At 41.0% G+C, this 288,358-nt stretch overlaps 2 protein-coding genes across 3 annotated transcripts; both read left to right on the top strand.

The window, feature by feature from the left end:
• Positions 1-51,466: 51,466 nt before the first annotated feature.
• Positions 51,467-216,790, top strand: PTPRR (protein tyrosine phosphatase receptor type R; the record flags this gene model as incomplete). The annotated part of the gene is given in 15 exon segments (XM_081998868.1): positions 51,467-51,504; positions 51,506-51,621; positions 65,320-65,624; positions 138,183-138,296; positions 141,668-141,823; positions 150,483-150,593; positions 158,204-158,460; positions 181,289-181,475; positions 188,763-188,847; positions 195,661-195,740; positions 197,891-198,028; positions 204,771-204,881; positions 206,026-206,183; positions 210,098-210,211; positions 216,697-216,790. Coding segments are annotated over 15 exon segments (2,064 nt in total).
• Positions 216,791-218,428: 1,638 nt separating this feature from the next.
• On the top strand, positions 218,429-280,392 carry PTPRB (protein tyrosine phosphatase receptor type B; the record flags this gene model as incomplete). Of its 2 annotated transcripts, XM_081997257.1 has the most annotated exons (34): positions 218,429-218,721; positions 220,002-220,394; positions 229,023-229,261; positions 234,571-234,847; positions 241,967-242,245; positions 242,601-242,858; positions 244,407-244,670; positions 245,494-245,763; positions 248,691-248,951; positions 251,106-251,372; positions 252,664-252,927; positions 253,906-254,169; positions 255,090-255,353; positions 256,095-256,358; positions 257,230-257,499; positions 258,128-258,391; positions 259,198-259,461; positions 259,862-260,143; positions 261,335-261,613; positions 263,536-263,689; positions 264,883-265,122; positions 267,281-267,387; positions 267,909-268,008; positions 269,706-269,789; positions 269,902-269,919; positions 270,025-270,106; positions 270,568-270,658; positions 271,870-271,946; positions 272,763-272,897; positions 274,207-274,329; positions 274,539-274,702; positions 275,934-276,069; positions 279,217-279,337; positions 280,370-280,392. In XM_081997257.1, exons 1-34 carry the CDS (start codon positions 218,667-218,669, stop codon positions 280,390-280,392), a joined length of 6,633 nt encoding a protein of 2,210 aa, XP_081853383.1. In that variant the 5' UTR covers positions 218,429-218,666. The 2 variants fall into 2 exon arrangements, with proteins under 2 accessions (XP_081853383.1, XP_081853382.1); XM_081997256.1 differs by lacking the exon at positions 280,370-280,392 and having other exon boundaries at positions 279,217-279,363.
• Positions 280,393-288,358: the final 7,966 nt, after the last annotated feature.

Below are 288,358 nucleotides of genomic sequence, written 5' to 3'. Positions count from 1 at the left end.
GAAGTCAACAGCAATCAGAAGAGGTACAGGACAAGCTGGGAAAAGCAACAGTAATTATGCAACAAATTAAAGAATATATTAAAGTGAATGGAATTCTTTTCTATTGCAGAAAAAGTAGACATAAGTAAGAGTAGGGATCAATTAGTGTTCTTCTGTGTGACGAGGAGAAATGTTAAGGTAAAGGGCAGATGGAACATTTAAATTACGCAGGCAAATCAATCTGGGAGGTAGCAAAAGCAAATGATTAGCTGAAAGCCCTGATCTAACCCACCAGATGACTACAGTACGAGAATTAAACAGCAGCATGTGCACAGTTACCAGCAAAAATATCTGGTGTTACTTCAATTTCACAACAAAGTGACATTTTACACTCATATAGATTTACAGAGAGAGAGATATATATACATATTACACCTTCTGTTGTGCAAAGAATCTTGCAGACTTGGCCTTATTTCAAAGAACAGTGGCTTTGGGCCATACCAGCATGTTATTAACAAGTATTCTGTCAGTTCACTCATGAAGGTTTCCCCAGTCAGGATCTTCCATGGGCATCTGCACTTCAGATCTCGGTGACACTTTCCAAGCCGCTCAGGTGGATTCAGCCTGGACACAGTAATTTGTATGACATGCGTCCCATGGCACCCACAGTACTCTGAAATGGTCTTTTTAGTACTTTCCTCACCTATTTGAAATGTGTTGCTTATACTGTGTGCTGGCATTGCCCAGGAGCCAGACATTTATTGTGAGCAGTCTTCCTCACGTATCTCCATGGTCTACCTGGACCCGGACTTATCAGCCCATGTATCCCTACAGGTAGCTCTCTACTCTTCATTGCACGTAGTTTTTCCTCAATGGGGTCCTGGTATGAGACCCTCCTGTGAGGCAGGTGCTCCTGATAGCAGTGCTTTTGGCTTCGTAAACAAGGTGGTTACATACTTCACAAGAATTATTAAGTCCTTAAAAAAAAAAATGTTACCAAATGTCTTGGGCTCTGGGGTGAACATAGTCATATTCAAGTCATCTTTGTGGAGAGCTGCTAATAGTGAGGTCACCTGGACAGTGTGAGGGAGCACACCAAAGGGTGAGGTATTGAGTATCTGAACCAGAGGTTTTCCCTCCCAGTAATCCCATTTTGTTATGAATTTCCCGGGGTATTTCCAAGAGCTGCCTTGGAGTTGCAGGAGCGTGTGGACACTACCAATGGCTTTAGAGCAGCATGGCTTCTTTTTATATTGGTTTTCTTCTCATTTTTTCTCTGAAAGATGCACTGGGAGAGAATATACAACACTCCCCCAAATCTGCATCTGCTTTGCTGGACACCTTGCCTTCTGCAATTCTGAGCAGTTACACCAGGACCAGATGTTCAGCAAATTCACTGGAGCCTGAATTAGCACTTAAAACCTTTTTTTTTTCTATAGTGCGAATGCCTTTTGGCAAAACTAAAGGCAACCAACTCATATGGCATAGGCTATCAAAGTATAGTAAGAAGGCAAATTTTTAACCGGTGACCAGTAGGTGTATTCTCTATTTTCTGTTGATGGTGACTGGAGATCTCCAGTGTCCCAGGATAGATTATACTGAGGTATAGAAAGAGGAGAGAGTGACAAAGATGGAAGTTTTAGTTATACAAAATGCATTGGTACAGTTTGCATTTCCTTTTTTCTTTCTTTCAGTCTTACCATGATTTTTACCCAATTTTCACCACTTCTGTCAAAAGTTGTTCACTTTTTGTTTGCTTAGAGCTGACAAGCGGTTAGTTTTACTATGAGCAGTCAACAGCTTTTACTGGAGAAAGTGAACATTTTGAAATTAGCTTTCTTTGATAAGAATATAACTGTTACAGTCAGATGGGGTCACCAAATTGTCCTCAGACTAAGTGCTGATGAGGTTATTGCTACTGCTCCAAACCTCATACTGATTCTTCCTTTATTGCAAGGGCTAGATTGCACAGTGCTTCCACTGCAATGAGAAGGTACTTAGATGGCTCATGCACATCCATCTTCTCTAACTTTCAGGAAACATAATCAAGTCTGAGACTCCAAATCTGGGTTTAAATTGCATTATAATACTGTTTTCAAAGACAGGTACACTTTTATGTGTCCTGGAAAACAGTCAGACACATGCTTTGATGTCTTCTTTCTGATAAAAAACGACTGCAGCCCAGACATTATTTTGGAACAACTGTAACAAAAAAGGGAAAGTATGTGGAAGAAAAGGAAAGTCTACACAAAAGAAAACCCTTTGCGGAGAAATGGTAGATTTTGTGTGATATTATTCCAGTTTTTCTTAACAACGAGAATACACTGAGGTTAAGAATTACATTTTATAGGAAGATAGTATGGGTAGGTAGTATCGGTAAGTAGACTACTCTTTCCAAGCTGAACTCGGATGGTAAACTGGACGATTGCACTTGGTTATCTGCATGCCTGTAATTATTCTAACTCTCCACTGGATGTCAATACTGCTTAATATAAATGTTGGCTCCAGATTCACTGCTTAGAGCAGAGCAAGCCTTGCTTTTAGAGGTGATTACTGTATAAGAACGTAATTAGGTAATAATGTAATTACAGCAGGTGAACCTCACCCATTTGGAGGTAGGCAGAGGATAGCCTATAATACCAAAGACACTTCTCCCTTCCTTCCCTGAAAAGTTATGTTTACAATTCCATTTCCGTTACATTGCTACGATGTTGTGCATCTCGCTGCAAAAATTTCTGCCCTGTTTGTCAGAATTGGGAACCTGGTGTCTAAAATTTCTACTAAAGATAGGTAAGGTATTCTAGGAAAAAAACATCCTAAATCCATTAGGATTTAAAACCAGCAAGTCTAACCCACTTTTTACACAGATGGGAAGCTTACAGAATTCAGGCACTTGAAATCTGGTGCACAAAAGAAAGACACATGGAGTAAGTTTTCATTAAAACTTTTTCATTAAAAGTTGTTACAACCACAAGGCTGGTACTAAAACCAAAATTACTGATTGGCTTGAGCAAGCCTTAGTTAAGCTCTGAACATCCAGGAGCTTCCATCCCTTTTGCTCCTACCTAAATCTGCTCTCCTGGTGCAGAGCTTTCCTCTGCAGCGCAGGGGCATGGTGGAGATGCTGAAGGCAGAGCCAACAGCAGCAGGACCATAGAAGCAGAAGAGGTGATGGCATGAAGGTAAGGAGAGAGAAGGAATAAAAATCTGCTGTCCTGAAGATATAGGGATTCGGAGGATTTTCTGTATTTCCTCTGAAATATCAGTGAAATCTCCCTGGTAAAAATTCCATTAAATGAGTAATTCTGTGGTGCAAGTGCGGTAGAGTTTAGGGATCTCTCTTACTTTGCTGATGCTGTCAGCAAAGGTGAGAACATGATGCCCCTTGAAGAGGAGAAGGACACTATGCTGATCACAAAATCTGAGTTAGAAGAGCATCATTTTTAAATGAACATTTTAAAAAAGCTTTTTTTTTTGGCACGTGACTCTGAAAGGCAACCAGTTTAACATGGCACTTCTGGCAAAGTAGCGGGGTTTGAGTGGTTTTTTTCACTACAATATGTAACAAATCAGCTCAAACAAAATGTAGAAAACAAAATGAACAAAAATTATGTTTCAATGATTGCACTCCCAAAGCTGAGCTGATGCCAGTGGCACCCCATGCTTCTGTGATTGTGCCTAACAATGCTTGTGGTATTTTACTTTCATAAGGATTTAATATTTGACACTGTGACAAGATTTTTTCCAAGCATGCATGGAGTGTTTTTTATACTCTTTTTTGGCATATTTATTCAAAATGTACTATATTTAAGATTGCTGTAATCACATACATACATTGGCTACTGGCCACAATGTTTGAGCTATTAATCATACCCTGGAATCCATGGCAGATGTAAAAATTAAGTTTTATTTATCAAACGTACTCATTGGAAATGGCAGCCCAAGAAATTTACTTCTTAGGATTTTGACTTTTCTTACATACTTCTGGCAATGGGTTCAAGGTTTTAGAAAGGTGTAAATCATATTTTTGCTCAGTCCAGAGAGTGTTGGCACAAAACTAAAATTATTTTTCCAGAAATGCAAACCCTTTTGTTTCGATGGCCTTTCTTTTTCTGCCAAATTATACCACCAGTGTTATTTCTTTAGCCTAACACTATTTTCCGTTATAATCCCGTCTTTCAAGAAACAAACCAAAGCCTTCTACCATTGCAGATATTTCAGACCCACAGATATGACTACCTTTCAAGTGAGTTGGGAAAGTGGTCTCCAGTGAGAGTCTTGGAGGATTCTGGTTATTTTTTCCATAAATAGCTAGGTGAAAAGCCAATAACCTACTAGGGAAAAGCAGGTTCAAGAGGAAGATTATTTTTTGGTATGACCCACAAAAGCTCCGGCTCTGAAAACCTTAGTAGTATGTGGGTTTATTTACAACAGACAGTGTCTTTGAAAATAATTAGCATGAATACTGTTTAAGGTGAAGGGACCCCAAATGATTGTGATGCTGTTTCTGTTGTTTGCTAGCACAGGAAAAGCTCCTACAACCCAAACTTTCTCAAATTTTCTATTAAAAAGAACAAATTAAGTGCAATAATACAAAAAAGAAGAAACCCAGCTAACAAGGTTAGCATTATGGGACGAAAATACACCCACCATATGAGTGTACAGAGTGCCACAGATTTGTTCCTGGGGTCTTTTTGCTTGCAAACCAGTTTTGTTTTACAAGCATTCCTTTTATATACATATATGATATATTAAACTGTAAAAACTAAATCAATTCCAATTGTCTTCTGCTTGGACTAAATATATGTTAATGTCTGGGCTCTATTTTATTTGCCTTCATGCTCCGAACGTTGTCATAGTACATTTTTTTGTATTTGTACCACAGATCTATACAGCACGTTATCATTCAAAAATCAGTTGCTTTCTCGAGCAGCTTATAAACTAGCCCAAATGAAGAAGGTACCTGAATGACAGCATGTAGGAGAGCCTATGGACACCAGCGGAGGGCAGGTCAAAGGGACTCCTCTGCTAAGGTGCAGCAAAGGAAGTGTTTGGGCTTTGTTCCCCCAGCCCTACCTGCTGCTTAGCTGGTGCTTCCATCTTAGAGGAGTGCTCATGATGGTCCTCCCTTATAAACGTTGGAGAGAAGGCGGTTCAGACATTAGCTGAGCTAACTCATTAGGTGTCAAATGCTAAAAGGGGCGAACACTTTGTGTCCCGGGAACAGAAGACTGTCCCAGGTATAGCACATGGAAAAGGAAGTTGTCCAGTTTGCAGGAAAAGCTGCTTAAAAAAAATATGGGTTGTTTAATCCAGACTGTTCTGGCTGGTGACCCCAGTGGTCCCAGCTGGGCAGATATCCCCATCACCAAAACCGGTGTTTTCGCCTCCCAGTGAAGGCATTGCTGCCAGCCAGCACAGCCCTCGCCCCGGGGCTGGCCGAGCTGTTCCGGCACGGCACCGGTTTACAGGGGAGAGGTGGGACAAGGAGGGGAGAAGTCAAGCAGAAGGACTAAAGCTCTGCAGTTTGCGCTGTATATCCTGCGGGAGGGTGGATGTTCTCCCCCTGCCCCTCCTCAAAAAGCCGCGGTCAGTTGGGGGATGCTGGCCACCTGCGTCGCCCACCTGCAGCGAGGGACAGGCTGGCTCCAGGCTGAAAAGATGGAAGTTCCTCCAGCAGCATCAAGGGTCCTGCCCTTCATTGTATTTACTTGTTTTATTTTCTGTAAAGCAGAGCTTTTCTGGTTTCTCACTTTGGTGAGGAAAGTAAACACAAAGAAAGCCCAAACTCAGTGCAGTCTGAACGGAATCGGTGTATAACTTGGCCTCCAAACTGAAATATCGACTATCTGCAAAGCCCTAAAGGAAACCGGCATGCTGATTTGAGGTAGACCGGTATAAATCCAACAGTTTCAATAGGCTACTTCAGGCATTAGTGTTAATACCTGTGCAGCTGTTATGAGGGGAAAGATAAGCAGTATCTACCGGGTTCTGTCTGTGACTTGAAATGTGGTGATTCAAATTCATTAGCCATGGCGCTGCTCAACACACTCATTATTTATTTGTTCCTAAATAGTCGTCTCAGGTTTTGTTTTGTAAGTTTTCCTACATTCCTCCTGCTTCAATGTCACATTGTTTGCCAGCATCCTACTTGTACTCAAAATGGGTAAGATTTGTTTTCCGAAATGTCAGCATTTCCAGGTGTCAATTTTCTTCCCTTCTCAGGCGCAGAAGTGCCAGCGGAAGGTTGGCTCTCTTTTTCTGGCTCCGTTGTGAATTAAGTTCAACCTTTCCTTAAAAAGGTTTGTGTTTCAGAACAGCTCATTTAAAAAAAACAAACCCAAACTTGACCCAAGCCCCCAAACAGGACAGTTAATGGAAGAAAAAGCTCTCAGCTTTGATTTGAAAGGTCTTCGGGAGGAGGAATGCAAAAGGACTAAGCAACACAAAAAGTTCTCATCCATGCCCATTCTCCATGCCAACACATTTCTTCCTTCCAACTTCTGATCACAAATTAGTAGTTTAGTAACTGACCCTGTAGTGTTTTGGACTATTATTCTATTTGGGTCTGCTTTCACCTAAATAACAACCATCTGGTGGTGTCTCAAATCAGATTCGTGTGATGGACTGTATATAATAACCAGTTCAAGGATTGTCAGGGGAAGGGTTAACATTCTTGCCCCAAGCAGAAGGACCGCAGCTGCGTGCCGTAAACTTCGCACAAAGATTGTCAGGGTAGAAGGGCTGGGTCAGCTGTAAAGAATTAAGTAAATCCCCTACTACAAGAAGAGGGAAGAAGAAGAGTGGAATTAAGAAGTTCTTTTCTGTTCTTGTGTTTGGTTCATAGCAAAATAGATAACAGAGAACATTTGAGGCATACCTTGACCCTTACCCTCTACACAATTTTTCCTCATGGAGGGTCTTGCTCCTTGATCTCACAGAACCTGAGTAATTCATCTTCTATTCTGGTAACATTCAAGGTTTGCAGAAGGTGTGTGGAAAAGAGACCACAGGAACCTGCCAACTCATTTGCTATTTGTCTGGAAATCTGTATCCCTGCTGTCAATCTAACTTTATGTTCCTAAAGAAAAGGTGGAGGTTCTACTCTACACTGAAATTTTGCCTGCACAAATCCTTCTTCAAGGGCAAAACTGAATTAAAGTAGCATAAAGGGGTCTTGTTTTCCCCAAAATTTTAAAATCCTGCTTCAGTACAGAACGTCCAAAATGCAGAGTTCCCTGAAAGTTTTGTCAAAGGGATATGGGGCAATGGCAGATCTTCCTGCTACAATAAGTCATGGGGCTGCTGGAAACAGAAGTATGTGTCACAGGATGTTAGAGATGGAAAAAAAAAATGTTAAGGGTTGGTTGCTTTTGCATATCCAAAGGCTCTTTTGTGGAGAGGAGGAATGTGAAATGCTGCAGTATGTTGCAGAAAGGAAGGCTTCAGAAAAACACGTGGCTGAGGATGATATTACAGCCTGGGAGGTTGTACAGGGTATATGGTAAGTGTATAGTCCAGACTTCTCATGGTAGGTGGGGAAGGCCACATTCTGGTCTCTTGTTTCTTTCTGCTTTTTTGGGTTCTTTGACTTTGTCGGAGTGCCAAGGGCTAACAGGCTTTGGGCTTTTTCTTTGCTCCTTTTTAGCTGTAGGTTGGAAAATAAATTTTCTTTATGTATATATGAGAATGTAAATTATGTATATATACACAGAAAATAACGGTGTCGATCTAAATATATGTATGTGTATATATATGAAAACTTCTTTAAGAATATAACTTTTTACATATTGAGTTGTTGAAAAACACAGCCACATGCTTATCTTTGTAACCATAACGAATCCTACTGAAATCAATACAATTTCTTCCAGCAATAGCGGATGCGTGGGGTAGCTTTTGACAGTTCCGGTTGGCTTTTTTTGTTCTGAGCCCAAATCCGGGTACTTGCTGTTCATGAAAAAGCTGCTGCATCTCTGGTGTCTTTGGAGGAACTGCCTAAGAGAGCAGCAACCTACCTGAACCTTCAACTCCTCCTTTTCCTGACTTGTGTGAACTGATGCTTTTTGAGCGTACTTGTTTTCTCCGTAACCGTTGCTGCGCAACATGTCGCTGAAGCTGTTGTCCATCTGCAAAATTTAAAGCAAGACTTGACTGTAGCTGTTATTGACAATGGAAAAAGCAGATTTGTTCTGGCTTTCTATTTTTTTGGGGGGGGGGGTAAGACTATATGTGATATATGAAAACATTTTTCAAAATGATTAGATCAATCCCTCTGTAATTTGATTTGTTGGGTGGGAGGAGGGGGAGGAAGGAACGCTATTGTAGAATGTTTTTCAATAAAACTACAACAACTAAGACTCCAGACCAACAAACACTTACACATGTGCTTAGCTTTAAATCTGAGTTAGACCCACGGGGACTATATTTGTATTTGATTAATGACAATTATTTGAAGAAAGATGGACTGGGTGGAATCAACTGGAAAAAATATGTAGCTATAAAAATGTATGCTTACTGTAACCTATTTTTATACTGTTTCAGTTCTGTTATATTCTTTTATCTTGAATATTTGGCGCACAGCTGTAGGTTTCTAGCATAAGGAATAGGTTGCACTGACAAATTCTGTTTAGTTTTAATCAGAAGTGTGTTAACTATGTCCCCATTTGCCAACATGAGCCCAAGCAGAAACCCTACTAACACTAGGGAACCTGGCTGGAGAACTGGGACCTTAACTTGAATGAGCTCCAGGGGTTGATGTCCCTTTTTTCCTTCCTCTGGTGAGCTCAGTAGCCCTGCTTGTGCGGTTACAAGATCGAGCTTACAGTACGGTAGCAGGATCGCTTTGTTAACAATCCCCTTAATCCTCGTATGTGTTTCATCTTGTCTGCACACAAACTTGGCTGTTTGCAACCAGGAATTTGAGAGCAAGGTTAGGCAGAGCCAGCATCTTTCAGATAAGAGCTTGTCACGGGACCCCCGTAATATTGCAAGAAGTATTTTCAATAACATGAGAAGTGGTAGAGTGCTGGTACGGGTCCTACTATGATAGCGTTATCAGATCCCCGCCAGGCGCCAAGGCTCTGCGTGCACAGACTCTGCTTACGTGGGTGACTGTCAGGTTTGCCAAGTTTGCTGCCTGCATGGGTCGCTGCCTTGGTCCGCAGAGCAGCTCTGGGAGAACCTGCAGCCCCGGTGCTCCTACCCCACTCCAGTGCTCCTACCCCAGCCTGGGTGCTCCTGCCCCAGCATCAGTGCTTCTGCCTCAGCCTGGACACCTCCCTTAGACCAGACCTTTGGGAAAGAGGAGCTGTCAGTACTGCAGGAACGGCCACTCAGCTGCCTAACTACTCTTTTTGTACTGGAGAGAGGTACTTGTTCCTGCCGCCCAACACATTCTTTCCACTGTGGCAGACAGAAGGAGGAGGAATAGAGCACATGGATTTGGCATGAGATCTGCTCAGCCTCAGCTCAGATTAGCAGTTTAGAAAAGACACCACTTTGAGAGCACAGCTCGTATGAGGAGACCATGAGCATGTCCACCCCTGAGCTATTCACATTCCCTTTGTAGAGAGTGGTGAGAAACAGCCCATGATTCATCTCAGCCTTTGAGGAGGCGTAGGCTTTATCTCCAGGCTGATGGTTGATTCTGGGGTCTACATGTAGGTGTCCAAGTGTGAGCCAGGTTTTCAAGTGTCTGGTGTGGTCAGTGGACATATAGTCTATATAGCGAAGCAAAACCAGAGGGCAGTTCATCCCACTAAAGGTAACTGAATTGTAGGGTGAACTGAGTTGCTCTCTGGTCTTCACTGAAAGTTCAACGCTTAGACATATTGCTTCCGCTTAGGTACCTACTTCTGATATGTTTTTCCTAAGGTGTGTTGTACCCCAAGTGTCTGTGCTTGGTCAGGAGAATCAAGTCCCGTAAGTGCCCGTTTCCCTCCGCTGTCTTCAAAGGTAGGCAGCAGATAGCTGCCAGGTGGCACAGACTGTAGGGCACCTTCCCTGCTTTGGAAGGAGAAAAAGAGCAGTGACAACTACTGGGAAAGGTCCTGCTGGGGCTGAGGGTGCCAGATGAGTTTGGGTGAGGGGAGTATCAGTCTTCTCTAGACTATTTCTGGCTCAGGCTTCTAGTTCCTAGCAAATGGCTTCCAGCTCCTGGAAGTACTCATTTTCTAAGTACATGGGTTTTCCTTATGCAAACTGGAGAGCCAGATTGGTTTAGTTCATTATAAAGTCTCTTCTAGAGTTAGATCCCTAACTCAAGAGTTCAAAGAGAAATGTAGACAGACTTGAGATGTCTAAATCAAATAGCAGTTCTGCACATGTTAAGCAGTGCCTAAGTTCTTGAGAAGGCCAGACCAGACCCCAAGATAATTCCTAACCCGTTTGCATTATAAATAGTTGAGTGATTAAAACCATTTTGGTATCTTAGCTGCAGGAGCCAGGTTAAGACCATGAATAGTGAGTGAATGTAGGCATTGACCTCAGCATAGGCATGCTTGCCCTCTAACTTTCAGTGTGGTGAGCTTCTGTGTAGAAAACACAGATTAGCAGGACTGAAGGTGGCCCTCTCTGTATTTCCTAGATTAAACACTCTGAGTAGAAAGCCATTTTACCATGTGAAATCTGCCCTGAGGAACCTAACTCTCCCAAGTCATCTGTAAGGACTACCTTACTGCATTTCAGACCCCAGACACAGAAAGGTCAAGTGAGATAATAAGGGTGCCATCACCCAAGTTCCTTTGTGAAGTTGGCACTTGGCTATACCTCTGCAGCCAAACACTCGTGAGGTTTAATACATCTTGAGTCGAAACTGCTGCTCCAACCTCAGCCTGAAAATATCTTCCTCTCTGAAGTGCTGGGTACTGCTGTGCACTGTTTAAACGGCTGCGGAGCTCCACTCCTGAGGAACGTGCAGGCTTGCACTGGATGAAGTCTTGTATATACACAGTTTTGTGTGCTTCTTTGGAATCTGCCTGGGTAAAAGGTGGTATATAAACAGAAGACCATCACTGCTGTACAGTGAGGATTGTATGTCTAAGACCCATAACTTCATGTCTGAGATAGGTTTTACCTTTTTTTGTAATACTGCCTAAATGGAAACCACCAAGACTGAGACAAAACATCTACACAATGGCCATTTAGACTGCCCCGAACTGACTAAGAGAGATGGTCTAACCTATATCAGGTTGGGTAAGGCCCACTGGCAAACACAAGTTAACAGAAATGATGTTGCATCTATCTCTAATGCACGAGGTTGTTAGACACATAAGAAAAATTATCCACAACTCAATACTGTGGATTCAGTGGGTATAACAATAGATGCAATAAAACCCATCCTTGCAGTAAAAAGCCTTTGCAGGCTGCCCTTTGGGACTTTGGGTCAAGAGTTCTCAGTCTCTCTTCCTTCTGGTCCCACTGCAGTACAATTCCTATCGCAGGAGTACGGGGCTGTATCTGAGGCTACTGCCTCAGTGATGCACCCAGAGAGAGTTTTGCCTTCCCAGAGCCTGAGACTCTGGGCTATAATCACACACAAATGTCCTCTAGAGACTATTTGACAAACTGTTAGGAAGGAGCAGGAGTGAAGGAGTAATTTAGCAGAAATTGCTATGTTTGACATGTCAGGGGGATTACTGAAGTACAGTAGAGGTTTCGGATTTTATCTTCTGTCAAAGTGTGTTTTGCACCTCTTTAAAGACTCCAAGGTAAATAAACTGAACAGTGCTTGAGCAGCCTAATGTAGTTGTTATTATGCTGGTTATTTAGAAATATTCTTGTATTTAACAATACATTCCAGATCCAAACAGGGAAACCTGTTCTAGCACTGTGACATGGATTTATAATTTTAATCTATAAACTATTAATGTAACAGTACCAAGTGTGTGTGTAGTAATGTTAAACTACATTCCACATATGCATTATCAAGTGAAAATAATTACTGGGCCCTATCGAGTGCAAATTTCTGCAGTTGCCTATGATGACAAACTATACAAAATGAAAGGTTTGGCTTCCAGATGCTGTATCATCATTTTCCAGCTATTGGACCTGCAAATTTCTGTGCTTGGTGAGCAGGATCTGGGCTGGAGCAGGGGTCTGAGCCCCAGACCTCCCTCATCTTAGGAGACTACTCCAAGAGCTAGGTTTTTGGCTGTTCAGCAGTGGTCCTCTGTCTGTAGTTCTGAGCAGAAATTCCATCCTCAAGCAGAGAATGCTTTCCCAATCACTGTTTCATTGAAGCTGGCACACACTGTTAAAAGCTTTATTTTCATTGAGTCAGCACTTTCTGAGTAAAATTCATGTTGTCAGAAAATTGCCTACTAGCTTTCATGCTGTGCTAGCTGCACACATCCTCTGTAAGGAAAAAAACCCAGATGACAAGGATGTTCCAGCTGAGGTAGGTGAAGTCTGGCAGATGATATACCTGGTCTTTGCATTCACTCCCTTGGATGCGTCCAGCCAAGTACTCTGGCTTTCCTCTGCTTTCCCAGCCAGCAGCTGGATTCCTGCTTCACATGGGTGCGACTGAGAAAAGAAGCCTCCAACAGCACCAACGCTTGGTCAAAGGCACAACATGTGAGGGTGCGCTGAGAGGGGTGGAACAGGGAATAATCCTGCACAACAAATGATGCATAAACTTAATATGAGATGTATGCTGTTGCTAAAGCAATAATTTGTATACAGTAATGAATGTCACAGGTGAGACCAGGGTTTTATCAATCTTTAGCACATAGCCTCTGTTGTTCTCCAGTATAGGCATTCATTTTTTAAGTTTGGGTTTTTAATAAAATAAAATAAAATAAAATAAAATAAAATAAAATAAAATAAACATATACATGTATATATGTGTACCTCAATACAAAGGGAAACAAAAGTGAGCACAAAAAATCATTAAAAGGACTATTGCATATGACCAACTGAGACAGGTTAATAGATTTTAATATATACAGCTTAGGAAAGGCATTTATGGAAGGGAGGAAAATTATTTAAGCATGTGAATAGTGAAGTAATGCTATCAGAGAGGAGTAACTACTTCAGCAGGTTGTGAGTGGGAATAATAAGGTGAAAGAGCTGCAAATTAGAGAAGACAAAATTCACACCTCAGAAACATGACAGAACTGAACAGCTTGCCTCATACATGTGAAAATCAGACAAAATGAGACAAAATTCTCAGTAGTTTCAGTAGGAGCTGGTTTGTGTTGTCCCAAAGGCTGAACCAGAGTTCAGCTCTTGGGGGTGGAAAGTGCCTCCCAGCAGTGGGGCTGAACAGGTCAGGGGAAAGGCCTGAGTGGCAGAAAAGTGGTGCTGTATCTTCTTCCCTCTTCCTCCTCACCCCTCCCTCCAAAAGGAGGATTTAACACCAAAAACCTGCTGCAACCTTAACAATCTTTTTCTTAATTCAAAGGATGTTCATACACAACCTTGGGTTGAATTAGGCTACAGTCCACAAATCTGCCTTATTCTGAGTGGTATGAAACACAAGGAGCAGGAGTTGATATTTATAAACTTATACTAAATTTTTCTGATCAAGAACAGCCTGAAAGCAATGCATGTATATTCATTTCTTATGAATGTCTTGAAGGCCATTTACATAATCAGTTAACTGAGAAATGCAGTGTGGTTACATTACCCTACTGCCTTCATTCATAAGTATCTTGCCTTAATCAGGGTGGAAAGTTCAACTGACACCACATTTCCAACACTAATCACACCTCCTCATCTCACAAGGCCCCTTTACTTTGACCGGAGAAGGGCACTGAATACATTGGCATTCTTTGTGCGTGGCACTGGTTTCCCTAGTTTCTGATATATAATCATCAAGTTCTCAAATCATGAATGTTTTGTAGTTTTACTTAAATGTGTTTCCTAAGGTCAGTTTGGGAAAGAAAATTACTAAGCAAAAAAAAAAAAAAAAAAAGCTGATTGATAAACTGAGTTTTGAACTGGAAGAGAGAAATATTTATATTGTAGATAAATGTGAGTTTTCATGGAAACTCATGGCGGGGATATTTCAGCAGAATGCCCCCGCTCTGCACATTCAGGGAACATGTAATGGGATACCACATCAATGAGTGGAAAAAAGTCATCACAACACTTTGAGAGGGAAATAACTGCATTTTATTACCATTTGGGCAGCATGAAGCAACACTACTTCTAGTTTGACCCTTTAGTGTTGCTAACAAGTGTCATTTAGTTTAATAAAAATATCATTATCTTTTACTTAAACTACAACTCTAAGTCATTATTAGAACTGGGCAGAAGAAGGAAATTCCATTTCATGTGAAATTGCCATTCCAAATTAGACTTTACTCTGATTTGGCAATGAAAATAAAATAAATGTGAACCTTCTCCAAGAGGAGGAATTGAGGCTCGTCCAGAAGGTCTTGGAGCTATTGTTGGACACACCTGGTTTGAGGCTGAGGAGCCAAAGCAGAAGGCAGTAGGAACCATACAGTTCTTCTGTAACCGTGTTTGTTTTGCAAACCCATGATTAGCTTTCTATATGTGTTTAAGTATCACTGACTTTACTGGGATTAAGCTCACGTTTAAGTTTGTATGGGGCTGAATCCAAGAGAGTTCATAAATCCTCTCCTGTGAACTAGGAGGTTGATGGCTGGAAGCCAGCACAGCTGTACTGGTGGTGCTCCCCAAGTACGCATAAGGACGTGCTAGGCTTGCCAACTGAGAAAAACAGGTTCCTTCTGCTTGAAAAGGTTCAACTGGAGTTTGGAAACTCCACCTCGCCATTGTACACTCCTACAAAACAGAACTGTTGCAGTGATACCATGTGCTAGGCAAGGGAGCTACTTCTAAACGTCGAACAAGTTTACATAAAACCCGATTTTTGTTAATGAAGTTTGTTTAGGAGGGAGCTAAGAGTCTGTGGTGTACTGTCTCTCTATTTCTCTGTATTTTAAGACCTATGGATTGTACATATGGTGCTAACATTAAAAAGGGGAAAAAGAAAGAGATAGTATCTTAGGATGACCTTTCTCCATCTTTCATCAACACTGAGCAAGTTACCTCTTTAATCTGCTTAGTCTGTGTTGGCTGGAGGCCTGAGAACCAAAGGCTTCACTGGCAGCCCAACAGCCACTACTTCACTACCATCTTGGCTGAGTCAAAGTCATTTTTATGAGCAACTAATTTATTGCATAACATAGGCAGCAGGAGGATATTTCAAAAACAACAGAAGTTTTCAAAGATTTATGATCTACTAACGACAGCAAAATATGCTTTATACACAAACTATGAATACAAAGAAATTTGAATTGTCTTGAGGTTGAAGCATAATACACTTGGTCCTGCATAGCAGCTGCTTCTTTATCTGAGATTACTAAGGTGACCAAGAAACAACTGAGGTTTTCTTTACATATTAACATCAGAATTGCAATATGCATCAGGTCATGAAAATTCTGTGATAATAGTGCTTACAACTATAATGGTCAGGGATTACCTGTGATTTAATGTTAGCTTCTGATATGCTTTAAAACCTGTTACAAGAATGTTATTACATTATAGGATGGAAAAGTAAAGGCTGAATATTAAATAAAACCTAAATGTGAAGAAATTCTTGTCAGTCTTTGTGAATACACAACGTATAAAACCTTATGAACCTGTAAGAAGAGAAGGAAAAATATTTCCTGCCCTTACTTCCTTACTTATAAAAGCAGAAGTTATTCAGCAGACCAATTAAAAATAGAGTTTGGATTAATTAAATCCATTCGCAGACTTCTGCTGACAAATACTATTGTGCAAAAGTATAGATAAACAAAAAAGAGTTTTTAAAAGATGATATACTGCATTTTCTAAATCTACTACCTCCTAAATTTCTGTAGTAGTATTATTATTGCTATCTGCAGTTCAAAAATTGTTCCTCAAAATCCTGAAACATAATTATTTTCTTCGAGTGAGCAAACTAAGGAGCTTAATTTACATGACTGCTTTTAGGTTTGCTGCTGGAATTGCTTTAGATTAAAAGCTGGGCTTTGTGTTGAATTCTATTCTTCATGTACAATTCAAGGGTAAAATGTGAACTTTTCCTTGATAAAACATGTCCACATTGAATGGTTTGGGGAGCGTTGATCAAAACCAGAACGCTTCACTTCAAATAAGCTAAGACAGTTCATTAGGAGAGAAGTAGAGTGAATACCTCCTACTTCTCCTCCCTGTGGCTGGCTTCCCCTGCTAAGCTATGTTCCTGCCTTGCACTGCAGCCAGGAGGACTTGTAAGATACAGCCCAGCTGGACAATAGTGGGACCATCCTGCGTCCTGGGAGATGTAGTCTCATAGAGGAGGTGAAATCACACAGATTTTGGAATATGCGGGGCGGGGATGGGGATGACCGCAAGAAGTGGGGTATCGTAGCTTCTGTCATGGTTTAGCCTCAGTTGGCAACTAAGCACCGTGCAGCCGCTCTCTTGCCCCCCCCAGGGTGGGATGGGGGAGAGAATAAAAACCAAAACCCTCATGGGTTGATATAAAAACAATTTAATAGGACAGCAAAGAAAGAGGAGATAATAGCATTACTGAGAAAGGAATACACAAAACCAAGTGATGCACAATGCAACAATTGCTCACCAGTGATCGATAGCCTGACCCTGAGCAGTGATTCCTGCCCCTCAGCCAACTATAGTATATAGTACTGTACTATATACTACTCTACATACTGAGCATGACGTGATATGGTATGGGATATCCCTGTGGCCAGCCTGGGTCAGCTGTCCCGGCTGTGCCCGCTCCCAGATTCTTGTGCACCTCCCCGCCGGCACAGCGTGGGAAGCCGAGAACTCCTTGGCTGAGTATAAGCACTGCAGCTACTTAGGAACAGCTAAAAACATCAGTGTGTTATCAACATGATTCTCACACTAAATGCAAAACACAGCACTAAACCAGCTATTAAGAAGAAAATTAACTCTATCCCAGCTGAAACCAGGACAGCTTCCCATCAGCTAAAAAGAACGAACAACCTGGCATAAATATCTGCACTTCAGCCAAATAATGTTCAGGGTATGTGCAAGAACCCCTGTTGTTTCTTGCCCCTCTATCAGTAAAATGTTGCAACTCATAGCTTTTATTTTTTTTAGAAATGTCATCTTGTAAATTGGGTGGTTAGATCAAATACAAACCTCTTAGCAGTTCAGTGCTGTCACTGCTTTCTGGGGCATATCCCTCATGCAAACTTTGATAGTAGCACGTATTATTGCTAGATAATACATACTTAACTAAAGATATCCGTGCAGACAGTCTATAAACTTGCAGTATGGCAGAACCTTACATGTATAGATTCTTTATCTATCTAACCTGTTTCTCAAAAAAATCTATACAGTTCTCTAGTAGCCAGAGCTATGAAAGCCCAGATTCCAACCATTTTATTCTTACAGTTAACTAAATTTTTCAATGAGTTATATGAGGCGCAAGCTTATACTCTATTATAAAAGTGGGGAATCCACACTGACTATCAGCAGTCACAAGGGTCTTTTTTCTTATATCTGACAGCATATTCTCATCTCTTTTGAAACCTTTAGCTTAATAACAAATTAAGCTAAAGCTGGTCTGAACATTATAGGAAAGAAAACGAAGAGGACTGACTGAGCACATGAACCTTACCTCCTTCAGAAATCAGTTAAAATGGGTCCACGCCCTTATCAAAGGGATAGGTAAGTTTGACATTTCAATTAGCATGATTGATAGACCTTTTCTGGTGGAGTAATTTAACTCTCATAGCCTCATAATTCTTTTCACCTTGCAAAATATTCAGTGGGCATCCCATTTTACTGGAACATATTGAAAGGCAAAAAAGGAGATACACAATATTAAAATACCATGTCTGCCTTTATCAAAAGTGCCAGTGATTTGTAGTGCTGGGAAGTCCTGTGCGGCTGAGGTCTAGAGTGAATTAAACCCTGGAAGTATGGCTGTGTTTTAGTGCTGAGCCATCAGGTGTGAATATTTGCCTGGCTGAAAGAGCCCTCATTTGTTACTACTGGCTAGACGTGCTGACCATAAATCTGAAGTATGGAAAGGCACTGGGCTGAATTGGCATCCCAAAATACACAGGCTTGTAAAACCCCTAAGTATTCTGTTATGTATGCCCTGAAATGTTGACGCCTGTCTGACTGGAACCAATAACCTTGTGTAACTGCTTTTTGACACGGGCAACTGCGTGCAGAATAGGAGGCCAAACATCTGAGGGGAAGTTTATTCTGCTCTCTGCAGCTATAGGTGCTTCAAAGCTTGAATTAGCGCCTGTCTTCCATGACAGCTATTTTTTTTTAGAACCAAAACATTTTGTAAAACATACCAGTATTCTCTGAAAATGTGATTATTGAGGTTCTCAGGTTCAGGAGTGTGTCAGGGAGAGAAAAGCCTAGAAGGAAGGAAGCTCAAAGTCAGCTTCTTCACTGCCTGGTTCCTTGTGGGGAGTTCTTTTTTTGTCCAAGGTGAATAACTAATCTCTAGACTATAAACAATATTCCAGTTTGTCTCCTGGAATAGGTTTCTTTTCTTCATCCTGATTTAAAAGGAGGTATTGGTTTTGTTCATGTTAGAACTGGCTTTGAAACCTCAGTAGGTTTCATGAGCTGGAATTACTGCTTTTCAGCCAGCCCTAATGAGACCTTTGGTTTTTACTATGCCCAAGGGTAGTTATTGTGATACTGTTTGACAGGTTTCTGGTAAATCCCCAGGCAGGTCTAACAGGGAGGAGATAAAAGTAGCTGCAGACATAGTAATGCTCTCCTTATTCTAATATCTTGTTCAGAGCTAGAAGATTGATCTTGCAGTTATTATGCTTATTCTGACCATAGGAAATAGAGGAAAATATATACTTAACCAGTCCAGGAAAACAGACCATAACTACTTATCCAATAATGAAAATAAAGAGATATAATAATATAATATTTTGAGGTTTTTCTATGTCAACAGGTGGTCAGCAGATCTGGCTGATAAATCTTAGTATTACTGAACAGGCCAAATAAATTGAAGAGACCTAAAACAAAGGTGAAGAGTTCGCTGAAGACCTGACTGAACTAAGAGCTCAACATCAACCTGCCAAACCCTACTAACTTGTATACTACCCCTTGGATACTACTCAGATGCCCAAGGAGAGGCTTAAGGCAGGTGACATCTGTCTACAAAGTAGTTTTGCATCTACGACAGATCTTTCTGCATCCTGTGGTCAGTGACTGAGCTTGTCACACAATATATAGGAAACTACTTACCACAAATAAACATCCAAAACTCTATATCCATTTAACATGACTGCATGGAATAATGTTTTACTCTGTTGCTTATTCTACTATCAGAGTTTTATGTTTTGTGATAGGAATGCTTCTCCATGTCCTGTTTCCATCAACAGTCATTAATACATCCTTTAGGACATCCAGGATACAAACTGCAGCCAAACCTGGGTCACAGGCAGTCTATTCATCTATATTAGCTGGAAAAAAGTAGTATTCTATCAGCAGAGGAGTTATTCTTCAAAGCTTTTAATGATGCTTGACCTAGTCATCTTCATTTTATGTGAACATTAGACATAAAGGGAAAGGAATAGTAAGCATGACTGCAGTCATAAAAGATATGATTTTGGGAGCCTCTTTCTTGAAAGAAAATTACCAGTTAGACACTGTACAGTGTTTCTAGTCTACAACAGAGGTGTCACAGCCATGTTGTTGTTGCTTGTTTTACCAGTATCAGTTCTGAAGCTACTGTGAGTTGCTCTCTCTCTCCCTTCCCTCTCTTAAGTCATTTAAACTAAATGAAAATATTTTGCATTATCTGTACTAAATGAGACAGAGGTTGCAAATAGCAGTAGTAGCATTCAGTCACAGGGCAGTTTAGGTGAATAGGAGGATAACTTTTTCATACAAAAAAAGTAATAGATTGCCTTTTTGCTTAGTGACCCTTTTTAAAAATCTACACTAGCTGTATTAAGTATACTTTCTTTAACTAGATTATTCCCAGTTTAGTGGCAAAAGCTGCTAGAAAAGCATTGACTTTGTCTTATTGGATTGTTAAATGCTAAAAAGCTAAATCGTATTTTATTATAGACAAAACTATAGATCTCAGCATGCATTGCTTATGTTTCATTGCATGCTGGATTCTTTTTGCTACACAATCTATGTGCACACTGAAATTTAATTCCTTAAGAAATTTGTGTAACTCCCTAAATAGTTACAGAGAAATGCTGGTTATGCCTTTGGTATTCTTCCTGCAAATGGAAAAAGTAGAAAATATAAATTAAACCTTGAGGCATTTCATTTCTATTATCAAGTCTCCTGTGATCTCTTTAGAGAGATTTTTTGGAAAATTAAGGTCTGAGCAGTATTTTAGCACAAGGTTTCTTTCTGCAGATGCAAAACATTGTTAAAATGCTATAATTTTAAATGATATATCATATCATATCATATCATATCGGGGAAGATCATGGAGCGGTTCATCTTGAGAGTGCTCACAGGACATCTGCAGGACAACCAAGGGATCAGGCCCAGCCAGCATGGGTTCATGAAAGGCAGGTCCTGCTTGACCAACCTGATCTCCTTCTATGACCAGGTGACTCGCGTACTGGATGAGGGAAAGACTGTGGACGTTGTCTACCTGGACTTTAGTAAAGCCTTTGACAGCGTCTCCCACAGCATTCTCCTGGAGAAACTGGCGGCTCATGGCTTAGACAGGTTTACTCTTCGCTGGGTGAGGAACTGGCTGGATGGCCGAGCCCAGAGAGTTGTGGTGAATGGCGTTAAATCCGGCTGGCGGCCGGTCACAAGCGGTGTTCCCCAGGGCTTGGTTCTGGGGCTGGTCTTGTTCAATATCTTTATTGATGACCTGGATGAGGGGATCGAGTGCTCCCTCAGTAAGTTTGCAGATGACACCAAGTTGGGTGGGAGTGTTGATCTGCTGGAGGGTAGGAGGGCTCTGCAGAGGGATCTGGACAGGCTGGATCGATGGGCAGAGGTCAACTGCATGAGGTTTAATAAGGCCAAGTGCCGGGTCCTGCACTTTGGCCACAACAATCCCATGCAATGCTACAGGCTTGGGGAGGAGTGGCTGGAGAGCTGCCCTACAGAAAAGGGTCTGGGGGTGCTGGTTGACAGCCGGCTGAACATGAGCCAGCAGTGTGTCCAGGTGGCCGAGAAAGCCAACAGTGTCCTGGCCTGTATCAGAAATCGTGTGGCCAGCAGGAGTATGGAAGGGATTGTGCCCCTGTACTCAGCACTGGTGAGGCCGCACCTTGAATCCTGTGTTCAGTTTTGGGCCCCTCACTACAAGAAGGACATTGAGGTGCTGGAGCGTGTCCAGAGAAGGGCAACGAAGATGGTGAGGGGTCTGGAGCACAAGTCTTATGAGGAGCGGCTGAGGGAACTGGGGCTGTTTAGTCTGAAGAAGAGGAGGCTGAGGGGAGACCTTATCGCTCTCTACAACTCCCTGAAAGGGGGTTGTGGCGACGAGGGTGTTGGCCTCTTCTCCCAAGTAACCAGTGATAGGACGAGAGGAAATGGCCTCAAGTTGCGCCAGGGGAGGTTTAGATGGGATATTAGGAAAAATGTCTTCACCGAGAGAGTGGTCAGGCATTGGAACAGGCTGCCCAGGGAGGTAGTGGAGTCTCCATCTCTGGAAGTGTTCAAAAAACGTGTGGATGTGGCGCTTCAGGACATGGTTTAGGGAACATGGTGGCGCTGGATTAATGGTTGGACCTGATGATCTTGAAGATCCTTTCCAACCTTAGTGATTCTGTGATTCTGTGATACGATACGATATGATACGATACAATACGATAACCAGGTTTTGTAAGGTTTATTTGAGATAGATACAGATAGATATAGATATAGGTATAGATATAGATAGATATAGATGCTCGGAATAGAAGTTATTATTCCTAACTTTCTGACATATCTGATTTGAAAATACTTAAATATCTGCAACCTGGAATGTAGAAAATAAATTTTGTAAACGGACAAAATCTCTGGAGGCTGTCCAGGCTGAGGCTCAGTTCCTTCATTCTACAGTGGCCACATAAAACAGATTGGAGTTGTCTAATTCCACACTTCCACACAGGTGACTTTTACTGGAAATCACTGCACAAGCTTCCCAGAAAGGCCATGAAATCACCATCCTTGGGAAGTTTTCAAGACAAAGCCAGCGCTGACCTCATCTAAGTGCTGCTGGTAGTCCTGAACTAGAAGACTCCCTGTAGATCACTTCCAGCCTACATTTCTGTGGTTTTTTTCCCCTGCTGGTGACAAAAGGAGTCCAGATAACAAGCTTTGACAGAGGCATTGATGAATGGGTGAGATGAATGCAATCTCTGTTCTTAGGCTGCTTCTGTACACAGTTTGCTCTATTTTGATTACAGAGAGGTATTCCTGGTGGTATATGTGAACCAGAAAAACAGTCTTCAGTAGCAATAAATATTAATTCATGGTTAAGTGTGTTAATACCTAAACATAGGAATGTTAAGGGGTAGCTCTTGTTGGAATAATTTAGGGCAATCTGAGAAAGACATTTAAGTTGGATAGTATGAATTCTTCAAAGTGAATAACCACGTGTTTTGATTACTATGATGGACGTTCAAATAGCTTAAACTAGACATCTAACATGTAAATAGCTAAATATGAGTGATGGATGGAATATAGCTCAGAAGTCATTTTATTTTCTGCCTCCTTTTCTTGCCTTGTTTAGTTAAAGGAGAAGCAGGAACTGTATTGTAGATACAGCTGCTTGAAAGAAAAAAGATTCTTCTTAAAAAGAACAGTTTTATCTGCTCTTTTTACTAAAAAAAAAGTGGGTTTAGAATTTCCATTTTTACTTTTTTTTTCATTATAATTTAATCCTTTCACCACATACTGGTTTCTTTAATTAAATTAAAGCATTTTAATTTATCATTGGAAACAGGAACTTTTCAGACAATCTAAATCTTTCTTTCCCTCCAACACTTTTCATATTAAGTAAAACACTGTATGTGATCTTACTGAATAGGAATAAGGGTTTGGGATGTGTTCTTGGATAGTGAAAGTGTCTGGGAGAGGAGATGAAGAGCAAGAAATGTTTAAGCAATAGGATGGCAGTAGAACCTTAAGCTACAGGAGAGGAGAGCATCAATGACAGTGAAGAGACTGCTGTGGATCACTGCAGTAATGTTACTATTTTTGGAGCATTACATATTAGCTATCTAACAGAGATATCAGCATCTGTTCTTCGAAGATTTGATCAATTCAACAGTTCAAGTACATATAATTATTCATAGAAGAGGGTTGTTGTGGTGTTGGTTTTTTAATTTGTGGGATTAGCACTTCTGTTATCTCTCACTCCTTCTAATTCCTTTCCTGCACTGAGGTATAGCATAAAGCTTATTTTAGGGATGTGTGCTGTCAGCCACCATATTATCTGAACCCTTTCCATGTAACTTAGAGGGCAGCAGTGAACTCCCTTGATAGACCTTATGGAGGTTCTGGTTCTTCTTTTTCTGTTCTAGAAAACTATTTGCCATGGGGTGTTCTTTGGCGAAAGAATGAGAGATGTTCTGGTTATGATAGAATGTACTCTATCAAATAAATGGGGCTGGCAAAATTTCTGAAGTGTGGTTAGACTCTAGATTAATTTAATCCCCTCTGAAACTTCATTCCATATTTTCTTTCTGCAATCACACATGAAGGACTAGATCCTCAGCTGTTTTAAGTCAATACAGCATCACTGACATCAGCTGTCTGTTACCCAGGATAATCTGGGTGTTACAAGACTCTGGCACACAGAAACCTAGGCAGTGCAATAGTTTCCAGCCCTGAACTGGCTCACACAGCACCAGCTCAAATGTCCCTGCACTGGACTCACCTGTGTATCTGATACTAGTTCAGGTGCTGAGCCATGTGAAGAAGTGAGACTTGTGAGAGTTGAAGCAGTCTGGTCATCGCTGTGCCCAAGTTACCAAAGCTTTCCAGACATGGATGTGCTAAAGACAGTGGAGCCATTGGGGGAGCCAACCCAGTGGAGTCCAGCAAGGCCAATACTGGACATAAATTGGAGGTGTCAGCTTGCTTTCCAGAAGTGGGGAGTCTCTTTGAGGGTCAGATACCTGTGTTCCTTGGCTGCCAAAACCCTTTCAGGCACTAGATTGCTTCTGTGGAACAAGTTCAAAAGTGTCTTTCCATAAGGACACAGCATATCCCAAAGTCTATCTACCTGTCCAGACTATCTATATACTCTATTAGAATGCAGATTCATCTGTTGGTTTGTAAGAGCAAGAAATCCAGTCCAAAGGCTTTGGTTAAAGTTATGTTCACCCTCTCCTTTGATATTTGAGTTAATGTCATCTTTCCTTTCATAAGTAGGAGCTAGGTATTTAACACCCTTGAGAAAATACTTCTCAAATTTCTCATTGGAAGTTTTGCAGAATAGGAGAGAACAGACATTTAAAGAATCAGTTGCCTAAATATAGGTGTCTCTTGCCTGTTTAGATCCCTGAGGACATCCTGTTTAGCCTACAGGTGAGTACAGATCTTCCACAGGTACTGACAGCACCAGGTGATCGTGCTACAGCAACTCCAATGGCACTATGCCTTTTTTGAACCCATCAGAGAGTCCAGTGACTCCTGCATAGGGCTGGGAGCCACATCATGTTAGCTATGCTGAGAGCTAAACACCTGGAGAGGCGCAAGTGTTTAGGAAGAAGTTGGTCTGTCAGACCATGAGTAGTGAACAACATGGACAAACTGGAGAATGTGATCAAGCTGATGCTGTCTTTTAAACTGAGTGTAGGGAAGAAACATATTGTTTGTGAAAATAACAGGTAATGTCAAAACAAAAGGTCTCTGACCTTTTTTCTCCCTTTTTCTTGTTGACTTCTTCTGGAAAACATGTTAATCAATCCTACTGTGCAGTCCTTCAACTTCCTGGAGACCTTTCTCTGATACTGCTTCATAAACATAACCACTGTTTATCAAAACCCTGTGGCTCACTGTTTCTGAGGTGGGACAGAGAGTCTCTGAAAAAGCAGTAATAAGAGGCTAAAAGGGATCATGTGGATCCAAAAGGTGCTATAACTAACACTCAGCAAACGCAAAAATTGATTGTCTTTCATTTGAGAGAAATTCGTATCTGTTTCCAAGTTTATACTACTTTTGACATGCTAGCAAGTACTTGAATAAATGTAGCACTTTACATATAAAAATTGCAACCGAAAGGGAGGCAGCAATAATTTAGCTCAGAAGAACCATAGAGCTCTCTATTTCTCTTTGAATTGGCAGAGAAGCCTCCCATATCCTCAGAAGAAACAAAACCAGATGAAGTCCTGCGTAGTCCATTCCCTAGTAGGAAGCAGATCATATTTCTCACATCTGTTACCAACATGGCTGATCTGCTCTGTTCCCGTCAGAGGGATAGTCAGGATATCAATGATCTGTGGTTTTGCCTTTTTAGGAGATATATTTCTCGTCTTGTTATGTCTTTTGTTAATTTTACAGCAGTTTGATGTTACTGAAGGAGCTCCTCCTTTTCTGTCAATAGTACAAGGTCACCCTATCAGAGTAACATAATACATCATTAGCTTGCACACTTCAGGCATTTGAATAGATTAATTTTGTTCTGGTAAAATTTAGCAATGAATCTTTACTTCCTGGTTTTCTGTGGACAGTCAGTTCAATGTTAATATCAAAAGTAACCGCATGTTATGGTGATATATTAGGTTTTAAAAAAAATCAGATATTGTAAAGATCTGAAAGTATAATGTCATAATGCTTTAGTTCTGGGAAAGTTTTTTTAATTTTATGAGCTATAAATAAGTTGAGTGATGGAAACCACATAAACTTTTTATCCATTTGCCAACTTGCCAATACGCAGCAAGGAGAGAGACAAACAGGTTGACAAGCCTCCATGTCCGAATGCCATACAGAAAGAAATTCAGGGATGAAACCGAAGAAACACAGCACACCTGTAGCTTCCACAAATGATTTTAAACTGTAGAAACTGCAGCGTGAAACACTTCTGAAATGCAAGTCTTTGTCAAATCCAAAGAGCTATCCCTTTGTAGTAAAAGCTTTGGAAGCATTAAGTATATTGAGTTTCCCAAATTTTAGAGGTGGAAATTGCCAGAATAAGTCCATCTGACTTATGTTCTTGTGAATCTTATATTCTAATAAAATCTCATTATTTGCTCCTACTTCAATCAAAGGTTTAGAGCACAGGATAATGTTTAATCATAGTAAGGTAGTAATTAGAAAAGACCTTGACAAGCTTGTACAGTAAAGTAACCAATAGTGAAATCTAATCACTTCTAGAAATGACCTCAGAAAAGAAAGACATTGCATAAAATAGACGCATGAAAACTGGGAGATCACTAAAAAGTAGCTACAACCATAATTTTTGGTTTTTGTATGTTACATGGGTAAAGACTGAGGGAATACCAGTGGAGTATCACAGAGAAGTAATGCAAAAGCTCAGAATGCTGAACATCAGCCATCAGTTAAAGAAATACTGACATATTTGTAATACACATCTAAACAGAAGAATATGCAGTGGTGAAAAGTCAGGGATACACTTGATGATTTTACATTCACCTGAGAAACTGCAAACAATAAGATGGATCAAACACGCAAGAGTTTAAGGGGTAAAATCTGCCATTTTCTGCTCTATAGAAAAACTTGCTAAATATTTCAGGATGAATTGTCAGTTAAAAGCTAAGTTTGCCATAGCATATCTTGGGGACCAAAGATTGGAAAGCATGGTTCTGGTGGATCACTTGAAGAAATCAGTCTCTTAGAACAGCAGAGGAGCCTATTTCTGCTCAAGTAAGTGTCACAGAAATACTTGCCATTAAATAATATACCTAGAAGCAGCAATTTGGACAGTTGGTAAGAAAATTACACCTTGTCTGTGAAAGCTACACAGACAAAAAAAGAAAGTGGGAGCAGCTGCCACTGCACAATGATTTTCCTGAAAATTATTAGGTTAATACACAGGGCTTGTTTCTGTTTTTATTGGGACAAAAACCATGGGTGTCCATTTCAAGGTAAGGAATCACTGGGGCTTTTGGTTCTGAACCAGGACATCATGTAAGGGGTAAAATCTTTATTCTTCCAAGTGATTCAAAAAAAGCTGAGGTCCTTACTTTGTGTCTTAACTTTTGGTTGTCAAATGCATTTTTAATTATGATGTTCTTTCTACTATGAATAGCATTGTTAGCAGATGTTTTTGCTCAAGAATCAAGACTATTGGAAACCAATATGTTTCCTAAACTAGCTATGTTTTCCCTCAAAGAGAATTCTGTTCTAATTGGCATGTGTATTAAAGGGATTTCCTGTTCTAAATATACTGATTTCCTCAACTGTTGTGTAACATATGTCTCCAAAAGTAGAGTATCCTCAATTACCAGTGTTCCAGAGTTTATGCTGTGAAAGCTCAAAGATCTCATACAATTTTAAAACTTCATTCTTAACTTCTGAGTTCAGTGGTATTTAAGGGCATTTATGACCTTTCATGACATGCTCAGCATGTTGCAGGATCAGGCCCTTAAGTGTTGCCACAAGAAAGTATTCAGAATATGACTTTCTGGATTTTGTCATTCAGAATGTCATAGAATTGGCTCAACAATTGCAAGAAATTCCAAAACATCTGGAAAGCATCACATTTCATACTGATGGTACCTACCAGATTTAGGTAGAAGAGAGACAGTGTGTATATATATATATTTTTTTTTTTTTTTTACTGCTAGCTCTGTAGGAAAGAAGTTGATACACACATAGCTAAGTTCTTAAAAATGTAGACAATTTCACCAGATCTGAGTAAGGGTTTAACAGAAGGATTTAGAAGAGACTATTATGACAGCCTTGGGCATGTTATAAGTCGGTCAGATTGGATACAGCAGAACAGATAGAAGGTGAAAGAACCAAGATTTGCAGGAGAACTGGGGTTTTAACAAGAAGTATTAAGTGGAATATGAAATATTACATCCATATGCTAGAGAAACCACATGTCAAACAGAAGGAATGGTAGACTATCAAAGCAGCGACTTAAAATTTGTTGGGTTTGGCAAAGCAAGTCATAATCAGTACAATAAACAGAACACTCGAATACTTAAATAACCTTGAAGAAATGTTGTAACTGCAAACAATATTTTCCTCTTGATTAAAAAAAAAAAAAAGTGGCACTAATTCTGTTAGGCAGTACTATGTTTTAAGTTTTTTAAAATTTGATGGTACCCAGCATTACTACATTTTGCTTTTATAGAAAATACTATTCTCTTGTGAAAACACCACCAATTGTCAAATACTGCATGAAAAATATCTACACTTTGTGGGCAGTAAGTAAAAAAAAGTACAGCATATGTAGCAGCAGACTGCCAATGAATGGAAGTGCTGTGTGTATTAGCTTGCAGTATTATTTCATTAAAAATATCACGCATTATTTACATAATTACCTCACTGTGCAGTGCTGGAAGCTTTCTCCATTCTTTTAAAACTTCTGAGGACACCATATCATCTTCAAAACTCTGTTTTCTTTCAGCTATTACAGGATGAGAACACACTAACCAAGATTCTACCTGGAGTCAGATGTTTAAATTGCTTCTCTTGTTTTAGAATATATACACACACTGTGAGTGATTTGATTTGGAATTGTCAGAATACGTGGACTCCCTTACTCACTTGGAAGGGGTATGTCCCTCAAGGAAAGGGCATGTGATCTCTGCTGTAAGATCCTCCCAAGAAGCTTAATTCACCTCTGAACATTAAGGTTCATAACAGACTGAAGATGAAGTACCTGAAATGCATTTGATGTGATGTATAAGAAACTTGGACATTAAAAAATATTGTTTCTCTTTGTCAGACACTGTTTCAAGGCATTTTATTATGAAGTCGTCCCACCACGCAGAGCAACGTTCTGCAGCGTGGGAGAAAACCTGTGTGTTCATGCACTTGCTCGTGGGTTATCAGTGATGCAGCGGAGAGTTATCCATGCGGTTATACACGGAAGGAGAGGGGCAGATACAGGGTCGATTCTCAAGGCAGGATTTCACTGTGAGAACAGGGCTCTGTGCCAGTGTGAGCCACTCAGCTGTGATCTGCAGGACTAGCTGGACTTACAGGGAGGGTGGGTACGTAGGAGCAACAGTGTGGTAGGATGCTTGCACCTTCTCCTGCTTTAACCGAACAGTGACCATCAGTAACTCCAACGCCTTTTGTGACAGTTGCCCCTGTCTCCTACACCATGGAATTAAAGAATGACGTTTTTGAGCAGTTTTCTACTGGAGTAGATATGCAGTCCTTCCAACAAACTTGGAGGTTTTTCTGTGCTCTTTTCCTCATCGACTTCCAGGCAGAAACCACGGTGGCATCCTCTGCTAGGGCTTCATCTGTACTTCCAGCCCACACAGCTGCATCAGCAAATGGTCAGTGGGGAAGAGCTCTGCTCTGCCCCATTCCTCCCGTCAGGGGAGCAGGGCATCCCTCATCCCTCCCAGGAAAAGGCACAGAAAGAGGGAGAGGGCTCCATTTAGATGTAGGGAAGTGGGAAGGAAGTCAAGAGGCAGAAGAGTTTAATCTCTCATCCTAAAGCATTTCAAATGAGATTAAGGTTTCAGTTCAATAACTGGAGCACAGCTTTTTCTTCCCAAATTAAAATTGGCAAGTGTGTATTGAAGACTAATTGCATATTTTGCATATTAAAAATATTTATTTTTACTTACACCCTAGAATCAAGACTTTTTTTTGTTACTGATATGGGGATGTTTAAGAGTGATTCCTATTTAAAAGGAGTGATTTTTAATGAATGCAAAGTGCCGATCAGTGGCTGCAAGGAAATTCCCTCAGCCTCTTTGGTTCGTTTTCTTCTTTGTAACAGCATAATAGCCTTGGCTTCCTTCAGCTATCACTAATTGTAGTACCATTGCTAGAAGAGGATGATTAAGAACTCCTTAAAAGAAATAAAAATCCTGCAGTCCCATTGCTTATTCTAATTTACATTACCAGACAGTTTAAGCCTGTAAAACTACTTTAAAGTATAAGAAGTCAGTTTGGGAGGTTGCACACCTCAAAAGTTAGATCCTTTCTTAGCCAGGCTGCCCTGGAAACCTCTTCTGTTTCTTGATCCCTAGACCAAAGGCCAAATGACAGCGTAACTTGTAGCAGGTTGTGAAGGCACAAGTTCATTCCTGTCTCCTGCGTCATTGTGGAATGGCCTATTTCTGGGACCCAAAGGTACAGATGGTATAGATATAAACAAATGACTTTTATGGTATCCAGTATCATGCCCACTCATATGCTAGGAAATTCCCAGCTCTCCATCACCTTATCACTTTTTATCGGTGCAAGGAAGACTGAACCCAAAGCCAAAATCAAGCTTGAAATGTCTGGTTAATGTTTACTGGGCTGTAAAGGCCCACGAAAGTCATCTGGAAATTCATCTGAAAGTTTGAACCAGACAATGAAGCCAAAGACTAAAGGAACGTTCAGCACGATGAATTGGTAAGGGTGTTCAAAGGGAAGCTGTTCCTCACTTTATCCATTCTGGGGTCACTTATATTTTCTGTAGGGTTTTAAATATTAGCCTATTGCTGGCTTTTAGCCAGGCCCATTGCTGGCGCCAGAGAGACTCATCACTTTTTCAGGCTTGCCTCTGTTACACGAACATTCAATTGTTTGTGGGATATTCTTAGAACACAGAAATGGTAGATGTTTCTGGCATTCAAATGAATTCATTCATTCATTTGATTTATTTGTTTTCCCTAATAGCACAAGAGGTTTCGGATGAATATTTATTTGAAAGGGCTTGGTATATAGAGAAATGTGAAGAAAAACAAATGTTTTTGTTCCATTTGGATTAGCTGGCTGTAGTGCACATGGAGAGTACACACCCCTTGTAGATGCAGAAGAAAAGCCAGTATAAATGTTTGCTTTACAGTATTCAATAAGAACTGCTAGAGGCATAACTTGTTTCTGGGGAAAACTGCTTGAGCTCTGCCTTCGGTGTTAGCCACATAGCCTTCTGTTTTTCAGACTGGGTGTCTTCCTCTGACATTAGTATCTAGAGGCTCTCACGTAAGAGTGGGGTACCGCTCCAATACATGCAGAGTGCAGGCAGAATAAGTGTACCGGTGCATGTTCACTCTTATAGAAAGGACAGGAGTATAATTTCCATTTTTTTGAGAGAACGGAGGCTCAGCACACTGTATGGAGATGGCCCATATGCCTGACTTAGGGACTACAGTACCATGGTGTTTACATTAGAGCAATGACTAACTCAAAATTTCTACTCTCCAGGGCATCACATTTGGATCCCTGTGCAGGTGAGGAGAGAGAGGTGAGAGAGGAGTAACACAGCAAGGCAAAATAATCTAGGCCCCTATAATTCCTGTAACTCAGTCCATCCAAATGTGATGTTAGGATTTCTCTCCATTGACTACATAGACAGCAGTGACTGACAGCCTTCATGAGAATAGTTTCATATAGTTGCTGCTGTCCTGAAGGAAGGTTTCAGCTGGGATAGAGTTAATTTTCTTCACAGAGTTAATTTTCTTCACAGAAGTATTTTCATCCCAAATACAAAACATGAGACTATGTTTTGTATTTGGGATGAAAAAATGTTGATAACGTGCTGCTGTTTTCAGCTGAAATGGCAGTGGTTACAACTGAAGGATGACCTGTCATCATTAGGTGGCTGACTTGTAGAGGCAGTGCAGCGAATTGCCCAATATCACGCAGTCAAGCCAGTGACCTGGTAGAAAATTGTCCTGTGATGTCCTAAACCTGGCTGCGTAATTGTCACAACAAACCCAGCACAGATCTACATGACAGGTGCTGCACAGCCTGCGGACGCGTCCCGTGACTGTGGGAGACTGTGCCACATCGCTGGTGTAAATGATGGAGACGGGAAAGGAGGGCGCATGATGTACCTCTCTTCTCCGTTGTACATCCGCACCTGACCCTACGGTGATATTTATCTCAGCATAACCTTGAAGTGTAGTAATGGAGCATATGAAGGCCCAAAGATACTACAGAGTTCCTCAATGTATAAAGTTCTTCTGCTTTAGTTCTTGTTTCATTTTTAAAGAGCTTAGACACAGATTTCTGTCATGAAAGTAAAAATGCCCGTTTTACTTTTAAAAATCGCTTCTAAATCTTACACATGTAGATATGAAAATATTTACCAGTATGGTTTGCAACTGAAAAAAACAGCATCATCAAGGTTTAATGATTTTTCATCAGAGAAAATAATTTCAATCTTCTCATATTAATAAAGCTGAAAAAGTTCATCAGGACTTCAAATTAATGGTATTTCACCAATACCAGAATTAAATCTCCCTATGTTTTCATAGCTTTTTTTTTTTTTTTTTAGAAACTATGTTCCACAACTTTTTTAACAATTTACGGGTTTTGTCTGTTGAGGACAGAAATTCCATTTATGACTAGCTCTAGTTGTTGAGGAAAGCTGGAAAAAATGATCATGGCAGGCTCAAAAACCAGAAGACCAATAAAAAAGAAACAAAAATGTAGTATTTCTTAATATTTGGATTTTATACCAATGCCATGAATGTTGGTGGCCTGACACTGTGGTTTGGCAGTCCTGCATTCATTCAAATCCTAAATATTTTTCAGCTCAGCTGTGCTCTCAGACATTTGTGCAGATGAAAAATTTACATATGAACAAGGCATCTGTGCAGAGATGAGCCCGTTTGTTCCTAGCCATAGTTATTTGTTATTGATTATTTATTACTCAGTCACACATTGTGGAAATTGTATTGTTTCAGAAAAGCTATATAAACAGAACTCAACCAGTCCCCAGACCAAATCTCAAATACTTGTTGTGATAAAAGCTAAAACTTTTCCATGGTTTTTTAACCACAGATCTTGAAGAGCTTCACAGCGTAAGGGCATGATGGTTACAGAAATGGGGAACTGAGGCACAAAGCAGTGAAGTGACTCTTCTGAGGTCCGTGACAGACTCCTGTACCCCTTCAGTTAGACACCTTGGCCTCTCTTGGCTTCTAAGGATGCTCTGTTCTTGTGGTAGTGTTGAAGCACTCAAATGCTTTCATGGCCATTATTTTGGACAAATTGTTCTGTGTGCTTGTCCAAAATGGGTAACTATTAACTTACACGGCTAGACTCATATGGGACAGATTAATTTCTAAGCTGCGATTTTTCACAACCAAAACGTTCTTTGAGTAGTAGAGTAGTAGAAATAGCTGTTAATGCAGTGCATATGCTAAGGGGAAAATTTTAATTTACCTAAGACTTTCTTATAATATATACAGAACTCTTCTTATTCTGCCCTATATACTGAAATTTATTATTGTTTCCCTATTTTGACTCCTGTATTTTCTGACTCCTGTTTCTCCTGTACTGTCCTGGTTGACACCAGAAGATTTGAGTTATATCAAATTTTTATTTAATCTATAATTTGAGATTATCTCCCTATAGACAAATCACAATTAGAATTATTACTATTTATACCCTACAATTATATACGTGTGATCAGGCTAAAAAAGGTATGTCCCATCTGTGACTTTTAACATTTTCTCCATATATACTGTTAACTTCTAAGACATCCCAGTCAAGGCATGTCTTACTGAATAATGTGGAAAGAACTATTATTATAATAGGTTTTCATAAATACTTGTTTTAGAAGTTCTTATATAAATTTCCAGGCAAGTGTTGGAATAAAGCAACTTAAAATTAAGGCTAAATTTTGCTGACCTTAGGCTGAACAAGAACCGAAATTACCCGTTCACATCAGACCTACTACATCAATGCACTTTGGATGAAATGACAGCTGAAAGAGATTTGAGCAGGGTTCTGCATGCTGTCACTTAGACATTAGGTCTAATCTTTTCAGACTATTGGTAAAATGAATTGGCCGCAATCAGGTTGAGGTTTAAAATTTACATAATTCATTATACAGTTGTCTTACAGTTTGGATTTGGTTGAGAAGAGCAAGTAGGCACCATTGAAAAAAACAAATATCTTTCATTTCAGTCTGCCAGAAGATCCTTAAGATCAAAATCTGGCTTTTCAAGTGATAGAATTCATATGGAATCTGGTGAGGGTTTACAATTTTCACATCAGCAATAGTCAGTTTGTTTCCATCAGAGAGGTTAGAAGCTGTCATTTTAATTTTTTTCTGCCTGCTTGTATGTTACAGCATTCACACCTGCCAGAAAATGTCAGAATGTTTATTCCAAGAATAAAAATGTGGGCACATGTCCGCGTCCCAGAATAAATAGTACAGCAGATATATTCCGTAGTGCCTCCAATCTCACAGGTTGGAGTTAGTCATTCTTCCTGTAAGAGGGTGGCCATCAATCACTGTCAAAGGGAGCCTTGAGTTCAGAGTCAAGAACAGGGGTATTTGGATCAATGGAGAAGGAGCACAAGGAGCCTGTAGGGAGGGGATATGCCTTTTCATATGTGTTAAGCAGCAGCATTTTGAAGTCCCAAAAGCATCTGGCCTTCAGGAAAAAAAAATTGCAGTATGGAGAGTTTGCTGGTTTGCCAAGCAAATCATCTTTCAGTCACAACCTTTTCCTCCCACAAGACTGAAGGGTGAATATTTTCATAATAAAAAGAAATCATTACATTTTAGTCCCTGCCAATGGAACATATTCAGCAATCATCTGCATTGATTTACTGGAAAAAAGGGAATGTTTGTTCTGTTGTGAAGTGGTACCACAATTTTAAGATGGCAAATGCATAAGAAACACCAAAAGTGATATTCAGAGACTAATTTAGTCTGTCAAACTTACTCTTTTCAAATAAGTTCTAATAAACCAGTCTTTCAAAATCTTCTATTCAGGTGATCTGAAACTAAAACAGAACAAGTCATGAAAGCTTTACAGGGAATTATATTATTGCCTTGTATTTAAAGTGCTGGAATAGGAATTGGCTAAATTTCTGTCTCAGTCACAGACTCCTTGGGTGACCCTGGATGAGCTATTTAACCCCTCTTTGCCTCAATACTTATAAAGAAGAAAATACTCCCTTTGAACTTGTTGCTTTACAAGGCAAGCATTGAGGGGCAGGTAATGTGGTGTATATTGTCATCTGACGTAGAGAATCCAACAGAGCTTCATTAGTGAGGAACATGCCAGTTTCAAGTTCCCTCTATAGTCAGAACAGGGGGATAAAGAAGCTCCTTTGACCATTAATGTAGCCCAGATATGGTCAGAAGGGCCCTTGACGGTATCTCTTTTCATGCATTCAGAGCAGAGGAAATTTAGGGCAACCAGCCTCCTCATTTGGCATTTGCCTTAGCTGGTTGGCCAAAAAATGATATTTTTTTTTTCCCTTATGCTGATATGACCTCCTCCAGAAAAGCAGGTAACTCTTCTTTGTGTTTCAGGGGTCAAACTCCATAGCTAGATTGTTTCCCAAGAACCACTGCTGGAAAAATCACCTCTTATGCATGACATCATTGTCTAAATACAAGAAGACAATGAGGCCTTAATGGCCCTGCATCTGCAGTTCTCACAAATTCAGTGTTTTCAGATTTTTTTCTGAAATTTATTTTACAACATGTTTGAAGCAATGTTTTGGTAAAAGTTCTGCCAGTAACAACCTCTTGACCTGCTGAGCCTCACCTTAGATGACAAGTTGAAAATAGGCAGGGACCCTTTAGTTGCCAAACAGCTACTTATTTACACAGCAGGTAAGTCCTCAGCTTTTCTACAAAAAAAAAAAAAAAAAGTTTTGGAACAACAAGGCTTATGAGGGGCTGAAATATAATTACCAAAGCATAATGGCAATCTAAGAAGAGATGGTAAGCCGTGGGACAGAATATGGTTGCAATACTCAAACTACTTATGTATTTTATTATGTTGGACTAAAGAGAATGGACAAAACCCCATGAAGTACTCCATTTGCAAATGACATGGGGAGCTGCACCTATGAAATGTGTAGTGTTTTTACAAAGAGAACCTATTTCAGCAAAAGAGACAGAAGACATCTAGTACACCTGGTCAGGGCACTGTGGAGAAGTAAGAGAATTTAGATCAAATCTGTGATGGGGCTGCACACCAGAGTGGTTTGGAACCATGATCCTCACATCCCGGCTGATGTTCCAAGATGGTCCTATTTTCTGTCTTGCTGTCCTTGTTTTCTGTTTTTCTGCTCTAGTTCCATGAACCCTGGTGAATCTTCACCCAAATTCGTATCTCCATCAATTTCCTGTACCCTCCACATGCCTGGAAGCCTCCTGAATATGAGAAATCATCAAGCTCTCTAAGAACAAACAAAAGTAGGATAACAAAGTAGAATTATCCTTTTCCTTGTAATGTGAAACACTGTCATAAAATGTATTGTCTCCCACTCCTCCTTTTGCTTATTTATTGAGTGACTTCCATTTTATTAGATATAGATTTTATGTAAATATAGTGATGGGAATATATATAGCATCTATATATATGGGAATATAAATATAGCAGGGAAACAAAGCAACATTTATTTGATTTTTACCCTTAAATGCAGATGAGGATAAATACCTGCATTACAAACCACAGACTTTTGTAAGTCTCTGGGAAATGCTTGCGGGCCTTCAAAATCTCTGAATTTAACATTTATTTCTCAGCAATGTAGTGTAACCAAGGAGACACACATTCCCCAACAGAATGTCTTAAAGTAGCATAGGCTACAGACATGAATAAGAAGAGTAGAGAATTGCTTGCTTGTAACCTATGAATTAATGTTACTGTGAATATGTGTTAAGCATCCTGCAGACAAAACCTAGAGGTGATTGGCAAAGGCACACATCGGTCCAAATCTGACAACTATCTGGTCTTATATCTAAAGACACTCTTATTAGCTTCATCTTAAGAAAGTTCAATGAAATCTTTGAATTTCTTTGAGAAACTCCATGTGACAGAAATTTCAGTTCACATAAGACTTTTGATGTTACAGGCTAGTTGAAAGGCTTTGATTTTTGTCTTTCTCCTAGTTGCTCCTAGCAAAATAAAGAATCAGTCTCCCATAGTTCTTGGCACTTTGTAGTGCAAAAGACCATCCATGAAATGTTCTGTTACGGTGTCAAGAATGATGTGAAGTTTCTGGACAAAAGGAGAGCAGATGACAAGCTGAGGTAAGTAGTAATGACTACTGAGTTTAGCTGATATCTATGCTTGGCAGTCACATATGGATTTGAGACTTTTGTGCTTTTTTTATTTTTTATTTCAATCATCTAACAGGGAAACAGCTTGATGTTTTGAAATTAAATTAGACAAGCTGCTAATGAAGACTAATTGCTTTGCATAATTAAAAAAATGTAGAGAGAGCTTCCTTCATCTGTGCAAGCTTTACTTGGGTTAGCACTGGGGCTGAAGACAAAAGATATCTCCAAGCCATTTGTCATCCTCCTAATTCTGTAACCAGACTGAGAGCCAAGATGCCCCTGAGAAAGTTATAGCAACCCAGAAATATGCACCACTGCTCTTTTATCCTGCCCTGTCATATAGCTTAGCTGTGCTTTCATGTTTTACTCAAGTGGGCATGTGACTGTCCTCTCCACCCAGTGCAAGGTTCTCACTTCGTTGACAGAGACTCTTTCCATGCTGTGCTGGAGAAAATCTTGTTACCTCATGTGAGCCAGGAGCCAGAATCTGCCCTGGAAGTTTTACAATTCAGGAGGTGAGTTTGGGGGTTGGGGGCAGAGACTGCAGGAGAGGAGTGAGGCTGGAGCTCGCGTTGCCCAGCGCAGGGTCCCTGGCAGCATGAGCAAACCTAAATCAGGGTGCCTGGGGTCTTGCCTTCTATCATCTTGGTGGCACATTCCCATGTTCCTGCCCTGCACTAACCCTGTGGCCAAACATCAAGTCTCTTTGGGGACCTTATCCAAAACAGAAAACTAATCTGATTTTTTTCCTCTGGATTAATTTTTGGCTGAACCAGTTTACCACCTACCAGCCATGAGGGAGAAAGAACAGGAATGTACAGCTGGAGGTGGAGGGGGGACTTGCCACACCACTGACTTAGATCAGCTTAAAATGTGCTTAAACTGCACTCTTGAGGGCGATTCACAGCCTAGTTTCTCTATATAAAAGTGGAGGAGTCACTAGAGAGCAGTAGACTCTGCATAAGGCGAGTCAGAGCACCTCAGCTAACTGCCTCCAGTCAGCAGTGTGACCCCCCATGTCGAAACATGCTGCTATGCACTAATGATTCTCTGGACACACTTGGGTGACTGGTGGGTTGGATGTTTTTCCCCAATGTTTATTGATTTAGCAAACGTGAAGAAAGGAGTGCCAAATCTGGCAGTTATTAATGACTCCATGCTGTAGCCTGCTTGTGAACATTTAATGTTCTGAAATATTCTCTAAAGACCCTTGTTCAACACAGCCTGATTTAACTCCGTTGTCCTCTTCACAGATGATTACCTCACTAGCAATTCCTCTGCCTCTTCTTCTAGTCTGTTTTCTTACTAGTAGCATCATTCCCGAGTTAAAATACATGGATACAACCTGAGTCCAGTATGTCTGGGAGTGCTCACACTGCCAGATTTTAATGATGTAATTTTATGTGCTCAGGTAAGGAAAGTCATCGCTCCCTGAGCTGCGGATGTACTCACTGGAAAAAGAGAAGCTCTTCCAGAAGCACGTGAATTGCGCTTCCTTTCTGAATCACCTGGGGGAAACCCAGTTGCTCTCTAGTGATCATATAGGGAGCCTAAGAAAATTGATTTCTAATTTAGATATATGAAGTTAGGTGCCCAAAATTAAGCACTTGGACAAAACTGCCATCAAAATATTTTAAATTTTCTTTATCTACAGAACGAAAAATATTAAGTACACATGCAGCTAGGCAATATAAACTGCTGCATTGTTCATTATGAAACCACTCCATCTCTGAAGCATAAAGTATAGATAAGTAAAAGATTGAATAATGGTAGGATTCCTCTGTGGCCATGATCCAGGACCACTATTCAATTTTGAGTGAAGTTATTCTTAGTTTACCTTGAGGTGAGAGGAAAAATCAGTGCAAGTAGAGTAAGGCATTTGGAGAAAAGTTTTGCTGAACTAGGGCAGTTTTGTAGATGAGCTCAGTTTCTGAAAATACAAGTTGCTTCACTACTTTGTTAAAGACCCACTATATTTACAGCCAGAAAAAAGTGCTCGCACATTTAATTCTGGAGAACAGTGACATCTAGTGAGCGTCCTGACCGATACTGAGCGTTCCCTGGGGTCTTTAAGACTGAGCCTGCTACTTGGGCTTTGTTTTTCTGCTGTTTGAACTTTACAGCTCCTTGAATCTCAACTGCGTGTGCTGCTCATCTCTGACAGGGCCTAATACATATAAATGGCACAGTAGCTGTAAGACAGAATGGTGAGGGAGTGGGATGACTTCAAAGAGGGGACTTAAGCACAATAAATAAAATCTAGGTATGTGCCCTGAGACAGATTTGCTCCAGAGCTTGCGCAAAGAGCAGCAGAGGAATTATGGTGGTAGCAGAGTTGCCTGGGAGACAAGCATCGGGCTGTCAAATGGTCAGGAGCTGCATCAGCCAGGAAACCACAAAGTCTGAGAGGTTCATTAGTTCAGCACTTTTCTGGTAGATTTTCTTCTTCTGGGCTCCTGGGAAGCTCCTGGTAGAATTCACAACTGCCTTCTCCTGCCGGAGATCCCAGGGCATGTAGCCGTACTCACTTCCACTTGCAGCCAGGAGGACTTCCCCAGGTACTAGTCCGAATTCATCCATCAGGTAAAGTCTGTGCTTTCCTTCTCTACTGGGGTCCAGCCCAGTACTGTGAGACCGTGTGGACACGTTTGTATAAGACTAAATATGTTAGAGCTTTAAAATAAAATGCTTTGCAACTAAAAATACTATTCATTTTACACTGCAGCTCTGTAAGTGACAACTGGGATGATCCTCCAAGGACCCCTGTGTGGGGGAAGGGGTGTCAAAAAGAACTGAAATTGTTGCTGTGAAGGAACAATTCTCAAAGATCGCAGTGAATCACACAATGAACTTGGGAATTACAAATGGTTTTGAGGTACACGCACACCAAACTGGAAGTCTTCAGCACTCCATCAGCATCCACAGCTGGACACTTCATTAGCACTTGATCTTTAAAAAACTGGAGAGGTGATCTTTCAGCTGTGTCATAAATGACCGTTATATACAATCCCACCTGTCTGGTCTGTAATTATGTATTTTATTATATAAATTACATATGTTTTATTAGTATTCTGAGAGATACTGGGCCAGATTCAGCAGTATCTTTTAAGGCAATTTAAGTCTAAGGAAAGAGTTTTTCTACACCTATAGCATTTTAAAAAGGCAGAATCCTTTTACACATAGATTACGACATGATACCACTTTCATCTGCCAGCATTTGAAGAAACTCAGTAACAATGATGAGAAGGCTTGGACTGATGGAAAACTAAAGGCAATTAAATCTTTACACTATGCTCTATGTAGTACCTAAAACTGGAGGATGAGAAGATTATTTTACATAAATGTCTTATTATAAGCTACTTGAATGGATGAAATCCCCACTGTAATGTGAGTTTTTTATCGTTTCCTGTGCCACAGCATTTACACTGCTGGGTTTTTTTTTTTTTTTCTTTTCTTTCTTTCTCCCTTTCCTCACTGCAAATGCTGGAAGTGTGCACACATTTGAGGAAAACTTGTGCAAATATCTCAAATGTCAGGAATAGAATCTGAAAACTATCTCATTGTATTACGCCTCTTCTTGTTTTATCTTAAGGAAAAGTGCAGTATGTGGCCATCTCATGGAAGGTGCATTTTAATGGGTAGGCACAACAGAACCAGAGCAATGTTTTCTGGGCAAACTTAACCAACTTAACCCTGATGTTTTCCAGCTTCTGTGCATTTGGCTTTGCTACCATAACACTTCTCTAACACTGTAACAGAGTGAAGCATGCCTCTAGAACCTTTTCTAGTCTTTACAAGGCAGATGATACATTTAATTTTGTGGAAGATAGTTGTTGCTTCCAGAAAAGGAGCTTGAATTCTTCTTAGAAGAGTGCTGGCCAACTGTCATAACCATGCTGCCACCAACACAGACACCGTCTCTCAAGTCTTCTCTGTTCCCTCTTGGAACAAGGATTATTCTGCAGCGATCTACTGAAGAGTTTGCTGTAATGAGGGAAAGAGCTGCAACATATCAGTGGAAACATGACACGGGAGCCAGACTGTGTGGCAGCCAGGTTATGGAGGTCAGCCATAGCCATGTGATAGAAAGTGTTTATAGGACAGAGGGAGCAAAATCGATTTTCCCCTTTATACCACCAACAACCTCACAAAAGCATGGCAGAAGGACTGAGATCAGGTGTGGAGAAGATTTATCACCTATGGTGACGTATTTGAAAACCTTAGTGCTTTAACAATAAATCTTCAGCAGTTAAGAAATTTTGTCAATAGGCATTTGCTATTGACAAAGTGCTTTGCTATTTCCTTCCTTGATCCTAGGCCATCTAATTTATGGTCTCCTCAGAGGCCATATTTTAGATGAAGCAATGGATGGAAATTGTTTAATGTTAATGCTAGATGTCCAAGAGAGGGCACTTTGACATCCAGTGCAGCATCCTGTCAGATCAAAAAGTCAGATGAGAGGTCTGACCTAGGATTGTATCCAAAAAAGACAGAGCTAGAAAGATAGACTGTATTTAGCCATTCTCAGCTGGTTTAAAACTATGCAAGATTTAGCAATAGAGTTTAAACAATGAGGTATTTGGCTTGGCTGTGTAAGTGTAAATGTAATGTTTCAATTAAAACCTTCCATATGGGATGATTTTTCCCTTCAATTTGCATTTTATAAATAACTTGGAATTGTACAGATTCCCAAGAGTCAACAAGTTGAAATCATTACATGGACAATGTCCTCTGTGACCTGAGCCACTTTGAGCATTATAGGCTATTTTCCCTCTCAGGATACCAGCTGCTGGTTGATGAGTGATACTTTTTGCCCGTGGTTTAGTAGCTATTTTCTGGTAGCAAAGTGTAGGGAAAAACAACAATATTGATTCAAAGATAGTAATTAGTAAAATTGTAATGTAAAATCATGCCAATTTTTTAAGAGTCTTTTTCTCAATTTGAAAAGGTATCTGTTATTATTTTTATACCAGTGATGACCGAAGAACATAAAAATATGAATTTATGGGTTTGAGGGAACTTGTTTCCACTAGGATATGCTCTGGATAAAGAAAGGAATTCCTCATCCTTTGTTAGTTACAGATCAGTTTCAACTGTTAAAAGATAAAATACATTATCAGCAAACTACTAAACATATTTTTTAGAGGCTCAAGACAAAAATTTACAGTTCTTCAATTTTTAACACTCTTTCCTTTTATGCTGCAAGTTGCAAAGTGTATAAAAAGCTTTGTGCTTTGTAGGAATCTTTAATTATATTTTAGGAGTGATTTACATACTAATAAACTGTAAAAGCAGCTGTAAGTGAAAAAGCAACTAAGGCAGAGTTAGACCACCATCACGTGTCACTGGGAAAGAGCAAGGCATGGCTCAGAAGGATGAAAGAATTTTATTTTCAAGAAAAAAAGCCTTATGAAAGAGTCGAGTATCAGAAAGATTCTATCCTTTAGAAGAACAAAGATTATTCTCTTCAGAAACAGAAGAAAAAGTAGTGACATATGAGTTACAAAAATGGACATGGATTTGGTTTCATGCCACACAATGGAAACAGGTCAAGAGAGAGGTGGATGAAGATAATAAGTCTGTAGACAGTAAGAAGGCCACACTTCTGACCTGGTAAACGTATGGGCTCCTTCTTTTCTCAAGTTATAAAAAATAAGATTATAAAACAAGTAGCCAAAGAAAGTATTTTTTCCTATTCTCAAGTTTACCGCAATTTTCATAGTGTGTCCATTGGCTTATACAAATGAAGAAATAGCCAGACAAGTGAAAAAGAATGGTGAAGAAAAAACACTGCAATACACCACTTGGGAATAGTGATTTTCTTTTCATGAATGTTTCTGTAATATGATGACAAGACTGCATTGTCCTGTGAAAGACAAAGTGATAAAACATTGCCAAGAAGTTAGATTGATATATCTATTTTGAAGTTCCTGCCAGGATATTGATTTACTATTTAAATTAAAATATTAAGGAGAACAGAGAACACTAGAAAGAATTATTTTTTTCTATAAGTCTATTGAGATATAGTTATATGATTATTAATTTTGACAACTCCCCAAATTACTTATTTTTATAAAACCAGTTTTCAGATTTTGTAAGACTTAAAATTTCTATCTATTGATCATCTATAACCCTACAGGTTAGATTATCTGTGATACATTACACAGGTCTGATCAATCTTCTGCTGGAATTGCTGATCCACTTACAGACTACATTTGTTACTTATGTTACGTTAAGATATGACATGCTGCTACTTGGAAGAAGCAGATATTCTGGACTCCATATAGTTAGACCACACTCAGCGATGTAGTCTTTGTTAAGGCCTTGCCACAAAATGGGTAAATAAAAAGAATTAAAATGAAATATCCATTCCTTTGGCTTGTGCTCGGTTTTTAATTTTTTTTTTCTTTTTCTATCAACTAAAAAGGCATGGTTAATAAGCACAATTATTTTCCTTGTCTTTAACCATTTTGTCCCACAGGTGTTAGTGAGGGAAACCACGTGACTAGGAAAGCAGGACTGGAGTCCCTAAACTGACATTAAGAGAAACAGTTACTAAATGTTGGCCTCTCATTTTTTATTTCTCCAGATTATAAATTGCAGAGGGGAGCTTTGTTTATTGCTTTATTTGGATAAAATTACTTGCTGGTCAGCAAATTGCAACAGGTTTTTTTCAACCCACAAAGAATCTGGTATTCTTTTCCAAACTATAGTGTTTACTTTACTGTCCACAGACCCTCATCCTTCTATTGCCATCACCTCCTATTTCCCTGACCACTTTTTGTCTCTTTTCGTATGTTTTCCCCCATCTACTACTGTATTTCAGTTTTTCCTTTTGCAGACTGCATCAGAGTATTAACACCTGTACTGTCTCATGTTGCTAATATTTTCCTTTCCATTCATACCTGTTTTGATATTCCCCTTTGAGCTTCTCCTTTACACCTTGAGGAGCAAGCAGAGAAGTAAGTTCCCTGTATCCCATTCTGCCACCTTGTGACTCCCTGCTGCTAAGAATAGAATCATAGAATCATTTAGGTTGGAAAAGACCTTTAAGATCATCAAGTCCAACTGCAAACCGAACATTGCCAAGTCCACCACTAAACCGTGTCCCTAAGCACCGCGTCTACATGCCTTTTAAATACCTCCAGGGTGGTGACTCAACCACTTCCCTGGGCAGAACAGTAGTTACAAGGAATTCCTCCTACTTTGCAATGAAGCATGCACTTCTGCTCTGATGGAATGGCCCACAAACATTCCAGCCAGCAACTAGAACTGGAGTATATTCAGGGCAAGTGAAAGTTTGAGAGAATGTGCTTCCAGTTGAAAACAAACAGCAATCACCACCTTCAGAAACTCTCAAGTACACACACTGAAAAAGTTAGTTCTTATAACTTTGACAAATTGGGACAACATTTTACGATAACAACAATAGATACATCCTGACATCACAATGGCTCTTAGCTTCGATCAAAAGCTTGCCTATACTAGACATAATACATTTTTAATGGGTACTTCTTGGCGTTAACAGGTAGAGTCAAATTTGTTGTAATAAAATTAAGCAAACTCTCCAAAAGAGACATGGAAAAATTAAAATAAAATCTTTAAAAAATAATAGGCTTTAGAAGCAACCAAAAATGAAAAGCAACTTCTGGTAGAGGATGACAGCAAACCTTAATTAGAGACTTAAAAACTGCTGAATTTGGAAATTTTTATTTAGGTGTTCTCTGACTCTTCCTTAAAGAATAAATTGTGTTTTATTTGTGAATCACAATAACACTTTCAACTCTCAAAACTAGGTATACTTGGGTGACTGGGCTTGCTATGAAATTATCATACACTCCTCATAATTTATAACAATACTTCCGAGCCTGTAGACTAGAACTTGGATAATGTTTTGCTGTAAAGAATTTATTTTTATAATGTGCACACTAGACTATTTATCTTTTTGATTATTCCCTTATTACCTTCTCTAAAAGTACATTTAACTTTAAACATTATTTAAATATTATATTATATATTCTATATATTTTATATATATATTACTTAAGTGGGATATGAATTTGTTATAGGCTCTTGCTTTCTAGTTTATATTTAGAAAACAAGCAAGCAAACAAAACACCCAAGAAGTAATATTTCTAATAATAAAATGTGTGAATTCTTTAAAGATTTAAGAGTGTGCTGCAAGCTCCTCAAACTTACAGTGTGTATATCCATAACGTCCAACTTACACTAGTTTGTTGCTGAGATTGGTCTTCCTTCCAGAAAACATCTGCTGCTGTTGTTTATTCTTCTCCCCATCTTCTGTCCCAGCAGACAATTGTTTGAAAGAGTTTTTAGAACACATATTATGTGCATTATGCTGTGGGCTTATGCTGGATAAGGGAAGGTTGAAGAAATAGCCCTTAGACTTGGAATGAAAGCAAATGAGTTTTTGCCATGGCTCTCAATACCTATGGAATTTCATTCCATTGTCTTGACTTGTCACTGAAAAAGACTTGTTTAGGACACCCATGAACTTCTGTAGGACTGTCTATGTGTGTAACTAGCAGTGTTAGTAGAAAGGTGAAGATCTGATACTTTAAGACAGCCACCAAAGTTTAAAAAAATACCGAGAGGTAGATAGGCATAGAGTTTATCCAGAGATTTTTTCAGGCCCAACTTGAGATGGCTTAGGGTGATCAGGTACCTTCTCCCTTAGCAAACACATGTATAACTTCATCCTGACATGAAGAGGTAACACAGTCCTACCAATTACCTAAACTTTTTGGCTAAGACAATTACATTAAGATCTTTACATTTATAGTATGTCATGTATCTAATAAAAAATTAATCGAACCATATCCTAAAGCAAGAAAATTAATGAAAAAATTATTCTGCCCACTGAATATCTGAACAGTGTCAGGATGAATATTAATTATACAAGATGTTTACTTGTTATTTGCTGAGGACAACGGCCATGAATCCCATCCCCTAATACTCCATGAATATCATTTTGATATTGACGGGTGACAGTTTCCTGTCCATGTTCTTGTCATCCAGCCTAAGCTGATGCAGGTTTTGATGCACTGAAACCTCAATTCCTAGTCGCAAATATATTTTACAAACATTGTTTGAAAAGCCAATAGGCAGACAAACTGGGCAAATTCTTGTTAAAATCAAGCTCTGTGCTCATACAAGGAAATAGTGAATCTCAAACCAATCTGAGAGAGATGACTGGTAGTTTGTTCTTGTTTACTTGGGCTAAGAGAAGAAACTCAACTTTGCACAAAAATGTATATTCAATTAATAAGATTTTGACTGATTTCTCCTTTATTTCTTTTTTCAAGGAATGGTACACTTCTTGCAACGTAACATCAAAGCAAACTGTCTGAGGCTAATAATGTAAATAGACAAATGCCCAAATTCCCTCATCATACCTGAACCTGAACTTACGGTAACACTGGCATCTATGGATTAGATCAAAGTTGTCTGAAGTTTAATTCACTTGAGGCAGAAGCTCATTATTATTATATCTTTACACAAATTCAGTTACTTCTGTGTTGAGAGGTTTGAATCTAGCGCAAAAATTGTACTGTGCAACTTTAAATCTCAAGCATAGTTTCATCATTTAGAGATATGCTGTGTAGTTACTAGTAACCATGGGTAACTCGCATTCCATATTTAAATGCATATTAGTATACACACACATATATGTGGTTTTTCACCAGTATTTTATAACAAAGGCATACCATTAAATTACTTTGACATAAAATTATGACTATATGACTATACAAATAAGTATAGTTCAAGAGGTATGTTCCTAGCGTTGACTAAAGGTCTTTTAAGGATAATTTGAAACTTCTTTTTACATCTTTTTCTGTCTGTGCTGTAATTTAAAGTACCTGACATTATGAATCTTGGTGCCCCTGGTAGAATATTGGAGCATCGTATCTTTACTGCCCTCTGGTATGAACAGCATAAAAGAACTTGAAATCAGAGAAAATGGTGACATGGTATCTGGGCTGTATGAAATCAGAGCTGCAACATGCTGTTGGAGATATTTGCTATGAATGGATCTGGACAGAGAACCAAAAATGTCTGCTAACATAGAATTGTTGATTATGTCCTTGTAGAGTGTTGTTTATCACCAATTAAAAAATACAGGTATCTCCAATTAGAAATCTGGAAAAATCCCAGGTGAACAACTTTGTAAGAAAGTGTAATAGTCATCTGAACAAATATTCATACCTATATGTGAGCTATTTATCTTAAATTCCCATTACTGACAGTGGAGAAAAATTGGCATTTTGGGGCACGGTTCATCCCAAATTTGATATCTAAAACAGGTCAGATGAAATGTGCTCTAGGACTTCCTATTTCGCTCTCTTGATGACAAAGGGAGCTCAGCATGACTAGTTCAGAGGAAGATTATCTACCTTGCAGATGTCTCAGGTTAGGTGAAGTGAATCCTACACCTCTATTTGGAATATTTTGACCTGTGTCTTCATGTCCCACTTTCAGGCAAAATAAGGGAACAGCTAATGCAGCACAGAGGAAAGCAAAGCTGACATTTCTGGCACATTTGCACAATTAGGCTTCAGATGGAAACAGTGTTAAAAGACCTTGCCACAGGCAAGAAGACAAATAGCCATCCTTATTATTTCAAATCTGTTTATAAGTATTTTACCACTAAATGCAAAATGCTGACACAAGCTATCACCAACCTGGTAGGAAGAAGCAGCTCCACATCACATTCGTTCCTCTCCTTCACATGGAAAATGCAGAGAAAGCCATAACCAGCCTCTGAATTGCCACCTTCATTTCCCTTTCCTATCTGCAGCATTGTAAACTCATGAAGATACTGCAGAATGCCATAGCTTTTGGGCACTGCATTGGAAAGCAGGTGACCTGGAGCTATATATCTTCACATGAAAAGAAAATAATGTAACTTTGCTGGCAAGCCAAATGCATGAATAATACTGGCTGCCAGAAGGGAAGTAATCAGCATGGCTAAATGCATTGCAAGTACTCTTGTTTTGCCTTCAGTACCGGTTAAGGCTACCCCACCCCTTTACAGGTCTCCGTCAATACTTCAGCTGCTCACACTGGGGATTAACAGTGGTTTGTCCTGTGGCTTTAACAGGCAGCTTTTGGTCAGGTATCCCTTAATCCATTTGATTCTTTCCAAACAACCTTATGAAACAGGAAATTGAACATGAAATGCTTCTACTTAAGCTATAGCTAACTTTGTTAGAAAAAAAAAATTTCTATGAAAATTATAACATGGTCTTGCCAAAATCTGGATAATGGTCTTGAAGGTTCAGATCTATATACATAGCCACAAATAGCCTTGCATCCTCTCTCTCTTTTATGCTGTCAGAGTTTTTGTTCTCTCTCAGATGAGTCAGTGTCAGTTTTTCTTGTCTATATTAGAGATTTTGCCAAAATAGGCTATAATCCTATAATGACAATACTCATTAAGGAATACGATGCATTTGCATTGGTACAATAATGATTTTGCCCACAAGCAATCTCTCAGGACACAAGCTACTCCCTGATGCTTTTCCTGTAGCAGTTACCTTTCTCACTGTATTAAAAGAATCCCTCTTCCCATCCTAGCAATATCGTTTAGCATGAGACCTAATTATACATGTCATGAGCTTTCCACTGCTGAGATCGCTGTATGCACCACATGCACATACCAAAGAGTAGTTATTTTTCTGATTTGCATTCATTCCTCCAAAGAATCTTTTCATCTATGTACATAACCTCCTCTTCACCCCTGCTCCTCCTCTAACCTGCTTTCGTTGATTACTACACAGTGCTTTGGTTCCCTGCTGAAGCTTGTCAAGGGACAACAGATATGAGCATCCATGTTATTCACAAAAATGTGATTCTCCAGATATATTCTCTGCTTACTAATCTATGTATCACTGCCCTCTTAAACTGGAGATTGGTTTTGAATTTGGCTGCCATTGTTTTAGCTTCCTCTTAAAGCAATTTGTCAATGGAAGTCTAGTGCAAAATGATTCCCAGACAAGGAAGATGGTCTACTCAGCGTGACAGGGGAGGAAAACAGCAAGAACTCTAACACTTGGACCAGTCTCTCTTAATTGTAACCAATATTGAGTGTGACTTTTCAGCAGCATACTCAGCCTGTCATATCAGAAAAGAAGAAGATACTGCAGAAAAAAACATTGAAAAGAATTAGCAATATCCCATACCATTTACCTCACATAAATATTGGTAACAATCAGCCTTCAGCTGAATACTTAATTCAGCTCTAGACTTAACACACTCTCTTAGAGTAAGCCACACACTGGTGATCTCCACTCTGTTAATATGTTCTATATTTGGAAATCAAAAAAAAAAAAAAATCAGGGAAGCCAGAGAATTCAAGCTGATGCAACATGTGTTAGCTCGCTTTCTGTGTAACAGCTTCCCACTCCACAGTAATGCTTCCATTTTGCATTGATGAGACTGCCTTTTAAAAATGATGCATTGATATGAAACTCAGCGAATTATTTAGTTTTAGCTTCCCATTGAATTCAGCTTAAGTATGAGCTGGAAGCCTAAATGTTTTCTTGGAGGTGGGCTCAAAACCATACCTCAAGACATTCCCACAGTGGAAAACAATTTTCTTAACAGAGTAGTAGTGAGTCATATGGTCTTTGTGGCTTAAGGCTTTGCAAGTGAAGTGAGGAGATACTGCTACAGCGCTCAATCATATGAAACCACAGCTGCCTCATCTGTAACCACATGGGAACAAATCAATACCATTAGCTTCAGTGGAGTTATCCTGTTGACATATTTGACCCTAAATCCTTACCTAGAACACACAAGGGTGATGACTTGCGGATAATAACAAAACATCAGAGGACTGTAAGTAAATTTTTCTTTTGCCTTTCCCTAGGAGTTGGCTAAATTGTAATTTGCACTGTACAACTCACCGAGGGAAGAAAGTATAGTCCCCTACTTGTTTTTCCTATATGTATACCTCTAAGGCTTGGGCACATAGGAACTGCAGCTGTGGGGGCACAAGTGGGGTGCACTGCATGGATAGACTTCTTTCTTTCACTTTTAGCTTTCATTTCTACTAGTCAGAACTAATAGGATTAAACTGGAACAGGATGTGCTGCAATTTGTATATACCCAGAGCAAATTACCGTCTCAGTAGAGGAAGAAGCAGAAATCTCACAACTTAGCAAGACATCTGAGGCACAATACCTACAAAAGATATTACTGAGATGACAGGGCTCAAATACCATTTCTTGTTCAAAAATCCCCTTGGTGATTTTAATTCCCCATTTCAGGCAGAGCTCAAGACCGAGCGCTGTCTGCTGACCCAAGCCTTTTTTCATTTATGTCGCTGTCAAGCAAACGACCTGTCTATACATATGTGAACAGCCGTGTGGGGGCTGGCAAAGAAAGCTCATTTGCATAGGTACAGTCACACGTGCAATCGCACCTAGATATTGGGCCCTTCCCGTTTTTATATAATGAAAATTTCTGCATAAGGGTTCATTTACAGCCAGTTAGAAGCAAGCAAGCTCTGTTAATCTCCTTTGTTGTTTTCTACTTAGGATGCACCATTCCAGCCGCAGACCTGACCGTGCGCGTACACTGCTGGCCACATCCAGCGGTAGGCTGTGGATGGATCACTCGCCGGGTGACACATCTGCCGCTTCTGCTCAAGGTGAGCCACCAGTGACTCTTTTGATCAATTAAACTCAACTTCAGAAAGCGATCTTGTTAGAGGGCTGTTTCATGTTCGGCCTCTTCATGTGGGTCTCTGATACCCTTGTGATCAGATTTCCTAAGTGTCTCCGGAGCAGGTGGTGCATCAATCCGGTCTGAAACCCCTGCCTGGAGTCCAGCAGATCCCAAGCAAATGTCGCCTTATTTCTGTATCAGCCGCAATTTTCATCACGCAGTTTTTGCTAACTGCTTATTTTACAACCCAACGCGTTTCACAACATACTGAAGGGGAGGACTGCCTCCGCTGCGAGCACGAACCACACATCGTCCAAGTCCTCCCAGACATGCCAACTCTTCTGAGGCGAGCCTCACCAGCGCTGCAATATTGGGGAGGTGCAAAACCCAGCGCCTCGCTGCAGCAGCGAGCTCCGGCTGCTGCTCCGGCGGGGACTGAGGGAGGAACCGCACCCCTCGCTGCCGCCTCCTGCCCGTACATGCGGCTGGGGCTGGAGACCGCTCCCTTCGCCTCTCATCCCCGGGCGCTTCGGCTCCCTCCCACAACCCCATCTCCCGCTGTTTGGGAGGCAGGGGGGCCGATCTCAGCCCGTCCGCCGCCGCTGCCCGCCGCCCGGGCTGGCCCCTCGCCTCACCCCGCGCCGAGGAGGCAGGTGAGGGCAACCGCCCGCCCGCGCGGCGCTGCGCATGCGCAGCCCGCTCCCAGGCATGCTCACTGACGGGGGCGGGGGGAGAGCGGGACGCGGTGGCGCGGCGCTGCCCGGCTCGGCTCGCCTCGGCTCGCCTCAGCGCGGCTCGCACCATGCGGCGGGCGGCCGCCTGCCTCCGGGCGCTGTGCCTCCTGCTCCACCTCCGCGCCGCAGGTGAGCGCCGGCGGCCGCGGCCGGACGGTGGGGCGGGGGAGGGCGAAGGGCACCCCGCGCGCGCCCCGGCGGCGCACCTGTTGTGGTGGCGGGGAGGGGGGCGGCCGGGCTCCGCGCGCGGTAACGGCGGCCGGCGGCCCCGGGCGGGCAGCGGCGGGCAGCGCGGGCGCCTTTCAGCACCGCGGACAGCGGGCGGCCCCGGGCGGCCGCGGCCAGGGCGGCGGGCGAGCCCCGCGCTCCGCGCCCGGCGCCCCGCGGAGCGGCCGCCCCCCGGCCCCGCGTCCGTGGTCCCGGCCGGGCGCTGGGGCAGCGAAGGAAAATCCGCGTCCCTTCTTCTTCCTCTTCTTCCTCTTCTTCTTCTTTTGTAATTTATGGAGGCGGGAGGCGTTGCTACTTGTATCTGCCCGTGGCAGCAGGGTTTTTCGAACGGGAAATTTCAGCTGCGACAGCAGGCGTTCCGGCTGTAGCGGTGGTAATAAATCCTCTCCCTGCTTTGCTAGCAAAACGTGTGCCTCATTCAGAAATGTGGTGAGCGATGAGCGCCCTAGTACGTACATGAAGTTCCGCCGCCAGTTTCGTTCTGGTAGTCCCAGCTTATATTTCTGGCGTAAAGCTCAGGCGTCTTTTAAGTCGTGAAAAGCTGCTTGTTTTTCAGAGTCTCCTCTGTGCAGACTTAAGCATATATACTCTTAGGAAGGAAATAAAATCTGGCGTAACTGTATAATTGAATTAAGTTCTCAATTAGTAAAGTTGAAGAGTTTCTTTGTTTTATCGTTTACGGCAAGCACAGCTACTTCTGAAGTAGTAAATGTCTGTTGCACCCTGCTTTTAAATTCACTGAAGTTTAATGAAGAACAGCAATTAAGTGCACAGGTACTGATTCTTTTGCTTCCAGGAATGTTGGTTTTAGGAGAGATTTTTAAGATGCAACTCATTTGCATTGTCTTACTGCAGAATCATTAAAAGTAATAATTGAACTTTTGTGTCTCTTTTAACGTGGAAGCAGTGCATGAACATGTATGCCCCCCCCTACGCCATATTAAGGAAATATTTGTTTATATGGATATATCAGGAAGCAGGCACTGCATTCTTTTGTCTGCTGTTGTCAGGAGAAGTGATTTGCCTCAGTTATTGGTATTTTATTGCCCTGCAATATTAGGCTACACTCCATAAAATCTCAGGAGCCTCTTTCCTGTATATCTACAGTTAGGAAGCTCATGCTGTTATGCCTTAGATTCATATGTGCAAGAGATTATTCACTGAAAGATAGTGAGCATTTCGTGATCCATTTTAAAAAAAGCCTTAAGCTGCTTTTAGGTTGTTCTTTTACAACATGTATTAAAATGATCATCTGTACAAAATTAGTCTACAGCCTCTATTTGACACAACATGCCGTCTAATCTCAGTGTATCCTCTGTTAATAGTGGACTTTGCATTAGTTTTGATATGCTTCATTTTTCTATCCTACTAATGGAAACTGGGTTTATATCCTGCCAGTAAGCCATTTACTGTCCTTACCAAGTTTTACTTGTTTCATTAAGTTACTGGGAATGCTCGCAAACAAAGCTTGGCCTTTATGATGAAAATGTCTCTAATCATGAGAAAAAGAGAGGAAAATAGATGTTTACATGGTGTTACTTTGTTCCCTGGGCAATCTTGGAAAAGAATTGTTTCAGAGGAGGCAAGAGGGAAGATCGACAGGAGCTGAATACAACCTTTGCATATTGGGCATGGCTCCCACTGAGCGCAAGAGCTGTGCTTCCTCTAAGGCAGGGCTGCACACAACTTGCTTTTGTTGGAAGTCACTGAAAATGTCACAACAATGAAATAACATGGCAAGCTTAAACTGCTAAGATTTCTCTGTTTCATCCAATGCAAGTAGAAAATTTGGTCTTATTCAGGCTACCACTGTGGACATCTTTTATGTATAGCCTAAACTTATGAATTATTGATGGTGATTTTGCAGCTTTGGATCATGTGGAATCACAAAATGCATCCCACTTGCCACCAGTGCTACGTCACAATTTATATCCTGAATGTCAATTTTTTTGTAACATGATGGAAACTGCTTGGATTTTTTGTTCTGAAGCTGATATACATGAGACCTGTTTCTAGGGAATGCTAAAGAAACTGTCATCAGGTATTTAAAAAAATCTCCCTTCATATCAGTTGGTGATAATAGAGTTTAGAGAAAACATAAGTCTACATTTACTTGAGCTAACGCTACAGCAAAAAAAATTCATCCTGTAATATTTTTAAATAATACTTTGTAGTGGAAAGGTAATGCATGTCGTATTGCAAATCTGGTTTGCTACGGAAAGACAATTCTACTATGGTTGTGTTAACAGTAGCCACATATGTATTCACACCAGAAATGGAAAATATTCTTGTCAAAAATGTGATCGGGAATTTTCATGTGCTTAAAAAGATACCGTTTTACTATGTTGATTTAGATACTGATTCCAATAAAGCATGACAGCTGTGTAAACAGAAAATTAAATCTGATTGTGCTGGTGGTATACCCATATATTGCTTGCTGGAATCAAAGACACTTTTGTGTGCAGCTCTGAAAAAAGAATTAGGCCCTTCTGCTGAGTGCAGCAGGTGAAGCAATCAACCTATATAGAGCTTGCTGTTGGATGAAGACCTAAATCTGTAGTGACTGATTACAGGTCAGCATGAACCTTCAACTTATATTATGCATTGCATGAGAGACTGCAAGGCAGCGCAGGTTATACTCTTTCTTAGTGGGTATGATCTAATACATCTTCTTGCAATAAAAAAATAGTGTCTCCCAAGATGACTGGGAAGCATTGTTTCCTTGTAAAAGAATGGCAGGTGGTAGCAAAAGCACAAAGTGATGCATTAGACTAACTTGTAATTAGAGCCCTTTGTGTCATCCAGATTACTCAACTAATTAACTATTTCACCTCATTTTCTTTTTCAACAAATTTCCTGAACAGAATTAAAATATATGAAGAATTAAATACCAGTTACAGGAAATAGGAAAATCAACAAGAAAAACACCTTACTCATTTAACAACCACCGTATCAACCCACGCCTTACGTTAAAAATCTCTCTTTAAGAGAGCATTTTTGCAGAATTTGCTTTTTAAATGAACAAACCCTGGTCCTGGAAAAGCAAAGAGTTAACAACTGAAGATTTGGTCAGGTCATCTAAGTCATGGTTTCTTGAGCAAAGGCCTTACACTCACTAAGGGCTTCTATTACCTGATTTTATTTTCCTTTTCATCAGTGAAAAGATACATTGACAAGCTTAAGTCAGCATGGACCAATACTTCCCTACTAGCCTTTTCAGGAAGGAGGAAGCATGTAGATACTTGTCTCAACCTCCTGATGGATCCATTCCCCAAGTCCATCTGCTGGGGTTAATCAGGTAATCAGGTAAAATTCAAAGTAGGAAATAGTGGCATTTTATCTTCTTGGGGCGATGCTGTAATAACATGAGGATTGCTTATACCAAACCGGAATTTCTTTGACCACTAACTAACACTCCACTGGGTGGAATTCACTAGGTGTAGATATACATGTTATAAATATGCTAGACTGGTTCTCAGTTAATTGTTACCAAAGTCCCCAGGGTGATTTTACTAAATTCTGCTGAGAAGAAACCAGTACTTCAGCTTTCCTAGTCAAACATGCACTGTGTGGTATTCTCATGGTTGGAAATTACTTGGATGGACTGTAGTTTCTACTTAAGTGTTAGGGGGCCTATTTTCTAAAAAAATGCACAAGCTCTGTCACAAAAATAAGAAAATCTGGGAACTGTACTTCTAGGGTTGAGGTGAGATCTGCACAAAATGCATACGCAATCAGATCTATTTCAGTAACCTCGTACCAATGAGTGAATAATGCTAGCTTCTAAATACATTTAGGGTGAATGTGAAGGAGCTATTGATTTAAAAAATGTATTGGAATTCTGCTTCATTACAGTAACATAATCTAAATGAATCTGGTACTTATAATTGCCTTCTTTAGAAAACACATTGCTGGCCATGAGTGGGTGTTTTTACTAGAATAGACATTTGTGTCTTTTATTAGTAGACTCATGTATAATCAGAGGGTAGTCATGTGTCTCTTTAAAGGTTCTGTTGGGGACAGATAGTTTTATAATTCAGTATCTGACTCATATTCTTGAGGAATTTTGTTTAGTTGGAAAAGAGACATTTGTCATGTTTTACATGTAGAAATTCTTGCTATTTAAAATTTTGAAAGACATCATCTTCTACCAGAAGTTTATGTTCAGTACATCCATTAGGAAATTATTGAGGTTTGTGATCTTGGAATCCCTGCCTAATTTCAATTGTTGTATTACAAGAAGTCTGAAATATCTTAGACAGCAAAGGCTGGTTCCAGCTTCTCTGGAGAACAAAGCAGGAAACTTACTGAAAAAACATGAATTGGGCTCTTGGGGGAGCCTGTCTCTCTAGGAGGAGGCTAATAAGGTAACAGTGGGTGGCCGTGTTGATGGTGGTTCCCCTCCACAGGGATGTTATGAAGCTTGATGTGGGGGACTAGAAGGAGTGGTAGGACTCTTAGTCCATAAAGCACAGTCATTTTTCTGTAGAATTTTCAGCATGGCTTCCAAATAAGTACTTGGAGAAGCTTAGTAAGAACTACTCAGAAATCCTCAGTGTGATTTCCTAGAGCAATATTATTGCAAAAAAACCCAGCCAAACTTTAAGACTGAACTTGACTTCCATTCATACCAGATTTCTGTGGAGATATTATATATTTTGTGAAGATACTATAAATTTACATTCACGTTATGCAGAGAAGAATTTAGCCACAACATTCATTTGGAAAATGACAGTAATCACAAAATTAGCAAATTGATGCAGCACTTTCTCACACCTTCTGGAAGAAAAGTCTGATGTGAGACTATACAGCACATTAGTGCCAGGGCATAAGTATGGCAAAATACTTAAGTGCCTTTGGGACCAATGGCTCATCTCTTAATTCACATGAGTAGACCTAGTGAAATCAATGGTCTCTGGTATCCAGTTTCATTATTGACATATCAGGCAACAGGCCCATAAAACGAAATGCAAAGTGTCTTTTTGAAAAAGATACCACTCATGCTTAATTCAAATTCACTGTAGCTGTGGATATTTTTGGCCAGAGCATTTTTTTTTTCCCAACCGAAAAGGATGAATTCAGCAAAAATGAACTTGCAGTCAATTCTATTTTCAGCAGATTGCTTATTAGAAAAGGAATAAAATTCCTTGCGACATGTCTCTCCCCCCCTCCTCTTGTGTGTACTGTCTCCCTCTCAGTGGGTGCTCTCATACTCTCACATGTGTGTGTGTGCGCTCGCTCGCTCTCACACACACAAACACACACAGAAAAATGAATTGTATATACACCTGCACACACACCTACACACATTTCATATGAACTGATTTTGTCTGAACTTTTTGTTTTGGTCAAAGTTCTGAACATTCTATTTAAGGGCAAATTAAAATATTTTTCCAAATTTTTTACTGTTATCTTGTTCTGTGCTTGCTTAGTTCTGGTGTAGGTTACTGGCTCTCGATTTTGACATGTCATGGGTACTGTTCCTCTGCTGCAAAAGGCCTGACCTTTTGATTACTGGACCTAGCTAGGAAAGCACAGAACCTTCCTATGAAGGACTGTGACCTTGTAGGCCTGTAATACGGCTTTGCCTTTGCTAATAACAAAGCCATAAGATTTGTACTGAGTTTGCAAGGCCTGCTCTGTCGGAACTTTCCTTGGCCCACCTGTTTTACTTCTGACAGCAGTTTCTCTAATTGACCAATATCTGTTTTACTCTTTATCTTTGTGTGGTGCAACTCTAGTTTTATACAGATAGCGGTAACCCAGGCCTGGTGGAACAGCAGAGGCACTGAGAGTGCAGGCACGGGATGTGGTGTAGAGGAGTGCAGGTGTGGGATGATAAGAGTTGGGGTACAGGCTTGGCATTGAAGATCCCATGCTATAAACATCTCAGTAATAGGTAAAAATGCAGACCTGGAGCTTGAGAAAACTGGCTTTAGGGGTTAACAGAGAGAATAAAGAAATAGTATCTAACATAGGTACATGGCACCATTTATAGTAAATTCAGATGTAACCTGGAGCTGCAGACCAAATGAAGAAAGAGAAAGGTGTAAATGTATGTTAGCAAACAAATATATATATATGTCTCTAAGAGGAGGAAGAAGAATCCATCAGCATGAACATTATATTCCTCCTGGTGAAGGACTCCAGATGCTGACAACTCCTCATAACGTCCCCCCATTGCCAACACCAGTGTGAAACCACCCGCCTTAGGATCCAGAGAAGCAGTGGAGGGGTGAGCATAACACCAGGGAAAGGGATAGATGATTTTAATTGTATTATTGTTATTATTGTGACTCTTTCTGTATTATTATTCTTTGTTTTTCTATAAAAATTAGGTCTAGACTAATGATGCTTCTTGAATTAGATTGTTAAGATTTTCATTATGCTAACAATAAACTCTTGGCTTTACTTACGTACAAGTATGTAAGTACTTACTCTCAGCTTTCTTTATGTAAAAGGTGTGCTTCCTCTTTACTCATGAACAAGACTTTGAATGTAACAGGGCTAAGAAACTCCTAGCTGAAGTAGGCCGTAAGAAGCTATGCAGGAGCACGCCCAGCGAAAGATCATTAGGTCGAGCAGCCTACTTTGGGTAGGGAGTAGTTTCATTTGTATTGCTCTATCAGGTTTTGTCTTAAGAGGAAGCTGTGGTGTGAAGGAAGGATCCGATCAGGCTTCGTGTTTTGGCATTATTCTCTGAATGATGGAAACAGTCACAGCCTGCAAGTTCCTCTGCTACAAGGACTGTTACATGTGGGAAATTATTTTCCCAGGTGAACTCTTTTGTCAGTTCCAAAACTTCCAATGTGTTTCTTCATGCATCTGCTACCAAACCAGCAAGTGGATTCATATTTTTTCCTTTTCAGGTTTGGCCGGTTTGCCTCACCTTTTAAAAGTATGTTCTGTTGTCCAGCTGACAGTGAAGTCATATTTTTGCCACTGTTTAACTGCATCTTATTGCTAATAATTCTTCATCCACCTTGCTAAAGTTGAACAGTAATTTGTGTTTGGCTAAAATTCCATAACCTATCCTAATGAGATTTAGATTTGATTGATCTAGTACTTTGCTGACAGTAAGACATACTGTTAACTAGACAGTACAGATGCAAGGCATATTGCCTCCAGACATTTTCATTTGTGCTTTCAGCATCATTTAAAACATTTTTATTTCCCACCAGATATGTTGACTCTTCTTGATACGTTTTGTTTTGTTTTGTTTTTTTTGGGGTAAGATAGATGAAACAGGGAAAAAGCAGTAGACTTTTGTATCTTTTAAAGTCAAAGCAAAAGGATGGTCCCATTGCCTGCACCAGGAGGGACAGCTCAGCAAAGACACAAGACTTTTAAACCTATAGTAGTGTTTACCCTATGTCTAGAAATAACCAGTAGTTAGCATTTCCCTTAGTATCTTTCTCATCAGGACTCCTGACAGCTAGAGCCATGATCATAAATGGCTAGCATGATATTAAACATTTTAGCACAGACGCTAAGAGAGATTTTTTCCCCTTCCTCTTGGCCATTATCTACTTGGCCCTTACACAGACCAAAGAGAACTGCAAACTGCTCTGCAGGGTGTGAGACCATATCTGTCTCAATGGACTAAAAAGAGGCAGGCAATGAATCTCCTAGCTGTAGGAACACCAGCATTATCGGAGAGGATTGATCAATGTAAGTACATTGATCAATGTGTAAGTACATTGATCTGCCTCTCACAGTGACTCTGGGTGGCTGTTCAAGAAGAGATGAACCATTGTGCAAGAGGTTGTAAAGACCAAGCCTGTGCAAAGTTTAAGGCTGGTTTATAGGGTATGAAGAAAAGTTGTATGGGACAAAGAGCATCTTTCAGAATGGTGAGCTAAACAGAAAGAAAAAAAGCACGTGGAGCTCAGGGTGCAAAATTTAATTACCGAAGTTTAGTAAGTTTTTTTTACTGAAAATGAGAAATTATTTAGCAACAGCATTAACTACTGTAACTCAAATTGCATTTGAGTTAAATTTATCTTTGAAACCAATCAGTCAAGTTTCAGCATGTTTTTCCTTTATGAAATGACTCTACATTTTCTGCCTTTTTTCTTCCAATTTCCAGCTTGTTAGCATGAAAATCTCAGGCTGTGTGATATACCAAGCTATCTGTAACTATAAAGAGACTTCAGGGTTAGTAACTATAAAGAGACTTCACTATTACAGTGCTAGTTATAGTATTAAGTGTGAGTTTTAAAACATATGCAATATGTGTCTATATTCACTGGTGCATTTTACTTACCAATCAGGTATAGTACAGCAGTTCTGTTGATGGATTTGGAGTGACTGTACTACTTACAAGTAGCAAATATACAGCATACAGAAAATGGGAATGTTTGGGAAAATACCTTACTATGAATCTAATCTGTTCAGATGAAAAAAGATTTAAAAAATAATAAAACTTGAGACAATGACCTCAAATTGTTTTTCCAGACATACATCAAGACTTTAGACACCATTATCTTGGCCTTATCAGGTTTACATTTAAAGAATGTTATGTCCCACTGGGACTCTCATTTTCCAGTTGAGTAAGGTTCTGGTTTCTGGCTCTAGAGGACGTGAGATAAAAAAATCTGTAAAGCTGTGATATTTTTATGTTTTAAAAAGAGAAAGCCATGCTACTGTGTTATGGGTTTACTAAGGGATCTTGACTATCGTGAAGGTTTTTATCTGTCTATTTTAGAGAAAGTGAAGGTATTTGGGAATTGTGAGTCTAACAATTTTCTGGCAGGTTGCTTTAAAATAAAATGTCAACTGTCTGAGACTACTCAGGGAGTCAAGACAGTCTACAGAAATCTTGGGATTTCTCTGTTAAGCTGAGGCGAACCGTGACAGTCAAAAGTGGCAGCAACATCTTTCACATCAGATTTATTATTTATTATATGCTTTCATTTCTGCATACGTAATACATATTTGTAGTGCAAGACAGGCTCAGCAACATGTGCTATCTAACATTCTTGTGATTTACCCATCTATTATCATAAGAAATTTTTGTGCTTCCCATATACCAGGACCATATGGGTATTTCGCATGGACTTGCACTGACCCATTATCCATCAATTTTCTGTAGATTGGATGTTTTTTTTTCTTTTTAATTCACGACAGAATCTTCTATGTTTCTGCAGACAATTAAGAAAATGAAGTGAACACATAGTTGCAACCAGCAAGCAGAACATCTGTAACCAGCAGAACAGAGACTTTTGTAGGGATTTTTCCAATTTTCCTTTCCAGGAAAGATGATGAAGACAAAGATGGCAACTGGTGCCAATGGTGGACATACTGAAATTAGCACAAGCAGTGAAGATGTTCAAGATGTAGCAAGTGTGCATTCCACATCACTCTGGACCTTCTTGTTGCACTTTATTAATAGATGAAGTGTTTCATTTGGTAGAGGCTCTAGAAGCAAAGCTTCAGGAGTTGGAAATGCAACTAAAGATAATCTGAGATTTTGAGGAAGGAGAATACTGTTGTATGGGAGAAGCTAAATTAAAGAGGGGGGTTACAGTGGAGGAACATGGAAGCAAGATCAAGAAAGACTTTCTTGTTAAAAAAAACATCTAAGGAAAAGCAGCAGCAGCATGTGAGGAACTGCAAGGAAGAACGGAAAGTCCATCAGTAGGAAAGGACAGAGGAAGAAGTAGCAGTATTCATCAGGAGCCAAGAAAAAGAGTGGTGATGAATCATGACATTGTGCAGATAGAAGAACTGGAAGAAAGAATCAACAAATCATACCAGTGTCAATTCATGGTGCAGCTTATGTTACTAAAGGGAATAGGAATGGTTACTACATGAGCTGTTCTGGATGAAGGAAGGGTAGGTTGTCTTCCAGGAGCAAAGGTAGATACAAACCTGCTGCTGGCAAGTTCTGATGTGAGTTTTAAAGTAGCCACTGATTATTTTTTATTTTGGAACAAACAATGAACTAAAATTTTCCATTGACATAAAAATAGCTATACTTAGCTGAGAAATAGGTGAAGATTCAGCACCTTTTTGACTGGAAGAAATAGCATGGAAACACATTCTGAACAACTAGTCTGTTCTCCTCAGTGCCAAGGCAGAATAAACTATAATTCTTTGTAAATACACTTGAGGGGAGGGGAAGGAATAAATTTATTTTAGTTAAATCAGTTCAGTTTATCGGCCCTCGGTGAATATTACAAGTCAGTTATGAATAACTCTATATTCTGAAGTAGAGTTCAAACAGGGTAGTGTGAGCAGAATATAAAAATTCACTTCAGCATCAAGTTTGCTAAACTTATGGAAGAGATACCTCTAGGAATTCTTTAAGCCTTGTCCTAAGCCCCATTTTCTGCATTTCTGTGTGTATGTTGGGACATCTGAAGCTTAAAAGACACCAAAATCACTTTTTGCTTACACACTTCAGTTCTTTATAGCTTCCGATGATTTCTCTGGGGTCCACAAAGGAGTATTTGCTTTTTCTGTGTAGGTACAGAACTTGATACGGGAATCCCAGCCTTCTCTCTCCTAAAGATTGGAGACCAGTAATATTTGAAGGTGATGTGTAGCAGAAGTACTGGTGTTTCTAATGACTGACTTCTTTGAGTGTCTCATTGGTGCCTGCTGATTGTGTTCAGAGATGAAGCTTGAGGGGTGAAGAAGGAATGTTTTCCCCCTTCATCAGATTAAGAGGAAGCTTTAGGTTCCCTTGTAGTATCAAGGGTGCCCCATTTGTTGGGGTTACCCGAGGCATCCATAGCAGTCTGGGAGCCAAAGTCTGATCTTGGTTAGGGCCTTATCCACAGTCTACTAAGATCAGTGAAGTTTTTCACATGGCGTACTGTAAATACATGTAACCTACTTAAGTTGCTGAGGCTATGTGGAATTCTCGGAAAACCAAGTTCAGCCTAGTAATTTTCGTGGAATATATTTGAACTTCTGTGCTGTCAGCTGTTAGAAATAGATTTGCGTGAGTGCAAAGAGTACATTGTGTAATTAGAGTTGTTAATTTCTCATTTCTACAGCATGGGCCATTTTCAAAGTATATTTTGTCATCCGTCTTGAAAACCTGCTGTGATAGATCATGTATTGAATCTGCTGTGGGGACCTGTGTTACTGACGTGATTTTTAGCATTCTAATGGAAGTGAGCTGCTGGGGTTTAGTGGGAAATAGTGATACTACTGTTAAAAAGTACTGAGATTCATGAGCAGGTGAATTTTTCAGGGAATTCCTTTAACTATTGTTTTATCAAAAATAAGACAACTGTACAAGTTTTTCTGTGTTACTCTGGATTCAGCTGGGATTAACTCTGAAGTCATACTTGGGATTTACCTTAATATTATTCAGTGAGGAATTTGGGATAGTACTTAATTATATTATTTTTTTCTGCTTCTTTCAGTAGAAATAAATGAAATAAAAGGGGAATCTGGAATATTAAAGTGGGTAGAAAATGCAATATAAAGAATTCCAGGAGAAGCACATTGGTTTTGATTCCCTCAGAAACAAAGGAGTAAGAATGAGGGAAGCAAAGAGGAACCAGACACCAAACGTGTCTGTAGTTACATTCCTGTATACTTCCTATGGTCAGTTTTGTAATACTGGTTGTCTGTGAGGGAGAGATGAATATAGATTCAACAAAGGGGTAACTGTGAGAAGTAGGTGACTATGAGAAGTGCTGGTGTCTCCTTGTTTTTATTTTGCCATTCACACAACTCTCTCTATTGCTAGGTAGGACCAGCCCTCAGGATTTTATCAATGGAGCCAACCCCCACAAAGCTTAATGAGATCCCAACAGGCTTAACAAGCTTTGAAATTCAGCTGTCTTTAAGACTATAGTCTGCAGTTTCTTTTTTTTTTTTCTCCTGCTCTCTGTCATCTTCCCATTCAAAACCTGACAACAGCTGTACACATGTGGCCTCAGTGGTGATCCAGGAAATTGTCAGCATTTGTTTTTAGCATTTAAAAGAGTAACCTTAGGTTCAGCATTGTACTTTATACTAGGAGGATGTCTAAGTGTACAGCAAAATGCAGGATTCTATGTTCTGTCTTCTTCCTATTGATTTTCTGCTCATGTATGTTATGAATTGCTTCACCACCCACTGACATGGACCTGCTTTTAGCAGAGAATGCATTTCTCAATGATGCGTAGCAATATAATAGCACAGATAAGGTATTGTCCTTGATTTTCCTGACCAAAATTTCATGAGGAAATTAGGTCAACAGAATGTAATTAACTACACTGAAATCTCCTAAGGGCACTAGGTAGAGCTGTGCAAATGACTGATTATTTTGATTTGCTTACAGAAGGAAAAAAATCAGAGGCAAAAATCAGTCTGAATAGAACAAAATCATTTCTTGCTGAAACTGAATTGAAACATGTTGTTGGTTCTGAGCTGTTCCTCACAGCTCATTATGAGAATCAAAATAACATGGATTTTTTTTTTTTAAACTAAAATCAGTGCACAAATGCAACATTGCCATTAACTCAAACAGCTGCTGAAGAGGAAATTCCAGGCTGATCAGAGCGAGGTCTCCGGGTTCACTTCTCTTAGAACACAAAGTCCCTTTTGTATCACAGTGGGTTTCTTAGACCGCTCTTCCAGGGGGTGACTAATGCAGCATCAATTACTTTTTATCTATAAAGTTGCTGATCCTTGCCTATTTTTCCACTCAGAGAGACAGACTGACTTCCAGACCGGGAGCTGAACCGGACTGTTGTAGTTGTTCTGTTCTTCACAAAGGAACTGAAGATTCACTAGGTTTCATCCATTAAAAAAAATCAAATAAATCTTTAGTTTTGGTTCCTTTTATAAAGGCATCATTATGGAGTCTTTTGACTATCAAAAGAAAACTTATTTTTTACTAATACACAGTTTATTAAAAGCATGTAATCTAAAAGAGTTTTTGTGCCCAACACCAAGGTATGAAAAGTAGGGCTAAATCCACGTATCTATATCTCCTCTACAGAGAGCCACGTGCTCCGTTGGCTGGCCAGGCAGTAGGCTGGGTCATAACAGGAATTGGCACAAAAGACTGTAAGGCCTCCTGATCAGTTAATGGCAGCTGAACAGGGAATGCAGAATTATTATTATGGACTCAGGCATCCGAGCTTTACCATTCTTCTCTTTCTTACATGTTTAAGTCTGATGTTTTGATCTGGTCCTTGGCCTTTTCTCCTCAAGTCCCCATATATAAAAGATAATCACAGAAATTCTCATCCTTGGTATTACTAGTTGATTAAATAAATCAGAAAGTGGACTGCATGTGTTTTCCTATTGGAGTTGATACTGATACAAAAGTTGCACTTGGCTCAGCATGTGCTCTGCTCTTGCACGTAATTTTTGAAATGTAAGCCTGGATGGAAGTATAAAAAAGATTTTAAAAAGCACTGTAAAAATGAGTTTAAGAATGTGATGCACTTCACCTACTTAGTAGACTCTCTCTAGTGTTGTTAATCTATTGCTATAGAAATTGCATTGTGGGATTCTAAGGGAATTCCATTATTCCACAAATATCCTTTCTAAATCTTGCAGGACTGAAAGATCTCATCAGATTTCCAGCGTCATCTACAATATATCTAAGAGAGACATTCTAAACTTATTCTTCTCTTTCTGCAGGCTGCTTTTCTGGAGACAATGACCACTTTTTGGCAATTCACCAACGAAAGAGTGGGAAACCTGTATTTATTTATCACCATGTGCAGAGTGTGGAGAAAAGTCTGGATACAGACAGTTATAAAAATTCAAAACAAAATTTCCATTCTTCTTCCCACACCAAAATAAGCAAGCTGCACCCTGCAATAATTGTTAAATCAACCTTCCCCAGGCCTGCCTACGACCCATCCCTCAATCTGTTAGCTATGACTGGTCAAGACTTGGAAGTGGAAAATCTTCCTATTCCTGCAACGAATGTGATTGTTGTGGTAAGTGCCTTTTTTTTTCTGAGTTCTGGAGTTGTTTTGTGATTAAATATGCCTGTAGCGAAATATAGATGTAGTTTGTAATGTGGAGTATCCAAAGTTCATATTCCACTGCCTTGCTGATCATCTAAATCTAAATAATGACCACACACCTTGCAGGTCTTCACTTTAGTAGAACTTGCATTCATATAGCCTCACCATGACCAACAAGCAATTTGATGAACCAGTACAGAATATAGCCTCTCTTTAGGTAAAGAACCTACCTTTACCTCAAATGCCTTTAATCCTCTTGTCTTGATTGGTATTTGCAGTGTTTTTGCTAGAAGGATTTTAAACTTGTTCTGTATAGGGCACAAGAAAATGTACTTTAGGGAACAATTCAACAGAGGCAAGGAGATTTTAAAAGGCTGACGCAAACGATTCATTTATCTCCAGTGATTCCACCATTATGCTTATGTAGCTGTTTGAAAATAAGCCTGTTTCTTGCAAAGAATAAGAACTATGTTTCTCTTGGCGTAAGCCATATGTGCTCCTTCTGGGACATATGGTCTGGGACCTTCCTCTTCCAGTTAACTCTGTGTGTGATCTATCCCACTTTCAGCACAGTGATGGCAGTGCTCCCTCCTGCAGTGGAGGGCACGTCGGTGGAATCGTATACTGATGCCACCATGCTGCATCCGCTCCCTTCATGCCAGTGGAGCAGCATACTATCAGTAGAGCTGTCGCCTGCGGAGCGCACGGCACGGTCTGTACATGCTCCGCACAGACACTGCTCACCCTGGTGCCTAGGTAGCCCTGCTTTATTATGGAGAAGAGCATTGGGCTCATCCTTTTCCTTCCTGGAGGGAAGAACAACAATGGATCACGCACTCATTAGAGTGAACTAATAAAGATTAAACTGAAACAATGTGACTAATTAAAATCAGCAGCTATTTGCCTAATTTTGTAAATTACTCTGTACAGAAGATGCTAGATTAAAAGAGAATGGCCTGTACAAACAAGGAAAGAAGATAGAGCATACAACACTAGGGCATGTTAGCACACAAAGTGTTTCAGAATCATGTATGAGTCCCTCATACTGTTGGTACCTCTAGAAATCTGCCCTCATGAATGCACCAAATGCAATAAAGGTTAATGACACAGAAAAGAATAATCAGAAATAAAAGGGTAGTAATCTTATTAATCTAGCATTAAAGTTTTAACAGTTAAATAATACTATCAGAGAACTAGGCTCAAAAAGCTGTGCTCTGGACTTGTTGCATCCCATGTGAACAATACCTCCTAATTTGAGATTAGACGGCTAGCATCGTCAGTGGACTAGATTCAGTTGTATGTAAGTGTCCATGTCACAGCAAAGTAAGGTACTGCCTTGCTTCACTGGGGACGTGCCAACTGTACACATAGTCCCGATACTGAATGGTACTGATCAGGAGGAGGAGATGTCAAGCAAGCTGGGTACGTCTATGACCCAAACTAGCCTAAGGCAGCCCTAAGGCAGCAGGGCCAACTCCACAGTAAAGGTACCTGCTCTCTTTTTTCCAATAACAAGCATTATTTCACCTCCTGCGAAGGTGAAACCTTTCTGCTAGTACAAGGGACTCAGAATATGCATGACCCCTCATTGTTTCATTAAATGACACTGTTACCTATGGCCTGTTAATTTAGTAGAGCTTTCCACACTTTTGGAGACCCTCAGTCCTCAACTTGCGATGGAAGAATCCTGCAAAATATTTTGGGGCTACCTTGACTTTAGCTGACTGGCTCTGTGCCTGCATCAAAAGCTAAATGAGGCAGATTTTCAATTGGCAGTCACATTAAAAAAGATCTATTAAATCTACATTAAGTTCTTATTACCTCAGTCTGGAGCTTTGCTACTACATTTCTAGGATGGAGCTGCTGCTCTGAAGCCTTCTGTTCTGGCTGAGAACCATATGTGCTTTAAGGGGGGGGCATAACAGCATGAGCTAATCATGACATGAAAGCTGTTTGTTGCTTGGGATCTTCAGCTATCTCTGGATGTGTTGAAGGACAGTGTTTTTGGTTTGTTTTTAATGTCATCCTTTCAGAAAAAGCCTTTGGGGAAACATATGCTTTAAACCCCAAGTGCTGGGAGTCAGACATCTCACTGGACTAATCGCATAATATGAAATTTTGAAGGTGTCTTCTTCCAAAGGGCAGCTGTACAACAGCAGGGTGGTTGCCATAATCCAAGCACAGCCCTGCTCCTTCTAGGTCTCCGCACTTCAGTGTTTTACTTCTCCCTTTTGAATTTCACCTTAAGTAGATTGTAATATTAATGTCATTGCCGAGGGAGTCTGTTTTGTTTTGAGTGCACGTATAACGCTCCCTCTTTGTTTCAAACTAGCACTTACTGCTTGTTGCTGCTTTTCAGTTTTTATCATATAGGGCAAGCGGCAACATTTGCTGTTTTGCCCTGGCTGGCCCTTTTTGTTCAGCCTTTAGCAATGTTGTTGGTTGCTCAACTTGAAAGGGCAATTGCTAGTGTTAATGCTTCCTGTAATCCAGTTACATGACTAGTGCACATTGTGATTTAGTATGAAAGCCAGCAACGGGGGTTATTTTTTAAAATAAATCAACGCTGTTGTGGCTCTGCAGAGAGGAGGAAACTGAATTCAATCTAATTTCAGTGATTTGAAGTCCATTTTCTTCAGGATCGAGGTGGAAAGGTAGGGTGAATGGATGCCTAATGTAGAACTATTACAAGGTTACATTTTGTGCTAAGGACTAGACCATCTGACAAGCAAAATGTTGCCAATGCACAGCAGAATGCTATGGAGCCAAGAATTCTGCAGGTATTGTGTCAAAAGGTGAGGTTTTGTGACTCTATCAATAAAGAACACATACTAAGGAGTAATTTTACTGAACCTGGGGAAATTGTAGTGCTTGTTTGCCTAAGTGAGGACAAGGAGGGATTTATTTTCTGGGAGTGAGTTTTATATAACTGAAGGCTTTCCATCACATTACCCAGTTTTAAGTTGCCGTCTTTTTTTTCTCATGTGTGTGTTCAGTGCACATTGTTTGTTAAGGGAAGTGAGGACAATCCAGAGCTCTTAGAAGCATTTGGACTGTTCTATGAATGCCTTAGTGCTTAACCATATGTTCTGTTTATCTATCTCTCTAAATGACATGAGACAAACTCATCTGAAAATCGTTTTGTTAACGTAGGGAATTACATAATTTTTTTGTAATATTTGGGAGTTTTCTGTTTATAGATGTTTATTTTGGATCTCAGAATCTATAAACTCATTGAATATATTAGAGAGTTAGTAGTGAAATGAACATGTTCTTCAAATGTTTATTTGTGTTTATTCCAAGTCTTTCCAATACTGAATGTGAGCACAACCAAGGTCAAGGCAGTACATGGAAAGTAGAAATAGTCTGTGGATAACCACGTATGATTAAAAATGCTGCTGTCTAACACACTTCTTAAAAAACCCAAACATCCATCCATACATATGCATAGATAGGGCTGAACTTGAGAAAAAAGCAGAAGGACTTGTTGTAAAGGTTACAGCTCAAACTAGGTGTAAGTATCACCTCATGGAGGTGTTAAAGCATCATCCTTTGTAACCTGATATAGTTTGGTCTGTCCAAAGTCTCTCTCAGAGACACAAGTGTGTTGTACTAAGATTGAACCAAGCTCCTTAGATGTTTTTTTCACTTGTATCCTGTAAAATGTTTCAGAAACGTAAAGATAACCAACTTGCTCAATATATCAAGATTTTCCCTTTCACACCTCACTACTACTATACACCTCCTTATGTAAACGTGAAAATCTGTCTATTTCTGTTGCTTACATTGTACAGTAGCCTGAAATTCATAGTCATGGAATAGTCTGGGTTGGAAGCGGCCTTTAAAGGTCATCTAGTCCAATCCCCCTGCAATGAGCAGGGGCATCTTCAACTAGATCAGGTTGCTCAGAGCCCCGTCGAACCTGACCTGGAATGTTTCCAGCAATGAGGCATCTACCACCTCTCTGGACAACCTGTTCCAGTGTTTCACGACCCTCACTGGGAAAAATTTCTTCCTTAGATCTAATGTAAATCTTCCCTCTTTTAGTTTAAAACCATTACCCCTTGTCCTATCGCTACAGCCGCTGCTAAAATGTCTGTCCCCATCTTTCTTCTATGCCCCCTCTATGCACAGGAAGGCTGCAGTAAGGTGTCCCCACAGCCTTCTCTTCTCCAGGCTGAACAACCCCAACTCTCTCAGCCTGTCCTCATAGGAGAGGTGTTCCATCCCTCTGATCATTTTTGTGACCCTCTTCTGGACTCGCTCCAATAGGTCCATGTCTTTCCTGTGTTGAGGGCTCCAGAGCTGGACGCAGTACTCTAGGTGGGGTCTCACCAAAGTGGAGGGGCAGAATGACCTCCCTCAACCTGCTGGCCATGCTTCTTGGGATGCAGCCCAGGATACGATTGGCCTTCTGGGCTGCAAGTGCACATTGCCGGCTCATGTCCAGCTTTTCATCCACCAGTACCCCCAAGTCCTTCTTGGCACGGCTGCTCTCAATCCCTTCTTCCTCCAGCCTGTATTGATACCGGGGTTGCCCCGACTCAGGTGCAGGACCCTGTACTTGGCCTTGTTGAACCTCAAGAGGTTCACACAAGCCCATTCCTTGAGCTTGTCCAGGTCCCTCTGGATTGTATCCCATCCCTCAGGCATATCAGCTGCACCACACAGCTTGATGTCATCTTGCTGAGGATACACTCGATCCCACTGTCTATGTCACTGATGAAGATATTAAAGAGTACTGGTCCCAGTATGGATCCCTGAGGGACACTAGTCATCACTGACCTCCATCTGGACATTGAGCCGTTGACCACTACTCTCTGGATATGACCATCCAACCAATTCCTCATCCACTGAAGAGTTCACCCATTAAATCCATATCTCTCCAATTTAGAGAGAAGGATGTTGTGGGGGACCATGTCAAAGGCCTTACAGAAGTCCAGAGAGATAGACGACATCAGTAGTTCTTCCCTTGTCCACTGATGTGGTCATTCCATCATAGAAGGCCATGAGGTTGGACAGGGAAGACTTGCCCTTGGTGAAGCCATCTGGCTGTCTCAAATCATCTCCTTGTCCTCCATGTGCCTTAGCATAGCTTCTAGAAGGATCTGCTCCATGATCTTCCCAGGCACACAGGTGAGACTGACAGGTTGGTAGTTCCCATGGTCCTCCTTGCTACCCTTTTTAAAAATGGGTGCAATGTTTCCCTTTTTCCAGTCACCAGGGACATCACCTGATTCAGCACACCTCTTCAGTTTTGTTTGGTTTACATGGGTGTTACTGAACTGAGTTGATTTAATTAAGAGTTTCTCTCAGCTAATGTCAAAGGACATAAGATTCACAGACAGCCACACAGAGATTCTCTTTGCCTTTTCCATGACATTTTGTGGTAAGGCTGAATGCCTCAGAGCTATAGCTCTGCCATACCACTACATCTATTTTGTCACCAATGTTTGAACCACTTCAAGCACACTGAAGAGCACAAGGAAGAGCTTCAGGTGCTAGTGCTTTGAGGGAGGATTCAGTGGAAGAGTAAAGCATGAGTAGATATCCACATGTGAACTACGTATTCAAGCTTCAGTATAGGCAGTGGAAATCTAGCCTATTGGTAGTCTATTAAGCTATCTAGCACATTTCTAAAAAAATTCTGTATAATTAGAGAGTTAATATAGGTCAGAGACTGTATCCAATAGTCAGACTGGATGTGGTCATCCTGTTCTGGAGATTAGTATGGACATGTGTTATTTCCACATCAGTTTGCTCACTGTCAGGCACATTTAATCTACCAGTAGAACATAGACTTGATGTCTACTTCAGGGTGAACTGAGTATCTTCCTAAGCCCAAATGAATGGTAGTGACAAGATTTCTATTGCACTGACTGCACACTGACTACTTACATATTTATATGTATTCATACATGCACACAGACATGTACATTTAGTGCCATCTTAATCTGGAGTTTATCCCAGCTTAAATAACATATTTTACATTGAAATAATGTGGAAATCCTTTCCAAATCTAGGCACATTTCAAGTCGGTGGGCTGCTTCTGGGTGGCTCTGGGTAGCTGAAAACCTTGAGGCTGTGAAACAACAGCAGAACTGCTTTTTCACTTATGTCAAATTCATCCCACAAGTACTGCTATATACTCTTGTCTAACTTTGCTAATACTACATATTCAGAGAAAATGCATCTCTTGCTTACTGGCATGGCCTTACACACATAAGTTCATTCTTCCATCAGTTCCCCATTTCCTGATGCACCATGTTTAATTACCAGTGTCAAGGCCCAGAACTCACTTACCTTATTTTTTGCTATATTTTATTGAATTATTCCCACCACTTTTTTTCTGCTGGAAATGTCTACTTTTCTGATTTTTTGTACGTTCTGTGAAGCAATGGCTTCCACATGGAACATCCTCTCTAAATTCCTCTAGTAACACACAGGATGGCCTACTCTCTCCTCCCTCATGTATCCACTCAGGACTTATCTTTGATGCAAGACTTGCTTCTTCCTTTTAAAGATCAGACAAACAAAGGGAACCAGGCCACAAAATATCCTTTCTTCTGAACATTGAAATTGCCTCTACTGACTTGTTTTGTTGGAGTGCCATAAAAAGAACTGTATGAGGCAAGCTTCATAAAAGCTTCCAATAATTTTCAGTCCAAAAAAATATTTTCCCTATAGGTACATTTTTGTGGAGACATTTAATATAGTTTTCTTTTCTTTTCATAATAATGGAACAATGTCTGTGGAAGTGTCTTTTTACTTTTCTTTAAAGGGAAAATACATGTTTCTTGTCACTGGTATTTTTGTAATATAGGGTGCTCTCTTTTTCAAGGCTAAGCCATAGAGTCTTACTGAATAAGAGGAGTAGGATACAGAGAGTATCTCTGAGTCACAGCACCAAGCTGTGTGTGATCTTTCTGCGTACCAGAAGGTAAAGGGCCTTCTGAGAGTCCAAGAAGAGAAGATGCTCTGATAATTTTTTTCACTAATAATCTGTTCCAGCTTTCCCCAGCTGTCCACTTCACTGGCTGACTATTTTTCCATGATCTCTTACTACTCTTTTCCCTGATGTTGAATACCTTGCCTTGATATAAGATAAAGTCCCCTCCTTATTTCACTTCTCTTTGTTAGGAACTCTTCTGTCTTTCAAATACAGTGTCAGCCCCTGGTGGCACAGCATCCGCCCAGTTAACTGGCCCAGCAAAGCCATGGTGAACAGTCTGTAAATTTATACTTAAACATTTCTGTCTCAGTCTGATAAAAATGCATAGAAGTCTGTGAGAAACTACAATAGCTGAGAGTGATCCATTAAACCAGAAATTTAGGACTGCTTTTGGGAGACCACAGACCAAAAGTGACCCTTCATTTGGGAGGCAGAGAAGGTGAGAGGAATGGATAAGGCTAGGGATGTTCTTACGAATAGAACAGGCAAGGTTTATAAGCGAGTAGTTTGTTGTTGCTCATGCACCATTTGCCTTCCACAACGTGTTGCGTGATACATTATTCTACAGTTTGTTTGGAAGTTATTCAAAATGCCAATTTTATCTTCCTATTTCACCCTGTACAGTAATGTCCTAATTTTCACTGGGATAGCTGTATATGCATGTGTATCTATCTATAGCTAGATGTAGTTATACTATATTGCATTGATGGAAGTGATTAAGGAGCTGCTTTTTGAATACTGCATGAACCTGGGGTCTCAGCCTCAACCAACTCCAAAGGCCATTTAGCTTCTGGCGTGCAGAAAGACCACACGCAGCTTGCGGCAGTGACTCAGAGGGCTCTTTGTATCCCACTCTTCTCGTTCAGTAAAAGTACCCTAAGCTCACTCGCTCTGTAGGCCTTGTGAAGAGGTGGTCAAAATACTTTTGAAAGTATATTAAGCTACAAAACGGGGTGAGAATAAGGCAAAAAGATATGTTATGAGTGAAGAGAACAAGTAGTCCATAAAGAGGCAAGTCAACCAGTGCTGGGGCAAACAGCCAAGCTAACCGTCTATGAAACATAACAAAAAGTCAGATGTCACTTTTTGTCACTTAACATCTGTTATTGCCAGCCTGAGAGGGATTGGCACTGGGCCAGGCAGAGGAGGCATAAATAGAAAATCATGTCTCTGCAATGACTTCTCAAAGGAGCCTTCTGAGGAGTAAGATCTTGAAATCCGGCAGGGTATCAACTGTGTCCCTCTCCATTTCCAGGTCATGTGTTTGTCTGATGCTTGGAACAACAGAGGACAAGTGTCATGCTGATAAACAGTGAAGTTTTAAGACCTTGTTATAATTACAGTACTGAATTGCTAACAAGCTCTAAATGTTAGTCACAGGTTGCAACAGTGTGCAGTATCAGTCAGTATCCTTAGTGTGATTGTTATAATCACTGTCGTGTCCCTTTACACTTTACATCATGACCCCGAACACCAGGTCTTCACAATATTTGGCTTCCGGATTCAAGTCCACCTTCTAATGCCCACCATTATCTTAGTCTTTTCTTAAGTAATTATACTAGGCATAACATATCTGGAGCAAGCCTTGCAAATAGACCTAGTAGCCTGCAGCTCTGTCATTCTGGATTTTGTTTGCACAAAGAAATCTAGAGAATCTGCATTAGTTGACCTCATTTGCTTTCTGCTTCCTTCTGTGCACTTCAGCAGGGATAATTGCATGCTGAACCATTATCAAGGTATTGTGTTTGCTGTCAGTCTTCATGGAAAACAGGAAAGATTGCATTATGTTGTAACATGCACTAAAACCTCCTTAAGGGACTTATTTGTCATCTGACTTGCAAAATGTTAAAAGAATGTTAGTGGGATATTCAGCAACCCAGTACTTCAATTGATTAGCTTCCTGCTGGCAACTTTGGGGTGATTTTCTGTCACATTCAGTGGGATGCTAAACTTGAACAAAAGTTAGTCATATCTTTCACGAATTTCCCAGATCAAATTTGGTCACAAATTTTGCTTTTTTCTGCTTTTTTTAGTGAAGGGAAGATGTTTCTTGAAGTAATTTGGTTTTCTTCATAAGCTGCACAGTTTAAATGAAAACTGGATTTCAGAAGCAGCCATGTTATAAGTTTGGACCTGTTGGAGAGGGTCCAGAGGAGGATCACAAAAATGATCAGAGGGATGGAACACCTCTCCTATGAGGACAAGCTGAGAGAGTTGGGGTTGTTCAGCCTGGAGAAGAGAAGGCTCCGGGGAGACCTTACCGCAGCCTTCCTGTACATAGAAGGGGCATAGAAGAATCACAGCATCACAGAATCACAGAATCACTAGGTTGGAAAGGACCTTTAAGATCATCAAGTCCAACCATTAATCCAGAACCACCATGTCCCCTAAACCATGTCCTGAAGCGCCACATCCACACGTTTTTTGAACACTTCCAGGGATGGCGACTCCACCACCTCCCTGGGCAGCCTGTTCCAATGCCTGACCACCCTCTCAGTGAAGAAATTTTTCCTAATATCCAATCTAAACCTCCCCTGGCGCAACTTGAGGCCATTTCCTCTTGTCCTATCACTGGTTACTTGGGAGAAGAGACCAACACCCTCGTCGCCACAACCCCCTTTCAGGTAGTTGTAGAGAGCGATAAGGTCTCCCCTCAGCCTCCTCTTCTCCAGACTAAACAACCCCAGTTCCCTCAGCCGCTCCTCATAAGACTTGTGCTCCAGACCCCTCACCAGCTTCGTTGCCCTTCTCTGGACACGCTCCAGCACCTCAACATCCTTCTTGTAGTGAGGGGCCCAAAACTGAACACAGTATTCAAGGTGCGGCCTCACCAGTGCCGAGTACAGGGGCACAATCACCTCCCTACTCCTGCTGGCCACACTATTCCTGATACAGGCCAGGACGCTGTTGGCCTTCTTGGCCACCTGGGCACACTGCCGGCTCATATTCAGCCGGCTGTCAACCAGCACCCCCAGGTCCCTTTCCGCCGGGCTGCTCTCCAGCCACTCCTCCCCAAGCCTGTAGCATTGCATGGGGTTGTTGTGGCCAAAGTGCAGGACCCAGCACTTGGCCTTATTAAACCTCATACAGTTGGCCTCTGCCCATCAATCCAGCCTGTCCAGATCCCTCTGCAGAGCCCTCCTACCCTCCAGCAGATCAACACTCCCACTCAGCTTGGTGTCATCTTCAAACTTACTGAGGGAGCACTCAATTCCCTCATCCAGATCATCTATAAAGATATTGAACAAGACTGGTCCCAGAACCGAGCCCTGGGGAACACCACTCGTGACCGGCCGCCAGCCGGATTTAACGCCATTCACCACAACTCTCTGGGCTCGGCCATCCAGCCAGTTCCTCACCCAGTGAAGAGTAAACCCGTCTAAGCCACGAGCCGCCAGTTTCTCCAGGAGAATGCTGTGGGAGACGCTGTCAAAGGCTTTACTAAAGTCCAGGTAGACAACATCCACAGTCTTTCCCTCATCCAGTAGGCGGGTCACCTGGTCATAGAAGGAGATCAGGTTGGTCAAGCAGGACCTGCCTTTCATGAACCCATGCTGGCTGGGCCTGATCCTTTGGCTGTTCTGCAGATGCCCTGTGAGCACTCTCAAAACCAACCGCTCCATAATCTTCCCTGGAACAGAGGTCAGGCTGACAGGCCTGTAGTTCCCAGGATCCTCCTTCCGGCCTTTCTTGTAGACGGGCGTCACATTGGCAAGCCTCCAGTCTTCTGGGACCTCCCCTGTTAACCAGGACTGCTGATAAACAATGGAGAGTGGCTTGGCAAGCTCCTCCGCCAGCTCTCTCAGTACTCTCGGGTGGATCCCATCAGGCCCCATAGACTTGTGGGTGTCCAGGTGGCTTAGCATGTCCTTGACTGCTTCCTCCTGGATTATGAGGAGTACATTGTGCTCTCCATCCCCGTCTTCCAGCTCAGGGGGCTGAATATCCTGTGGATACCTGGAGTGGCTATTAAAGACTGAGGCGAAGAAGGCATTAAGTACCTCAGCCTTGTCCTCGTCCTTGGAGACAATGTTCCCTGCCATATCCAGTAGGGGATGGAGATTCTCCTTGCCTCTCTTTTTGTTGTTAATATATTTGTAAAAACATTTTTTATTATCCTTTACGACTGTGGCCAGACTGAGCTCTAGCTGGGCTTTTGCCTTTCTAATTTTGTCCCTGCTTGACCTAACGAGATCCTTGTACTCTTCATGAGTTGCCTTCCCCTTCTTCCAGAGGTGATAAACTCTCCTCTTTTCCCTGAGTCCCAGCAAAATCTCCCTGTTCAGCCAGGCCGGTCGCCTTCCCCGCCAGCTCTTCTTACGGCACATGGGGACCGCCTGCTCCTGCGCCTTTAAGATTTCCTTCTTGAAGACTGTCCAGCCTTCCTGGACCCCTTTGTCCTTCAGGACTGTCTCCCAAGGGACTCTCTCAACCAGTGACCTGAACAGGCCAAAGTCTGCCCTCCGGAAGTCCATGATAGCAGTTTTGCTGACCTCTCTCCTTACTTCACTCACAACTGAGAATTCTATCATGTCATGGTCGCTAAGCCCAAGACGGCCTCCGACCACCACATCTCTCACCAGTCCTTCTCTGTTTGTAAACAGCAGGTCCAGTAAGGCACCTCCCCTGGTGGGCTCACTCACGAGCTGTGTCAGGTAGTTATCCTCCACACACTCCAGGAACCTCCTAGACTGTTTCCTCTCTGCCGTGTTATACTTCCAGCAGATGTCCGGTAGGTTGAAGTCCCCCACAAGAACAAGGGCCAGCGAATGCGAGACCTCCGCCAGTCGCTTATAGAATGTCTCATCCGTCTCTTCATCCTGGTTGGGTGGCCTGTAACAGACTCCCAGCAGGATATCCGCCTCATTGGCCTTCCCCCTCATCCTTACCCACAAGCACTCTACTTGGTCTTCACAATCTTCGATTTCTATGCAATCAAAACACTCCCTAACATACAGAACCACCCCACCGCCTCTCCTTCCCATTCTATCCCTTCGGAAGAGCTTATAGCCATCCATTGCAGCACTCCAGTCATGAGAAGCATCCCACAATGTTTCTGTGATGGCAACTACGTCATAGCTGTCGCGCTGCACAATGGCTTCCAGCTCCTCCTGTTTGGTGCCCATGCTGCGTGCATTGGTGTAGATGCACCTGAGCCGGGCTATAGATTTCAACTCTGGCACGTTGAACCTACCCCTAGGTTCAACTCTAGTGAGCCCCGTTTTATCCCCTCCCCCCTCCAATTCTAGTTTAAAGCCCTCTCAATGAGGCCTGCCAGCTCATGAGCAAGAATCCTTTTGCCCCTCGGCGTCAGTTGCACTCCATCATTTGCGAGGAGACCTGGTGCCGTGTAAACCGCCCCGTGGTCAAAGAACCCAAAATTCTGACGACGGCACCAGCGCCTGAGCCATGTGTTGATCAGGTGTGCTTTCCTGTTCCTGTCAGCGTTCTTCCCCGTCACTGAAGGGATTGACGAAAACACTACCTGTGCTCCCGCTCCATTGACCAGTCGCCCCAGCGCTCTCAAGTCCTTTTTGACTGCCTTCGGGCTTCTTAGCGCAACCTCATCGTTGCCAACCTGCATGACCAACAGTGGGTAGTAAGAAAGATGGGGACAGACGTTTTAGCAGTGGCTGTAGCGATAGGACAAGGGGTAATGGTTTTAAACTAAAAGAGGGAAGATTTAGGCCAGATATAAGGAAGAAATTTTTGACAATGAGTGTGGTGAAACACTGGAACAGGTTGTCCAGAGCAGTGGTAGATGCCTCATTGCTGGAAACATTCCAGGTCAGGTTGGACAGGGCTCTGAGCAACCTGATCTAGTTGAAGATGTCCCTGCTCATTCCAGGGGTGTTGGACTAGATGGCCTTTAAGGGTCCCTTCCATCCCAATTCTATGATTTTTAAACTCAAGGCTGAAGTTTCATTGATAGTTAGCATTGTGCAGTTCATCTCTAAGAAGGTGTCAGCTGTTCGATTCTTCTGTCAGCTGTATGTTCCTATAACTGAGCAGTCCCAGCTATAAAGTAGATACTTGGGTGTAGCAGAAAGAAATCTGCCTATGTTTTTCCATTCCTCATATTGCTGGGTTTTCTCCTCCAGGAAAATATTAACAGATAATTATTTTTTCTTTTGGCAAAACAAGAGATTTTCTCTAAAATTGGGTTGAATTCAGCCACAGTTACAGCCAAATCAAAGATCTTCACTTTTGCTTGCACATTTTCAAGATATCTCAGAGGTGCAGGGAACTCAAATACGAGAGAAAGGTTGTATACCCAAACGTAGGAGACCTGGCTCAAAGCCTTGCTCTAAAACAGGTAGAGGAGAAAAATGAACCTGAGTCTTTCTCATTTCACAGTCTAGTCACTGAGCTAAGAGCTACAGAGTACCACTTATCTCATACTCACAGATTAAATGATTTGTTTGACCTAAAATGCATTGTTTCAGCCAACTGAAAATTCAGAGTAGTGTTGATCGTGGGCTGATCCAGTACAAATTTCTTGTATATGTTTTGATTTGGTCTCCAAAATAGGGAAAAAACCCACAAGCAAACAAACAAACAACCCCCCCAACCGCCCCCCACTGTCTCCTTATTACTTACATGGCCCCATATATTCCTCTGATTGAAATAGGCTTCTGTGCCGCTTCTGTGCCATTTCTGTGCCATGCTCTACTGAATTCCAGGAGAAAAGACCCGGAGATTTAGACAACAGTGTTTTTTCCATTCCTGTTCTTTCTCTGGCTTCTTTATGACAATGCCCAAACTGCACTTTGGGTGTTTCAGCATTCGGCTTTGGAGGTAGCCTTGCACTCCTTACCCGCTGAACTACATGGACTCCATTGCCCTGACCAGTACAGACAGGCTTGTATTTCAGCAGGAGTTCAGGAGATTGCTATATCGTTAGCAATGTTCTGTTTTCCTTTGACAAGTGAGCTGAAACCTATTACTGCCTAAATTTGACTAAGGAAAGGCACAGAGAGTTCCACGTGCCATCACTGGAATCATGCAGTCCTGACATCCAAAATCATAAATGAAAAAAATGGCCGTACTGGGGTCATGAGACCCACCAATAAACAAACCAGTGACTACTTCCCACAACAAATCTATGCATTTTGTTGATAATGTTCAGGAATAAAGACTGAAGAAGCACATTTTCTTTTTCTTTTTTTTTTTAATTCTGTTAGCACCCTCACTCAGAGAGCTATCTTTGTGAAAACCCAAGCCCCCTACAGTAACATTTAAAAGGCAGATAAAGGGCACTGAGATAAAAAGACAGCAAGACAGCATGCGTTTCCTTATCAGTCAATGTTTTGTTGGATCTGGCAATTCAGCCTCTGGAATAATCCATTTGGTTCTTCATTTCTGACGTTGTTAGGAAAAGTGACAGCTTCTATAAAGTTCCTCAATAGATGGTTCATACTGTATTCTTGTATGTAACCCCTTAAACACTAAACCTTTTAAAAGTTGCTTTTGAAAAAGAAAAATCATATTTCTTGTATCATTGCTACATTAATATGTGATTTTTTTAAAACATAGTGACATTTTGAATCAGAGAAACATTATTAGGGAGCAGAAGATGATATTTTGAACATACTTTTAAAAATGCTTCATAGATCAAGTATTACTGCACTTCAACATCTCTTTTGTGAAAAATAAATATTGAATTCTGAAATGAAATGCACAAACTAGGAGAATATTGGAGTTCGAAAGTGATCGCATAGCTGTAATGGAATGAAGTTTTTTCCATCACCTCAGTATCAAAATGGTCCATGGAAAGGGGAATAACCCAGGCAGGTATGCGGATAGGATTGTTCTGTCTTTGTTGCTGTTGCTAAAAGCATTTAAGTAATGTTTTGCTGTCCTTCCTTTGAAGGTCAGTCATGACTGCAATTTGTAATGGAGATAATTCTTATTTGGCTCTGCACCACAGCAAACTGGTGGAAAATACTTTCATTGAGTCGAGTATATGGTAGAAGCATCATGAAAAGTGTCGTGGATATACATCAAAACTGCTAATATAATAGCATTGAACAGTGTAGAAAAGTGGTTGACAGCATATGTTACATCTATGTTTATTGAAACATGAATTGAAACAGATTTACATTTCAGCCTTTATTAGCTGTTGGAGAATAATAGTGGAATGTCTGCTTTGTACAGATTTGGCTGAGGATATGCATTCTCCTTGGGAATGGTCATTGTGCAATAAATTGTAGCATACAAATCAATGACAATATAAATCAAGCGTTTAACATTTACAATATGTTAAAGTAAATTTTGCTTGATTTACACAATGTCATTGATTGAATCTGATTTCATTTTTTTCCCCATTTTCCTGTTGGTGTTTTTAGAATGAGAGGTTATCTTTTTGCTGGTACTAATTCTACTAGTAATCTCGTTTTCTTTTTGAAAACACACTGAAAGAAATAAGGATCACTTCTGGTGTTCTGGCAACACTTCTGTCTTTCTGCACTGTTTAGCCAAATTGTTGCTGATATGCTTTCTTCATGCAACACATAAAGTATTGTCTAATTAAGAACACAGCTCTGGAGGCTAACCTTTACAAATAGTTATGTTATTTCAATTTCATGTAATAAAAATGATTTCATCTTATAATAGCTTAATTTCAGGTACTGTACCATGTAGTTCTGTAGCAGTGCAGTCTTCTGAGCCAACAGGTCATTAAAACACAAATGTTTTGTGTTAGTGGAAGAATGACCTTAAATACTGAACTCTCAGAGTCTTTGCGTTCTTTAGGAAAATAATGCTAAAACACTATAGAAATTATATTCCTTGTATTAAAGTGATAATGAAAATAAGCACAAAGCAGACATTGCCCCCAAAACCTCTCTCACAGGCTTTCTCTGGAAGGGTGCTGCAGGATGCTGGGGCTCTGCCTAGTTAGCCACAGTAAAAGTGTATACAGGCAATAGAAATGAACCTGAAAATTAAAAATACTTACTCTTTTTCTTTCACTCTTTTCTATTTAAACTATAGATACACTAGTTAGACCTCTCCCCTTTGTCCTGTTGGAGAAACTTAGTTTTAAGTGTTTCTAGATTGACCTTGGTAGAAATACTCTGTTAAAGAATGGCTGGGGTGGAAGGAAGGAAGGTTGGCTCTTTTGAGTCTTAATTGAAAGCCAGGGTAGCTGGCTATTAGAAAAATTGTATTTGTTAGTCAGATAACAGACAACGTTCATGAAAGCACTAATTAATTTTATAAGGCTGAGGGCCTGATACATTAAAAATACTTGCAGAGCAGTGCTACTTTAGTAATTTTTTTTTCTATTTTAATTGCTGTCTTCCTCTGGTCAATTCAATTAGCTGTAGGAGCACCTCTGTGATGCTGTATTGTGCTATATACATACATCTGTGGTCAGAACAAGAGGGTATTGACTGGAGTTGGGGTAATAAGGAAACATCAACTGCAAATTTCAAATACCACCTAGATCATGAAATAGAAAGAAAGCTATTGAATGTTGATCAGGAAAATTGTAAAAAAACCCAAACACAACAACAGCTGACCCCTCTAGAAGTTGGTAACAGGACAATAATCAAATAGAGTCATAATTTGAAATCCATACACTAAATCAAAAATTTTATTGTAGCTTTAATTTTTAAATGTGGTTCCTAAGAATCTGCCTGAAAATGGATATAACCTTTAATGAAATAACTGTAATGTGAGGCTTTCAGTAATGAAAGAATTAGAAAACTGTATGGATGCATTAAGTAGAATAATAAATGTACCATGCACAAAAGTAGGACATCCATAAATCATTTATGATGTCCCTTCTCATAAGTTCTTGGCTCTTTGAGTCTTAATTGAAAGCCAGGGTAGCTGGCTATTAGAAAAACTAAATTTGTTAGTCAGATAACAGACAACTTTCATGAAAGCATTAATTAATATTATAAGGCTGAGAGCCTGATACATTAAAAATACTTGCAGAGCAGTGCTACTTCAGTCATGTTTTTTTCTATTTTAATTACTGTCTTCCTCTGGTCAATGAAAATTATTCGTGTTCTACTTTAACTTGCTCAGCAAGTATGACGGGATACTATTGTGTTTTTATAATCAAATATTGTCTTGCCCAAACAATTCCAAATGCTTCCAGCTGCTGTGTGGTACAGTAACAAAAGTAAGATGGCTATTCTTAGAGTAACGGCAAGTGAGCTTGTTTCCTCTTGCAAATGCACAGATTTAGAGGACCTGTGTTAGGCAGTTCATTCTATGCACAGTCCTTGCCAGTAGAGACAAGGGAATGCTGCAGAAAATACCTTTTTCATTTTCACTTTTCTTGTATTTAAGCATACTAATTTAATCTTTTTTTTAATCACCTTTAGTAGTTTCCTCCCTGGAATCGAATCTAATTAAGCAGATGGCCAAAATAAACATTTTGCAGCACTCTCTTATAAAATGAGGGTATAAAATACATGCTGAAATTAATGTGAGGCTTCAGCTACAAGTTTGCCAAAGAGGTATATGTCTATGTCAAAATGATCAGAGTTATGTCAATAAATAATCTTTAAAAAATTTTAACAAATAGCTATATTTACAATATCAGTTCTAAAAATATGAAAGATTCAGTCTGACAACAATATTATTCAGTATGAATAGTATACCTTTATGTTAAGAAAAAGTAGAGACAGGCAGCTTATTTTCAGGGATCGTATTAATTCTGTCTAAGTGTTAGAGTGGGATGTTTTTATAATTAATTCTCCATTATTCAAAGTGAGGGACTAAGGGATGTTGTGGATAATGAAAAAAACCTGCTAATGTAACAATATAATGACATAACATAGTAAGATCATGATGTAGATGTACCAGGCACAGAGGTAGCTCACATCTGTCAGGGCTTGCTAGCCAAGGCCTAGCATCAATGCACAGAGCTGGCCATCTCTAATCAAAAAGTCCCTTGGAGTCCCAGTGCTGGGCAATGTGTTGCAGAACACGAGAAGCATCCATGTCAGCACTGAGTTACAGAATCCTCCTGACTCTGAGTTGCCACTGCTAAAGGGCAGCTTTGGTGTCTCCACATTCATGTGCCATTAAACTGAAATCCAAGGGCAACTGAGCACTGACTGTATTTCTAGGCCAGACTCAGATGGTCCCAACTGTCCTACCCACAGTAAAACCCTTTCTCTCGTTCTCATGTAATTGATCTTTCTTCTCTGGTAATGCTACCAGTTTGTTTGGCTGGCCATCCAGGTGTGTCCAGTCATTGGCAGTGCTTTCTCTTGGTCCACATCAAATTCATTTTGCTTTCTACCATTATCTTTCAGTGGACTGTAAAACTGGCTTGGCTTGCAGCTGTAGACTTTCCTAGGGGCTAGCCAAACGTTGCTTGCGTGCCCTGTTTGACTCATGGGCTACCAGTCCTCATCTGTTATGAGCGCAGCCCTATAAATTCTTTTCATTAAAGGTGAGAGACTTTAAATGAAGAATTCAGTGCTTTTGGCATGCTGCGTATTCATCTCTTTTGATCAGTCACTGAAGAAATTAAATACTCCAGAAATACATATCTGCTGCTTGAAAGGACTGTTCAATCACTGTGGCCTCATGAATGTCTTGTGTGTTGCCAGTCCCAGTGATCCCAGCTTTTGCCAAACACAGTTGTGTAAGTTTGGCAAAGGCTGCTAGCTTTTCTTTGTTGTCTTAATGTTGTTATAACCCTCTCCATCCATTGCTCTGCTGCTATTGATCTTTGCTTTCTTGGCCAGGTTACCACTATCGTAGTTTCTTTGGTTGTAATAGAAAGGCATTGACTATAATCTTTGGCTCCAACACATAGTAATTTATTTTCTTGGCTCATCTACTTTAAGATATAAGCTACATCTTTGCATTCTTAAATCCTATTCTGCCTGGAGGCTGACTGACTCTGCTTCTATCTTTGGCTTTCTTTTTCTTTCCCTTGTCTATAATTGTGGACTTCTTTCAAAATTACTTTGAGACTGTTGCAATACAGAAATACCTTCACTTTGATATCACATCAGCTGCCAACTAGCTCTCTAACAGCTTATTAGTTATGGAATGGATCACCCATTCCTTGTAGCAATTGAGCTGTACAGGAGGCTGATCAAGAAACACTGAAATGAAGTTTTCTGAGTCAAAAACTCAAGGCAGAGGTATCCCCAAAACAAAATTCCTTTCTAAAGAATTTTGAAGTTTGAGGTAAATTTTTAAGGTAAAAATATTTACCTAGGATAAAATGGAACTATTTAGACACTTTCATTGGGAGGTAAAGAGGAAATGAGAGTCAAGCATCACAAAATGGCCAGAATCCTAGAACTCAAGGCATAGACCTGCAATGGACACTCAGGTTCAAGTGCCTCTTTTGCCACATCCTGGTAGTAGCCAAGACTCACAAGGAAGAAATTAGTTATATCATCCAAGTCAGGTTATTTGGTGTCCTTGTTTACATTTAGGATAGATCTGAGACTAGCTCATACAGGGGGTATTTTCAGTGCACTTGACATTGGTCTTGCCTTTGATGTACGGGAGATCCAGAAGGCCAAGACTCTTCTAGACACTGAAATACTTTGCTGTCCTTTCCAGATCAATTTTTATTTAATTATTTGGACTGAGTGCAATCTGTGGTGTTAGTGGAAGAAGATTTGTCTGAAAGTCTAGTCATTCAATTAATCATGTGGCATAGGGAGGACAAAGCAATAATTCTTTATTCTGAAGCATATATAGATCAGGGACTTTAGCTGAGGTCTCCCATAGCGAATATAAAGCTCTAACCACAGATCTGTTGCTTATTCTGAAGTAAACTGATCTTCTTCAGGTGTTCATCAGGTTGGGCCTTAGTGAGATTATCAGCAATGTCTTATTTCTCCGCAGTAGAAGACTTACAATTTTGAGAAGAAATTCTGGGGACAGGAGCTGGAGAAAGAAGCTATTCTTAGCTGTTCTTTTGCTAACAGCCTGTACAAAATCAGGAGGCACTGTATGGGCATGAATCTCAACACAGATTATCCTGATGAGGTTATACTGAGGTTCTCATACAACCTAGATATCAGGGATTTTCTGCACCCTTGCTTGAGAAAAAAGTTAAAGGAAACATTGTAAAGTAAAAATGCAGACAAGTATTTCTGTACAGGGAGATAAGGCCACATGCAGTCCATGTGCTTTATCTAGTAAAGGGGGAAGGCAGAAGTTGGTTTTCAGAGGCAATACCAGACAGGTTACATAAACAGAAAGGAATGAATAAAACTTAAGTGTGGTGAATCTAACACAGTCCATTATTCTTTGTTTGGAAAGACCACTTATTATCCATGGAAGCCTTTTAAAATTCCGTCACTTAGTTAAAATCATAAAGTCAACTAGACAATTATCTCAGCCAAACTTGCACTACATTACTTCTGCATTGTTCACTCTTTCCTGAATTATATTTTCTACAGGGATTTACAATCTAATGTGAGTTGATGTGAAGCTTATGAGAATTAAGAGTCCTAACTGCTTGGTATGTTTTTTCTTGCCCAGTATAAAACTTGTATTTCTCTTAATTTATTGAGACATGTAACATATTCAAAAGCATTGATTCAGAAGAACATTGCCACAGTTTTCATACATCCTTCCTTTTTTTTGGTCTTTTTCTGTTTTGGCTAACCATTCCATGCTTACCATGCAGTATTCTCTACCTTTTTTTAACCTTCTCTTTCATTCCCATAATAAGTTTGCTGGAATTTTTGCCCCCAAAATACCTAGTCTGTAGTAGTGCCCTTAAGTAGCCCTTAATACATTTGTCTCACCATCCATTCAAACAGTCCCTGATGATTCTGTTCTTTCATCTACTCCCTCTCTGACTCTGTTGTATGCAAGTCATATAAATCCTTTAATCCTTTCCTCATCCAACCCTTGCCTTGTCTTTTTTTTAAACATGTGTTTGGGTTTCGGGCTATGAGAGGAAAAATATCTAATCTTACCAAAAATCTTTCATAATAAATTCAAACTTGGAAAAATACTTTAAATAGCACATTCATCTTCCTTGATCATGCCCCCATATAGCTGTTGGAAGTGAAGCTTTGCTTTCCTCCTTGGTGTGCTGCATTGGTCTTCTGCACGCTTCTGCCTGTGCACTCATCTTTCTACTCACACCTTCTCATCTTCTTGCTGCTGTTCTACCCTCCTTTTTGTATCTCTTCAGTGCTACTGCTCACCCCAGGCTACTACCAGGGTCTTGGCTTGCCTTTGTTTTTTAGTCACCTTCACCTTTGTCTTTATTTTCCCCTTTATCTTCTGCTCCTTCCTTTAGTCCTGTAGCCTCAAACCATTTTAGTGCTTTCTTTTTCCTCTCCATTTTTACATATTTCTTAGCTCACACTTCTCTTTGATTCCCTTGATAGCCTTCCCCTCTGCTGTGCATGCTCCTTTTTTGTCCAGGGCCCTTCTGTCACCAGATTTCTGACAATGTTGTGGATATGCAGACATTTTCTTGAACTGCAACGTGCCTCTTCTCACTGTATATTGTGACAGTGCGGCGAGTGTTCTCAACTCTGGTTTTAGTCAGATGTTTTGGTCTGGCTTTTTTTCATTATTATTATTTATTTTATTCATGGCAAATAACTGCTGTGGCTCACTATGAGTATTTCAGATCCTATTTGCTTATTTACTTGTGCTAAGCCAGGGAAAAACAACTAGAGAATATTCCTGCTATTGGTATAGGGTTGCCTTGCTTTTGCAGTGCTCCATGGACTTCTGGATTCCAGGTGGTCTGGGGATTATTATGAAGCATGTACACCCATGTACTTACAGACCTGGAATTAAATGATGATATAAATGCTTTCTGAAAATCCCATTTAAACTTGGGACCAAAATATACTTTGAAGTCCAAGATTAAATTTTCTATTTTTGATAAAGTGTGATAGAAAAAAAATATTTTTACTTTGAAAGGGTTCATGTAAGTGGTGACTAAAAGAAACTAAATTAATGTCTGCTCAAAGACAATAAAAAGTTATCTATCTCAGCTGAAGTAGATATTAATTTAAGATTAATTTATTGTAAGGTGTACATGTCAAAGGTCACTTAGCAATACAAAAATATGCAGTATTTCTTTAAGTGTAGGCCATTGAATAGATCAAATTTGTACTCTGTAGAGTTTTGGAGCAAAAATGCTAGTGAAGATATATAGGAAAATATCAGATAACAATATTGTCCACCAGATGTCCCTGTACTCATAGGTGGTAATGAGCAATATTTATTAACTGTCTAATTGCATTTATTAAAGGCAATTTACACAGAGTGTATGTATTTCCCAAGTCTCTGTTAACCACTGTGTAATAAGATCATGAATAAATGGCAATTACATTAACAATATTTGAGAGCTGTAGTTATGAAAATAAATTACAGTTAAGATTCTACTTGCCATCTGAGTTTTGTGTTCTTTTCCTTCTCTTGGGAAACAGTCTATCTTTATCATGCATTGCATGGTGTAAGTGATAAATAATGATCTTTCATATTTGTAATTTATAAAAATTTATATATGTACATATAATTAGTCATATAAATATTACCAATCAATATATTCTCATCTACCTATCTATCTATAAAAGACTAAGTTACTAGAACCGACAGAACTAGTGAGTTGAAGGAATCTGGCTTATGTGGAGATCTCTTCTAACTTTGGTACCTATTGGAACAGACTCTAATCATGGACTTGAATTCATGCAGGGTATATCGTTTCTGTCAACTGCTCCCTTATCTTGCCATGGAGACGGTCCAGCCAAATGCTCAGCTATCAGCCATCCATGCATGTTTAGGGGCTACAGCAGGACTGTGAAGTGTCTCTTTGAGAGTGGGGACTTGGGCTACTGCCCTCAAATCAGTACATAACCGTATACCTGACCATACCCACAGTGGGAACTGGGCAGGTCTGCCAACTTATGTGCCCTTAGGCATCATGGACAATTCAAAGATACAACCTGACTTTTTAGCAATGCCACGACACAGGCAGCACACCTTGTCCTCCTTTTCCCTGGGATGATTAAGCTGCCAGAAGAGCATCTGAATGCCTGCTGGGAGCAAGGCCCTGGGATGACTGGGAGATCCCATCCCCAGCACTCACTCTGGCAGGTCTACATTGGTGGCTATCCTTGGAGAGAAGGCTGGCAAAGAGTGGTGGCAGGCCACTTGGTCACAGGACTCATGTTCAAGCCTTACTTCTATTTTCTGTGTCAGTGCCACCATGGCATAGCCCAGGTTGGCAATGTGCAGTCCTGGCAAGCTCTGCAGACCTTCCCTACGTATGTGCTATTGCGTATCTTGACAGCTACTACACGTAGCCGAGGTCCAGCTAACCACAGGGGTTGCCTGGCCTCCTACCCCGTCTCTGCAGAGGGGCTAGCACTGCCGACAACTAGCATGCTTAGGTACAGACACCCATGGGCAAGGAGCAACACTTTGGCTTGGAGTGGCCTTCTTTAGGGTACAAAGAAGGCACATCTCTTGGGAAAGGCCACGTGTCTAGTGCTCCAAAGGCTGCCTTGGGTCATTTTTCCTCTCCTTTTTGCTACAAGGAGCTGGTGGATGATGACAGGAATCAAAGAGGGCTTCTTGGGTAAGGCTGGGTGGGAAGGGCACAAGACATTGGTGTTAGCAGGACCCGGGACACTCAGTAGACCCAAACACTCTCTGCAATGTTGACATACCTAAGCTGATCTAAGGTGTCTTGTGAGTTGTTGTGAAGGCCTTGCTTTGGGCATGAGGTATTCGTGAAAGAATCCAAACAAATTAGCATTGGAAAACTACAGGTTTACAGATCCAAATCTTGTGCACCTGTTAAGCAGTACACACATGTGGAAATCCCACCTCGAACAGGAGTCATCCATTTATTCTCAAGAGTATTCGTGTTTTATGGAATTATGCTGGTGCTGAATGCATATTCGCAAGAATGTTTCCTGTATTTAGTCCTGATAAGTTAACTTAAAAGTGTGGACAGAATTATAATTTTATAATTGTAGTTGTGACTCTCCAGATGTTTCTATGTTTGGCAATGTATTACTTGATTAGACTTTTTGCTTTTAATGGCAGTTTTATAACCAATTTGTTTCTTTTTAAGCATAGTTATAAAGTTTTGCATAACCTTGAAGGTTTCTATTGAATGTGTATGAATTTATTTATGGGCATTTCTGTTGTCTTCTGCATTTTTAAAAAAATTAAACAGTACCTGAAAAATCTTTATTAAAACCAGGTGAATGTTTAGTGCTCATTAATAGCGCTTTCCGATAATGATGATAGAGCAGATGATACAGTTTTATTTGGTTTTCAGCATGTTTGTGATTCTGTCTTTTAGTATATGCATGTGACTTTCCTGATCAATGAACAGTTATGTAAGTTTTCATACTAAATACATAGATTGATTCATCAGTAGGAATTCTGTCTTAATAAGATGACTGCCTTCTGGCAGTCTAAGCACTGTAAGCTTGATTAAGTAGGGGGAAATCAGTGGGAGCCAAAGGAGGCAGGAAGGGAGTCTGAAAGAACAAATTTCTTAACTAATTTAGAGAAAATGAGCCACTTCTGAAAGCAGCAGACATCCTTATCTTGGTGGATGTGCTAAGAGTTTACCTTTCTTAAATTAACACTTTCTATTTATTACATAAAAATATATCTTGTATTTATGTTTATTTGTGTGTATGTATTTCAACCTGGCATATTACACCGAAAGAGAAGCATTTTCTTTTGACTTCTTGGTTGCAAAGCTTTCTGTTTCCACAAGGCATTACTGACTCTCAAGAACAGCTATCAAACAAAATAATAACAAAATGTTTACTGCCAGAGCCCAGTAAACAAGGCATGAAAGGTTATTCCAAGCCTAAGCATTAGAAAATGCTACTCAGATTTTCAAATCCATAGACCAACACAGAAGTAATTTATTTTTTATTTTTTATTCTTCTAAATATATTTATTTTTATTGAAGTATTTTCAGCTTGTGATATGCCATGATATTAATGTAAAGAAGCTTTCAGGAAGAAGTTTTAGTGGAAGGAAAAGGTTTTATGTGTAATTTAGCCCAACACAGTGAACTAAATTTATTTCAGTCCACTGAGATAACTATATAACTTAATCCTGTTATTTTATTTGCTGTTTCCTGGATTATCTCTAGCTCTTTAATCTCACAAAGTACCATGTTTCTTAAACTGTTTGCATGTGTTGGGGAAAGGCATTGGCAGAAAAAGAAATAGACAACAAAATTTCTTGCACAACTTTCTTAATTTGAATGTAGGAGCGTACACCACCTACTGTAAAGGCAGTAATGAAGTCTGATTATGTAAGTACTTGTAATTTTTAAATAGATTTTGTGCTTAAACCTAGAATGAATGGTATAAAATAGGCAAAGTTGTTTTGTAGCTCTATTTTAGCATTATGTTGTCAATGCTGCAATAAAAGGGCATTTTTTGACCAGATATTTGCTAATATATATTTTAAATATGAGTTAGGCAGACACCTCAAAAATATTTCTAGATTGGTCTTGTCTGTAGTCACTTGAAAATGCTCATTACATCTTGTGCTTTTAATGAGATAAATTTCAGTTAACAGGCCAATCTAGCACTGATTAATTCTACAATGATGGTAGTTATGAAACATTACAATACTTGTGATAATTTTCTATAAAGTGTATACCATACAGACATGGATAACTTTTGGTCAGTAACGGCCTTTACTATAGAATTGCTTCCATAACTCTCTTTTTAGAGGAGTTAAAATCCTCTTACTCTGACTTCTTAGAATTGTGTTTACTGACAGCAAGTATAACACCTGTCTTTAACGTGGTAGAACTTTATGAGGAGAGTTGACAGTGGATTTTTAAAGTGAGGGGAAAATGCAGGCAGTAGAGGAATTGTTTTAAATAGCTATTAACCATACATTTGGTTAACATTAGTTTATGTGCTATTGTAAAGTCAAAATATGGCTAATAAAAATGTGGAACAATCCAGCAGCTCTGAGTATTATCTACATGATGCCTGTACAATGGAAAAAAGGGCTTAGATAATATATGTGCTATTATTCCTTTAATTCTTTTCTTTCAAGCTTAGTGTACCTCCACGCCTGTATGTTTTTTTATGACCTTGGTGTGGATTACAACATATAGGTGTATGGAAAATGTTCGTGCGTCCTTTGGGCCTCTAGGTGTTTCTGTCCCAAGTTCTAGCCACATCTAGCTTGCATCTCTGGGGGTCCGTTCAAATGCTGGGGCATCTATTTGCCCGTGTCTTACTGAGGGAAGGGAGCCAAAGGTCCCACCCTAGGGACACTTGCTCAAACTGAGCACACCCTACATAAATAGCGGCACAGGAAATGGTACTGTGTTCTTCTCTACTTGGATGATAAAAGAAAAGGCTCGAGTTCACTGGTAGTTTCTGCCTAGACAAGGCTGAGATCTCAATACATGTGAAAACGAAAGCTACAGGCCAGCAGTGAGTGCGGTAGTGCAGCACGGCAACTGAACAAGAGACCTAGAAGGGACTGAATGAGCTCTGTCTACTTACATGTTGTCATTTTGAGTCTTACGAATATGACCATGAGTATGTTGTCTCGAAGCTTTCAGATTTCAGTGAGCATGGACAGATACTTTTTTTTCAGTAAGTGGTTGCGTTTCTATCTGTGGTGCCAGAATACCTCTGTGATAGCTACAGTACCTGCTGTTGGTCGGTGTGACACTAAGCTCTGCCTGAGAGCTCCCTACCAGAGTCTTCAGACCACTAGAACTGCCCAGAATGCAACTACCCTTCATTTCTTGTCTTGTCCTTTCTTTCTTCCCATAAGGGCTAATAGCACTCATGATATGCTTTTTGGAGGACAAACTTAACACCTGATTTTCAGTGAACTAATCTGTTTACATTTGGCTTAGCTCCATCAGCGACAAACAACATTAAGTCTATTAAATAGCATCCTGGTATTTTAGAGTATTTCTGCATAAGTTTTGCAAAACAGTGCTTGAAGGCTGTTTACACAATGAAAAAGGCAATTCTCCTAACTTAGCGTATTAGTTATTTCTCATAACATTTGGATCGCAGTCCAGGATAGATATAATATATTCACAAAGGCAAAGATCCAAGAAAAACCTTTCCGTCAGCAGAGTAGCTGAAATGAACAAAATGTTCCTGGTTCTTTAACTGCTTTTCTTTCTACGACTTGCCATATCACATAATAACATGAAATAAAACAAAAGTGCATCTGTCTAATCTTGGTGCACTCACTCAAGCTCAACTCCCACAGACTTCAATTTCAACCTCTGCCTTTTCTCTGTGCTCCTTTTGCTACAATAATAGAGGTGAAACACCTGTGACAGAAGTGGTACCAGAGCGGGTGGCACATGGGAGAACAGTAGTTAATTTGGATAACCATGGCCTTATCAAACAGCTTGTTTGATTCAGTTTTGAGGAGGAGGTTGGGAGAGGAGCGATCTTCTGAGAGGGTCAGAGCTCTGTCCCAGAGCCTGCTGCCTTCGGAGCAAGGTGGCTTCCCAACACATATTTCTTCTAACTACAACCATAAATCTGTCAAAGTGCGCTCATGTTTAAGAAACTACCACATTCATAAACATTTTAGCCAAGCACCTCCATATTTTTAGCCTCTATAAAGATCATTCTCAGGAGCATTTGCTGGCTGGTTTGATCACATAGCCCCCTTAGAAGCCAGAGTAGCACATAAGGACACATTTATGGTACGTATTGCAAAGAGCTAGTTGTAAATGAGACGCATCAGGTATCGGAAGCAGTGTAGCCATCATCACATAGTAGCCATAGCTGTGCTTAACTTGTAGGTTTCAAGAAGCTGTTTGGGTTTCTCTACACAGGACCTCAAAATGCCATGACTCAGCAGGTGGCATCTGCGGACATTTGATGCACAGGAAGGGACCATGTGGCCATAAAACCTCTTTTCTTCTGGTTCTTCAGCATGAGTGTGAATGGTGCCACCAAATGTCCTCTGAGATGCAAGATCATAAAATAGTTAGCAAAATAAGGCCTCTGTCATAAACAGGATATCAAACCTGTTGCATGATGTATATAGATATATATGGTAAATAGTGGATTTTTATTAATCATGAATAAGAGGAAAATTCATTCTTAATTGTCTGAAATGCATTAAACATTAAAAGATGGAATGAAATTCTGCTCAGGAACTTCAGCATAAAATGAGATGAGGTACTCAGTGGGAGATGTTGCTTTATTGCTTAAAAATTTAAAATGAGTGCTTTTTGTATGTGTTTGGTTATTATTTTCTGAGAAAGAATTGGTAATTGTTAGTAACTAAGAAAAAATACCAAATACTGGTACAATTAAATATTTACTGGATAAAAAACAGGGAACAGAATCCAGGACTTGCCTCCTCCTGCGCCTAAAGCAGTCACTAAATTGCAGTCACAGTCACATTTGTTCTTTATCTCTTCCCTCAAAAATATGGGCCTCTCACTTATACACTGAAGTGGCTTCAAAAGGATGGATGAAGAATGCTGTAAGTCCTAGAACAACCTTGGGCTTGTTAGACAACACTCATTCTTGGAAAATGTGGTTTGAAGTCTCCTTGTAAAAGGGAGCATATTGGACCCACATCTTTTTTACTTTGGATTACATCCCTAATCCCTAAATTACTACAAGGAAGGAATAAGGGTACAATAACTCCTATACTGTATTGGGTGTAGAAATGGGCTAAGCATAAACAAGCAAGCAGAGTCTTCCCCCAGAGCTCTGGGTATTAATCCTTCCAATGTGAAATAGGATTTAAACCATACCACTGTCCATAGTGATCTTAGTTTGGCCACCAGCTCCAGCACAGAATTTATGCATGACCTGTTTATAGAATCACAGACTCATAGAATAGTTTGGGTTGGAAGGGACCTTTAAAGGTCATCTAGTGAAAGCCCCCTGCAATGAGCAGGGACATCTTCAACTAGATCAGGTTGCTCAGAGCAAACTGTTCCAGTGTTTCACCACTCTCATCGCAAAAAATATCTTCCTTAGATCGAGTTGATCCCACTGTCTATGTCATTGGTGAAGACATTAAAACAGTACTGGCCCCAATATGGAACCCTGAGGGACACCAGTTGTCACCAGTCTCCATCTGGACATTGAGCCATTGACCTCTACCCTCTGGATGTGACCATCCAACCAATTCCTCATCCACCAAACATGCCTCGGTTTCCCCTCCATTCAGACAGGATACTATTGATTTTGCTACATACAGAGGTAGCTGCAAATATATATTCATTAGCAGTTTGTGATACAAATACAACATAATGACTTCAGAAAGGAAAAAAGCCTTCAAAAAATTGAAAACAGTATACAAATATGTCTGAAAATGTGCTTCCAAAATGAATTTTCTCACACTAACAGCAAGGAAAATCTGTACTCCCTGAGTTTCATGGAGAAAAGATATTGATTTAATTGCCTAGCTTTCTGGGTTCTTCTAGTTTCAATTTACTGTGGGTTTATATGATGTGGTTGAGATCAATAGCAAGAAACTTGATCCAGAAATATGGTAGGTGTTTCCTAGTTCTGTATTATCTGAAATCAGGTAATTCTTTGTCCACAGCTAAAAGCATAGGCTGGTTTTCACCACAAACTTTTAGAAATTAATTCCATGTGTTTAGATATGAGCAAAATCACACAGTTTGCGTTAAAATCAGAGTTCTAGGAAACTAATTTCTTTTAATACTAGGTACTGTAGAAGATCAGAAGAATAGAAATTTTATATGCAGGATATCTCCTTAAAGCTGTAACACTTAAAACAAAAATCACAATACAGCCTTTGTTGGTGTTATGTCACATGTAACACAGTAGGTTGGATCTGGCTTTACCTAATGAAGATGGATCATTTGTTATGAATCAATCTCTTACAAAAACATGGCATTAATATAACCATAAAAATTCTGACATGATATGTGCGCCTGGTAGAAACAAATCTACATTTGCTTCTATGACAATTTAAGGAAAACATTTGAGTGAAACTATCAGTAAAACTGTGAATCAGACTATAAATATATTTATTATTTTTGAGTGAAAGGCTTAATTTGCAGAGGTGGTGCTGCATGCAGATATTGCAGGTAAGTCAAAAGCAGGGCATGAAATTACAGGTTGCCATTTGTTTTAACAAATCAGTTTTTCAGTTCTGCCAGTGATTTATGCATGGTGCTCAATTTGAATCTGTTGGAATGACAGACTGTTCAGCACTGAATTCTACTACAGCTAACAAGACAGACGAGGGAGGTCAAAGCTTATTTCTCGTAGCCTTACACAGGCAAAGAAATCCTTCTCCTTGTCCTTAGTGTCTTGATTTCAGAAAGCTCGTATCGTCTCCAATATATTTTCTTGGAAAACTGAAGACTATGAGAAAGAAATGATTGGTAAGACCCTATTCATGTTATTACATGTCCTTCAGTATTTTGCACAGGTTGGTGGTTAACGCTGCAGATAGTTATCCTAAACCAGAGAAGCTCTGTAAGCAGTAGTGATTATAAATTGTAACAATTCTCTCACAAAGGATATTAATCACAGAATCATAGAATGATAGAATGGTTTAGTTTGGAAGAGACCTTAAAGATCATCTAATTCCAACACCCCTGCCACGGGCAGGGACACCTAGACCAGATTGCTCAAAGTCTAACCTGGCCTTGAACACTTCCGGGGATGGAGCATCCACAGCTTCCCTGGGCAACCTGTTCCAGTACCTCACCATACTCATTGTGGAGAAGAAAAATAATAAGAATTATAAAGGTAAAGGAGCATGTTTTTAAACTCCTGTATATCTTTCCTTTTTTCTTTCTTTTTTCTTTTGAAAGGAAAATCTTTGAAATTTTTTTCTCATATTTTTGTCCAACGTTGGGGGTATTTTATAGAAAACTACATACATTTGTTAGATCAAAATTCACTTTATCTTAGTTTTCAACCATCATCACCCAATTTTACCATCTCTTCTTATTTTATCTTTTGCTGTTAAGTAACTCAGTAGAACTAATTGTACCTGTGCTTTTTTCAGAGTTGTTTTTATTGGTCTTTTTTGCATTTTGCATTCTGGAATTCTTAAAAACTTGAAATGATTTGGATAAGTTAAATAAGCAGTAACAAAAAACTACAAAACACAAAGAGAATAATAGGAAAACTGGAAAGGAAATGAAAATAAATAGCAAAGCTGGAAATAATTTCTTCTATTCCAGTTGGTGGCAAAAAACTTGGACTGAGGATGAAGAATTAGTGGGGGAAAAAATGTATCATAGCTTTTGTTCTCCAAAACTAAATCAATGTAGGAATTCCAATGGGAATAAGGTCGAGTTTGCCAATTTGTTTGTTTGTTTTGGGGGGTTTTTTTACTTATAAATTTCATATTAAAAACATTCAAATATTATTTTCTTTGGTAAAAAAATAAGACCAGGTTATTTTTCAACGGGAAGACTTTCAGACAGAATATGTCATCCAGCTCTTCTGGGGCTGATGGCTTTTTTGCTCTTGTGGATTACAGTCATGGTTTGGAAAAGTTTAGGAACTGTTCTGTTTGCAGTGATCTGAGAAGCATCCCTAAGCTGCCAGGTACCAAGCTGCAGTTCCAAGATGTTACAAATACCAATGCCAACAGTCTATTGATCACCAGCTCCATCAGTTAAACTAGCTGGGCAAAAAGAATTTCTAGGGTTTTTTTGCACTTTTGTGCATTGTCCCTTATTTGATGTACTGTTATATTGTATGTGGATAATGCGTAGTTAAGGAAGAAAAATTAAATCTGCCCTAGGAAGAAAATATCGTCATCTGCATCAAACTTTCAAAGAGCAGAATTTGTATCCTTTCTCAAATGAAAGCAAGAAAGCAAGCTACAAGAAAAAAACACTTTAAATTATAGCTCATCTTGCAGAGTCTTTTGTGGAGAAACCAGTGAAGTTCTAGGTCTCCCAACAGCTCCTGGAGGTTTCTAGCTTTCCCAAGAACTGTTAATTTTATCTGCCATGTTGTCAACTCTACCTCCTTGCAGTGGCAACACCAAAGTGAAGAAGGGCAGTGCAGGCATGTATTTTACAGACAACAGGGCAATGTTCTGGAGTAACAGTCAAGGACTAGTGTACGGGCTCTGAGGAATGTGCACTGGCAGATCGTGTACTTGGGGAATTGCTCTGCAGGGCGGGTTCACATTAATGATTCAAATCAATAACGCTTGAGCAAAATGTTTGCAGTGGAAAGACATTTGTGATTTAACAAAAAAACATACTTATGTTTTTCAGATTAGTGGACCTCATTATATTTTTTAAATTTTTGTTAAAGGCCTTGTGATCCTGTTTCAAGTTTTCTAACAGCCATGGTAAGAACTTAAAAATGGATTCAATTAAAAATACTTGTATCTTTCAGAGAAAAGAATTCCCTCAGAAACAGAGGAAATCATGTTATCTTGTTTAACTCCCGGCCTTTCCTTGGTAACTGAATAAAAGAATTTGAATCAAAGCTAGTCTACACACAAAGTTTTCTCTACTTTAGTGTTTCTCTAGCTTACAGATTACACAAAATGTATGTAAGGTTTTCAAATCATGCAGGTTCTTTCTAATTCTAACTGTGCATGTGTGTGTGGGTCTGATTTACATCATAATCACTTCAGCATGGAATAGAATAATTAGAAAAGGTCAGTATGTATGAAAGACACGTATCTACCTGCATGCTGGAATAATGCAAGTACAATTTCCAGCATTCTAGGGAAAAGGGGTCATCATTCAAAGCAACACAGCCAATATTTAATATGTTCTGTCTGTTATATGCATGCATATGTCCGCATGTGTGTGTCTGCATGGTATCATTCAGTGGTATCATCCATTTTGAAACTGATCTCCAAAGCAGTTTCCCATGTGTACAGTTTGCCAGCACATTTTCCTCAAAGTAGCACGAAGTCTCCTTGTGCAAAATAGCGCCTAATTGTCCTGTCCTATGTAACTCTCCATATATACATGTATGTATGTATAGCTATACATGTTTTATATATATATGTACATATTTTATACAGTCAATGATATATATTATAGTTAAGTATGGTTGTTATGGTACAAGTCTCTAAAATGCTTAATAAACTTAATTTTCATATAACAAATCTGTCAAATCAGATTTCCAAGACCCCAATTATTTTGGGGTAGAGAATTTTACAGCCACAATGCTCAATGACTAGTGATATATTAAAAGTCTGTTACTGTTTCTATGCTTCAAATGTACACTGCAGATTTGTACTGAAGTAAAAAATGAAATTGTTTCTAGGTTGCCTTTTGTGTATCATATTAAAAACCATGGTGTATTCTTCCCTGGATGCACACATGTAACTCCCATTAGCTTTACAGTAAGTATCACATAAGTACTTAGGAGATAGAATAGTTCCCCAAGGCCTTTATGTTATCCTCCATGCATTAAATCATGTGGAGCAGAACAAAATGCAAGTGGAAAATATGAAGGTTTTGAACTAGGGCTATTGAACTGTATTATCCTTGCTGTGCTAATTCCATGGAATCGGCAGCAGCAGAGCTGATATGTACAGAGCCCCCGCTCTCCAAAAGCATACAGATATTTTTCTAGCCTTCCGGAAGACAGTAAGGGACAAAAGGCTGCTCTACTCTTGTAGGTATGGTTGGTAAGTTGCAGAAAAACTGTGAATTATTAAGTGTAAGGAAGAAACTTTGTAGAACTTTTTTTAAAAAATGTTTTCTCACTCAATACTGCCTTTTATCTGTGTATAGGTAGTATACAGGTGTTGATGACTAAGGTCTCTCAATAGGTCATTAAAGATAAAGTCATTAATGTTCTTCAGCTTTAAAGCTGGTGGAAACATGAACTTTTCATTCTGAATAAAGTATTATGTCTTTATAATATTAAAGAGTTTAGATAATTTGTGGGGAAAATTCTACTAAAGCAATGTGTTCTACTGAAACAGCCTTTTATAATAATAACTTATTCCATCAGGGAGTTTTGACCAAGTTTTAGGTTGCTTTTCGAGCAAAACTAGGACAAAACCATAGCAAAAGCTCTTGGCCAGTAGCTAAACTATCTCTAGGGCTAATAATGTGGGTGTGCAGTTTCCATCCTCCAAGATGTGTCAAACTATTCTTTTAAATGTGACCTCACTCAGAAATATCAGTTGTTCTTTGCAGAAAGTTTAGAGAAAAATAAAAATTCTAAGGAAAATTTTTCTTGGAAACCAATTAACTCCTTTGGATTTTTAAAAAATATATTGGGTATATTGCATATACCTTTATGGAAGATACCCTTAGAATTTTCACAGCATATTCTGAATGAAATTAACAGCCCAGTCAGTAATTTAGTTCTATTAATATATAATCTCTGTTACCATGCTTTTATCTGTTTAAAGTTCATGTTTTCCTGGCTGTGATCATGAACTCTTATGCACTAACCATAGCTTGCAAATATTTGTTCACTTATTGCTGGTTGTTTTCCTTCTTACCTGTAATAAAGCTAAGTAAACAGCTACAGGCAACATATGCTTATCTCATTGGAAGGCTGAAAAATGATGAATCAGAGTGAATAATTATTTGGAAAATAGACTGTTTCAGAGCAAAGAAAGCCACCCACCTTGTGTCGTCTTAGAAACTTTAAAATATATTAGGAGAGTATTGGCTAGGAAGGCCAGACTGATCCAAATTAGTAGGTTGTTAACATTTATTTGTAATATAAAGAGACAGAGTAAAAGGTCACAGAAAAATTTCATTACTTTAAATCTGCCAAAGATGTAGCTTCCTCCTGATATGGGACAAATTGTTCTGTAAAAGAAGTGTGTTCGCAACTCTCGTTTTTATAGGACTTGTTTCATTACTCTCTGAATTCAGTGGCAAATGTCCTGATGGTATTAAGGGCATACAGCTACTTTCCTGCAAGGTATACTCATCTCTTGCACCTTCAGGATTTTATTCAGCAATTAATCCTTCCACTGATGACTGAGGAGGTCATACACTCATTGGATTGTCTCAGTACTGGGATACAAGGCTGGCATGAGAGGTTACGTGTAAGGTAAGAACTGATGCTAGGGCAGCTACTGCAGGAAAGAAGCTTTGTGGCAGGACTGGGTGGGAAGTAACAGAAGGGACAAAAAAATAAACCACCAAAATTATCACTGTGGGAACATGAGATTTCTTGTTTTGGCTTCTTTACTGAAGATCAGGTGGTATGAATTTAGTTGTTTTTACATTACGCATTGGTGACTAAAAGTCACTTCTTTCTGGTCCTTTTCTATCATTTCCTTCCCGTGTTACATTTTGTCTTATGTTTTTTATACTGCCTCATTTCCTTTCTCTTTTTCACTCATTTCACCCTTAGATAGGGAAAGGAGGAGCAGGAAAGGGAATAGAGACTACCTCTAGTAATATTTCTTCTTGACATTTGATTTATTCATGTGACTCAACTATACTGCTTCCCTAATGATTAATACTAAATTTCTTGACCTTCCACTTCACCATGCAGACTGACAGCTGACAGAGACCAGTAGATGAGTGGAGGTTCCCAGTCCATCCATATCCTCCTTTTCCAAAGGTCATTCATTGGGTCCCTCTTGTCTTCTCTCCAGAGGACCTTTTCTGAGGAAACTTGCTACTTCCTTCTCTGAAACCACAGGAGGCCATGTTAGAGAAATCCAGTCTTCAGTCTTTCCCATTTGCCCCTGTGAAAAAGCTGCTTAACTATAAAGATTTTAATCTATATTTCTATTCAAAGACATTCTTCATTTTGGATCTTCCTCAGGCCTCACACTGCCGTGTTTATACCACCATGTACTGCCTTTCCATTTTTGCCATATATTCTGTAGAAAATCTAGGAAAATCTTTCAGTATCCTCCCAAATCATGTCATGATTGGACTGCGTGTCCTTTCCGTCAAATGTTGTGGTATCATCCTATTCAAAAGTGTTGTCCTGCACCCATCACTATGTTATCTGTATACATTTTTCATAGCAGTTTGGTAGGCATCTGTTAGATGAATTACTTCAGTGCTCCCATGTAAGTACGTGTCTATCCTAAAGCTATGTGAAAGCAGACAGTCAAGGAGGTCCATGTGAAGAATGACCTTGAAATATCTGTGTTTTTCTCTATTCTTCTTCCCACTTGGTTCTCCAGTGAGCTGGGGAAAATATTTCTGCAAAATGGTTTAATCTTTTATGAAGCTATTGAAAGGTGCAAGAGTTATATTACCTGCAGAGGAAAGAAAGTCTAAGTGGGCACATAACATTGTTATTTGAACATGTCTGCTTCAGCAGGAAAACACGTATTGCATACTCTCCTGGTTTCAGCCAGGATAGAGCTGTTTTTCTTCACAGAAGCTAGCATGAGGATGTTTTGGATTTGGGATAAGAAAATGTTGATAAGGTGCTGATGTTCTGAGTTGTTGCTAAGCAGTCATGGACAGTCCAGCTTCTCGTGCTGGCCTGCCAGCAAGAAGTCTGGGGACGCACGGGGAGCTGGGAGGGGACACAGCCAGGACAGCTGACCCAGACTGGCCAAAGAGATATTCCCTACCATATGACGTCATGCTCAGTACATAAGCTGGAGTTAGCCAGGGTGCGGGAATCGCTGCTCGGGGACGGGCTATCAATCGCTGGGTGGTGAGCAATTGCTGTATTGGGCATCACTTGTTCTTGTACATTCCTTTGTTGGTATTATTATTGCTGTTATCGTTGTTTCCTTCTCTCTTGCTCTCCTATTGAACTGTTTTTATCTCAACCCATGAGTTTTTTCCCAATTCTCTCCCCCACCCAATGGGGAAGGGGGGAGTGACCTGCGTGGTGCTTAGCTGCCGGCTGCGGCTAAACCACAACACGTACATGCCTCAGGCGCCAAGGCGAGCGGCTCCGGTGCCGGCACGATCCGCAGCGCACCACACTAGCATCAGGCACGGGGTAGGTCCCGAACCAGGGTAACCTCAGGGGGAGCTGAGAGAGCGGCCAGGAGCCCGCAGCTCGCACCACAGCAGCTGAAGAGATGCGGGCGGGGACCAGGAGCAATGGTGGCCAAGGCCCCTGTTCGAACAGAAGGTGGCCCCAGGGAGCGTCAGCGACCAGGAGCTCAGGGTGGGCAAACAGGGCGTGGCGCATCACAGAATCACAGAATCACTAGGTTGGAAAGCACCTTCAAGATCATCAAGTCCAACCATTAATCCAGCACCACCGTGTTCCCTAAACCATGTCCTGAAGTGCCACATCCACACATTTTTTGAACACTTCCAGAGATGGCGACTCCACCACCTCCCTGGGCAGCCTGTGCCAATGCCTGACCAAGACATTTTTCCTAATATCTCGGTGAAGAAATTTTTCCTAATATCCCATCTAAACCTCCCCTGGCACAACTTGAGGCCATTTCCTCTTGTCCTATCACTGGTTACTTGGGAGAAGAGACCAACACCCTCGTCGCCACAACCCCCTTTCAGGGAGTTGTAGAGAGCAATAAGGTCTCCCCTCAGCCTCCTCTTCTCCAGACTAACAACCCCAGTTCCCTCAGCCGCTCCTCATAAGACTTGTGCTCCAGACCCCTCACCAGCTTCTTTGCCCTTCTCTGGACACGCACCAGCACCTCAACATCCTTCTTGTAGTGAGGGGCCCAAAACTGAACACAGTATTCAAGGTGCGGCCTCACCAGTGCCGAGTACAGGGGCACAATCACTTCCCTACTCCTGCTGGCCACACTATTCCTGATACAGGCCAGGATGCTGTTGGCCTTCTCGGCCACCTGGGCACACTGCCGGCTCATATTCAGCCAGCTGTCAACCAGCACCCCCCGGTCCCTTTCTGCCAGGCAGCTCTCTAGCCACTCCTCCCCAAGCCTGTAGCATTGCATGGGGTTGTTGTGGCCGAAGTGCAGGACCCTGCACTTGGCCTTGTTAAACCTCATGCAGTTGACCTCTGCCCATCGATCCAGCCTGTCCAGATCCCTCTGCAGAGCCCTCCTACCCTCCAGCAGATCAACACTCCCACCCAGCTTGGTGTCATCTTCAAACTTACTGAGGGAGCACTCGATTCCCTCATCCAGATCATCTATAAAGATATTGAACAAGACCGGCCCCAGAACCGAGCCCTGGGGAACACCGCTTGTGACCGGCCGCCAGCCGGATTTAACGCCGTTCACCACAACTCTCTGGGCTCGGCCATCCAGCCAGTTCCTCACCCAGTGAAGAGTAAACCTGTCTAAGCCACGAGCCACCAGTTTCTCCAGGAGAATGCTGTGGGAGATGCTGTCAAAGGCTTTACTAAAGTCCAGGTAGACAACGTCCACAGTCTTTCCCTCATCCAGTAGGCGGGTCACCTGGTCATAGAAGGAGATCAGGTTGGTCAAGCAGGACCTGCCTTTCATGAACCCATGCTGACTGGGCCTGATCCTTGGTTGTCCTGCAGATGCCCCGTCAGCAAGGGCGTGGCACAGTAGTTAGCAGGGTGGGCAATCGGGGCGCGCGGAAGAGCGCACAGGAGGAGGGGCGCTGAAGCTCTGCCGGCTCGACCAGGGAGCAATGGCGTCCACCCAGCAGAAAGCCACGGCCTCTCTAAGCTCTGCACCCACCACGGCGGACACAGTTTCCCAGACAGCTCCGGAGGGAACACGCAGCCACCCGGGTGCCAGGCTGCGGGCTGTGCCCTGCTCTTGCGCCGGCACTGGCCGGCAGCAGGGAGCACAGCTGGGACATGCGCCCAGGTACAGGAACTCCTCCGTGTAGTGGCAGAGCCCCGGGAGGAGGTGAGAAGGTTGAGGAGTATCAGGGCGTGCGAGAGAGAGAAGGACTACTGGAGTGCAGCCTACCTGCCCTGAGACAGGCCCAACGGGCAGAGCGGACGCGTGGTACGGGGATGCCCTCTCCTCTCTCCCCCCGGCTGAACACAGTGACTTAAGGGATAGAGGCCAACGGCGACAAGCTCCTGCCCGGTGCAGCAGGCGCGTCTCCTCTTTGGCTACCCCACCTTCCCAGCAGGTACGGGGCTCTGCAACTGGAACCGAACAATAACAAGGATGATGGTTCATCTAGCTTGGAGGTGTTGCCGAGTTTAAGTCAACCTACGCCCTGCATCAAAACTGCTTCCATAAAGAAAAAAAGATGGGTCATTGTCATAGGAGACTCCCTTCTGAAGGGATCAGAAGGCCCAATATGCAGACCAGACCTACTTCTTCAGGAAGTCTGCTGTCTCCCTGGGGCCCAGGTAAAATCAAGAGAGACTTCAGGTCCTTGGGACCCCTGGTTAAGGGATTAGGAACACAAGCAGTGTTCTCCTCTGTTGTTGCAGTTGCAGGGAATGATGAGGGAAGGAACAGGAAGAGCCAGCAGATCAATACCTGGCTCCAAGCCTGGTGTCACTGGCAGAATTTGGGGTTTTTTGATCACGGGTCAGTTTACACACCACCAGGCCTGCTGGCAACAGACAGCGTACAGGCCTCAAAGGGGAAAAAGGGTCTTTGCACAGGAGTAAGCAGGACTCATTAAAAGAGCTTTAAAATAGATTTGAAGAGGGAAAGACATAAAACCAGGCTCGCTAGAAATAAGCCTCGGAGTGACATGCCAGTGTTTGAGGGACAGTGTGCTAGCAAGGTCCTTTGGTCTGCCGTCTTAGTGGAGGTAGAGGATGGTGATCCATGTGGCAGCAAAGATGCAAGCGTTACTGATGTGTTGGAAACCATGGAAGTGCCTGAGAATGGTCACGTAGGAATTAGGACTTTCCACCCCCCAAGAAAAGTGGCGGGATCAATAGCCTAGCTGAGGTGCATCTACAGCAATGCATGCAGCATGGGGAACAAACAGGATGAGCTGGAAGCCATTGTGCAGCAGGAAAACTATGATATAGTTGCCATCACAGAAACATGGTGGAATGACTCGCACAACTGGAGTGCTGCAATGGATGGCTATAAACTCTTCAGAATGGATAGCCAAGAAAGGAGAGGCAGTTGAGTAGCCCTGTATGTTAGGGAGTGTTTTGATTGTCTAGAGCTAAACAATGGTGATGGTAAGGTTCGGTGTTTATGGGTAAGAATCCGAGTGAAGGCCAATAAGGCATATATAATGGTGGGAGTCTGTTACAGACCATCCAACCAGGATGAAGAGCCAGACAAAATACTCCATAAGAAGCTGGGAGAAGTCTCACAATCACTAGCCCTTGTTCTCATGGGGGACTTCAATTTACCAGATGTCTGCTGGAAATACAGCACAGCAGAGAGGAAACAGTCTAGGAGGCTCCTGGAATGTGTGGAAGATAACTTCTTAAAACAGCTGGTAAGTGAACTTACCAAGCGAGGTGCCCCGCTTGACCTGCTGTTTGCAAATGGAGAAGGACTGGTGGGACATGTGACAATTGGAGGCTGTCTTGGGCATAGTGATCACAAAATAGAGTTTTTGACTCTAGAAGCAAGGAAGCGGGTCAGCAGAACTGCTTCCTTGGACTTCCGGAGGGCAAACGTTGCCCTGTTTAGGAAACTGGTTGACAGAGTGCCTTGGGAGGCAGTCCTGAAGGGCAAAGGAGTCCAGGAAGGCTGGAGATTCTTCAAGAAGGAAATCTTAAAGGCACAGGAGCAGGCCATCCCCATGTGCTGAAAGATGAGCCAGTGGGACAGAAGACTGGCCTGGCTGAACAGAGAGGTTTGGCTGGAACTCTTGGAAAAAAGGAGAGTTTATGACCTTTGGTAGAAGGGGCAGGCCACTCAGGAGGACCACAAGGATGTTGTGAGGTTATGCAAGGAGAAAATTAGAAAGGCCAAAGCCCACCTAGAACTTAATTGGCCTACTGCTATAAAAGACAATAAAAAATGTTTCTATAAATAAATTAGCAACAAAAGGAGGGCTAAGGACAATCTCCATCCTTTATTGGATGTGCGGGGAAATGTAGTGACAGAGAATGAGGAAAAGGCTGAGGTACTTAATGCCTTCTTTGCCTCAGTCTTGAATAGTAAGACCAGTTGTTCTCCAGGTACCCAGCTCCTTGAGCTGGAACAGAGGGACAGGGAGCAGAATGGAGCCCCCATTTAAGGGGAAATGGTTAGTGACTTGCTACACCACTGAGACACATGCAAGTCTATGGAACCAGACAGGATCCACCCAAGAGTACTGAGGGATCTGGCAGAAGTGCTTACAAAGCTACTTCCAATCATTTATCAGCAGTTCAGGGAGGTCCCATTTGACTGGAAGTTAGCAAATATGACGCCCATCTACAAGAAGGGCTGGAAGGAGGATCCAGGGAACTACAGGCCTGTCAGTCTGACCTCGGTGCCAGGGAAGGTTATGGAGCAGATCGTCTTGAATGCCATCACGTGTCATGTACAGGATAACCAGGCGATCAGGCCCAGTCAGCATGGGTTTATGAAAGGCAGGTCCTGCTTGACTAACCTGATTTCCTTCATTAACAAGGTGACTTGCTTAGTGGATGAGGGAGAGGCTGTGGATGTTCTCTACCTAGACTTTAGTAAAGCCTTTTACACCGTTTCCCACAGCATTCTCCTAGAGAAATTGGCGGCTCAGGGCTTGAATGGTTGTACTCTTCGCTGGGTAGAAAACTAGTTGGATGGCTGGGCCCAAAAAGTTGTGTGAATGGAGTAAAATCTAGTTGGCAGCCGGTCACAAGTGGTGTTCCCCAGGTCTTAGCATTGGGGCCAGTTGTGTTTCATATCTTTATCAATGATCTGAACAAGGGGATCAAGTGTGTGCTCAGTAAGTTTGCAGATGACACCTAGTTGAGTGGAAATGTTGATCTGCTCGAGGGTAGAAAGGTTCTGCAGAGGGATCTGGATGGTCTGGATCGATGGGCTGAGGCCAGATCTATGAGGTTCAACAAGGCTAAGTGCAGGGTCCTGCACTTGGGTCACAACAACCCCATGCAACGCTACAGGCTTGGGGAAGAGTGGCTGGAAAACTGCCTGGTGGAAAAGGACCCAGGGGTGTTGGTCGACAGCCGGCTGAATATGAGCCAGCAGTGTACCCAGGTGGTCAAGAAGACCACTAGAATCCTGGCTTGTATCAAAAATAGTGTGGCCAGCAGGAGTAGGGAAGTGATCGTGCCCCTGGACTCAGCATTGTTGAGGCCACATCTCAAATACTGTGTTCAGTTTTGGTCCCCTCACTACAAGAAAGACATTGAGGTGCTGGAGTGTGTACAAAAAGGGGCAATGAAGTTGGTGAAGGATCTAGAGCACAAGTTTTATGAGGAGCAGCTGAGGGAACTGGGGTTGTTTAGATCAGAGAAAAGGAGGCTGAGGGGAGACCTTATCGCTCTCTACAACTACCTAAAAGGAGGTTGTAGTGAGGTGGGTGTTGGTCTCTTCTCCCAAAAAACAAGCAGTAGAACAAGAGGAAATGGCCCCAGGTTGTGCCAGGGGAGGTTTAGATTGGATATTAGGAAAAATTTCTTCACCGAGAGGGTGGTCAAGCATTGGAACAGGCTGCCCAGAGAAGTGGTGGAGTCGCCATCTCTGGAGGTATTTAAAAGACATGTAGACATGGTGCTTAGGGACACGGTGTAGTGGTGAACTTGGCAGTGCTAGGTTAACGGTTAGACTTGATGATCTTAAAGGTCTTTTCCAACCTAAACTATTCTATGATTCTATGATTCTTAGATTTAAAAAGTTGTCTTGGCCTCCCAGCACAAGCTGAGCTGTTCTCACTTGTTATTAAATTTAGCATGACTGCACAGAAACAGAAAAGAAAAAAGAAGAAAAACCTTGACTCTTCAATTCCATTAATAGTTAATTGTTAACTGCATAATGTCTTACTTATGAGATGATATTAGACAGACATTCTTTTTTATTACAACTGCTGTGATATTATTAGAGACAGGAAAAAATAATGGAAAAAAATCTGCAAATAAATGTGGTCCTCAGAGAAATAAAACCTTCTGAGATTTTTCTTCCTCTTATGAAACACTTAAGCCTGCCATCAGACTCTAAAAAGGAGTGTATCTGGGAAAATAAATCAATGACAATGTTTCATAAAAAAAAAAAAAAGGAGCTCAGATGCTCTTTAAAGGTTTTGTGGTTCTGTATTGGTTGTGTTAATGCAGTTCATTCTCTGTAGATCGTATAACTGCACATGCTAATGCTTCCTGCATTAGTAAATGAATTCCCTTTTCTCTTATGGCAGAGCAAGTCTCTGGTGAGAAACTGAATTCATGATGAGATATAGGTCAATATCTCCCATCTAACTAGGGCAATCCTCCCACCAGCCTGGAGAGAATGTGGGCGGTAATGAGAAGGGCGCAGATATTAGCAGAGATTAAAATAAATGAAATGAGCTCTACTTGTCGGCAAAAGTATCAGTTATTCTAGTCTTGCAGACCTGATGCTTAAATGAGTAATAGGAACATCTCTGATGATACAGGATAAAATGGGAAGTGGAGAACCAAAAAAGTCATCAGCTGTTTTGCTTTGGCACATAATTCATACTATGCCTACAAGTGTTAGACAGAAAGAAACCTTCCTTTAAGTGAGGATGCCCTTTTCCTGACTTGTTTGTGGCCTTCTGGCTCTCCCAGAATGGACAGTTTCAAAAAGCAGAAGAGAACACAAGTGAACTAGTGTCCGTAAGTTGCTGGTTATGCTGCTGTCAGTAAAGGGAAAGGTGATCCCATGCTGAAGGAAACATCAGGCACTCAACCATAATTATACCATGTTTGAGATGATGGCAAGCAAAAAATACATCAATGAGAAACAGAGGTTGTGATTACCCTTCACAACATCTTCCAGCTGAGAGCCTTAAACTGCCTCTCCTTCAACAACTGATTTGATTTTTGTTATAACAGCAGTTTCTAAACCTAATTCCTCCTGAGAGTATAAAGCAAAGTTTTAAGTCTTTCCAAGGACTCTCTAAATTTGCATGAGTCAAGAGCCAAGAGCTGTGAGAAAATATTTTTAAGGCAAGGAACTTTTAACAGCGACCCCTTCCTAACAGTGACGGGATTATTTGTATGTGAATAGTTTATTTCCTACGGCTCTTTAGTAAAATAAATAGTGTGAATAAATGCTTTAACACACTTTTCCATTGCCAGCAAAGAATAGTTACTTCACGAGGCTCTGAAGAACTCTGAAGATGCTGCATAGAGATGCATTTACTATCAGAGTGCCTCTCTATGTTCAATAACAGGCAATGCCCACTGGGCAACTGAGCAGACTGGGCAACTGAGCAGTTACCTCACATCCTCTTTAGTGTTGACATGACTTGCAGCAACCCAGCTGTCACAGTGTGTTTCATTTAGGCTTGATTCCCTTACCTAAAAAGCTCTGAAAAGCTAACTGGCACAGAGGTGGTTTTGTCTCCCAGTTGTAGGGAAGGATACAATTAGGCAGCAGACAGCGAAAGGGAATGCACAGGGCAATGATGTTTCTTACTGTTGTTAAAATGTTGTTAGGTAAATCTGGAAGAGTAGGGATCATTGTAGCTAGGGATAAGGAGAGGGAGTAGTTAAATTTCTCCCTGAGAGGGACAGAGTTTTATGTTTCATAAGACAATATCAAAAATTAAAAATACCCTGTCTTAAGCAGAAGAGCAGTGCTATTATACGCTCAGGTATTTTGGAAACTGTTGCTGCCAGTGAGCAGCTGGCAATAATATACTTATTCAAATGTCACGTTTCGGAGAATTGACATATTACCCTTCTTAAATACAAACATTTTGAAAGATATATGGAGGATTCATGGAAAGCTTTTGCTTCTGATGCTTGTAAATAATTAATTAGTAGGGATAATTTACTGTTTTATGTTAGAAAGGGTTTAAAAATATCTACTCGTCTACTTTTTGCCAGGGCAAAGTAAATGCTAGATGAGTGCCTATGCTCATTTTCCAGTCTTACATCTTCCTGTTCAGGACTATAGAGAGAACTATTTTTTCATGCTCTGCCGCTACCATCTAGTGTCATGAAAAATGCTAAACGGGATTTTTATTGTGTGTACTGAGTTAATATCCCTGGGTACTTCAGCATAGTTCCCATAATAGAAGACACAGCCATTCAGTAACAGTATTTGTTGTTACAGATTTCTGGTTTTGTGACAGGAGAAAGGGAAATAACCAAAAATAGTTTCAGGGCAGATCTTCTGGTTTGCAACTACACCATATGCCCACCACGCACAGTATGTCTGATTATTCCAAAAATTGAAATGTAGATGGTAAAACATGATGAATGAAATATATGGCTGGTATAGCACTACTGCCTTCAGAGAAGTTACACCAGCAACAAATCTAGCCCAATGACCTAACAGGTACATCTATTTTCAGGCAGCTTCTCGTAGCTGTTTATCATTTCAGTGTAGTTCAGTGTCATATCAGTGTATCCACTCCTAGAGAGCTTCCAAACTGATTCTGAAACTAATTGAAAAATCACTCCTCTGTTTTTTCCTCTCGGTTTATTAAGAAATTGAGCCTGTCTGGTATATGTCCCTTTCATAACAGCATCCTCTGTGGGGTTTTAATTGAATCTGCATTCTGGCAGGATGTTCTGAGTTTCTGCTTGCTCTCTTATAAGTAGAAGTGTCCTTTTGTTCTCAGGGACACTGTTTTTATTAGATGACTCTTAGGGGTGTTAAAGAAAAGGCTCTAGAAATAGTCTCTCACCATCCCAATAAAAAGTTACATATCTGATTTATATGTTATATATGAAACCACTGCACACATTCCACCCCATTAGGCTATGTGAGGACATGTAGCATCGTATCATCCACCAGCAGGCTGTTACTTATTCCATAGTTCATAAACTAGTAGGCTTTAGGAGGCTTATGCAAAAGTCCTTTAAATCCTAACATTACAGCTTTCAATAAACAATCCCCATCCTATCCCAAGAAGTAGCCCATAGAAGTGGCAGGTTGCAACAGGGGCCTGCTTCTGAAGAAGGAGGGATGTCTAAAGTTATTTGGAACAGACCAGAGGGGAGACGCACAGTGAAGAGCTTTGACAGAAGTAAATGACACCTTGTGAATAGTTTCTTAGCTTTTCCTCTGACAGAGAACCAGCAGTTTTCCTACTGTCACATTTGCTTACTTAGTACAAGCCTACCCCAAATCCATCAGCATAAAAGGAAAGATTATGACTGAATTCAGACAGCTTTGCTTCCAAATTTTTAAGAGGTTTGTACTTTCTACTTTGTTTGCCTAATTCTCTTTATTGCTGCTGGAGGAACACCAGAACTCCTTTGTTCTCCTCTCATAAGCTGAATACTTGACCGTAGCAGAGTCTAGATAGAAAAAAGAAAGCTATAGCTTGTGTCTAGTTCTCAGAAAGATTAGCAAGAAAATCAGTTATTCAAGAACTTGTGTTTGGACTTATCATCATACTTGTCAAATCTTCCACTTGTTCTTTAGAGCTCTGCTTGATTTTTTTTATGCCTTTTATTGAATCAGCACTAATAGATTTGGTTATGAAGATGTCTAGAACAAAGAAAAACAAGTGCCGTCACTCACTGACCTAAAGCTCTAAAACTAGTTTTTAGAGTCTAGATGAAGGAAAGAAGCAGCATGGGGCACTGAGATGGTCTGTGCTTTAGCACGATTGGAGAACGATAAATCCCCCGGCAGTGTAAATCAGCAAACCCTGATCAATGGCTCCATGTCCACTTTCACCACCCAAAGGTCTGGCCAAATAATATGAGCCGGCTAAACAAATCTTGGAGGAATGTGTCTTCCTTTTTTTTTTTTTTTATTTTTTTTAATCTTTCAAACTCAATATAGCAAAAGTTGCAGATACTGTGTGGCAAGCCAGTGCCGAGGCCAGGTTCTGCATCACTTCGTTACAACAGCAAGCAGACAACTCTGTACCTGTTCCCCTGGATTTTTTAAGGTTAATTTTTCTTTAATAAGGATGAAATGGTCATCACAGTGTCATCTCTGTTGTTTTCATTTAACATTTTTATCTGTTTAAGTCATTCTCATTTTTATCCAGAGAAATTCAAGAATGTTATATAGACTTTTCTGAGAGGTTGTGGGTCAGCTAGGGAGCAGAATGGGTTTTGGCATCTAAAATGCATGCAGGAACATGGGCTTATTGGCTTAAGCAGATTAGCAAGAAAGTAAAAATTGTAGCGGTGTTTAATGATATCAATAATGACATTTTCAGCCAGTGTCCTAGCAAGACACGTAGCAGTTCATGATTCACAAAGAAATAGTAGAGACTGTTTGCAAAGCGCAGGAAGACAACTCCGCATGATTTGAAGTTCATCCATGTTTGAGGAGGATTATTCTTGACCTTGTAGGTCCAGAAAGCATATTTTTAAAAACAAAGTCAAAAGTGATGGAATAATTGCAGGAAGTGGTTTTAATCCACAGACAGCTAAGGAAATCTTGTGGTTTTCAGCACAGTCGCTGTTTTAAGATACTCTTCTTTGACATCCCCAGAATTTCCCAGGCTAATAATTAAAGTGAGACAGGCAATTAAAGATAATAGATAAAAGTAGCACACAAATATAAAGGAACATTTCTTGCTGAGATAATAATGGGAATAATTAACTACAAAAGTCAAGTAACAGTGCAGTACTCAATATATTCCAGCTCAAGGTTTTATTCAGAGAAATTTTAATTTCATCCTCTGGTTTCACCTGCAGGGAGTATACCAGTTAGCAGCACTATCTTGAACTGAAGTAGAAAGTTCATAGCAAAATTGAGCTTTACAATGCAGATCTTCCCTTTTTTGTGCAAGTTCAGTCCTATTAATATAAAATTGATTTGTGTTCTGGAATAAAGTATTTAAATTAAGTGCCTGTTATTCTGGTTTATTTAAGCAAATGCATTCTTCTACCAGCAGGCTTCTGAAAGATTCCTCTGGCTGAAGAAGTGGGCAGTGGAGAAACAAAAATCTGTTCATTCCCAGTTTCTTCTGCCCAATTCACTCTTCACAGGAAAAAATGCTAATGAGAGGATAAATTCTTAGCTGCATCAGCATTGCTATGGCTAATATGGATATCCAGAAATTAATTTTCTTTTGGACAGGTTTGTTTTTAACCCACCTCAAAATGAGCCAGAATCAGTAAAGCTGACCCAAATATTTTTGGTAAGCAATAAAGTTGTCACAAAAAAAGTCATCCCAAAGAGAGTTCACATTCAGGTCTAATTCAGTAAGTAGCTTTGACTGAAAAAAAGAACTGGTGGGAAGGGCAGAGGACACAGGAAATCCCCTCTATGCAGCAGCTGTGTCTCTAGAATATTTCCCAGGGTATGGAGATGCTTCCTCATCTTCAGGGGTTTTTGAAATTAGTTTCTGAACTATCTGCTTTTCTGCAGTAGATGCTTTCATTTTCTTCCCTGGATAATTTTTTACTTAATGTGATCTAATCAGAGATTTACTAGAACAGTAACTGTAGCATTCAAGCACTGTTGGTGTCCTAGACTATCTTTGTCTACTGTTTACTGGCTGAATGTGCTTTATATAAAATGGAGAAGTTTCTGAAAGAGAAATCAGGATTTACTTTGCCAAGAGTGCTAAATGACCCTGTGGGTGTCACTTTCTCCTGAGGGCCAGGAGATGACAATTAAGATCCCACCGCCGCAAGTGCCACAGAGTGGTGGACCTTACGTCTTGCGTTTCCCATGGGAGATTTCTGACTGTTTTGCTCTTTCAGCATAGGTGGAAATATCAAACTAAACCTAACTTTTAATTTTCTTTATTTTTTTCTGTAAGTGCCCAAAAATGAAATGCCAAATGTAAAATGTCAGTTAGTAGGAAATGCTTTTTTTGGTTTCTCATTTCAGTGGGAAATCAAAATTTGTAGTTTTGCTTCATTTATGCAGTTTGTCAGATATATGAAAGCATTGAGTATTTCTGGAACCCTACAGTCGGCGAGGGCTGGAACAGAAATATTGAGCTCCAAAAATGCACGCCTCTTCCACCTAGGCAGGAAGGATAACTGCTCTCATGGTATCAATAACAGCAGGCTTCCATTATTTGGTGGCAGACAAACAAAGTGGGGAGATGTAGCAAACATTTTGTCGTTTCTTACACTTAACGTGTCAGAAAAGAGGGCAGCTCTCAGGCCTGCTGAGACCATTTTGCAGAACTTAAACTGCCTGCTTTTATTGCAGGTCATTATTCATCGTGACCGTTAGGAAAAGAGGGAAGATTCACTGGAAAACATACGGCATGCATCTGTAGGGACAGGGGTGATAGAGCACGTATTCTGTATTTCCTGCCTTCATTACTTGTTCTGTTTCTCCCACTGATAGCTGAATTTTGTGATAAATGGCAGCATTGTGTATAATTAATACTTTGTATTGTTTGTAAATCAGTTTGTAATGTACTTAGACATCCTTTTAGATGAAAGGTACTCACCGTTACCCCTGTGAATCACGGGCTTCTGTCTTGTCAGGAGATACAGTAAGGCATAAACTTTTTGCCACAAATCACTTTCCTCCCACGCCTTGCAGTTTTACAAAAACAAGGCATCTCAGGAGTTCCATGTTTCATTTTTATATCGTTAAAGCAAATCCTTACCTCTCACTCTTTTAATTTCCCTTGTCTTTCTTTTCCTCATCCTGCATCAGTCATGTTAATTTAAATAGTGGAAGGTCTGTACAACCACTAAAAAAAGACTGTCCAACTTCTCTTCCTGTCCAATTCATGTTAATGATTCAATCAACTGCTCACGGTATTATTTGTTAAAATAAAATAATGGCACCTATAAACTTTATATCTGGATCTTTTAAAAAGTTTGCTGGTAGTTCAGATATTCATTACATGTAGAAAGCTACTCAAAAAAGTGATGATAAGCCAGTAAATGACATGAATCTTTTAAAGGCTGCTTTGAGTGGGAGAAATATTGTAGCACATTGATTATATTTGGATTAATGTGGCTAATCACTCTGTGCGATTGACAGTGGTTTTCCATTTAGCAGTTTTGCACCATGTTTGTGTGTCAGTCTCAGGAATGGTCAGGAAGAATAACATGCTTCTAGATCTGTCAGCTGTCTCCCTATTATATAGGGGTTTTGCAACAAACTGCAGATTCCACTGCAGACATGCTTAAGAGTATCCAAATCCATCAGGTGCAGCCAGGTCTTGAACACGCTCTCCTGATGTGCTATTTGAACACACTTTGATTATATGCCTATATGTGATTTATTCACTAATAATAAAGATTTTTGAATGGTGAATTTTGTCCAGGAGATATTGATTACTCTTTTTTTCAGGCTTTCCCAGATTTAAATGCTGAAATTAATACATTATCATGGCTGCCTGTATTTAGCCCTCCTGATGGAGAGGGGTGAACAGGACAAGTTCCTGTGTTTCAGCTACTGAATTCATCGTCCAGCATCCTACTGTAAACCTGCCTTCCTCCGTGGTTTTTCTTCATGAACCAGAAGTCCATCTTGGCACCACCTGTGGCTTGGCTGTAAGTTCTGTTCCACCGGCCCAGGCAGGAGATCAGTGGTCTTGCAGCAGAAGAGGGGCAAAGTAGACTGTGCGGAGTAGTAACACCACAACTGTACCACCCCACTCCATCCCGCAAGCTCTCTGCAGCCCGTTTGCCAGAGCCCTTCAAGTGCCATATGCCATATTTTGAACCTTTTTTCCAGAGCTGCAAGGTGTTTGTTATTGTCAGAGTCTTTCAGTAGAAACAAGCATACTGTTCAGCTGGTGCTCATCCAGATTAGGAAGGTGGTTACATTTTTAGAACTTAAATTGATATTTAGCGTTGATTGCCTGGATGAAGGCTTTTGAATGATGAATATTGCTTAATTATTTCATCAGATTGGAAGCAAGTTATTGATTAAGTGTTCTCGGACATCAGTTTCTGAAGTTTGTCTCTCTGGAACCTTGATTTTCTCCCACCAAGATATTGACAGATGGAAAAAAAGACCTTTGTTATGGAGATTAATTTGTTAATATATGTTCTGTGTACCTTATACACAAAGACAGCTGAGCAGTAGGAGTTAAGTGATAATAAGTCCGTAACAGAGATATGTGCTAGCAGAGGAGAGCTGTTATTGTACACAATCAAAACAAAGATTTTTATCATACTTTTATTTATGTGGAATAAGATAACATACATTTTAGCCAGCTCTTTTTGTGCTATTTTTGAAAAGATGTTGATATAGTTATGAATAATTTTCTAAGAGCTTAAAGCACAAGAATGATTTCCCACAATAACCAAAGCAACGTTACACTAATAAATTGCTTTTGCAAACTCCCTATGTTTCATGTTAGGTGAAGTACTCTGTAGGCCTCAGCCCTAGTGAGTGGAAGTCATTTAATGGTCTTATATTTTATTTTACATCATTTAAAGTTTATTTATTCAGTAGTGAATGACTGACAAAACTTTTATCAGGCCCTGATACTGCAAAGACACCATGTCATTGTGGACATGGGGTTGTCATCTTTATCTCTCTGAAGTAGTTTGCAGTTATGTGAAAATGTGGATGACTAAGTTGTACATGAAAACTTTGTGTCTTTTTCTAAGGACTTTGTGCATTGAAAGTCAGTGAATAAGTACATTTTAAATTATTCTAAATATACAGAAATATACTTTTTAAAGATGTCTTTTTCCTATGCCATTAGAGGCTGTGAAGGATGTGGAGGGGAAGGATAGGCAACATCACAAGCTGCAGCTCTGCCATCATCTCCTAGCTAAGTTTTTCCACTCCGTTGTGCTATTTCTCAGTCACTGCAATGGCTGCTAATCAAATTTTAACAATGTAGTGTTTGACTTGATCGGTTGAATAACTAAAGTGACTGTTTTTCTGGATATCAGGTTGTCATATGTTTGATTTGCTCTATTCTTAACTTGATTTGTTTTGGGGTTTTTTTTTGTATAACTGAAGTGATTTGGATGCATTTCACATACAGAAGAATAACAGCTGGTGAGGGGGCGAGGAAGAGTAAGCTGTAGCTACCAAAAAAATGGGATAGCTTTTATCACATACCGTTATGTAGAAAGTTCTTGTCTTCAAACCAAATCCTATGCAACTCTTCATCCTTTGTCTAAGAGAGATGCATGCCTAAATGTGTCCTTTCCAGAAGGCCAAAAAAAAAAACCCCAAATCTGTTGCCCTGCCTTGCAATGACACTAGTTCTGCTGAAACGAAGTAGAGTTAATCCTAATGTAATGATTGAATTAGAACAAGCATAAGCTTAAACAATTGTCTTTGGCAACATGGGTCTAGGTTCGGTCTCATATTCCGTAAACTATAGAGGCAAAGGATTGTGGTCTGAAGTGGCGGAGCAGAAAATCTGTCTGAAACTGTGTACTTGCATGGCACCTTCATGGCCCTGCATCAGAAAGGTTTGGCAGGTGAGAAGGCAGGAAACTAAGTGAACTTCAAATCTTATTTCAGGTCGGAAACTTAGCGCAATCTGACAGCTTCTGCAGAGTGCTTTGATTTCTAGCAAGTTCTAAGGGGAAAAAAAGAGTGTTTTTTAATATCAATACTTAAGCAGATAGCCTTCCTGCAGCTTTCATATGCTCTCCTGCTATGCTTCTAATGAATGAAGCAAAATCTAGGGCTGAAACCTGTATTACAGAAGCTATTGGGGACACTGCTATTGAGTTCAGTAACTGAAAACTCCTGCTTACATAATTTATTTAATTATCACTACTTTCTAAAGAGAAAGAAAGTTTTAAGTGGCTTTCTTCAAGCTGTTTAGAACCTCTTAGACATGACAAAATTTCTTTTTCAAAATAAATGTCAGAATTTTGCAAATGCTTATGACAATAACTAATTTATCAACAACATGTTTTTATTGTTGAGAAATCATCCTAAAAGAAAGCACATAGAAAAGAAAATAGGAAATACTGCAATACTAGTTAATTGTAAAAGTGTTTTTTTGAAACCAGATGAAGAAAACTTACTTGAAGCACAATAGAGCATGTGGAGCATATAATGTCAGAGCTTGTTCTGAGGTTTTGTGGGGAGGGATCAGAGTTTTGTAGTGCTAGCACAGCTCGGAGCAGCTCTGTGGCTTAACATGTGCGCTCAGTGCCCCAACTCCCATCATGGGAATGGCTGCACTGTGATGTTGCCTCCTCTTCGCATGACATCTTCATCCATCTCAAAAGGAGCTAGGTTCAGGTCAGATGAACCTAGACAGTGAGCAGTAGACCTTACCCAGTGTTGCTGTGGGTGCAAGAACTTTACTCAGGTTCACGGAAGGAACTTTGAAGAGACATCTGGTGTAGGTTATTATTATGGCAAACCACAGTAGGCTCAAGAAAATCCCCCAAGACAAAAGCGGTTTGACATGGGATTAGTAGCAGATTTTATATGCTTGCCGTGTTTTTACTCTTCCTTTCAAGTCTACCTATGGCTGTGCACGAGACACAGTGTTGGGAGAGCTGGACGCTTGGTCAGAACCAGTAGGGCTGTGTGCTCCTGTTGTAAAATGTAAACACTGGCACAGTATAAGTAATGTTTTAATTTCATTTCATGAGAGCTATTTTAAGATTTTATGCCAATTTATGCACAACTAAGCATGAAATAGAATACATATTTCAGAAAATTTCATGCTGTGAAGTGATGCGAAGGAGGTGCCTTCCTCTTTAAAGTGTTACGTGCATTACAGATTTGTGAATAGTGATGGGGGCCATCGTTGTTTATCGTGCACTGTCCATGATCCTATTATGAGTGTTCTATAAAATGCAAAGGCTAATAAGCAGCAAGGCAGCAAAATGCTGAAGCATAATGCTGAATATGTGAATAATTTTGTGGAAGTTAATAGGAGCACTCATATTCCTTGAACGATCATAACAGCTGCTCTGGAGAACGATTGCAAAATGCCACTCATTCTTGGCAGGTCTGTGCCCTGTGTTTATTCATAAACACAGCTGTTTAATATTAGATACAAAAGTAAGTTTCTCATTGTTTTACTGTCGTCAACACTGTAGCTTTGGGAAAGTGATCGGGATCAAACACTTCAACAGCAAGCCAGAGGGTTTCTTGCTGAAAGAAAGACTTTTTTTTTTAACTTTCTTACTTTACTGATTTTACTTTGTCACTTTGGAAAAAGTCTGTGTCATTTCCCCTTATAGAATTACTTCCAAATTTTTGTTCTAGGAGAGAAGTTGCTCTAAGTCTGCAGCACAGGTACAATGCACAGAACAAAACCACTGATTCTGGCTGATTTTTGATGTTGTGTTTGCTTTCTTATTGTAGAATAGACTGGAAGGGGCCTCTGGTGATTGTATAGTCCAACCCCTTGCCCAAAGCAAGGTGCCTCAGACCTGCAGGTTGCTCAGGACCTTCTCCATTTGGGTTTTGAATATCTCCCAAGATCCAGACTCCGCAGCCTCTCTGGGCAATCTGTGCCAGTGTTTGACCGCTTTCACAGTAACAAAGTGTTTCCTTATATGTAAATGAAACCCCCCGTGTTTCAGTTTGTGCCTATTGCCTCCTGCCCCTTCACTGGGCACCACTGAGAAGAACCTGGCACCATCTTCTTTAGTCCTTCCCATCAGATATTTATACACATTGCCAAGCTCCCTCCTGTACCTTCGCTTCTGCAGGCTAAGCAATCCCTTTTCGGGAGCACCCATCAAGTTCCAGCACCAGCTTTGGAGCCATTGTCTTCACAGAGGTGAAGTACTGTTGGACTTTAGTGCTTGTGTGAACAGCAGTGGGTCCCAGACTACAACTCTCTCTGTGTATTTGGAATTCCGCAGGAATAATGATCCCTTTCATTCACAGCCATAGTCTTCCCAGTTCAGCAGGAGCCTAAAGGTATTGCCTGAATCAAACCTCTGCCACTGCCGAAGGCATCTGCACTTCTCCCCCAGCTCTGGCTTACTTCAGAATCAACAGAAACCTCGAGAACCTGCTGATTTACCGTGTTTAGCCTCTGTAAGATGTAAGGCCAGGAGCTAACCTGAGAAACTCAGTTTTCCTCATTTTGATGACAGAGAAGGCAGTATAGTCCTGTAGGCATAGACCTGACTTCTAGGCTTTCTATGTTACATGACCATTGGATTGAAAGGAGAGCTTTTTCTGGCACAGATACTCCAGTGTTCAGGGTTATGCATTTATGGACTATGCCTAAAAGCTCTGGATCAGGGACTATGAAGCACTTATTAGTTGCAGGCAGGTAAAAGAGGATCCAAAGTAAAACAGGGACATTAAAGCCCTGAATAGCCATTGAACACCTTACACTCTTCAGTGTACATCTACATAGAGTAGCAAAACTAGTAAATATTGCTCCTGAAGCCTAGTCCATTTCTATATGCACACTCTGCATCTTTACATTGTTCTGTAGCAAAACACATTCTGAGATTTCCACAGAGGGGAACAGTTTTTATTAGATTGTTGTATCTGTCCACTGACCGTAGACAGAAGTAGGAATTATCATTTAATGTGAGGAACGATTAAGGTTATCCAGCAGCAACACAGCATAAAAAAACATTTTGCTTACATTATTTCTGTACTTTAAAATCATTTATCCTTGGCATGTAATTTAGAAAATAAGGTTTGGTGACTGGTGGTAATTGCCTGTATTTTCTGTGATCAGCGTGTGTGGTGTTCAAAATTGATGTTGCTAATTAAATAACAGAAACAGGAACCAGGAGTTAATTGCAGTCTGTGCAGGTTGTCCCTTAGGTGTTTTATGTCACTTGGTAAGTCTCAGCTCATTAGCAGAAACAAAGTCAATAGTGTTTACAGAACTGGAAGCAGCTGGAGAGTTACAAAATCACCATGTCCCATAGAAGCTGTGTGCATGTGAATGTGTGTGGTCATGGACATGCTCCTGATCACCAGCATGAGCAAGACATTAATGAATTGAAAAGCAGTAGAAAATGACAGCTTGCATGTAGTTCTTTCTGTTATTACCAAGATACAAGAGATAATAATTGAATTTTACCACCTTTCTGATGTGGCTATAGAGCTTCTAGTTGGTTCAGAGGTTGAGTAGGGATTGTATTCACATAACCTCAGCCTGCATGTTGTCCTGGAGGTATCTTTGCACTTGGTTATCAGATATGAACCCTCACTCACTTTCTGAGTCACTCCTTTTAAAAATATATTTCCCTGCAAGTGAACTACATATGCTTTTCCAAGATCTGTATTGTCATGAGTTTAGCCATATTAAGTACATGACGTTCAGATGAACTTCACATGAATCACCCAGTGTGACCTACCTTATTGTTTATCCTGTGTTCCCTGATTCTGAGTTACCTTCAGTCTTCTGTGTTATCTTCAAGCTTCTGTATGTCCTTGTGTGGTTCAACAGACCTCTAATAAGGATGTTGACTAGCACAGAGCTAGGAGCAACTTTCTGAAAGAGGTCAACTGGAAATATTCAAGGGCAGGTTGGACGGGAGTCTGAGCAACCTGATCTAGTTGAAGATGCCTCTTCCAACCCAAAGATTCTATGATTCTGTGATTCTATGATCTGTTCCAGCATGTTTACAGGTTTTCCTTTCTACTTGCTCTTTCAGCACCCAATGTGATTACTTTTGGAATGGAATATATACAATATACATCACATTACTCTCACCCCTGGATTTCTTATCCCCCAAAAAATCTCCAGAAGTGGTTCCTTCTTTCTTTTCTCTATCATTACAAAAATGTTGCCATCTCAATGTGTATCCCTGTTGATACTTAAACAAAAATGCTTTAGCAGCCTTAAGTCTACTGGCCCTGGATATCCACTGATAGTTTTTCTTCCTTTAGCCATTGCCAGCAGTTCACACAGACTTCTTTTTTTTTCCCCGTTACAGTATTTACATGGCTATTTAAAGGGATAAAAATTAGCCTTCTTCACAGAAACATGATTTCTATTATTCTATTTCTAGTCTTTTCACAAGCTTCGCAGTTTTCTTCATGAGGAAGAACTTTGGGTTTTCATAAATGGGGAATATCAAGATGTCAGCACTCTCTGGATTTGAAAGCAGTGCAGCGGGCATTCCTAGAGGGCCAGAGCATATTTGTAGCTCACAAAGTATTTCTCTGTCTCTCCTAAAGAGGCTTTTTAATTGTGGCTATACTCCACAGAGCCTTAGGCTGGGGTAGCACTGCCATGGTCACTGTTTTCGTAATTCAGAGCAGTCTGCAACTGGTTTTGCACTGCAGATGGATGGGCAGCCCCAGCCTGAGGTCATATTCATTATGCAGCTCTTTAGGAAACCCTGATTTACAACCTTTTTATAGAGAGGGAACTCATATCCAGAAAGACAAAATTAATGGCACTACAGAAGTGCAAATGTCACTAATGGTGTGAAATTATCCCTTTAATCAAGTTTATTTAATGAAATTTGTATGCTGAAAGAAAAGATGAATGTAGAATTCCCACTGGGGAAGCAAACTGGATTGATAACATTAAATCTGAATTCTCAGTTCTCTTTCTGCTTTTCCAAGGTTCTAAGCCACTCTGTTATTGCTTCTTAGTATCAGCTTTCATCATCTATCTTCCTATTACTTTTGCTCTGAACCAAGAATGGCACTGCTGCTTCTCTTTACATCCAGATGTAATACTTCCTCAGTCTAAAGTAAACAACCACGTGGCCTACTAATAATTAAAGCTCTACATGTATACTGTTTACTTGAAGCTTGAATACATAGGTATGCATAAATATCTTAAGGATATGGCTTTAAAAAGTCTTATATATCCAGATACTCATATTGCATAAAAATATAGAGACTGTCAACTAGCAGCTTCTTTCTTGCACAAAAGTTTTGTGAAAAACATCTTTAAATGACAAAAATTGTCAGCTTTCTTATGTAGGTGTATATTCTACTTTCTTTTTCTAAATCATCTCAAAAATATTAAAATTTAAAAGGTTTGAGTCACAGAATGAAGAATTCGATTTTTGACTTACATAAATTGCAGAATGGTTGTTCAAGTAAAAGATTGTCTATTCGCACTCCTACAAAATGGAAAGACATTATTATTTATTGTTGCATTTTGCAAAATACTTATGCAAATGCATTTTCCTTATTTGTGAGGTGCTTTATGATCTATCTAATCTATATATAAATTGTAAGTGCAGAAGACAAAGAAGAAGAGACAGAATACAGAATTACAATGAAATTTAAGAACTTCACAGTTAGTTGCACGATTACAGCTTAGAATCTCTAATCACAGTCTAACTTTAAAAGACTGATGAGTCATAAATATGTTTTCAAATTATATTAGGTAAAAAAAGATGCCATTCAACTGACATGACAAAGTTTCTATCCTATTCAGGTTATGCAAATAATTTAAATGCTTGTCTTGTATTTTGCATATTAGTTATGTAATATATTATGATGTCAATTAACGGCAAAAATTGCTCTTAATGAAACAAGAATCTTTAATGGCGTGTAATACAGGCTTCAGACAGAAAAGAACATACATGATGAAGTACATAAAAATAACTCGGATTCAGTGATCTTTGTAAATGATGTATGGGGAGTCCTCTGTTTCTGTACTTCAAAATTGGTGTAAATCTTAAAATTTAGGACCCTTGTTAGGGTTAGAACATTAACATTTTCTGACATAAAGTATAAAGAATAACTCCAAAACCTGGAAAATGAGATAGTGAGGGATGCTGGCCAGAATTCTGGGCTGGGTGTCCAAATCTTCATTTTTACTTTATAGCATTGACATTATGAACCTTCTTCATGTTTGTAAGATAAGCACTTTGCCATGATGCACTTCTGTTTCTTCAGACCTAATGAATATTCTTAATCCCCATTGCTAGATCCTTTGGTGTGCTCACATGAAAAGAACTACAAATGTAAGCTGAGAATTATTATTTATTACTGAAGTGTTCTTTCTCCTTACATCCTTGCTCTCCCTGTCAACCAGCATGACATAAACCCTCGCTGTGTGTTTGAAATTGTTTATGAAGTATTCAAGCAATTCTTCATTTAGCAAAGAAGACACCATACTGGACCATGTTATATCTGCCTGAAGAAAAGACCTGACCCAGGAAATATGATGTATGCAATAGTAAGGAAAGAAATAAAATTACCATACGGATGACCAAAAGTTGTTAATACAAATAACAACGATACCATCTATTGCAAACTCATGCTGTTGGTTAGATCAATGTTGCAGCTGTCTAAAATACCTCTCAGGAAATGCATACCAAGAAATTCAGCAGGAGCTGCTTCAGTCTTGCGGGGGCTAGTGAGCTCTTGTTGAACGCAGATCCTACTCTTTGCCTTACTTGCATAACATAACTTTATGTACCTGTTTGCACAGATCTTAATGACGATGAAAAGGATTCCTTTTGTATGGTCCTGTTCTAGTAGGACACAGGAAAAGCCGCTGCCCGCCCACGGTGTTCTCCCAGGGGAACGCACCTCAGGAGGTCTGGGACTGGTTATGTACCTGCAGGAACAGCTGGCAGTGAATGAATGGGATTTACTTTCCTTCCACCTGGCTTATGAACATCCCTGGTTCATGGCAGATGAAAATGAGATGCCTAAAGTTGTGCACGTGAATGTGACCCTGGCAGCAGAGGCTGATCAGCTCTCAGAAAAGTAAAAGATACCAGAAAGTTATTGAGACACAGACATAGGTCTGTTTAATCTGTCAGGCTGTGTTATGAGAGGATAAAATGGCTTGTGTGTAGACAGAGACAAATTTTACTGAGTAGGTTTAGTCTAACATTGCAAATATGAAGAACATGTTTATGGAATTGAACAAAGAATTCTCCCTCATATATTCCTGTACCCTGTGACAAGAGGTAGATGAGGAATTGAGGGCAAAGGGGTCTCAGCTATGACATTCAGCTTCACTGATTTTATTTCTCTCTTTTCTTGCAGTACCGATTTGCAGAAAAATCACAACTGAAAGAAAATCACATTTTGAAAAAACTTTTGCTACAACGGCAGAGAATATTTAAGAATGTTCACCTTTCTCTTGCTGTTTCCTTAGCTCAAAACACTCAGATTTCTTTAGGAAATGGTAATTCTGTTTATTTTTTTAATTGTAGTTTTCTTTTTTCCCTCCAGTCATTTAATTATGAAATTTCTGGAAGGTTTCCTGAGAATGTTATATTTAATGGGAAAAAGATCACTGAAACAAGAAGCTGTGGAAGCCATTTAGTTAATCTTATGTTTCTTTGTTCATCCCAGCGTGGTGGTGTTCCATTTTACCACCCATTATTTTTGTTCAACTTTGTTTCAGCTACTGAAATGACCATTGCTCCACTACTATAGACAAAATCTAATGATGAAGCTGGTAAGGCAAGTTTGTTGATTTTAGTTCTAACGCAGAAAAAAGGCAGAGGAGGGATTAGTTGACAGACTGAGGATGAGTCCTGCCAACCTTAATAACCTTGGCAACCAGCTACCACGTTAGCAGTAACCTGCCACATTTTTCATTGAGGTAACATGCTACTCTGCTGCTTTGGTCAAGTAGTAATGATGGTTTCTGGGTGTCCAGAAATCCTGTGAGCACGTATATAGAGCAATTGTATTGCTCTTGCACAACTGATCCAGCTTGTTCTGGTGAAGCTGAACTTGCTGCTGCTGTGTGCAAACCCACGGTAGCAATGTTATGGTAGACATGGGGCTGAGCCCTTTGCTGTACACCTCTGGTGCTGTGTCATGCCATCCTGTTGGGTCATGTAGTGGCACTACACACTCACGTTGAGTTGTATGATAAGGGCTCTGCTGTGCAGGGCTGATAAGAGGGGGAGTGAATGGATAGAGTATATATATTCAGACTGAAGCACAATGCTGTGGCTTCTCTGTCTTTAGAGGAGCAAGAGATGGGACATGAGAGCAGTCCAAAATAATGTGATTTGCCAACGCTGTGTGAAGAGAAGGAAAAACACAGCAGGGAAGTGGAAAGAGAAGGTAGTGTGGGAAATAAAGTTCTTTCCACCTCTCCAGTAAATTCACATCTGCATCTTAGGTGGTATAGTGCATCTTTAGTCCAGCACTGATGGGATCCGTTGAGTTTGCTCCCGTGTGCTGACCAGTAGTTGTGCAGGCCTGGCACATCTGGGTGCAGAGCTGTCCCGGGGGCAGGCTGCGTCTTCCAAGTTGGCTTATGAATTTCAGTGGGATGTCAGTGGATTTTCTTCCCAAAAGCATTTGCTGGTTAGAACCCTTTGCAAAATGGATTTCTGTCTTATCATGGCTAAATGGAACAAGACCTTGTAAATGATAGATTGCTGAGGTTTTTCTCAAAATAAGCTAAAAAGCAGTTGCTCACATTAGATGTTGTGTATAAAACATAGACAACAATAGCTACAATCTCCAATGGAATTCCTGCCTTTCTCTGCACGATACTGTCCAAAAAGGATAACATTTAAATATATAAATTTAAATCATGTTCCTCCACTTTTCCTGAGGCTTCTTAGCTCTTTTTTTTGTTTTGTTTTTACACTTAACTTCTGAACTTGTTTAAGTAGCCACATCTCCACTGATAAATTTAGGTCCTAAGTTTTAGCTGTATACCAACTGAGATAAAGCCATACGGCCTTTTATTAATAGGCATAGATGCTATCCCTGTGTCTCTTTCCTGGAGAATCAGGTAGATGTCCTGGTTTTTTATTAAGTCTATGAGCCCTCTTGCCATCATTTGCAGGACTTGTGTTTTGATATGCCAGGTATAAGACAGATACTGCTCTGGATGGGAGCCATACACTCGGTTTCTGAGAAATTGAGTATTTCTTCACAGGTATCTCCTCCTGCTCACACAGAGCAGCAGCCGCAGACCGCCAGGAATCTCCCAGGTTTCCAGAGTGCAGGAAAGAGGCAGGAAGCAGGCATAAAGGTGCACTCGCTGCATTCATACAGAGGAGCAGTACCTCCCAAACACAAATGTCACTGTTTGTGGTCACTTGGGGAAATCTGGAAGATTACTTCATGTATGTTCAAAGAATATTGTTAAAAAACAAGTAAGAGTAAAAAGGGGGGGAAGGAAACCTCATTCACCAAATTTGCAATTGCTATTTCTCATTGAAAGGATTATGAAATATTTTGCTTTTGTGTATGTGTGAGAATGAGAGAATTGCATGCAAAGAGTTTTTAATATTCTTTTTTAAGGGTGATCAATTCTCAGTAAAAAAGGAGAAGAAAATGCATTTTTCTCATTCCACTTACCTGAGGTTGACTTTGACAGCTGTGTTGCCTGTTTAAAAGAAAATGAACACAGAATGCTCTTCTGATCCTAAACATAAAAGAGAGAAATTGAAGATCCGTGAATGGGGCTCTGCCTCCCAGACATTTTAGAGCAGTAATATCCCATAACAGAAGGCAGCACAGCTTCTTCATCTTTGACCTCACAGTGGATTAATCTCTAAAGAAAAGTCCTGCAATTAGCCTGAAGTCCAAATTAGCTTGAATGCCATTTTCTAAAACTGCTTCCCTAATGGTTGAGTCGGAAAACTTGTCCTATATTAGGACATTTGCGACACAGTATATGTATCATATTTCCAAAGCCAGAAACCCGAATCAAAAATATAGTATTGTTGTTGGCAGTAAAAGGGATCATTGAGGTAAAACTTTCCCTAAATCTTTGAAGATTTGGTGTTCGTGTTTTTCCTTAAGCCATGCCTTGTATTTTCAGTACTAGAAGAAGAAAATCCTTCACCTGCCCAGCTGCTCAGGAGGAAGGGAATTTATATCTCATAGCCTCTGAAATACATTTGGTGTTAGCAGCTTCAAGAGTTCAAAGATCCTGAGACAGTTGCCAAAATCATGAGATTGTCTTTTCGCTTGCTTTCTCGTTTCTGAACTTACAGGATTCACACACAATCATTGATAGTTTTGCTAAAACTTTGAGATAAAGGCACATATCCAGTCACATTAATCCATGAGAAACCCAAAGTAATGCAAGTTTTGTCTAAGAAAAAATGCCGGTCCCCAAGAGATTTGCTTGATTTTGCTTAACTTCGTTTCAAGTTCATAATAGTTAAAGGAATGTAAGGCACAAATTACAAGGGTTCATGTGGATTTGGAGTCCTAAAGTAGGTAGGGGAAAGTCAATGATACAAGTTTTTGTTCCAATAATTTTTGATTATGGTGACAAAAATGGCTATAAACAAAATTCAGTGGGCTAAAAGGTTGAAAGCAGATAAAAACCCAAAACATATTGGTGAATTGTATCACACTAAAGAGCCCTTGTTGTTGGACATTTGTTTCCTGAAAACAGGATGCTCATCTCTCAAGAGCTGAGGTGTAAGGATCGCTTCTTACTTTGAAACTTTTGGCTGTGGTAGACAAACAATCCATACTGTCCTGGGACATGGGCTGTATTTAGGAACTGCACAAGCACGTTTTTTCATGTAAATATCTCGATTCCAGTTGAGTCAAATGTATTTTAAGACTTTTTTTGTTTCCTAGATATATTTCAATTTTTTTTTCTTCATATGCCCAGGAACTGTAGAGAACTGTGATTACATGAAAAAAGGGAAAGTATTTGCCTCTTTATACAACATTCCCATTGTGCATGTTCAGGCAGATTTTGCTCATCTGAAACTACCAATAAAAATTACCTCTGAAAATAAATGCATGAGAAAGCTAGGATGTCAGTTGTACTGAAATCTTACTTTGATTTTCAAAGCAAAGAGTAAGGTTACTAAGGGGAGTAAGTCAGTGGGAGTCTTTTGGCCACCTCAGTTTCTGAAAGATGTGGAAGTTGCTGTATTGTCTTAGGTTTCTAGTTTTGTTCTTCATTAGCTTGTAAGGTTACATACATATATATATATGTCTGCTACAAATTAAATTTAAAATTCTGAAGGTAAAAGAAAAGGATGACTTGGGGGTGGTTTTTTAATTCTGTCATTTTTCTGGAAGGCGTTTGGAAGGCATCCTACCCAAAGATTCTACGATTCTATGATTCTGATGTATTGAGGACCATTTTACAAAGTTGTAACAGGAATTTAAACTTCAGTAACTAAGAATTGTTTGAAACATAAAACTAGCTGAAATGAGGGTTTTACAAAAGGAGCAAGGAGAAACAATCTGGTTTTCTGGCATTTTGAGCTTTACACTGGCTCTACCTAGAGATTTAGTAATTGGACAGAAAAAACAAATGTGCTGAACAGGCTCAAAAGGGTCTGTTTGCTCTGAGGATTACAGCTGGCTTTGGGATGATGAAATAGGATGTGATTGGTACAATCATGCTGTGCATAAAAGTTGTACCGGACATAATAGCACCATGCATTTCTTTTGTAATGGAAGGAATAATTTTTTTGCTAATATTGAATAAGGACAGATAGGACAATTTTATGGAGCTCATTATACATGCCTCTCAAAGAACAAAAAGGTTGAAATAGTTCAACGGAGCTCTTCCAGCTCTCCTTCTGTTTCCCTCTCTCTCTATTGTCTTGTGCTTTTCCATCGTCTTGTCTTTTTCAACTGTCTGCCAGAAGGGAGGAGGGCAGGCAGAGGTGTATGGAGGAAGCAAAAAGCCTAGAAAACTATCAATCAGAGCTTTGAAACTAACTTCAGCTGTTATTTTAAGAAAGCTGAAATAATTTGTGGTGAAGTAAATCCCAGTCCTTGAAGAAATGCAGCACCAAATTAAAAAAAAAAAAAGACAGGAACTAACTTCTGGGGGCAAAGTTAAAATTATCTGTGAAAGAAGTTGAAAAGTTCCATGCTGCGTATCTGCCCCCCGTCTTCTTACTGAAATATAAAATCCTGTGAGAGTCAAATACTATTGTCCCCATTTTATAGACATAGAACTGAGGCAGATTAACTGAGGCAGACTTGCTAAGGCCAGAGGCACAGCAAAATTTCAGCCTCTCATCCCTACTAATGATCAATTTGCAGTAATTGCAAATGCTCCCAGCTTAGCACTCTTTAAAATAAATGTGGTATTGTTGCGACCTATTTTTAAAAAAGAAATAATACACTTCCAAATGCAGGAGAAAGCTGTCTTCTTCTGTCACTAGATACTTAAATTCTACCAGGTGGTGAAGCAGAAAGTTCTCTCTGTCCCAAAGAGGCTCTAGAATATTAGCCACGAAATCCAACGGGACTCCTGCAGCCTCCTGACCCCTACTTCCCCTTTCCAAAGGGCTCCCACAGCACAGAGACCTTCTGGGACTGGTATTATTTAATGACAAGGCTGCATCTAACTTGTGTACCATGGACAATAGATAACCTTCCCTTCCCCTACACCCCCTCAGCAATGAGAAGCATGCTCCCCGTGGGCACTTAGGATATGGGGTTCTGCAACCCTCTGAGTCAGAAAAAGTCCTATTAACTTTACTGGGCTCTGGATAAGGCTGTTCCCTTACTGCGGTGGGGCTGTGGGATGGTGGTCTCACACAATCTACAGTACATTAGGTGTTCGGAAGCTATACGTACGTTCTGACTTCCAAATACATAATGCATGATTAATGCATTCATGATACCATAGGAAAGAGGTAAAGGGAAAGGAGAAATGCGTACCATGAGCGTTGAGAGGACAGTCTAACACACACTCTCAGACTGTCACCGCACTAACCACATCACATTGTGGTACAGGAGTGATCCACACAACTCAAAAGCCAGGAGAATGAAATAAAGTACCTTCTGAGATTCCCTTCAGAGGAAAGATAGCAGACTAACCTGTGTCTTCTCATTAGATGTAATCGGTAAATCCACATTGCCTTCTGACACAATGGTGTCAAATGACACTGAAAGAGCTGACCCTTATCTTTGCTAGGAGACTGCAAGCCCAGAGATTAATGCAAAACATAGGACTGATAGAAATCAAAGCGTGCCTCTTGAAGACAGGCATTAACAAACCTTATCCTTAATAGGCTGAATGCATTCTCATACACTTTAATCATCCATGAAGGTCATGGAGTCTTTCTATAGCTGACTGACTCACTGCCCAAATGCATGTAAAAGCTCAGTGAGGGAGTCTTGGACAAAAGCCAGACCTCACAGATGGAGCGTTTCTCACTCTTGTGTTGATGCTTCCTACAGAAGTCGTCAAATCAGCCCCAAATCAGCTTACCTCACTTGAAAAATTAGTTCTGCCTGAAAAAAAAAGTGTAAATCTGTCACACAGCTGAGACAAACCAGTTCAGCCATACCACCCGCCCACCTCTAGAGCAGCTTTGCCAGTCTGAACTGTGGATGCCAGCGGAGTCCTCGACACCTGGTATGGCCTCTTCGCCCTCTGCGATGCAGCAGTCTCTAGGAATGTTCTCAGTTGGTATCTACACGTGCAAACAGGACTTGTACGAAACCCAGGATCTAGTTGAGAATGATGGCCAGCACTCAAACCTTTCAATAGCAGACTGAGAAACCTACCCTTTTATTGCACTAGGGTTTGTCTTGGTTTCTGATAATTTAAGGTTTGGCTTCAGGTGTATGACAAGGTTTGTAGCATCTCTTCTGTACAGTTTTCAGGGACATTAGTGACTTGCAACATCCATGTGAGCATCCAGCCCTTTTTCTGCCTCTTGTCAGTTTTTGGCCTCAGCAACTTCCTCTGGTAAAAATGTCTGTGGATTAATTGAAGTGTGTGAAAGATCTCTTCCTTCTATGAATTTTGATTTTCTCGTATTTTACTGAACGTTCACTTGAAGCTCAGTATGGGGGGAGACCATACATCTGTCTTAACTAATTAGATTAACCCTACATTGCCCATTAGTGTTACTTCTTTCTTTGATTTCTTTCAGAGAGCTCATAACATGCATAAATATTTAAATGTATATGCTTTCATGAAAAATTGATCAAGAGCCAAAATCATTCTTTAATGCTATATGAGAACTGCATAAATCCGGGAAATAATATACTTACTTTAAACAAAGATTTTCCATAAAAGATGTGGGGGTATTTACTCTAGCAAAAATGTGACTGAAGTTGTACAATCTTGAAAAGCAACATCCAAATATACAAAACTTCCCTGGACTAATCAGGACTAAAGCAATCAAGCTATCCCATTCCTATCACTATTTCTTAATGTTTATACAGGAACAATTTAGAGTTCTTTTGCTCATCACCCCAATACACTTTGGACAAACACTTAAATTTTCACAGGCTGTGAAATTTGGAAATGTTTGACGGATTTGCATATTCTGCAGGCCTTGGTGTGTCCTCATTAGAAAATGGGTAACTTAAACAGAAGCATGTTGCACGTCCAGAGCACTTCTCAATGCTTTTCACTGGTTCTTGTAAACTCAAACATGTGCCCATAATTTTTGTACTATTGCAGGTGATTTTCACTATGCTTTTGTAGAATAGCAAATTCTGCAATTCTACAACAAACCCTCACAATTTTTCAGTAATAGGTCTCTGGCCTTAGAAGTATTTAAATGTCTGAAGATTTATATTTCTAGCCACATTGCGTTTTAGCAGAAATATATTATGTATGAAGGTTTGAGTAGGTCACTGCAGGCAACTGCTAATACACAGAAACATGAAGCTTCTTTAATTAATCACCAAGAATAATTGATTTTATACTCAAGAGAATTTTATCTTAGCTTACAGACATAATTCAAAGTTTAATGTGGACTTCATAAAAGGGCAGGTTTATTCTCTTGGAGAAAATAACATTGTAGATGAGGAGGTAAATGGGAGAGGGGGGAATGCCACCTCAGTCACTAGTTTGGTTTAGGGAAAAGTGCCTTTTGAGGCTCATCTTGGCAAATTGTTTTGTTCAGTTGCATAACGCTGACCTGCATCAGAAACTGGCATTCATGGACTACAAGAGATGCTAAACCTGCTGTAAGCCTTGACACACAGAATATTATAAAAGCCAAAATCTTCTGTGGATGTGTATTAGGCCACCTGAGCCAGCCAAAGGGGCTAACCTGACGTGCAGTGCAGCTGTGATCTCAAGTCATTGAATGGCAACAGGAAGGCAAAACTAATGTGTTTTAGGGGAAGGAAAGAGAAAATGCAGGTATTTTCACAATTTGCTGCCAGATATTTTGTAGTCCTGTACCCAAGCTGTACAAATACAGCTCCAACGCTTTCACCTTCACTCCTGATAAATACATCCTTTTTCAGTTGTACAGCTGAGGCTGTCTGATGAGGATGACAAGATGAAACATGGTGACACTAGTTAACTGGAGACGCTGTCACTGTGCAGGCAGCAGAGTGAGGTGCTCAGGTGGAGGCACCCATAGCCCGGCCCCAGTCCAGTATTTGCTTTAGAGCAAAAAATATTTCATAGGATTTTTAGTGAATTTCTCAAGACCTAAATGAGTGAGTGTAGCACAGGTAGGTAAGACAACTCTTTTCTGAGCTTTCTCTTTTGTTTGGCCTAGAGTAAGTAGGGGTGATTATTTTTATTTTCATTTTTAGAGTTGCCTTTCTTTGGTTTTAGCAGAAAATAGAACCTACTACCCAACTGCCCTTAAGAATGTAAAATTCTTAGTATGTATAATCTGCTGATTATACATTAACGACTTATATTTTAACCTTTAAACTTCTTCATCCTTGATTTTCTTCCTATCTATTCAGGTTAGCTGCAGGTTTGAGGAAACACCTGTGGTGATGGGGTCAGGAGGAGTTTAGAGGGGAGTAACCAATGTATAGAAAAAGAATGGTATATTTGAGGCTCATTGCAGAAAGGATATCACTGATGATAAGGAAAAGATAAAAATGAGAGGCATCTCTGAATTTTTCTTGAGAAGCAGAACTTGACTTGGCAAATTATAATTTATTGTAGGATTCTAAAAATATTATTTCAGAAACTGTGTTATGTATTCATCCCTTTCATGTTGGCTTTTTTTTTCTTTATCATGAAAATCTTTACCAAAAAGGCCTGTAGGATCTCAGCTGTGAATGGTCTTTGGTGTTTTTCTGTGCAGAGTTTCCTTCTCAGGAACTCTGTCTTCCCAAGTTTTCTACTACAAGGAGAAAACTCCTTCCCTTCAAACTACCTGTTTTGCTTGGATCAGATAAACCTAGAAACTGTTGCAATATCCAGGTTGGTAATTGCTCAGGGAAATGAGTCCTCCAGGGAGTTTGCTTCTAGGCTCAACAAATCGCTATTGCCAACAGTGGTAGCAGATTCAAAATTATAAACTCCTTGGGGAGTAGGTTGCAATCCATGATAAACACTGCAGACGAGCAAAAGATAAATGATTAGTGCTGTCTAACTGGGATGCTTCAGCCCTTTCTTTTCCAGTGCAAAAGGAGCAACTAGAGGAACACAGTAAGAGATAACTTGTGTATCTATGCTAACTCTTTGTTTTATTTATTTCCATGGATTTGCTTTACAGGGGTTAATTTCACGTTTTATTGCAGGTGATGTTAGAATACATAGTGATTTCATCTGTGTAATCATAACCTGTAAATGGTCGGACAGATTTCCATTCTAGGAGTGATTCTCTTAATGAGAGTTTATGTTGTTTGTCTAATGTCCAGGTATTGTTACATTTGTAGTTCATCCATCATCAGTTTTCTATCCTAATCTCTTACCTTGATGGACTGTAGTCAAGTCAGTATCTAGGCATGCCATCAGAATGGCACAATAACTTTAAAATATTAAAATTTTAATGATATTTTAGAAATTTTTACTGATAGGAATAGTTAGGACTTTATTTTTTCTTTCTCTTTTCTTTCTCTTCTCTATCTTTCTTCTCTTTTTTTCTTACACTTTTTCTTTTTCTGACTAACTTTTCTCAACAAAAATTGTCTTAGGAATTTACAGAAAGGCAATTTTGTACCAGAATCTCAGGTCAGACTTAAATTTCAGTCACCTTCGGGAGGGCACATGCCAGAGTTGAGAATATAATGCCCCCAAGTGCTGCCTTCATCCCAGATCTTGATTGACAGTGTTGGTGTGGGTTATTGTATGATAACATTCATTTAATTGAGGACCCCCATTGCCTTTTAGTGCTGAGTAGGTATAAATTAGCCTGGATCTTGTCAGAAGGGATTTGGGAAAAGAGTATAATCTTGCTCTCTTCCTATCATTTTCCAGAAACATCCAGAGCTGGCCATGGGATACTGAACTTGATGTGTCTTCAGTCTGGTCCACTCCTGCTTTATGCTTTTATGAATCCAGGATAAACAAGGGGGTAATAGAGAGCACAGAGCATGTTTGGTTGTGCTGATCAGTCTAAAGCAGGTGCTCTCTCAGGGTCCCATCGAGCATTTTTATACATTATCTTTCACTGATTGAGTTACAAATCCCATTCCTAAAGTGGCAGATTCTGGACTGCTAACTTTCCTCTTGTTAGGAAGACGTAAATGCACTCTCTTGTGCTGCCTGATGTAGAAAAAGGTGACCTGTGTTACTCTTCCTTAATTTTTACTATAATTGCCAAGGAGATCAGCTTTACACTAACACCGGCAACTGAGAATCAGATTCCTTCAATGGACAACAAGGCAAGGTTCTTGTAAAAAATGTGAGCTTTTTCTTCCTCAAACACTTCTTAGGTGTTGTTTTGATGAATAGTCACAAAAAAATCTTTGTTGCTGCACAAGAAGAACCCTGAGATGAGGCTTAAGGACAAATTTCTTCCCACCCACTTAGGAGGTTTCCTAACAGGGTCCTGAAATGTCCAGCTGCAAGGCCAGGTGAGCTTTCTAAGCAGGCTGTTTCCAGACCAACAGAGTGAGTGCTGTCATCTTCAGGCTTTCCCCAGAACCACAAAGGACAATATAGATATAGGTGTTAGAGAGACATACGCACTGTGCAGCCTTTTATGACTATTTGTTATGGGACACCAGGGACCAAATTCAGACCTGGTAGAAGGCAGTGTGACTCTCCTGAAGGTAATGGAGTTTCACCACGTTTTATTGTCCCTGGATATGATGAACCACCATCCCAACGTACTAAATCTATAAGAATTTATTACCTCCTTGTAGGTAATATATAGGCTCTTTAAGACCTTCTATTTCATCTGAAGCTGGATATTTTCCTGGCTGTTTCATTTCTGTGTCTTTCTCAGAGAGCTCTTAACACACTATTTAACACTTAATGTGATCTGATCCTTGGCTCAAGTATGTTTAAGTGAATGTATTTTGATTTTATGCCTGCTATTTTTTCTCAGTAACAACAGTTAACATTATCCCCATAACTCAGGGTCACTGACTTAGACAAGTGGTTTCAAGCTCTTTATACAACCCTGATGGATCTCTCGGGATCCTTGCGACGGCCTTCCTATTTCAGCAACTCCCTTTCTTTCTCATTTACCTGGGATCCTCAGACCAGGCTGTCAACTTTCAGTGTAGTGATGGCTTCACAGCTCCAAACCAATTCTCGTCTGCTGTATCGCTCAGGCGTGCCGTGGCCAGCGCGAGCCAGTCTGAGGAACAGAATAAATCGTGCTCAGATCCATTAGATCTCCCTGTCTCCCCTCTCAAGACATTTCTCCGTTTCAGTGACAAAGCTGGAGCAGTTTTGTAGCCACTCAAGATGCCCGTCTAGTTCAAGAAGAAGGAAAGAGAAGAAGATTTTGCATTTTGAAAATGCCAGGGTAGAAACGGTAATTTAAATTGAAGAATCCTATAATACTTCCAGCTGAATCAAAGCTCAGCTGTGTGGTAAGAGCAGATCTCAGCTGGTGCATCAAAACCTGACAATCCCATTAGTGTAAAAAATGAGAAAAAGTGGGAAAAAATGAAAAACACTCAGTACTGATGGAAAAATCAAATTGACAGTGGGAAAGGAATGCAAATATTTTATGGTTTTACATAATAACTTAAAAAAACTTACTTATAATGAAGAACAACAGTCAAAATGTGTGATGTTGTTTTTCTTTGAGAAAAAAGTTTTCTGTCTTTCTAGACCATAACCATATTCCCAATGTGATGTCTGACCCAGGGATATTTAATTCTCTTTATGCAGCTCTGTTTAGGAAGGAAGAATGCTTGCTTGGATCCTCAAAGCAGCAAGCTGGTCTATGGCTTTAAGTAGAAAGCTTAAAATAAAAAATCTTTTTCAGCTCAAGTCAACTGGCTCAGTCAGAATTTACTAATCTCCTAAGACAGAAGTTGCCAGAAACATTGGAAGCCTTCTGGGACCATCTGACATACTTCTCTCCCCTCCCTTCTCCACCACATATTGTATGCAAAGGGGATATAGAAGTGAAGAAAGGGACCCGAAAGTACCATATGGAACTATTGGCCACCAGGCGTCACGTGAAGACCCCATATCTGGGACCCCATAATCTGGGAAGATTTGAACCTAAATGATTTCCTGGGTAAAATTCCACTGACTTCACAGGAAGGATTTGAACTTGAGGAAAAAATTAAATTTCACTATGATTCTGACACAGAGCAAGAAAATGTTTCAGTGATATAGTTGGTCTCTGCTGAGAATTAATAACCTTCTCTGACTCACATGAGGAAGTGTTAGAAAATTCAAGCATGTGGAACGTATCCAGAATGTTTCTTTTTTGATCTCAGAAACCGCTAATCAAAATTAAAATTGTATAATTTCACTATGTCTGACTCATTCCTCACCTGCAGGGAGAAATGCTAAGATAATATTCAAAGCAAATCTTCATTGTGTAAATCCAACATCTCATTCTTTAAAGGTGAATTGATATTTAATGCTTGGCTTTCATTTTAAATGTAGTAATTGTGTTATCTTGAACACTGTGACTTGTCCAAGGAATTTAGCCAAAAACCTCTGGAACCTATTTTGAATGTAGTTGAGGAAAGGTGGTACTTTGCTAACAAGCAGCATATAAGATGCTTAAATTTTCCTTTGGACTTATTCTTTATTGCGATGCAAGTAGATTGCACAGATTATCGTTCTGGGAAAAAAACAGTTAGCGAGGAGTCCCGGAGATCAGTCATCTTGAGAACTGAACGTGTTGAGCAAGGAGTTCATTTGAACTGATTTTGTTTTTCAGACGCTGCAAATGGATGTAAACAAGCTGAATATCACATTGCTTCGGATATTTCGCCAAGGAGTGGCAGCAGCACTGGGACTGTTACCTCAGCAAGTTCATATCAACAGACTCATTGTAAGTACCAAAGGGCTGTGTATAATAAAATGTACCTGGTTATTTTGAATTCTCTTGAATTTATTTTCCTGTCACTACAGAAAAGTACAATAATATAGGACAGAATATACTTTTTTCCAAATTTTAACTGCAGTACAGAAAAATAGATCTCCATTACAAAATTATTTAAATTTTCTTTTGAAAGGAAACCATTGTCAGTTACAGTCTAGAGAAAAATTGTCAGATAAATTTCTTTTTTGTCCTATTCATAAGCAGATTGCTTATCACTTAGTTTTCATTCCAATGCAGTTCTACATCACATTCATTAAGAAACATTCATGTTTTTTTCCTCAAAGGTTGAATATTTCTCAAAAAATACATGTGATTCTGCCTTTCAAAGGCATCTTTGCAATTTATCCTGAGACTTTCCATTAGTAAATTAAATGTGTTCTCACAATATTATTATTCATGTTTTGCTAGTCAGCTATAACAATTTATGATCAGAAATGATCTTGTAGACTATGGTATCATATTTGCAAAAGATGACGACAAATTTGCTTCTAGCAACAAATACTTTTTAAAAGCAATAGTAATTGCATGGTTTTCTGTGTATGGCTAAGAACATACATTTTAAACACTGTTGTCTTTTTTATGACAGTTTTGCCACAAGCAAAAAACCCCACATCATGGGTGTATTGCTAGCATTCAATTCACGTTGCAGAGGGAAGAAGAGTTATTTCATTTTTTTCTACATGCAGGTTGAACATTAGGAAAGAAAACTGACAGGTTCAGCGTAAAAGTATTTCCTGTCTGTATAGCTTGATAGGCTTGTATACATCAAAAAAGATTATAAAACTCCTTCAAATAATGTCTCTGTGAGAAAGGATCACACGAGAAGTACAGCAGAAAAGATCAATAGGAATGCAATGCAACCCTTTTCATGTTCACCAGGGGTGTCACTCATTCATGACAAGTGATGCTAAATCCCCTGCATTAACCAGAATGAAAGGTTGAAAGGTATATTCAGAAAAAAGCACAATTAAATTAGAAATGTTCCAGAATTTGGGATGTGTATTTCAACATATTAAGTCACTTAGTAGCTTTCTCACTATTCTCTGTGGAAATTATGTAACCAAGCAGAAGGAATACGCTGTTTATTTTCCTACTGGCTCCATAACTTCTCCCTTTCTCCTCTCATTTGTGATATACGGGAAGAGGTAATGTCATTTTGAACCTGCCTATAGCTCAGAATACTGTAAGTACTATTAATTAATTAGACTTCTCAACATCTGTAAAAATCTGCTATGAGTTAATCTTTCAATGATAACAAGAAAGAACACAAAATTTTAACCTCTTTGCTCTAAAAATCACACACAGAAAACCAAAATTCACAAGGAAGAAAAATGCATCTTAGGAGACATTATTCCTACTTTGCATCATTCTAACATGAGAGAGTTCCTCTCATGCAGAGTGCTGGCAAGCAAGCAGGGCACAACAAAATTAATCTCTCCTCACTTCAGCCTAGTCTAAGCTACTCCTCTACACTCCCTGTGAAAGCAACATAGAGAACGGTAACAGGGGAAGGAGAGGCATTGAGATCCTGATTTTTTAAGGATGGATTAAATCATTCTCTAGAGATGCCAGTCTCTCTCCACTGACTTTGGAGGTAGTTTAGATGACTGAAGTGAAGTAAGCTGGCTCCCTCGCAAGTGAACAGTGCTCAGAAGTGATCAGGAGCCCAGCAGCCAGGATGTAGCTGGGCACAGGGAGAATAGAGGGCCTGCTAGCTTCTTACATATAACAACACATAGTGTGCCAGGAAATATTAACTCAGTGTCTCCTTATCCTTCCCAGTAAATCCTCCTCCCATAAAGGCCTTTTAATGGGCAGAGGAACTCCTAAACAGAGGAGGCACGAAACACTGGGAATGCTGCGTCCCCACCAAGCCTTGCCTTGTGCCTGCCACCTACACCCAGAACCAGTCACCTACCCATGTCAGAGCCTGAGCAGGACCACAACCTCAAATCAGCCTCAGATCAGCTTCTTCAGCTTGACAAATATCTCTGCCTTGAACTGGTGCTCCAGACCTGTAGGTCTGTTTTCACTCCTTATAACCCTGCTGATTTCAATTTTTCAGCCCCACTGAAAAATGTCCAGTCCCACCAGTAGCTAATGTCCTTACCAATCTTATTGAGCAGATGGACCAGTGTGAGAGCACATGTAAGGGCACAGAGGGCAGACGTAAGGTAAACATGTTTGAAAGCATCCTTTTTTGTCTGGCTCTACTTCTGAATGCAAAACTAGATATTTTAAGAATAGCGAAAGATGACTTTTTCTTCAGTAAAGATAATGATGCACATTCAAGGTGAAGAGAAGGAGGCAGGGGAAATCAGGATTATCCCAGTTTGAACTGATATCTTCCATGCCATAACAATGAATAACACATAACCAGACTGGTGAGGTTCTTGCCTGCACAGGCAGCAATGCAGAGAATAGCTCCATGTTTACCTTGCATGTGTGGAACCCCCCAGGTCTGGACTCCACATCAGAGCCTCAGCGAAGTTGGCCATAGCCCTGGGAAACCCAGGTTCCCACACCATGTTTGGACATCAGCGCTGTCTGGAGCGCTGGTCTCAGGTGCTCTTCTAGTCTATCACAACGAGAGGAACCCTCTGGCAGTCTCTCCTTTTGCTCTCTTGTGACAGAAATGGCATCATTGACATCTCTAATACAGCACCCTTTGGACTACCAGGACTGCATCCATGACACCAGGGCAGGAACTAATAAAGGCAAGAGTAGACATTCCCAGCTTACCCATTAAATGTAAACAAAACTTTTCTGGTCCTTTCATTTTGTTGTGCCATTTTAAGGAGTTGCATTGCGGTTGACTAAAAGGACTTTAGACTTCATTGTGGTATGTGTCTTCAGTGTGTTGACGTGGGATTAGAAAGCAGTGCCAAAATACCACATTATACCAAGCATTCCTGTTTGAGGACCACCTTCTAAAACAGGGCTGCATTTCAGCTCAGCTCAGATGGACTATCAGCTAAAATCCCTGTAGCACTTTTCCCTTGACCACATCCCATGGCTCCTCCCCTCACCACGTTACATTGGTCTGTCTTGTTTAATGGTACAAGACTCAGGAAGAGCGTACCTTGTCAACAGTGAACAAAACAAAGCACATGTGCCCACATATGTTATTTGTGTTTTCCTGCACAGTCAGCTGGGATTTAAGGAGTCAGGGAATAGGTATACTCTCCTCACAGAGCAGGTTGCAGCCTTTATATTCCATGTTTTTGTTTTTGGAATTATAGTTATAATCTGTAGACAGAAGAGATTATCTAATCTCAGACCCTTCCTATGATTCTGCATGTTTTTTTTTATTTTCCTAGGGAAAGAAGAACTGTGTGGAACTGTTTGTGTCCCCACTGAACAGAAAGCCAGGAATTTCCGAGGCACTCCCATCTGAAGAAGTGCTGCGTTCCCTTAATATCAACATTTTGCATCAGAGTTTATCCCAGTTTGGAATAACAGAGGTTTCCCCTGAGGTTGGTTATCAATTTTCTAACCTGTAGTTTGTTACAGGTTAGGCAAGTTATTACATCCCTGGTAGTTTTCAAGCTGAGGTTCTCAAGCATGAGACAGGAAATGTACAACCTAAGATGGCATTACTACTCTAAGGTCGTTACACAGCTAGCCCTGTTATATTACTTTAATAATGCTTCATTAGGCTATTTAAGCATTAATATTCAGGTCCTCCTCACACAGCTGGGCTACCATTGAAATCAGAGTTTAGATCCTAAGTGTGTATCAATTGCCTTAAAGGAAGTCGGCCCAAGAGCTTTTGGTCTATTAACGTGGGTCAACGGGTATAAAAATTTCAGTAGAGAGATAAATGGAATACAAATGTCAGGTGCGAGCATTACTGCCTGTGTAACTTGTGTCTGACAGGATTTCAGAAAACTGAATTTGTACGTTGTATCCATACTTCTTTCTATTCTGAGGAGAAGTGGGAGATTTATTTTGTTTTCCTGGTCCAAAAAGAGGGCAAAAATAAAACCTGTAGCTAGTATTTCACAGAATCACAGAATCACAGAATGGTAGGGGTTGGAAGGGACCTCTGAAGATCATCTGGTCCAACCTCCCTGCCAAGGCAGCATCACCGAGGGCAGGTTGCACAGGAACGCGTCCAGTTGGGTTTTGAAGGTCTCCAGAGAAGAAGACTCCACAACCTCTCTGGGCAGCCTGTTCCAGTGCTCCGTCACCCTCACAGTAAAGAAGTTTTTCCTCATGTGGAGGTGGTACTTTCTGTGCTGCAGTTTATGCCCATTGCCCCTCATCCAGTCACTGGGCACTACTGAAAAGAGACTGGCTTCATCCTCCTGACTGACAGCCACCCTTCAGGTATTTTTAGACATTTTTATAAGGTCCCCTTAAAGGATGTAGTCATTTGTATGACTACATCCATTTTTTAGGGGAAAAAAAAAAAAATCTATTTCAAAGCAGAGACTGCACTGCCATCTCCACAGTGTCCCAGACATTACCAGTGAGATGAACATCTAATTCTGGGTTGACCACTTGAGCTATGCACAGCAAATGAGAAAAAGCGAAGGCCTTTAGGAAAGGAAATCACTGAGTTCCTGGACATGGTCACATCACATTGCATTTTATTTAGTGTCTTATAAGCCCTTATCTACATAGAAAGACCCTCAGAATTCAGTGTGAGGTCTGGATAACTTCAAACGTTATCAAAAATCAGCATTTTCCATGGAAGGTCCCATTTTGACAGAGGAGATGTCTACGTCCAAAAAAGTGGAAAAAAAAGGAGAGGTTCTGATAAGCTGTGTTTCCCCCTGTGGGTAAAGAGTTCCTGTGTTTTTTTACATCCAAAAGTGTGTTTGAGCCACTGCTGAATTAGTACTGTCTGTTATGTTCACCTGTATTTCTACTAATTAGATATGCTTTTACTCATTTTAAGAATTCTAACTCTGTTTAAGAATCTGGAAGCTGTCTTTGGAACAAAAAATGAAATATAAAACCAAGGCCAGTTTAATGTAATTTTGCATGCTTTACTACAGCAGCCTGCCACTATGAAAATGAGCAGATTCTCAGGTTTCAGCTGTTCTAATACAAAATGAAGCCAAGCAGTGCTGTTCAAACATCAAATCAGGTCTTTGTATCGCCCCTCAGCGACCTGGGCTAAGCTTCCTTTAGGTCAGAATTTCCTTTGTTACTGAAGCATATGAGACTGATGGTTGTGATAGATGCAATTATCTGTTCCAAGTACTTCAGTTACAAATAACACCTCAGGTAGACACAGAACAAGAACATATATGAATAATAGATGAATGGAGGAAAAATGGCATCAAGCTATGAAGAGATGCTGCAAAAAACACAGCACTGAACTCAAGATCTCACCTATGTTAGATACATTTCAATAATCTGGAGTGCTCAGATATTTGAACTTTCTTTCTGGAAAAAAAAGAAGTAGACAACCAGATAGAATCATTTAGAAAAGGATTATTAGAATGAAAGTTGTGCAGACTCTAACTCCTTCTAATACTGTTGGAGAAAGAAGGGATTATTTTAATATTTCAGTTGCTAGCAGATTATACAGCTAAGTCTGTGAGCCTGAAAAAATCATGCAGATTTACACTAATAGGTATTCCTTTTGGATCTTGATAAATTGTTTACATGTGTAAGACTTCACAGAAAACAGCAGCTAAATGACAAGAACATATAATCTTTATTTGCTCTCCTACTAACTGGTTATTTACTCTTCTCTCAACTTCCTCTAAGAACAAATCATGCCAAACAAAATGCACCAAAAAAATCAAAACAGGCAAATCTTTGAAGGAAGATATAGTTATACAAAGCTTTACGTAGCTTTGACACATTATTTTACTCATTTTGTGTGTTTATTCCTGAACTATCAATCCTTAATAATTCATGAGCTAATAAATTGTACACTCTTACAGCAGAAAGTCTGAATGCTTCACAACCAGTATTGTATGTGCATACACAGTGTATCTGTGCAGAAAGGAAGCGTTATCCTCATCTTTCTAGGCAGGTGGCTGACACAAAGTTGTTAGGGCTGAAATTCATCTCCTTTTTTAGCTGCCTGTTTCAGTATTAGCTGCCTAAGGCTTGAAAGTCTGCTGGCTCTCTCTACAGTAAACAGAAAACCAAAATTAACCTCCATCGTGCAGTTCATCCCACCTCTGTGATACCTCTCCTGAGACTGTTTGGTTGACTTTTTTTAACAGGGCTTAGCTTAAACTAGACCCTCAGCTGTAGAGGGTTAATGGTGGGGGAGGTTATCCTGTCCTAAGAAACTTTACCAAGATTATGTAGGAAAATCCATGTGGAAAACTGAAGCTCTCTGCTTAAAGTCTCAGCCCATGCAACTACCATAAAGAGTAAAAGTCTCAGTGCACGTAGGTGACTGGAACTACATTTCCATTCATTTCAGTAATAGTTTTCCAGTTCACAACTGCTGAATCATTAATCACAGATTGTTCTATTTTCAATTAAATTGCCTGTCTCAAAATTCATATGCTAGTTTCTTATTCTGCAATAGCTAAAAAGCAGATTCCCTATATGCCTTTGCTGTAGGAACCGGTGGAGTCTTTTGCTGCCTGGTGTAGAACAGATTGTGTACATCTGGGAATGTGAAAATTCAATTTGATGGAGTCGTCGCCCTTTCAGAGATCCAGGACAATGGCAATACCTTCCATATGTCCTTTCTCTTCCAATGGCCTATTGTAGCTGTAGCATTTGCTCTTCTATGATAGTCTAAAGTTTGTGTCTGAAGTGGGATTTAGGATTGTGTTCTGCTGCATGGTGTGTAGCAGGGCCAGGAGCAGGCTTCCCCAGAACAAGCTACTGAATTGGTGCCTGTTGGTAGGACTAAATTTAATGACTCAGGCAGTCCATGTTGTTATGGTGCAGGAATCCTGACTTCCTAATGTCTTTAAATTGTGCTCAGAGAAAAAAAGAAAATGCTATTGGATTTCAGAGCTTAGTAGAGTAGAAGAGAACTTGAAGTGGTTTTGAATGACAAAAATAACTGAAGTTACAGTAAGTAAAATAAAGGTTACTGTCTTTTGACAGATAACCTAACTGCCAGCTGGGAGATGTGGCACTAAAGGAGAATTTTCCAGAGTTGATGCCAAAATTATTCAATACGTAATGTACCATTACGGCCTCCTTGCATAAGGCTTCTGTTGGTTGCCTTTGAAGTGTGCATTGTTAACTTCTTAGGGAAGAAATCAAAGGAACCAGTCATGCACTTAAAGCGTACAGAAACCATAAGCCATTGTAAGGAGAGTGATCAAAACCAATAGCTTAGAAATTACAACAGCCTAGACCGACAGAGGCGCCCGGGAACGAAGCAGAGCACGAGGACGGGCTCCTGTGATCAGGCAAGGCACCTGCACGGGTGCACCCAGAGCACCGCGAGAGGGTCGGGAGCCCTGCGGGCCCGCCAGCTTTGGCGTGAAATCACAGCACTTTATCGCACAGGCTTCTTTGGGGAAGCTTTGTCGTGGGAGACGTTAAGTGGCTGTTATCCAGTGTCCTGGGAGCCTGAGTGGTCGCCCATGTTCCTGTATGTTTTCACTGAGGCTGGAAGTGATTTCTTGGCAGACTTTCCTAACCTGCCTCAGCTAACATAGTTAAAATAGCAGAAAAAGCAAAGCAACTCAGTGTGAACTTCAGTGAACCCTTTTTGATCTTAAATTCGATTCCCAGCTCCCTGTAAGCTTTCCTCTGAGCTCAGAACTACAGCTTGCAGTGCTTTCATTAGTGTATCAGCCCAAGGAACTAATTGGGGTTAACTGACCGAATTTGCAAATTCATCTGTTTTCCCGTGAAGACTTACCTTTCCTGGCAGCTCCTGATACCTTGGCAGGATCTTTCAGTCACAGATTTTACAGTGACTACTTCAGGTCAATGTCTCTCTTGTTGCTATAAGAAGCTGGAGGCTCATTTTATTCGTTTGTAGAAATAATCCACTATCTTTCCATAATAAGACCAGAAAGGCCAGAGTAGATTTTTAATGTCTTTTAAAAAAAAAAAAAAAAAAAAAATTTTTCTAAATACATTGGTGCATTCCCACTCCTCAAAAACTATCCAGAAGTCTTAGCAGATTCTCAGGCAGGAAAAGGCACCCAACTGAGTGAGAGAAATGTGAAGTAACATCAGTCAGTTGAGACACAGCACATCATGTGTGAGGCTCATTGCCCATGGTGATGGGTGGAAGTCCTCTTTTTTTTTTTTTTTTTGCTTTTTCCACAGCATTTGGCCATCCTGTGAGCTTACGTTTCCTGGATGTCAATAATTTGTGGAGAGCGTGGCAGTTGCCATCCCTCTTATCAGTCCTCCCAGGCTGAAGAACAAAGTTCTGAATGAGCAGCACTGAAGTTTCAGAAAGCAGTTCCTTATCGTGGGCGTGAAATGACTCACAGTTACTGTAGGTCACAGCCTGTTCTGTCATTAGTGAGCAGCTTGAAAGCAATGATTCTGCTGTGCTGCATACTGCTCAGATAGATATGGGGCAGAGATTTCCTTGGTTAGGTGAAGGAACTACTTCAGTGTTTCAGAAAGGTGTGTGAGACGTTGAAGTTGTGGCATACTTTTTTTTACTTTTTTTACAGCATTTGTTAATATTCTTTGAACTTTATTTTTAGAAAGACAAATCAGGGAAAAAAGCATCCTGAACACACGTACCATTAGACAGGCATCATGGAGATTAATTCTTAGACACAATTATGTATGCAAAGTCTATTACAAAGTATTTTAAAAGTTTTGTGACACTAATGAATTACAGTTAATTAAAGACCCATTGAGTCAAAAAGTCCTATTAGCTCTTCATTTGCTTTTTAGTGTACTTGTCCTTACAGCAAAGAGGTACAAAACCCCCCATTTACTCACTTACAAAACATCAGCATAGCCAATTCTCCTTCAACTCCTGCTTTTTATCTAGATTTCCTCCCGAGAGATCTAAACCACTGGAAAGCCATCAGGTAACCCACCCAGGGTCAAACACTTTATAGCTAATGGGACAAAGCTGCAGCTGCTGCTGTCGCCGTGGGATTCCCATGGAGCACAACAGGAGCAGTCCCGACTATGGAGCAGCTGCAGATTTGGGCTCTGAGCCAGTATCGAGACCCAAGTCCTGTGCCGTGATCACAGCAGAACAGTCTTGCTGTGCTGAGGTAGCAGATTGCACGGAGAGCTGCACCCCATTAGAGTGGCAATGCTGTTTGGATATGTCTAGGAATAATTTTTGCAGAAATATTTGGCAAGATTTCCAGTTTATCTTCGAAATGTAGACGTAGAAGCAGTGGTAGAGGTAGAAGCGCTAGTAGATGCCCCATCCCTGAAACATTCCAGGTCAGGTTGGACGGGGCTCTGAGCAACCTCATCTAGTTGAAGACACACCTGCTCATTGCAGGGGGGTTGGACTAGATGGCCTTTAAGGGTCCCTTCCAATCCAAAGATTCTATGATTCCATGATATTATGAAAGCCCTGCTTCCAGGGCTTTAAAGGTTCAAGACTGACGCTTCTAATCCTTGTTAACCTGTCAATACCCACAGTACTTTTAGGCCCAGATAGTGAAGCACTGCGTGATTATACATACACAAACACACTAATTTTACAAGGTCTGTTTCTGTAGTTCAACAGAAGGGGGTAAAGGATTTCCACTCTGGTCCCTAGGGTTACGACGTCCAAAGAAAACTCTTATTTATGCTTTCAGTTCTAAAGCAGACAATGTCTGGTTGTACACATGCATTATTTTTTTTTAGCAAGCAAGACCCTGTAAATTATTTATGCTACCAAATACTTCTCTAAATGTTTGCATTTTGTGGCAGCATGATCTGCCATTGTGTCTGCGTTGACTTGAATCTGCATTGCCCTTACCCTTTTCAAAGAAAGCAGGGCACAAACCTGTGCTGAAAGGACCATGAAAATTATATTGGGATCCAGCATGCAGCAGGTTTTTGTCCACTTGTCCTCTCTTACCCAGGCCATAACCTCCTCCTCCTCAGCAAACCTTTCCACATTAATTCAACTTCATCAGGAGTTTCTATGTTTGGGAGGTTGATGGACACGAGGACTTAGCTTGATGTATTACCTGTTCAAAGGAGCAGGCTAATCGGTGGCTATGAAGACTTGGGAGAATGAAGTACCCATGTAAAGTACTAGAAGGTCCCTGCAGTTACACAAGTCCAGTGAGCAGCAACTCATAGAATCATAGAACAGTTTGGGTTGGAAGGGACCTTTTAAGGTCACCTAGTCCAACTCCCCTGCAATGAGCAGGGACATCTTCAACGAGATCAGGTTGCTTAGATCCCCGTCCAACTGACATGAAATGTTTCCAGGGATGGAGCATCTACGCGCTCTCTGGGCAACATTTTCCAGTGTTTCACCACCCTCATTGAGAAAAATTTCTTCCTTGGATCTAGTCTAAATCTACCCTCTTTTACTTTAAAACCATTACCCCTTGTCCTGTAGCTGCAGACCCTGCTAAAAATCTGTCCCCATCTTTCTTATAAGCCCCCTTGAAGTACTGGAAGGCTGCAATAAGGTCTTGCCAGAGCCTTCTCTTCTCCAGGCTGAACAACCCCAACTCTCTCAGCCTGTCCTCACAGGAGAGGTGTTCCGCTCCTCTGATCATTTTTGTGGCCCTCCTCTGGACTCGCTCCAACAGGTCCATGTCTTTGCTGTGCTGAGGGCTCCAGAGGTGGACACAGGACTCCAGGTGGGGTCTCACCAGAGCAGAGCAGAGGGACAGAATCACCTCCCTCCACCTGCTGGTCACACTCCTTTTGATGCAGCCCAGGATACAGTTGGCCTTCTGGGCTGCAAGCACACATTGCTGGCTCTTGTCCAGCTTTTCATCCACCTCTACCCCCAAGTCCTTGTCAGCAGGGCTGCACCTGATCCCTTCATCGCCCAGCCTGTACTGATCCCAGGGGTTGCCCCATCTTTAAATGAAGGAACTCTTTCCTTTGTGGAAAACTCCCAGTCCTCTTATGCAATGTCCCGAGAAAGGAAAAAAGGCCACCTTGAGATGGGAAGACAACGAACTAGTTAAACAAGAAGTTTAAATAAAGCCATTAGGGAATTTCAGCGAAAGGGATCACCAAGATCTTGAACATTTAGTGTGGAAACCAGAATTTAAGAAATTAGTTTTTACCCAGACTGAGAACTGTACTGAAAATACACAATTAAGAAAAGAAAAGCAAGTAGCTGAAAATTGCGACAGCAATGCCTACTGAACTACTGTCATGGAAACACAAGATGACATACTTCAGTCTATTGAGGGTACATGTACCCTGTTTCTTTTACCAAATCTCTGTTTGGAAACATAGTGAAATTCTGGTAATTAAATAGCCCAACCAAGTCCCCACACTGCAATAAAGCCAAAAATAAATGCTTTTACAATTATTATTATTTCATGATCCCCAGGCGTTCCCCAGGAGTCCTGGAAATTTTCGTGTGCACAGCTGTTTTTGAAATGTACTATCAGCAGGAACCCAGAGATAATGAGATTACTTTAAGCATAATCAGAATTATAGATAGGCGGATAATGAGATTTCTTTCAGCATAATCAGATTTTTTTACATATGCAGATATATGTGTGTGTGTAACCTAAAGGTGACGGCGTCAGGGCTTCCCGGTTCATGAAGGCAAACCTGCAAGTCACCTGCTCTTTGCTCCTGTGTCAAGTGTAAACACTCCCGAGGCTGGTGCGTGGGTGCTGGGGCCGCAGATAAGCAGTGGGGAGAAAGAGGCAGGGCGAGCGGTTTCCGCAGCCCACGCGGGAGTGCTGCCCTTTTACCTGATGAGCCAGGTAGTTTCCAAGAAAGACCACAGGTCGTGTTTGCTTACCTTCAACCAGCCCATGACTCCTGGTGGAGGATTATCTCGGCAGCCACAGAGAAGGTCTTAGATCATCTCGCGTAGCGTTCGGAGCCCTGGGCGGCACGCACGCACACGGACGCACGGGGTGCAGGCGGGGTGCGCAGCTGAGGTGGGTATGCAAATAGCAGCGTTCAAAGCGAGTGCCATATACTGTGGAACATGAACTGTGACAAAGCTGAGGAGGGTGATTAATGCCTGACAAGAGCTATTTAATCTGCGCACGCTACTGTGTAACTTCTTTTCTCTTCCTCTTTCTGTTTTATTGCTTAAAAAAGAAAAATGTTTTGCAAGGCCAGCGTGAAGCAGACAAAATCTGGAGCAAAGAAGGATTTTATGCGGTTGTCATATTTCTCAGCATCTTTGTCATTCTAGTAACTTGTTTAATGGTAAGTTCCCTTTTTACCTTTTTTCGCTGTTCTTTACTTCATGCTTTTCTCAGTCTGAAGGATAGAGTCACACATTCTTTACATGAGAGGTGTTTTCTCAAAGCTATTAAAAACTCAGCTAGTAGGTAAGAGTTGGTCACTCTCAGAATGCTGTGAAGCCAAAGTTTGAAGAACCACATTTCTTTATATACTTTGAGTCCAGTTGAAGAATGTAAGTAGAAAGCTGCAGAAATAAATAATGGGCTCTTAAATATGCAGAGTAACTGTGTAGTGACATGAGTGATGACTTCTCAACCTTCTTACTAAGGTCCCAGGATCCCTGATGTCACGTTAGCTGCCTGTATTTCAGTTTTATTGGATAATAAAAACAACACCACATTGACACAACATTGTCAATGCACAGTTGTTAGAGTGTGTGTCAGTATGCATGTATCAAGTATACAAGTTTTAAACTGAAATGACTAGGAAGTACATGAAGGAGTGACCATATTTTTTAACAACTTTGCCATTCACATTGTATGAGTTCATTGGCCAGGTTTCTGGGCATTAGACATACTTCTAATACACTGAATCTGAGAGTGCAAGGGTTACACAGAAGACGTGTAGAAGAAGTGTAGTCAACAGTACACCACCCCTGACTTCCATATCATAATTTTGCATTTTTTCCAATGTTGTATCATCTCACATGTTTTCCTTCTCTGAATTGTATATTTCTTCTGTGGTGCATAAATGTGTTTACTGAATTCTATGACAATTCTTGGCATTTATGAACACACAGTATCTTGGAGCCTTTTGAGATAGCTTGCTTTCAAACACATTTAATTTTCTTTAATCTAGATGGATTTCCCACTTACAACCTTAAGATGGAAAGAATGTTTAAACTAAAGTTATTAATAAACTATCACATTTATAGCAAAATCTTATTTAAGCTTTTAAAGTCTCCCTAAGATTTGAAAAGCACTTATGTTCTCACAAAAATTGTTGCCTTATATAACTTCTACTTCCTAGTCATTTCCATTTCTCCATGCTATCTCACTCAAAAATAGAAGGGTATCTCTGGAAGTACTAACTTCTATTCAGCCTTTTTACTTTGGAGAAGCAGATATTTTCATCATTACTGACTGTTTAACTGGAAGTGTATAGAAAATGGTGTCTGTCCTTGTCCTGGTACTACACAATGTTCTCATTGATTATTTGGAACGCATAGACAGTATTGGGAATTGTAAGCATTGTGGAGAAGAGTATTAGAACTTAAAATATTCTTAAGGTGCTGGAGAAAAGATGGGAAGTGACAAGAACGTTGCTTGGCAGGGGCAAGAGCTCTAATCATGTGCATCAATACAATGTAGGAAATACGTGGCAAAGCAACAGCTCCGTAGGAAAGGTTCCAGCGGTACCACAAAGCACACACTGAAGTAAATGAGAAATATCACATTGTTGCAAAAAATAAACTTCTTGTCTTCGGATGTATAAACGAGGATATGATCTCTAAGATCTACATTCAACTTGGCTCTGGTAATAATTTGGTTATAGTATAGTATTACTCATTCCCTGTGGTCTCTTTCGGGTACCACACTTGTGAAAAATGTCAGGAGATTATAGTAGGGAGGAGGTAGAAGAGTGATCAGAGATACAGAAAACTTGAAATAATTGGGTTTATTTATGACAGAGAAAAGAAGAGCAAGGAGAAAGATGGCAGTTCTCAAACATGGAAAATTTCAAAGGCTGTGGTAAGGAAGAAGATAATACTTTCTCCACTGGGGATTGGAAAAGAAGCGAATTTTTTGAAAGGGCGATTTGACTGACTCATTAGAAAGAACTTTGTTATCACATGGGTCACTAGACCCTGGGGTGCATTGTTTGGGGAAGCTCGGGACTTTTCACCCATTAAGGTTTTAGGCAAGCATCTGTCAGTAATAGTTTGGGTGTAGCTGATCTGGAGTTAGGGCAGAGGTAAATACTAGCAAACTCCTTGAATTCCCTTCCAGATGGATTTACTATGATGCTGTGTTTTTTTTTCTGCAGGTATTCCCCTTTCTGTCCCCTCCCAGGTCCAACCTGTATCTTTATGTGTGCTACTCTTTAAACTGTATAAATGGACACCATTTCCGATTTTGCCAGGACCTGCTGACACATGGCATATGTGCAATCTATAAGGCTAACAAACAGCACACATCCTTGGTTTTCATCCCACTTTATGTGTGTCAGAGGGGCAGATTTATGAAAAGTAGGAATTCAGTACTTCAAATTCAGCCATTGCAGTCTATCAGACCATCCAGCTTTAGCATAAGGCATTAGGGCTCACCCTAAGTAGCTTTGGCTGTATCAACCATATGAGACAATCAAAATGCAGCTTCTTTTTTAAAGTTACCATCTAGGCACCTGTTTTTCCATAGGTAGTTATGTGTAGTTTAGAGGGTCCAAAAGCAGGAAGCTTAGCCTGCATCTGTAGATGACTTGGAAATGTTGTCCTTTAAAGTATGGAGTAGGAAGTGCTTTAAGTGATGATGATGATGATCAACAGTGCTCCGTGTAAGGCAGCTGAATTGTCAGTGGTATTGCTTAGTTCTGTGTAATTTCTACAGAAATTGTAAAACATGAAGCCTTGACCCTTAACTGGGTTTCACAAATCATGATGCTTCCCTGCGCTGAGAGCGCACTGTGCATTAACAGCTTTTAGGCTTCTTAATGCTTGGCTGGAATTTAACAAATATCTGGCCCCTATACATAAAAATCTGCAGTGCAGAGTATTGCTAAAGAGTGTAATACAGCAGCACATGAGCTAAGCTGAGACTTGTAAATTGTACTTCTGAGGTCATTTTATGTATTTACTCAGCTAGTCCTCGCTATTGTGGTAGGGGAACCTCTTGCATCCCAGGAGCGATTCATCATATGTGGAAGCCAACACACAGCTCATTGCTATCCTCATCATGGGCTGACCATGGGCTCACGTCCACCGGGAACTTCGTACATGATTTATAAAGTTTTTCAAGAAAAGTGCTAAGTAAGAATAAATATTTTTAGCACTCCTATGTGTAAAACAGGTCTCTCTAGTTTTTTTTTATTTTACATATAGAGAAATAACTGAGCCATCACCAAATTTATTAAAAAACACAGTATTTGACAGTGGGTTAAATTATTTGTCATCATACTTCTTACTAAATTTGCTTGTTTTAATAAACAATTATTTTTGCATTTTTTTTTTAAAATATGTACATATAAGTATCTGTTGAGTAGTTTGGAAGTATCACCTTCAGAAATATTTGTAGCTAGTTGTGATAGAAGGATTTTCTAAATGTTTCTCTTTTTCCAACTAAGAAAAATATAATCAAAAAGTAGGATTTTTTTTTCATTTAAAATAATGAGAGACATGAACTTTGAGCAACCTGACCTGTGGAAGATGTCCCTGCTTATGGCAGGGGGGTTTGGACTTGGTGATCTTTAAATCAGAGAATAGAATCATAGAACAGTTTGAGTTGGAAGGGACCTTTAAAGGTCATACAGTCCAACTCCCCTGCAATGAGCAGGGACATCTTCAACTAAATGAGCTTGCTTAGAGCCCCGTCCAACCTGACCTGGAATGTTTCCAATGATGGGGCATCTGCCACCTCTCTGGGCAACATTTTCCAGTGTTTCATCACCCTCATTGGGAAAAATGTCTTCCTTGGATCTAGTCTGAATCTGCCCTCTTTTAGTTTAAAACCATTACCCCTTGTCCTATCATTACAGGCCCTGCTAAAAAGTCTGTCCCCATCTTTCTTTATAGGCCCCCTTGAAGTACTGGGGGGCAAGAAGGACTGCTCAGAGCCTTCTCTTCTCCAGGCTGAACAACCCCAACTCTCTCAGCCTGTCCTCATAGGAGAGGTGTTCCATCCCTCTGATCATTTTTGTGGCCCTCCTCTGGACCCGCTCCAACAGGTCCATGCCTTTGCTGTGCTGAGGGCTCCAGAGCTGGACGCAGGACTCCAGGTGGGGTCTCACCAGAGTGGAGTAGAGGGACAGAATCAGCTCCCTTGACCTGCTGGTCACACTGCTTTTGATGCAGCCCAGGATACGGTTGGCCTTCTGGGCTGCGAGCGCACATTACTGGCTCATGTCCAGCTTTTCATCCATCGATACCCCCAAGTCCTCCTCATCAGGGCTGCTCTCAATCCCTTCATCCCCCAGCCTGTATTGATACCGGGGGTGGCCCTGACCCAGGTGCAGGACCCTGCACTTGACCTTGTTGAACCTCATTAGATTCACACAGGCCCATTCCTCGATCTTGTCCAGGTCCCTATGGATGGCATCCTGTCCCTCAGTTAAAGGTCCCTTCTGACCCAAACTATTCTCTGAATCTATGATTCCATGAACTTTTGTAAGGTTATAAATTTTTACTACTGTCTCCAGTGTTTTCTGAGTTATGAACATTTATGTCATGTTTTGGGGAGATAGTTACTCAAATGATAAATATTTTTCCAGCTTCATGATGGTATTTTAGAATTCTTTTAACAAGAAAAACATTGAATAATACAAAAATGCATTCCAGCCTCAAATTTCCACGTGACCTATCTCTTGTTCTTAAACTTACAAGTTTCAAGAATCACAAAGTGGTGCAGGACTTCTGAAAGCACTTTGATTATAGAATATATACAACTAGCTAATATCAGCCTATCAACTTCAGCTTTTGCAGGCTTAAAGATTTAAATAAAAATTAATGGTATATATTTATATCATACTGTAAGAGTGTTTAGGTCAACTTGAAACTAGGGGGTTTGTCTATAAGCTCGTCCTAGATTGTCTGAAGTGTTTTATTCTGCTCCTGTTGAACATTTTATACTGCATTCAAATCATAGTATCCAAATCCCTCCCAGTAATGCAACACGACTAACATCTGTCACATTTTTGTTCTTTCAGCCCTTCCCCAGGGTTTGATGGAAATTTTGTTACCCGATTTTCTTCTCATGTGTACACATGCACAACAGCTCTGCTCATGCAGAAATACACATGCAGCCTCACACACGTATTGATGAGAAGTTTTTAGAAAGAATGCTTTTAATTAGAGTGAACTCTAGTCTTCCATGGTTTCCGGGAGATTTTACTATACAGTCCTGGGTGCCCTAAATATCTCTAGGCAGATGAGTTTTTGTATCATTGCTCCACATAAACATTGCCAAGATCTTTGTTCTGGAGACACAGTTATCTTGCTGGGATTTCCTGTCCATCTCTGAAGATGGATAAAAGCAGTTTCCACTGGTATTTTGAAGGGGTAGGTAGGAGGTACTGGCCAAGCTAGGGTGTAACATGTCAGCTTTCCTTTGCAGAAATATGAGCAGAGATATAAAGAGTGAATGTCATGCTGTCAGCACCCTGTCATCCTTCCCTATAAGCTGAGTCAAAGAGGAAGGAGAAAGAAGAGTTATTTTTCTTTTGGACTTTGGCTTTGAACCCTAGGCTTAATATATGAAAAAATTACAGGTGACGCACCTTGTCTGTCCTGGAAAGTAGTACTTTGCGCTGTTCAGTTGCTCCATGCCTCTTGATTATCCTCACAACGAATCTTCTGGGGTATCAGTAAAACCTCAGTTTTCCTAATTTAGGGGCTTCATATCTGCTTCTGTCCATACTGACAGATCTGTTTAAAATTATTTGAATTATGATTACAACTAAGTTGTTCCATTTGCAGAGCTTGGTGATTGGGTTGATCACTGTCTTTTTGGCCATTTCTGTTTGTTTGACTTTCACCTGGGATTCATTAAAAACATGATGGTCCTGACCACACTTTTTGAGGAAAGTATGTTAGCTCTTAGATCATCTGTGGTTCTTTAGCTTTTTTTCAACTTCTGCTAGTGGCAGGCTATCTTTCTTCCTAGGGTCTAATAATAAAGTATTAAAAACGATTATAAAATAAAACTCTTCCATGTTTTTGGAAGTCAAAACCATAATTCCCTGGGTCTCCAAGGGTTGAAACTATGTCAAAATATATCAGTGATAAGAAGGTATGGCTAATATTGTCATGACTGTGAGTGTCTGAGCTGTATATCTGTGGGTTACTAGAAACGAATAAGACCAAAGCAATCACTGGACAAAGAGAGGGTTAAACTATTTCAAGTCCCTGCTTTATCTTTATTGATACTTGTGTCTTTGCTTCACAGAAGGGCTGTTTTCTTTGCAAAATAACGGCAAAGAGCAGCTTATCTTATCCATGCAATTTAGTTCTAAACTCTTCTGAATGAACAGATGGTTTACGTAGCTAAGTCTTGTTTAATGGATGTATTGCTAATGACATTAGGTCAGTTCCCAGATAAACCTCTAATGCTAATCCTTGAAAAAACAAACTTGTCAGATATATCCAGTCTTCACTGGAAAGCTATGGAGTGCTAGATATTTATGCGGTACTAGTAGGCCAACAGCTGTCAAAGAGCTTCTGACTTGCAGTGGAAATATGCTTTGGCCTAGGCTTTGTCTTTATGGCTTTGCAAACCAGGATTCAATTCAAATGCTTTACAGCAATGGATAAAGCAGAGTAGAAGGCATAAGGATATCTGCAGACACCTTCAAAAAGCTGTGTAAGTGCCTTTCACCCACACACCTCCGCACACGATGCTTACGATAGTAATTCTCATAAGTTTCATAGGTTGTAAGACACATTTTGAAAATGGCATAACTACAGCTCAGAAATCTTTTTTTGCATTCCCCTCAAGAGAGATAGGATGTGTTAAATAGGTGTAACACAGGTTCCTCTGGAGTGACATTACTGAGCACACGCTACCTGACAGCCCTCACCAAGCCGGGGGTACAGCAACAGCAGTGTGGAGTTTGGTGGAAGAGGGTCAGTACAGCTTCTGAAAAGCTTTTGCTGCCGATATTTGACATCCAAGTTCATAAGCAATAGGTGAACAGAGAATCCTGGTATTACAGTATGTTGAGACGTCAATGTCTTGGTAATTGTAAAACAAAATTTTCTGAACAGATGCTTAAATAGCTTCATAGGCCACGCATCGCTTCAGCTTTCATGCAGAACAGGTTATGTTTCTCTGAGGTTATTGAGGGATATCTTTATCCTAAGGAGTATTGCAGAGTAGTAGCAGCCTACCATTACAAAAGTGGCCTAGGAAAGTTACTCTGTTCAACCATCAGCTCCATGCAAAATGAGAAAGATCTTTTAAGAACATCTGTTCTAGAACAAATGGAAGCTCCTGTAATTAGAGACATGTACCTGCATGTATCATGAGCATCTATTTTATTTTGTGCCATTGTCTCTTTTGTGTCAAAATTCTTACAAATTTTTCTACAAGTACTCTATCTGTCAGTATTTCCTTCTTCACAGTATCTTTTATAACTATTTTCCATTCTATGTTATTTGCTCCTTTAATAATACAAGTGCTGGTATTACAAATGATTACTGGCTCGCAATGAGAACTGTTAAAATCCCTACCACCCACATGTACACACTGTGGTTTATGTAATGAAAATATTTATCCTGTTGGGGGAAACGTCGTGTAACACAACTTGTGGCTTACCTTCTAGGAATGAAAGCCCCATAGAGCAATCTTATCCAGCATTTGTGACACTTTCCTTGCCTTGTTTACCAGGGAACTGAGATTGGGCTTTCCTCTTTATTTCTGTAGGTTCTGTACAGATTAAAGGAGAAGATTCAGTTGTCACTGAGGCAAGAGAAGGAAAAAAAGCAGGAGATCCACCTCTCGCCCCTTCCCCTGCAGACATCTCAGTCTAAGACCACCAACAGTATGGTCCAGCCTGAACAGGCTCCTAAGGCTGTCAATGTTGTAGTGGACCCTCAAGGTCAAGGGGTTCCTGAGCTCAAACCTCCCCTGTGTGCCAGTCCATCTCCTTTCAGAATGAAACCTGTGGGGCTCCAGGAAAGGTAGGATGGTGCCCGGCACGTCCAGGATTTATTCTGCTTTGTTATATTCATGCTGCATGACTTCGTATGTGTCTCTTCTGTCAATGAATGGGATACTTTGTCATACAGGCATCTGAGAAGTGGGATTTTGGTGTGTTACTATCTATCTCATGGGTATTCTCTCCCTTCCTTTTCTTCTCATAGGAGCAAAGGTCCAGAAGTTTGGTCTGAGATTAACTGCAGTACTGGAATTTTTTTGCTAATTTGTTTCTTCCCCTTTACAACAATTACTCCAAAGAAATAGTCTCTCATTTTCCATTGATTAATGCCTGTTTTTATCCAGGAGATCCTGGCAGAGGGCACAAGGGCTGGTTATGTTTTGTCAGCAAAGGACGTTCTCATTGTCATGGAGTCCCTAGCACATGGGAAACTTAGAAAGAAGAAATATTTACGCCGAGTGCTTTTACCAATCTCATACAGTGTTTGCATTATCACCTTTAGATAATTCTTCTTCTTAAATCCAGCTTTCCATGATGGTCAGGATACAGTCCAAGGTCTACAGGCTTTACAAAAAAGAGAAAGAAGTGATTAGTAGTGAAAGCGACCCTTGTGTGCAGCGCCTCAGACGTACTTGGGCACCAAACCTTGCCACTCATTCTACCTTTCAAAAACTGGGCCAGTGCTCTTTTTATAAAACTAGTTACTCTTCCCACAGGAGAATGCACACTGACATCTGTCTCTCCTCTGTTAGAAACCTATATAATTTCTTGCCTGATGGCTGCAGGCCGCTTTCATAAAGCATCAGTGCTGCTCTGAATAACTAACGTAGCATGCAGCTGTGCAGATGAACTCTTCTACCCCGGCACAGATGATAAATGAAAGAACAGACACCACGCAGATATGACAGGGAAATCAGAATGAAAAGGAGACCAAGCTGAGCCTTGATTCAGCTGAACCTAACCCTGATTCAGCTTGAACCACGGGATTTCAATGACAGAGATTTTATCAATGGCTTTATGAGCCACAGAAAGAGCTAAGGGAAGGGGATTGATTCTTTCATGAGTAAGATGCTGAAAGGCAGAGCTGTCATAAAATACGTAGTGATATCACTACAGCTAAAAAAAATAAGGAATGGAGGAAGCCAGTAAACATATTTTGATATTTGTTGTCATTCCACAACACCCTGAAAACAAAGCACATGAGCATGGGGACCACATAGCTAATTTATAATGCCTAGTACCTAACATAGCATACTCAATAGCTGAGAGGGATTGGCATGAAGGAATTTGTAGAGGGACTTTGTACGTAAGGACTGGGGAAGAAATTTTTCCATTTCTCAAACAAAGAAAATAAAACCTTTTATTTTCTTATAAAATGAATCTTAAAAAACCTGGATCTTAATTTCCACCACCACAGATAGGAACTCAGGATTTAGTACTCTTAAACCAAATTTCATCCTTTGGAAGGACACAGTTCTGAATCAGATGTGGCAAAATGGAGAACTGAGATTCAAAGAGGAAACTAAACCTGATGTTTGATCAAATAAACCAGGCATTTCAGCCTGTTACTAAGGAAAAGATGTTGAAGGAACTAAGCACTTCAGTTTCTACTGTAAAAGAACAGTAGAAAATAGTAGGCCATTCTGAAAAAGTGAAAGCAATTGTGATAATGTCCCATTGTGCAGGTTTTTTTTGTCATATTTAACACAGTTACACTTTATCAGCCCAAGTCCACTTCTAAGAAGTGGTGTTTAACTTTATTTCAAGCTCAGTAATATGAAGGTCTGGGAGTGTGAGGAAGACAACCTTAGGGAGTAGGTTGTCTTTCTTCCTCTGAAATAAGCAGATATTATATTATATTATATTATATTATATTATATTATATTATATTATATTATATTATATTATATTACATTACATTACATTACATTACATTACATTACATTACATTACATTACATTACATTACATTATATTATATATTCTTATTTATTTACTAGATCCTGTACTATGAACAAATTTACACACATTTTGACACACAGAACAATTGGAGGCAAAAAGTGGTAATAGAGCAACACATTTTGCCTCAGACATCATCTAACGACCAAGTATGTGGACAGTTTAAAACCCCTCTCCACCTTTCTGCCCCACAACAACTTTGCACTAGGCAGCCTTGCGCCATCCTCATTACAGTAGACCTTACAACATGGGTCTGCACGATGCAAGCAGCAGACTACACGAAACAGTCTGCTCGCAGCCCTTTTTCTGTCAGTATGGAGTGGGATCAAGCCTGCTCATAGTCACAGCTTGGGGGCACCCACTGGATAATGTTTGCTACCCTGAGTTTGGTTTCTGCCAGGAGAAGAAGCTCTTGGCAGGCTACTGTGGATATGGGAGCTCCCTGACAAAGTTAGCATTGAGGTTCCTTTGGCCAAATGGCTTGACGGTGGTTCCTGAGCAGTGTTTTCTAACTATCCAGACTCCCTGGTTTGATTCCTTAAGTGGGATCCACAGTCATGAAATGCCTAGGATGACCAACCTGTATCTCTGCAAAGAGAAGTCAATGGACCAGAGAGTGAGCCAACTGCTGTGCCTAGCCATCTAGACAGGAAGTTTTGTGACGGTATCTCGGAAGGATGGGGCAGAGATGCCAGATGATGACTCTCAAGCTCTCCCTGCTCTGCACACTAGATGCTGCTTTGACGAGTATATCTAAATGCAAAGATATGGTGGAACTGAGCTTTCACAAAGCACCGCATCAGCATCTGGGTCTCTGAAGCCTTCCGTTTTTTAATAGGAATAGCATTGGCTGGTACAGAGGCAAACAAATTGTTAATGGACAACTGTCCATAGATGAAAATGTTTCTGGGAGTTTGTCCAGCTGCTTAAAATGTATTGTGCTGCTGAATACTAGAGCCAAGTCCACGTCCATTTTTTACTGCATATCTAAAAAGGCACTTACTCAGTGATTTCTGTAAGCCACAGCTTTCCCAGCAGATTAGGCAACATTTGGGCTGCCCCATGTGCTGAGTGCCACAGGTGCTTTTTTTGCGACGCTTCCACACCTCGCTGCTTGGCGCCATGCTGCAGGCGGTCGCGAGTGAGCCCGGTGCCCGCGGACTCCCCGGGGCTGGCATCCAGATGGCCTGCACTTTTTATCCTTTTTGGCTGTAGCTCTTGGAGGAGGGAAGGTGGTGACATAGGAAGGTAACTGGCCCAGCGGCCTCAGGAGGCGAGTTGTTTCTCTGGATGCTGATCAGGGATTCATGCTCGTGTGCAGCGTGAGGCTGGGGAATAGATGGAGCTGTGGTGGCCAAGAGCGGAGGAGGATGGACCAGCAGGTGTGGAGGTGAGAGGGCTGCGAGAACAAAGAGGAACTGACCCCTTTCTATTATAACTAATGATAGATGCTGGGGCAGGCAAGTGAAGGGCTGTCTTCAGAGCCTCCTGGCATCCTCCAAATTATTCAGTACAGAATGCTTCAAAGTTGCTCTTTTCTGGTGTTTTCACAGCTGCTGCTCCTTTGCAGCAAAGACCTTCTCCATCGGCAACCCCCACAGTGCTGTTACTGACCAAAGGAGTGGGAGAGCTGATGTTCTCCTGCAGGTGTCTTCAGCGATGAGCTATCACAATATCATAGCACCAACATCTGAATTTAGGTTGTAAATGATCCTTTTCCCTTCCGTGAGCATATCCACTAATATTGCATCAGTGTTTATTTTTCTACTTAGGCTTTTACAGGTTTATATGAATAATATATACTTTTTCCTTCAGCAGAGTAAGGCTTTCTTTTATTCTGCTAGGTGGCCCAAAATTCATCTTGATATCAACGGTTCCAGCCAAAATCAGAATCTGTTGAAGTGGGATGTGATATTTTAAATTTCATTCTGACATATCAAGCATTGAAAATTCTTAGTACAAACAGTGAGTTGTTAAAACACAAGCATGCTGGGGATAGAAGTATAAATAAGTTACCACACCAGCACAGTATTCCCTTGATTTACAACTGGATTTACTTTTCCTCCAGCCACTGCTGCTGTGAATTTTAGTCCCAGTATTATTTGTGACTAGGACAACTGTATTTCAACTAACTAGTGTGCAACATACTGTTTTGTTCAAATTAGTTACTATCTAGCATGCAAAAGTACATGGAAGAAAAGAAAATGTGGAAAACAGCTCTTACACTGTGTGTGTTAAAAAACACGAGCAGTGTTTTGGAAAGTCTTCTCAAGCATTTGTATTTTGTTCTAGCCACAAAGACCTAAAACTGTGGCTATTACATCTAAATAATCAATAGGAAAAATCACAGTACTGTTTTCTCACTGTTACATATTCATTGGGAAATTATTCTGTCTAAATATGACACCTCCTCATATTCACATATCAGTATGCTAGGGGCATGCAGGACTCTTATTCAGACCAATAAGTAACATTTTATTTGTGCTTCATGCTATGTTTTTTTTTTTCTCTGCAAATAAATACATGAGAGTGGGGAAAAAAAATTTGGCAAATAGAGCAAAAACCTGGTAAGCAGTAAGTGAAAGAATAAAATATTTTTTAAATGCGAAATAAAAGCATTCTACAACGGTATGGAAGCACTGCTGGGACACAGGAAAACAGAAGGTACTCTGTGAAAGGGAAGGCAGGCAATGCCAGTGTGAGCAAAACTGGAGGGGAGAGGGCTGCTCACTGGCATCATGCAACATACACTCTGCAGCCAAGTCTGCAACCTCTAGAGAAAATCAGTAGGCATCAGAATAGAGAATAGTAGGGAGAAAATCACCTAAATCAACGTCAAATGTAACTCTCTGCAAACATAACAGATAGGACTGACTCTTGGCTTGAACTCTGTGAGAATAGTGCGTGATGTTACTTTTCCCCACAAAGCAGAGCCTATGCCACAGTTAATAGATTGTAACCAGTAAAATTTCTCTTACCATCACCATCCTGAAGATACCTGCAAATTTACAGCAGAATCCTTTTCTCCAATTCTAAGAAGTATTCAGTGGACGTACTGTGAGTATAGCCCACTGAAAGTATAATGAAATAAAAATTAAAATAATGTTCATTATAAAGCGGCTAAATGCTCACCTCTGTCCACCTCCTTATAAGATGAGAAAAAGAGATACTATGATGGAGTAGAAAGGCAATATATTTTTAAATAATTAAAAAAAATTATTCAGATAACCCATAGCAGTCTGTGGAACTCACTGCCAAAAGTTTGAATCCGGATTGTATTAGCAAGAGGTACTCACACATATTGTCACACAAATAATGAGAGCAATTCTTGCTCTCTGCCTTGGGCATCCTTCCTCAGAAACATCTTGCATTTGACACCTTTACAGAGAAAATCGTGGACAGTTTGGGCTTCAAGTTTGGAGGTGGAGGAAAATTTCTATGTTAATATTGATAACTATTCCCTTTTACCAGTTATTCTGCATAGACACACAAATTAAACTATTGTTCTTGCCACCTGTACAATTTCTGTGCCCTGTCAATTACCATCTGGATGACAAACGTGGATGAAAACCAGTAACTATAAAACCTATTTTCCTGGTGTTAGAAAAGCAGTATCTGTTAAAATGAATCATGATCTTAACAAATAAGTATACCAAATAAAACCTCGTAAGAAATGTTGGAACCAGGGTTAAAAACCTAATGTCCTCTTTGCTTCGTTAATATAATGGCAGCTGCATCTCAGGATATCACCGTTCAACCAAATTTTGCTCTAGTAGATGAGAAAAATTTCCAACAATTCTCTCTGGTTCTGTTCTGATTTTTAGATCAGAGAGCACAGTTGCTGCTAATATAATTAAGGTGTTGCTGACCTGTTATCTTTATACAAAACCGTCCATTGTGAGTAATCATTTCAAGTAATGCTCAGAGAGTAGCACCTTGCAGTTGGATTGCTGCAAACATGCCAGGTTTTGTAGTTTATGACACAAGCATGGGAACTTAATATATTTACAGGAAGGGGCCTTGAATTTCCTGGCTAAAATATACTAGCTTTGCATAGATTTGGAGGATAAATTTACCCTATTGTGTGGAGCTGAATATGCTTTCTGCATTCTTAATTTAAATCCTAGGGTTTGTTTTCAGGAAAATGTCAGTGTAATTGTTCAAAGCGCAGCTATGTGCCAACACAAAAGTACTAGCTGGAGAACAATTTTATGGTGATATCCTATCAGAAGGAATTTGCAAAGCACCAGGGACCGGTAAACTGAGTTTGAGGTGGGAGGCAGAAATTTTTGCGCTCTGGTCCGTCTCTGCCACCGACTCATCAGAGCACTTTGGACACGGCACATAAACCTCCTCCAGACATGCTCCTACCCACTGGATTGAGACTGGCTGGCGTGTCTATCTGAAGAGATGTAGCAAAGGTGAGAACCTTAACCTGAAGTACAGCAAAAGTCCCACATGCTAATATTTGTCCACATTATTTAAGGAGAGAATCAAATTAAGAATAAACCACTTTCTGAAGGACCTAAAAATCCATTTCTTTCATTTGGCTATATTCTGTCCTGCTCTGTAGGATGCATTAATAAACTCAATACAGCCAGAAACACTCATTGCACTGCTGCCAGTTAGGAGAGATTAGTTTGTGTCCATGCTGCCAGGCTCCCTTTACCTCCAAAAGAGCGGGGGCTGGATGCAGACTGCCTACTGGGAACGGACTGTGGATGTGCTGGTTCCCACACGGTGCCAGCGCGTTGCTTTGGAGCGCTCTTGTTGGCAAAGGCTAAAAACAAGCCAGGGCTGCAGGGCTTGAAACATAGCAATATCGATTACCGGGTTGCAGTGCCTGGGATTGTTTCCTGGCTCTGTTTAATTTCTTTTCCTAGATGTAGCTCGCACGTGAAGAAGTGCACAGCTGGTGTAGCAGCGGGCATGAGGGGAGCAGTCCTGATCGTGGGCAGCTGCTTATGGGCTGTGCCTTTTAGTAATGCTCCTTTCCGGGCAGGGTGTCCCCGCAGCCCGGCATTGTGGCTTCCCTCCTCCTCAGGCCACCTCAGCTAGCTGGAAGACCACACCATGACTGCTGGCACATGCACTCTGGGTGACGGAGTAAGCGCAAGGGCTGAAAACTGGGGTATTGCGGTGATAGAAACTGCTCTAAGCGACGGGAACTTGGAGTGGGATCCAGCTCTGAGGGTCTCCTCCTCAGTGCCCGAGAGGTCTGTTTTGGCACGTGGGCTCATAACTAGAGAGAGAAGAACGCTTTACCTCCAGCTTACATTCGTGCAACGTTTCTGTTAGTGCACCTCTGAGTTGCACAAACGTCTGTTCCCTCCAACCCATTACAGACATCTTTGCTTATCTGCAGTGTAGGAAGAGGGCAGGAATGTGAACTGTCCCCTTTCACTGGATAAGTGAAGTGAACTCAGGCTTCAGCCTAACAAAGACCCTTTAAAAACTATATTTTAATGATTTGACTCCTGGCTGGTTGAGAAGGTGTTTTGGTTGTGGTTAGAGCTCTTTGAAACAAAACTCTGTGGGAGTTATGATCTAAATAAATAGAGGCAAATAACTATGTACCATCGTCCAAACTTACATCCACAGTCCATTTCGCTGTTTCTCTAGCACCTCTTGCAAATTACTTCAGATTAGCATGGGTAGACAGGACATTTCCTCTCCCAGCTCCATCTCTGCTTCACATTGTCCACATCCTTCTTTTTTTCTTCTTGCAAAGAACTAGAACCTCTTCGAAGCAGGTGACATTCATTCTGGGAGTGGATAAGTCAGGCAAATTAGCACACCCTTGTTTGGAGAAATTCTTCTGGGGCAGGTTCATAGTCCTCTCGGGTGCCGAGGAGTGGTCAGTTTAGCATGCAGCCCATGCCTACCCTTGGTTTTGCCTTTGCCTTCTTGTGAGGTTTAGTCAGGAATTTTGTATTAATTTTATTGTATTCCCAGCTCTCTTATCTGGCGTTTATTCTTGTTGCTCCAGTTGCTACTGGTTTTAGCTTGTACACAGGAAACCGCGGTGCCAATCAGTGTCGTTCCCAAGGTGACAGGAAACCCTGTTTGGTCGGATGTTGATTGTGCTTGTCTTTACTGCTCCACCCATCGCATTTTCTTCCTTTTTGGCTTAAGTTAAGACAAATTAATCAGCGGCCGCCATCTGGTAGACAGTTTTGGTGCTTTTGCAGTGATTCGTCCAGCTGATCTTTTGAAAAGTAACACACGGCACAAGAAACCAAGGGTAAATATCCATGTTAATATTTAAATGATTCTCAGGCCTAGGATCAGACAAGCCGTTGTTGCCCGGGGCACATGAGTAATTTGAGTTGTGTGAGTAATCCCCTTGTCCTGTCCAGCAGCGGGTTTGGGGTTTTAAGCGCCGTTTGGTCAGAGGGTTAAACTCCGACACAGCTTTCCAGTGACTGATTTCCTCAGCTCCTCTCTGCCTCTGCTTCGTTTCTGTGGTCGACCATCCCAGGCAGGGTTTCTGTGACTGCTCCACCAGCTGTCCTGATGTGCAGGCAGAGTGGGACATCTGGGAGAGTGAGGAGATGCACCTTAGCTGAACTTGAATGCTCCGCGTATCTCGGCCCAACCCAGAGCAGGATGTGTCCATCTGTGACATTTACAACCAAATATATCGCCTTTACACATCGGCAGGTCGGAAATGTCGTGCTAAGGGACAAAGGGAGGGAGAAGAGAAGCAGTTTCATTATGAGACTGGGTTATAAGCAGATGAGGTACATTGCATCTCATGAGTCCTTGACTAGAACCCACAGGAACTGATTTCAGTAGAATAAAAAACTGATGTAGAAGGGAGTATCCCTATCAGATACACAGGGTTTGACGTTTACAAGAAAGGATGGTTTTTTTCATATTTGGGGTCTTTATGGATGTCTCCTTGAATGCTCCTATTATTGTCTGAAAAAGGCCAATGCTTCAAAATTAAAAGAGAAATATTCACCTTTCCTGGTGTTTTGGAACGTTTTTCTCACTGGTCATGCCATTCCTTCTGGCCAATTGTTCTGCAGGGCAGCCTAAAGCTGAATTTAGCTCAGTCCCCCTTAACTTAAAATGTTAGGCACAGGCACAGAACACAGTTAAAGAAAGAAAAGAAGAACATCAAAGCACTCCCAAACCTGCAATATAAAATATCCAAGTATATCTTTGAATTGCAGGAAGCCATGTACTGGACAATACTTACTAAGCATCCAACCTGTATTGTAGGCATCGGTTAATATTCCAGGCCATGAATCTCTTCTTTGAATGCAATCATAATTCATTTTATTTCTGTGCATTGTCAGGAGAACATGTACAAATGATGACAGTTGACTAATTATACTGCTTCTTTTCAGAAAAAAAACCAGTTCTGGAAATTCAGCAGAGATCTCTTACACAGTCAGAGCCACTATGTACAAAAAGCTTAATATTGCTAGCTAGCAGAAATGTCCCTTGTTTTGCAAATACACCTTTCCTCAAAGAATACTGCATGTAAACCTGTGGGTCAGGCTATTTCTCAGCTCTTGTGGGAAATCCTCTTCAGCGTTTTTATTAATATAGTACCTGAGAGCCTCGGTCACAGGTCAGGATCCTTCTGTGCAAGGCTCCGTATACACACAAAAATGAAATGATCCTCTATCAAAAAAGTTTACAATCTAAACAACAGACAAGGTAGTAGATGCATACAGACAATCAGACAAGCCTAAGGAAATGGAGAAGCAATAGCATCATGGCAGCGATGAGGATGCCCAGAGTATGCTATGAGAATGGCTCAGCCCAAGAAATAGTGCCCAGGGGCAGCAGCTGATTTCGTATGACACTGACATTTCAGGCAGGTTCTTGCTAGGGTTGTTTGTCTGCTCTGATACACTAGCACATCCAAGCTGATGCGTCAGTTTGGTTTGATTTTGAACATTCGACGAGTATGGCCAGCATGTTTCAGGAGTTCTATTTATTATTTTCATAGGGTGGCAAGTGATACATTAGTTGGTTAAGTGACTGATCCAAGACAATATTGCAAATCAGTGCCCTATCCTCATAAAATACCTGGACTCTTGAACTCTTCGTTCAGTTCTCTAACCGGTGGAGTCCATAAGAAGCTGTGACAGTGGTATTTCTTTCTGGGACAGGGACTTCCCTTATGTTTCCTATCAAAGAATATACTTTTGATGCTTAACAAACTGTGTGTGTTGTTATTAATTTATGGTAGCTATAATTATCCCTGTTATGTTAATACTGTGATTTGATAACAGGAGCAAAACAGAACACAGCGACTTCAAATAACCACTCAAATATGCGATAGGCATCAGAAGGGGAAGTGCTGTATATAATTCCCACACAGAAAAATGTCGTTAAGCACAATGTTTCTCTAGGGAACTCGGTCCCGATGCTTCGGGATGACCAACAGCAGCTCCCTGGAAAGCCACGCTGCCGGCGAGAGACGGGGCCGGTGCTGGGCAGGAGGCAGCCGAGCCTGCCCCGCTGCAGGGCTGGCGCTTCCGCTTCCCACCATCCCGCTGGCAGCCGCACCTCCTGTCTTTGAGATGTCTCAAATCCTTCCTGAGTTGTAGCAAATTCCACCGGAGGACTTCTGCATAGTCCAGAGGCTTTCAGTTCCTTTCCCTGGATTTGAGAGTGGACGTAACCGCGTACGTAACCTTACCACAAATGAAGGGAAACAATCAGAACAGCAGGGAAGTACACGACAGCTAATAAATCTAATTTGCATGGTCTTGTTTCACTTTAGATGCGGTTTAGCTTGTTTTGCTTCAGTGGATTTATAGAGGTACCTGGGAAGAGAATTTGGCCCACAGAGCACTATACTGAATAGGTTTGTGAAAGAAGGTAGCTTTGTGAAAAGCAGAAAGTTGGTACTGTAATTAATCCCAAAGGTAATCCTCTGGCTACAGAGAATGCACTTGCAATTTACTGACAAATAAATAAAGTGTTTTCTGCTTCGTCACAAGGATTTTCCCAAATGTAGATGGCCTAAATATCCTTCTAGTCCCCACGGCTAGTGTTCACTATTGCCTGGCTGCCAGCTATGGAGCTCATTGTCCTGGGACAGTGCAGAGGTCATAAGGTGGGCTAAGAAAGCTGTCTGAAAGAGAAGTCACAGAAGAGAAGACACCAGACGCTAAGATGTGGAAGCAACCTTTGGTTCAGGACATTCCTAAACTACAGATGGCCAGAAGCTGGAGGGCATACTAAAAATAATTAACAGTGTTAATTAAGTAATCAGTAATTCCTGCTTGCTTTGTTCTTGCATTCTTTCCCTAAATCTCCTCTTGCTGGCCATTGTTGCAAACAGGATACTGGTCAACCTTTGGTCTTACACAGCACACCAAACTTAATGTTCTTATTTCTACATCGCTCCCGTCAGTGTGTGTTAATCTAACCTGTGGTACATCATTAGCTGTATGGAGCCCTGTGTTGAGAGTGTTTACACTGAGATAGATGGAGTGGAGGTCGGGTTGGGCAGGCATTTGGTTTATCTTTCAGATATGACTTCTCCTCCTTTCTCTTTATTTCATAATGCAATGTACATTTAGAGGAACACTGATTTTATCAGAGTCCTCACATTTCCCTCCTTTATTTAAATTCATAGAGGTGAATTTAAATCAAGTGATTTAAGTTTCTTAGTGCCATGAATCCTTCGCTAATAGAGAACTATGAATCTGAAGCAATTATAACTATTTCACTCTGAAATTTCCAATCTGTACTGACTCATTGATGGTCTGTATGAAGAAGAGTAGATCTGGAAAGCCTTCACTCTGGCCCATGCCTTTATCTCTGGGCACAAGTACAGATGCATTTCCCTTCTCTAGAGCCCAGCCAATGCACTCCCTTATAGGAATGTCTCTGATGAAGGCAGGCAGTGGCCCTGGGGCTGTGGCCTCCAAGGCATCTGCTGAGGTCTGTAGAAAGGATCTCCAGGCCACTTACCTGTACGTTCCTCATCAGATGCTCAGCCCTAAATGGGACTGTACAGCTTGGCAATACCTCTTTTAAAGGTTTATCTAATCTCTAAAGTGCAAGATAAAGTACCCCTTGCTATGCAGGCATTCATAGCTGTCTTTTAAAAGCATTCAAACATTGCTCCATTTCAAATTGCAAGCCGAAGTGGATTTCCTAAACTTCATTTTCAGAGGGAATCCAGACACTCTGCACATTAATATACTTGTTTGAGCAAGCCTTCCCACAGAAAGCAAGGCTGGAAAACCAGACTACTAAAGTGAATCAAGAAGAAAAAGCTGGGAAGAAAGAAAGGTTTATATATGCCTAGTTTAGGTGCCAGCTCTGGAAACTTCAGAAGCAGCTAAATGGCAGACCTAAGTGCACATACGTGGCTCCTGCCTCTAAGAGCCTAAACCCCATCAACTTGTAGTATAACTAACTTAAGCACGTAAATCACTCTGGAAATGGGACTGTGCCTTCCAAAGCGGATGAGCTAAAAGGATTTTTGGTCTGTACAGGCAGCCTGAGATGCTTTGTCCACTGTGTGACCGAGCGGAGCAGTTTCACCAAGCTCCGTTTAGGAATGTCCATAGATGGCGCAGCTCCGGTGAGCAGTGGTATGGGTCTGGAGGTTTTGCATTCTTCAGGAACTGCTGCTGGTCAGTAATTTCTTCAAAGTGCGCTAACAATTCATTTGTCTGCTTAGAAATCTTCTGTGTGACACTTGCAGTAGTTTAAAGATAATGAAGACCAAGTCAAATAAACAAGGAATGTGCTTTTCTATTATCTTAAGGTTGACAGGGTGTAGTAAACGCCTCTTTTCGCAGATGTTCCTTCCTGTCTTTCCCAAATGGCAAACACACCAGGAAAGAACTCATTGTACTGATTAGTCTCCAAGTCACAATAAAAAATAATTTTCTTTTACTGATACTGTCTGAAGATACTGCCCATTTACATTAAGAATACTCCTACCCATGTCTTTTTCCAGGTCAGCTGTTTTTGGTTAAAACCTCAAAAGAATATTGAAGGACATTGTGTGACTAGATTGTATATTTGCTTGTTTGGATTTAAAGGCTGTAGATTATATTCCTCACTTGAGCAGCAGGTGCAGGATGGAGGTAGAGTTTGTGCTTGAGAGATTAATTAGTATGGAATACATAAAGCTAAATGGACTTATTGATAGGGCTCCTGTTATGAAAAAAAACCACCCACAAATATTTTTTCATCTAAAAGCTGAAAAATCTAAGATCAGTCCATTATTTATTTGTTTACCATAGGGCTGTCCAACTAAATAGCAAAAAATATCAGTTAAGCACTCTTAAAAAAAACCACTTCATAGATGCTATTGCTGTACTGTTGCACCTCTCTGTTCTGATTTATTAGATCGGTTCTCTTAGGCTATGGTTCTCTGAATACTGCAGGCAAGTACCCTCTGGGCATGCTGTAGTGCTCAGCAAAGTGAGCCTTGCATGTGCTGGGAAAAGCAATCAGGCTTTGCACCTGGACAAGAGATCTAAATGGGAAATGGTGGTGCTTGGCTACAGCTCCTTCAAGGCACCATGGAGGTACTTAGGAACGGAAATCAGAGGGGCAACTCATAAAAGTAAGACAAAAAATATTTTGCAAATTGATTTTTTTTTCTGATTTTCAAACTAGATAGAGCAGACAGAATATGTGGGGTTTTTTAACGCTTCTTGTTGGCTTATCTTAAATAAATGCATTCTCTGAACTCATTAATTTATGCATTTGTTTAATCTGTGCAGCCCTAGCAGGTAATTGTTATTTCTCTCCACTCTCTTTTTACTTTCCCCATTCTTTTAATCCCTTTTGTTTATAGTCATTGTAGGTTGGTTTAAATTAGCATGTGCATTAATCGGAGAGAAAACAGGTCATCCAGTATGTTTGTGCAATGAGGCCTCCAGTATGAAATCGAGCAATGCTGCAATGCAGGCAGATAATAATAGCAATAAACAAGACTGCATTCAATTAAAGCTCTACAATCTAAAGCAAATTAACCATAAATTAGCAAACATTTATTCGGCGCTCTGAAAAAACAGCCTAATAAGCACAACAAATTAGCATCTTGATTTGTTTTTACTTCTGAACATTTAACTCAGTTTTCACTCATGCTGAAAACATGTATATGTGAATATGAATCAGAAATAGAGCTTTATGTTACCATTCAAATTTTATCGGAGAGGGAAGTTTGCGTGACAAAATGCAATTTGATTGTAGAAATAATCTACAGGAAAAGATGGGAGGTTGTATAAGCTTTGCATTTTTGAACAGTCAGTTCCCGTGGCCGAGCGGCGTAGCCTTATCGAGGGCAGAACAGGAGTGAATTGGCAGTACATTAGAAAGCATGATTAAAAGAGGGAAAGTTGAAACTACTCTCATGTCAGCTGTTTTCCTCTACAGGATATTGAGCCATTCCTGTCCTAACCAGATACTGATTGCCTAAAACTTAGTCCAGAAGTACTTGTCAAAACCGTTTCCTCCGTTCATTTTGACATGCTGAGCTGTGAGTAGATCCTGAAAATTTTTTGCAGTTTAGTGCTAGGGGTATTGGCCTACTCTCACTCGTGGCTGCGGGAACAAGAGAAGATGAAGTGTCTCCACTTTCCCGAAAAGCTATTTAAACTTTATAGCTGAGGCTCCTGATCAGTTTCTATGCACTCAGGAGGGCAGGAGGATGCTGCCAGGTGCTGCCAGGAGTTTTCTTGTAGCTAGGAAGCTGCAGAGGATGGGAAGTCTTGCCTCACAGCAGCCATATATCCCTCCTCTTCTCCTTTCAGTAGGCACACAGCTTGCTGTCATCACTTCCAGACCTCTTCCTCAGAGTGAGAGGCAGGAAGCATCATTTTTTCAAGTAACACAAAACTGGAAAAAAATGATAATGCAACACTGGAATAGTATGAGGAGAGTCGTGTGACAGAGCAAACACGAGTAGAAATGGCAGATGTTCTTTCCAAGAAGATGCATAGGATCAGCATACTTCATCTTATTGCTTCACTTATCGTCCTGGGCTTAAAATATCTTCCATCTATGGCTTTCTGATGATAGGTATGAGTTTCAGTGTTATATCCAGATTACTCCCTCTGCACTGTAAATGAGGTTGGTGAGATTGGGCTGCCCACACAAATGGCTACAGGAGTCATCTCGGGTGCAGATGCCTGTGAGGCAGAGTAGAAATATTATGAATGTCAGAAATATTAACAATTGAATTGCTAAGCATGCTTGTGAAAACATCAGGCTAATACCTACTGACCTGGCCAGGCTCTCCTCTCTGGAGAGGAAAAAACAGAGCCAGAGAAAGGTTAATCTGTGAGAGGAGTAAGGCTTTGGAAATGAGGCCAGGAGCCTTTAGGAACAGAGAGGTCCACTGTTCCCAGGCATGACAGGAGTCAGTAGGAAACTTCTAGTCTTTTAAGTAGCACTGGTATGTCAGGGGATAGCAGGAGAGGGAGGAAGATCAAGTTTTGACCACTTGCACACCGAGTGCTGAAGGTGGAACTCTGGTCCTCCATTTTTCATTTTCATGCATGGTAACGTTGCTGCAAAATGACCAAACATGAGCTGAGTGGAATAGGTTCTTCAAGGTATCGGGTTGTATTAATTTAGACTGGCCATAATGCATGTTATCATTTAATGCAAAGTAAATCAGTTGCTTTATATTCAAAGTTACGGCTTTTCTATCAAAATCAGTTTGTATCCCTCTGCTGTTGTTTTTTAAGTAAATGATCGACATAAATAATACTGAATCTTGAAATCAGTTGAAGAGTAATTTCCTTTACAGAAGAAGGACAATTGATTGCAAAATGACTTAAGGTAATTTGAGAAATGAGAGAGATTTAGGGAACCTTGGGTTTTAGTCCTGCTTCTCACACTAATTCTTCTTTGGCTTTGTTAGTTTGTGGATCGCAGCTTCTGATTTTTGAGTACTTCAGTTTGGATGTGATGTAGGTTTGGTTTGTTTAAAAGTGTTGATAACCCCAGGTCTGAGTGGGTTCCTAAAAGCTGCAGCATTGTTCAAGTGAAAACCAACGGCAACCCAGAATTGTCAGCAAACACAGCAGAGATCATTTGGGAAACCGAGTTATCATCACGGATCTGCCCAGCACAGCATCTGTGTAACAATGCTTCATAGGGCACCTATGAGCGTAAAAATAAGAAGTACACTATATGCAATAAGTATTGTGCAAATATTTATTTATTTATTAGGATGACATTCACATAGTTATGTAATGAATTTTTATTCATTATTTTCTGAAAGTAATACTGATGATATTGATTGACCTTTGTTGAAAGTAGGAGTAAAGAGGAGGATAATTACATTCATGGGTATCGTATATTATCAGAATTTGTGGGGTTCTATCAGAATATTCTCTAATGTGTGCTGCAGCACAACAGAAAACTGAAACTTATGAGCTCTACATTCCCAAGAAAAGAATGTAGACCTAGGAAAAAATGAATCTTCTTTTTTCAAGTTTGGATGATCAATAATGGAGTTTTACCACAGGCTTAGAAGACTTGTTTGAGATAGTATGCTGATGGTCAGAAAAAAACCCACACCCATTAATGTAACTATACTCTCATTCAGCCCTACTATCCCAAGACATCCAGTAATATAAACAGTATCAGGTGATGATTATATATATATTTCAGTCTAGCATGTACAGAGCAAGAAAAATATATAAGCGTTTGAGAAAAATACATAAACAGTTCTTATGCTTCTTAGAAGCAACTGTTTAACAATACTGTGAATGTCACTTTAAAATTTATCACTTTATATTTCATTTCAAATGAGAGTCATCTCATTTGGGCCCCTCACTACAAGAAGGATGCTGAGGTGCTGGAGCGTGTCCAGAGAAGGGCAACAAAGCTGGTGAGGGGTCTGGAGCACAAGTCTTATGAGGAGCGGCTGAGGGAACTGGGGTTGTTTAGTCTGAAGAAGAGGAGGCTGAGGGGAGACCTTATCGCTCTCTACAACTACCTGAAAGGGGGTTGTGGCGACGAGGGTGCTGGTCTCTTCTCCCAAGTAACTAGTGATAGGACAAGAGGAAATGGCCTCAAGTTGCACCAGGGAATGTTTAGATTGGATATTAGGAAAAATTTCTTCACCGAGAGGGTGGTCAGGCATTGGAACAGGCTGCCCAGGGAGGTGGTGGAGTCTCCATTTCTGGAAGTGTTCAAAAAACATGTGGATGTGGCGCTTCAGGACATGGTTTAGGGAACATGGTGGTGCTGGATTAATGGTTGTACTTGATGATCTTGAAGGTCCTTTCCAACCTTAGTGATTCTGTGTGTTTGTGTGTGTGTGATCTCTTAACCTTCTGAGGACTGACTGTAATGAATACTATAAATCTGGATTTGTGAGGAAATGTCTCAATTATATATTATAAGATCAGTGTTACTGTTTGCCTAAGGCTGAAAGAAAATGACAGTATGTTCAGTCCTTTGCAAAGATTACTTCAACCCCTCTGTATTTCTGCCTTTCTACTTTTTCTTTTTTCAACGATGATTTTTCTTGATGAAGTCAATGGGAGTTACGCAGTATCCCAGTTTTATTTATTTATATCGAAATACAGGATTAATACCAACAACATTATGTCCTTTTCTGATTTACTGTGCTTTTCACATCCCACTGCAGCTTTACATGTCACACTTTTTCATCTACATGACCATGTTTTCTCTTGGCTATTTTGCTAACAGCAGCAGGAAAGCTGATACCTATATTTTTTTCCATTGGCCTTTTTTACTTTTTTTTCTTTTTGTTTGAACTCCCTCACTGAAACATAAAATGAGGTAAGCAGGTAAAGTCTGGCACCAGGAAGGTAGTAAGTGGCAGAAGCCACGTGCGTGATTGTGCTCTCCCAGTGCAATTGCAGCAACGCAAAACCCACCTGAACTCAATGCATTTGCTGATGAGATGGACCGGCAAGGGAAGAGAATCAGGACCCACATCTAGACCTAGTCTGTGAGCGTCAGAGAAATAAAACGCACAGGGGAGTAGCGGTGTTTTTCCCGTCATGCCGGCAGTGAGCCCCAGGGAGCGCGGCCCCGCGGAGCGTCCCCCGGCACAAGCGGGATCTGAGGACCCAACGCAAACTCCCTCCCCGGCGGCCGCAGCCAGCGCCGCTCTTCCCACTAATTAATGGCTTCCTTCCACCTGCGTGGCTGACACGGCTCCTGCCTCGGCCGCGCAGAAGCCCGGCAGAGGGATGGAGGGCCGCGGGCGCAGAAGGAAGTGCCTCCCGCGCCTGCGATGCCGAGGTCGGAGGGCAATGGCTCTTGGAGGGCAGCGGCCGTCACCGCCGCTTCCAAAACCACTAGAGAGAATGAAAAGCAGAGGACCGGGAATCTGGGTGTTGCATTTTTCAGGAGTGCTGAATAAACATGGGAATGTGTATTTAAAGAAATTACCCAGCTTAAATAAACAACTGGGAAAACGTGTCGGGTAATTGGATTTTCATAATCACCAGCTATGGCTTAATTTTAGGGTCAGGGAAGACCTGGAAATGACCTCACTAATGATTAATAGGCTTTAGTAACCTGGTGGCCCTCCGAGGTGGACAGGTGGAGCTTCCTTTTGAGAGTTTTCAAACAAACATTGCATTAATCTTTTTTTTTCCTTTTTTCTTTATGACGGCCTATAATAAAATCTGCTCCTATAAATGTATTCTTAAAAATACTCCAGTGGATTCTCATCAGTGGACTTGTTCCTATTACCCAACTGAAAAGAAGGCTGTGAGCATGTAGTAAGGCCCCCCTCTGGGATACTAGACAATACACAGACACAAGTGGTTTCCTGATTGCACTTATTCACGTACCCAGTGATGAGGTGGCCGTCCCAGCTGGTGAAGCTTCAGAAGAGTTAGTCTCATGCTGATTTTAATGTAATGTTGTCACGAATGTTTACAAGTCCTCAGATTTCTCACATGATGCTCTTCCCCATTGAGACACAACCTCGAGGGGATGCTGGAGGAGGTGCATCATAACAAAATCTTCTCTAATTTGGCCCAAACTATTAACATGTGGAACATAAAGAAGATAAATTTATTTAGAAGGTAAAAAAGGGTTCTAAATATTCAGAAATAAGGGTAAACCCATGTGCATGGCTCCTTCACTCTAATTTGAAATGCAAAGATACCCGTGTCTAGTCAGGAAATTATATATCTCTCTCCAAGAAAAATTAGTTGTCTGACCTGAAGTGACACTGGTCTGATTGTGATTTCTTTATTCAAAACCTACTGGAGACACAGGATAGTTACCAAAAATGGGCTTTGTTTTAGGTGGTACCTCCTTGTTGCTCTGTGGCCAGCCTTGTGCAGCCCTTCCAATAAGGTGGGAAAAGGTGGGCTCACTACCTAACCTCTTTCCAACCAGGTAGTAAAAAAGAAGAGAATTCTTGCTTTCTACTCTCTTCTACAAAAAGTGAAGAATTTAACTGTTTGAGGAACATAGAGAATCCAAGGACCTGAGACTATAAGCACCTTCTATACAAGCATATGATGGGTTCAGGCCCTCCCTCATGTTTCAAGACAAGGCAATATGTCCTCTTTCCAGCCCTATTCCTCAGCATGGTCTTGAATGCAATAAAGAAGTCTGTGTGATTAATGTTAATATTGGCAGTAGTTACCATTGCTAATGTAAACATTATTAAAATCTTTTTATTAACTGAAGCATACTTCTTCAAAAGTGTTCTTTGAGATGCTCATTTTTATGGAAGAACTACCTTTAGAACTATTATCTATTGTATACCCTCTAATGGACTTTCTAACAAAAACACTATCCCTTAGGCAATTATTTTAGCCCTATATTCAGGTTTTATTCAATGTGTAGCTTTTAATGTGTTAAATATGCAGCTAAAAACTATTTCTTCTTTCCAGAGTAAGTTATTTGATCCTCAACACCGGTATTCGTCAATAATCCCCATAAATGGTAAAAGCTGTAAACTCGAAGTTATAATTAGATCAGGTATATTTTTTGTTGTTGTTAAAAAGGAAATAGCCTTTTTGCCAAGACTGTCAGTAATAGCAATGTAAAAGCCAAAGAAAATACTAACATTTTCACTGTACTTTGTTACCGAACAATGTGAATACTTTTCCTCTATATTAGGAAATCTCAGTAGGCTCTCCCAGAAGTATGTCTGGGTCTAAATCATTACCCATTTCTCAACCAAAGGTAGCCTAAACAGTTTTGGAGAGGTTCACTGCATGCCTCTTCTGTGGATTTCTGGACAGTTTTCAAAAGATTGGATTTGTGATACACTCCCTCAGAGCCACCTGTTTCAGGGTCTGCCTTTTTCCACGGAATAAATTGCTAGCCGTGGTCAGAAGAGGTGCTTTTGCAGGAGGGTTTTTGTGAGATAGTGGTTTGACAGGATGTTTTCCTTGAGAAGCAGCATGGAGCTGGAGGACTGGCTTCCCCCAGGGAGCGGGGTTGGGTACGTGAGCCAGGACCTCACGCAGGGTCCAGCAGAGAACGGCCACCACAGGCGGCTCGCGGCACGCCCACCTCCCAGGCTGTCACGGCTCTGGATTTGGGTAGGAGCACTGGTACCGCCAACTGGGTCTTCGGTACGATGCAGGGTGTGCAGCGAGCCACAGAGAACTACGGGTTCTCTGCCTCTGCATATATCTCTTACTAGTCATTTCTGCTCAGGATGCGACTTCACTTCTGCCTGTCTCCTAGCAAAATTAGCAGAATCATACCCCGCCTACCTCCCTCTGCCAACAGAAATTGTCCCCATCTACCCCCGGAGGCAGCCAGCTGCCCGCGGCCGCCTCGGCTCCGCTTCCCTCTCCCGCCTCTGCTTCCGTCGCTGACTCACTGTTACCATCTGCAGGCCTGGGCAGACAAGTTATTGCTGTCACCCACCCATCACCTAAGCTGAAATAGGCTTATGGACACCAGGGGACAATGTGAGATTCACCAGGTGGTCTTGTCTCTTGGCCATTGTTGCTTTGTGTTCTGCTAAGTGGCAAGGGACTGAAGTCATTTCTCTTCAGGCAAACTGACATGATAGCAATGGTTTAATTTAAAATAAACCTACTGAAGGATCTGCTGACATGTCTAAGAGGAAGGGGAGTGCATCAAAGTTGTGTCAGAACAGAAAAAAAGTATTATGTTCATACGGTTACAAACAAAGAGGAAAACAATAAACCCTAAGAGTACTTATTCTGGTGAAGAGAACAGCAACACCAGCTCTTAGGAGACACAGTGTCTGAAAAGACAAGTAATTTGCTCAAACATGTGCATACAAATACCTATAGCCCACTGATAAATAATGAAAGGGCAGTAAAAAGCAAGTATTAACACAAGCAACTTTTGCTGCAGACTAGAGAAAAGCATTCCTCCAATATTACTAACACTTTCCTCACAGATTAATGGTTGGACTTGATGATCTTGAAGGTCTTTTCCAACCTTAGTGATTCTGTGATTCTGTGTATGATATTTATAATAATATGTGATATTGTTTTAAAAGGTACAGTTGTATCTTAACAACATCCCAGAGCAGTGTGCAGTCACACTCACCCAGTGGGAGTTCTCCCACTGATACAAAATGCACCCAACCACGCAGAGTTCTAGCAGGAAAACTGGAGTCACCAGATAATGGATTAACCAGTAAAAGGTTAATCACTGGCATATGTGATTTTAAAAATGGGCAAGGTGTAGAGTTGTATGCTGATCTGGCAGGACAACTATTAGGAGAGACTTGAGACAGAGATCTTGTGGTTGTATATATCTGAGCATGGTAGCACAACTAAATGCTTAAAGAGCTCCCCTGTAAGCATACATTAACAGAGAGACGATAATGTGCAGAGGTAGGAATGAAATTTGCATTGTCATATCTCTATACGTACATAGTTGCTTGGTAAATGTTAGAGGCATTTACACTGAGCTGGGCATCAACCGTAGCCCAGTTCAGACAGGTGAATCTTACAGTCTTAGAGTACTGATTTCTGATTAGTAAACACAAAAATTTTTATTAATGCCTACAAGTGCATACTTATTCATCACAATTCACAGAGCATCCATTTATTGCAATCTATACCTTAAGTTAAGATGTAGTTAACATTTGATCAATGGGTTGAAACTATGCAAACAGACAGTTTTCTTAAGTGCTGTTTGCAGAAAGCGACAAAAAGAGTAATGCTCGTACCAGGCACACAGAAGTGTGCTTTATTTGTATTTTCATGGCTAAAAGGTAGTGTTGAATCCAACTTAATTTTCCTATAGAAATGTGAAATGTTGATGAATTTGATTGTCATGCAATAGTTGTTTGGCATTTCTGAATAACCCCTCTAAGTTTGTGACCATTCCTCCTCCTGGGATACAGCTCATTTATTGCCTCACTCTTCTTTCCTACCTAACACCGTGCACAGTCTTGGTAGTCATGACGTTTGCACTGCCACTTTCCACTTATTTCTGCTGATTTTATCACTTTTTTCCCCTCCGTTATGTATATTTAATTTGAGTAGATTCTTCAACTGACATAACTTAAGCTGACATAACCGTGAATTTATTTCCAGGTTGTTATATGTATCGGTTAGAAATATATCCTCTTTTTTTTCTGTGAAACATTTCTTCCTTACTAAGATATCACTTTCACATTTGACATCCATAACAATTAAGTAGCATATACAGAGCAGTTTCTGCTTCTAAGAGTAATCCAAAAAGTAGCTCCCTAGCACACTGTTCTTGCAGCATTGGTTGTTAGATTCAAGAGGTAGGATGATATGTAAAATCTTGGTTTTCTGGCCACCCAGTGCTTCCAATGAAATTAGTCTTGCAGTCTTTGCATACCCAAATCTGCCAGTAACAATACAGAAAGTCGAGGTGCATAAATAACTCACAATCAGCTGCATGAGTATGGGACTTACAGTAACACAGGTCTGATATAACTGTTTTAATTATTTTCTAATGCAGACGAGGATCCAATGTCTCTCTGACTTTGGATATGAGCAGTTTGGGAAGTGTTGAACCTTTCGTTGCTGTGCCAACCCCACGAGAAAAAGTAGCGATGGAATACCTACAGTCAGCCGGCCGGGTCCTGACACGGCAGCAGCTTCGAGACGCAGTTGCATGTTCTCATTTACTTCAAACAGAATTCATGGTGAGTTTAACAACAAGCTTTAAATGAGAATTTTTGACATAATTGGCATAACAGAAACTGGGGGGAAAAAATAATTGGGCAACACTAATGTCAAGGTACAAATAATTTCCAAAGGGCAGATTCATCAAGTTTGCAGACAACACCAAGTTGAGTGGTGTGGTTGACATGCCTGAGGGATGGGATGCCATCCAGAGGGACCTGGATAAGCTTGAGGAATGGCCCCTGTGTGAACCTCATGAGGTTCAACAAGGTCAAGTGCAGGGTCCTGCACCTGGGTCGGGGCAACCCCTGGGATGAGTACAGGCTGGGGAATGAAGGGGTTGAGAGCAGCCCTGCCAAGAAGGGCCTGGGGGCACTTGTGGATGAGAAGTTGGACGTGAGCCAGCAATGTGTGCTGGCAACCCAGAAGGCCAACCGTATCCTGGCCTGCATCCAAAGCAGCGTGGCCAGCAGGTCATGGGAATTGGTTCTGTCCCTCTACTCCACTCTGGTGAGACCCCACTTGGAGTCCTGCATCCAGCTCTGGAGCCCTCAGCACAGCAAAGACATGGACCTCTTGGAGCGGGTCCAGAGGAGGGCCACAAAAATGATCAGAGGGATGGAACACCTCTCCTATGAGGACGGGCTGAGAGAGTTGGGGTTATTCACCCTGGAGAAGAGAAGGCTCTGGGGAGACCTTATTGCAGCCTTTCAGAGCTTCAAGGGGGCCTATAAGAAAGATGAGGACAGACTTTTTAGCAGGGCCTGTAATGATAGGACAAGGGGTAATGGTTTTAAAGGTCTCTTCCAATCCAAACTATTCTATGATTCTATGATTAGGTAGTTTCAAGGTGGTGTTTTATGTTCATGCACTAAAGAGAGATAAGTCAGTTATATCCATGGATAATACAGTTTCCTCTTGAAGTCCCAGTCATCAATGGGATAAATGTCATATTAGAGCTACGGGACTGTAATGTTGTGACAGTTTCAAAGAGATCATAAAGGTTATGATGACAGAAAACACAGTAATAATTGGAGATTTTGTTTATTCCCATGTAAACATCACGTATTCCTGCAGTTTGAAGAATAAATTTTTAGTCATTATAAACGACTTTTTGTAGCAGGCAGGGACACACACAATCAGTCAGTTCAAAATATCTTTAACAAGCACTCCATACAGCAAGTCTAATATACTCAAGATGAAAAAACCTGAAGTGTACTACAAGTGTATTTAATATTGAAAAGGGCAAGAATCTGAAATGAAGACAGTGGCCAGGTAGAAAAAAGTCAGAGCAGAAAAATTCACTCAGGAAGAACATGTTATTACGTATTACTTTAAGAAGACCTGAAAAAAACTGGTATTGCAAAACAGCCAGATGAAAGAGGCTATCAGAAATAAGGAGACACGCATTACAAAAGAAATAGAATAGAGCATAAACTGAAGCCAGTTGAATGTGAAACGTGAATAAGGCAGGCCAAAAAAGGTTTTTAACTAAAAAAAAAAAAATCGTAACTTCAATTTTATATAGATCAAAAGCACGAAGCTTACCAAAGAGTACAAGGATCAATAGATGATCAAAAAGGTAGAAAAGGGATTTGGAGAAGTTGAAACAATAGGAGAGAAGTGACTGCATTCTTCGCATCTGTGTTGACCATAGAAGAACTTAGGGAATTTCCTACATCTGTGGCAGGAGTACATTCAAACAGGTCACTGGAGAATCTGTCTGATATTGAAGCGTTAAAGGAAGAGATTCTAGAACAAATCAATAAAATTAATAAATGCTACTCACTGGAATAAGCTAGTATTCACCTAGGAGTCCTAAAGAAGTTCATATATTCAATTATTGATGTATTAACTGGACAGGTGTAACCTAGCATTTGGGCCCCAGCAGCTGAGGAATCAGAAGGCCAGAGGTAACAGGAGTTTTTCAGAAGGGCTCCATAAGAGATCCAGAGAACTGCAGGCCCAAAAATCTGATGTCTAAATCAGAGAAATTGGAAGGAATTATGATAAAGGAAAGAAGCCAATAGATATATGAACAAATGCAATACAGTGGGGAATAATCAACATAGTGTAGCAATGGAAAGATTGGTTCCTTCTCAGGGTAAAAGGAGGTCACCAGCGGAGTCCCAGAGGCATCTATTCTGGAGCTGATACTGACCAAAATTTTCTTAAGTCATCTGGAAAAGGGATTAAATAGTAAGGTGGCAAAGTTTGATGATGACACTGAATTACCAAGGGTAGTAAAATTAAAAATAGATGTCAAAGAAATTACAGGAGGATTTTATAATGGTGATGAGGCAGAGGAAATTCAGGGTTGATAAATAAAATGTTATGCATTTGGGAGAAAATACTTTTATCTGCTTTGATGGGTTCTGAAATACAAAGTTAAGAATCTTGGGAAAAAAACTAGAGAATAATCTAGAAAACATCGTTATGACATTGGAAAAATCTATAATGCATTCACAACTGCATGCTGCTCTGTTCTCTCTCGAAGCACATACAGAAGTATGGCAAACATAATCACAGACTATAGCAGCTTCTGTATCGAGAGATACTAAATAGACAAGGATTCTTCTGCCTAGAAAAGAGACTGTGAAGGGCTCTAACAAGCCTATAAACTCATGATAGCAAGGAGAAGGTGGATATGGAGTGATTATTCTATGATTTTTCATGCTAAAAGAACAGTATCAGGTGACCAATGCAATGCAAAGAAAATCTTGTCCCATGCTAGTTCCCTCAGATGCCTCACTACCAACTGCTGTCGGAGGGTACCAGAGAGGAGGAACCTAACACAACCAACTACCCAACCTGTCCTTAGCCTAACTTTTTTATCTTTCACAAGTCATTAGCAAACTAAACTAAACAAGCAAAGCTTTTTAAGACTGGTTTAATAGCTCAAATTTAATAAACCCACACAGAAATATGTACCCTAACAAGGCACGTAAGAGCAGGAAGACCTACACAACCCCTTGAGCATATTACAGGTCTAACAAAGACATACAAACAATTCAGTTCTTATTAAACATGTCAGAGCACGTGATCCCTTGGGTTTCATTTTGGTTTCAATTTGTGCATGTAAGTCAATTGAATAGATGATGAGTGCCATCTTACTCTAAAAACATGAATGCATTATGAATAATTGTGTCCTACAAAGCAGTCCTTTTATTCACCTTTAAAAAGCCAGGGTGTATAGTAAAAGTCATTTGCTTAAGAAAAATAATTCCCTCTGTTGTTTTACCAAAAATTGGTCTGACAGTGTACATGGAAAAAATTATAAACATCCAACATACTTTTATCACCAGTTATGCCATCGGGTCTCTGCCATTCTGCTGCTTAGGCGGGAAAGCTAGGAGAAGTAACTTCATCGTGCTTAAACCCCCCATGCTAGAAGACACTTTGTACAGTCAACTTGGCACCTCTGTAGATTTCTATTTACCCAAATCCTCTCACACAGCATCTGTGCACAACTTTGGGGCAATAGACGCTCACATTTTATTTGTCCCTGGGGGGCACAACATGACTTTGGCCATACAGTGTTTGCACAGAATTTTATTGAAAAGATCATGACTTGTCTATTCCATTTTTAAACCATTTTTTAAAATGTGTTTTAAGATGAAACTGTTGAACAGTATCTTTCTTGCTACAGATAATAGCTTTAGTAGGAACTTGAGGCATGCAAAGAATGCAATATATAACCCTCACTCGTTCTGCTCACTCAGCTTGTTTTAACCAGCTAAAGAAATACAATAAGACAGTCTTCTTGAGACTAAAACTATTAGTACCCATGAAAACCTTCCAAGTGTGCAAAAAGTGGAGAAATGTGCAAAGTTTTCAATGGAAAACTAAAACATGAGCAGTTTTGGTTTATTTTTAGTCATTTAATTAACATTTAATTTTTTTATTAACAACTAAGGGGGCATTAAGGTTTTTTCTTGTAAAAATGGTAATTTACATTTACAAAATATTAAAATATTTTCCTATAATATTTATTAAGAAAAAAGAGTTGCTTTCCTCTTTTTTTTTTAATTCTGACAAAAAAGTTGACTTCTTTTACTTAGGAGAATATCCCTGATTTGCAAAGAGGAAAAAACATAACTTGACCAGCATATACTTCTTTAGTAACATGAGCTGCTGCTATTCAAAAGACAGAACGTCTGAAGTTGGTGACAAAACAAAAAAATTAATTTTTCCCAAAATACTGGAATGTCAGAAAATACAGTCCTCCATGGGAAAGTGCCAGATTGTTAAATCTTTAAAATTTGATTCTCATGAAAATGGAGGGATGGGTATAATGAATATCTACCTGAATTTTCCTAAATTTTGTGATGTTTTCTTGAATGCTTTCAGACACCCAAATCATACCTCTTCGAGTGTATGAACAGTTGTAGCATTTAAAGGCTAATGTGAGCCAGAATAGCTGTTATTAGAAGAGTAATGCCCAGAGAGGTGAACATGCACATGAACACGTTCGCCCATGAACAAAGGCATATATGCATACGCATCTATAATTGCATGCATGTACCTGAGCACATGAGTGTGTGCAGCTTATACATTCTTTGTAATTATTTAATTCTAATATGTATATATGTTTAATAAAACAAATCAATATATATTACCTATATAGCAGACTTTGTATGCTAATTTGCACATGTTCATGCTATTTGCAATCTACTGGGCTTATTTTCCCCCACGTTAGCAGGAACGTTATATCCACAATATCCTGATTTTTTTTCTAGAATAATCTCTTGCTTTTCACAGCCTGGTTCAGAATAAGTGACCTGTCAGTGGCTGTGATCCACGGTGTATTGTCAGATTTCTGTCATGCCCTTGGCCCCACAAGTACTTCCTACTGGGAGGAGCCCACTGACTAGAAAGTGTTTACAGGATGTAAGTGATTAATATTATTAAGTGACCTTGTTGGCCCAGAGAAATGCATTTCTGTTTTCAACTCAGTGGCATTTCTGCATCTGTCAGTAACTCGCCAACTGATCAACAATTTTAATTCTAAAATTTCAACAGGCATCAAGAGGGAGACAGCCAGGCAGCTGGAAGAGCCCCACTGCTCACCGCCTCTTGTTGTGCAGGCAGAGAGTTCATCCTCACACATCTTTTTCCAGTCCCTGTAGACGACAGACATAGATCCCACTAAACGCAGGCTTAATGTATTGCTCTCTCTCAGTTGGTATATAGTTTAGCAGGGAAACCTTTCAGAAGCCACGCACTGGTGGTGTTTATACTAAGCCAGAACCGAACCAGGGAAGTTCTAGGTCAGCCGCTAGCCCATACCAGAGCCAGTTACAACAATTCGGAGCCCAAGGGCCAAGGGGAAGAGTCTCACAGAGGTCACCACTGGGAAGGAGTGAAAGTCAGAGGTGGGTATAAGGGGGGGTTGGAGCACTAGAAGGGTCATCAGAAGCAGGACAGAGGAAAGGTGGTTTGACCTGAAGGAATGAGGATGAGGTTTATGCAGGAATGGAGTATTGTAAGTGAGAAGATCCTGTGCTTAGCACAGGCACCATATGGATGGCAGTACAGGGAGCTGAAAAAGGATTGGGTGAAGTACCTCCAAGGGAGGTGTATCTTAGTAGCAACACTTTGGCTGGCCTGAAATGAGAGGCAACGAGTCATTCTTTTGAGGAGTCAGCTGAAGAGCAACGAAGAAATTCAGGAAGAAATTGAGTGAGGGAGAGAGGAGGAATAAAGAAGGTCCGCTAAACACATGGGCATAAGGCAGAGAAGATAGAAAAATAAAAACCAGCACAGAAGTAGTAAGATGTTCAGAAGCCAAGTTGTGAAGCAGAAAAGAACCAAAGCAATTCATTATGACCCATCTAAATTTTACTTAACTTTGCCTTCTCTTCAAGCAGAAAAGTAAGAGGGTAGCTTCCCCTGCTTGGTAAACCCACATAAAGATCTGCTGTTGGGTGCATCCTTGGCAAGTTGTTAGGGGCCTTGTCCTGTTCCTCTAAAAAAAACCCGCAGCAGCCAGTCATGCTGGGCAGGACCAGAGCTTGGGTCTGAAGGACAGTGGCCATACATCTCATCTGTGCTGAAGTCCTGGACAGGCCTGTGGAGTTAGAAACCAGCTGATTTTGGAGGAAAATCCTTAAGCAAATTTTCCAGTGGTGCAAGTCAAAGGAGGTTTGCACTGAATAGGGTAGGAACTTACCTTTTGTGCCTCCTCATGTTCCTATGTATCTGTAAGAGGCAATTATTGAATATGCTGCTGTCTCTTTGGATAAATGTCCCAGGCTAGCAAGGAAGTTTTCAAGTCTCTAGTAATGACCGTGCTTTTAAGTAGAAGTATTAATTTACTGAAGATCAAATTCCAGCTTACCTTAAGATAATTTAAATAATGGTGGCCCAAAAAAATCAGTAATAAATGAAATTTGTGTCAAAATTTATGTCAGCTGAAACATTTGTTAATGTCATTTTGCCAGATTGTCTCAGTTGGTAAAACATCCGTCACAATCAGGAAATAAAAAAATCTACATGTTTCATCTTGCCATTTTCAAAGGGTTTTTTCATTTCAAAACTAACAATGTTTCAAGACCTCAAAATTAAAATTACTCTTCCCTCCTTAGACCAAGTGAAACATTTTGTTCAGTGAAACATTGGAGGTTTTTTACTTTTCATGCTCACAAACAATTTGAAAAACAGTAATTTTAAGTTGATCAGGAGTTTACAATTTGTATATTTTTGGAACTTCAAGCAAACTGTAACATTATTTACTTGCACATCTGTGTATTTAAAGAAGACAACATGGATAAGTTACTAAAAGATCAAAATGAGAATTAAGAGAAATAGCTTCAGATTCTTATTACACTTCTGAGTCACTGAATGCAAAAGACTAAGGCACTTCATTCTAGTTTCTATAAAAAGCAAGTGAGGTCTTTGACTGGGCTTTGCAAAAAATTTTTAAAAAAGTTTGCCATACATTAATATTTAATTATTTTGAAAGTTCCTCCCCAAATTATGTAAAATGTTATGCTTTTCTGCTACAGTACTGCACTTTTCAACTCCACTTTTTTAGAACTATTGTGCTTTTTAACCTCTCTCCTAATGCTGTAAAAACTTTGCGTTTAATAATTCATCAGAAGTGTTCCTTGGAAGTCACCCCTTCAATATGCAGCTCCCTGTGTTTATTAAAGGAAGGGTGTTGACAGGCTTGAGGTGGGAACCACTTTTTTTCTTAATAACTTTGATGTCAAAAGACAGTTGTGTAACAGCAGATGGCCTTCTGGTGATAATTTCCTGCATGGCTCCTTTGGAAACACCAATCTGATTTAATTTATTTTTTATAGGAAATACCCATGAATTTTGTGGATCCCAAAGAAATTGACATCCCGAGTCATGGAACTAAAAACCGCTATAAAACAATTTTGCCAAGTAAGTGAGTTAGCCCATTGGTTTCCTACTATGACATTTAGTCCTGCTTTGAGAATATATTGCTGTGAAAATCTAGCTGTCTTTACCTTTGATCATTGTGTACCTATTGATAAGTGTGTTTATAGTCTATATAGAAAAAAAACAAAAGCCCAGTGCCGTAGGACTGGCAAATGGACTGGCAGACTGGCAGACTCTCACTGGATGCATTAGTAGGTAAACTCTTTGGCAGCATCCCAACCACGTACTGAAATGCCGCCTGGGTGCATGCTGGTTTTCTCTGGAGGACAGCTCAGGCAGATGGGTAGAGAGAGGTCTGCCATGCCTCGCAGTAGCTCCCCCAGTCTGGAGGATAAGAGGACCAAGACAACTACCTCCATCACAGCCCACACCATCTTGCAGTCACTGAATTCCTTCCGGCTGGGTCAAACTACTTGGGATCCTGTCCAACATTAAGTGGCCAGACTAGAAAAAACAAGTGCATCCTATCCTTTCTTGTAGTGGACTTCATATCTTTACAAGTCCTCTGGTGTTCTTTTTTTCCTCTCCATGCACCAACTGGCTTTGTGGAAATCTGTTTACATTAATAAGGAAACCACTCTCACACAGTGCTGCCTCGTCGTTGCTGTAAACATGTTACTGTTTTGCTATACTGCTTCTGTATTTTCATTGGCCCAAATTCTTTATTTCTGGCCAAGTAACAATTGCTTTCTTATAATTAGAGGTGATTGAAAAACTTTTCAGTGGAATAGTTTTCCTTCAAAATACACATTTCTCTGATAATGCACCTATTCTCATAACATTTGTTGGGGGGAATAATGAGATGTTCCGTTTCTCTTTTATAAATAATTTTGGTTCGTGTTCAGTTTCAAAATGGGTTGCAGAAGTTTTAACATTGCGCTAAATATGGACATGAATAGTTGAGTTTTTATAAATTTTGACATCACCAAAGTGAAAAAGTTCAGTGATTCAAAATGTTGGAAGACACTCCCACAGGAAAATGTAAACACAACCCTTTGCTTAGGTTTGGAATGAAGAATACATTTAAAATTACAGCATATCCTATCAACTAGAAATTTGTTTTCTAATCATCTCTATAATGTCCTTGTAGGCCTATGTTGTATGTTAGTCATGCAAATTCACACACTTCAAACGACAAGATTTCTCTCAGCAAGCCTGAACGCGTTGTGATGTGTTCACATCATACAACGGCCTTGCAGTCACATTAATGAAAACTGATAGCCGTGAGATTAGTCTCAGAAATGTGATACGTAGCTGGCAAAGAAACTCGTCGTGTGGAGTCCTCGCTTCCCTTCAGCCCCCAGTAAAATTTCCATTGTCCTCAAGGTTAGTTTATCTGTTGCAATCAATAGCTGGGTGCGTCTGAGTGCAATCGAGGAATGTTGAGGGGAATTAAAGAAAGTAACTGAATGCAAGTTATATACCAAGTAATCAGAAAATTCAGCATCCCTTAGAGCCTGGCCCAGTGTCAACAGGATGTACACGGAGGGTGAAATCCTGACCCCTTTGACGACAGCAGGACTTTTGCCATCAGCTGCAGTGGAGCCAGGATATCGCCAAGCCTCCCTCCGCCTGACGGGCGGATTTTTAGAAGGAGTTCTCCCTTCCCATAGCACCTCACAGCCGAGCTGCCCCAGCCACCATCAGGTTCGTCTTCAGCAACACCTTGCAAATGCGATAAGTCCCATTTCACCGCAGCATGTGTTTTGAATCGGGACACGACAGCTGGGCCGTTGTTGATGCTGATGAGCTTTGAGAACCAGCATGCCTTTGTGCTTTCACCTCCAGCGAGCCAGGACGTGCCGCTAACTCCGCGGCACATTTTCAGTCCAAGCACGCTGCCGACGTGCACCACAGCTACTCACTGACAGGCGCTTTGTAACCCTCCTTGACAGAAATCAAAAGGTCTGTTGTGCGTTAGCACCAGGCTCTTTCAAAGAAGATATTTTGAGGATTGAGGCACATGCTCATAATAAATACTCGCACGCCCCACACCCAGTCCAAGAGGGTTTGGAAATGATTTGAGCAATTAAATAGAACAGCCTTCCTGGTTTCCTGCTCAGATGATATCAACCCGCTGCTTCATACGCCCGCATCAGCTTTTCCATTCCCAGCGCTGGGTGCGTCTCCTGAATCGGGGCACCTGCGGTGACAAGTGACGTTTGAGCTGATGGATTATCTCCTAAAAATGCCCAGTCCTGCCAGCTCCGCCCTCTGCGCTGCGGAGGACGCTCTCGTTTTCTAAGAGATAATTCGGTGGCAGGGCGCGTGAGGGCAGGTTCCTGAATAGATACTACCCAGCCAGACACACTCATGTGAAATAAAACGAATGCCTGATGAAAATTATTCTGTATGGAAAACTATGAAGTGCAGGAAATGTTGCATTTCTATGAAAGACGTTTCAGTTGCAGTATAATATAGCCAACACTCTTATGCAAACACTAGGATGCCTCTCTAAGTTTTCTAAGTGTTGTTTGCTTTATAATAATACGCTAATACAACCAACAAGGGGACAGTGTGGGATCAGAGGCAAGTGGCTAAACAGTTCCTTAAAATCACTGTTTCTCTGTCCTTCCTCCTGATTGCAACCCCACCCACTGGTCCTCTTAAACCCCACGCCGTACCTTCAGCTGCATTCCCTCTGTCATCCACCTACAGCGTTTCTCACTCCCTCTGAGCAGGTTCCCAATCCTGCACACAGATTTCCCGGCCTCTCACCGCAGTCAAATCCTTGTGGCAGAACACCAGCCCTGCTGCTCCCTCCTCATCCTCTTACTCTACATCTCCACCTTTGCCTGTTTGCCTCCTGCAGCCCCCACTACATGTCCCTGCAGCAGGACCTCGGCTTCAAAGCCCTGTATCTTTCCCCTCCCTATTTCACTTTTCCACCTCAAGCCAGAAGCAGAATTCCCGTGGTGCTTCAGAGCATGCGTGGGCTCTTGCTTACAACGGAGCACGTGGATGTCTCCATGTGTGCAACACATCCAGGGTACCTGGATGTCGTTCCTTACCCCTTCCTGAAGGGTACCCACAGGGCAAAAGCCTAGATGAAAACACTTGCAGTGGAACAGCAGGCAGATTCACAGCGACATGAAGGTAGAAACCACTTGGCAGGTCAGACCCACAAATCCACAAGCTGTTGCTTGAAGTGCTTGTGCTAAAACTGCCTCTGGCACTCCAGCTAAAGACAAGGGGAAAATTAAATCTAAACTGAATGAACAAAGAAATTTATTATGCAAGTTTATAGAGAGATGCTGGAAAATGGTTCTCTTGATGTTGAGAATTTTCAAGCTCCCTTGCACTGTAGTCCTGACTACAAATGATCTTGTTTGCTCCAGTCCTGCTCCCTAATGAAAGTAATAGGATCACCAGCAGGCTTTCAGAGACTAAAGAAAAAAAATCGTATTTACAAAGCAGAAGGAGAAAAGGTGTTTAATCTTAGTGGAATTCAACATGAGTTCATCACAGTTTTTTTGTATACCCATGTGAGTTGACAAAATGTGTCCTAGCTGTGGTCACCAGTACCACAACATCTATAATATTTGTAAATAGCCAGTATTATAATAATTCATCTATGTTAGGCTGCATAGTTAAAAATGTAAATGGATATTAGGCAGACCTTATTTTTAGTAGATAAGAAAGAGGTACTTTGCATGAATGAAACTTTATTTTGTAATGCTGAAGCATGTTTTAAAATTCAGAAGCACTCACCGTGATAAATCTGTTAAATTTTCCATTGAGAAATCCTAGATTACATTGGAAGTGCCATGAAATTATTCAGATGAGATTAAAAAATTATGCATAGTTTACACGTGTTTTATACATGAGATGTTTTGAGGCAGTTGTATTATTTGCAAGTCTAATAGCCTATTCCCCGCCTTATTACCAAATAATACCAGTATCATAATTCATTTATAGACTGCAAGCAAAACCAGGAAAAATAGAGGTGGATGAACTTCAAAATGTTTCACTTCAAAATGTTTCAATATCTGAAAGGTTTATGATCTTTTGGGCTGCAAGTGTGACAGCAGCCTGCTTCACAAAATTTTTGTCTTCCTTTCCTGCTCACAAAAGAGAAATATCTTAAGGACAGCCCTTCTCACAGTATTTCAATCCTACTGTTGGTAAGGCAACTAGGTTTGGACTAGCAGTAACAAATGACTTATCTTGGAAATGCTACAAATGCGAACATGCCCATGCCCTAAAGTATTCAGAACATGGTAGCAGTCAAAATAGAAGAAGAAAGAACGACCACAGCACATCATACCCACCGTACAACGAATACAGCCTTTGCAACGGGACAAAGCCTGGGTCTTCATGACAAAGTGGTGTTCATGGAGTGGATGAACCTCCAGTATTGAAGGTAGTGGCGGAGGCCGTCCAGTGGTGCCACCGTATAGCCCAGCTTGTTCCCTGCACCAGGCAGTCTCATGGGAGCAAGCTACAGCCCCTTTAACACCCTCCTGTTCCTCCAGCCTGGTAAATTCAGGCCAGTATTAATTTTTTAAAGATGGCGTTAAAGGAAGCCTCTTCTACTGTAATGGGAGAGCTATTCCAGACTTCCTAGACACAGGGAAGAAACCAGCAGTAATTTTGCCTCAGTCAAAATTGTAGGAGACATTTTTTATTGGTAATTATACATGCTTAACAGCTCTGCTGTGTTTCAAGATGCTTTACAAACATTGATGAATTCAGCCTTGCAGCGACCACCTGTGTCTTTCTGGTCTAGCTTCAGAGTCTCAGACTTTGCCATCCTTGAGGAAAAGATTATTACCTCCAAGGTATTTCTTATTCAGGAGGAAGCAAATTACTTCCATTTGTGTCTGATGATTGCTTAGTGGCTCTGGACCGTCAGTGGCACTCAGGTTTTCCTCATTTCAGAGCTGAGTTTATAGCACTTACCTATTTCATAACTGATCAGGACTGTTAATTTATAAAAGATTCCCGTTCGGAAGCAGTGTTTGTTTTGTTGATTGGAGTTGGAAGGAGGTCTCAGAAATTCTGAAACTGATGTAGCTGCTCCTTAGTAACAGGGATTTATCTCAAGACATGGTAATTAAACTGGATGTTGAGTCTGCTTGGAAGAGGTTGTGTAAGGTAGAGGTCAAGCTGCACCAGATCAGAGGCATTGTGTGAGCTGGAGGAAGCCGGTATTTTTCCAAGGCCACGCAGCCTGAGGCATTTCTGGAAATGGCTAATAACCACTCTGTGCTGAAAAGGAATGAGAGGTTTCCTGCCCTCATATTGTTAAGGGGGGAAAAAAAGCCTCTAAGTGAAAAAGTTGGGAAAGCTAGTACAGAGAGATTTTAACACATGCTAACTAGAGTTCATGTTGTGTTATTAACACAGAGGATGAAACTTCCATGCCCAGATTTTGAGCTGGAACTCATACATTTACTTGCACATTTTAAGAAACATACTTTCAAAACACCAGCCTGGGTCCTGCAAAGGCTCCATTCCTGTCCAAGATGCTCCTGTGACCTCCAGTGGGAAAAGGACATAAAGTATGTCTGGAATCATCCGTACTCTTCCTTTGATTTGCAAAGGTTTTATCTTGCTCTTAGGAACAGGAAGAAAAGCCACAAAAGAAATCCAAAAGCAGCTCTGAAGATACCAGTTTTTGCTACAGCATTTGTACATCTATTGTATGTTTCCTGCGCAAACAGCAGGGCCACGTAATAAATAGTGTTTTCTTACCACTCTCCAGTTCAGCGTCCACGTAGGTCTAATGCCTAGATTGCACTCAGCAAAGCAGCTATCCAGAGACTATTTCCAAACCAATAGGTGTCTGTATACTGTCAAAAAGCTGCTGATTCTATTGATTATTTAAGCAAACTGCCAGAATAAAATATTTTTTTTTCAGTACAGAAATATTTCCATATCATTTTGTTAACAGTAGGATATTTTTTCAGAAAGGGTGTGAAGAAAGTCAAAGTGTGCCCCTAGACAGCCACAACACAAGCACCTCACTCCCCTTCTCCTTATCCCTTTCTGTTATGCTGTGTAATTGAATATTTACTGGATTTAATTACAAAAAGGTAATACATGTGGGATCACATCATCACAAATGAGCAAGCAAAAACTTCCTTTGCAGGAGGGATTTAGTACTGTACTCAACAGAACTGGCCCCCCCTCCTTTCTAGATCATCCAAGACAGTGAAGGAAAGAAGAGTGTGAAGGAAAATGTTCCTGTGTTTTGGCGTTGTGCCTCCAGTCTAGTACACACGAATGGTCACAAATTGTGTCAGACGAGAACACAGGACTGAAGGGAAGGATATAGATTACCTAGTCCAGCCCCTTACAGTGAACTTAAATTGGTATAAAAACACATAGCTGATTTCACCCCAGGCAGAGGGAGCTTTTCTTAATTTAAATCCAGCTGTAGTCACTGGAACAGTACCGCTTCAGGCAAAGGTATCAATCGAAAGGACTTGGTGTAATTATCTAGCATCGTACAGTGATACGACACAGGTTTCAGAGACAGTCTGGGCAGGTCAGCTTGATACTCAACACAGGCAGACTGGACTTTGCTGAACATTTCCTGCACCTGATAGTGTTGCTCCAATGCCCACAGCTTGCTGAGATACTTCTACACAGCCCAGCATTGTGCGGTATAGGTGTACCTTCGTTACACATGAGGATCCTTTGCAGATGGAAGAATTTGATGCATAATGCTTTAGTGCTTAACAACCCCAAATTACAGTAGATTATTTTCTTCAACAAGTCTCTGATTCTCTATAGAAATCTTCTAATTATGGGTTTTCTTTTCAATTTCCATCTTCCTTGTGCTCTTAGATCCACTAAGCAGAGTGTATTTGAAACCAAAAAATCCATCTGACTCCTTGAGTACCTACATAAATGCTAACTACATTAGGGTAAGTAAATGTACACTCTTCATGTGCTTTTGCGACAATATTTGATTTTCCACGTAACTAGCTGATTTTGCCAAGGTGCCACTCATTTTATTCCTACCCATCTTCATTGATAATTCCTAATTTTTTGTCTACATTGGTGTGATAGAAACAGTTTCATGACCTGTTTTTAACAAATGGTTGCAGTAAGAAAACAATTTATCAACTAGTTTATAAAAAACATTAAGAAACACATGCACTACTATTTGTTTACTTCAGTATTTACCATTTAATATTGTCCTACTGCCTTATAGTAAGGAAAACAGGGTTACCTTTTAACAGAGATACTGGTATGTTGGTAAAGAGAAGATCAGAGTCAACTGCAATATAAGCTGTATGGTTGCTCAAAAGAAGTTCAGTGGTGATGGTTTTTTTTCATGCATAACTATATTAATATGGATAACTATATTAATTGATAGCCCTGAAATCATCAGTTAAGTAATTAAATACTGTAACAAGTTTGTGAAAAGGAGCATAAACAGATGTGTTAAATATACACGTGTGTACCAGCACACATACTCGTTCACATTTTATACCCTATATTGAATTGTTACATGATACAAAGACTTTACCAGCATGAACCCTGTTGGAAAGCATTATTTCCAAGTGTTAGCTGTGTTATAATCCTCGATCACACACACCACAGAGCCTTCTTGAACTCATGGCACAGTGTATGCTGAATAGACTACTAAGAAACTACCTCCGTCATGTTTCAGGAGTGTAGTCCTGAAACATGCAGTCCACTACCTGCAAAATTAAATGTTTTGTTAAGAATTATGTACCAGATCCTCAGCTGGAATAAATGTAATAGCATAACTAAAATTTGGCCCCAGCACTCTACAATGATGTTGCTGATATAAATAACAGGACATGAATATGCCCCATGCCCCTTACCCTGCCTCACTTCACATCCTGTACTTTCAGTGCTTTGTGTGAAAGACATCATCATGTAACTAAGCAGAGCAGTTCTCTTTGGAGAGCAACTCTTCCATCAGCCAGGCCACGTTTTGAGTCCTCTGAGGTCTCCCTTTTCCCCATGACACCATCCTTCAGGCCAACATATGGTGATTTCTGCTGCTGCTAACACCAGTTGAACTGTCAGCAACTGCAGAAAAAATACAACCCCACGATGAAATTAAATGTCACATCCATGTATGCAATATCAGTAGGCTTTCTGGGATCTTGACAGACCTGTCTCAGACAAATTATGTTCAGGCAGATTGGTGAGTAGAAAGAGGACTGTTTATACCAGCTGAAGGTCTATCCCACTGGTTCATGCAATGAATAACAGCTCTCAGGGAGAAAGGCATCCAAAAGGAAGACTCATGGCTAGAGGCTCCTGCACCACCTCCAGCCATTCTCCATTCACTCATCCCCTTCAGACATTGCCAGGCTCTCCTGATCTGCATTACTGTTGGGCACCCTGTCACTGCACAAACTCACAAGTTCTCCTTCTCACCCGAAAAATAAGAAGGCAATCTTTTGTTTTTCCCATTTCTTTTTGCCTTTCCCTTTCCTCTGCTTTCCCACTGTTTGCCTTTCTTTGACCTCCTATACACTTGTGCGTCTCGTGACTCTCTATGGTGATATGCTGTCCCTCCTATACAGTCTCAAAGGTGCTTCTCTCTTAGTAAAGATGCATAGCACAGTCTTTGACTCCACAAGCATTCCTGTATTTTAAATCTTTTCTCCTGTCATGAACCTTTGTAGAAACCAGTTTTATAGTTTTCATTTTTTTCTGTGGCTTGTTGACTGTAAACTCTCTTGTAAACACTGCAGCAATATAAATAGTGGATTAAAGTACCACTGGATGATGGAAAGCCCTAACAACTTGGAGAACAGAGTAAGCTAGAAGAAGCCAAGTAAGCAGGGAAATTTGAAAGGGATGGATGTATACTCAGGACCATTTCAGTCCATCAAGTCAGTAATTTCCGGAGGAAAAACTGTTCTACTGAAAAATTTCAGATCTGCTCTACTCTCAGTCATACCTGCTTTCAAATAACTTTTTTTTTTTAATTCAGATTCATTTTTTTGCTCTTCTAGAACATTCACCTGTAATTTTGGTCAATCGCATGAATTTAAAGTACATGTTTTTGTGTCTGTTTCTGAACCAGGGATATGGAGGTAAAGAGAAGGCTTTCATTGCAACTCAGGGACCCATGATTAATACCGTGAATGATTTCTGGCAGATGGTTTGGCAAGAAGACAGCCCTGTCATTGTTATGATCACAAAGCTGAAAGAAAAAAATGAGGTATGAAAACTAGCCAAACTGAGAAATTATTCCTATAGCTGCATACTGTAGAAAGAACGTTAGCAGATATGGTAGGAAGCTAGCAGATAACTGGCTCTCAAATACTCTGGTAATGGGCAATGTGAAAAGTAATGCTGGAGTAGCCAAATACACTAACTGCAATTGCGTATCAGTCATAAGAGATATATTTAAAAAAGACAAAAAGGAATTCCATTTTCTAGATCTGTGCTGTTGGTTTCATAATTTTTTAAGAAACATCTCATTTACCTGTTGGCCACCTCTGTACTTCTTGTTACTATCTGGTATATACAGAATGGATGGTTAGTGTTATGATCAGAGGTTTCCTGACATAGTTGAAGTTTGCACTTTTCTATAATGGCAGGTTTTGAATCCATTCCAGGTATTACAAATCTTCTGGACCATCTCAGAAACACAGTTTGGACTCTCAAATGCGAATATCATGGAGGGACTTAGCCAGAATGGAAATACATGGCTCTTTACCTTAGTACCAAGTAGAGATGACAATTGCGTTTTAATTGCTAACGGCTATCTAATCGTCTGCTATGCATTCTGTGGCTTTTGGATCGATTCCCAACTACATCTGTAGTAGCTTTATTTAGTATTCATGTAAATTGTTGCCAGGCTTTCCTTCATAGTGCCACAGTCCGTATTTGTGACTGCCAGTCTTCAGGAATGAAAATCACTCTCCCATGCAGAGGGCTAACACAAAGCTCTGTTCTGGAAGACTGAATGTAAAAGTGATTTACATGTCTGGTGGACAAGAGAGAGACAGACATAAAGGAGTTTGACTTTTTTCTTGAGTTCAAACTGCTAGACTTGGTTAGCAATTCCCAACGCCAGCTATGTGCCTCAACCAAGTCTCAGCACATTGCCAGGTAAGCACCTGGGCCATATTGGCCCTGCTCCACTCACACTCCTGCTCTTCAAACTCGGATGGATGTGATGATAGAGAAACAGTTTATTCAGGGAAAGTTCCCAGTCTGACTGATCAAGGGACCAAGATCCTGAGTGCATTCCCAGGGCACAAACTCACTGCTCATTTAAATGTGGGCTCAGTAGGCATGTTCTTCTTTTTCCTGCCCTTGACCACTGCTTGGCTCTTTGTCACCGTGAGTTTGGACTTCTAACATGAACTTAAAATCCGGAGGATTTTAAGAAAGCAGTATGTAAAATGTAGGTTGGTTCTGTAAAATATCCCAAGTCATATTTCCAAACCAGCTGCCATTTTGCACTAGACTGTTCAAACAAGTGTCCAGAAGCCTACATTAAAAAGATTACTCCTGAAAACGTGGAAAACTTACCCCAGCCTAACTGGCCAAAAGAATAAGTATTTCACTGAGGAAATGCTGACTGTTTAAACACTCACATCTGACACTGTGTGAGAAGAATGACTTGAAAGAAGTGCCCAGTGGTTTCCATTGTGTCAGGAAGCCCTGTGTTTACCTGAGTTACGCAGGCTCTAGGCACTGGTGTTTATCCGCATTGTTGTGGCCTGGCAGTGGTAATTTCCTCCTAATAGAAAGGGTGGGGAATCTCAAATCGTTCCCAGGCTATATAGAGAGACTGTGTTTGCACAAGTTGTCCTGCCCTGTCTAGAACTCTCCCACCATTAGCAGGTTCCTCCTGAAACCTTGCTTGCTATTGAAAAGAAAACAGCTTAGCTAGTGGCTATGCTCAGCATATTAACTTCATTCTTAAAGTATTTGCTTTCTGTAGAGAAGGCAAGAACAGATGTTATTTAGCATAATAGCATTTGATATTTTTTCTTCTCTGCGGTCTGCTTCATTTCCATCATTTCCATCATTTCCATCACCTTCATTGCAGAGGAAGGTACCTCTGCGGTATACACACATACAAATACCTTCATAGTCACATCCACCCCTGCACAAATAAACCCTCATACCCACCTCTCAGGTATAGGCCCCATTCCTCAGCTGGTATAACATCAGTCCATTTGATGGACTCCATTTGAGCTATAATGTACTATACAGTAATGTACAATGAGGGAGCTCTTAAATGAGAGACACATAAAAAACCTTAATCTCAACAATAAATTCATTTACTTAGCATAAGTAAAATTATTTGGGACATCAGTGTCCTAGTGCAATATCCTGATGTGATGAATTTTCAATAACAATGGGGATTGTGTGAAATTATGATAAACAAAGGTTTCTATAGAGTTACTTCCTTCCATGATATGAATGTTTAAGACTCGCTGTGGTAACAGTTTTTGTAAGACAGATGAAGATATAATACGGAAGTAGAGTGCTGAGCAAAATACTCATTTCAGCTGTATGAAGAAAATGCAGAGAATTAAATTATTGGTTTTTCTTTCTTTTTCATTTTGAAGTCTGATTAAAAAAAGGAGATTGATTTGTAAGCAACAATAACGCTGAAGAAACTATAAGTGCTGTGATTATGTCAAGCAGAATCTGTAAAACCTGTCCTCAAAACTACACAATGTCTGAACAGATTGGAAATCTACCCGTGCAAGGAGAGTCCACAGCAAACGAGCTTCTGCCTGAATAAATAACGAGCAACTTGGAATTCTAGGCTGTAATTTCAGGGTTAATATGAGTTAAGACACATTTCATCTAGTGATCTAGGTAGCCTCTCTGGTCATTGAAGAGCAGTAGTCACCTCCATCCCACTATAAGAGAATGAGATAAATCACCCACTGAAGGTGACCATCTCTAATTCTGTAGTAATATTTTAGGATACAATATTACAAAGCTTTATCCACAAGGCACACATAGACTTTAATATATTACTGACTTTAGTCAAGATAGCTAAGCAATGGAAATTAGACAAATATGTGGAGTGTAAGAATTTTATGGACTTCTACATAATTTTATAGAGAAGTTTATAGACTCCTATTGCATCAGTTGTTTTTTGTAGTTATGCTATGTACTCCATAGATAATACACATTTAGTTTGCCTTCAAAACTTACTAGCAACATTACCTGTTAACCAGGAAACATATTTTGGGAAGCATAAAGAAAGAATACTGTGCAGCATTCTGTAAGAAGAAAGCACTAGTACTGACAGATGCATTAAACAATGCATGTTTATTCAACTCAGATAATGTAAATCTTGTTGTCGGTAATTATCTAGGACAATCTTGTTAACTCACTGTTTAAAGCTCATATTATTTTTCATGTAACATTTTTTCCCTCAGTTGGTCTATAGGCACGCTTATCTACGCATAGCAAAGTAGATTCTGGAATTTGGAAATCCTACCTTTTGCAGAATTCACATAAGCCTCTTTTGAAGATTACTTTTTAGTTAAGTTGAGTATTGGCACCATAGATACGTCTTAGGTTTTTGAAAAATTTAAGAAGATTTGGTCCTAACTTTGAGGATTTAAATATATGAAGGTAAATCCTGCAAGCCCTCTTAAAGTATACCTCTCATGCTTGAGTTAGTAGTGACAGTAAATAGAGGGCAGGCGTAAAAAGGGATTCTGGAATTGAAGCTTTGTTGCAATTATTCATTACTGCTGTGTGTTGGCCTGGTTATTGGGACATTTAATGTGTAAATTTGTTGGCATAGCTGTATGGAAAAATAAAGAAGAAGTGGAGCTGAAGTAAAGCAACTTCACAAATATTTCAGAATTGATAAACTAATTTTGTTCAGCGTCCAAATCCAGGGAAAGTAAAGCAGGTAAGTAACACGTCAGCCGAGAGATCCGTGCTCCATTCAGCAGAACTGGGGGACCAGGCTGCAACAGAAGCACCTCTGGCTAGTTAAAAATCCTGTGCTCCTGAGCACGGACCGACCACAGCAAATAGCAGGTGCCAGCCCCAGTCCGAGGCAGGGCCAGATCCTACTCAGTTACGGAGACCCACCTGAGGAGAGGTCCCATGAAGCCTGGCACCCAGCGGGCGTGGGATGGGCTGTGCAAGGAGGCAGGACAGGGGATGGAGGGAGCCCAAGCCTGCAGCCCTCTCGCAGGGGGAAGGACAAAGGCTGAAATCAATTAAAGGTCATGCGAGATACTGTTTCTTGTATAAACTTCCTGTTCAGGGCAGGGTATGTTTGTTTGTTTGTTTTTTTGTTTTTAAAAAAAAAAGGGTCAGGCACCAGATCAGAACTAAATAATCATTTATTAGCAAAAAACTAACCAATGGAAATGAATCAGAGGCGACAATTTGAAAGATGGCAGGAAGATGAGATTTTCCACATAAAAGTAAGAAGATTCCAGGTTTTTGGCTGCTGTGCAAGTTGGGTAGGATTTCTCTTTTTTTTTTTTTTGAGCTTAAGTGTGTTTTAAAAACTCCTGCTCATAGCTGTTATATGTTTGCTGACTACATAGAGGATTCTATGTTCAATCCCAAGCTCACAAAATATGTGACCTATTTAGAGAAAGCTGTAATAGATGAACATGCTGAAAGGGAAACTATGCAGCCTGAAAGAACAGCAAGGAGCAGAATCAGGACCAGCACAAAGGGTGGGGGTGGAGGGCTACATGATGATAACAACAAGTGAATTCTTCCTTTTTTCTGTTATAGACTCTAGGCAATAAGCTTTTGCTAATTACAGACATGAGGCTAGAGAGCACCCTTCTTAACCACTGTGTTTGGCCTTTGAACAGGTTTAAAATATGCCTACTTGAGACCAGTGGAATTTTCTCTCAGGTTCAGGCAATAGCTTGAGGCTTTTACTCTTTTTTGCTGATGCTTCTGGGATTTTCTGGATTATTTTTTGTATGTCTGATTTGTGACAATTTCAAAAACATGTTAATTTTCCCAAATATCTGTCGTCTTAGAAGTGCCTGAACCAACTGATCCCAGCTCTATTTTCAAAGCTATTTGTTAAAGAAGTAACAAACGGTATTTTAAATGATGCACGGAGACTGTGTTAAAAATAAGCCATTGTATCTCACTAAATGTAGACAGACTGTTAAATGAAAGTTATTTTAATGAACAGCCCCATTTCATTGTCCACCCAGCGCAAGTTGCCAATTCCAGTTCTGGGAAAGAGTCAAGAAAAACACTCTTCTGGAGTGCCTGAAGGCTTTGTAGTGAGCGTCGCATGCTCGCATTTATCAAGAAGTCTCAGGGGTTGACTCAACTATTGTTGATTGTCAGGGTACAATTGTGTATTTAGACTTTTCTTTTTCCCATATTAGCACTGAAATCTACACTCCCAGGGAGGGGCATGAATTGCAGATCTGGCAGATGATAGTAGCTATATGTGTCACATGGGGGGGGACTGCAGAACTTGCGAACACTTTTTTTCATACAAATTTCTGCGTATTTTATTGCCATCCTTGATGTCTTCGGGGAGAGAGCAAATTTAGGATGTTCGAGTAATTCTGCAAAAGACAGGATTTGAATGAAACCAGTCAGATTGGCCAGCATTATTTCAGAAAATGTGGCTTTCACACACCTTACGCTATTAAGGTAATGAGCATCTATTTTTGGAAAAGTATTTATACAGCAGAGATGATTCGGTTCAATCAGCTACCGGCTTATCAAATAGAGTAGCAGGTTAAAGATCACATCTGGCGGTAAAGCCTTGCATTTCATTTTAGCAGGATTTACTGGGAGTTATGATTTATGGCAATTCATTATATTAAAGGGATTGTTTCATTTTGCTGTGTAATGCAAGCTACTGTCTAAATATATACCAGTGTCTTCAGCAAAAGTTTGTGAGGAAATACAAGGTCTTTCTGGGATTCCTATTATTGTAGAACTGTCTGTTCTCTCGGTTGTTTTTTTACCTGTGCATTGGATACTAAAACAAGTTTTTCTTTAGTTGTTGGGGTTGTTTTTGATTTAATGAGCAAGTCAGATTGGTCAGCATTATTTCAGAAAATGTGGCTTTCAAACACCTTACACTCCTAAGGTAATAAGCATCTTTTTTAAGAGAAGTATTTACACAACAGGGATGTTTGCTTTCAAGTAGACTACAGAGATACTTTAATGGAAATTAATATGAAGTTGCAGTTGACTTGAAGATAAGCAAACTATTGCAGAGGGAAAATAAAATGATTCATATTGTAAATACTATTTCTTCATCTCCTTTTCAGTAAATGCTTGTCAAATACATTGCTGAAATAGTGTAACACTACTGATTCATTCAGAATTCTGTATATAATTTTCTGTAGCTCTAGCAAGACTGATGAATTTTTTTAACATTCATTTCCAGTAAGTTTTATAGTAGACAACTCAGATTCTGCGAAATACTTCAATATGCACATTAAGTCCCATTGCATTCGGTAAGATCTAAGGGCACATTTACATGTTTTGTTGTGTCAGGGCTCAGGAAAGTAAAGAGGATAAAAAGTCTTGTAAGGAAAGGACAAATTTTGAATCTCTTGCTCAGAAGGAAATCCCATTTGGAAAGAGTAAACTTTATAAATTTAATTTTATGAATTAAAGAATGTTCTAGAAAAAAAAAATTAAATTTGAATGTGGAAAATAATTCCTTTAACTGAACTTCATTGAACTTTTAAGAATAAAAATAGCTGTTCAAAGTCTTCAGTGATAGAGATCCATATTTGAAAAACTCAGATCCTGAAAATCAGGCCTAAGTCATTCATTAATAACCCTGCAATATCTCATTTAGGAACCTGCAATATCTTATTTAGGAATGCCTCTGACATGAATAACATCTCAGTTGAATTCATCTGAACTTTCCAGACAAATATTAGATAATTACATATGAATATGGCTCCAGGATCCAGTTTGTTGACGACACTGATGCTTGTTTCCAGAAATGCGTGCTCTATTGGCCAGAAAAGAGAGGAATCTATGGGAAGGTTGAAGTCCTTGTTAACAGTGTGCAAGAATGTGAAAACTACACTGTCCGTCAGCTTACAATAAAGGTAACAATCTGCATCTAAGAAGCATTGTTCCTAATGCTTTATCATTTTAATGTTCAATGAAGTTAAACTGTTTTTTTTTAAAGGGCATAAATTTTTACAGGAGTAACTGAGCTCTGAAGCTCAAAGCTGCAAGGTATGATTGAGACCAAAGCGCTGGAACGCTTATCGTATTGCTGCTTTGTGTCACTCTGGCAATAAAAAAGGCTTCAAAAAGAGTGCAAGTTTCACTTTCTTGAATTACATTTGCTTTGAGGCCTTTTTAGCATTGCCAAGGCAATGTAAAAGGATTTTAGTTAATGAAAGAACTAGCTTAGTATCATTCTGAAAAAGATACGCGGCTCATGCTGTGTGCCGAGTGCATCTATAGCCCATTTGAGAAGCTAAAAATATAAGGAGTATATAAGGAAAGCTTCATGCTTTCATGGTTCTGACTAAACATTAACTATGCAAAATAAGGCAGATGCTCCTCTGCTAAGCTGCTCCCCACATTACACTCACACGCTATCAGATTGCATCATCTGCTGCTCCTGACAGAGCATTGCAATAAATAGTGCATCGGGAAAATTTGTTTGGTGTTTCATCCCAGGCAGTGGGAAGTGGGCAGAAGTCATATTGTCCAACACAAATTACTCTCACCCATATTTAGCCCCTTTGCTTGTTGAAGTAAGTGGTAGCAGCCTCTGTTGGAGAGGATAACTGGACAAACTGGGATGTTTGATTATTCTAGAAGGGCAGTTCTTCTGCACCTTTACTTAAACACTCTTGTCATTTTAGTATCAGACCCTTATGATAACGTAGAGATTCAGAAGCCCAGATCAAGATAACCTCTCCAGATCTTATTGCTGAACTAACACAGATCTCTGACAATTCCCAATGGACTACACAGTCAGCAAGTCAGTAGTCAGATGGACAGCACAGAACTTACATAGCTGGAAAACCAGCAAGTTTTCAGGTGCACAAACCCTTTTTACAACTGTGTCCCTGGAAGCACGCCTGTTCCCTGCAATTGCATCCTCTGAGTCTAATAAAAAAGAATTGTTAAATCACTCTTAACATTTTTATTGCCTTTTTACCATAACATTGAGAGAAATAAAAAGAATTGTTCACCACAAGCGTGCATATAAAATCTTCATGTTATTTTCAGCAAGGGAGTCAGTCCCGGAGTGTGAAACACTACTGGTACACATCCTGGCCGGACCACAAAACCCCCGACAGCGCTCAGCCTCTGCTGCAGCTCATGCTGGACGTGGAGGAGGACAGGGCAGAATCACCTGGTAGAGGACCTGTCATCGTGCACTGCAGGTAATTTGCAATCCTTCTCTTAAATATCTGCCCAAAGCAAGGACACAGTGAATCACACCAAACGGTCCTCCTCCTAAACAAAGAACGTATTTGGGGAAGAGTAAAATTCCCCAGATCCTCTTCATGCTAATTGACTTTTTCCATTCATATTTGAGGATTTAGGTCTTGGAGAGAATTCCCTTGTTGCTAGCAAATTGTTTCTGAACTGTTCTCCATTTCTGCTAATGAACTCTGGTTTTGAAAGACCAGCTGGAAAAGTTATTTTGCTTCTGTTTCTTATTCATTATTTGCGTTCTTTTTATTCTTGTTTCATAATTATATACCTAAGTCAGATGCAGTGCCTTGTGACTTGGTTGGCTAAAATGTTGTAAAGCAAGTCAATTTTGAACAGCAGGCATCAGGTACAAATTTGGAGACCAAAACACATCTGTATTAAAATTTGTGAATACTTTCACAATGGCAGTTGGTCTGATACTCAAGAGCAAAGTATTATTCAGCACTCAAGAGCGGTGTTATTCACACAAATTGTAATGAACCAGAATGTCCTTCTAATCATTCTAGTTAAATTCCATTATATTGCTGTGTGCTGATTCATTGCTCCATATTGCAGTTTAAGTAGTAGGAAGTAGTATTGGTTTTGTTATGTTGGTGGAAAGAAATAGATGAAGCAAAACGGAAAAAAAAATTAAAATCTGTGTTTCCTTACTTGCTTTGTCTCGTAACTGTGAAGATACATCTCTTACAGTTGGGATAGTACTTTTTTTTTCCTAGAAGTACATCAAAAACAGAACTTCTCGTCTTGAAACACTTCTTTTCAACTCCATATTTACAAGATTTAGAGAAATGGAAGACAGATTTGAACCACCCAACTTTCAAAACCAGAATGTGATGAGTAAGGAACTTTCCCAAATTTTATGCAGCTGTTTTTATCAGGAATTGTAGTTTCCCTAAACAATCCACAAATCTGTGCATGGCTATTGAGAGTCCCATTTTTCCAGTAAGGATCTTCAGTAATTAAGGTCTTCAGAATGGGGTGTCTTTCTGAGGTGACATGACAACAAGGTCTGTAATCATGAGCAGGAATTTATTCATGATTAAAGACTCAGATATCATCTCAGTTGTTATTAAAATTAATAGGCCTTCAGTGACAACTCAGCTATCTATACACTCCCTACACTATGGTCTACAAAGTGGGTAACTCATTCACACTCCATTTTCTAGTCATATAGTTTAATCTGAGTTGCAGCTGAGGTCACCCAGGTCTTATAGAGCCTGTGCACACTTTTAAACTTGGACCTCAGATACAACAGCAAAGTCCTCAGTTATTTCCAGAGGAACAGTACAGTGCACACTCAAACAATGTTCCTTAATCTGAAGCAGAAATACTTCAATAATTTCTTAATATGACATGAGTGGGAAAAAAAAGTAATTTTTTGTACGTGTCTTCTTGTAGCCTATCATCAGCATAAGGTGCTGTCTTGCACACATCAGTGATGAGCCCATTCAGGACTCGGGGTATAGGAAGGACTTTACTTCTTTTAGCGAAGTAATTCCTATTCTGCAAAAGTATAGGGAAAAGAGTAAAGTTTCCCTTTTGTCCTTAAAATCAGCAGATCTGATTACACGCATGCCAAGGACACAGATTTCCAGAGGAAGAAAGTTTTAAGTTCTTACCAATCTTTATACTGGCATTCACTGGAAAGGTATATGTTTCCTCTCTCATGTCACTCGTCAAAAGCATGTGGTAAATATGGAAAATATCTCCTTAATCTGTCCTTTGGACATGTAGTTAGTACATCAAAATAAGTTTGGGTTTAATGGCAACTAGGTGGTTTGGGATCAAATGCAAGTTTTAACTGAGAGATTTCAAATATAGAGGGAAAAGATTTTTCTCTTTAAATTGAATCAATAAGGAAGAACTAGAACACGGAATAATATTCTGCAAATGTAAAACTAATTTAGCCCCATTTAGTCAGCGAAACCAAGTTGACCAAGAATCTGGACCACAATGCTGTTTTCTACTTCCCAGAAGAACCAGTAATTTGGCATATTGGAGGACTTGTAAGAGTTTCTTAAAAGAGAATAAAGGATAAAATTTTCATGCTCAGAAACTTGACACTGTTATAGTTATTACTGGAATTTTTTCCTTTTCTTTCCTCATCAGCTAGTGCATGAATATGTTCTATAAAAAGCATACCGCCTGCATCTCTTAATCCCAAAATCATAACAGTCCAATATTCCATGCTCCCAATTAGCAGACCACAGTCGTTACAAATAAGCTACTACACATTGAACTCCTAGAAAAAAGGGGGAAACAGAAATATATATAACAGGAATATACATACACACCGTGTTTGGGTGCTTAAAAATACTTCCGAGTAAGGAGCTCTCCATATTGTCTGGATATACCAGGAAAGAAATGTCAGGCCAGAGAAGAACAATGCCATTTTTATCCTACCCTGCCTGAAATAAAGCTGTGTAATAGGATAGGACCAGCATGCCTGAGCTGAGGAAGAAAACCCTAGTCTTTGTTTAATACATATTAAGAACTTGTCCAAGAACACTTAATCCACCCAAAAAAAGGGAAAAAAGGAACTCTTCATTATAGGCAACTTCACTTACATCTGAATTGTTTAAACTTGTTAGCCCCACTTTCAAGGTTTTAAAAATATTCAAGGAGGAGATGGGGATATGCGTTAGCATACATGTTTTCTCCAAATCCCTCTTTATAAACTATGTCCTTTTCCTTTTGGATACATTTATCCCATAGATATTGATGTCCAAGGAGACAGGCTGTCAACTCAGGCTCTTCATCTCACTTGATCCTTTCTTACGCTGCCAGTTTTACATCTCATTATCCCCTCACGGCTGGCTTAGACATCCTCATATATTTAATATCGCTGAGTCCTCTTGGAAATTTTCTCTTCCAGATGAGAGGGCTCTTGATTCTCTAAAGCACTCCCATCTTTCATTCTGTGGTGAGTAGATTGTCATTTGTTTCGGCTGTAGCAAATGGACATACTTCTGGTAACACTTTGCACTCAGATATATCAAGCTTCCATCTGAGAGACTCAGCGTATTCTTCCTGGCATTAATTTAAATACCTCTTGCAGTCCTCTTATGAGGCAGGTAGCATTCACACCCATTGCAGAGATGAAGAAAGCAAAGCACCAAACGGTTAAGGATTTACTGTAAAGCCAGGCATATGGACCCCCTGACTCCATGTTTTAACTATTTTCCTCACATTTTCCTGCCATGCAGCATGACAGGGATCAGCTGCACGGAATTCCACATTACCTAAGCAAGACACAGAGTGGGGCAGAGATTCTCAAAAGTGATGGAGACCCAGGGAGTAAAAGTAATGCCAAAATGGCTGTTTCCAAGGAGGCATAAAGAAAACCTGGAGAGTTACAGCACCAAATCCTTCTCCCTCCTGCAGAATCACAGGAAAGGGGGTTAACTTCGACAGCATGGTTCTAGGTCCTTTTTACTTTCACAGTTAGTGGTATGGTTAGCAGAACCCCTGTACATTTTGAGGACTTCAAACATAAAGCCCCACTGACTTTTGCCTTTCGGTGAGCTTTTGCCCCAGCTCGGTGCGTATCTCCATCATTTGCTTGGACTGTACCAGAGAATATTTAGACTTTGTGGTGCTAATGGAGATTGTTTTTCTTACCACACACTTGTGTGCAAACTGGAAACGTGTAAGCCTCACAAATTACCCACAACAACTGGACCCTTTTCTAAGAAAGTGAGCTGAGAAGTTACCCTTGCTAGTTATGCGCCCAGGAACTGTGGGTTCTAGCAATTCCATGGTTTGTATTTTTAGTGTTTTCATATCTATTCAGTGTTTCCCACTTAACTCCTTTGATCTGTGAACTCCATTCCCCTATTAAATTCTGCCTTCTTTTCAGTGCTGGTATAGGAAGAACTGGATGTTTTATTGCCACCACCATTGGTTGTCAGCAGTTGAAGGAAGAGGGAGTAGTAGATGCATTGAGCATTGTCTGTCAGCTACGAGTGGATCGGTGAGTTCTAGAAGAACCATAAATCGGTCAATGATTCTGAAAATCAGTCAATTCTGAAATGATTCTGAAATCATTACTGAAATGACTCAGTAATGATCAGTAATGATTCAGTAATGATTCTGAAAAATTTTTCACAGTTGAATGTTGCTTTACATGAAGTGGCTGCCATCACTTTTGCTGACTGTTATGACAACCTTAGCTGAATATTCAAAGTAACATTTATATTTAGATCATGTGTAAGGAATATTGTTTTCTGGGTGAAACTGGGTGAGACTCCACTGAATGAAATGCCCCTGAGATGGCAACCCTGCGGTTGCTGGGCACTTGGCACTCCTCTTTTCCCCGCCTGGGGCTTTCTGCTGTCTGCGGCATCCCACTAGGACACAAGAGACACGGGCCAGTCTGGAGGCAAGGGATTGTCTTTGAGCCTGGATTGACAGGGAAATCCAGGCTCACTCACTGTGTAGCTGCTTTATGCAGTGGAGAGAGCCAAATCTGGTGCTGTTGCTATTCCCTCAGCTGTGCTGGGGGTCCTTTTGAATTGGGTTGGCAAATTTACCCAGCTTAAGAGAATAGCAAGGCATTTGTTGGAGAATTTTCTTAAGTCAGATCAATTCCCTGACTGAACTCACAGCTTGGGAGCAGGAACACTGTAAGCCAGCATTGTTGCAGAGTGCTTTGTTTTGTGAAACCATGGCCGAAGAGAGATTTGTGTTGGAAAGGAGGATGTGGGTATTGTGCACAATGGAAGCTGCTGGTTTGGTTGTACTTTTCTTTCTTATTCTGCTTGGGGAAACAGGATTTTGTATAAAGTAAATAAACAGGGTTGCACCAAGAATAGAGAAGTCTCATTCCTCTCCTGTTGTAGGTACCAGATCATATAATTTCCCTGCAAGTGTATTAACTGCTTCTGACATATATTTCTTTAAATGGAAACAACCCATAAGGGTGCAAATGCTGAAAAAGAGCTCAGGTCAAAGGGACAATACGGGATTTTTGTGTTCAGAAGAACTCATAAAGGTACTGGAAGCACGAATTGCAGAAGGACCATGTAGCTGACCGTTCTTATGGATCACATCCTCTGCCTTCCCCTCCCATGTGCCTTCATCATACTAGAGATTGTAATGTGATCCTTACAGGGCAACATGAGCCACTTGGAGTGTAAAACTCTCCAAGGGGAGTTCCTGACCTAAAAATCTCAGCAACAAAAAAGATGGAAGAGCTGAGGGAAAAATGCTTACTCTGTTTTAAATTATCAACTCCAAATTTCCAACACTCCGTTCTGATTATCTGTTCATCTTATTGAAAAAGGTTTGTAGCGCTCTCCCCCATTTTAGTGTTTCTATTATAAGATAACCTTTTTCTTATTCCTTTTACACTCCACTGTTGAGAAGTGGAAGCAAACTCTGGTCTCAGCTACATAATTTTTAATGTCATTATTTCAGCCATAGAAAAAATAATCCAAATTTTCAACATTATAACTGACAACACAATTTCATCAAGTGTATCTGACTAATGAACTTTCTTATATGTATTAGTAGCCTAGAATAATTTGGAAAGAGGATGAAAATCTGACCCAAATATAAACATTCATAGCAGCAATCTCAGAGACACAAAGCTTGCTATAAAAATTGTTAAGTCTTGTGATTTGCATGTTTCTGTATTTTTTTGAGTTTCAGATTATATAAATAGACTCCAGAGATCTTGTTTAAGGTGCCTCAGCTCTTCATATTCTCAGGCATTACCTGAGACAAAAAGTGTATCTGTGTTTTAATTTTTAAAGGCATCGCTCTGAGCAAAAATCAGTAACCAAAAACTCTTTTTCTTTCCTTTTTCCAATTTGCCATATTGCAGAATGGATCTCACACTTGGCAGTCAGTTTATAGCAAGGATTTCTAAGGCAGAGCTTAACATCCCCGAAGACGACAGTAGCCACTGCCAGCCCAAACACATTGCAGGTTCATAAAGTGGACAAGCATCATTATTACATGGACAAAGTTCCATGAGACCAGCTTCCCCTGATGACCCAGTCCTGACGTGGTGGTTATTGGCAGGTGGCTTGTGAGACAGGGTCATTACATGTGGCATGAAGCTGGCAACATGAACTTAACATCCCACTAGACATGGCAGTAAGAGCTGGCTCTGGCCATAGCTGTGTTGCACTTCAGTCACCAACATTGGCCAACATTAGCAATGGCGTACAACGAGGAGCAGAGCAGGAACAGAGATGAGGCTGTCTTCCTCATGATGCTGGCCAGCAGTTGAGCTCCAATTTATTCTTTGTACATCAGATTGCCCTCACAAAACAGAAAAAAAAGAGTTCATCAGAAAAGGATGGTTTTATCTGACCACCTAGGAGCCAGAAACCTGCCCAAGAGGTACACTGAATCACTTCATTGCTGATACCTCATCTCCACTAGGATCCCAGGCAGGCTTGCTCATGCTTAGAGATGCACCACCCAGATGGTATCCATTTGTGTGTGAACTTCTTGTCACATGGGTCCATGGCCAAAGTGAATCGAGCAATAGGAGAAAAGAAAAAAGCTGTGCTTGAGGGACTCACAGTGATGCTGTAGTGATTTACCAAGACATTCTCATTGCCCAGCACACTCAGTGAGAACCAAAAAAGCATCCAGACAAATTGCAGATGGTGGCAAAAAGTTATACTGAAAAATAGTTTGATTAACTGCCTGTGTAGACACTCGGGAAAAAGAGTTTAAAATAGAGGTCCAACCGGGAATGAGACAGGAGAGCACTGTTCCCAGGTAAGGTATGTCCAGATGCCACTTTCTTCTTGGCTGTTCAGTGTAAGTTAACAGGTGAACTGATCTGGCAGTAATCATCTGTGCTGAGCTAACATGAGGAAATGGACCATCCACTCAAAATCTTGACCCAGGGATGGAGATATAGCCATGCTCGGTGTGGATTCATAGAAAGACAGACCCACAGGTCTGCACAGCTTACTTTTTTTCCCAGTGCATTTTTTATGTTTTGCAACAGAAACAGGAAATGTTTGATGCGAGGCATCTTCGAGACTTACTGTGATATCGAGAAACTTTGCACATTCTTAACCTCAAAGGCACATTCTTGGAATGACGTCCAATAACTTTGCTCTTGGCTCCTCAGACAGGATGAAAAGAGTTTCCAGTGTGCGTCAATTCATTGTTTAAGTGTTTTGACTAATTGCTTCAGGTTAAAAAAAAACCCCAAACCCTGCATCACATTCATTCTGGAGCAGACTGCATCCAGCTGTACTAGCAGCAAGCCAGAGGGCAGGATAAAGGGCCCTTCCCTCCCCCATGGCTGCCCAGGCAGAGATGGTCACAGTCCCCAAGCCCTCAGGTTCCCAGGGGCTTTTTCTTCCAAGCACCACCCCGGAGCCCCAAAGCAGCACAGAGCCCAGCAGCTCGCAGAGGAGCTGGCAGTGTCAGCTGGCAGAGGACGAAGGCTGCAACCCCAGAGGTGCCATAGCTGTGGGTACATCCCTTCTGGGAACTAGGGATGCAGGAGAGGAAACCTCCCTCCTCGAGCAGATTTCCTCCTGAAACACTTTTCCATGCAGCCTTTTGCACAAACTTTAGGTCACAGATAATTCCTTGCTATTAAATGTGAGCTTTGCACAAGAACAAAGGGGAGAAGGACTTGGGGATTAGTGGTAGATGAAAAATAGGACATGAGCCAGCAATGGGCACTCACAGCCTAGAAGGCCAACCATATCCTGAACTATGGCAAAAGAAACATGGTCGAGGGAGGTGATTCTGCCCCTCTGCTCCGCTCTCGTGAGACCCCACCTGGAGTCCTGCGTCCAGCTCTGGAGCCCTCAGCACAGAAAGGACATGGACCTGTTGGAGCGGGTCCAGAGGAGGGCCACAAAAATGGTCAGAGGGATGGAACACCTCTCCTGTGAGGACAGGCTGAGAGAGTTGGGGTTGTTCAGGCTGGAGAAGAGAAGACTCCAGGGAGACCGTATTGAAGCCTTTCAATATATAAAAGGGACTTGTAAGAAAGATGGAGAAAGCCTTTTTACCAGAGCCTTTAGTGACAGGACAAGTGGTAATGGTTTTAAGCTAAAAGAGGGTAGATTTAAATTAGACATAAGGAAGAAATTTTTTACCAGGAGGGTGGTGAGACACTGGAACAGGTTGTCAAAAGAAGTTGTGGATGGTCCATCCCTGGAAACATTCAAAGTCAGGTTGGATGTGGCTCTGAGCAGCCTGATCTAGTGAAAGATGTCCCTGCTCATTGCAGGGGGTTTGGACTAGATGACCCTTAAAGGCCCCTTCCACCCCAAACCATTCTGTGATGCTATGGTTCTATGGATCCCGTGTATAATAGCACTGACAAGGCCAAGTTGTCTGAACCTCTGTATAACTCAGGTGCCCCTAAGCTGACAGGGACATGCACTCGTTTGCCCATACAAGGCGCAGAAGCATCATAACATCTCGGTTATGCTTGCTAGCACAGGGAAATGCGGTAGGGCTGGGCTCAGCCCCCACCAGGCTTATACAAGCCTTCTTGGGGATTTTGTATGTTACTTCAGCACTGAAGAGGAAGGAGCAAGGATCATCCCCACGAAACAGCCTAACGCAGCCAAATTTGTTTTAACCCGCCCCCCTTGCCAAGTCCTTCTCCCTGGATATGTTCCCTTCCTTCACCCCTTCCACGCAGCAGATCTAACGTGGGAAATGCACTCCCTTAGAGCACATCTTGGGGGAACATCGATGGGGAGACGGGGAGGGAAGCTGGCTGGGAAGGGGTTGCGTGGGCAGGGCAGGACGCAGCAGTGAGGAGGAAGGAAGGAGGCTAAGCAGCACAGAGGAGCAGAGCAAAGCCCTCCCGTCACTTTTAGACTCTCGCTGGATCTCCAGGCAGGGGAAAGGCACAGAGGAGAGCAGGCGAAGGCAGCAGGCAGCCAAGAGTTATGAATTTGTGTATGTCTTTGTTGGCAAAGCTAAGAGGCTGCTGCATTTTGCACCGGATAGGACCATTTAAGGGCCTGTGATTTAATTCCTAACATATCATAATAGACGTGCAGCTCACTAAAAGGTGTTTTAGAGTTGCCTGAGCTTACTGGAGGAGCAGAGACAGCTGGCTGCTTCCTTAAAGAAGTAGGTATCATTTTAATTACGTTTTTCCTGCCACGGCCGTTTAATCATCCAGTAGCACCGAGGAAAATAAAAGGACCTTATGGTTGTAGATAACATTCTCCAATACTAAAGGGCAATACTTGTTGAGGCAGTTTTACCATTTTTCAGATAGCTTTATATATCAGTAGACCCTGTTGTTGTTAGGGTGTCTGAAGGGATCACATGGGGGGTTGTCAGAACTTCTCCTGTAAGATGCCTGGCTTCAACATTGCTCTGGATCCAAATGCCTCACGAATTTGATTGTTTCAGTGAAGATCTAGCTGAAGTCAAATACAACACACATCTTCCTTCCCACTATGGCCATTTACTCTTTCATCCCCACAAAGGGATTGAATCAGCAGCATCCCTCAGCTGCTCCTGTTGGCACATCAGGGTACACTGAGGATGAACTGGGGGCTTGGTTCTAGAAGCAGAGTAGGTAGCTTTGAATATGCTGGCAGATGAGGTAATACAAGTGGAATTAAATAAACTTGAAGCTTCACTCCATGAGAAGTGAAACCTGGAAGATCTTAGTACTGTCAGAAAGGGCTCAGTTTAATTTCAGAGCAGAATGGTACCACTCACTAAATACCACACCTACCTCCTGAAGGACATCACCCCCTTCCTACCACACTGCAGTTGGCACTGGAGATCATAGAATCATAGAATCTTTGGGTTGGATGTGGGACTTGATCCTCATGCTTAGACCTGAAAAAGGGATTGTTATCAGATGAATGTATTAAATGTAGGCATCTAACCCAGGCTGGCTGTAACTAGTCCTTTTTACGGTCAAGTTAAACTCTTCTGTATTGTTGGTGCTGAAATGAGTCACTGCTGTAAAATTTCTTAGGTGGCTGCTGTTCAGACAGGATGCGTTGTAGGCGTTAGAAAGAGGACAGGAAGAGCTGTTCTCTGCACAGGCGATCTGAGGGTCACCAAAGGTTACATATTTAGTAAAGGACAAAAATGGAAGGCCAGATTCTGAATACTCCCTTGCTCCATCAATGGTAACGCTGAGTCCGTGTACCTGGCTTCCTTGCCCAAGTGACTGAGCAAAATTCTCTACGAGCGTGTTGAATTTGAAATGTAGGTTTCAACAATGTAGATGCCAGATGTTTTCCTCTCTAGCTCTTACTTTGACAGAATTGGGAATGGTGGTTCCTGCTGGGCATGTGCTGGATGGCGTAAGTTATGAAGAAAGTACTTCTGCTCAGACAGATCTCCCACTTACTCAAGCAAACTCTAAGTCAAAAATTGAGAAAAGGGCTTGTATTATCTGGTGATCATGGGGTTGGCAGAGGCTGGAGGTTGTTGCATTCTTAAGAAATAAGATTTCATTCCAATGTGTTTCCTTTTCAGGGGTGGAATGGTTCAGACCAGCGAACAGTATGAATTTGTGCACCATGCACTGAGTCTGTATGAAAGCAGACTTTCTGCAGAAGCTGTCCAGTGAAGCCAAGGAGGTTAAAACCGAATGTCAGTCTCTTGAGGTAATTTCTTTCATTACCTACCAGCAGCTTCTTCAAGGAGTTTACTGCAGTGGGAAGAGCAGCTTTGAGGCCAACTTCTGAAAGGATTGTGGACGGTTTGGCAAGCAGATAGAGATTGCTGGACCCTTACTGTGTATGAATGTATTGTGAGCTCCCCAAAAATGATTTATAAAGAAGGTACCGTACTGAAACTACACACGGATTTCACATATATATCTAAAGGTGGGTTTAATTCTGTAATACTGATATCTACCATATGGAATGTATGTATGTGCTACTGCTGCAGTCAGATGGACATTGGAACTTCCACAGAAGAAATGTTTATCAAGTGTATAAATGCTTTAACCTTTGCAAACTGTCTTGTGAATGGACTGTCAACTGTACTGTAAAGTGCTATTACTGATTATGTGGTGAGCTTGTTTCTTGGCCACATAATATTCTTGCTGCTAAAATTGCAAGTGTTCAATTATGGGTTAAAAAAAAGAAGATGAGATAATAAAAAAATTAAAAGTCTTGGTTTTGAAAATATTCAAAACAAGTTAATATTTTATATGGAAATATATGTTCTTCATACTATTAACTATTAAATGTGTATTTACTGTAGGTCTTACAGAGCAGTTGCAGAGCACAATGTCTGTTATTCAGTGTGTATGTGTTTACCCTATACTGTTGACTGTCTTAGAATATGCTTCTGCTACAGACCCGAATCCGGTGTATTTGTAAATTGTGTAAGTCATTTTACTTTTAAAAGAAACTTTGTAGCATATATTACATGGTAAGGATTTTAAATATTTGTCTGTCTTTTATTAATACAGGATTTTTTGCTTATGTTGTTTATCTGCTCTCTCTCTTTTGGTAAGAGACAGATGCCTTTAGTGATATGAACTGTTCCACGACAGGTTATACAAGAAAGAAAATGCTGCTATGACTGTTTCCTTTACCATTCAGTAAGAGTTTGTTTTTAAGAGAAATGCAAAGTTGGCATTATGACTTACAGCACTGGGAGGTCTGTTTACAGGGTATAATGAGTTTTTAATGCAGTGATGTTGACTTTGCTTCATACTGCTAATAAATTACACTTGATATAAAATATTTACTGAAGTCTCTATTCTTGCCTAGAGTAGTTAATGCACCACACGCTCTTGTACCCCCATAAACAGGGACAGTCCAGTACAATTTGGTTAGCTTCCACCATGGCTTCAGGCCACTGGAGAGACAATCCAGAGGACAGGGGCAATCTCCCACTGACATGGAACAAGGGGGTGGATCACCTGATGGGAAGGCAAAACCAGCATCACTTGATCCCTCGGGAGCAGTTTGTGTAAGGCCCAGTGGAGACTTCTGAGCTTTGCCTCCTCCTCTGCCCCTTCTCCTCCCTCTCTCCTCTTGGCTTTTAGAACTTGTGGAGTTAGATGTATCAATATCGAGATTTTGCTTGATTACATGTAGTTACAAAAAAGTGTTTGTTCCCTGGATAATGCAGTATATACTTACTCAGCACCATCCACATCACCTGCAGACTTGTAATATTTCACAGGCAACAAATTACACAAAAGGATAATCCCTTTTCTTTATACAGCATCATCTCTTTTAGTTTCCTGGGTGTTTGAAAACCTCTCTCTCTTTTGCCTGCGTTTTTCCAAAATAAAGCAACTAGTAAACTCTGAAGAATCATATGAAAGGACAAAGTGGTGTAAAACTCCCCAAAACAATTGAATAGAAGGAAGTGCTCGTCACTGACTTTTTCCCCCTGTGAAGGCACATTTCCTTCCTAGCCTTCGCTTCACTTATCTGAGGTGGGTTTTTTTAAGAGAAGCATGGGGAGTTGCTAGAGGGAAAATGGATTCTTTATTTCACGTCCTGGTTTCTACCTGTCTTGCCTTGACATTCTCAGGTAAGTGTCTCTCCCCGCTTCCCCTCCGCCGTATAGCTCTTTCTGCTGCCGAGCAGAGCCCTCCGGGGCAGCAGGCGACTTACAAAAACCGAGTCACTTCTTTGCTTGGGTTCATACAAGAGGAATGGGGGGCAGGGCCAATGTAGCCTGTTCTGTTTAGATTTCTTTCCAAAGGAAAATAAACTGTCTCCTTCTATGCTGGAGATACCTCTTCTTTTTTTTAAGAAGATCTCCTGCTAGACAATCCAGGAGCTGAGCTTTGGGACAAGCTGTTCGAAGGGGAGATTCCTATTTTTTATTCCTGCTTTGTTAAACCTCCAGAGCCAGGAGCTTTCTGTGATGCTTAATTAGAAAATACCCAGGTCTGTAAAAACAGGGGATGACGAACCTCAACCAAGGGAAATAAATACATATGTTGGGTTTAGCACTTTGTAACAAATGAGGCTGGAAATTTTTGAGTAACTGAGATTATAAAAAGAGAAAAACCTAAACAAGATCTGGCAGGGAGGCTGCATTTGAAATAACCGGTTCCGTGCTCTGTAACAAGTATGGATTTTGCGTTGGTAGCTTTAGGGTTTTTTGAGGAATGTGTTATAGTTCTCTTTATTTGAGCGTTTGGTGTTGATCTTTAAGTGTGGTGGCACAAAATGCTAATCTAACGTGAATTAGGATGGTCACAAAACTAACAGCTACAGACGTTGGAGTAAATCCAGTAAAATAGATGTACTTCCTATCAGTAAAGAGCCTCCATTCCTGTAACGGCACAGGCACTGAGAGGCACACAGATTTGGGAATGTCCTCTTATATATTTTCTTCAGAAACATGATGAGTTTTACTAAAACAATTTCCAGGCAGTAAATTATATTGTCAAAAGACTGTGTCGTAAAACGGAAAAAAGACTGAGAGTTTCTGTAGATCTCTGTATGCTGTCAAGCAGGGGAAGTGGGGTATTTAGAATTGGCATTTAAAGCTAATAGTTCTTGGATTTCTTTTATATCCAGTTTATTTTTTTTTTTCATTTTTATATACAGTGAAGTTCAAGGTGACCTTTGCCACAATAGTTTGCTTTTCTCACTCTTTACATTACCAGCACTTGCATCATGTGAGTTGTACATTTGGGGTTTTTTTTAATAGGTTCAACACATGGAAAGTTTATGAAAAGTTCAACATATAGAAAGTGGGAAAAGAGATTTATTTTCTGATGTCCTTTAAATCATCAAGAATTGGCTTTTTGTTAAATGTGTAATCTATTGTATTTTTCTGGAATTTTCCTCTTCCAGAAGGGTTTCTCATCATCCATGTCCAGAAACAGCAATGTCTTTCAGAAAAGAGAGGAGTCATTATGGAAAAGTGCAATATGACCAACCTCAACCAGCAGTGGCAGTGGACGGCAGATGACAGGCTCCTCCACGTGAAATCTGCCCAGTGCCTGAGCATCTCCACACGCTCTGCCCTGTCATCTCGGAGCATCATCGTTGATTGTCCCCAGGCAGTCAGGTGGACTTGCCATGAGGAGGATGGGCTCCTGAAGGTGGCCAACAGCTCTCTCTTTCTCACAAAGCAAGGTCAGAAGGTAATGGCCAAGCAGAGTAAGAAATACCTTCATACATGGATGCAGCTAGAAGCCAGCGAGACGGGAAAACCTGTTTATGTAAATCTGTGCTCAAAGCAAGGTGAGCTACTCTTTCACGGAAGTATCCGAGAAGTTTTGGTGACAAAAATGTCTCTTTATCTCAAATGTTAAAAATTATGATATTTTATTCATACAGAAAAACGTTTTTCATAGTTGAAAAGAGTTTAGAGAACCATAAAAAGAACAGCTGAAATGAGTGCTGTCTTTCTCACAACTGGTGAAGGTTTTAAGGCATTTTATATTTGCGGGATGTCTCTCCTTTTTGCTACTTCCAATCTTTGGATGAAAGTGCTTATGTGTAAGCTCAGCTCACTATTCTTGTGTCATTTCCTTTTTCACTTCTAAACAGAATTGTGGATACTAATTCCTAGCACATTTTTAAAAATATGGATGTATAAAAGTCCTTCTCTTCCCCATTCATTTTATCATACAAATCCATATCTGTCCAATATCAGATCATACCCAAATCCATATCAATCTGTCCAGAGCAAGAAGACATCTGAAAATCAAACGCACACACAATTGTTTCTCTGATTAACCCAATGCATGATTAGACATACACAGCTTACACGTTCACTTGTTTACACAGTGTCACTTTGCCCTCAGATGTGATATATATGAGAACACTCAAAATCCCCAAAATAATGAACTTAATCAAAAATCTCAGGAATCCTTGTGATAGCACTTTGAGATGCATGGGTCTGTGAACATATTTACAGATGTGTTGATACACCTATGTGGTTTATGTTTCCATATCCATAGCAAAAGGGAAGATAGAACGGTTTGAATACTGTTTAATAACACTTTCCTTGATGTCCTGTAAATCCTCCCTGACAATCCTGTTGACATTCTTCTGGCGCACTATTGAGCAGTTCTTCCTGGCAAACGAGAACAACCTGCAGAGTTAAGCTTTTTATTGGGTAACACACAATTTATTCTTTTCCTTACAGGATTAAAAAAGCATAGTTTATGCTTTGCATACAGCCAAGTTTTCAGCATGTTTAAAACAAATCCTTGTTCTTTCTAACCTTTCTAACTTCCCACTCGTTGTAAGGCAGGGTACCATTTTTCCCAGCAAATTTGCACTTGCAGACCTCTACTCACAGCAGCAGGACTACTCAAATGAGTGGAGTTCTGAAAGCACAGCTTGCAGAATCAGGGAATGGAAAACTGGTCAAGACGCCACTCCAGCCCTCCAATATATATTTTAGAGATTGAAAAGACAAAATCAGTTAAGTCTTGTGTATAGGGTGAGTATGGCTTGCTTATTCGAATACACCATGAAAAGTTAAGATGGGTACACAGGCAGTGTTCTGTTCTTTAGACAGCTGGATGAAGCGTGGCCTAACAGAGTTAAAGTAACCTTACTTTACTTAATCCTTTTCTTAATCATCCTCAGAGGAGAAGCAATTTAAGACCAATGAGTTCTGAGTAAGACAATTGTCATGGGGTATTGAAGTACCTTCTCACCTATTTGCTGTGCTCAGACCTTTAATGAATTTACCTTCATTTTCCTGAAATTCTCTCCACAGACAGGCCTGTAGATATACTTTAAGAGTCTCATTGTGTCAGTTATCTCCTTTTTGACAGTTCTGGGAAGCTCTGTTGAGAAATAAACAGTACACTATGATCCTCAATACCTAACTAAGAATTCCAGGTACATAAGGAACTCATAAAGAGTTGAAGTAGTGCAAAGAGATTAATTTTTTCAAATGACAATTATAGTAATAATAAGTAGTACAAGAACAAAATCTAATGCCCACAGTGCTGGTCTTGACATTCATATGCATGTCAAAATTTTCAACGTTGAATGCGTAAAATTAGTCTTCCAAGAACATCTGTCTACTTTCAGTGAAAGCAGCAGTGGATCAGCCTAAAATAACATATTCAGTCTATATTTAGCTAAGATAGTAAAAGCTGAGAAAAGTCTTTGGAGCTGAAATGGCTGTAAGTTTTTCTACTCCTGACTAACACCATATTTTGATATAATTTACCCTTTGTTTTCATAGTACTCATAAAAATAGTTACATTTTGGCAAAGGAGTACCTCACTGAATTGCATCCCAAACATCTTATCAGCCCAGATATAGTACAAGCTCCAAACCCAACAACTGCAACCACCTTTTATTCTAGATCTAACTCAAATGCCAAGCATAATTTTTCTGAGCCTGGGGAAAGTCTGAGCTTGGATTTGGATTTCAAATCAGCCATCTGAGATGTGCCCGGATATACATTTTTTGCTATAATCCTGACCTAAATGACTCTCTGTGGAAATAAGGATCAGTTTAAATATGTATCCCATGTCTGTTCAGTCAGAGATCACATTAAATCTAACAGCAGACAGTGCTTCTCACACAAACCCATGGTTGAATCTGGCCTCCGGCTGAAACAGCTAACATGAAGAAGGGCCATGAGATATCAATCTCGCTTGAGATGGTGAAACTTCAGTTCTCATCAAATTCATGAGGAGATTCTGGGCAGAGAGGAATAGTCTCTATAGTGCTAAGTCCTTATTTTCACTAGCCAGCTGTTGGGGTCAGAGCTTCTCTAAGCCCAGGATCCAGGAGAAAGGACAGGAATGGAAACAGGGAGGAGGAAAACATGGGCAAGGTGAAGAGGTAGAAGACGGGAAAGAAAAGAGCAAAAATTATTGCATGCAAATAACAATTGCGGAACAAACCCCATCTCCTCTTGTATGTCTGGAAAGCGCCCAGATGACTGCTAATGCTGACACACTAATGCTGATGTCACTTCTGAGTTGTGTAAGCAATTCTTACAAGCTTCTTTTGTTCTGGGTAGGTTAGTTTCAATAAAATATCCAATTAGAGAATGGAGGCAATGCTATGTGGCACCTCAAATATTACCAGCAAATGTCAAAACCACTGCAGACCAAAAATGATTCACCAAGTAGAGAATGACTTCAAACGGGGAGACACAAGTCCAAGCCGCAGCTACTCAGTGAGACACAGAGGCTGTCACACAGCCTGTAGAGCAGTCTGGATGCAGAAGGTGACATGAACTGCTTTGTAATATGATGCTCTGCATTACATTTCTCTTCTCCCATATCATACACTGTAGGGACATCTCCTAAAGGAATTGTAGCTGCAAAACCCTACAGCCGTGGATATCGAGACAAAGCCCCGTTGAAAAGTGTAGCTGATTTTGTGGAGGAGAATGGTTTTATTACTTACTGTTATGTGCCAAGTACTTAAGAACCATAGTGGCATCTACAAAGATATAAAACAGGTTGAACAAGGAATTCAGATGACAAATACAGCATCTTTTCATCTCTTGTTTTGTTTGCAGTCTAAAATAGACAAAATATCAGATACTATATATGAGCCAAAGCCTGATGTGCCATCTGACATTCAAACTGTCACCTCCACGGTCCTTCCTCCATCTCCACCCCAGTTTCTGGCGCTATGTCTTCTCTTTCATGTGCACTTCTCTCTTCTCCTTATCCCATTTTCAGTTTGCCTGCTTCATATCAGAACCTGAGCTTATTGAGTTCACATCCCACTGCTGACACCTCAGTGGGTGAGGTGGAGGGCAGAAGAGACCAGAGCAGTGCACACTCAGAGCACGCTCTGAACCACTGAAGCAGCAGTAGCAACTGCAGAACATAGTAAGGGAAAACACGTGCATCTTCTTGGCACTCTTGGGAAAGCAGAAGACCACCGAAGAAAGGTGGCAAAGGACAGAAAAGGCAGCAACTCTTAACCATGTTTGCAATCATGTTAGTATCTCTGGGCTTCAATTTTTCCACACCTTTAGTGTTTGTAATGACTGCAACAGTCCATCCATAGGTTCACAACAAGTTGGATTTGTGTGTGTCTGTAACCTTTACAAATTTGTCCAGGATAAATTAGAACAGTGAGAATTAATATTTTCATTCCACCTTCAAGCTGACCCAAAACTTTTTTCCTAAAAAACATTCTCTCAAACCTATTTGTATCTCCCTGAATTATTATTTTATAGCATTTTGTAAGTAAGAGAGTTTGCTAACATCTATATGAACCCATGAAATACCCAGAATGACTTGAATCTTCTTTCTGTGGTCAAAGCAGTACACGGCTGATCACTTTTGGTCAGCTCCACCTGGAAAAAGAAGAACATCGATGTCAGATCCTTGGACATAATTACAGGACCTTGTACACAATCCAATAGCATACTGACAGAAGCTCAAAGATAAATGTGTTTTTACATTTTGTAAGCAGAAATGGAAAAATCTGCAAAAAAATCTGCAAAACCTAGGTCTTTGGTTTTTGTAAATTTTCGAAGTTTCAGTGAGCCATAGTGCAGAGGGTATAGAACAAAATCAGCTCAGCTACTTTCATATGGAAGAAAACAGAAACATATGAGCAGCTTCCCAGAGCAACCAGGAGGCTGGCAAGTCCTGCTTTACTATTTCATCTTTTGCTGTGAGTCCTAACAAAGATGCCAGTTCCAGACAACTATACTGGTAATTTTCATTATTACATTCTCTCCCTTTATTTTGTATGGTGCTCTGTGTAGAAGCTGGAGTGGGTTTCAGCTTCTAGGTGTCTAAATGTAGGCGTCTGAAGGAAGAACTTATTTCAATTGCCTCAACATAGGTGCTTTTTGCTGTTTGAGATGCTCCAGGATACCCTACCTGACCTCTGACTGTCTACCCAGAAAGATATAGGTCTCCCATAGGTGCTATGAGAGACCTGAGCAGATGTCTCAGATGCCCTAGGGCAGTTCAGATTGCACTAAGCAACTACGTTTAGGCAACTAAACCAGGTCCTAGGTGTCTACATAGTAGTGACTTTTCTGATATCTCTTCAGTAAAGATATAATTCATGGAGTTAATGGAGTCCAGATACTTTTCAGTGACCAAAAATCCACTTCAGGGGGAGCTGGTGCTGTCCAGAGTGTCAGAAATAGGGCTGATGATAGAACTATGGCATTATAACCATCGTTATCTGGGATGTTCTGCTACCACTGGTGCTGAAAGAGCCTTTAAGTGGCTACTTCAGCATTTCAAAAACAAGGATGTGAAAGAGCAGCTCAGGATTACACTGGAGTTTGGAGACTTTTGACCTCTCTCACATGAGATACAAACATCGCTAACCTCTATAGCTTATTTCAGATAAAGAAGGTACACATTTTTCAAGTAGCATAGATTTTACAGTTTTTAAAAGGTCTACACTGAATGGGAAAGAAAGGACATTCGGTGGATTTTGTTTTTCTGTCACACTCGTACATGCAACAGAAATCTCTAGTATGTTTTTTAAATAGAGTCTTTATTTTTGCGGTCTATTTACAGGTAGTTAGGCAGCTAAAAAGATAATTCATGTTGTCCTGCGCATACAGAGATCTTAAAACAGCACCTTCTAGTTTCAAGTCTTGCTGTCAGTGAGTTAGATGCAGTCTTATAGAGCATTTTTTCTTATACAATAGTTATCCGATTCATTTAAGTTTCACTAGCAGTTCAGTTTTTGAAACTGTGCTTTAACAGGGTAAGCAAATGGGTACAATGAAAAGCTACTTCAGAAAGCTGCACCAGGCTGGCCCATCTGAGTTTGAAGGCACCACTGTAGGGTTCTCAGTACTTGACAACTAATCAGCGCTCTTGCTCATCATACATGCAAAACGTATGGATTTCCTGTTCTTGAAAGCGGCCTGCTGCCGTGCAGATGGATGCAGGCTGCAGCACACCCCATGGATGAAATATGCGCTTAGTCAGAATGTCATAATTTCTCCTGGGTGTGCTACTGATGATTACAATGGTATGTTCACACACTGTATATCATTCAGCCACTAGTGAACAACGTCAGTGTCAGGGCTGCAGTTCTGTTCCCATGAACAGTTTTATGACTGATTTCCAAAGAGTCTGCTAGAACAATGCTAAACGCTTCTGAAAAATCCCACTGTTGAGATTTCTGTGTACTTTACTGATGTCCGGACGGGAGGTGAGTTTTTTCTGGTTTAAAAATTTGGAACTCAAGTTATGGAGAAATCTGTTTGCTTGGGTCTTATGCAGTTTTCATTTCTAAGTGCCTGCTGTTCAAGAAGGACTATGAGGGTCCTTATGCTAGGAGAATATAAACCTGGATCCTGATTTTCTTGAAGTGAGGGCAGATATGAACCCTATTAGTCAGTCCAATATAGGATACATCGAAAGTGCTGGTACGTATATCTGAAGGTCCAGTATGGCATAGTGCTATGCGCAAGCCACTTCCATCCATAGGTTACAGGTAACAGACTGTTGGCAGTCTTTGCTGGGAAAGATCCTTCAGCTGGAAACCCAGGGTAGCCCCGAGCTTAAGAAGAGGAGCTGGGTTGTCCAGTGACCAAGTGCTTGTTCATGGTACCTCCTCGGGGTGGTAGAACATTTCTGAGGATCAAGCATTCTGCTTCCAGGAGGGTCTAGCTCTCCCCTCAGCTCCTGCACCAGGAATGCCGGTTATCCCCTGGCTGCTGAGTCCCATGAATGTTGCTGGCAGCACCGGCTTCCCTTTTATGGAGCAGCAGCTTTCCTAAAGCACAATTTCACTGGAACGCAAACGTCTTCCTGTTGGAATCACTGCTATTTGTCTGTAAATAAAGCCAGGATTCTTTTTTTTTTTTAAATGTGTTTTTAAGTTGGGTGTGTAAATCTATATTTAGGAACCCAATTGAGTGGCCTTTTTTCCTAAGCGGCTGCTGACCACTCAGATGTACTTTTTTTTCAGCCATCTTTCTATCCATAAGTTCTATTCCCTGCTGAACTTGGCGATATCTGAGAGGCACAGAGCCAGCAGACCTAATTCTTTCCAAGTCCTTGGGACTAGCATTTCTAGTTGCCTACCGCAGACTTTCAGAGATCCCCGACTAATAGGCAAACCCCAGGAATAATGAGTGACATGGAATTTAGACTAAATCTGGATTTGTGTCAGCTAATGGATTTACTTCAGCTGCTGATGACAGCTTGAGCACGGGGTTGCCCCTGCCAGACTCTTCCCTGTCCTTTTAGTAGGGGCCATGAAGGTATGTGGCGTAGAACCACTGCAGACTCTGCACCATAGGCATTCTGCAGGCATGCTGCAAATTCAGCAAGCATGCGGATGTCATGCAGTGTTGGACCCACCTGAGGGTTCGATGAAACCCTTTGCACGGGTATAAGAGAGAGCAGAATTAGATCTGTAGTACTGCTTTCTGTGCCTTGATTTGGAAAAATATTTGATCAATACTTTTTGTAATTAAATGTAGACTTGGAGATTTTTATTCCCAGAGAAGCACAGTTAGATAAAAGGAGGGGAAACGTTTAATCGGCATATCAACCCATTCCACCAAACCAATCCTTTTCAAGAGGATCCAAAACCGCGTACCGGGTGAACGTACCGTGCTGTCAAGCACAAGAAATGCTTACATGAATGTGTCTGTTACAAGGGCTTACAATCTCACTTTTGTTTCTGGACGCAAATGAGAGTACTGCGAGTTTCTTTATATAAACATGTTAGCATATATATTTACACATATGCAAAAAAACCCCATCATGTTGACTTCATGGAAGCTCACCCACCAGTCCTCTGGGTAAGAGATAATCACACGCTGGCCTGCTAAGACATCATAATTATACACCACGTAACTACATTTGGAAGCTTCTGCTGCAAATTAACCCAGTCATTACATTTTTTTTAGAGGGTTTGTGAACTAAAATTGTTATCAATGGCAACCAGCCCAGTGGCTCAGCAGCAAAACAAGGTTCTGTCATGCTGGAGATCCCAGTTCAAGGACAGACAAAGTGTCTTGGGCGTTGAGCCAATGCACACTAGCTATGCTCCAGCAATGGCAGGGCAGCTTTTTGTGAGGAGAAGGGGCCAGTGAGTAATTCCAATCGCTTAGCTGAAACGTGATGCTACCAGATGTAGAGGCCACCACAGCTTGAACCCTGCCCTCAGCAGCCACAAAGAAAGGATATTAAATACATACCAATGGAGAGGAAGAGCCATGAAAATGTGGAGGAAAAATGTGTAGTAAAATCTTTCCTGCGCTCTAATTGCAACTTTGGCGTTCTCTGAAGGATACGTGACTAAAAAAGCAAATCCACCATTATATTTGCAGACACTTTAGTTAACTGATACGATTGTTAGCTGAACCTTGGGAAGGGAGCAGTCAGGGGTTAGCATGGTCTCTGCATGGGACTGATTTAAAAATACAAGAGAAATGTCCCATGTGGACACAAGGAACTTATCTTGAACAAAAAATACTATCATGAACAAATTATCTTGAACAAAGAGAGTATTTTGAACTTACACGAACAAAAGGGAGATGAGAATCTGGCCCATGTACTTACAAAGGGGGTGACCATATAAAGCTGAAACTGCGTGCAGTTTGATAGCCTCAAGCAATTGAAAAAGCCATGAGTGAAAACATTGTGCTGTTAATAACAAAGTACAACCTTTCTCTTCAGAATCATTGATGGAACTGTATTTGAAAATAATGGTATGAATGTTCAGGGAAATTAATTTTTTTCTGCTTTTGTTTTGCATGGTCTTTGGTATTGATGCAAAATATATGTTTGCACTGAAAACAAAAAACTATGGAACTGACAGGTGCACTTAAACTACTTAGAAGTCATATCAGCCACATTTATTGGCATCTAAAGAATTGTTTATAAAAATGTAGAGCTGATTTTAATTACTTTCCTTTATGTGTCTTAGATCTCCAAGATGCAGACACATCTGTATGGAGTACTAGAACTACATCGCCCACCTCAAACGCTGTTACCTCTAGGCCTGAAAATCTGCTGAAGAGTAGCACAGAGATGTTCATCAGAAACGTGACTGAACATTTCAGTAAAAACCTCATGGAAAACCTCTACTTCGGCTGGAAATCTGCAGTAACAGAGAAAGCCTGGGTTCCAACAACTACTCTTCAATACTCCAGCACTACAGAAGAGGTAAGGCAGAAGAATTATTGATTGATTTTTATTTAGCCTGCTCCACTCTGTGGAGCCTGATAGCTATTACAGGTGGATGTTTCGTGGACTAAAAAAAAAAAAAACCCAGCTACGGGACTAAGATTTGTTCTTTATTTTGATGGGATTCTTTGTTCATGCTGATAGTGCCCTTTGCTAGAAGCACAGCTGCAGAAAAATTCTGCCTGTTCTGTACAGCACAATCCTGGTGTGCACAATTCACTGGGAAAATCTCTAAGTGCGAGGGAAATGCTCAGGATATGTGAGGAGGAATGGAAAGCTCAAGGATGTGGCAGGAGCCACAGGAGCCTGGGTATCAGCTCTCAGTGACTTAGGCTCTTCCATTGGTTTGTTGCACGACATGAGGATCTAACTCTAATGACACTCCAAGAATCACAGTATGTTTTATAACCTTATTTAGGATAATTGCATCCTAAAATGACACGCATGGTTTGCAGATCAAAGCAAGTGAAATCCAAATGCTTTAACTTGCTTTACAAGGAACCATGGCCTTGACCCTGGCCAGCTTATCTACTGACCGATAGGCAGAGTGGAGACACACAGCCACTCCTCGATGTCTGCTGTATCCAAGCAGAAACAGCCCTGGCAGAGGAGGCAAATGGGGATGCCAGCCCCATCCACAGAAGGAGATAACGGTGGGTGATTCAGCACCTACACAACAGTTTCCAGTCTTCTTTTTCTGCAAGGCACAGTAATCTGAGAGAGCAGATCTGTAATCGCCATTGGCAAAATGTGCACGGGCAGCTAGAGCTAAAGCATGCAGGGCGTTATTGGTCACTGCATCCCTATCGACACATAGTGGTTTAGGACTGAAAATCCCTAAATTCCCTGTGGCTTCTTCTCCAGGAGACCACACTGCACTCAGTGTATTGGGGCAGGCACACTTGTTGTTTCAGTTGCTAATTTGGGTGTCAGTGTTACTGTGGATAAGACTAAGAAATGCGTTTTGTATTTGGGAGGGCTGTGGACAGAGCAATCAGTACAATCTGGCATGAACACCACCACTAGAGACAGGGAGGAAGGAGGGAAGGAGAAATAGTGTCACCCAGGGCTATGCTGACCCAAATAACCAACTCGAAGGTCTATGGACCCTGACCCTGTTCTAGTGCTGATGAGAGGAAGGGACTGCACCCCCTTCCACAGCTGATGGAGACAATTCTTTTAAAATATGATTGTTCTGTCTTGGTGCAGGCAGGCTGAGGTTATTTCCCCATGCCCTCTGTCCATACGCATTCCTCCTGCACAGAATGCTGGTCTCCTCCAAACTGAAATGTCCTATATAGTCTGGTATCACCCAGACTGCCTCCAGCACTTGTACTAAATAATCCCACCAGTGCTAGAGAAATGGCACCATTTGAACTGAAGCTACTGCCTCCTGTGTTCCTACCCTAGCTCATCTCCTGATTCACATGATTTGCACTGAGCAAGTTGCTTAGGTCAAAGCTTTCAAAACAGAATCCTGATGATAAGCACTCTAAGCATATCCATGAAAAAAAAAATTCATTAATATCTGTCCCTTAGAGCCTCTAGCTCAATCTGGACATTTGAATCTACATACACCAATTTAGACACACAAACCTAAAATCTTTGGCCTCCACCCCTGTTTCCCTGTCTTTAGAGTGTAGTTAAAAATATTTTTGTCAAACTAGCAGGGACATTTAAAGGATTAACTGGATTTAACGTGATACTTTGAAAAGACTTAGACTAAGTAAGCACTGAGTATTGTTGTTAGGAAGACAATACCTTCTATGAACTGCATTTGCCCAGGCTAGGTCTTCTTTGTTTGTAGAAGTAAAGCCTTGATGTTATTTGGCTGTCAGCATACCCATTTTGGGGGGACAATGGTGACTTGTTGACTTCAATCGAACAAAATGTTTGGTTTAGAGCAGCCTTGGATTTCAAGTAAAACTGCAGCTTGCACTTTCAAACCATGACAAAAGCTATGCAAAGCCCATTTCCTCTTGATTAGAGAGACAGAGAGAGAGGTTGGTGTTAAAAAAAAAGTCAGGAAACCTTGGGAAAGTGTCTGAAAGGGACTTTGGAGCCTGCTATTAGAGACATGTCCGGCCACTCCTAAAACTCACTTCCAGTTCTTTTTTTTTCTTTTTTTTCTTTTTTAATTACTTTCTTGGCTTGCCACACAGATCAGTAAGTGTTAAAGGCTGTGTGACTGCTGATTTCCTAAAAGCCCATTTATTCAATACCAGCCTGGAAATAATTACTCATATTATTTTGGCTATTCTATATAAATATATTGCCACTAGTGAATGATGGACGACTCCTGTTTCATTCCGGTGCTGGCACAAGTGGCTGTGTCAGACCTTACCCTTACAGCAGCTTTATGCTGGATAATGTACAGAAAGAAGTCTCAAAATCCTTAATAAACCAGTACTTTCCTACTAATACAAAAAGGTAATTGTAAAGATTTTATGATACCAAGAATAAGAGTAATAAAGTAGGAACTTCTAAATTATGGGCACTGCTGAGAAGCAGCAACATCCCTTTTCCCCACACATTATCTTATGTTAGTTGGAAGAGATAGACAGAAATTTCCAAGACTCTTTAAATTTTACTTGTGGTCGGTTCAATTTCTTTCCTGAATTTTCTAAGTTTGCACTGTTGTGCTTTTTTTTCCTTTCACATATTACATGTACCTACATACCTGAATTATATCTTCCCTGCAAATTCAGATTATGGATGTTTTAAAAAATGCTTACAATGTGGGCTCCACTGTCCAAGAAAAGGCAGGTTATTCTGAATATTGTCATTTTCACAGAGGGGTTTGAAGTAATCCGGACATCCTGATAAGCCATCAGATTTGCTTTTCTCCAGTGCTGGAAAAATAGTGGTTTATGCCACTAGGTCCAAAAAGCACAATCTAAAGATGAATTTACACTGTAAAACTCTCTCACTTTTAACAGATTACAAGACACTTATGTCATTTTAGTTCCAGTTTAGGTCTAATACACACACCTTGTGTTTTCCATCAATGTTTTTTTTATCACTGCACTAGCTTTTTGGGGCATGGTCCCTCCTTTTTGTCTGAAGATCCCTTCCAAGGGAGATCTTGCTCTGCAATGGGCTTGACAATGGCATAATAATCAACAGAGATTTATACCGTCACTTAAGGTGATGTTCATAAAGTTATTAACCATCCCGCCCTTTGCAGAGTAAAGCCCAACACTTTCAGTGCCATGTCCCTAAGACTGGGCATGGAGCTTCACTGGTACAGATGAAGGTTTCCATAGGTGCAGGTACCACCCACAAGTGCTCAGACCTTTGGTTTCTGAATGGAAGCATGACAATCAAGTTTTTCAGACACTTGTATCTTGTTTGACAGGCTGATGCCCAGAAAAATCCTACAGCTGCAGCTCCCCTAAAAGGCAAACTAGCTTTTGTAAACCCTAGCACCTTTTTCCCCCTAAAACAGGGCAAAAGTGATACAGAGACAGTGCTGAATTTGCTTGAGGTGCTGCTTTTAAAAGTTAAAAACCCATTTGCATCATACAGTACAGAAAGATGGAGAAAAGCACCATTTCCGTTGAAGAAAGTAAATGTCAAATTCCTCCCCCTTTATGGGATCTCAAATTTACCCCATGGCTGCTAGATTATTGCCTATTTGAGTATCTGAAGGTCCAAAACACTTCTGGCTATGTTTCTTCTCCCTCACCCCACTCCACATACACATATACGTGAGTCTTAAGAGGCTGAAACCTAAGCAAGAAGGAAGCTGGCACGCATGACAGAAATGGAGAGCTGTGCCATGGCCACAGCCAGTTCAGAGTTGCACACAGGTCCCTCGGTGCAGCCTGCAAACAGGGAGACTTTCTTCCTTTCCGTGGTGTGTGTAATTTTAGCTTGGGAGTTATTCAGGGGATGTGGGACGGAACAGTTTCAAGGACGCAAGTTGATGCGGAACAAAACAAAAAGCTGAGATAACTTGGCCAGCGATACACGGGCTACTCCTCCAGCGGCGCGTAGGGCTGCGGGCAGCAGCTCGGCATTGGGCGCTGCAAGGAGTCTCCTTGCCACAATGCCCTCAGCCATGGTGCCGCAGGGCCAGGGAGAGGACGGAGGCCTTGGTGGTCTGCAGCTAACCCCTAAAAAGTCAATGTTTGGGACACAGGAGCTGGAATGGCCATTTAGTGATTGCTGAGGCCAAGAGGAATGTGGGCCAGGGGATGAGGCGGGTGTGAGGGGTGCCAGGCATGAGGAGAAGGGGGCACGGGACGCGGGGTGCCGGTGAAGCAAGGCTGGTGTGAGGCGAGGCAAGTATGAGACGAGGCAGCCGTAAGGCAAGGCGGGCGTGAGGCAAGGCAGACGCGAAGTGAGGCAGCCATGAGGCCGGGCAAGGCAAGGCAGCCGGCGTGAGGCGGGAGTGCTGCCCCCTCACCACCACCAACGGCACCGCCTGAGGGGACGAGGGGCCCCCATGAGCCCGGAGGAGCGCGGGGGGAGAAGCCCCGGGGCACAGCCGACACAGGGAGGAAGCGGTGAGGAATGGGGGAAGGTGGGGTGGGAGAAGAGCCGGGAGGAAGGTGGGACCCACGGGGAACGAGGGGTGGCGGGTCCCGGGTGGCCGCGCTTCACCCCCCGCAACGGGACGCGAGGAAATCGCTTCTTGATTGCGGAAGTCGGCGGGAAGGGCTCCGGTAGAGTCAGCCCGGGTCAGAATGGCAGCGTGGGAAGCGGCGGCCGCCTCCCCCGCCTCCTCCGCTCCTCCTCAGCCGCGGGCGGGCGGCGGGCAACCCCCCCCACCCCACCCCGGTGGCAGGGAGGCGGCGAGGCGGCCGGGGCAGCCCCGAGCGCATGCAGCAAGCGGGCGGCCCGGCAGAGGGCTCGGCGGCCGCCGGCGCGGAGCCCGGCGGGGAGCGGGGGGCCCCCGGGGCCCGCCGCGGCCACTTCGGTTGTTCATACCCCCCACCACCACCCCACCCCCGCCGCCTCCCTTCCCCTCTTCCCCTCCCCGCGAGGGTTTTCGGGGTTAAAAACTGTCGGCGATGCTGAGCTATGGAGCGGGATTCGCCCTGTGGACGGCGCTGGCCCTGACCAAGGTGAGCTGCTGGGCGGGGGCGGGGGGTGCCGCCGGGTCGCCCCTCGCAGGTCCCAGCCGAGCCTGAGGCGGGGCGGGGGGCACAGGCGGGTTTGCCCCGCACCGGCACAGCACGCGGCGGGGGATGGGGTTTGGGGGGATGGGGGGTGAGCCCAGGGGGCCACCGGTAGCTGGCGGAGCCGGGCGGGTCTCTCAGAGCTGTCCCCGCTCTCCGCAGGCCGCGCCGGCGCAGGCGGCGGGATGCAGCGCCAACCTGACGGAGCGGCGCGTGGCCGAGCAGAGCGTCCGGCTGCGGTGGGGCGCCGCGGGCCGCGCCTGCAACTTCAGCCTGGCCGGGCGCTCGGAGGACGGGGAGGCGGCCGGCTGCCAGCCCGCCCCCGCGGGCAACGGCTCCTACGGCTGCACCCTGCGGGGCCTGGCGGCCGGGACCTGGTACCACCTCCGCATCGAGCCGCTCGCCGACGGGGAGGCTGTCAACATCTCCGTGCAGACAGGTACGGGCGGAGGGCACGGCAGGTGCTCGGGGAGGGACGCCGGGCTTTTCCTTCCCGTCCCCTTGCTTCGGACGGCTGGTCTCTGTACCCCGCTGCCAGAAATAACCGCTGCCAAAAGTCGACCCAGCAGGCTTGAAAGGAGAAGGTGGTGTGAGGAGACTAGGTCAGTGCTTGGAGTACGTTTCTGACACTCCCTTAAGCTGCCATGCAGCAGAATGCTTTAAGAAGTAGTAGCCCATAACATCCTTTGTGCTCATGCAAACCTATTGGCTTCATAGTTCCTCGGGTGACAGCTTATTTACTGTGTTTAAAATACAGTCTGTTTCATGGCAGGTAGAATCTATTTCGTGGCAGTTATCCTGAATCCTGTTCAAGGATAACTTAATGTTTCGGCCCATTTCTATACTTTTATTTTGTCTAACCAGAGTCTAAAAGTCAGAAAGTAAGGCTGAAACTTCTTGCATGTGTGTTTTCCTTGAATACAACCAGGGAGGTGTTGTTGTATACAGTTGGGTGCAGAGCACTTACAGTGTGACCTCCATGACTGTCTGTAAAAATGTTTCAGCAGCCTGCCAGAGCGCTGCCAAGGAAAGCCCTTTTTCTGCATGTGTGTTTGTGTGTGCATGTGAGCAACTCCACTGTGAAGCAATGAGCAACATCAAGCTACCGGCTGCAGTGACGGAACTGGACTCTCTCCACCTGTATTAGTGTTTTTTTAAAGATGATGAAATACAGTATTGTCCAATGTCTTAGTGGTGGTAACACAAGACTCTATACAGAGATGTCTTAAATGAGGTCCATCATTAAATGCCTCCCTGATTTGCGCCTAAAGTGTTACTTTCGGTGAAGTACTTTGCAGTATTAGTATTGAAGATTACAGCAGATAGGTGCTTAACAGCTACCAGTTCAGAGACATCATTTACTCTCAGACCCTTTTCCCTGCATTAACTGTACAAATGCACTAAATACCCTCCATTAATTTGCTTTGGTAACTCAAGTTAAAAAAAGTCTAGTGACAAGTCTGCAGGTGTGACAGTCAAGATTAAGCACAAGTCATGTCACTTGCTAAAAGTGAGTAATGGTTTCTATGCAGACAGTAGTTTAAATCTGTGTTGTGCATCATGCCAACTGTTTTTAATATTGATGACTTGTAATTTGAAAATTGAAAGAATAAATCAACCGTTATCAGAGTGACAGGTATAAATCACCATTGTTACTGGATAGCAGAGATCTGTAACTAAACACTTGCGTAGAAGTAGAGAAAAAGATACCACTTTAGATTGCATTTTGATTAATCATAATCATTTAGACAGTAGCTTGTATACATCATTTATGACTTTTTTATCAGTAAATAGATTTTGCAAGACTGTAAGGTAAAAGTGATTGGAAGCAACTGCTTATTATAGTCGTATTGCTGATGTCAGAGTGAAAAGGCTGATTAAAGTTTAAGTTGAAATACTGCAAATTAGTGGACCATAGTTGAAGTGACATTTATGTTTGGATTTTGGATAGCAGAGACCAGTCAAAAGCATGAAATAAGAATAGAGGAACTGTGGAGGTTTCCTGCAAAGACAGCTACTCGGGTTGCTCTGTGGTTCCTTGCTTCCCTTGATTCAACCACATCAGTTGCATTGCTTGGTGGTGTTCAAAATATGTGATTTGTTCTAAAATCTGTCTTTTTTTTTTCCTGAAGAATGTACAGGGTTTGTTATGCCTATCAACAACCCGTGTTGTACTGTCAATACTATGCATTTCAATGCAGAATAAGGGAGGATTATTCCTCTGTATGTTTCCACTGGGGGCAGCATTTTAAACCAGTATTCTAGAAGCTCTTTTTCACCTGTTCCTTTGTAATCTGATGTCAGTAGGGTTTTTTTTACTATCTACTGAGCCTGAATGTCCATAGGCATGTGTTCCTGGAAACTATCCTGTGAATATGGAAGTATGAGCAATATTTTCAGCCATATTGTAAACAAAAGTCCCACTGATATGAATGGTAGCGGAACTGAGCTATCATGGGCCATCTAAAAATATGATGTCTGACCTTGGTACTCAGTGAGGTTCTCTTCCTGAACTCTTTGTCTAAGAAAGATGGGCTAAGCTGTCCTTTGGAGGTGCCTAGTTTTCTCCACTGACTGTGGAGAAAACCTGTTTAACCTAGAGAAAAACTGTTTAACCTAGGAGTCTAGGTTAAACCAGGCACCTGAATTTTAGATGGTTGAAGTTAAGTGAGAGGAATCCCATCTCATGTGTTTACTTTATGAAAATGAGGTTTTGAACATCTGTATTGTCTTGATACAATAAAAGTACACGGAGAAAGTTGCAGATTCGTTTACGTACCTAGTTAACTTTAACTTTTGCTCATATTCAGTCCTGTCGAAATTTTCATGTGCTCATTCCTGTTATGAGTCCAATTTTCATCTTGTTTCTTATACAAAGTGCTGGAGTAGCTGAGTCCACAAAATCCAAAATATTTTGTTGAATTTTGAGTGTGATCTGTTCTGACTAAGGACTTAAGGTGAAAGTGATAAATAATGTGTACTGTAGTTGCAGTTGTAACGTGAAGGCTTGGAGAGTACCAAATCCCTAACTTATTTTGGCCTTTTGAATATTTAATTTCACACTAAAATCATGTTTATTACAATGAGTTAAGTCTATGTTGTTTGCAAGTTTTATATTCCAATAGAGTAAGTACGCAGCTCACCAATACTGCGTAAGCTCTCAAGTAAGACCAGACCCTTCATGAGTCTTTGAGTAGAGAAGCAGCTTCTATTTCACTTGTGGATGCATAGGTTTGAAATCTAATACTGTATGGAATACTGGTACAATAATCCGCACTAGTCCATTAAGGTGAAGTCTCTTTACTCAAGAATTTTTGATCTATGGGTTATTAGTTTAAAATGGCAAGTATTTAATTCTCTAGAGCAGAACTAAAATAGGTCCTCCAAAATGATGGAAAATACAATCACATATGCACTATATAAGCCATGTATATACAGGCATGCAAACACACATACGATATTGGCAGTTGTGCTATTTTGGTAGAATAGGAAATTAAGAAAAAAGCTGATAACACCATTTATCAGCTCTGAGCTACAGATAAATTTTCCACTGCAAACCTGAGATTACAGATGTTAGTAGGCACAAGTCTGTATGTTTATTTCACATTAATATTTACTATTTGTTAAGGTTTTTGAATATATATACATAAAACAGTACATAAAACCATACAACTAGTCAGCATGCTTGACATTGTAAAGTTGGGACAACACATGCACCTGTCAGTCTTTTATGTTATGTTCTCTATTTTTCTCAATAAATTTTTTTCTGTGACTGAGAGCTACTCTATGACAAAAGGCAGTAGGGTTGTATCTTTCTTGATTTCAGATAAAATACTTTTTAAGTTCTCAATTCTCCAAATGTCTGTGCACCAGCATAACTGTATTTCAGTAGCATATTTTTAGTGAATGACTAGGTCTTTAATTAAAATTCTAGTTAAAAACAATTGTATATGAACAGATCCTAACCTACAGTTAAATTTATTAATTTAAATTCCGAATTGAAATTCAGATTTGAAATACTCATCTTGAGCCATGAAAAACGACTTCACAATTCCCCTGCTTTCAAATGCATCTTCTCAAATAGGCTTATAAATGCCATTTTCAACATTGTTTTCTACAAAAATATTGCAGTAATATATTATGTTACTGCCTAATCCAAGCCACCTGTACTGAGAGAACTTAACAGGTAAATAAATTTTTGTCGGAAAAACTGCTAAATATTTGAATGAGAAGAGGTTAAAACCTCTATGTTCTGAGACACAGACTGGTAGAGTATTTTTTCCATTGTAATATGTAACTCTGTAAATGCCAGAAGCATGGCTTGGCCATCTATTCACTCCTGTAAATTTCAAATTATTTGGGACAAATCTGATTTATTAGCTGTCTGTAGGAACAACTACTGTGACATGGCTCTGACTATAGCTGTATAATTCTATCATCCATAATCACGTAATGGTTATGATCATCGTCTTAAAAGGCAGAGTACAAGAAGAAAATAAATAACCATGTTTTAAAGATTTTCTAGGTTGCATATCATCCCAAAGAAATGGATTTTTATACTTAATAAGGACAATGAAATCAACCCTCTTTACGTAATCTTCATAAAAGTTCTTGTGAAGTAAGTTACTGTTTTATGAATAGGGAAAACTAGGAAAAAATGAGTAATTTGGTAAGAAGATGGCTGAGACTGGCAGGAATTCCCCATTACTCAGTCCTGGCCTCTTATCTCAGTTATTTTGTTTCTTCTGCATAAGGCTTGTAACATAAGGGGTGTTTCAGTGCTTACAAGCTGTATTTGTGAGTCCTGTCATTGGCATTGGACATAACTATATCTATCATTTCTGTAAAATATATCTATAGCAGCTGTGCACACAAAGCATATCCTCTTCCCAAAAAGTGAAAATGGAGGTGCAAGATAATTCAAACATTAAGTCTTCTGGAAGGTGCCGTTGTAGACCATGAAACGTTAATTCATATAGTATCAAATGGTATAAAAATATCTTTGTGAAAATATTTTATTTCTGTGATATATCAGTGTTGTATCGTTGCCAGCAGAGACTTGTATAACAATGTAAATGGCTTTTTAAGTGTTTGTTTCCATCCAGGGCTCTTTCAGCCCAGGAACTTCCCATTCTCATTGTTCCTTTGTTCTAGCGGATGTACAAAGCACTGAGTGTTTTGTTTTCTGGACCAGATAGATTAGATAAAGTCTGAATTTCTGAACTTCACCTTCTAGGCACGCAACTCTTTTCTTTGCTAATGCACCTTAGAAGACAGATTACCCAGGGCAGTATAAGCGCTTCTAAAAATGAAGGAGATGTCTTCTTTTGTAGAGTTTGGCAAATAATGCTGATTACAATGTTGATTACTTTTGCAGGACTAACAAGCAGTCAACCTTATCCTGACTTTGTCAGAGAGAGAGTTAATCTTCTTCACAGTTATCATGACTGTTCTCCTGGTATCAGTCAAATTAAAACTTTTTCAGCTGGCTGTGCATCTGACCATATATAGTGCTGGAATTTATTTCTCACTCCCAAAGTTTGACCTTTCTGATTAGAACAATTGCCTTCAAGGAACAAGATTATACCCCCACTATTCACTTTTGCCAACATAATAGTCTTTAGTGGCTTAGTATATGTTATAGGTGGAGCTGGTAGTCAAGCCTATTGTTAAGATTTCCTGACACTTTTCATTAAAACCTCCTGTTTCAATTGCTGTAACTGGGTGAAGTTTTAACTATTTGGCCTGAAGTTTGATGTGCTTGATCTTTGACTTGAGTTTTAATTTTTTTATTGTTTTTTTTCAGATTTAAGCAGAGTTAGTTTGGCCTTTAAGAAAGAGGTCAAGAAAAGAAGATAGTTATTTTTATTTATTAATTTTGTTAATTTAATTTTCATCTCTTTTTCTGAAGAGCACTATCATCTCTGTGGTCCAAAGCAAGAAAATGTGAATTTAAGCAGAGACCTGGGTTCAAAGGGATACAGTATTTTTCACAGAATCACAGAATGGTGGAGGTTGGAAGGGACCTCTGGTCCAAGCCCCCTGCTCAAGCAGGACTGCCTAGAGCCGATTGCCCAGGACCACATCCAGACAGCTTTTGAATGTCTCCAAGGAGGGAGATATTCCCTTGAAATTCCTGATATACTTGATTGACAGTGAATACCACCAAAACCTGGCACCAGTATGTTCTCAGCAGAGCTTTGTAAGGAGCGTTTAAACCCTCTCCCTGTACCACCCAGGCTTTGAAGAAAAAACAGCTTAAAGGCTACTAGCCCCATGACCCCTACCACTGTATTTGTAGGGTGGATGTAGGTTCGACTTCATCCTTTCAGCCTTTACAGTGCAGTTTTTCATTATGTGATCTCACACTCTTTTGTCTGCCTTGTTCAGGGAACCAGGCAGCAATGACTGCGTTGGGAAAACTGCCTTATTTTTCTGTGTTTAAAACCACTGTTCATATGGTTGATGTTCATATGTTCAGTTCCCAGGCTGGGTACACCGTACACTCCTTGTCTGATGCTAGGCAAGAGTAGCACAGCGTGTAGTCATGTGGAAGCCAAGTTTAGTTGTTAAATTGTTGGGAAACCTTTATTATTTAACTCCCGAACTTGTGAATGCTTGATTTTGCTGCTTTGGGTTGTTTTACGATACCTTTTTAATATGCAATTCCTTAACCTTATTGGGAGACATAAATGTCAATACCTTAATACATCAACATGTAATACATCTCTTTTGATTTGCACAAAGTCTTGTGAGTGATGAAATACACCTGGAGAATGGAAGCAACCAGAGTCTTTTGTTTTGGCCAATGTTTGCCATCCCTTTAGAGTGTATCAGATTTTACAGGTGATTTTACTTGAGAGCTCCTTAATAAATAACATAATGAATTTTGAGAGTTTCTCAGAGAAATAGCTCCAGTTAAATATAGTTCCTAAAAGTTTATCCAATGTACTGTTTGGGTTTTTTTACATTTATATGAACAATACTACAGCAGAGCAGAAGCATGTTGTATTAGAATCTATTTGAAGTGGTTGAAGTTAATATTAAAATCAAAGGATTGTTGCCCTTAAAATTGTATAGATGCTCATGCCCATTAGTGATAAAGTGTTTAGCCTGAGTGCTAGGAAATGAAAGCCTCCGGTGTCATTGTATCTATAAAGCTACATTCCACTGAGGCATTGAGTGTCATTTGCTGGGTATTCATGTTTTCTGTTTCTTATTAAAGTTGTTACAGTTTTACTATCAGCAGATTTCCAAGCTTGTTATATACATCCACAACTGGAGGTGTTTTTCTATGTGTGTGTGTGAATGAGTGTGTACACATACACACAAGCAACATTTCTGAATTCTGCAGGACACTCTTGTAGACAGGTTGCAGCGATGTGATGTTCATAGAAGGAAAGAAAAAGACTTTTTGAAAAGCACTGGCAGCATGATAATGATAGAGGGAGAGTTTTGGAAGGTTTTTTGTACTGCTGTGTAAAACTTCAGGCAATCCCAATGCAAGAAATACCAGTTTATGTTTTCTGTTGGATTTTTTTTTTTTTTTAAACTACAGATCCCTTACCACCACCTCGTTTTGAAATCAATAAGGAAAAAACTACACTCACAAGCTTGCAAGTTCAGTGGGATCCTTCCTCAGGAAAGGTGGACTTTTATAATCTAGTATTATTTGATCACAATAATAAAAAGATACGAGAAGTCTCTGTACCAGGAAGAATTTCAAAAACAGAAAATACTTTTTCCAGTCTCATCCCTGGGAATAAATACAACATTGTCCTCAGTGCAGTTGCTGGAAATAAAAGTACCCTGGAACTTCACATAAGTGGATCTACTGGTAGGTCTTCTTTTACTGTAGTTCATCTAAATGCAACCACTTACAGTATTTTGCAGTTCTGCATTTTGAAATCAACAAATATTCTTAATTATTCTTCCTGGCAGGAGATATATATATATGTATGTATCCATTGATTATAAGTAGAAATAAACAAAACATGAATCTGTGACTAACATAAAGAGTTGGTTGCTAAGGGTGGAGGCATGTTGTTATGGTGTATTTGGACATAAATTTGGGATTGGGTTTTCACTAACCTTAAAGAAACTCAACATAGTTCAAAAGCAAATCTGTTCAAAATTGCCAAAATTGTGGAGATAACCGTTAGGCCTTAAGCATGTGTTTTTTATTCCAACAGTGCCATCCCCTGTGAAAAATATTCAGGTCAGTGTCGAGACAGACACTATCCATGCTTCATGGTCACCTGGCTCTGGGCACGTGGATCGTTACAGGCTGGTGTTACTGGATAATCATGTCCCAGTTCATGAGATTCACCAAGAAGATCCTCTGACTTCCTACACTTTTTCAGGACTTACAGCGGGCCACCTGTATAACCTCTCTATCATAACCCAGGCTGCAGGATTGGAGAGCAGCAGTTTTCAAACAGTCAGGACAGGTATGATTTCAGTATTCAGCACAACAGAACAAGAAGCTAAGGCCATAATCTAATAATTTTACAGGGCATATCTCAGAATAATAAATGATTCATGTTCCAAGTGTATATTCCCAGACTTCAGTGGCTGAGTTACCCTTGGCAGGTGTTTCTCTCCAAAGGCTATAGAGGGAGGGAGAAACACCACAGGCTTGTTTGGCTCCCTAAGTTAGCATGGCAGCAAAGTCAGCAGCTAACTTAGCTGCACTGCTTAATGTAGGCAGCTCCATTAAACATGTAAAGTTCTGTGTTAACTATCTGAGCCCAAGTGCCCTGGTATCACCTCATATCTGTGAAAGAGGTTCATCTGACTCCTGTTTGAACTTCTTCAGTGAATTGAGGCAGTGTGTAGTCTGGTTATTTCACAGTACTGAAGGCAGTTTAACTCCATGATTCTTACTTAGCTGAAAGGGGGATGTAGGGGTTGTGAGTTTTGCAAAAATATATTTTCTGTGATGACTTTTCTCTGGATTGCAAAATAGCTGCACTTCTGAAAAGGAAGTGAAAACAAATGTAGAGCAGGTTAAGAACTTTAAAATTGAATGTTGGGGTTTCTTTTTCACAGAGAAGTATTGATTCACAGAACCAGAGTTTTAGAAATGAAGATTTTTTTCAGGAAGGTTTTTCAGAATAGAGTTCTGTTGTCATAGCGAGAAAAATAAGATCACGTCCTGCTAGAGTCCAGTGTTTAAAACACTCATGTAAGCAAAACCAGGCTCATGCCTTTGCTTTCCTTAATTTCTGGGAAACGTAAGGTGCAGTTTCTCCTACAGAAATCTCACCATGTAAATATAAGTTAATATTAAGTGAACAATATTGTGACATCTAGGGCATATAGATGAGTGCTGTTGTCACCTAGCACTGGCTGTTCTGGGAGTTATACTCTTGTTTCATTTTATTTCTTAATAATTTTTTTATTTCTTCCTGTTGTGGGGTGCAAAAATTTTAAATCTCCTGGGTTTTCTGGGAACATAAACACAGTCCATCTAGCTTGCAGCACAGTCCTCCGTTTCAGTACCTAGTGTGCCCCAGGCCTGAGAAATGAAGACATTGGAGGTGGCTATGCCTTTCTTTTGGTGGGGCATTTGAATACAGGAGTTTGATTCCAATCCCTTCTACACTGGTGTAAATGTGGCATAGCTCCAGCGATGCTGTAGTGTTCACTCTACCGAAATCTATGCAGGCATCTCTGTTCTTAGGAGCATGTGCCTCGTCTGTTTTATAGTCAGAGCAACTAGTGTGAGTGCAGACATAGCTTAACAGATTTTCTATGCCATGAAACAAGAGTGGGCATCGTAAGAGGTGTCACTCTCAGCAACAGAATATTTTAAACAGGGCTGGGTTTAGTTTCACTGTGACCAGACTTTGCCCTTTCACTGTTCAGGCACAATCATGCATACTCCATCTCACATAACTATTCAAAAGCAAAACTTAACTATCGCAGTTTGGAGGCAGCAGGTCCAAATATGTTCCGTGCTAGAAGTATTTTATTATCCTATTTTCTTTTTTTAGCCCCAGCTGAAGTCTTAGATTTGATGGTGACTAACGATGACAGCTTAGATGCTCTAAAAGTTAAGTGGAGAAGACCTTCAGGAAACCTCAATTTCTATAATATCACCCTGTCTCATCTTGGATCAGTTAAAGAAGTCAAAACTCTACAGCCACCGGTCACAGAGACTCACTTTGACAAGCTAACTCCAGGACGTCTTTATCAGGTTACTGCCCGCACAATCAGTGGTGAACTGTTTACTGATCGGATGGCAACTGGCAGAACGTGTAAGTCTTCTGCTTCAGTAAGAACACCAATGCTATTTTGCCTACATTGGCCTTGTAGAAAATCATTGTAGGAGACAAAATTATCTGGATTCCAGGCAAAATAAGATAAAGAGCACAATATTGTTCCGGGAGTACCCCTTCCTGACTCCCTGACAACAGTTAATCTGGAAGCCAAAAGCAGCTTCAGCATAGCTTGGGAGCAGAAAACAGTAATGCATTTTGGACCTTAGAGTTGGGTGAGTGTGTTACAAAACTGTTCCACAGTACTACACTTCCGACCAACTGTGTTATCTTGAATTCAACTCAGCATAGTGTATAAAATAAGTTACATTATGGGGAAGGCTGCATGCAGTCAAATTGTTAACAGATTTTTAAGTAATTTTGTAAGGTCTACTATTATCCCTTGCTCCAGGCACAGATCTACAATAGGAAAAGATTAGGTCTCAGCTTTCTTTACTACCAACAGCATGGATTAAGAAGGACGTGTGGCAGCCTGAGTAGAGCTGGGTTATGTATTTTTAGTCTGAAAACTGCTAAGATGCGTCTGAGAAGTGCATGGGGGAGATTTTGCCTGCCCTAAGAAGGGTTCCCCATTTCTCATGCCAGAAAATAACAGTGAAAAAGTGAATGGTTTGTGTGGGGAAGAGTAAAAATTACCTTTAAAATCAATGCCAGCCTTTGTGATAAGATACCTCACGTTGCTCTAACTGATCCAAGTACTTCTACAATAGCTATGCTGTGAGGCAGGTCTTGCCAGTCTGCAGTTACATCTTACCAGAAATAACCCCACTTCAAAATTACCCTCTCAATCTCTGTGTTTCAGTTCCCCAGAAAGTTTCTGAGCTGAAAGCCGGTGGTGGTGGCTGGCTGAGGTCTCTGCGAGTCAACTGGCTGCCCCCTGCAGGAGACTGGGAGAGGTACCGCCTGCTCCTGTGGAACCTCTCAGCCCTCGTGCTCAACACCACCCTCGAGAAGGACACGACGGAATACCTCATCCACGACATGGGCCTCATCCCAGGGAGGCAGTACGATGTGGACGTCATTGTGGAGAGTGGCGATTTGCAGAGCAAAACTAGCTGCACAGGGAGAACAGGTCAGCGTGCTGGTCTGGGAAGCGTGAAAGTGCAAAATGTTCAGCTGGGTTCTGTGGACAATCAGAAAGAAATAGTACTTGGGAATCCACAGATAAATTTCACTATTGATACAGTATGAAGGAGCTCCCTTGTGAAAAACAGCAATAATTATTTTTAGCAATTCTATGAAAACTTTCAGGGTTATTTTTGTGGTACCTGTATTGTTAGTGAAAGTTTCGGGAATTATATCACCATTCTGTTATGACTGAGGCATAACACTATATGTATAACATTTTACAGTTACATTTTATAGCTGATTGCAGACACCCTATATAGTTCTTTAAAGAGAGCAATATAGGTTTTCCTGTATTGTTCATCAGTGTGTTCAGTGGCAAACTGGTTTACTTGGCAGCTCATATAACTAGTTAGTATCAATAGTGTTAACCAAAACTGGCTGAGGTATATGTTAGTGTGGCTGTTCCATAATGTCCCAATTCTTGTTCCTGTGCTCCAGGAATAGAATGGGGTTAGCCAGTTCAACTCAGCCTTTCCAAAGGAAATCCATATAGACTGCAGTGACATTACTGGAATTCTTTTGGAGCTTGCTAGTCAAAGCCACATCCGATTGCTTCAAACTTAAAAAATAGTTGCAATATAATTGTTAATGGTTCTGCTCTGTGAATGCAAAATAAGTGCAATTCAGAGGAGAAGATGACTTGGAGGAGGAGTTTCAGGTAAGGCTCAAGCCTGAGCCTTATCTCACAGGAGAATGTGAGATACGATAGGGCCAGCCGACTTTATCCTCACACTTCCTGGTGCCCACCTTTCCTGCTACACCCTTACCTGTCATTCCCTGAGGGCTTCATTTTGTTGATTTTGCACAATGGCAAGACCAGTAAATGCTACAGAACTGAAGCTTTCTCTAACTTTTAGCCAACTTGATCAGAGGAAGGCAGATTCTTATCTTGCTTACTTTGATACACGTTACAAGTAATTTAAGTTTATGGTGTTACTTTTAATTGACAAAGCTAAGTGATTAGAACATAGTCCAATTAACAATATCCATCAGTGGGTGTATCACAACTGTATTTGACCCACAGCCAGGTACATAATGTACCTGTTATGAAGCATAGGTATTAGGCCCTGTTCTGACTTAATTTTCTCCTACGTAAACCCCCAGTCTTGGAAAATTAGTTGTATTTCAGAGTAACAGGGACAAAATCAGGTCAAGGGACTACGTTAGGTAACGGATGCCCTCTGTGTGCCTGCATGCACAATGAACACACACAGAAGCTCACTGATAGAATTATTTTTTTATACCACTGTGTCTTCCAGCTTCACTTAGATATGAACCAGTGCAAAATCAATGTCACTCTGACCCTATAATTTGCATCCTTGTTTTTTCCAGCTAAATTGGAGTAGATCTATTTTATGGTACAAATGTTTTGTATCCCTGTCCAGCACCCACAGTTCAAGAGGAGGCTCACTGATTTCACTGCATTTCCATTCATTGTGAACGGTTCTGCTCTGTGAATGCAAAATTCCCCCACAACATCCTTCTCTAAATTGGAGAGATATGGATTTGATGGGTGGACTGTTCGGTGGATGAGGAATTGGTTGGATGTTTGTACCCAGAGGGTAGTGGTCAACGGCTCTATGTCCAGCTGGAGACCAGTGACAAATGGTGTCCCTCAGTCTGTACTGGGACCAGTGCTCTTTAATATCTTCATCAATGACATAGGCAGTGAGATAGAGTGCACCCTCAGCAAGTTTGCAGATGACACCAAGCTGAGTGGTGCAGCTGACATGCCTGAGGGACGGGATGCCATCCAGAGGGACCTGGATAAGCTCAAGGAATGGGCCTGTGTGAACCTCATGAGGTTCAACAAGGCCAAGTGTGGGGTTCTGCACGGGGGTCAGGGCAACCTCTGGGATCAGTACAGGCTGGGCGACGAAGGGATCATGTGCAGCCCTGCTGACAAGGACTTGGGGGTGCTGGTGGATGAAAAGCTGGACATGAGCCAGCAATGTGTTCTCACAGCCCAGAAGGCCAACCGTATCCTGGGCTGCATCAAAAGGACCGTGGCCAGCAGGTTGAGGGAGGGGATCCTGCCCCTCTGCTCTGCTCTGGTGAGACCCCACCTGGAGTCCTGTGTCCAGCTCTGGAGCCCTCAGCACAGAAAGGACATGTACCTGTTGGATCGCGTCCAGAGGAGGGCCACAAAAATGATCAGAGGAGTGGAACACCTCTCCTATGAGGACAGGTTGAGAGAGTTGGGGTTATTCAGCCTGGAGAAGAGAAGGCTGTGGGGAGACCTTCTTGCAGCCTTCCACTACTTTAAGGGGGCCTATAAGAAAGATGGGGACAGAATTTTTCGCAGGGCCTGTATCAATAGGTCAAGGGGTAATGGTTTTAAACTAAAAGAGGGCAGATTTAGACTAGATCTAAGGAACAAATTTTTCACAGTGAGGGTGGTAAAACACTGGAAAATGTTGCCCAGAGAGGTGGCAGATGCCCCATTGCTGGAAACATTCCAAGTCAGGTTGGATGGGGCTCTGAGCAACCTGATCTAGTTGATGATGTCCCTGCTGATTGCAGGGGGTCGGACTAGATGACCTTTAAAGGTCCCTTCCAACCCAAACTATTCTATGATTCTATGATTCATACTAAAATATACATCCTGGCATAAGTTTAAACCTAAGCATTACAGCCATAATGCATTGCTGAAGTCTGCTGCCACAGCTCTTTACTGGAAGAGTAGCACAAATGCTAGATTTGTAAGATTGGCTTCCTGGAGAAACGTAAAGAATCTCCTCTTGATTATAAATACTCTGTTGCTGTCACATTTCTGTCTTACAGAACAGATTCTGTAAAGCAGCTTGAGATATGATGTGTGTGTTCACTACAAAGTCCTGTTCTCATTGTGATATTTGTGTACCTTTACAGCTCCAGAGCCTGTTCTCCAACTCCGTGTGAAGCATGCTAATGAATCTTCACTTAGTGTCATGTGGATGACCCCAGCTGCGGAATGGGACAGCTATGTGGTTTCACTGGGAGACAGGGATCTTACTGTCATTAAAAAAGGGCTTGCAAAAGAAGCTAAGGAATTCACTTTCACAGAGTTGGTACCTGGAAGAAAATATACAGCTACCATCACTACCATTAGTGGGATTTTAAGCAACTGGACTTCAGTGGAAGGAAGAACAGGTATCATCCTGTCAAACTGTTTTAATCTTTACTTCTGTTAAGCATTAACAACTTTATTTGCTTTGTAGTGAACTGAATGAACTCAGTGTCTAAATATCAAGAGTCTTGAATTTACATTTGTTTCTTCAATAGAAAAGTTATGTTTCTGAGTCTCTCATTTCTGACTGTCAGTTATCTTGCAGTATTTATTTAAGGTTTGGGGGAAATGGATAGGTAATTCTTAGCAAAACAGTTTTCTGAAATATTATGTCACTTCTGATCAATCTATATTAGCACAAGATTCCATATAAGAAGAACAGTTTTCATGGGGTATCTTCAGGAAGGTCACTTCCTTGATTCAAAGCATTCATCATCTGGAAAAAAAAAAACACCACCACACAGGAAAATGTTGCTTTAGGGGGAACATTCCAGGGTTGACAGACACAAAACATATGTGACCTTGAAACTGTATTTTGAATCTCTTTGCTTTTCTGATTCAAAAATCTGTATCTGTTACTTAGGATGATAACTGTGACACAAGGAAGGTCCCATTCCCACCCCCTGCAGGGTGCTAATCTTGTGCACGTGTACAAGTTAAACCATATGAGTTGCTTTACTCTGCTTGACTTATGCATTCTCCAGTGCAAGCAAAATCTTAAAATGTAGCTCTGGTCTGGCACAGCACAGGGAAAAACAAGCTGCTAGTGTATGAATCTAATCATGCCTATGACTTGATAGTGGTCCTTGCTAAAGTGTTGTAACTCCTTCCAAGGCCTGAAACGTTTGACTGACAATTTCATTTCTTTGCTATGTGATTAGATAGCTGGGATTTCACTTCCTTCTGCCTTACACCCCTTTAGGAGGCCTCTTCAGGCATAAAGGTTACAGTATCCCACTTCACTAGTAGGAATCAATGCTTGAAAACACATCAGAAAGGGATAGTGTGTCAGCATTACATTCAAAGTGATAAAGAATGAACATCAGTGAATTTGAACATAGGTCTTAATAAGCATTCCAGACCTCTGAGTCTTCTTTTCAGTGGGACAACCTACTAGGCTTGCAAAATATTGCTGTAAATACGATAAAAATACATCTTAAACGCTTCCAAGATTGGTCAGCTTCCAGGGAAGCCTGAGATGTCACTGGAAGTGCCGTTAGCATAGAAATCGTTCTTGTTGGACCTTGTTATGTTATGACAGTATTGTAAAACAGATGGGATTTTTGATTCAGTTTTACATGAATGTTACATTTTTTTCAGCTATGTGCCTAATTTTCTAGCTTTTGTTAATGATCGCTAATCCAGTACTAGGTGTGCAAAAAGGTTGATACAAAACAAGAGATGAAGCTTACAGTCACATTTTGTAAAGTTAAACGGTTCTTTATTTCAGTTGTGCTTGGTCATGTAAGCAGAAATAGTTAGAAAGAAGTAACTGTATTTCCTTGCTTTGGCCAAATATTGTCAAATTGAAAAAACAAGTGGGTAAAATTTGTTCTAGATATTCCATTCCTTTCTGTTCTTTCTTTTTCCTTTTTGGTCTGGCTAAGTTCACCAGCTTGTACTTAGATAAATGTCATGTTAGTTTAACAATTAATTCATGTTTGGATGCTAGAAAAGTTAGTGACCTGCAGATCTTCTGACGTAAAAAGTAAAACCAAAACCATCCATCTCAGTTATGCCCAAAATTAAAGGGTCTCACACTTCGCTGAGGTATAGATGACTGTGCCTGAGGTATTCATCAAACTAGTTTGCGATTTAATATGGGTGAGAAATGGGGGATAGGAGAGGAAAGGGAGAATGAAAGACACAGACTGTATTTGAAGTAGTCATCACAAAACCAAGTGATTTCCTAAATTGATGGCTTTTGTTTAACAGTATTTATAAAATGCCATCTCTTCCCATTCACTGATCTTGAATCATTTTGGTCTGACTAAGAAAAGCTGTGCTAAAGCCTGCAAGACCTTTCTGTGCCTTAGATAGTTTCCCATAGACCACATCCCATCAGACAGGAAGCAGGCCACAGTTGGATTATTTTTAGTCCTGTTGAGTCTGGCTGCAAATTGGAATGTTCTTTTGATGCACTTCCTCAGTGTGACTAAAGTCGTGTTATTTGGGGAATTTTGTTTTGTTTTATTTTGTTTCTCCTCAGTAACATTATGACAATTTTTTTTTTGCAGTGCCAGCCCAAGTGACTGGTCTGACTGTGGCAAGTCAGGGATCAACCAACAGCTTGTTCACCAACTGGACAAGAGCACTGGGAGATGTAGACTCGTACCAGGTGCTACTGATTCACGAGAATGTTGTCATTAAAAACGAGACTGTTCCCAGTGAAACCAACAGATACCACTTCTATCCCCTGAAACCTGGAGGACTCTATTCTGTTGTTGTCACCACTGTCAGTGGGGGGATATCTTCAAGGCAAACGATCGCAGAGGGGAGGACAGGTAAAAAGGAAAACACTCCAGCATGTCTTTTTTCAGTTCCTAAAAGCTGAATTTATTGAACAGAATGGTCTTGTGATTAAGCCACTGGACTGAGACTTCAGAAATACAGGAGTTTCAGACATATAATTCCTGTGTGTGGCCTCAGGTGCACTGTGGGTCCAAAGTCATGTTAACGTAGCTTCAGGGAGCTAACTGCTCTGCCTACAGCAGGAGCTCTGTACAGCAGGATCACTCTGTAGTGAACACAAAAATATGCCCTGAGAGTGATGTACAGCTGTCGTGGGTGAATCACTCCTTGGAAGGAACTTTCTTGTTCCATTGACTAGATGGCAGCATATGGTGATTGCTCCTTACTTAGGTGTGCAAATTAGCTGCCTAAAGGTGGTGGGATGAATTTGTGTCTCAGTCTTTCATGACCCATTCTTTTTTTCCAATCCAACGTTAAAGAATGTCTGCCAGGCTAAATTACTTGTTTTGAGGCCCTTCTATACTGCATAGGACAGGATTTACTATTGCATCAAACTCTGTAATTTAATGACTCATGAAATGTAATGCCAGTCCTTTGGATATTTAAATAGAGGTAAAAAGTTGACAACACAGTGCAGTTTCACCCTTTATGTGAATTTGGCAAACCCAGGCATTCTGCAGTTTCCTCCAATGTTCTTGAAAACAACTATTTTCAGGTAAAAAAAAAAAGAAAAACAATTGGAGAAGAATAACACTAAAAGGCTTAAAGTACTTAGGCATATTTTGTAAAATCTTCTAATATTTTTGACTCTGACAGCTGATGGGCATCCCCTCTACTGAGGTAAGTCCCTTCAGTGCATCATAGTCCAGTAAAAATGTGGCAGTTCATTATGATTAAGGCCTGCCCCTGTAATAACTGATATTTTTGTACCTGAGTGATGGTAGTTCTGGCAATGTGGAGCCTTTGAGCTCACCTTGCTGGCTTGAAAAACAAATTACATTCATCTTTTGGCCACTAGGCGTCAGAGAACTCATTGTAAATGAAACACATTCTGCTACGGGCCCCAACGTCATAAAAGCCTGAGTAGTTATTGCTATTACTGATGAATGGCAATTTGAGGGGATAACTCATCTTCTGGGATTTTAGAAGTGCTGGAATTATGCCACCAAAGACAATTTCCTTCCAAAAAGCGGATGAGTGCTACTGAGTGGGAGTCAGTGCAGAGCTGCTCAGGAGTCCCACACTGCTTATTTTCCAGGCATTCTCACAACAATAGGAATTGGCTAGTTAAAGCTCTTCTGTTTTTTCCTCTTTGTTGCACAGTTCCTTCCAGCGTGACTGGAGTAACAGTAAATAACTCAGGTCGAAGTGACTACCTCAGTGTTTCTTGGCTGCCAGCTTCTGGAGATGTAGACAGTTATTCGGTAACACTCTCTCACGATGGCCAGATTGTTCAGACTCTCACCGTTTCCAAATCCTTCAGTGAATGCTCCTTCAGCAGCCTTACTCCAGGCACACTTTACAATGTGATGATAACCACGAAGAGTGGGAAGTATGAAAATTATTCCTTCAGCCAGGAACGAACAGGTAAAAGAGCCTCTGAGCACGTGCAGTCACCATAACCACTTTATATAGCCATTATCAATGATCTATCAATATCTGACCGAACTGGGGTGGGTGAGTAGGGGTTGGAGGGTCAAACCATAGAATTACAACTTTACAGACTTAGTCTTAGTCGTATGCCCCTACTGCTGCTTTATGTTATACAAAATTACTTTAGCATGAATAGAAGTCAGGTGTCAGCTCCTGTGAGCGAGCAGAAATCATGTATCAGTTTTGGCTCAAGTGCATTTTCCTGCCCTTAATCCCTCTACTTGGCTCTTCAAGTGTATCCTGCAGACCGTCCCCGCAAAAAGTTACTCAAACAGTGAAAGAACAGGATAGGAGCTGACTAGAAATGTTAATAAGGTGTCACATAAATGAGTAACACCCATGTCTTGGTTTTGGTCATGTAACACCTGTGTCTATGGTTTTGGTCATGCAGTGTTCAAGGAGATTATAACAGGAATAGAGAAATTTCATGAAGGATGGCAGTAGTGATGGAAAACTTTTTAAACTTCCTCGAAGATTGAAAGGACCGAGACTTTACACTTGGTAAAGCAGTAGAATAAAAGAAAGATGGTAAGGTGTGTTAAAATGACAAAGAGTATCAAGTTAGTGCAATTTTAGTCTTCTCATGATGTAAGTGAAAATCCAAGGGATAGCCATTCAAATGAGAAGCAAATTCAGGACTAGTGTGAACCCGTGGAACTCACTGCAAAACTGCCCAAGTTCCAAAAGACCAAAAATTGGAAAGGCAAACTGTTGTCATACGATGTAAAGCAGCCTGGAAACTGCAGAGTTACTATTTTAGAGGGCAGGGCATTGCTTAACTCCACGTTGTGGTCTTTTTGTGACTTCCTCAGAAAAGTCTGGTAATAACCACAAATATAGTCCACTACAGCAACTCCCGTTACTTCAGGAAATTATTGCTTTCTGAATCTTTAATTCTGTGTTTTTTTTCAGTCCCTTCAAGTGTTCAGGGACTTACTGTCAGCAATTCAGCCAGAAGTGACTACTTGAAGGTGTCTTGGTTACATGCCTCTGGATATTTTGATAATTATGAAGTGATCATCAAGAACAACAATGATTTCATCCAAACAAAAAGTGTCCCAAAGGATGAAAATGAATGTGTGTTCACTAATCTGGTTCCAGGGAGGCAGTACAGTGTCACAGTCAGCACAAGGAGTGGGAAATACGAAACTAGTGAAAGGGTCTATGGGAGAACAAGTAAGTAAATACCCCAGAAACATCCTGAGACACTCCAGGATTTTCTTCTATTTACCATACCTGGGCTGAAAAATCTCATATGATTTTCACATAGGATGTTGAGTGTGACTCTTTGAATGTGTGTGGTTCCAAATATGGAAAGCAGTATTTAGTTTTGGCCAATGTTTAAGTTACAGACATACAGAAAGTGAGAGACCTGTGCTTGAAACATGGAAAACTTGAAAACAGTTGTACGTATTTCCACATAAGCTTAGTATTTATGCTTAAACTATGCCAGAGTGTACAAGATGTTTTTTTCTGGTCATGGAAATGTATAAGGAAGAAGGTAGGCTAGACCTCACCCTATTTAAATTACCCCAAGAACTGGAGTTGGAAAGCATGGGGCAAGAGTGGTAAGGTGGCTAGTTATGAGCCAGCAGGGATCTGGATGCAGTCACCTAGCACTACATGTAAGCTAATGATCTGTGCTAAGAAACCAAGTTTATTAACACAGATGTAGCACTGGGTAAAAATAACTGACCTGCATTTGGCAGGAGTTGGGAACTGTGCAGTGTGGTGCTGGATCACATAGATGGCTTGCCTTGGGTCTCCGCTAGCTCATGCCTTTGCACCACATTTGTTGTACATTCAGATCCTATTCAATTTTTGTTGGCTATGCAAACTCCCTGCAGGCTTCATTATTATTCGTTATTTTTATGCTGATAGATTTGTACTCCCTGTTCTAAAATGAGACTTTCCCATGCTAGGTATAGTGCAAACCACAAACAGCAACTCTTGCAAATAAGTGCAATCTGCTGCTTTTCCCAGAGGACTGAATGAAAAGTTTTAGCTTGGGACCATGGCCTTGGCACTGTTATCTTTTTTCTGTGACCTGGTAATAAGTACTGAGAAGTTTCCTATCTTTCTTCTCACTTTTTCAGTGCCAGAGTCAGTGAAGGAACTGACTCTTAGTAACAGAAGCACAGAAGATCTGCAGGTAACTTGGTCAAAGGCTGAGGGGGATGTTGATAAATATGAGATTCAGCTCCTCTTCAATGATATGAAGATTTTCCCACCCATTTTCCTTGGAAACACCATTGAGGAGTATTGGTTCACGGCTCTGACTCCAGGACGTCTATACAAAATTCTTGTCTTGACAATCAGTGGAGATGCACAACGTGCTACTTTCATAGAAGGCTTGACAAGTAAGAAATAATGTGGTATTTAAAATGTGTTGAGGCTCCTCTAGAGGAAAGAATGAGGCACAAAAAATCAAGAGAGAACCATGATCTTATCTGAGCTCCTGTAACACTGGCACAAAGATAGCAGATCTCATTGAAACTCACAGTAGTACTTCAGCCAATTTGATCTGTGCTTAATAAATAAATGTCACAGGCACCAATATTTTGCTTATTGGCAGATATTTTTATTTCTTTCATAGGAATGGTATTGAGATGTCAGTGTTTGGGTTTCTGTTATTCTCATGCATGCCAGTTGTTTGCTTAGTATCTCTAGCTAAATCACTTAAGCTATTTTACGCCTCTGTTTATCCACCTGAAATGACTGGGTGAGGTTATAACTGCAAAATGCCTAAGTAAGTGTACATAAAGAACTTTGATTTTCTGAGATGTTTCTAAAGTGTCATTCGGAGAAGAGGGAGGTTATCCAGATAAAAGAACTGCAAACTTTTTTCTGTTTAACTTAACTTACATTTCCTTTACTTTTCTTCCTGTAAACACATGGAATTGCTTTTCTAAAATGGCACAATCGTACACAAATGCCTTCAGCTTTACTTGTGTTTACCTATGAGTGAGATTACTTGGACCTGCAAATGCTCTTTGTCCTTTGAATCATTTGCTGTGGCCATAAAAAAGTAGGAGTTAAAAAGTCTGAATCAAAAAGGAAGTTTGTAAGCAGGTGCCTATGTGTTCCTTTTTTTTTTCCAGTTCCAAGTGCAGTCAGAAACATTCATGTGTCACCTAATGGCATGACAAACAGCCTGAAAGTCAGCTGGACTCCTGGAGGTGGAGATGTTGATTCCTACACAGTGACTATATTTCAGCAAAACCATCAGCTTGATTCCCAAAGTGTCTCCAAACACATCTCTGAGCACGTGTTTCACAAGTTGGAAGCTGGGGAGCAGTACCGCGTGGTGGTGCAATCTAACAGTGGCACATTGCACAACAGCTTAGCAGCTTTGGGGAGAACAAGTATGTTTCTTTTGAGACAAGGAGCAAATTGCATTATCTCTTCCCAGAAGCTTGCCCTTATTTAATAATGTTTATGAACGTACCATCGGGTATGGGCAGACCCAGAGTCATGAGAAGTTTTTATCTCAAAGAGCATGAGTCCTCACTCTTGCAAATGCTTAGGCATGGCTCTGTTAATACCAGTGAGATCTGTCACATGAGTGGAATTCAGGTCCACAGCCCAAAGTGTGCCTTTATGGGTTCCATGCAGTTCCAGCCCTCCCCAGTCCTGTGCCTGTACCCATCTGACACATCCATCTGCAGGCCTCCATGGAGTCAAATACTGTGTTGTAGCAGAGCCCATTGCATGGTCAAGGCTTGTTAGACAATGTATTGCCCCAATATACTGTGTGTCAGGGCACACAAACAGTGGAACACCTTGTTTTTTAATCCATTCTCTCTCTTTAACACCTGCATGTGTTTGCTGTGGCCTTGACTTTTGTGCAACACCTGCTGGCTAACATTTTCTATTCTGTGCCACTGTCTTGCACCAATTTACCACTTTGTTTTTTTCCCATTCTTTTTCACATGCCTTTCTTAACTGTTTTGGTCAGTTCATCTCACTCTCCTTCTCCCTCTTTCCATGAAAATTTATGTATACCTTTTTCTTCTCCATGCCCAGTTCAGATGTCCATGATGCTCTGTAACTTTATCTGATTGTATTTGTCTAGGAGTTATTTGCTTGTGCAAACACATGGGCAGATATCTCTTTTTCCACAAATGAACACGCAAGTGTATAAAGATATTCCCTATTAATTACCCTATTCACAGTCATATACTGAATGGTCCGTATTTCACCTGGTAATGTCCTGCCTTTAATTGTTGCTTTCAGTTCCAGCTTCTGTCCAGGAATTATTAGCCCATCATGCTTACAGCAGTCATTCCTTGTTAGTAACCTGGCAGAAAGCTCCTGGTGTAGCTGAAAGATATGACATTCTGCTCTTGAATGAGCAAGGAATCCTCCTGAGCAACAAATCAGAGCCAGCTACTGCCAAACAGCACAAATTTGAAGATTTATTAGCCGGCAAGAAGTATAAAATACAAGTTTTGACAGTCAGTGGCGGGCTCTTCAGTAAACGAGCAGAAACTGTTGGTCGAACAGGTAATTAGAACATCTTGGTTTATTTATAGCTCCCTCAGTCAGATATTGTCAAATACATGAATCATCTGTATATCCTGATTCTGGAAAGATTCCAGTAGGAACAGACGCCAGATATTTATGCATCATTTTTCCTGATATGTGCTTGGTATGTGAATCTGAAATTCATTAGCATAATAATGTGGCCATAGTTCATAATAAGGATATTGAACCAAAGTGCTGAATGCTTCCCCCAGTCTATCTGTTATGGAACCACATGAATGCTTTATTGTCATCAAGGTTTTTTTACACAATCTCAAGGCTCTTAGCGTAGGATTTGATGTTAATACTCACTTCTAAACTTAGAGCCAAGTCTTGCAGTCTTTACTCAATTAAAGCTTCTTGTAGAAACTAATGGACAGTTCTGTGTGAGCACAGACTGAAGAACCAGGCCTGCTGGGAAATACAAATATTGTATTGGAGAGACTCAGCGGCACCTCATAAATGCCTCCCTGTTGCTTCTGAAAGTTGATGTTGACATTACTTAACTACTTGTGGCTTAATTCCAGCCATGAGTTGTTACTTTATTAAAGGTTCAGCTTAGTGGCTAGACACTTTGGTATTTATGCTTGCATTTATCCTTCTTTTTCAGTTCCAGCAGCTGTCACAAATCTGAAGGTCACAGAGAACACCACTGACCGACTGTCCTTCAGCTGGACCACCTCACAAGGGGAGCTTGATTCATACGACATCTTCCTATACAACCCAGACAAGTCCCTTCATGACAGGATTTCAGGAGAGCAGCACCTCCAGCAATGTTCGTTCCAGAACCTGCGGCAAGGCAGGATATATCGAATGGTGATTGTTACCCATAGCGGAGACCTGACTAATGAGTCATCTGTCTTTGGAAGAACAGGCAAGAACATCTAAAGAAAATCATCCGTCTCCAGTGTGCTGCTAATGAGGGACACCAGTGAACTGGTCTGAGCCTGATGTTCCTGCTAGTTTAGAGCAACTATTAGAAATATCAAAATTGGCTCTTGTACATGAAAAGCATTAGATAAAGAAGAAGGTAAATTCTGAATGATGTGGTTACAAGAGGAAAAATGAAGCAATAGTTCCTAGGTGCTTAGGTCAGGAGAAGGACATCCCAATGTATGCTGCATAGGACTTAAAGGAAAACAGCTGTCTCCCATCCTAAAAGCAATATTGGTCTATGAGTGGAAAAGAGAAAAGGCAAAGCAAGTAGGGTTAATGGGGTAGGCAACCTACCAGTGAAACAAAACTTATTTCCCATGGGGACCTCTGGCTGCAGCTCCATGTTTGTTTAGCCACATGTGGGAAGCAGAGTTTCCTAAGGAGTTCTCGCAGCCCTGACACTCCATGAAACCTTTCTTTATAATCTGAGGCACCATATAGTAACTGCTGTATACCACGGCCTCTGCGCTTTCTTCAGCTACCTCAGAATTGGATGACGGGGAAAAAGCTGCTTAACATTTGCAAAACTATCTATTATAAGCATTCGGCCTCTTTTGGGGACAGTGGCAGTTCAAAATAGGAAACTTGAAATATACTTCCTGATGCTTCCTGGCTTTTTGGCCAGCTGTGGTGGCTGTCTAGTTTATTACGTGGCTACAGGATAAGTGTAAGGTCTGCTTGTCCTTGTTGCTTCTCCTCACCCTAAAGATGTTTTACATGAAGTAATGTTCATCTTTTTTTCAGTACCAGCTCCAGTTGTTGGACTTAAGGCATCCAACCGAAACATGACAGACAGTCTGTGGTTCACCTGGGGTCCAGCAGCAGGAGATGTTGACTTCTATGAGCTGAATCTTTACAACCCAAATGGGACACAGAAAGAAACATGGCACAGGAAAGACCTGGAAGAATGGCATTTCCAGGGGCTCATTCCTGGCAGAAAGTACACTCTGGTTGTGGTGACTCACAGTGGTGACTTGACCAACACAGCAAACGCTGAAGGAAGAACAGGTAAAAGACACAAATGCTTCGGGATTTTTGTTTAGTCCCATCTGTCAGAATTCATATTAGTTCACAAATATGCAACAGGCTTGTTCTGAGGGAGGATTTATTATAAGAGTCACTGAAGGTGTAAAGATAAAGGATATCCTTAAGGGTATTAAACCAATGGAGCATGATTTTGTTCAGCACTGTTTTTCTTTCAAAGGCTCAGGGATAGGTAATGTCTGAAATGTATGTATGAAAGTCACCACCATCAGCACTGATGCAGTAACTGGCTGGCTACATGGGATAATAGAAACCACTTTGTGATGCATGAAGAAAATAATGCATGTTTGATCTTATTTGTCTTGTGTAAAAATTTGTTAAGAATCTCTTCTTTTTCCCCTCTTTTCCCCCGCTTTCCATGTAGCACCCAGCCCTCCTAACACTGTATCCTTTACTGATGTTGCAAACACTTCCTTATCAATCACTTGGCTGGGTCCTCCAGACTGGACAGACTATGACGATTTTGAGTTGCAGTGGCTTCCAAAAGATCCCCTCACAGTATTCAATCCCTACAGCAGCAGCAAATCAAAAGTACGCATCATCTATGGCCTGCGACCGGGAAGACTCTATGAGTTCAGTGTCAGAACAGTCAGTGGTGACAGCTGGAAAACGTACAGTCAGTCACAGTCTGCAAGTGTGAGAACGAGTAAGTAACATTTTCCACTGCACCGTAACACTCAGCTGGAGAAGATGCAAAACTGTTAAATCTTACCAATTCCTTTCACAGTCAGTAATTTCCATTAATAAATTCATGAATGACTGGCAATGAATTCAGCTAGACTGTAAGCCCTTGCTGTGTGCAAGGTCAACTGTTTAAAGATTGAAAATGGATATACATTTGCAATTTTCACATCCAAAATGGGGTTGTTTGGTTGCAGAGCTTGAATCAGATCAGTTTCAGCAGTAAAATAAGGCTGAATATCCAAACTTCTCTGACATTAGGGACGGTAGGATATTGAAATAATCAAAATGTTTCTGAATGATTAGACAGGAAGGATAAATGAAACTCTGCTGTACTAGATTTTAAACTGGAATCAGAGTGTTTCACTGCTCTGCATTTCTGTCAGTGTCTGTGGATCCACATCATCTCTAGCAAGCCCAGTTAGCAGGCTGATTTGAAAAAGTGACCTGGAATTGTAAAAATACCTGAGCCTTGGCAAACCATCATGTCACTTGCAATGGGATTCAGCTCCAAATTGGCATCTATGTTCAGTAAGCTGAGTAGCTCTTTAGACTTCATTCAGCATATTAATTAAAATGAGAGCGTATCTACCTCTTTCACCAGTATGTCACCACTTAAATGTAGGTATCTGCCATCTGAAAGTGAAATCCCATCCTTGTTATGTGTCGCATGTTATAAATGGTGCTCCAGTATTGCATGGATAAAGCATACTTCTGTTGTATGCTTTAGTAATATGGACACACCACATGCTGTCCAGAAAACCAGATCAGTCATGAGATGACAGTATTAGTATTGACTGATACTGTTGACCACATGTAACCTCAAATAACTTGTAACAGAGTTCTAGATATCCATTGCTTTCCAGTGTTGCTGTTCTTGTTAAGACAGCAAGTAGTTTCATTTGCTTGTTTTCACAGTTACTGAAGCTTCACAAACCTGATGAGGCTGATGTCACTAGATCCAATTTCAGATGTCTAAAATGAGGAAGACTGCCTTACCTAATAATCAGGCAGCACACATTTGCAGGAGAGGTGGGAATTCTGGCTCCCAGCCTCCTGCTCTGATCAAATGGTTGATGCAGAATCACGGGGTGAGCAGAGTGAATGATGCCTGTCCCTTTTCCCCCTGAGCTTCAACTTCTCAACATTCTTCTAGAACCAGACAAGATACAAAGTCTTCATTGTCGGCCCCAGACCTCTACTGCCATTGCGTGTTCCTGGACTCCTCCTGATTCTGACTTTGATGGGTATAGCGTCGAATGCAAAAAACTGGACACTCGTGAAGTGGAATTTTCTAAAAGGATAGAAAAAGACAAATCCCTGCTTAATATCATGACCCTTGTTCCCCACAAGCGATACCTGGTGTCCATCAAGGTGCATTCTGCAGACATGACGAGTGAAGTAGTTGAAGACAGCACCATCACAATGATTGACCGTAAGTGGAATTCAGACTTGCTGTGGAGGGAGGCAGTGAGCAGCAATAAACATTTGTTTGTGTTGGATAGATAGCAAAAGGAGTTCTGAACTCCACAATTGCCAGTGGCACTCATAATCTGGTGTCCAAAATAGGGTGAACCTTGTCCTTTGATACCTGTTGTGACAGACAATGCAGGTTTTTAATTATATTGCCTCTCATTACATTGCCCAGCCTGCTTATTTGTCTCATTCATGAAATATGGCCTGAGAAACATGAAAAATTTTCCTGCCACTTTGATGTTCAGCACCAAAGACATCCTTGTCATCCCACACCTTTAATTGTCCTCATGGTTGCTACTTGGCTTCCTGTGCATGGCTGTTTCCCCTCACAGATGGTAGCCCTCCTCAGCAAAAAGATCCCTTGGTAAGGACATTGGATTGTGGCACTGGATCCTCTTTGGGGTCTCTATACACTCTTCTGAGATGCTACCTGAACAAATCACCTGTAGCAGTTAGACCTGAGGGGAAATCACAAATCTTCAAAACATGTGCTTTGAAACAGATTCTGCAGTTTCTCGACCCTTAGGCTGCTCTGGAGGGTGGTGACAGCATCTGCTGGTGCCTCTGGACTGCCAGGCGTCACCACAGTCAACAACCTGCCATTGCTGGCCCTAGAGCCGCTCCAATTTTTACAGTACCTCTGGGTTCAGTGGCACAGCACAACGCCAGGGCCTGAACCGCTCCAGGGCTAAACATCTCAAAAATGGCAGGATGGCCAGGAGGCGTATTCAGAGATGCCTCTATAGCTGCCTATGAAAAGCCACATTTGTGTGAAATGCTAGATCATAAAAATTATGCTTGGTTTGGGAGCTAGTGAGATAGTGAGTTCAGTCACCACCCCTCCTTCTTCCTTCCCCCATCAATTGCCTTCTAATTGCAACTATGTCATCTTCCTCTACCACGAAGGATGCTACAAACTCAGATGTAGTAAGAACTAGCTACTCATGTCACAAGAAGTGAGACCAAGTCCTATTCGAAGGTTAACTGTTTCACGTTTGTTCTTATTTGTTTGGAGCACTGCTGCCCTCCCAGGCTCTGGTTAACATTGCAGGCCCTACCTCAAGGGAACACAAAAAATTTTCAGCGAGGCTTTGTAGATCTAAGAGGTTTAGCTAAACGACATATAAATGTGTGAGTTATTGTTTCTTTCTGCAATCTAAAACCTTTTGTAATTTAGCCACCTGCTTACATATGCGATATGTTTCCCATGCATGCAATATAGTTTCAGTAACACCAATTTTTAAAAGATTCAGCAATGTAGATCCTTAAAATCCCTACTTCTGCTGCCCTGGTTCACTGAAGGTTTTTCCCTATGTACTTTGCTTCCCAGTTTAGTTCTGCCATGTCACTGAGGTATAGCTTTCTATCATACAAAGAACATTTCTTACGGAAATTCTGCAGTCAGTCTGGAGATGGTACTCTGTAGTTGAATACTCTGTCTGGCTGACTCAGGGCTGTTCCTCTGGAAAAGGAAGCAGAAATTTAGATGCTTAAAATAGGTAACTTCCTATAGTGAGTGTGTTACGTGGCCTCCAAATACCTGGCTTAAGCCTGTGTCATTTTTAGTAACTATAATTTATGATTTTGTAGATTTAGCGAGACCTTAATGCATTTCCATGTGGGCTTCTGCTGGAATTCCTACCGAGGGGCTGCCAGTGTTACTATAGTTAACTCACTGCTGGCTTGTTTCATCCTTTGGCAGTTTCCCTGTGGGAGGTGAAGACGCTTTCTTGATTGCAAAGAGAATAGAATCAGAGACTTGGGTCTAGTCAGCTGAGCTTTATTAAGAATTGCATTTCCTTTACTAGGTCTAGCTCACAGCAAATACATAGATAATGCTTTTCTCTTTTTTTGTTTTTGTTTTTTGCTTTAATTACTCAGGTCCCCCTCAGCCACCTCCAGACATACGAGTGAACAAAAAAGAGGTGCTGATTACCAAATCCTCCATCAACTTTACTTTTAACTGCAGCTGGTTTAGTGATACTAATGGAGCTGTGAAGTACTTTACTGTGGTTGTGAGAGAGGCTGATGGTAAGTGTCACAACTTAATACCATTCTCTCTATAGCCTATAGGAGTTACAGCCCCATCACTACACGGCAAAGGAGCTTCTCATCTAGTGACTGAGTTTCATAGAGGTTTTGGATCTATACCTGCTGCCTAGCCTGGGGACTTAGGAACCCAGTCTTCTCCTCCAAGGGTCAGTAGCAACTGCAGAGCCAGAAGCAGTAGGTAGCTTCTGTACTCTAAGTTATGGTCTTATGTCTGTTCAGGAAATTTCCAGTAGGAGACTTACATTGGATGCCATTGGCAATAGACACAGAAGAAACTGCCTTGCTGTGCACAGATCTCAAAAGGTAGTTTAAATGTTAGGTGGGAACACTAAGGCAACTCTTTTGGAGAACCTCAGTAAGCCATGTTGAGGAGGCAAAGGTAGCATCTCCCAGGTGGTGTTTGCTTACTGAAGAAACTAACTTTGCGTGCAGCACTGTTAAACAGAACAGAAATTGCCCTTGTAGCATGCATCTAAACTTCCCTTTCTGCAGCTGACCTATATGTGACAGAACACATGGATGTCTCAACAATTAATGCCTTGTTTTTATAAGTGGCTTCCTTTACTGGCATGCCAGAACATATTTTGTGACCTTGAGAAAGTTTTTCTTAATCTCTCTGCCCGTCAGCCCTTCGGGAAAAAAAGCATCAATAATATTTCCAACTGTCTGCCCTGGTTTTGCCTACCTGAGTCTTCTACACATTACTGTGAGTTTCCATTCAGGGAACTCCTGTCATTTCCTACTGCAGCTTCTCTTTCTCTACAGAGACTTCTCAGTGTGTGGATTTTTTTTTTACTTGCTTTTTGAAGTAGCCTGTGGTAGGTTCCAGGATTCTAGATCACAGAGATTCCCACCAACAGCACAGGAAAAAATGTCGTAGTATTTAATTCGACCCATGCATGCCTATTGCAGCATTGTATCTGGAAAAGTTGCACTAAGGTCTTCTGAGGAAATCAGTCTAAAGTTCCCCAGAAAAATAATAGCAAGATTGGTACTAGAAACAAGGTACCCTAGCCACTATAGCTCTGTATTCACAAGGTAACCTCAGCAGCCTCCAAGAAATGCTAGAAAATTGGATAAGAATATGTCTGTCAACAGCTTTAGCCTATAAACTGTATCACATTAATGACTGTGGTATGTAAACCTTCTGTCTTTCTCTGCACATGATGTAGGTAGTGAAGGACCAAAGCCAGATGAACAGCACCCATTACCTTCCTATCTGGAGTACAAACACAATGACTCTATACGCATCTACCAGACAAATTATTTTGCCAGTAGATGTGCTGAAAACCCTGACAGCGACTATAAAAGCTTTGACATTAAGCTTGGAGGAGAAATGGAAAATCTTGGAGGAAGGTGTGATCCAGATCAGCAAAAATTCTGCGATGGACCTTTAAAGCCTCGAACTGCTTATAGGTTAGATTTATGTTGGTAGTTGTGCTCTGTCAAATTCTTAGGCATGGTGCTGTCTGGATGCCTGATACATGTGAGCTTCTGTAGATTAATAACTGGGTTGTACGATGTTCTTTGTGTTTCACTGTGAATTTATAAAAGCTTTATCCATGCCCCCATTCCATAGGTATGAACCAGTCCTTCACTAACATGGAAGTGATACAACTAATTATGCACAAAACTCATTGCAGTTAATAGGTTTATTTATTTCCCTCAACTTAATGGGGAGCTCTCCTACTCTCCTATAGCTGCTCAATCTTTCTTTGTAAAGACTTAAGACTGTCATCTAAGTCAGAAGACTACTTAACAGGAGAAGACAGGGGTGCTTCACTTGGTCTGTTTGGCACCACTACCCCACACCAGTTCTTTGGAACCAGCTAGAAAAAGCTAGAGATTATTCTAATCTGTGGCACTATCCCCAAGCTCCAGAGCTAGGCCTGGGTTAGCTGCGGGGTGTGGAAGAGGGTGACTGTCAAGACCAGGCTCAGCAGTTACACAGGCTGTGAGACCAACCTTGAACTCCAGTGCAGCTCAGTCATGGCCCCCCTGCAGGCAAACACTCTCCCAAGAGGTCTGCAAGCTGCTCACTGGACAGCCACATAGACAGAAGGCACATGCCAGGCAGTGCACATCATGTCTCTCAGCTTCTTCATCATCATCAAGACAGTGCTGCCTTACCACAGTCTACTCTCATTAGGGCACGTTTCCCCAAAATTCATTCTGGGAAATACCCACATTACCAGGAGAACCAAGAAGACTGATCATTTCTCCATTAGCACAGCCCTGTCCAGCCATGTGGAGGGAAAATAACTCCTGTGGTGGGTTGACCCTGGCTGGACGGCAGGTGCCCACCCAAGCTGCTCTATCACTCCCCCTCCTCAGCTGGACAGGAGAGAGAAAGTTTAATGAGAAGCTTGTGGGTCGAGATAAGGACAGGGAGAGATCATTCAGCAGTTACCATCACAGGCAAAACAGGCTCAACTTGGGGAAAAATTAGTTTAATTTATTGCCAATCAAGTCAGAGTAGGATAATGAGAAATAAAACCAAATCTTAAACACCTTCCCCCCACCCCTCCCTTCTTCTTGGGCTCAACTTCACTCCTGATTTTTCTCTCCCTTCTCCCCATGAGCGGCGCAGGGGGACGAGGATGGGGGTTGTGGTCAGTTCATCACACTCCGTCTCTGCTGCTCCTTCCTCCTCAGGGGAGGACTCCTCACACTCTGCCCCTGCTCCAGCGTGGGGTCCCTCCCACGGGAGACAGTCCTCCATTAACTTCTCCAACATGAGTCCTTCCCACAGGCTGCAGTTCTTCACTAACTGCTCCAGCCTGGGTCCCTTCCACAGGGTGCCGTCTTTCAGGAGCTGGGGTCACAGCCTCCTTCGGGCATACCCCTGCTCCAGCATGGGGTCCTCCCCGGGCTGCAGGTGGAGATATGCTCCAGCGTGGAGCTCCACGGGCTGCAGGGGCACAGCCGGCCTCACCATGGGCTTCCCCAGGGGCTGCCGGGGAACCTCTGCTCCAGCGCCTGGAGCCCCTCCTGCCCCTCCTGCTGCTCTGGCCTGGGGGTCTGCAGGGCTGTTTCTCTCACATCTTCTCACTCCTCTCTCTGGCTGCAGTTGCTCAGGGGTTTTTTTTCCCCTTTTTTAATATGTTATCCCAGAGGCGGTACCACCATTGCTGATGAGTTCAGGTTTGGCCAGAGGCAGGTCCATCTTGGAGCCGGCTGGCACTGGCTCTGTCAGAAACAGGGAAGGCTTCTGGCAGCTTCTCACAGAAGCCCCCCTTGCCACACAAACCCAATACACCTCCCCACTGAGAAGCATTTCTGAGTCCTCTCCCCACTGCAGCTTCTGCTAGTCCATGCCTTCCAGCATGGGCAGGCTGTATGTGCCAGCAGCCAGAGCCCCATCTGTTACCTCTGCCAGGGTACCTCAGAGCCCTCCACCTGTACTAGCTGGGCTTTCCCAGCTGTAGTGTTTAACACAGGTGTCTGCGTTAAGAACTGTCTGTGGTCAATGGAAAGGTTTTAGTTATCTCTAAGGGGCAAATGACTTCTTCCTTTTCTGCTGTTGGTTCTGAATATCTGATAAGCTCTAACTATCACGGTACTGTTTTTTTAGGATCAGCATACGGGCATTTACCCAGCTCTTCAGTGAAGACCCGAAGGAACTCCCTAAACCACTCTTTGCAGACACCTTCTTCTCTTTACCAATCACTACAGAGGCAGGTTAGTTTCAGGCTTGTTTTTCAATGACTGTGGCAGGTGATTATATATTGTGCCTCAAAACACTCTGATATCTAGAACTATTTGCAAGGAGTGGCACAAAACCAGCTTGTTGTGCATGACCTGAAGGCTGCTCTGAAATGAGACTGGAGCCATGGCTTATCCAGCCTTAGTCTGAAAATTTGGAGGTCTGCTTGATGGAGTTGCTGACAGTAGAGGAAAGGGTGAACGCTTAGTGAAGCTATTGCTAAGAAAACTTTGAAGTGCAAGAGAACCAAAAATCCCATATGATGGGCCTGTGCTTTCTTTGACTGTGGTAGGGAGTGAAAGATTTTTTGTAGTGTTTGGAAAAAATAAGGACAGAAAATCAAGGCCAGGTTTTAGCTAGGTATTTAAATACCTTACATTTCCTTGTATTTAACCGTTTTCTTCAGCTGATAATAGCATATCCTCTGAAAGTTACTGATTCGTTGATTCTTCATATCTTTTTCTCAAGATATATAAAAACAGTGTTTTGTTTCTAGAGCCTCTGTTTGGAGTTATTGAAGGTGTGAGCGCTGGCTTGTTTCTGATTGTGATGTTAGTGGCTGTTACTGCTTTATTTGTCTGCAGACAAAAGGTTAGGTAAGTTGAGTCCTTTTGTCAGTCTCTGTTATTGAAGTCAGATCAAATTATACTCGTTTAAGCAATACAGATCAAATTACATTCATCTAAGCAATACAATATTTAAAGCATAACTGTAAAATTGGAGGAATGCACTGAACTATTCAAGAGAGCAAATCTATGTCCCCCAACATTTGTACACACTAAGTACACAACTAATGACTTACACATTAAGAGATCTATATATTCTTGATTCAAATACCTACTGATGTGAGAGAGAATTATCTCATAGAGGATCTTTGTAACTTGTAGTTTTCAGTAGGAGTCCAAATATTTCTGAAAAACTGGTTTATCATTCAAACGGAATGTCTTTTGTCAAAAATGAAATGTTTCAAATTAATTTCATCTGCATTGTAGATGGGAAGCTCTTGCAACTGTTCATTTAGACTTTATCATTTCAGTTCAAAAATCTTAACGTATGACATTACCTCAGTGTCCAAAAGATTAGTTCAAACTTTACTTCTCATTTTTTTGTCAATCATACTTGTATATTTCACATTATAGATGTGAAAATAGTAAATTTTAAATATGTTTTTAAAAAGTGAAGTACTCTGTCTCAACTTTGAAAAAAAACTTTTTCCATTTAAACCATTTTGCATGATTGAAAGAGTTATATTATTGACATGAAATTCCTTGTGGTTTCTGAAATTAAAAAAATTCAACATTTCCATGACATGGGAAACTCTGAAAATCTGAAATTCAGTTCTTTTACCGATACAAAATTAAGTCTACTTTGTTTTGAATTTGCTTTTCAGATGTCAGAATTTCACATTGAAAAACTGTTTTCCGACTAGTCGTAGCTTTTAGCCAGAATGGATTTACCATTTAGCAATGTTATTCTTAGGCTTTATGAACAAATTCAGTGTATTCCTTTATATGCCATCCAAAAAAAAAGGCATAAATCAATATCAATAGTAAATAAAGTCTGCTTTTGCATATATAGACTTGTGCATTCCTAACCATTGCAGTACATAGTGACATACAGAGCATTAATCGATGTGTTTACCACCTTGCACATCTCGTTGCATTTTTTTAGTGTAGATAAACTTGACAGGGTATGGTTTCTTGTTGTGAGTTGTATAGCCAGTAGGACTGCAAGTACTAGTATGGTTTTCCCTTACCATACGTAAAGAGTAAGTGTTCTCTAAGGCAGGCATGTTGAAGGAGGAGATGACAGTGAAAGGATGAAAGGCGACACTAACTGGATGGAGTCAGTACCGCTTCCACGGCTTTCCCAAAGTCTCTAGTGCTGCCACTTACTCCTGCTATGAACCTGGGCATCTCCTAGAGGCCTGGTCTGCAGAGTCTGAAAGTCTACCTACGTGTTCCTCTCTGCATATAGAGAATCAACCAATTTAGGGCCCACCTTAACATAGAACACCTCCCTTAATGATAGACTGGGCTGTGAGTGTTTCAGAGCAAGAAAAAAGTCTTATTGCCTGTGCATATGCGTACACTCCACATCACTATTACCAAACTAAAATACAAGAAAACTCTGTGCCACAGCTAAGAGCAGTGTCACATGATCAGAGCGACAAATCAAAACAGACTTTTTCAAATCCCTTTTTTCCAACTTAATAATATAAGTTATGTTATTGGTAGCTCTTATCAGTATCAGAATATAATGGTAAAACAGAATGCCTTCCTTTTTATTCCAGCAATGGCCATGAAAGACCTACAGCAAGGCTGAGCATTCGCAGGGACAGGCCACTGTCAGTCCATCTGAACTTGGGGCAAAAAGGGTAAAATCAAAAGTTTTGTTTCTAAGGGCACTATTTTAACATGGCATCATGGATGAACAGCCACATCTGGTCACTCACTGATGAAGTGTTTTTTTTTTTAAATCATTTCTAGGAACCGGAAAACTTCCAGGTAAAAAGAAAAAATTAATACCTAAAAAAGCTTCTTGATAACCAACTGGATAAATTATGACTGTGATTCATCTTGTGATTTTCTTCCTCCTGTTGAATATTTTAGTCCGATCAAAGTCAGTCATTTTGAAGCACACTTCACCAAACTTCAAGCAGACTCCAACTACCTTCTCTCCAAGGAGTATGAGGTGAGATCCTAATCTCGGCAAAGGACTTGCTTTATGAAGGGGTGGGATGGCTGAATCAATGGGTTAATGTGTTTAGAAAGGCCTCCATTTGTTTGTCTTATTCACACAAATCCAAATAAGTTTGAGAGTCTCACCTGAATGCCACTTGTCCTAATGCAGAAATCAGCTCTTCATTTGGCATAGTGTCTTCTGGTTGGCAGCCTCTGTCTGATACCTATTTGGCTGAGGTCAGGAGCATTCATTTGTGTGCCACATCTCTGTGTTAAAGCATGGAAAGCACCTGCCAGCCATGTGCTTGCTTTAAACCAGTATGATTAGCTATTTAATTTCAGTTTGTTCTTTTAAAAACCCACCCATTCTCTGTCTATGGCCTTTGAGAGCTTATAAGCACTGTGTCCCCCTGTGTTGTCACATTCTTTAATTATTTTCACCTCACATTTTATTCCTACTTTTTTTTGCAGGACTTAAAAGATGTGGGTCGAAACCAGACATGTGACATAGCACTTCTGCCAGAGAACAGAGGGAAAAATCGATACAATAATATATTGCCCTGTGAGTTTTGGGTTTAGTTGTGTAATACTACATCACAAAGCTATTTTTCACTTTTTTCAGCAAGCCTTGTGGAAAAGAGAGTGCAGCCGATACCTGCCCTCCTTCCTGTCAGAGATGAAATACCTCTGCCAGTTCAGGTTCTGGTGCTTGGAGGAAGATGATGTATGGCCTTGAATGGTTTCACACAGACCAGTAATTTCATTTCACACTAGAGATACAATGACTAGTGTTCAATCTGGAGAGAAAAAGCTCCAGCTATTACAGGCATTCAGTCACTGCTGATAACAAGGACAGTAGAACTAACAGTAGGAGTGTTTACATATGGGGTGTCATCCATTCAGTGCTTTTTGACAACCTTGCCAAATCTCTCTTCTTCAGAGGACACAGCAAACCTACTATACAATGTAGAGCTAGTGTCCTTCTGCATGGTAAGACGCATGTGGGAGGTTAGCCCTGTTCTCCTGAGGCAAGACCTGTCATTTAGAGTTTCCCCCTTTAATCTCCTGTCTGTCCGTTTTGGAGATAACACATGCTGTGCATCAAGCAGAAACACCACATGACTCGCTGCTTCACATGCTGCCCTGCTGCTGGATGTGGTATGTGCTTGCACAGCCTCACAGTGTCTGCTGTGTTCTGCCTGCCGTACCGGCTTGGGGAGCATGCCTGCAATGTACAAGAAACAACACATGACTTAGATCCAACATGACATGATCTCACAAATAAGTGATCTGATAGCTCAGGCAGTCTGTACCTCTCTGAGGTACTGGAGATGCCACTGGTCCCAGGGAAGGTGGTTGGCCTACTCACACATGTTGGCTCAGGAGCTGTGCAGACCACTGAGGGACTTCCACTCTTTCAATGGCAGTGCTGGGCACCGCTCTGCAGTACAGTACACTGCTGTCGGGATCAAAGGAGGATGTTGTTGTGTCTCTTTTGTTGCCATAACAAATCCTATGCAGTTCAGCAGAGGAATTTTTGGATATTCACTGCTTCCTTCTCACCCATTCATCTCCTAGTCTTTGGAATACTCCACAGCACTTGTGGATGAAAGAGGCAGTACAAATGTAAACAGTTATTCCTCTAAATTAGCCCTCCATAGAAAATCCCTGTAATAACACTGCCAGTCCTTTCACAAATGCATTTCTGTAAATGGGAGAGGGACTGAAAATCAAGACCTAGCCATAAGCCTCTTGTAATCAATTTCTTCCTAGATGATACATCAAGAGTGAAGCTTTCCAATGTGGACGATGACCCTTGCTCAGACTACATTAATGCAAGCTACATACCGGTAAGTCACTCAAGGATGATATTTTACAGTCCTCCCTCCAGTGGTAATTTGTCCTTCAACTGAAATGAAATATAAAGCTGGATGCTTAAGGCTTCCCTCCCCCTTCATTTATTCACTTGAGCTAAAAGTCTGAGAACACATTTTGTGGGTGTGCTGAAAGGTTGTGTCTGACTGCCATTAAGTTAACTGTGAGTGATTTAGCCAGCACTTAAGGACACTTTCTTGGATTGCTATAGTTATGTAAGGTAGCAAGTCTAATTGTCCAAGGACACATTTTTAAAGGTCACTGATTTTATACAGTGTCCACAACAACTGTAGCTATCACTGCAGGTGGCATCCTCATTGTAGAGCTGTAGCTCATCCTGGCAGTGTTGGCACCTTGCAGGATGGTGAAATGGGTTGAGATTACAATAATACCCTTTGCCAGAGAGTTGTGATTGATAATAGCAGTGGCTTTAGCAATCCAGATTTCAAGCCAGAACTCAGCTAATTTATTAAAAACGGTAAATAAAACAAAAACCCCTAGTTGTTCCAAAATTGCTTGAGACTGTGCTGAACACAATAGAACAATGAAAGGCTTTGACTGCCACAAAAGGAACAGTATTTAGATACACTGCTGCAGTCTCTTCCTTCTCTCTGCTCCAGCCAGCCTTCTGCGTCCAGGTCCAAGACAATAAAATAGCTCTCAAACCTATTGTCCCAGCAAGGGCATTGTTGCTGCAGAGTCCTGGCTGCAACCCCATGGCTTGTACAGTGGCTTGAAGATCTTTTTTCTTCTGCCTTTATGGAAACTAATGGAGCTCTCTTCACTTTCAGGGCAGTAGTTTCCGCAGGGAATACATAGCAACTCAGGGCCCTTTGCCTGGTACCAAAGACGAGTTCTGGAAGATGGCATGGGAACAAAATGTTCACAATATTGTCATGGTAACCCAGTGTGTTGAGAAGGGACGGGTGAGTAGTGACTCTCCTTTATTATTAATGACTGTTTTAACATCTATTAAAAGTTTATGCTTAATTATTATTTGCATCATACTAATGCCAAAGGCCCCAGTCAAGGAGATATACAGTAAGAGATAAGAGGTATAATTTAAAGACTGGAGACAGATTCAGGCTGTGAAGTGAGGATGCAGTGACCATCCCAAGATCATGCAGCATGTCAAGGCTAGAGTTAGGAACAGACCTCAGTGTTTCTCGTCTCTAATCCAGCACTTTGCTCACTAGTACTAATATAATCCCCTTAAACATGCAGAAGGACAACCACCAGCAAAAAATGTCTGTTTATCACATCATCTCCAATCAACTACTGCTTTAAATGTAAGCTCTAGAGAGCAAATGTTGATCATGAAATACATGGAACTCTCTCTAATGCATATGCTCTGATGTAGTAAGCAAAGAGAGCGCTCATGCAGTTAACAGTCTTTACTGAGTGCAAGTAACACTCAGTAACAGTCTTACTGAGTTCTTCACTGTGAGGGTGGTGAGACAGTGGAACAGGTTGCCCAAAGAAGTTGTGGATGCTCCATCCCTGGAATTGTTCAAGGCCAGGTTGGGTGGGGCTTTGAGCAACCTGGTCTAGTGGAAAGTGTCCCTCCCTATGGCAGGGGGGTTGGAACTAGATGGTCCTTCCAACCCAAACCATTCTACAATTCTATGAAGTGTAGGTAGGTTATTTATCTGTCTTAGCAATCCATCTCCCCAAGTAGACCACATCCTGCACCCGTTGTAAGACAGGGACTAGATCTGTAAAAAGATTAACTTGGAGTAGTGATCATCTAGTGGCATCATCCTTTCATTTTACCGTTTTTTCTTGAGGACATGGTGAAAGCAGATGCAGGACAGGCAGCCACCTGTCTCCTCCTGCACCTCACTGGCTCAGAGTGGGACCCCACTCTCATGTCTCATCAAGAGATGGGGAAGTGGGCACTGGAGGCCTAGCTGTCAACCAAGCAGAGCTGTTAGAAGAGTTGGTGCAGAAAATGTGGCATCCAGAAGAGAGCATCAGTGAAATGCTTCCCATTCCCCCAGTCGCAAACATCTAGGATGAGAACTTCCACTTCCCAGCCCCATCCCAGCCTGTTCCCATCCCAGACCCTGTTTGTTGAGCTGACATGGCAGGGGGTGGCACCTCTATGAATTCAGCTGCTGCCATTCTTCCTTCATCCTCAGGCACAGGAGGTGTGAAGTCTGCTTCTAGTAGTGCTGGATGGAGGCATTGGTTGCAGCTGTTACTGACACTAAATCTTCTTCTGTTTCCCTGAAGGTGAAGTGTGATCACTACTGGCCCCTTGACCAGGATTCCTTGTACTATGGAGACCTGATCGTTGAGATGCTGTCTGAATCAGTGCTCCCAGAATGGACAATAAGAGAGTTTAAAATCTGCAGTGTACGTTTGTGTTAATCTTTTTTTTTTTGATGACTTGGCTTAAAAATACCTGCAAGGCTAAATTAGGAAGGTTTCTTCTGCTGTAGCACAATTTCATCATGCCCCGCTCATCACTGGTGGCAGCTGTAGCGTTTGCTCTGAAGTGCACATTATGTGTGTTCCCTCCTCTCTCATCTGTTCTGATGACCTGCACTTTTGTATCCCCATAGGAAGAGCAGCTTGACTCAACGAGGCTCATTCGTCACTTCCACTACACTGTCTGGCCAGATCATGGTGTGCCAGAGACCACCCAGTCCCTGATCCAGTTTGTCAGAACTGTAAGGGATTATATCAACAGGACTCCAGACACAGGACCAACTATTGTCCATTGCAGGTATGTGCAGCAGCAAAAAGTCAGCGGCCCAGAGCCTTTGCGCATACCCTTGGGAAGAGCCCAAATATTCATCACTGTTAGGCCATGGGCAGCCACAGAACCCAAGAGATAGCTGATGGGCTTAGGTCTCCAGATACATCAGAGCAGCATTCCCAAGGCACACGCACTCACTCACAACCTCACCCTGGAGATGCCCCGAAAATGATTCTCAGGGAACCACTGTGTTTCTGTGGGACCACTGGAGGGCACTACAGGTGTCAGCAGCTGCCACTGCTCATAAGCTTTTGCATTCTTAAACTGCCTGTGTGCTGCTGTTGTGGCTCAACATCTGCATCACAAAGGGGTGTTTTGAAAAGGTAAGATATACCCAGGGGTGAATCTGGCTATGTATGGATGTTGAGACTAGTTGGCAGATCATCCTTTCCCCCATTCTGACTGAGACTCTATCTCCTTACTGCCTTCTCATGTTCTGCTGTTGTGCCATCTCTGGCAGCTATAGGGCTGCAGTTTTTCCTCTGCTCTGTAATCCACCCCTACACACGTCTACAAAAAAGGCAAAACTGGACTGCCTGATCCATGATCCACTAGCCAGCTGCAGCAGAATATAGGGTTACAGAGTGAGAGAGAGAGTAGTGTGGTGCTGTGTGTATCTTCTAGTAAAGCCATATGCTCACTGGTGCTACCTGAATGTAGCATCTGACCCCTCCACCCATTATATGGGCTGAGGCATGTATCTTACATGACCACCACCTTGACATTGTGCATGTGCTGCAACATGTCAGATGTCTACAGTATCACTGGCAAGTCAACTTTCCTCTTCCCTGCCTCCTGTCTGTAAACCCCACCTCCCAGCATTTCAGTTACTGGGGATTCTCGGATACTTTGCCCTTCTGCAAGGCACAAGCCAACTTACCTTTTAGAATCAAGCCTACTGGTTCATCCCTGGAGAGAAGAGGTTTAAAAGTTAAGCAGGTGCAGTCTCTCAGTGTATCTCAATGACTGAATTAAACCCAAAGCAGAAAGCAGTATGGGCAGTAGCAGAGATACATCTACCGTCACTATCCTTTTCTCCTTCCTAAACAAATTGCACTATAAAGTGTTTGAAGTCCCAGAGGTGCCGTTTGAACAATGAGCTTCTCACCTTGAAGATCTGAACTTTACAAAAGTATCACATCAAGGTAATGCTTTGGTCCATCTCCTTTTAAATCTTTCGGCTTGTTTTCCTTTCCAGTGCTGGTGTTGGCAGGACCGGCACATTCATTGCACTGGACCGAATTCTGCAGCAGCTGGATTCAAAGGACACCGTTGACATTTATGCAGCAGTACATGATCTAAGGCTTCACCGTGTTCACATGGTTCAGACAGAGGTAAGTTTTGGATAGCGTACAGTACAGCAATACCAGCTCACTATATAATAGTCTGTCATCTTAAGGGCTATCAAAGCACGTCACAGTTAACTCCACTGTGAAATCCTAGTTAGGTGTATTTTAGCTCTGTGGGAATTCCTAGTTCAGGATCGTTTCCATTGGCTCTCATACAGTGGGTCCAAACCATAACAAGTGGTAGCTATGCTTCCTATAGATTTCTCCTGTTGGCACTGGCCCACAATCACCCCAGCAGTGTTATGCATCAAATGCTTAACAGCACATTGTTGCGTTAGTGCAGTGTCCAGTAAATGAGCTTTGAGCAGAGGTAGGTCCTTCAGGGATGGGTTTGGAAGACAAGCCTAAATCAGCCAGATAGGTTGACATAATAGAGAAAGGGAATGGAGGGCAGAGAAAATTAGATGTGCATAATTTTAAAGCTCTAAGCACTGTGACCTTGCGGCTTTGCAGTTCATTTTTTATTGAGCTGCTCTGTCATTTTCATTAATGGTATTGGAAAGTCGATCAGCATTCTCCTAACATACTATGCAAAAGCAAGTACATTTATTCTTGAAGTACAGAAAAAGTACATGTTTGGGATTTCTTTCTGTGCTTTTAAAACTGCAAGAAAATCACTTTACATTAATACCAGCTAAACACTTAGGAGCTGATTTAATAAAGGCAAGTTGTGGAGGTAGTCTTTACATTTTCCCTGTGAACTGTTAATAGAAGAATCTTTATTAGACTAATTTAATGAGTCTGCCTGTAGCTGGGTACTAATGGAGCTCTTTGTTGCAACTCAGAAATGAAAATGTTAGTGGCAGCACTTCCTGATAGATGTAAAAGGCACACATGGGTATAAAGAGGGGCTCAACTGGGAATGCAAAAAAGAGATTTCCTGGAACTATCTTAATCACAGAAAACCTCCTGTTGGAGGGGAGACAGATTCTCAGCTTGGTCTGGGCATCCTCAGAGACAGATCCATCTCGCCTTCTACATTCCCATCAGCCATAGTCAGCAAAGGCAGACAGGCGTCTCAGGAGGGTGGCTCTTTTTCCCTAGCTGGAAAAAAGAGGCAACTACCTCAGGAGCCTAAATTTGACACCAGGCCTATAGACAACTGAAGTTGCTCGTGCCCACCTTTGGCATGAGTGTGACATGACATCTAAGTCAAAAGGCATCCAGACCCAAGCAAAATAGCTACAGCGATAGTGAGAAGCACCCGATTATGCGACTACCAGCACTACATGCACTTCTGCCCCAAACCAGCAGTGGCTCAAGTCTTACCCTGATCCCTGTTGTAACCAGTCCTGCACTGGAAGGATTCACAAGCAGCATCCCAGAGACAAATTGACAGAAAGCTTTTATAGCTCGCACATACTCACCCCACTTGAGCTGTAACGTGCTTGCAGACTGACCATGTAGCTGTGTCAGTGCACGGCCACTGAGCTGCTGTATTCTCAGCAAGTCTTACTAATTTGAACGGTCAGTTGCATCTGTATATGATTTCTGGTTTGGAACTGCCCTTCATCAAGGTAGCTTGGAGCACCAGCAATACAATCTCTCATACTCCTGCAAGAAAATGAAGTAAATTTATCCTGGAGTTTTATGATGATTCCAAGTTTGCAGTGAGCAGTGAATTATGAAGTAGTTCTTACACATCTTTTAAGAAAAAGTAAAGGAGGTGGGAAGAGGGGGAAGAAAAGATCTGCTTCACGAACTCCATTTGATATGTGTGAAGACCCTAGCTCCTGGTGTTACCATTCATGTCTTGGCTTCCACAATCTGTTTGGGGGTTGAGATAGGTCCTCATCTGTTGATATGGTGGAAGCCAAATCCCACTGGGGAGCACAGGCTAGCAGATAGGACTGTTTGCAATGAGATGCTCCAGCCAAAGGTCACAGCACCATCCTGCTTGACATTATGCAGTCACAGTAAAACAGCAGCAACAAAATCACTGCCCCAGCCTCAGACTTGACTGAAAGCTAAGAGAAGAGGCTGCAGCTGGACACATGCAGGGGAGTAACAGAAAACTCTGTTCATCAGCTCAAAAAGCAGTGGGCTCAGCACTGCAGCTGTCACATAGGCAGGGAAGCTTTCCACCATTTCAGTCCCAAATGGTCTCTGCCAAAGGAAGTCTCCATGACCCAGCCAGCTTTCCACCAAATTTGTGGATGGAGTGCAAGATTCTGCTCAACAGAAACAGCAGCTGTGTGTGCATAATAGCAGGCATCCTCACTTTCCCAGAGCCAGAGCACTGAGAAAAATGCACAGAGCAATAGCTCTTGTGAAAAACAAGTAGATGTGGTGGGAGGAAATGCATATGCTTGTTGGAGAAATTATGTCTTTGAGATAAAGTAATATTAAAAACGTACACCTTGATATATAAAGATGCTAGGCCTAGTTTTGGGGTACCATGCTACACTAATCAAAAAACAATAATGACCCATGTCATAAACCACAAAGAGTAGCAAAGCATGGGGATTTAACAACCTATTCTATCAAGGTAGTTTGATAAATAGTCAATAACATGCTGACCCTCCCTACTTTGATTGTAAATGTCATCTTAGTTCCCTTCTATCAAAGACACTCTTCAGAAAAGACAGCTTGTCATTCACCACGTAGTCAGAAGCAATCTTACTACAACTTATATTGGATCAAAAAAATACTGCTTTTGCCAGAAACTTTGGGTCCATCAAAGTTCTGTGAAATATTTATATATTGTGATAAAATTCTGTGGAACGTATTTCTTTTCAGAACAAAAAAACCCAGGAAATTATTTGTCTCTTCCGTACGCTTCCCTGTATATATTAATTCTGTTACATGTACTTTATACCAAAGCAGTAGTAGCTATCCAACACAGCATTGTGTGAAATTATGCCTTACAGTTGATAGAACTTTCACTCATGACATGATCTGTCAAAACACGTTATGTTCATTTATGTTTTACCGATAGCATTTCTAAAAACACGTGATCACAAAAGTTTACTGTATTACTAGTATGAAAAGGAGATTCATTCTAGAAGTCTATTTTCATTTTTAATGCCACCCTTGATTTTGCGTGAGGGAGTTAGCCTGTAATGATTTTTCACAATGCAGAAAATTAAATTACAAAATTTCCCAGTAAATTAAAAAAAAATTCTTTTGTAGTGTCAATATGTATATCTACATCAATGTGTGAGAGATATGTTAAGAACCAGAAAACTTCACAGTGAACAAGAAAATCCCTTGTTTCCAATATATGAAAATGTGAATCCAGAGTATCACAGAGGTAAGTGCAAGTTTATCAAATTGTAAAGTGTTTCAAATGTAATATCTCATTGACAATGTAGTTGAGGGACAAAATTGTGCTATCCCTTGCCATCAATACTTGTTCTCTTCTTGGACCTTCATTTCTTCACTGTTCTGCTCTTGTCACTCTTGCAATTGCATCTTTATTTCCACCGCAAGTAGTCATTATAACGTCTCTTCCTGCTCCTACCTTACCTTCATGCTCTCCCTCTCTCACACTTCATGATTCCTGTGCTGTTGGGGGAACTGAACCTCTTCCCTATTATGATACTGGATTCCTCCTTTACCTCACCAGTGTTTACATCATTTTTAAGCACACTGAGGCCACTGGCTGGGCTTGCTGGGCTCTTTGGTGGTGTTCAATTTCTGTCCTGAATCACCCTCATTTTCTGTTGACTGTATAGGCGGCCTTAGGAGACTTCCCATCTGCCTTGACTGGATAATGTAGGTGTCCAAGGCTGTGCTCTTTGCTCCTCCTGCAACTCTCCATCCTTATAAGCTCTTTTCCCTAGTCTGATCCAGTGCCTTGGGGATAAGAATTGCAGGAGTAGCAAACCTGGCACTAGCACTGCCCTTCACTGCCTGTTCTCATGGCCAGAGAACCAGTCTGGAGAAGCTGTGAGTAGAGGTGGCCTGTGTGTCCTGATAGAGCTGAGGGCTGTAGAAGTTTCCAGAGTCAGAGAGCAGGATCTCCATAGCTCCTCAAATTTGAACATTAGGAATTGAGATTATATGATGAGAGATCAAAATAACTTTCTTGATCTAGCCTGTAGAAATCAGAGTTGTCATCAACAGGTAGAGCAGGATTGGAGGAGGCCAAGGACTGAAATAACCAGGGTTCCACAAGTAGGGAGTGCTAGCAAAAGCAGAAGTGGGATAGGCTCTCTGCTGTCACATCAGTCATGAGCCAGCGCTGCTGCCACACAACCACCTTTCAGAGCACTGTAGTCAGCTACAGTGAAGCCACCTGGGTTGTTTTATTTTTTCTAATCTCAGTTTTTCTTGCTTTCAGATGCTGTTTATTCAAGGCACTAAGAATGTTACAGACAACTGCATTTGTGACCACATTTGTTAACTAGGGGTTTTGTTTGGGTTTTTTATGTATGTATTTCATGCACTAGAAAGGTGCCAGACCTTTCTGTTGAGACTGTGTATAATTTATTGGTCTGGTGATTTTTTAAAAAGATATATAATTTAAGTGTAACAGATATTAATGTATATAATTGTATTTTGGCATTATGTAAATATGTATTTTTTCTATATTGTTTATATTAATATTAAGCTTCAGATAATACTATTTTTTCTTATCACAGTTTTTATGAACTGTTCTACATAAACTATTTTAAATTGTATGGCTGACAGGACTGCTGCATTTGGGGCAGGTTATGTATTGGCATGTAACACACAGGAAAAATCCTATAAAGGAGAACCTCATTTTTTTTAAGTAGTTCAGTGTGTGTGAGATGAAATAAGCTACTATTAAGCAAGGAAACAGTAGTCCTGTATAGGAATTACAATGCTACCCTACACTTTAAACTTACTGCTTGTGATCTGACAAATATGGGTATAACCCATAACACAATGACATACCTTTTACAGAACTCATTAACAGCCAAGCAAAACAGGGTCCACCTCACTAGAAGCAACTGTTTCAGTCTAATGTGACATGGTAGAAAAATATCAAACAACACACGCTGCCGTGAAGTCTAGCAGACCTTTCCCCCACACACATGGTTTGAGGGGGAACAGGTCACATTCTGATTTCTTTACACTGGTTTAAGAAAGCAGAAGCAGACCACAGCCTGTGTCTGTGCATTTTCACTTGGGTACAATTGTAATAAGAAAGGTGTTCAAGGAAACACCTCAGACATTGATGTTGACAAGACCTGTAAGGATGTGAAGTCTGGCAACTTTCAGAGCTCATTAAAAACAATGCTATTCCATGACAGCTAAAAAAAATAGAGATTAGAAACGTATTGAAATAGAGACATATGAAGGTATAAATCTCACAGTCTACACACTGACTTCGGCCTTAAGCTGCTTGCAGCATAGCTGCCTTGTCCTAAGTGTTGGTCTCCTTCGAATGCCACTTGCTTTCGCAAAGGGAAAGCATGGCCCTAGCATGCCTGCATAGGAGGACTCCTCCACTTAGATGTTGCCTGATGTCACCACCTCCACAAGGGCAGTTGCAGTAGAAAAAGGCTGATCAGTAAACCAAGGGCTGTAGGCTGGCAGGGCTGTGCTAATCGTCGGACGACTCAAAGCATTTAGTGATTAGCAAGAGATACAATCAAAGAGCACTCACCAGGTATCCTGCCCAGCCAAGCAGATTAGGCACATCCTCTCTTTTCTGCAAAGAGGCTTCTCATTCAAGGGACTGATTTGAACACTCTGTTCAGCTATTCTTTGTCTTTATAAAATGCTCTTCAGACAGATAGAGAAGAGGCAGTACACAGTTCTTCTGCATCACAAAAAGAAGGAGGGGCTTGATAGTTCTTCTTTTATATATCTACCCATACTTTACCTGGAGAAACTTAGCCTGCTGCTGAAGACAAGTGCCTAAATTCCACTTCTATTTTGGAGAGAAATAAATATTTCTGCAGGACTCCAGAGAACCAGCCAATAACACCTAAGTGCCTAAGTGAGGAACTGCTGTGGCCCTGGGCCAAGACTATTGTGATTTCACCATGACTTATTGGAGCCGCACTCTCCTTGCGATAGGAACACCTGCCTGATGATGGCTGAGGAAATCTGCAAGTCAGCTCTAACATAGTTTTCTTAAATCATTCCGAAGCAGAACCAGCAGGACTATGCACATCCATGTCACTCTGTTTTTTCTAGAGAGAAGGAAACAGCCTGATAGTCCCTTTTCCTTCCTACTCCATCTGGAGTCTCATCCTTGACCCAATATCCTCATGTGCCTCAGAAGCCACCCTTCTTCATATCAGCTTTCACAGCTGCCCAGAACATGTAAGTTTGATTAACCTTTTAGGTGTCTCCGTATGAAATACTGCTCATTCCTCTTGTACATCCTCTGGCCCCAGACAAACCTCAAGATTCACCACCCCTAGTGGGATCTGAAGAAGAAAGGAACTAGGCTTATAGTGGAAGCCATTTTCACAGAGGGAAATCTAAGCAAAACCACAAAGAAATGTGCGAATTTTCTGCAGGCCTCTTTTTTCTCTGTTTCTTTTGCTAGATAGATGGTAGGTTAGCAAGCAAGGACAAACAAGCACGGCAGCTCTAGATCGATCATTGACCTTGCTAATAACAGCTGAACTTGGGGCATCATGAAAATTGCCATTGTGTTACGTGCGCTGCATTTAGTCCTTGCTTTTTGCCGCGGTAGCTGAGGAATGAAGATCACCATGTTAGTTACCAACAGTACAATTACACTGTGAAGACGTACCAAATGTACCCTATAAATTATCTCACACTATATATTACTGTGTCATTTTTTATGCTGAGGGTAATGGAACTCACTCAATAATATATGATCTGAGTGCAAAAGTCTGATTGTATACTATGTATGCACATTGTTCATCATTTCCAGAAAGACACACATGATTCTGCTCTTTCTTTTAACATTGTTTCTCAGCTCCCTCCTCCGCACCTACAGAGTTCACCAATCTGCACCCAAAATGATGATGTTGTAGCAGATGATAGCTATTTTCATCTTTTCCCTCAGCTAATAATGGACACAGTTCATAAGCCTCTTCCTTCTCATCACTTAATAACATGACAGATGACCTTAAACACGCTGGCACGATGCTCTGGAGCAGCTTTACATCTCTGCCTGGCCAGGTCACATGTGAGACTGTACACACACATGATTCCTCTGGTTCTGCTTTCAAGCCAATTCTGGTCATATAAAACCAGTGTAAATCCACTGAGAGTAAGTAAAAAGTATCTATGTAGCATTTTGTTAATATAAGACACCTACTTATTAGTATAATTGATTATATTTACTGTGCCTCTAAGCTGAATAATAGGACCAATGGGAAATTGTTAACAAGAATGAACTTGAAGGAGCCTATGTACTGAACAAAGAGAGCTTTTAAGGAGAAAGGCATCCTTCACTGAAGAGGATGTTTCTCCTTTGCAAGACCATGAACAATGTTCAGAATTCCCTTCTTGATGTTTCCCGATAATAATGTTATAAAGCCAGGCTAGTGTTGTTGCTGATCCATAAGCTAAAATTTGCACACTTGGAGCCCAGTCCTGTGAATCTCTGCATTGTCCACAAGGCTACCTGAGTACTTTAATGAAAGTCAACTGGAATGCTTGCCTGAAGAATATCATTCCACTTCTGAAGCACTTGCAGGGTTGGGCTTTTAGATTAATTCAAATTTTTGTATTGAAAGTTATTTAATAATGAAAAAATTGTAATAAATATTTTTTTAATCTGTGCAATACAATTACAAGATCCACTACCGATTGTAGGAAAAAAAAAAAGATTTTGCATAGCTGGGGTTGATAAATGATATTTTTTGTTACTAATGGAACACAAAAGTGGGTGAGAGAAATAGGCATACTGTGAAGATGTCATAAAAGTGCAACTTTATACATTTTTCTCTGCTGCTATAGTTATTTATACAGCTTATATACGTGCCTAAAATTGCCAGAACTATTATTTTATGCCATGATATACTATGAATTTCCTTTCAGTTGTAGAACAGAGAAAAGAAAATGTGTGAGCTTTAAGTTTATATTATGTATTATATAGAGTTATTTACACTTTGACTTTGAAAGCAAAAAGTTAAATACTAGACAGGTAGGAGTACATGAGCACTTAGCAGTGCTCCTCAGCCTGGGAGTTAATTTAAGGGCTAGAGGGATGAGAACAATAACCATCTAATCACTGTATTAGCGTCTCCTCCCAGGGCCACAAATCGGAGCAACACATCTGACATTCAGAGATTCAACTTACCGCAGCCACAGCTTCGCTACCAAGGAGTGGCATGGCAGGTGTCGACATTTATTCAGATTTCCTTCACTGCTTCAGACATGCAGTTTGTGTGAACGTGATGCAGTATAAAATGACAACCACTCCCCTGATGGCCCTGTCACAGACGTTCAGGCTTTGGAGCTGTGAGCTGTGGGACCTGTAGTCCCAAGGGGCTGCGACTTTGAATAGAAGGTGAGTGTGCATCCCCATACATAGGCAGCTCGCTGTGGACCCTGTGCCCTTGGCTGTCCCTCAGGCTGACGAAGTCAAACTCCTGACCTGCTGGTAGCACCACTACGGCCAAAGCAAACCGATCTGTTGTCAGTGACCTCGCAGATCGACAGCTAGTTCAGACTGGGATTTGGTTTTTAAGACTGGCAGGAAATACTAGAGACTAGGGACTAGCTAAATTTAGCAAATACTGTGGAATTTGGGCACATACAGTGTCAGTGATGCTGGTAGATTGATATGCATGATGATTTGGTTGTTTCTTGGTTTATTTGAAAGCTAAAGAAATACTGTAACGTCAAGGAGCTAAATATGTATTGCTCTACAGCAGGGCAGCATGTTATAGTGAAAAAACCCACGATTTTGAAATGTGGCTAGCCATAAATTCTTTGCCAGTGCCTGGAGTAAAGTGTCTGAAAAACATCTTCAGCACATATTCCATTCTTATATGCTATATAATTACTTAATTTTGTGTTCCTAACAAACACTGGGTGAACACAGAATTGTGCCACTATTGTCAATTTAATTTATGCATTTGTTAAGTATATTTTTATATTTTTAGCTACAGTCAACAAATCAAATATATTTGAGTGTATTTTACACATTTTTTTTTAAACAGTTCATGAATAAAATATTCATTTAAAAAAAAAAAACATGTCCTCATCTTCTGTTTGGCTGCCTTTGCATTGTGGATTTTGTTGTCCTGCTGCTCAGAGAAAAGGTCATAAGTGAGTTTCATTTCAAGTGAGACGATATTCAGAGAACATTAAATTCATCAGAAGCCTAAGCCTGTTGGAGGAAAGGGATCTCTGCTGTTGCCCGCTGGCTGCATTAGTGCCCATGTGGAAAGATAACCCACATTCCCTTCACCTCCCTGGTGCTCTGCCCTCCTCCTTTAATAAACCAAATACTCTCTGGGTTATACAATGGGTATTTGAAACAACGGCGCATCTTGAACTTGAGCGCCTGTTATTTTAGCAACATTTCACCAGACAGTTGTGCCAGTTAACACCGCAGTGGAGCTCCATTGCTGCCAACCACCCCGAGGATCTGAACCGTGCTTTTTAACAAATATATTTCTTCCCCTCCCGCTCTCCACAATGCTTAAAAACCATTAGCATTCTTGTGGGTTCAGGGTGCTTGGCAGTAGCGTGCTTATGGCCAGCACTGTGTGTCTCAGTTATTCCTTATTTGTCATCAGAAGTGTTAGGACAAGTAAATTCTGTTTATTTAAAAGGAAGAATGCTTTATTAGCTTATATTTTGTACTGTGAGCTATTTGCTGAGGGGATGTGTACTGAAGGCTGAGGGAGTTGTTTGTTAGATTTTCTCTTTGTGATAGAAAAGCTTACCTCTGAGCCCTACTCTGTCCTGAAGCCAATGTAGATACAAAAGAGCAGTAATAAAGATAAAACAATGTACGTTTAGTATCTCCACACAGGAGAAGCATGGCCAGCATTGCATTCAAGAAGAAATACAAATGTTTTTACAAGGTACAGCAAGGAAATTGAAACACAGAGGGTCTCTTCTAGTGTGGCAAGAACACAGTGGTTGGTTCCTGTTAAAATATTGCCAGAATCAAGGTTTTAACTTTGTTATTTTTACAAAATAGACCTGTTTTTTACCTGGGCTTCATACCTGTGAGCTTGCTTTTTTTGTCTGGTAAGTCAAGTCATTTCCTATATCACTGGTAGATAATAATTTCCTTTTTCTGCCAGTCCCCGTCTTCACTATCAGCTGGTTTCCTAAGCCCTAGAAATAGCTGCTGGTGTCAGACACCTTATGGCAGGCGCAACGTGGCAATACTGATATGTCAGCAAATACCACAAGTGAAAATTTCAAGCGTTACTAACCAAGCCTTTGCGCATCCCTCAGGTACAATCCCAGTCCTGACCTGTGCAAAGAAACCCAGCAGCCAAAGAAGAAAAAGAAAAAAAATTGGTATCCCAATTCATTTGTGGAAAATGTTGCATTTTCGGAAAAATTGCAAAACCCAGACCCACTTTTCCTGTTCTCAGGGTGAGCAGTACGTGGGGCTGGGTGGATGCGCGCTGCAGCAGCTTGCCGACAGGTCAAGCACGGCCGCCCAAGCGCCGGGAGGGAGGCAGCAGCGATGCCATGGTCACTGCCACAGCGGCTGGGCTGTATTGATCACTCGGCCACTGATGGCCGCCCCTTTGAATTGATCTGCTGGTTTTCATCATGCAGCGGCTGCGGGCGCCGTCGCCGATCGCTGGGCATGCACGTCCAGGAGCACGCGGGGCAGAGCAAGACCCAGCAGCACCAGCAGCTGAGCGTCTTCAGGCACAAACAGCCCTGGGGCCCTCGTCACTGCTTGTACCAGCAGGAACAGGCGTGCGTGCCTCATGATTTTTGGGGGTCTGGCTCCCGCAGGTGCCTGACATTCTCTTTATACCCAAGTTAGGTGCTAACCATCATTTGTGTCACGCGAAACCTCTCCACAACAAGCAGCTTTGCTTGGGACGAGGGATGGTCCCTACTGCCGCCGGCTCAGAGGAGTCAGCAGCACCGAGTGGGCATGAAGGTGCCAAGGTCCAAGAGGGCAAAGCTTTTTGCAGACCACAAAGTTTTTAAGTCTCCAGGCAAAAACGTTACCTTAGCACCTGCAGCTTTTGCTGTTGCAGAGGTCCTGGGGGCCCCAAAGGAGGCTCAAGTCCCCCTGAGAGCTGTCACTGACCAGGCAGGGTCCCTGCCACCAGCTTGGGGAAGGTCCACACCGAGCCCAGCTGCAGGCTGCCCTTCTCACCCTCCTGACCCAAATCCAACTGGAAAGGGTGACAGGAGCGTGTTCTAACCCCTGGAGGTGCTCCAGATGGGCGCACACAGCTGTCAGCGGTCAAAGAGAGAGGAACCTATGAGGAAGCCCTGCTGGGGCTCAGCACCACCACGGTTCCTCCCTCCATGCTGAGGCCTTCCACCACTGAGCTACAGGGCCACGGCACGAGGCGGGACTGCAGAAGGGCATAATGGCGACTCTGCTGGCCCCCAGTGCTGTGTGACCACTGCCTCCCCTCCCACAGGGACACATCGCCCTGCCGCATGCCCCCGTCCCCAAGCTCGTGGGGATCTGCGCGCTCCAGAGGGCCGAGAGCATGAGGCGGCTGCCAAGAGCCGGGCTGAGAGGGCGACAGCCATGGCCTTGTGCAGCAGCCGAATGCCGGGCACTGAGCGTTTCTGGCAAGTGCTGCGGCAGCTAGGCCAGACATTTTTGTACAGGGCCTTCCCCACACTCATGCCAAAATCCCTGCCAAGTTACACGCCGTGTCCTTGCTTGTCTTTGGTGTTCAAGCCCCAGGCCTGCTTATGTGCCAAATCAATAGCGGAGAGCAGCTGGAGCTGCTACCTCTTAGCAAGGGTAAAGGCAGTTTTCCTGCTCTCCCCACAGCAATGAGGCCACACAACCTGGTCGTCCCGTGCCACCTGAGACCTGGAATTTGAGTCCTCTCAGGACAAGAAGGGGCTCCAAACCAGGTGTTTCTGCCCCTACAAATCTTCAGCCATTGCTCAAGGAGAGTTGCTGTTCCCTCTAAAAGACAGAGCACAGGCAGAAAGGGGTGAGCTGGGTGAGACCTTCCTGGGGGGGATGTGTCTCCCAGCAGCCCTGTTTCACAGGGTGGGTCTCATGGATGCTTCTTCTATATACCTGTCTCAGCTGGGCTGGTTTGCACCAGGCCTTAAAACTAGACATGTTTTGCTGAGCAATGCTCAAGTGCAGCCTCATGCATAGGTCCAAAACCTGAGCAGAACAAAGCTGATGATTGGGCTAATGTAACACCTCCATAAAAATTCTTTGGTGGGTTATCAG

The sequence above is a fragment of the Phaethon aethereus genome (assembly GCF_964289735.1).
Source record: "Phaethon aethereus genome assembly, chromosome: 1".
NCBI lineage: Eukaryota > Metazoa > Chordata > Aves > Phaethontiformes > Phaethontidae > Phaethon > Phaethon aethereus.
This window is presented reverse-complemented; position numbering and strand designations above follow the sequence as displayed.